This window comes from Nycticebus coucang, chromosome 20 (assembly GCF_027406575.1).
Source record: "Nycticebus coucang isolate mNycCou1 chromosome 20, mNycCou1.pri, whole genome shotgun sequence".
Classification (NCBI taxonomy): Eukaryota; Metazoa; Chordata; class Mammalia; order Primates; family Lorisidae; genus Nycticebus; species Nycticebus coucang.
In genome coordinates, this window is record NC_069799.1 from 58,122,765 (window position 1) to 58,411,122 (window position 288,358).

The window sequence follows — 288,358 nt, forward strand, 5'->3', positions numbered from 1 at the left end:
GAAATCTTGACCTGAGAGTCACTCTTAATGGTAAAACCATTGTGGTGTTATGTTTCTACATGATATTCCTAGCAGATGCTTAGCTACAGAAAAACCTTGATATTGAATTGTCTTAGAATATGATTCAAATTTGTTATTATTTTTTACCACCCACATATTAATGCATTGAGAAACAGAAGATCTGTATTCAAAATGGGGTTACTGTCTGAAATTGGGTAACATATGCAAGAGACAGACCATTCCTTCCTGTAGGCCCCTTCTATTGCTGGTGTTAAAACTGATCAAGACCTTTGCATGGATAGAAAAAAAAATATTAACAGAGGACCATTTATAGTTATCAGTTGGGGCAAGACTGATTCTGAAAGCAGGAAGCTTGTGTGGGGGAAGAGTCAGGAAAATCGTCAAACTCAAGCATGGATCTCTCTAGAGGAAGGAGTCAAGTCTCCCTCCTATTTTAATAATGAAACAGCTGCTAAGGTCGTGGCCCTCTAGGGGGTCTTCATTTGTGATGGGTAGCTGGATCGGTTTTGTTTTGTTTGGGGGAATAAATATTTGAATGGGGTAACCCAAGAAGGGTTTTGCCACTCTTATGATGCTATTGATACGCAGGCTGACGCTATTATGGCGGGTGCAACATGCTACATTACCTTTATGCCTCCAGGTAACCTGAAGCACCTGTCTATGGACTTGGCACTACCTTACACTGAAGCGTCTGCCCTGCTTGGGGACAGTAACCTGAGCCAACCGCATACCTCGCAGACAGCTCGCTTTAGCCTCTGACAGCCCTAAGGAAGGGAGAGCGGGGAGTTGCCCGGGATGGAGGCTTCTGGAGGGGGCCTGGCCGGCCTGGCAGGGTGGTCTTGAATCTTCTCAACTTCTCCCTTAGATGCAACCAGTAGCAGCTCCTTCTTTCGAGACAAGGATGTAGTTTGTATGCAGGAACTGGAGGCGATTTGGACCCTTGGAACACTTCCTTTTCCCCTGGGAACTTGGTGATGCGTCCCCGCAGGCCATGTCCACGTGGAAAGCAAGGCTCACCCAAACCCTGAAAGCTCCATCCGGAAGGATGCACCTGTTCCCATGCTCAGCTCTGCTGGCTTGTTTTGGGAACACGAGGGAGAATGCACCGTTTGATCAGCCTGGCCCGGCTGACACTAGCTCTACGGTCTATGCTCAGCCTGCGGCCAAAGCGGGCAGACACCCAAGCCGCCCGAGAGTGGAAGAAGGAGCTCCAGAGAAAAGGCGAGATTCAGGCACCTGCACAGAGAGAAATGGCGGTACGAGTCGCAAGTGGAGGAACCACGCTGCCAACCGGCCAGCTGAGATACTCGAGGACCTGCCCACGTCCCCGGGTGGTGAAAGGGACCGTGAAGCCGTGGCTTTCCAGACTTCCATCCCCAGACCATCAATCGTTGATATGCCAAAGGTGAGGGAGCACAGCGCTGCTGCTGGGGCTGGGGTGGAGTTGGAAGCCGGGCTGGTCCTCTGAGGATGCTTCTGCAAACAGACCCCTTACTTCTTCAACCTTGTGTTGACTAAGACATGGTGACGAGCTCTGACTAGTGAGAGGAAGTGTGTTCTCAAAAGATATAGAAGGAAGCAGTAACATTAAGCCCTGTAGCCACAGCACTAGCCAAACTTGACCTTGAATTAACTGGCTATGGTGCCTGCGAGCTAACAGTGGCTCAGTAAAACAAACATAAGTAATAGAGTCTGGGGAAGCATTTTTTCTTTTTTAACTCCATCTGTAAATTTATGTATCCAAAAATCCACAGTAAGAAAAGTTCGATCATAGAATTTAAGAAATTGCCACTACTTAAAAGAAATCACTTAGGCTGGGTGGTGCCTGTGGCTCAAAGGAGTAGGGCGCTGGCCCCATTTGCCAGAGGTGGCAGGTTCAAACCCAGCCCCAGCCAAAAAAAAGAAAAAAGAAAAAAGAAATCATTTGGGAAAAATTTGGAAATGCAAATCAGTATACACATAGCAGAACAGAAAGGAACTGACCTGTATAAATAAAACTGTTCTCAATATAAGTTTTGGTGATCGTTTTCTGAGAGTTGAAGGCAGGAAGAGAAAGTTATTTGATTTTTTTGTTTGTTTGTTTAGCAGGGCTTGGCCAGGTTCGAACCCATCCCCACCTTGCACACAGGGCTGGTGCTTTAACCATTGAGCTCCAGGCACACAACCAAGTTATTTGAAAGCCTAATGCTTTAAAAAGCAGCATCTTGAATTATTTACTTATTTTCTTTCTTTTTCTTTTTGGCATTACTGAATTATAATCATTGAATATTCCTATTGGATTGAACTGCACAGTTATTGCAAAGTTCCTTGTAATCCCAACTTGGAGAAGCAGGGTTTCTTAAAGGATAAACTTGGAAGATGCCGCTTGAGCATTTTTTTTTCTTTTGATCATTTCCTAGCCAAGTGGCTAAGGACCAGACTTAAAAAGCTGAGAAGTTTTGGGGGATCTTGTGCTAAAATATTCTGATTAAAAAAAATAATTTTATCTCATCTACTTTAATAAGTCATTTTTTGGTCTGACTTCTTGTTTTAAATCTAAGAAACTTCATTAGTACTAAAAACTGCCAAACCAGTAAAGATAGGGTCAAAACATAATTTGAAAAATAATTTCATTGGATACTCTGTAGGTTTAATTTAAATGATTGTTTTCACAAAATCCTCTCATGTGGCCCATTTGTTGTTTGATTTTCAGTGTATACCCACCACCTCCAGATTAAGAGATTTGTAATAGTACTGTGAGTTAGCTGATTGAAATTCATAGCCAAGTTTATATTTGTTGGATAGTCAAGGGGAACTAATGATATATCATTCTAAGGAGCCAAAAGACTTTCTCTTGTGTAGAGATTCCAGCAACCCTAGATCTCCCTTATATTACTGAGGATCGCAGCAGGCAGGAAGGGTTGATTTTATCTTTTCTTTTCTTCTCTCTCTTTTTTTGTTGTTGTTGTTGCAGTTTTTGGCCAGGGCTGGGTTTGCACCCGCCACCTCCTGTATGTGGGACATATACATGTCCTCCTATATCTGTCCTACTCCTTGAGCCACAGGCGCTGCCTGGTTGATTTTATCTTTGTGATTTAGAGGCATATGTGACACAGGGCTCAAGGCAAGGATGTGTGTTCACAGAGCCAGTAACTCTCATGTGGCAGCAGCCACAGTTAGGATTCACTTGGCAGGTGGACTGCAGGGTAGGATCTGTCAGAGTCAGGATGGCTGGAGTGTGGAGGCCATTGGAATAATCCCAACACAGGAAGACTAGGTGGGAGGCACCGGGTGGGGCAGCAAATGCCTCAGTTGACTGTGGGGGTTTCAAACTGGGTAGGGAGGGGTCAGAGCCCACTGGGTATGTTGGAATGAAATACTGACATCAAGTGCCTGGGTGTGCAGGAAGAGGACAGACTGTGAGTGAGTAAAGGGGCACCTCTTCTAGTTCAATGCCCAGAGCCAAACCTGTACGGAGCACCTGTAGTCCCCCAGCCATTCCTCTAAGCGCTTTCCATGCAGTATCTCATCAAAGCCTGGTCACAGTTGAGGGGCATGTTCTTATGATGCCATTTTACAAAGGAGGCCATGGACACTTAGAGAAGGTAAGACACCTGCCTAAGGCCACAAAGAAAATGTGGCAGAGACAGGATTGGAACCCAGTTTTGCTTCATTCCAAAGTCCATCCTCTGAATTATAATGTGCTCTTGTTGCTAATTAATTGTGTGGTGTTTGAGGATTTACAATTAAATATTCACATGTGATCTCACTTGATATGCAATCAGATTTAAATTCCGTATACATTGGTGCATATTTATCTCTAAGTAAGTGTATGTAGGTATATAATTATTTGTTATTGATTCATTTTCTTTTTTTCTACCATATCTTCATAGTATGGAACAACACAGAAAAGGATACGTTCCATTTTGCATCCTGCTAGGGACAAAGCTTTGTTGGCAACAGTGTGGAAGCTGCTTTGAGAGCTTCTGATTAAAAGGACTGCCCAGATTTTGCATTGCCAAGTAATTTTGCAGGGCCATGTTTCCCCTCAGAGATGATGAATGAGATGCTTTTATTACAATCTTGCCTGGAGGCAAAAATATTTCCTCTTTGGATACACTGATCTTCATCATTGAAGCTGCCTTGGTGGAGGCCACAAATAATATAAGTAATAGCTTTTTCTTTTTTTTTTTTTTTTTAGGTTTAGCCTCAGAACATAATTATAGCTAAGAAATAGGGACAAGTCCCTCTATCCATCTTTAGTTACCTGGCATTCAGATAAAGAGCAGAGCCCATTTACATTTGAAACAGCATTTGGTTGGAGAGAAAAAGCTCCAGGTCGTGAAGCCAAAGGAGTAGGGCGCTGGCCCATATGCCAGAGGTGGCAGGTTCAAGCCCAGCCCTGACCAAAAACTGCAAAAAAAAATAAATAAAATAAAATAAAGAAAGAACTAAGTAAAAATGAAACATTGTTTTGTTTTGTGCAAATGCAGGTGTATTTGTCTGTATTTAAAAGTGATACCAGTTAGTCTTCAACCTTTTTGTGGTCATCTCTTCTCTGCTTCAGGTCCGAAGTCACGGTGATAAACAATTCCACAATGGGGATGTGTTTTATAATGTTTATGATCTCTTTCCTCTGACTGAGTGGTTGTTCAAGGGAAGTGTCTAATACAGTGGAATTATAGAATCAATGGAATACAACCGTATTGCTGTTTACTGTTTTAGCCAAGAGTATTTTGTGCTCTTACTTCGCAGGGGCAGCGCTGGCCCTGGGGGAACACTGATGATGGAGACGCAGCCCCTGGGGCTGCTTACTTTCCAGTGGGAGATACAGTAGGGTAAACAGGCAGAATCAATGCAGTTTGAGAAGTCTTATGGGTTAGCGATGGATGTCATGTGAACACAGGAGACTCCTTGCTCAGCCTTCGGAAGACAGGGGAGGCTGGAACACACCCAGGAGAAGGGTTTCAACGTTATTCTTTTACCTGCACATCAGACCCAGCATCACAGCCTTCCTCGTTGAGTGGCACTGTTTTCTCTCCCCTCTCTCTTAATGATAGAGACAGTTTAAGAAAGATGAAATTCACACCCTAAGCAACTAAATAAAGGCATCAGAGTAGTTTGATAGTTTGAAAAAGTCTTTCTATAGCAGCCATTTTTATCTAGTTCTTACTCCAACTGAGAGTAGCCAGCCTAACATAGAAAGGGACAGGAATTGTAGATTGGGAAATCATCCCCAGTAGTTTTTTTCTTTTCTTTTCTTTCTTTTTCCTTTCTTTTTTTTTTTTTTTTTTTTTGAGACAGAGTCTTACTTTGTCACCCTGGGTAGAGTGTCGTGGTGTCATAGCTCACAGCAACTTCAAACTCTTGGGCTCAGGTGATCCTCTTGCCTCAGCTTCCCAAGTAACTGGGACTATAGGTGCCCACTACACCCAGCTATTTTTAGAGACAGAGTCTCACTCTAGCTCAGGCTGGCCTTGAACTCCTAAGCTCAGGCAATCTACCTGCCTTGGCCTCTCAGAGTTTTTTAACAAAATGTTATTTGTATAAAAACGAAGAGGAACAGGGCCCGTCTTGGAGTGGACAGCTACATTGCTTTTTGGAATGGGCTGGTTTTGCAGTTAAACAGAGGTGTGATATCAAGCCACCCCCAGCCCCTCACTGGTGGCCTGGATTAAGATTGACAGGCTCAGGTGGTCACTGCTTTCCAGGGCCTAGGCCTCAGCTTTACTGTCTGGAAACATGGTTTTGTCAGTCATCTTTCTCTGAGAGATGGTCTCTTGACACCCACGCTTACAAAGGCCTGGTGTGTAAGGCAGAAGGCCTATGTAGCAGAAAGCTCTGAGAATTGGCTAGAATTCTTGCCATTATAAAATCACATGTAAAGAGAAATGAAAACCAAATATTTGTTGGAAAGCATGGGCCCAGAGGAAGAAGCACCATGTATATTTTATTGCCCTAAAATATGCTTAATGCAAAATTTACCATTTTAACTCTTTTTTTTTTAGCATACAGTTCTGTGGCATTCAGCACATTCCTCCTGTCACACAACTGTCACCCCGTCCATCTCTCTCCTGAACTTTTTTATCTTTAGCTGGAATTCTGCACCCATTAAACAGTAACCCCACACAGCTGGCTCCCTCTTTCCTCCAGCCTCTGACAACCACCATTCTGCTTTCTGTCCCTAGGAATCTGACTACTCTGGGTACTCATTTATTTGGAGTCACACAGTATTTGCCCTTTTTTGTCTGACTTATCTCACTTAGCATAATGTGATTCATCCATGTTATATCATGGGTCTGAATATACCCAGAAGTGGAATTATGGGGTCATACGATAATTTTATGTTTAGTTTTTGGAGAACCTGACACACTGTCTTCCACAGTATCTTGTACCACATAATATTCCTAGTCATAGTGCTCATGGGTTTCAGTTTCTCCACATCAATGTCAACACTTGTTGTTTTCTGGGGTTTTTTGTTTGTTTATCTTTGATAATAGCGTAATGGGTGTGAAGCAGTATCTCCTTATTGTTTTGATTTGCACCTCCCTAATGATTCGTGATGCTGAGCATCTTTTCACGTGCTTGATATTTGACCATTTGTGTACCTTCTTTGGAGAAATGTCTATTCAAAACCTTTGCCCCTTTTCAAACATGATTTTTGCTGTTAAGTTGTAGGAGTTCGTTATATAGTGTGGATATTAGTCCTTTGTAAAATGTATGATTTGCAAATATTTTCTCACATTCTGTGGGCTGCCTTTTCCCTCTGGGGATAGTGTCCTTTGATTGCAGGGAAGTTTTACATTTTGATGGAGTCCTATTTATCTATTTTTTCTTTTGTTGCCTGTACTTTTGGTATCATATCTAAGAAATCTAATGTCATGAAGTTCTAAAAGTTTTGTAGGTCTTTGACCTATTTTGAGTTAATTTTTGTATACAGCATAAAGTAAGGGTCTGACTACATCTTTTGCATGTGGATATTCAATTTTCCTAGCACCATTTCTTAAAAACACTCTCTTATCCTCATTGAATAACCTTGGCACTCTTGTTAAAATAATTTGATCATGTATGTGCTTGTTTATTTTTTATTTTTATTTTTTTGTGCTTGTTTATTTTTGAGTTCCCCATTCTGTTTCAGTTTTCTGTAGGTCTGTCTTTGTACCAGTACCACATAGTTTTGATTATTGTCACTTTGTAGCATGTTTTGAAATCTGGAAATGTGAGGCCTGTAGCTTTGTTCTTTTCTTTCAAGATTGTTTTGATTATTTGGGGTTTCTTGAGATTCTATATGAATTTTAGGGTGACTTGTTCTATTTCTGTAAAAACATATTGGAATTTTGATAATAATTACAGTAATTATATAGATGGCTTTGAGTAGTACTAAGATGTAATAATATTAAGTCTTCTAATCCATAACGTGGTATGTCTTTACATTTATTTATGTCTTAAATTCTTTCAATAATGTTTTAGTTTTCAATGTACACTTCTTTTGCTCCCTAGGTTAAGCTTATTCTTGAATGTTTCATTCTTTTTGATGCTATTGTTAATGAAATTGTTTTAGTAATTTTCTTTTCAGATCATTCATTCTTAGTGTATAGAAGTGTAGCTGATTTTTGTGCAGGGGTTTTGTATCTTACAATTTTGCTTAACTCATTTGTTTTAACTTTTATGTATGTGTATGTGTAATCCTTAGGGTTGTATACATATAAGATCATGTAATCAACAAACAGATAAATTTTACTTCTTACTTTCTAATTTAAATGGCCTCTATTTCTTTTTCTTACTAACTGGTATAGCTGGAACTCCCAATCCAATGTTGAATAGAAGTGGCAAGATCAAGCATCCTTGTTTTAGGATCTTAGAGTAAAAGCTTTTACTTTTCTTATCATTGAATGCGATGCTAGCTGTGCATTTTTTTTTTTTAAATATGGCCTTTTCTGTATTGAGGTAATTTTCTTTTACTCCCATCCATATTTTTTATGATGAAAAAGTGCTGACTTTTGTCAATTTTTTTTTTTCTGCATCAGTTGAGGTAATCGTGTGTATTTTCTCCTTCATCCTGTTGATGTGGTATGTTACACTGATTGATTTTTCTATGTTGAACCATCATGGCATTCCAGAAACAAATTCTACTTGGTCATAATGTAATCTTTCTAATATTCTGTGGAATTCTGTTTGCTGGTATTTGTTGGGGATTTTTTGATTAATATACATCAGAAATATTGGTCTGTGGTTTTATTTTCTTGTTGTGTCTTCATTTAATTTTGATATCAGAGTAATGTTGTCCTTATAGAATGAACTAGGAACTGTTTCCATCTCTTCAATTCTTTAGAAGAGTTTAAAAAAGTTGTTAATTCTTCTTTACATGTTTGATGGTACAAGTTTTTTGTTCTCTTCTGGATGGTATTTAATTACAGAGCTAATCTCTTTACTAGTTGTGGGTCTATTCAGATTTTCTATATCTTCCTGATTCAGTCTTTGTAAAGAGGAGCTATTTTGATAGCATCCCTGAGCTATATTAATTGCAATCATAAATACCACTTGTGCCCAATTGATAGACAAAGCATGGTGTTACACAGATTAGGTTATTTGATTTTTCTAATCCTTTTACAATGTTATTTCCTGACAATCTCAACCACTCCTCTGCTCAAAACACTTCAATGACTCCCATTTCCCTCAGAATGAAAGTCAAATCCTCACAATTGTCGCACATCCTATATAAAGTATCTCTCATTACCTCTTTCACTCACCTTCTACTGTTCTCACTGACAGGGAAGCTAGGACTCAGAGGGGTTAATTATCTGATCCATTGCCACTCTTAAGGATAACCCTCCCAGTAGCCTGGGAAGCTTAGGTCAATAGGTCAGAATATGACTTCCACGGGCAGTACAGACATGCTACGAATAGCTAAATACACTTTATTTGCCCTCCTTGTCTAGGCTGTGTGCCCATCCTTCTTGTCATGGCACAGTCTTTGTTAACACATGGACATTCAATTAACTGAGTTTCAGCTTCCTTGGTTAGAATCAGATTCCAGCCATGCTTTCCTGAAGAGCCATATCAAGATCATGTTATTTAGAATTTGGTGTTTGAGAGACCCCTGGGATACTTACTAACAGAAGAGCTCATGCAGGTGTTTACCTCTGTTGGTAACTGATCTCATTCAGCACATTGATTTTTATTTTCAACTTCTTGAGGTCGTCTTGAAGTTAAGACTTGGGGTACCATCTGTAGTATTGCTTGGAAACTCATATGTGATCATCTATCATGCCTTGTTCCACCTGCACTCTGTGTCCCCCTTGTTTGATGGCTCTACTGTTCTACATTTCCATTTTCTGATACAAGCCAATTTTCCTGGATTTCTTTAGAATGAAATCTTCCCTTTCTTTTCCAGAAGCCCGAATAGAAGATAACAATTCTAGCCTACCTATAAAAACCAATACCCCATTGGTGAAGCTCTCTGCTGAGCAGACGATTTGACATAAATTTTTTTTAATAGAAAGCAACTTATAAATCCATGCAATCAAATGTTAGTTTTCTAGTTCTTTTTTATTCTCCTGAGCAAAATCATTAACTGTCCCTCCTGCCCCAAACCAGGAGGATATCTGAATGAGCTGGTGAGTATCCAGTCTCATTCCATTTAAGGCGTGATCATTGTTTATTCCAGGTTTCCATTTTCAGAAGACATTAAACATCATGGCATGATCGGGCATGATATACTCTGTCTCCTCAGTCAGGAAGTTTCCAATCTGGATATTCAGTTGCGCCCCAACCAGAAAAGAGAGAGGCAGCTACTTGGCTTCTCTCAGAATGAAATAAAATGAACAGCCCTCATGAAACCATGACAATTTACATTGTGCAGCTTTGGCTATTGGAAACCATCCATAAAAAGACTGCGGAGGATGGCAAAATTGCAAAGTTTTCAGACAATTTGGAGCTGAGGGGCCTATTCTATATTCCACACTAAGAAATGAAAGATGGGTGTATAAGTAATTTCTAAAGCACTATTTTTTCAAATGAGGTTACCCTTGCATTTATAACTCAGTTAAAAATGCTAAATATTCGGTAAGTAGATATTGGTATGTTGGAGGGAAAAAGGTCCAGAGGGAAGAGGTTGGCCCATACTTTTGAGTAGCATCTATTCCCAGCTCATCAGGGAGAATCTAGTAATCTGCCTGTGACCTGATTCTTCCTTTGCTCTCAATTTTCACAGACAGTGAGTTAAAAGAGCAGGGTTTACTTTATTCCTAGGCAATGGCCTAGCATGTCTACCCAATGAGCCACCAAAGAGATTCCAGTTGATTGACAAAGACCTATTTCCCCAAAATACTTGTGTTTGTATAGTTGGAATTTTAGTTGTCTTGATGAAATAACCTGTAGAGTTGTGTTTCAGTTCAAAAAGATAATTCCACTATTCCACTCGTGGGGTATGCTGGAAACATTAACATTTCTTATGTTCCAGGAACCACAGGGGCTAGATGAATGAATGTGCTATATCAATCATGGGAAATTAGAGATTTTTTTTTTCCAGCCAAGGGCATGGTTAACTTGACCTGAACTGCCTTGAGTTTTCCACTCACCGCTGCTCCTTTCCAAAGAAAATACAGCCTAGCAAGTTAACACTTTTTCCAGTATGAGGTTGACACACTTGGTTTTGTAATTCTGCACCAGGGGAGGCCACAGGCTAGAAATTGTAGGCAATTAGAGGAAGGAGAATCCTTCACAAAGGGCATAGAACCTGCTATGGGAGCTGTTTTCTTGTTCTGGAAAGTTGGTTCGTGTGTACCCCATGTTCAGTTAAGTGGAAAACAACAGGTCAGGCAACTGTTAGACCAGTGTTTGTCAACCTTTTTTTTTAATCTCACAGCATACTTCAATTATGTTGATTTTTAAAAAAGAGTTAAAAAAGAATAATATACTTGCTGTGCTTTGACTTTTTTGAAAATGATTTAATTAATGATCTTTAAAAATTTTCCCAGCACACCTAAGATCCTCTCACTGCGCACCAATTGAAAATACCCTAAGCACATTGGCATGACTTGATGACCATTGTAAAGTAAAAATTTCCCCTCAAATGAGCCATCTGCAAGGGGAGAGTCAGGTCCTATAATTTAAAATATCAACTCTTGGCTGGGCACGATGGCTCACATCTGTGATCCTAGTACTTTTGGAGGCTGAGGTGGGTGGATCATCTGAGCTCAAAAGTTTGCAACTAGCCTGGGCAAGAACAAGATCCCCATCTCTCCTAAAAATAGAAAAACAAATACACAAACTTGCTGAGCGTAGTGGTGCACACTTGTAGTCCCAGCTACTTGGGAGACCTAGGGAAGAGGATAACTCAAGCCCACGGGTAAGTGGGTTGCTGAGAGATATGATGCCACGGCACTCTACCCAGAGTGATTGAGGGAGACTCTGTCTCACACAAACAAACAAAACCCCTCTCTCGTCCAAAAAGGGTATGTAATTTATTATTGATTGTAATGAATGCAGTGAATTTGCAAATGAGCTGGCTTTGAAAACTTAAAGGTTTTATTTTTGATACATATAAAACAATGCATTGTCTTGTAAAAGATCAAATATTTTAGATGAATACTTAGAGTTGATTCAAAGTTATCCCTTTTGTAAAATCGCTCTCACCAATCTGTTCTCTGGTGTCCTACTTGGTGAGGGGAGCCAAGCAGTAGAGATGGGGAACCATGAGCACATGGTTCTGCCTGTGCTCAGTGGAGTGAGAAAATCATGGCTACACATGGATACAGAGACAGAATAAAAAGGGGGGATTCTGTCTATGGAAGCCCTTCCTGGGGCAGCAACACATACACCCCTAATCTGTAGTGATTTCTCTTTTATCTGGGAATTGTGTTCCTTTTTGACTAAGGGGGGCACCTCAGGAGGTACACACATGAAAAGAATGAAGCAAGGTGACCAGTTGAATAGACTGGTATTTAGTGAGGTGATGGAATTCCTGGATGCCTCTTATCCTGGGGTCTTTCCCAAGGGCTCCAGAAGGCCTGTCTGTAGGAGTGACAGTCCTTTTGACGGAGTGTCTGCTGGAGTCCATCTGGCCAAGATGCATAGGACTTGAGTGTTTGCAGAGAGAAATAACTTGGTGTAGTGGTGAATTGACCTGAGTTAGTCTGACCATTGGAAACTGTCCTGTAAATATCGGTAGCCTCCAACAACTGGAGGCACATGACGGCCGTGTGTCTGCCCACCCGTAGCTTGCTCTTTAGTGATATGCTGCAATAAAGAACATCTCAGGGGAATTCTGCCACAGATACAAACATCTGGTGGCAAGCACAGAAAGGGTCAGACTCTCTGGTCCTGCATACTGTAGGAAGTCCCCAGATTTTGTTGTATAAAATAGCCTCTTGCCTGAATAGATAATATATAGGAATACAACAGTATTCTAATGGCAAAATCAGCAAGCCTTCTAGTCAAATGAGGTAAAGGAGCCCTCTGTTAAATCAAAGCCCAAATGGAGTTCAAGATCCTGAAGTTCAGGATGCTTTTATAAAAGGGGTAAGACTTCTGAATTTGCCACATTCTTATACTTCATTTTGCAAAGGCAAAGATGCTAATCAGTCACGTCCCTTGAATGCCATTCATTTCACGATTGCAAAAATTATTTTACACTGACTCTTACACTAACTACCCACATCTTTTACACTAACTCACAAGTCTGCCTGGCTCATTTGAAGTACTTGCTGTCACCACCTGTGGGTGCAGACAGATGGTTAGGGGCCTTCTAACACTAACTAAGCACCTGTGAGTGCAGACACCTAAACTCTCTTTGCTCTCAAGGAGGAGCACAAGGACGAAGGTGCTCGAATTTGGCCTTTGAGGATTGTTGGGTGAGGATGAGATGCTGGATGCTGCAGTCTCCATCCTGTGAGCACGAGAACAAACTTGTGAATAAAAACTGTCTGGAAATGACGGGAGAAGGCAAGGAAGAACCTAGGTCATTGATGATGGCTCGGAACCACTTCAAGGACAGCTAACTTCCTTAGAGTATAGATGCACAAAGCATTTACACTAAAGTATTTAATTTAATTAGTTTATTTATTGGACATAGAATCTGACTTTGTCAACCTTGGTAGAGTGCCATGGCATCATAGCTCACAGCAGCCTCAAACTCCTGGGCTTAGGAAATCCTCTTGCCTCAGCCTCCCAAGTAGCTGGGACTATAGGCACCCGTCACAATGCCCGGCTATTTTTTAGAGACAGGGTATCGCTCTTGCTCAGCCTGGTGTCGAACTGGTGAACTTAAGCAATCCACCCATCTCGGCCTCCCAGAGTGCTGGGATTACACATGTGAGCCACCTCACCCAGCCATATACTGAAGTATTTCTAAAAGCTGCTAGAATATTCTAGTTTATGTTTTCCAAGGATAGATCCAGCTCCCCCTGGGAAATCTCTAGGTGATCTTGCAGCCCTCACAAATTCAATACATACAAATATGAAGTATCTTTCCACCCAGACCTCCTCTCTGTGTCTCTCAGCAGCAAGAAACAGAAAATCTCACTCAAATTTTAACAATATGCAGGTGTTTATCTCACTTAAAAAGAACCCTCAATGTCAAAAAGAAAAAAATAACTGTGTTTCATTGTATAAATGCTTTTAGCAGTAAGCCATGGAGATGAGATAAATGTGAAATGGCATTTTAGCATTTATTCCTTTGTCATGCAGCCGCTTCTGAGCCTGAATCCTGTAGCAACTCAAAGGCAAACCCAGTGCTCTGTTCTTTGTAGCATCCCAAGCAGAAAACAACACATATGAGACCCCCATCAAGGTTTGTTGACCTAAGATCTGAATTCCCACTCTAAAAGTTCAAAGTTAGACCTTGCCCTAATTACTGAGCAAGCACACAAAAAACTAACCTGCCAAACGTTTTATTTAAAGTTATGTGTTCCTCTTTAAATCAGATTACTTTTTGCTCATGAAACACGCTCTGGCTTAACTATAATAGCTAAGTCTTCGGCTTTACTTTCAAATTGAGAAAGTTACCCATTCAGCGTAAGATCAGAACCTTCGTACTTAAATCAGATGACGTAAAAACATCTTTTAGATATTGAATTCTCTGCAAACCAGGAAAAAATTCAGCCAAAAGTATTGTAAAGCCAGAGTTTTGAAAAGAGGCAAAAGCATTCCTGGCAATGGTCTTAATATAGCTAGGCGTCTCACTATGTGACCAATATCATTTATATGCTTCTCCGACTTTATGCTATTAAAGCCGCAGAGAGTAACAAGGCAAATGGTCCCCTTTGTTTTCTTCTGTTTCTCCTTTAATGGCATCATTATTCGTGTTATTAATATTTTATATTTTCTCCTGTAACACTTAAAGTTCTGCACAAGTAGTCATTCTTTCTAGTACAGTACTAGAATCATAAGAGCTATTATCTTCACTTTGCCAATAGGAAAATTGAAACACAAAGAGGTCAGTTCTTTGGCATGCGAGAAATTCCTGCGAGGGGCTAGGAAATGGATGGGGTGAAAGGAAATGCCTTCCTCTGCCTGAGTTCATTTGAAAATAAAATTTCCTAAGTCTTCTGTCTCACATATGGGTTCCTTCTTCAAGGGAAAAAAAATTTTATCTTGGACTCTCCCCCCTGGTGTGGTCTGAAATTATTTTCATAAGGTTTTAGAATGATGAATTGATCACGAAGATATTGGCCGTACTGAGCAAAGATTAAATGGTAAGAATATACGAAGGCTCTATGTCAGAAACTTCGCCCCTGATTTTGAACATCCTTTTATTTATTCAACAAACATATATTAAGTGTTTTCTCTGTGCCAGGCTTTGCTATAGGAGCTAATAGATATAAAGACAAGAAGAGCTAGTGTGAGAGTCAGACACAAAAAAATACAGCAGAGCCTCTGTAGCTGACCAGCTCCCTACACTGACCTCCTCCTTAAGTTGGCCTCATTTTCATTACCGGACATGCAGCACGTGTACATATCAGCAAGTAGATCTACTTCCTTATGTTGGCCACCTCTGTATGTTGACAGCTTTTTATAGTCCCTTGCCTCCTGCTATATATAGCAGTTGGTGCTTACCTCGGTTGACGTGCTTAAGACACTAAGTTCCAGGTGAGCCCAGGAGAGGGCACCAAATGGAATTGGAAGTTGGGGATGGGATCAGAAAAGGGTGGCAGAGCAGGGATCATGCAGTGGATCCGTAGGGACAAAGAGAGTGTGGAAATCAAAGTGTTTAAAGAACAAAGAATCTTTTAAAAATCCTTTTCAGTACCGATGGTACTGTTTGTTTTCTTTTTCCTTTCTCCTGAGAGTGTCTGTCTGTAGCCCAGACCAGACTTTTCACTTCAGATGACATTTTCTCCTTCTCTTTCCTTAGGGGCTGGCCCTCTGGCACCTACTCTAGACAGGAACCCAGGCTGGGCATCTATGGTGGTCTGGGCCACGTTCCACTCCCACCCCCTGCCAAGGTGCTCAGGCCCTGCCTTGCTCGTGGGGCTCCATAATCACTTGGGGACTTAAAAAAAAATTTACTAACACTAATGCTAACGCCCTGAAAATTGGTATGTAATTGATCAGAGATGGGACTGTGGCATCAGCGTTTTTACAAAGCTGCCTCCAGCGATTCTAATGTGCAACCAAAATTGAGAACCACTGATGGATTGCATGGAGATAGGAGAATTTGTGCAATCCAGGATCTAAGAACAGGCTCTTGGTGTGTCTGTGAAAAATCTCAGTCAACATTAGGCAACAGATTCCTTGTTGTTCTTTTATCCCCAACATTTCCTAAGATCCTTAAAGAAAACAGTTCCCATTCCCAGGTGGAGGGTTCCTGCCCATTCTGCTGTCACATCAATGGCAGAACAAAGTTAAGACAGGAAAAGGAAGTTTCCAAGAGGTACTGAGTGTTTTTAAGTGACTCTTAGAGAATCTGTAAGTCATGCCTTTCAAATCTCCTTTGGACTTAAAACGAATATGGCCCTGTGCATCAGCATGCTGGGGGGACTTATTTTTCCCTCCTACCCTGAAAATAGAATCAGTGTCATCCTTCAAATGTTAGTCTCCATGGTTATTATACAGACTTGGAGACTAACTGGAAATCTTTCAAAACTCACCTTCAAGCTTCATGACTTCGTTCTCCAGGAAAGTAGAACCCAGATGGTTTTGCGTGGAGAATAAGGAAGAGAAGAGGATTTTATCTGTTCTTTTCTGGAGTTGATTCCAGATGATTTCAACTGGAGATCTTGTTTTTTCCTTCACCATGGACGTTATTTGGAAAAGATTCCCTTGCTTTAAGGAATCCTCAAAGGGGCTGGTCACAGTGGCTCACGCCTATAATCTTTGTACTCTGGGCAGATCCCTTGAGCTCAGGAGTTTGAGGCCAGCCTGAGCAAGAGCAAAACGCATCTCTACTAAAAAAAGAAAAACTAGCTAGGCGTTGTGGTTGGCACCTGCAGTCCAGCTACTTGGGAGGCTGTGGCAGGAGGATTGCTTGAGCCCAAGAGTTTGAGGTTGCTGTGCTATGATGATGCCATGGCACTCTACCCAGGGCTAGAGGGAGGCTCTGTCTCAAAAAAAGAAAAGGAGAGGAGAGGAGAAGAAAGGAGAGGAAAAGAAAAGCCTCAAAGGTAGCATTTTTTTTCCCCTTTTGTTACTAGAGATTCTCCCTTGGGGTTCACTACATGACATTCCAGTTTTGAGGTCTCATGCACACCTTACCACCTCCTTGTAAGCAGTAGTTTCTTGCATTTCACGTCGTGCCCTCCTAATATATCAACTTTCATCACAGAAACTTTGGATTTTCCCTGAACAGATCATTGAGTCATTTATCCAGCCAGGATTCTTCCAAGAAACAGTACAGTAGAGTAGATATGTGTTGGTGTGAGCGTTGTATGTGTAGAAAGAGGGAGATTTTAAGGAATTGACTCATGTAATTGTTGGGGCTGGCAATTCCCAAATCTTCAGGACAGATCAGAAGCCTGGAAACTCAGGCAGGACTGGATGTTGCAGTCTCGAAGCAGAATTCCTTTTTCTTTGGGATACCTCAGTCTTTGCTCTTTTTTTTTTTTTTTTTTGTAGAGACAGAGTCTCACTGTACCGCCCTCGGGTAGAGTGCCGTGGCGTCACACAGCTCACAGCAACCTCCAGCTCTTGGGCTTACGCGATTCTCCTGCCTCAGCCTCCCGAGCAGCTGGGACTACAGGCGCCCGCCACAACACCCGGCTATTTTTCGGTTGCAGTTTGGCCGGGGCTGGGTCCGAACCCGCCACCCTTGGCATATGGGGCCGGCGCCCTACTCACTGAGCCACAGGCGCCGCCCTCAGTCTTTGCTCTTAAGGCCTTTGACTGATTGGATGAGGCCCACCACGTTAACAAGGGTAATCTCCTTTCCTTAAAGTCAACTGATGGTAGATGTCAATCACCTCGACAAAATACTCTCACAGCAACATCCGGTGTTTGATTAAATATCTGAGTACTTTACCCAGTGTTTCATTAAATATCTGAGTACTGTGGCCCAGCCAAATTGACACCTAAGCCTTCTTATCACAGTTTGATGAAGAGAATTAAATTATTTCCATCAATGTCTAGAATAATGACTGGACCACAAAAATATTGGCAATATTAAAGGAAGATTAAATGATAAGGATATAGGAAGACTCTATACCATAAAGCTCTCTAATTTTGATTTTATTGATTCATCCTTCAATTTATTCAATAAGCATTATTAAGTGCCTCTGTGTGCCAGGCATTGTGCTAGGTGCTAATTATAATAGATAAAAGAAAAAGAGTTCATGTTCTTTAAATTCCTCAATTGAGTAGGAAAATCAGACACGTATATAAATATATAGTATAACCTCCATAGCTGACCACCTCCCTACATTGACCACCTCCTTAAGTTGGCCTAATTTTCATTTTTTCATAGCCTGGACATACATCACATATGTATGTATCAGCACAGAAGGCCTAGTTCCTTATGTTGACCACCTACATATGTTGACCAGTTTGTTAACAGTCCTTTAGGTGGTCAACTTACACAGGTGCTACAGTATTTTTTTTTATTTCAGATTCGAAGATCTGAGCTCTACTCTCCCACCAACTTGTTAAATGGTTCTTGGGCTCATCTCTTTAACTTTGAGAGCCTAATTTTGCTCTTCTGAAAATTTAGGAATGAGCCAAAGATAAGAAGTCTCTAGGCAGAGATGTCCTGTTCAGCCTAAAATTCTGGGACTTTGAAAATAATTCAGTGTCCTCAACACTTTCCTGTATCTTAAAAATATGAACACCCTTAGGATAAACATTTGGTGCCAGAGAGTTTCAGTAAGTGAAGAGGTATTATTTAGGGAAGAATGAATGAACAAGGAGTTAACGGTGTGATTTCTAGAGACCACACTTATAAGGGAATTGGTTAAAAGTCTATAAATTGAAGATAATACTGTAGTTTAGTGATTACAGAGCCTCTGTTTGGGGTATCTGACTTACTTTTGATTCTACTGCTGGTAGTTCTACTCTTCTAGGCCCAACATTGACCTGTTACCTAGTATGACACTTGTTCATATTCAAATTTCTCTGGGAACAGTGAATCATTTTAAGCTTAATTTTGACCCAGTGTGGTGTTATGTACTCTGTAGAACCGTCCAGTCATGAAACCTGTATTTTTGCTAACTTGATTCAAATGGTTTCCTAGTTTCCATTCCTCTAAAACATGTTTCCCCCGGAAGCGGAATGTTGTCAGATACATTAGACTGTCACTGACACAGCTCTTAACTCATACCCTGGCCCTGGAAAGCGGAGACGACCTCAGCTCGGGAGTCAGGAATCAAATCCAAGCTTTGGTGTGAAGAAGCATCTTTCATTTTCTCCAGACCTATATTTTGTCTTTGGCTGGGTAACTTCAAAAGGAAGGAAGTTTGTTAGGTTTTCAGTATATAATGATTGCTATAAGAAAAATAAAATTATCTGTATGGTAATTAGTGGATGTGTTGTTTCCGGCAGGTGCATTTGTATCTTTGGGGCAGAAATCACAAGTCAAACCATTTAAGGAAAGTATAGATTTATTACTGAAAAGTCCAGAATCAGGGCAGGCTTGATACAGTGGCTTGACGGTGGCACCAAAGACCTGCCCTGCTTTCCTGGTTTCAACTCCTTACAGAAGGCTACATGGGCCACCAGTAGTTCTTAGGGCTTTGGGTCTTCACTTCCTTGTTCAGCTAGAAGAGAGAGAATTGTGACAGAGGCAGAACTTCCTTCTGACCATAAACCAATTTGTGGACTTTCTCTCATTTTCCTTATGTCCAAGGGAATGTGACTACTCTGCTTGGACTAGACGTAAGACCTAAGACTTAAGATCTTGGACTCAACGTAAGATCCTACGTTGAGTTGGAAGCAAGATGGTTCTACCCACAGTATGTTGCTTTTCAGCAGGGGAGGGACCCAGGGGATTCAGAGGGCACTACGTGACCCATTCATATGTATTCTGGAAATTAAACACTTGGATTCAGATTTTTTTTTTTTTTGTAGAGACAGAGTCTTACTTTACCGCCCTCGGTAGAGTGCCGTGGCGTCACACGGCTTATAGCAACCTCCAGCTCTTGGGCTTATGTGATTCTCTTGCCTCAGCCTCCCGAGCAGCTGGGACTACAGGCGCCCGCCACAACGCCCGGCTATTTTTTTGTTGTAGTTTGACCGGGGCCGGGTTTGAACCTGCCACCCTCGGTATAGGGCCCGGCGCCCTCCTCACTGAGCCACAGGCGCTGCCCAGATTCAGTTTTTCTTTAAAAAAAGTTTTCATCTATGATACGAAAAAAAAAATGGGTTGAATTCAAGGTAATGTTTTTTAGCTACCACATTCATTATATTTTATAGGTATGAGGATGTTGATATTTGGGAAAATGTTTATCAAAATGGGACAATTAAGCATATTATTTTTTCTTTGAGAAGCAATAAAATCTCTCTTTGGCATTGAAGAGTTGATATGAAGTAAAAAGTTAGTGTCAACAAAAAAGGTGGTCATTTCAATATTTACTCATACTTTTGAATTCCCTTCTTTTCCCTCATTTGCTCTCCACCCCTCACCAATAACAAATATAACATAGATCTGAGGAAAACCGAAAGAGAAGAACTCTGTTTCACCTTTGGAGCGTTACATAATGACATTGGGTCTCTCTAGTAAAGTTGGATTTTTTCTTTTGTATTGTGTATCTTCATTAAGTCTGAGGCAGAACTGCCCAGGATGACAGTGTGGGGAAAGTGAGGGAGAACTCATTTTTTAAAACTCTACGGCTCTAATTGAATAGTGTTTTATGCTCCTGTTCATAACTCATGGTCACCATCGCCACGCTGATTAGAAGCAAATGGTAGAGTTTGTTTTATTAGGAAGTAGGTGGTCATGCAGACTTTTAACATGTGTCTTGTGTATGTGTGTACACATGTGTTTCTGTGTGCAAATGTGCATACACTATTCCTGTGTGTGTGTGTATGTGTATCTGCGTTTGTGTCTGACATCTATTGTCACTCTTTTTACCATCTTTTTGGTAATGTCATAAATCTCTCTTGAATTAGAAACCTTGCAGGGTCAACTTTGAACTTGGGGAACACTTACACTTCATTAAAATTGCCCTTGGGCTGATAAAAATCACTCATTCTTAGCCTTTTCTCTTATACAATATGCTACTTGCATTGGTGAGTTTTCACCAGCCTTCTCCATCCATCTTGAAATTGGCGACAATCTCCCACACTTGGAGGTCCCCTTGAACTTGATGGGATTTCACCCTATGGCACAATTTACCTCTAGCAGAATTGGCTGTTCCTATCTGGTGCTAAAATTCTTCTTACAGCCAAAGTTTCCGAGACACTCTTTGCCATTTTATCTGGCCTAAGTCCTAGAGAGGAGCGAACATGGTCCCTGAGCATTTTTACTGGTGGAATAGGAAGGGAGAACTCTGAGCAAAAAGGACAGGAAAGCAGCAAGCTGGACCCCTTGTGGGTGCTCTGTCCCCCCTCCCTGGCAGGGTGACCCAGCAGTGATCACACTGCTAAGAGGATTAAAAGGTGAGAGGCTGTGACACCACGGAGATCAGCGAGTCCCCTTTTCCAGGCCTCGCTTGCCAAGCAAAGCACAACTAGGAAAGATGGAGAGTGCCTTCCAGACCACAGCGACCTGCAGCCCCCAAAGTGTGTGTTGCCTCAGCTGGGGGATCCTGGGAACTGGGCAGGCTGGGAATGACTCCAGTCTCCGTGGAAAATCCTCCCTGTCCCAGTTAACATTACAATAGGGAGGCCTGTGAGCATTTCACACACACGGGGAACACGGAGGAAGAAATCATTCATTCTTGGTGCCATCCCCTTATCTTCTCAGCCACTGGGGAAACTCACTGGTCCTGTTTGCCGCCACCTCTATACCTTCGTAGGAGGTGAGAAGGGCAGGGCCGGCCTGGCACTCAGTCTGGGCACCTGTGCCTTCTCCCACGCTGCCAGCATTCCCTGTCTGCCTGTCCCTGAAGCTTCCAAAGCCATAGAACAGGCAGAGGAGCACTCGGGGCAGCTCTGGGGGCAGATGGGCCTGGCCTGCAGGCCCCTGCACGTCCCAGGACTCCTCACACTGTTTCAAGGACTCCCATACAAGGTTGCTTCACTCTGCTCAGCCCTGTGCTTGGCCTCTCTGTTTTTCAGGCTGCCTTTGACCCTGGTGTTTTCCCAGCCTACCTGCTCAGCTCACAAAGAAATGCAGAAGCCACGCCGTGCTGCCAGAGCACGCTCAGCCCCTTGCAGGATGAGGGCCACATACTGGAAATTGTGTGTACACTGCACGTTTCCCCAAAATGTCCCCTAGTTTTAATAGCAGAGAGAGTTCCTTTGGAAATCTGTGTTTGTGGCTTTGTGTTGGAGCATTCTGTTTGGGGAGGCCAGGGAGGGGTCTCTGTGTTTGGATTCTGCCTCTCCCTGGGGGCCCTAAGAAGGAAGAGAGGGCACAGATGTGCAGAGCCCATCTGCTTTGAGGGGAGGGGGGACCCTCCTCATGACCTAGCGGATGTGGGCAGCTGATGGGGCCAGCCCCTCACAGACGTGCTGATGCTGAAACAGTGCCCAGGCTGCCCTGCTCCCCACAGTGGTGGGGCTGGAGCTGAAAAAGCCCAAGGTCGCCCATGACTCTGCCTGACACCTCAAGGGGCTTCCAGAACATACTCACGTACCCTGCAGCCTGCGGGTCCCCTCTCTGTCCCATCCTGCCCCAAAGAGTTACCCTTTGAGCCCTCTTCCTGGCTAGAGGCATGTACACCTGCTGTGGGGCCATGGGTCCATCAGGAGCATAGACGTCAGGAAGCAGGTACCACCTGGCAGCGTGGTCTACAAGGGGCAGAGATGCTGGGTGGGCATGTGCGCTGGCCCTGAGGATGCTCCAGTGGGGTTTTCTCAAGCAAAGTCCTGTGGGCAGAGGCCCTGGCTGTCTGGGTCTAAGTGCCAGGTTCAGGACACTGTAATTTCCACCGTGTCTGTGATATGATATCAATGGAATAGGTGCCGTGTTTGTACTTGTCATAGACCTGCATATTTTTCACTTAATAGCACTGCAGTGCCTTAACAATGCTTTTCCAGGGGATTCCATTGTTATATCTTCCTATTATGATGTGACTCCCTTGGTTCCCACAGATACCTGTGTCCCAAGTCTTGGTTCACACTGCAGCCAGTACTAGTCTGGGAAGGAAACCGTTAAGTGACAGGTTTCCTTGGGGGTGCTACTGACAGGTCTCATTCTGGCTTTGCCTCAGCCCAGGAGGTTTTCCCCAAGGTGTTCTCCCCACTGGAGCTGCTCACACCCTTCTCTGGAGCTCCCAAGCCTTCAGCCCTGGCTCCCAAGATGGGATCTGAGCTTTCCTTTCTTCCCTTTCCCCTATCTTAGGTTTCATCCCCTCAAGTGTATCGTATGGATGTGTTGCTGGCGGTTCATGATCTCCCGCAGGACACATTCGCACATTGGCCTAACATGGTTTTGTAATTCTGCCTTAGCTCAGAAGACATGGAAGCTGGCAATGGCAGGACGGGAGGGAGGATATTATTGGGAGGATGGTCTCTCGGCACCTCTGCTGCCCAGGATGGGAGAAGCCAACAGTGAGATGTGGTCCTCTAAAGTAATATGGCCGGTAGCAACCCCTGTCCTGCTCCCTCGCTTTGGTCTTGGTGAAGACTGTGCTGTGGCTGCGATGCAGGCTTTGGTCATGCTCGGGTCTAACACAGCTGCTATATCATTAACTTGACCTCATCTGGTGAGGGTGCTGGAGCCAGGGGAAAGGATTATATGATGAAGCGTGTGTTTTACTGAATGGATGAACTCTCATTCTATAGCTTTGATCTGCACGGTAGATTTTAATCGGGAAGAAGAACGAGGCACTGGTGGCTCAGAGCCAGGCAGACTGTGAGGGGTTGGGGGAGGAAGAACTTTGCTGGGGGTGTTGAGCCAGCAGCATGATAGAGCGGGTGGGAGGGTAAGTTCAGACACCCCCCCCAACCGCCCTCGGTGTGCCCCTCAGGCTCCCGGTTCTTTGATAAGCTGGTTTTCAAGAGCCTGGCAGATCACACGGTTGGTCTGGGCTTTTGTCTCTTCTTTGTGGTGTTGTTCCCTGGCTCACACACACAGCCATCCACCTCAGCCATTCATCCTTCCTGGAAAGGCCAGCTGCAAGCAAAGCGCAGCTCTCCAGCAGCCTCTTAATACGCCTCATCCGGTAGGTACTGAGCTCTGAGCGCACACAGGCCTGGACTCTATGGCAAACATTCTGTTTTTTTTTTTTTTTTCTTGTCTTAAAGGAAAGTTACTCTAGATCTCAAAGGTATAAGCAGATCTATTCTTATTCCCTGTTTGGAGGAAGGACGGGGTAAGATCCAGGCCAGTTGGCACTTGAGCAACCAGGCCACATGGTCCGTTTGGGACCACTCAGGCTTTGAGGGCCCTGGAATTTTACCTGGTTTTCTTTGTACTATATTTTACCTGGTTTCATTGTGTACCTTTGAAACTTCAGGGGATCGGTCAGGGCTTGTAGCTGCAAGCAACAGAAATGGAGTCACCAGGAGGCTGGGTTATTAGGTGCTGGGCTAATATCCTGGGACAACACTCAAACAGTGCTGTGGAGCTGGGCCATGGAGATGGCTCTATTGCTGCTGTGGACTCAAGCTGTAGCCGGATCCTCTGGTTCTGCCTGCTGGGGACACTAGTCCCTTTGCTGTTGCTGGCTTAGGAATGCAAATTTGGTTAACGGCCATTGTTTCCAGTTCTCTGCCTTAGGCTGCTAGCTTCCCATTCAGTGCTAGGGGGTGGCATGCCTCTGACTATGGCAAGTTAGGCTGCAGCCAGTGCCACATACATAGGACAGATATATGGGGAGAGAGGACAGATGTCTTCAACATCTACACTGGGAGGTAGGCAGTGCTTCCTCCTGAAACTTAAAGTGAGGGATTCTCTTGATATCAGAAGAAAGTCCAGATATTGGGTGGCCAAATAAGCATGACAGGTGACTACACTTTGTTAGACCTAACCTTGACCTCCATGTACCAATTCCCAACTTGGGGACATTCATTCATTCAACATACATTTATTGAGCACTTAATAAGAGCCAGGCACTGTGATTACATCTGGAAACATAGAAAAAAATACAAGTGAAACTCCATAGCTGACCCCCTCCCTACACTGACCACGTCCTTAAGTTGACCTAATTTTCATAGAGCAGACATGCACCACATGTACATATCAATGCAGTAGGCCTCATTCCTTATGTTGACCACCTGACTATGTTGACCAGTTTGTTACAGTCCCTGGGGTGGTTAACTTACAGAGATTCTACTGTATAAAGAATGACCTTCTTCTCAAGTAGCCAGCACTCTAGCTGGGAAGATAGCCAAATAAGCAGAATAAGAATGATACAGGAAGTGTTTGACGGAAGTGTGCATTGAGCTACCTCATCAGAGTAGCTGATGTGCAATTAAATCTTGAAGGATAAGTGGGAATCGCAAGTGGTGGTGGGGGAGGTGCTGGTGAGTGTGTTTCAGGAAGAAGAACTGGACTGTGGCTGTGGTTGTAAGGAAGGCTCTGGTGGGGCTTAGGGATGGAGGGATTAGGCAGAGATAAATCATAAAAGCTTTGCGTGCCTTACCAAGGAGTTAGGATTTTATATGGAAGATTGTAGAGCATCATTAGGGGAAATTTAAGGAAAATCATTTTAGAAATATCAATTTATCATGGGAAATAAATTGCATGAGATAAGACTAAAGGTAAAGAGACCAATCAGGAAGTTAACTGCAGGAATCTAGGGAAGAAGTGATGACAGAGAGATTCAACAATGATATAATTTAGATGTTTTGGAGATTGAGTTGGCAGCACATGGTAACTGATGAAATGTGGGATTTATCAGAGAGGAGAAGTTGAGGATGACTTCTAGTTTAACAGCTTGGATGAGGAAGTGGAAAGTGATGTCACAGACCGGAGGAGAGAGGATGTGTTTGATTTTGGAAATATGAAGTTTGAGGGGCCTCTATGGGATATTGGAGTAGAGACAGCTGGAGCGGAGGGACACACAGGCCTGCATTTCAGGAAAGTCTGCTAAGCTGGAGATGGAGGTTGGAGACCTCCCACATCTTAGCTGTCCTCAGAGTGACGGAAGTGGCTGGTCTCACTCAGAGGAAAGAGTCATGGACATTTATAGAGCGGTCAACGAAGCCAGTGAGGGAACTGGGAAAGATCAAACCAACGGAAGTGGGAAGAAAAGCAGAAGCATGTGCAAGCCAAGGGGAAAGAGGACTTCCAGAAGGAGGAAGGAGAGCGGTCAAGAGACACAAAGACTCAGAAGTGTGCATTTCATAGTGGTGGGAAGATGTCATTGGTGCCTCAGAGGATTACAGTGCACGGAGGAGAGAGGGCAAGTTCAACAGGGGAGGTAGAGACCATAGACCATCCTTGAGGGGGCTTGATTATGAAGGAGAAGGAATCAGACAGGGCAGCAGCTATGGGGTGATGTTGCATCCAGGGAGGAAGTGCTCAGATCTGGCCCTTACTACCTTTCCAGCATCTTGTTCCCAGGGCAGATACCCGTCCTTGAATGCATGCCATCTGCTGTCCCTCTTCTCTTTCTCTCTCCCTTCATATCAGCCAAGGAGGAAAAAAGACATAACTTCTCCAGCATTTAACAAATAGTGAACACCTGCCAAACTCTGGGTACTATTCCTCATTCATCAGTGAACAAAACAATGACGGTCGAGCTCATCCAGTTCAGATTCTCTCAAGAGATAATAAATAAATGAATTAATTATATAATTACACTTATGTAGTATGTTAGTGGCAAAATGCCAAGGAATAAAGGAGGGCGTGCAGGGACACTAGGAATACCTTTGAGGTGACACGCTATTGACATGTTAAATGGTCTGGTCAGAGGAGGTTTCATTGAAAGATGACATTTGAGCAAAGCCTTGAAGATGAATCCAGTTCCGGTCAACTTTTCTTAACTCTCACTAGACAGATAGCAGAGGTCAAGCAAAGAGTGGATTGGATGGTCATGGTACCAGCACTCCTGGGGGTTCACAGAAGGACACCATGGCCAAGGGGGAGTGTCTTTATTTCTCAATCTTTTTTTTTTTTTTTTGCAGTTTTGGGCAGGGCCAGGTTTGAACCCATCACCTCTGGTATATGGGGCCAGTGCCCTACTCCTTTGAGTCACGGGTGCCACCCTTATTCCTCAATCTTAAGAGCAACGTGTCTTTATTCATCTTGTCTTGCGCTTTTGGGAGAAGGGAGTTCATGGCTTTTTATTTTTGCTTTTTAAAGAAAATCAGGGAAATCCCCTTTTCAAAGGAAACCTTGTTGAAACTCCCATACAGAAAGCAGATCAAACAACACCATTATTAGGGCTTACTATTAGGGCTCAAAGCTCCCTACATTGTCCTCTGAACCCCCCTGGGAAGCCCCTCAGAAGCCTTGGCTCTTAAACTTGAAGAGCTCTGCCCAAGTTGTTTCTGCTCTTAAGTTATGGCTTCATAACTTTGGGCCATCCTGCCTGCATTACCATGTCCTATGGGGTACATAGAGCTTTACATTTCTTGGGCTCGGGTCTCTTTTGGAGGGAGGAGGGCATTGGTAGGCTAGTCGCCTAGCTCTCTCAACATGACCACCCGCTTATTAAACCAAAGCCAAAGAAAAGAGGGGGAGTGATTGCCTGTAGGGAGCATTCTTAATTATAAGCAAGATCAGTAATGCACTTTGTCGGCATTATAGAGTGTCAAAACAGGCATTGAGCCCAGTGCTAAATTTCGGGCTCTTTGTTTCCAGATCTTACGCTCTCTTCACTACCCTCGCCTCTTTGGAGGAACAGTTAAAACATCACCTGCAGATGACTCTATAGCACTTGTGAATGCATGGGCAAAATGTATTCAGAAAGTTGGAGGGTTACGCGGGAAAGAAGAGGAAGGATAATATCATCTTGTCATATGCAACATTGGGAAGAAGTAGTGTTGGTGACTGGGTGCGGAGGAATTGATGACTTTTCAAGAATTATATATATTATAATATATATAATTATATATCTACAAATATAAATATATAATAATTATATATTATAGTATATGTGTATAATATATTTATATTATATATTATACATATATATTTATTTATTTGATACAGTCTTACTTTGTCACCTTGGGTAGAGTGCCCTGGCATCATACCTTGCAGCAACCTCAAACTCTTGAGCTCAAGAGATCCTCTTGTCTCAGCCTCCCAAAGAGCTGGGAATAGAGGCACTTGCCACAGGGCCAGGCTAGAGACAGGGTCTCACATTTGCTCAGGCTGATCTCAAACTCCTGAACTCAAGCAATCCATCTGCCTCAGCCTCCCAGAGTGCGAGGATTATAGGCATGAGTCACTGTGCCCACCCTCAAGAATAATATTTGTAACAGACTCCCCTTAGGGCTCTGACCAGGAGTCTGGTCTGGTACCCTCCGTGCCTCCTGCAGATACAGAGATTCACACTTTACTCAGTGCCACTTTCCCTCGAGGACATCTTCGTGGGCCAGTGCAGTGGTCTCAGAGGATGCTCAGTCCAGCCTAACACATGGGCTCCTCTCCTGCCCTCCTCCCTTCTTGCTGTCAGGTGGGATGCACAATCCCATTTGCAGACTTACTCTCCCTCCACTTTCAGATGCTGGGCTGCAGGCATCACTAGTCTGACACATATTACTATTTTTTGTGATATCTGGATTTGCCTTGTTCTTGGGCCAGATTGTCTTGACAGTCTGTTCAGTATCTCAGCTCCCACTTCACTCTTTCTGTTCCCCTTTCTCTAGCCCAGAGCCCTGCCCCCACACCCACACCTGGTACCTTGAAATTCTGGCTGCCGTGTTGCCTACAGCATCTCTGATTCCCAAAGCCATGGGAAGCCCCATCCCAGTGCTGCCTGCAGGGATGATCCCTTCTGCCCTCGTCTCAGGGCTTAGTTGAGTCCTGTTACAGTCTTCCTGTGTTGTTTCCCAGCCACCAAACTCGATTTCTTCTCCAGACTTCTCAGGACATTTTTGATCACAAGTGACAGAAAAGGAACCCAGCTTTTGCTTCAGCTGAAAAGGGAATGCATTGACATGCAGCTGGATATTCCAGGAGATAGTAAACTATTTTTAGGTACAGCTGTATGATAAATGATGTCTGCAGGACTCTGTCTTGCTCTTTCTTTTAATAGACTTTTAAAGAGAGGTTTTAGAGTTACAGGAAAATAGAGTGAAAAATACAGAAAGCCTCCATATACCTCTCCCTTAACTCCCCACCCCCCCACCCCAGTCTTCCTTGTTTTGAATATCTTGCCCTGGTGTAGTATATTCGTCACAATTGAATTGTTGAGCCAATTTTTTTTTTTGAGACAGTGTCTCACTCTGTCACCCTGGGTAGAGTGCCACGGTGTCATAGCTCACAGCAACCTCAAACTCCTGGGCTTAAGCGATCCATCTGCCTCAACCTCCCAACTAGCTGGGACTACAGCTGCCTGCCACAGCACACAGCTAGTTTTTCTATTTTTAGCAGAGATGAAGGTCTCACTCTTCTTCAGTCTGGTCTTGAACTCCTGAGCTCAAGCAGTCCACCCACCTGGGCTTCCAGAGTGCTAGGATTACAGGCATGAGGCACTGGCCTGGCTTGATGAACCTGGTCTTTTAACTAAAGCCAGTAGGTTACATTAGGCTTCATTCTTTGTATTAGATAGTTGTGTGGGTTTTGATAAATGCATAATATCACCCATCTGCCATTACTGTATCCTACAGTACAGCTTCACTGCTCTAAACATCCCCTATGCTCCACCTATTTCTCCCTCCCTCCCCCTGAACTTCTGGTAACCACTGGTCATTTTATTGCCTGTATAGTTTTGCATTTTCTAAAATGTCAAATAGTTGGGATCTAACAGTATGTAGCCTTTTCAGACTGGCTTCCTTCACTTAGCAATGTGCATTTGGGGTTCCTTCATGTCTTTTTGTGCCTTGCTAGCTCATTTCTTTCTGTACCTTCCTAATAGTCCATTTTCCAGGTGTACCGCAGCACGTTTAGCTATTTACTCATTCAAAGACCAAGTTTTGGTGATTATGGATAAAGCTGCAGGGATTTGTGAGAATGTGAGTTTCCAGCTCATTTGGGTAAGTATCAAGGAACACAATTACTAGATCATATGGTGAGCCTATGTTTGGCTTTGTAAGGAACTTCCAAGCTCTGTTTCAAAGTGTTTGGACCATTTTGCATCCCCATGAGCAATGAATGACAGTTCCCATTGCTTCACATCCTCACCAACATTTGATGATATCAGTGTTTGGATTTCAGCTGTTTATCTGCATAGTGCAGGGAGTACACTCACTTTAGATGGAGGTCAAATGGTGTTGTCAGCGCTCTGACTTGATCTTGTCACCTCTCAGCATTCCTGATCCCTGGGCCAGCTCTGGTCCCTTGCAGCTTTTACCTTGTGGTGTTTTTTATCGGCTCTGGGATTACATGCCATGATTCCAAGTTTGGCTTAAGGAGAATACCTCTTTCTGGTTGTTCTAGCAAAAGTCCTGCAATTTGAATCATGTATCCATTCATGAAACATTCCCTGTGACCTAGGGGGAATGAAATATTTTTATTCATTCATGAATTACTTAATTCATTCATAGAGAACTACCTACACCTACTACCTGGTGTAGGTAGTGCCATGCACTGACGATGATTGGTTGGCCTGAACCACGTGTTCCCAGGGTAAAACTGACTTTTCCACAGGCCTATAGATTAAGAAAGTTAGGCTACCACAGGTGCTGTTGTCTAAAAAAAGCTGGGTGGTCATGGATGCTGGACAGGAAAAAACCACCTTGTCCTCCATCTACAACTACGGAGTATGCCTGTGTCTACTTCCCCTGCCCAGAGGATGGGTGCAGTTCTAGGTCCTGGGTCATTCCAAATTTCTCAGAATCCAGCAGGTTGCTGGGCCCTTTCTATCCGGATCCTGAGGCTCTGTGGCAGATTAGCACCCCTGTCACTGAGAGATGGAGTCTCCTCCCCTCCCCTTGAATCTGGGCCACTCTGTGATTGCTCAGCACAAAAGGGCACAATCAAAGTAATGCTCTTCTACTTCTGGACCTAGCCTCTAAGAGGACAGGTGGCTTTTACTGTGGTCTTTTAGATGCCACCCACCATGTTAGAAGTATAACTACCCTGAGACCGCCATACCGGGAAAGGTCTAATCCACAAGGAGGGGCCTGGGGGGAGGAAGAGCCACACAGGGAGAGGCTCCAGGTGACGGTGTAAAATGTGCTGAGAGTCTTGGACATAAGCCCTGTCTCTGGGCATTTCATTCCTCTGACAAAGCTGTAGCTAATGTCACCGCCATGGAACATTTGCCTTGGGAGGACCAATCTGCTGTATGACACACACGAAATGTACAACAACCAAGTACACATTCTACAGCTAAGAAAACTTAGATTTGCAAGGTCATAAAGGCCAGACATGGCTACGTTGGGACCTGAATCCACATCTGACTCCAGAGTAGAGGAGGAAGCCACTGGGAAAGGTCCCTTCCACCACAGCCACCCCAGCTGATGCTCATAGATCAGAGTTAAACAGCCCAGCCAAGTCCTCTCCAAATCCCTGACCCACAAATTTCAGATAAAATAAAATAATTGCTTTAAGCCACAGGTTTGAGGGTTCCTTGCTATGCAGCAACAGTATCCAGGACAGGTGGTGAATGGCATTAGGACACAGTCCCCTGGGGCTTAGCACGCCAGCGAGTGGGCTTAGTCCCTTTGTCAGTTGCAACGTCTGCACACTGGCTTTCACTGGTCCTACAGGTGGGCCCGTAGGTGCTGCTGACCTCATTTGGTGCTCACTTCCCTAACCTCCTTTTTCAAATGGCATGTGACATGCTTCAGGCCGCCCAGAAATAGGGAATCCTAAGGGAATCTCTTGAAGCTGAAACGGCCCTGAGAGACCATCTCATTTTATAGTTAAGATTTAAAGAGACCTGGGGAGGTTGAGGGATATCACGATGGTCAGAAGGAAGCCTGGCCAGCAGCTGCTCCACTTTCCATTCAATAGACGATTCTCTGTGTGATCGGACGGGCGCCCTGGGTGGTATGGAGAAGTCCAAGTTCTCTCTGAACAGTATCTTATCTTTTCTCCAACTCCCAGCCCCAACAGAGTCACTATTCTAACTACTTTCTTTTATCTCATTTAAGACTACAAGGGCAGACAATTAAGTTCGTGAACTTATCCAAGAAAAAGTGCTACATACCTCATCACTGAAACTACAGTCACTTTTAAAGTAGTGCCCTTGGGAAGCTGTGCACCGAGGCCAGTGCCTAGTCCACCCTTCAAAGCAATTTTTCTAGGACGAGCTCCAGAATTTAATGTCAGACCTCATATTTTAAGATAACCTGGGCTCCGTCTGGAGTTAGACGTGGATTCAGGTCCCAGCTTAGCCATTTACCTTTGTGACTTTGGGCAAGTTACCTTAAATTTCCTGAATTTAAGCTTTTGTAGCTGTAGAATGGGCAAATCCTCTCCCAGGGTTACTGTGCCTTTGTGTGTCATAGTGTTAAATTCCAGTGACATCTGATGGTGCCTGTAGTTTAGTGGGTAGGGCGCTGCCACATACACTCAGGCTGGTGGGTTTGAACCCGGCCTGGGCCAACTAAAAACAGCAATGACAGCTGCAAAAAAAAGAAGAAGAAAGCCAGGCATTGTGGTGGGTGCCTGTAGTCCCAGCTACTTGGGAGGCTGAGGCAAGAGAATTGCTTAAGCCCAGGAGTTGGAGGTTGCTGTGAGCTGTGACACCACAGCACTCTACCCAGGGCGACAGTTTGAGACTCGGTCTCAAAAAAAAAAAAAAAAATTCCAGTGACGTCATGTGTGCAAAGTGGTCCTCACCAGGCAAAGGTTCCATGGTGTTGGCATTAGCTACTGCTGGTCAGGGGAAAAGAAATTCCCAGAGACAGGGCTTTTATCCGTGAATGGGTTTTGTTCCAAGATACTCAGCACACTTTGTACCATCACCACCCGTCAGGTGAATAAACAGCATTTTCAGATGGAGAAAAAAAAATACTGGAGGCACGGAGCTGGTAGCTGTTCCAAGTTTAGCCAACAAGCTAGTCAAAGAGAGCAGCACCCCAGGAGATGGGTTGTCCTGTGGGCCTGGGAAGCATTTTCAGAGATAAATTTATCTCAGGGTATTTCCCTGTGGAAATACAATTCTTTTTCTGTTGAAAGGAAATGCTTTTCGTCATTCTTCTCCCCTTTCCTGTCTCTCTCCCGCTTCCCTTTTCTCCCCCTATCATCCTGGTGTGATATAAGAATGAGAAAAAAACCATACGGGCAGAACAAAAGGGCCTTCTGTGAAGCAGGAATGAATGGAGTCTCTCTGCTTCTTCTCAGAGGGTTTGACAAGATCTCAGGCCTTGGAGTTCTGAGAATCTCCCTGGCTCACTTGTTTTTCATTTCTGTTATTCCTTGTCCTGTGGCAGCTTTGCAAACCTTCACACTCTTTCCTCTTCCTCCGGCAGTGAGGTATGGTGTGTGACCTTCCCAACAAGGCCGCCTGGCATCGAGCTCTGCGGAGGACACCGTCCAGGCTCTGGTGGGTTCCTCTGCAGCTGGAAGCCACGATGCTCACCCTCTGCACATTGCACTCATTGAGAATCTATTTTTAGATAACCATTTCAGAACTCTAGCATTAACATCCTATTATGTGCTCGTGAATGGAAATAAAAGCCAGTAATATTTACCCTTGACTGGAATTAAAATAAATTTTTAGAAATGACCAGTTAATGATTTATGATGTTTGTACTTAGTGAAGGTTCATAGCATATCTTGGACTTAGAAAATAGCATTGATTTATGGAGCCAGTGAAAGCAAAATGAATGCTAATGTATTTTCGGTTTTTTGTTTTTGATTTTTGGAGGAGGTAGCAGACTGACTGCTTACATAAAGCATTATTTGCTTTAGTGTAATAGGAAGTTGAAGAATATACAAATGGATGGAGTCTTAATTGTGAGTCTATTAGAAAGCTCTTGGTTCGTCCCTCATTCATATCCTTAGAGGTTTGCTAAAAATAGGTTGCCATCACGATATTGTTTCTTTAACTTTCATGAGCACTGTGATAGAACATCAGTTTTGGATTCTACCTGTGTTTTCCTTTGGCTCTGCCTCTCTCTTGACATGTGAACTTGGCCTAATATTTTCCTTCTATGGGTTTATGTCTTTCTCTAAAAATGAGAAAATAAACTTGGTGACTCCTCGGGTCACCTTTCAGTTTGTCCATTTTAAGGCCAGCTGTCACAATAGTGTCCAGCAGCATGTGCTGTCCTAGAGCAGTGGCTCTCAACCTTCCTAATTGCCATGTTGTTACAAATTGAAAAAAAAGGGGTGGTGACCCACAGGTTGAGAACCACTGTCCTAGAGGCTTTGCCCGACAGAGGAACTTTTCCTTTGGGAACTGCCACCTTTGCCACCTGCCTTCCCCGCACCCCTGGACACCACAAATGGAACCTCTGATGGTATTTTTATTGCATTTAGCCTGTACTCACGTCCTGTCTTCCTCATAGATTTCCTATAACAACAAAATGTGACTTTCTTTCTTTCTTTATATACACACACATGTACACCCTGAGGGTGCCAAAAAAAGTATACACATTTTAAGAAATGTTATCTATGTTTTACTTTCTGAAGTTGAATTGAATGACGGTAGCAATGTGTAGTATGACAGTCAAAGGATGGCGTTCATCAAATGAATGCCAGCATCACTGTGTGACAGGCAGGACAAAGAAAATGGCGGAAACACTGTTGTAGTTGGAGGAGGGCAAGACCATCTACAAGTGGTATTTGAAATTTGAGAATGTTGTGGCTGTTCCACGACAAAGGAGGTGTGAGTATGCAACAGACCCTCCAACATGCCTAGAATCACACTTATTTATGGTAAGTTTGAGGCTTTGCGATGTTACTCAAGCAGTAGTTTGCTATGATCAGAAGCATCTGGACTCTTTGAGCACCTCTTGTAATTGCAGAAGTCAAACGACTTGTATTTATCCTTTGTTATTGGTCTATTTGAGTATTACAATTTTAATAGTCATTTACTTTCTTAAAATGTGTATGCATGTTTTTGTTACCCTCTGTGTGCATAGCACTTTGGGAAATCCTAGAGTAATACCCACATAGTAGATGCTAACATTACTACACATTCTAAAGAGGGACTGTAGAAATGTTGGTGAAGTGAGCCAATCACAGGTTCAAGGAGGTTGATGACGAGGGGCATGGCAGGCTACACACTGGTTCAGAGAAGGCTGACAGAACGTTAGTCACCCTTTTGCTTTAAATTCTCTGGGAAGAAGACTTCCTGATCTCTCTGAATAATGCCTTCCAATGCAATTGGGGAATTCTTCCTAGACTCATTCAAGCACATTGCCTTTTGTTCCAAATTTTCTCACTAATCTTTTAATGATGAATTTCAGCAAAATGAATCTGGACCTTAACCTCCTTCTCCTTTATTGGGTAGATAGACCCCCTGAGGAGTCATTTTGCTAAGGCTTACAAGCCTCACCCCAGAATGGCTCCAACAGATGAGAAACTGGCCTATCACACAAGGCCATCACACTCCTTTGGGGGATTAAACGAATTCTACTTATTTTTCCCTCCGAGATACACAAGACCTCAGAATGACTGAACCCTGAAATATAACCTGATTTTGCACTAGCAGCCTGAGACAGCAGGTGCGTGACATTTTGCTGGTCACCACCATTTGTGGCAGTCAACACACGGCTGGCTCGGGACGCCGCTGACTTGGCAGATTAGTCGGGAACAGATGGGCTTGTGTGTGCCATGGGAGGAGACTACATATATTAATTTGTTTCCTTCAAGGGATTTATACAACTGTGCCCACCGCATTTCACAACAAATGAATGATTGAAAAGCACCTAGCTGTAAGGAAATGCCCGGAGCAAGGTTCAATTTATAGACCCAAATTGTCATTCAGCCTGAGCAATGGAGACATGCACCAAGCTTTGCAGCACAGGTCCTGCTAATTCTTAGTAATACTTGAACCATCTTTCAGAGGATCTTTTTTTTTTCTTTAATTTTTTTTTTTTTTGTAGAGACAGAGTCTCACTTTATTGCCTTCAGTAGAGTGCCATGATGTCACAGGACTCACAGCAACCTCTAGCTCTTGGGCTTTCGCGATTCTCCTGCCTCAGCCTCCTGAGCAGCCAGAGGATCTTTTTAACTCTCTGTAGGTTGGGATGAGAACATTTAGGGAAGTAAAACTGGGCTGTAGCTGTGTCAGAGAGCCTCGGTGTCAGCGAGCTCACCACTCATTACCAGGCAGAATCTTTAGTGTACCTTTAAATTCCCTTTCTCCCCATGGCTGATGGGGGGACAATACAATGGCTTGATTCCGTCCGTGGCAGGACGTGTATTCTTGTTATCTTCACATTTTAATCTCATTCCAAATTGGTTAGCATTGTTTTCAGTGAAGAAGCCTCTATTGAAGGAGGCATGTGAGCGCCCAAGTTGATGTGGGTGTGGCTGACAGTCCGTTTCTCAGATTCAGCGTCTTCAGAGACGGTCACATTGGTTTGGTACTAGTCCTTCGAAAGTCCTAAGTAGCAGGAGATCAGAATCTGTCCTTAAGGACAGTCACTAAAATGACTTTCAAAGTATTTATGCCATTAAAATTAAAAATCTGTTGACGAAGAAAATACTGACAAGCAGTGTGGTTTTCTGGAAAGAAAACACGATCCCTGGAGTCAGACAGATTTGAAGTTGAATCTTGGATTGACTGCTTATTGCTGTTTGACTATGGGCAAGTTGCATAGCTTCTGTGAGCCGGAGATTTCATCTTGCTAAATGGAGATGATCAACTCACCTCTCAGAGTTGTGAGATAAGTAGGTTATATAATGGGAACAGAACTAACCGTTGTTTACCTTATTACTCTTTAATATTGTGGACGTTTCCCCAGTGCTGTGTGTATCTGTTCTAATATTCAAGAGCCAAGAATACAGTAAGTAAAGCAAGCAGACAGCCCTCAGAATGGGAGAAGATATTTATTTACAGGTTATGTCTCTGACAAAGGTTTAATAACCAGAATCCACAGAGAACTCAAAAGTATAAGCAAGAGAAGAACAAGTGATCCCATCGCAGGCTGGGCAAGGGACTTGAAGAGAAACTTCTCTGAAGACGACAGGTGCACGGCCTACAGACATATGAAAAAATGCTCATCATCCTTAATCATCATAGAAAGGCAAATCAAAACTACTTTGAGATATCATCTAACTCCAGTGAGACTAGCCCATATCACAAAATCCCAAGACCAGAGATGTTGGCGCGGATGTGGAGAAAAGGGAACACTTTTGCACTGCTGGTGGGAATGCAAATTAATACATTCCTTTTGGAAAGATGTTTGGAGAACACTTAGAGATCCAAAAATAGACCTGCCATTCAATCCTATAATTCCTCTACTAGGTATATACCCAGAAGACCAAAAATCACATCACAACAAAGATATTTGCACCAGAATGTTTATTGCAGCCCAATTCACAATTGCTAAGTCATGGAAAAAGCCCAAGTGCCCATCGATCCATGAATGGATTAATAAACTGTGGTATATGTACACCATGGAATATTATGCAGCCTTAAAGAAAGATGGAGACTTTACCTCTTTCATGTTTACATGGATAGAGCTGGAACATATTCTTCTTAGTATAAGTATCTCAAGAATGGAAGAAAAAGTATCCAATGTACTCAGCCCTACTATGAAGCTAATTTTTGGCTTTCATATAACAGCTATAACCCAGTTATGACCTAAGAATATGGGGAAGGAGGAGAGGGAGGGGAGGGAGGAGGGAGGATGGGCGGAGGGAAGGTGATAGGTGGGATTACACCTGTGGTGCATCTTACAAGGGTACATGTGAAACTTAGTAAATGTAGAATATAATTGTCTTAACACAATAACTAAGAAAATGCCAGGAAGACTATATTAACCAGTGTGATGAAAATGTGTCAAACTGTTTATAAAACCAATGTATGGTGCCCCATGATCGCATTAATGTACACAGCTATGATTTAATATTATAAAAAAAATAAAAAAATAGATCTAATATTCAAGAGTTCCATGACCTATCATTTCCCAGTGCCATTTCCTGGTCGTGACAGTACACTGTTATCACTTCACCTTGCATCGAGGATGTAGCTTGTTATCATGAGACCATCTTGCTGGGCATCATTTTCTGCTCAGTATGTAACTTTGGGCAGGCTTGCATGGAACTTGATGGTGTTTTGTTAACAAAATACCTTAGTAACCTTTGCACTATGCTAACAAAATCGAAATCCAAAAGGAGCTCTGCTGACAAAACTGAATCTGGTACAGTAGAGTGACTCTGGGCCTATTCGATTTGGCCAAGGTGGTTGAGTCCATGACCTACAGCTCATAATCTTTCCTGTTATAGAAACTACATTGATGGCCGAAAAAATTTCAAATGCTCTATATGATTTGAATAATTTATTTGGTTTCTGAATATCTAATATTTTACTATATATCGTGATATTCTATCTATTATGCACAATGTATTATATAGAATATATTATTAAATGTTATATGTTTAACAATATTAAGTAATATAGTTAATAATATAATAGTATATATATGTCCTCTAAATATTTGTACTTTACACACAGACATTATATATTTCCATCAGCAAGAATTATATTTTGAATTAACTATGTCAATTACAATATAGAATATCAAGTGTATTGTATTTTCATGTTTAGAATGCCACATATTGTATTTAGCATTTCACTAAAAATACTTTCTCGTGTATTTGCTTCTCAAAACACACCTCTACAACAGGCCAGACAGATGTAAATTATTCCCATTTGAAGACAAGGCCACTTATGGGGACACCAGTAAGTAAAATGCTATTTAGTAAATGGCCAAGCCACCCCTGAAAATAGATCTTTGGTCTCCTGGTGGCATCGGCATCTTTCCACTGGGTAGTTCAGCCTCCCTGACAGGTTAATTAATTGTCGATGTCTGGGAGAGACGGTTTTATGGCATCGGGAAGGAGAGTCGCTTCATTTCATTGCTGTCACTCGTGGGATGTTCGGAACGCAGTTGATACCTGCTGAGTGGTGATGTCTGGGCACAGAGAGCTGTTGTAAGAAAATGGACACAGAAAATCAGTGGTGTGACTGAGATAAAGTGGAGAGGGTTGTCACTGATGGGTCATTACATGCCTTGCTGTAGACACCGGGGTGCTTCTGCGTGGAAGGTGCTGTTAGGAGTAATCCCGTGGGGACAGCAGCTGTACACTGGTACTGTTTTGGGAATGTGGCTGTTTGGTCATGCTAACGCACTAGCTCAGTGCGTTTCAACCGTTGTGCCATGAGAGGGTCTTAGGTGTGCCGTGAAAAATTTTAAAAGGGATCATGAATTAAATTATTTTTGAAAGAAAATAGTGCCATGAGATAAAAAAAGGTTGAGAAATATAAATGGTAGCATGACAGGCCAACAAATGGTGAAAATAGAAATACGGTCACACATCACTTAGTGACAGGGACACATTCTGAGGCATGTGCTGTTAGTCCATCATGGGAACATCACAAACTCAGATGGTGTCCTCCTATGCCCCTAGCCATGTGGGACGGCCTTTTGCTATTAGGTTACACACCTGGACAGCGTGTTACTGTGCCGAATTTTGCAGGCAACTGCAATACAGAGGTAAGCATTTGTATATCTAAACACACAAAAGGGACAATAGCATCCTAAGAGAGCATCCTCATAGCTGTAGTTCATCATTGACCCAACTGTCAGCTATGCAGGACATGTGTTAGGAAATTAAAAAAATTCTTGTAAAATTATTGATTTAGTCCCTCTGGACTGAGAGCTCCTTAAGGGTAAGCACCTCCTCTGTCATGTTTTATCAGCCTCTGGCACCTAATAGGTGCTCAATAAATGAATCAGTGCGTTGACCCATATTTGGGTACTGCTATCTGTATTTTTGGATTTTTGCTTAGAGATACCAAGGTGAGTAGGTTCAAAACAAAGCCGTGATAGCTGCCTGTGCCCACTGAAACCCCTCTCTCTCCACTGTCCCAGGCAAAGTGATAGCACCCACCTCCTTGATCCTCTGCCTCCTCTCTCTCTCCCCTCAAGTGAGTTCTGTCCCTGACATCTCTCAAATCTGCCAGCATTGCTCCAGGCACGCCGCTTCAATGGACTCCGGGTGGGGTGTGACAAACTGCCCTGGTTTACCCAGGACCGAGGAGTCACTCAGGACGTGGGACATTTGGTACTAAAATCAGAACATTCTCAGGCACTCTGGCCAGGTTGGTCCAGCTAGGTCTCAGTATATAAGTCCTCTCCTGGTCTACTGCAGGAGCCTTTCCACAGCCAGCTTTGTCCCCAACGCTCCACTGCTGTCACTGGTGAAAATCCTTCAGTGACTCCACAGATCATCAACCTGCCACCTTGTTGATCTGACTCTCCCTTATCCCTGTGGTCTGTCCCAGGTCCCCTGCTCCTCGCACACGTCACATTCCCTGGGCCTTTGTACACACTGTGTCCCCGGGTGAATTGCCTGAGTTCTACATAGGCCTACAGCTCCTAGTTTAAACTTTTAAAACCCAGTCCAAGGATATCCCCTCTGGCAATAGTTGCTGGATCTGGGTGGTTTTACCGTAGATCATTGGAACTTTAAAAACTCATAAAACTTTTAAAAACTGCCAGACTGATTCAATTCCCATCTCTGGATATGGAACCAGCTTCATAGCTTTTAAAGCTCTGCAGGGGACTTCAGCACACAGAAAACTGAGGACCACTGGTCTGCGGAGAAGCTCACCTGACCCTGTATCCTTCCTGCTCCTGTGACTGGTGCTGATCCTTCCCACACCTGCTCCCCATCTGGGCACCCCTGACACCCATCACACTGCTGTCTCAGGGCAGAGATTCTGGTTGGTCCACATTAGCACTCCCAGTGCCCAGCACAAAGCCTGGCACATAGCACAGATTTAATAAGACTTAGTTGTGCATAGCAATGACCCTGGGCAACTTCATATCCTTTTGGACTTACTTTTCCCCCCATAAAATGGAGATAAACATGTCCAGTTGGAAGAGCTGAGGAGTGAACAATTGATGTGAAGCGCCTGCCTCATGACGCTTCACTTGCTACTCTAATAGTTCGGTGGCAGATCAGCTGGGGGGAGCTTTCCTGCCATTCCCCCTGCCAGATTCCCCTGAATCTGAGCTTGTTTTTGTCAAAAAGAGGGAAAATGTAGCAGTGTTAATGCCCACATGCTCTGGGTTACAGGCAGTGTGAGGCTGAATGAGATGATGGCTTGAAAATGTTCCGAGATGGGCTAGAGGTGAATATAAATAGTGCCGTGATCATGACCGGACACTTGGGAAGCGTCTGTGTCCTCGCCAGCTGACTGCTTTGCAAGCCTGTCTGTGAGTTGGAGTTTTGCAAATAAATCAGCATGCAGTAATAGGGCAAGCACATGACCTCTCAGCCCACTATCATCGCCTATAAGGAGACGTCAGGGCAGGGAGCTGTTGACAAAGAGAAAAAGCAACATATTTCTAAAGGCCCTCAGTGATGGATGGCCCCCGCCAGGCCCCCTGCTGGCCCAGTGGGGCTTCTGTGCTGCTTGGATGGATACCCTGGGGGAAGTTTTCCTCTGCTCGCCCCTTCTCCTCTGTTTAGTTTGTTCTGTCTTTATACTTCTCACTAGGTTTACTTTCAAAAATTGGGACTTCTCCCACTGGCGTTGAAAACACATAAACACACCCCACCCCCACCACCAGCAAAAGAAAAAATAATGAAGAGAGAAAGATAATTGTTGGCTGTTTTTCAAGAAAAGTTGGTGGATTAAAGTGAACTTTGATCAATGGAAGAACTTGGGCTAAAAAATGCAAATGCAGTCGATCTCAAAGATTCAAATGATGACCCCGGCCATGGCTTTGAGCCCAGATCTCAGGATGCCCATGCACTTACAAACATCGTATGGGCTGGACGTTCCAACTTATTTTTTAGGTTGCTCAATAAGCTTTTTTTAACTCCATAAATTTACGAGGGTATGGGTGGTAGTGAATGAGAGAGAGAGAAAGAGGGAGATTCTGATGATAGGTGTTACTGATCATTGGCACACTTAGGCAAGTCCTTTATCCTCTGCTTGGGATTTAAGAGTTTGCTACTAGAGTATATTTCATGTTTCTTCTTTTCTTTCTGCTTAGAGCAGTGGTTCTCAACCTTCCTAATGCCGCGGCCCTTTAATACAGTTCCTCATGTTGTGCTGACCCCCAACTATAAAATTATTTTCGTTGCTACTTCATAACTGTGATTTTGCTACTGTTATGAATCATAATGTAAATATCTGATATGCAGGATGGTCTTAGGCGACCCCTGTGAAAGGGTCGTTCAATCCCTAAAGGGGTTGCGACCCACAGGTTGAGAACCACTGGCTTAGAGCTTTTGTATTTACACTGAACTTTCTGAAATGACATTTTTAAAGTTTCTGAAGTTTTAAGAAATGTGTATGGGCAGTGCCTGTGGCTCAGTGGGTAGGGCACTGGCCCCCTATACCAAGGGTGGCGGGTTTGAACCCCATCCCAGCCAAACTGCAATAAAAAGATAGCTGGGCATTGTGGCAGGTGCCTGTAGTCCCAGCTACTTGGGAGGCGGAGGCAAGAGAATTGCCTAAGCCCAGGAGTTGGAGGTTGCTGTGAGCTGTGACGCCATGGCACTCTACCAAAGTGTAGGGAGCTGGGGCATTTATACTCCAATTTCCAAGACTCATCAGTTGAGGGCTGGCTGCTCATGGGAGATATTAAAAACACGGCACTTCCACCCTTCTGAGTCCCAGGCTACCATCCTCCCTGGCTCTAAAATAAGCCCAATGGCATGGACACACATCTGCTAGTGGCTGGGAGTCTAGGCTGGAACACTCTGCATGGTTAAGTAAGATCCAAGGGCCATGGCTCAGGCAGTGTGCCCAAAGCCCAAGCATGACTCTGCTATTTACAGGACAATACATACCTGGTTTTGAAGATTAATGTCAGAATTTAAAGAACCACTAATGGGGGAAGGCATAGGAGGGCAGCTAATAATTTGGGAAACAGGAAAAAGTCATTTCACCTGTCCTGGTAATTTTGGACAGTAAATCCTATAGGACTGAGCCATTTGCAGAAATTTGGCTGTACGAATTTAGCCATATGGCTAAACATGCTTTCTAGAGGCAATTTGACACTACCGTTGTTAATCCCAGAATATTACCCGCGAAATCAGCGGTTCTCAACCTATGGGTCACAACCCACAGGAACTGTATTAAAGGGCCACAGAATTAGGAAGGTTGAGAACCACTGTCCTAAATTTAGCCCCAGAGATCTGACAAATGCCTGTCTTTCAAGGCTGGTTCCAAGTTGCCCTAGGCCACGGCTTTGGCTCTTTCTTCTTTTAAGCCTGGTGTAGATGTCCCATCCTGCTGGATCTGTCCTGCTCTGCCCTGAAAAAGCAGGTACGCAAACTACGCCATTGTGCCCTGTTTACAACAGGAGATGATTCCCACGGTTCACTTTCTTCCAGATTTGAATGTTTTTTGTCCTTCCATAATTCACATGTTGAACTTATCACCCCCAATGTGATAACATTAGGAGGCGGCACATTTGGGAGGTCATTAGGTTTAAATGAAGTCATAAAAGTAGAAACCCCATGAGGGGATTAGTGTCATAATAAGAAGAGACACTAGAGAGGTGTCCCCAACCCTCATGTGAGGACACAATAAGAAAACAGCCACCTGCAAACCAGGAAGAGGGTCTTTGCTAGGTGCCAGATCTGACAGTGCTTTGACCTTGGACTTCCCAGCCCCCAGCACTCTGAGAAATAACAAATTATTGTTTAAGCCACCCAGCCTGTGGTCTATTTGATGTAGCAGCCCAAAATAATGAGGACAGGCACTTTGAGCATGAAATCCAGGGTAAAAGACATTCTGTGCTTCATAAGCTTTACCTTTTGAGGAGACATCTCCATCTCTTTTCTTCCCTCCTTCCCTTTTCTGCTGCCACCTCCTGCATTCTCGTTGATTTAGACACTTCACATAAATGCAATCATAGGGTGTCTTTCTAATTTGGCTTCTTTCATCTGGTATGATGTATCTAAGGTTCTTTCATGTTGTAGCATGTGTCGGAATTTCATTTTTTCTAATGGCTGAAAAATCTTATATGAATATATTAGGTCATTAAATCTGAAATGTCAGATTTTGAATCAAAAGTTTATTTACTTTTTGTTTTTTTTTAAAAGTTTACTTTATTACATGTCAAACAAGAAGTATAGTCAACGTAAGGTCCTAGTCTTAATAGTAGCTTGTGTATGCCAGCAGCGAATACCAAAATTTATCAGATTTTACCCTTAAAATGAGTGAATTTTATTTATAATGCAAGAAAAGATGTTAAAAAAAAAAGAGAGAGAGAGAGAGACCTCGACATGTTTCTGGAGTCTAGAAAACTCAGCCACGTTTCACAAACCAGCCCGATGGGCCTGACTCTGCAGGGAGATGGGAGGATGCTGAGGGTCTGCCAGGCTCAACTCCTCCTGCTGGCTTGTGGGTTTATAAATGCAAAGCCCCATCCAAAGGCATCTGGCTTTCAGGTGTTGTTTCTCATTCCCCTTTGGAGCTGGCTTTATTTTCATGGAAATCTAAATCATATGTTTCTGTTTCATTTACACCAAATTCAAAGCAATATTGTTTCCTTGCAGTCTTTTGAAGTTGCGAGAGCCTTATGGTTTGAATCCGCAAATGTTTACTTTTGAGCCTTCACTGTCAGATGCACTTTAGAAATGTCCCTGCTTCATCTTCTCACAGCCAGCGGCCCTGGAAGGGAACAGACCGGAGTCCCCTGCTTTAGGAGCTTGTGTTTGGGCCCTGGGGACCTCTCCACTCTTCCGATGGGGATGACCTGCTGTCATCTCTACCTCCAACCTTCTTCCTGACCCCGCTATTACTGGGCTCTTGGGAATTTGAGTGAAGGCTGTTTGGGGAATCATTTTTTTTTTTTCCTGTTGGGAGGGCTCTGGTCTATGCTCCTCATCCTGGAGAATTCTCTCCTCCTGAAAATGAAAATGTGAGCACATGCTCCAGAATATTACTAGTTCATCCATAAGGTTCTCAGTACAGCTGGGTTCTGGGTTGCGCTCGTGGGTAGACCGTTTGAATACTTGGGATATCTGCAAACCCAGGCTAAAAGCCGTCTGTGAGACCCTTCAAGCTAAAGATCACATCTTATTAACTTTTATATTCTGCCACATCAGAACAGCACTTACCACATAACAGGTACATGACAGACATGTGTTTAAAGAATGGACAGGAGACTACTCAGTAGGCAGGAGAGACCCACAACAGCTATATGACTCTGCATGCACTCATATGTGAAAATATTAATAGTAAGAGTATTAATCTCTCAAGTTCATCTGGCTCTGTAAGTCCAGGTTCTAAGATGAACCATGGTGTTTGGTTTTGAGGTTTTTTTCACTATCGAAAAAAGGGGACTAGGGGACTTACTCTGCAGAGTGTAAAAATAACCCTATTTATATAAATAGTCAAGGTCTGTGAAAATAAGAAAAGCTAAATTCGTTGGGTAATACTTCCTGCTGAAGCGGACCAGTGCTGAACCGGCAGATGTTTAACACAGTGGGAGTTTCTTTCTCACTCATGTAACGATGCTGGTAGGCAGAAAGGTCTGTGGGCCAGCCTCCTACTCACACTTGTTCAGGGATCCAGGGCAATAGAGGCTTTGCCATCTTTAGCATGAGGCTTCCAGGCTCTCACTGGGGGTCATGTGTATTCCATCCAAGAGGGCAAAAGAAGATGGGGGAATTTTATGAGCAGCCAGGGCAGTGGCATCACTTTTCTGGACACTCCATTGGCTCAGACTCTGTCACATGGCAGCACCCACCTACATCAAATATCGTCTTAGGCTGTATAGCCAGTTCCCAGTGACAGCTCTACCTATGGCAGGGGAGCATGAATTTTGAAGAACAACTATCTGTCTCTGCCACAAGGCCCAAAATGTCCAGCCCAAATTCCAAAAAGAGATGGTGAGGTAGGTCCCCATTTCCAGCATTAAGAAGGCAAAAAAGATAGAGGCTTGGGGCTGGATTGTCCCAGTCAGGGACAGCACACCCGAATGTCCATCAGCTGATGAATGGATAAATAGTATGTGATATTACACAATAGAATATTATTCAGCAATAAGAGAGAATGAAGTACCGATATGGTCGGACTTTGAAAATGTCATGTCAAGTGAAAGAAGCCATCCATGAAGACCATAGATGATATTATTTCATTTTTATGAACCATGCAAGATTAGCAAGTCTATAGAGACAGAAAGTGTTTGTTGTTAGGGGTTAGTGTTAGGGGTTGTGGGGGAGGGAAGGACGGGGAGTGACGGCCAATAGGGATGAGTTTCTTTGTAGGGTGATGAGAATGTTCAGGAATTAGCAGTGACATTTGCACAACTTTGCAAACACACTAAAACTGCTGAATTATACATTAAAAAAATAAAGTTTAAACAAAGTAAATTTCTTTAAAATTTTTAGATGTTCTGTAGGGGGAAGGAAAAGGTGGTGAAAATAGCATTTGTCCATGAATTCTCAGTCCTTTGGAATTTTTGTTTTGTTTTTAGAGACAGAGTCTCACTTTTTTCTCCACCCTCCAGTCCCCACCCCCCATCCCCAGGCAGGCTGTCGTGACATCACAGCTCACACCAACCTCTAACTCTTGGGCTCAAGTGATACACTTGCCTCAGCCTCCTAAGCAGCTGGGACTACAGGCGCCCGCCACAATGCCTGGCTAGTTTTAGGACAGGGTCTTGTTCTTGCTCAGGTTTGTCTTGATCTCCTGAGCTCAGATGATCTACCTGCCTCTGTCTCCCAGAGTGCTGTGATACTAGGTGTGAGCCACCACACCCAGCCTCTTTTGGAACATTTTGTTCTTTAAAACACTTGCCTAGGAACTTCTAGAATTTAAGACAATAATGTCTTGTAGAATTTTGAGGGACATGTTTCCGTTGTAATCTTTAAAAATACCCCTTTAGTTGATTGATAAATCAGAGCTGATAAAGCCCAAATACTTTTATAATTTACTTAAAACAAAGAGGCACATCCTTTTACCACAAATAGGCATGTAAGTTGGAAGGGGTTCTAACACAGCTAGGGAACAGCCTCCTTACTTAGTTACTATGAGATCGAGGGTGGGAATCATCTAGTCTACTGCTCAGAGACTGTATTAGTGAAGTTGCATCAGAGAGCCGGCTCTGAAGGGACCTGCTGGGCCTTGGTTCCCAAGTAGCCACAGCTGATGCCAGTCTGAGCTCTCAGGTCTTGAGCTCCCAGTCTACACACGGATCAGCTTCACTGCAATGGCCCCAACATCACCTCTCGTGGGGCTGGGGAGGGGCAGGGAAAGCGAGTGCTCTCATATGCCTGTTCCTGGGACCTGCCCCCCTCCACCACAGGGGAATGACAGCCAAGCTCAAATGGCAGCCTCAGTGGGACCTGTGTAAGGTGAGAGCCCCAGTTATCCTGCAGCCCAGTCCCCATGGCCCTGCATCCCACCAAAAGACTCCTAGAATCGATAAATAAACTCAGCAAAGTTTGGGTTACAAAATCAATGCATGGAGGCCTGCAGTGGTGGTGGGGACTCCCTCCCAGTGAAGTCACAATGTCTGAGCAGGGAGCATGCAGCCCTGGGACTCTCTCCTTTATCCTTTCTCCATGTATGGGGCCCTCCCCACCAGGTAACTTCAGATCTTGGGGAGTGGCATTCCTTGTCCCCATCTTCCATTGATTCTCTGATGATCTGCAATGCTGTCTTTAAGAGAACCCATCCGGGGGCGGGCACATATCTGCAGTTTTGATCCTTTGGTAGAGAACAGTGTGTGCAGGCTGCTTCTAGTCTGCTGTTTTGGCCTCATTCTCTAATTTAATTTAAAAATATTTATCTCTTCCCTGAGGATGGCCCAATGAAGTAGGCCAGGCTTCTTATTTTAGAGGCAAGAAAACAGGGCCAAGAGAGAATGTATCTCTGGCTGAAACTCTGAAGCCTGAGTGTGTATCACTTGGGTGGGCTTAGTCTGGTGAACCCCATATATATGGACCACAGATCTTGCTCTGACCCCCTCATGGGACAGCTAAAGCGCATGTGACTGTGAAGTCTCATTTCTTCATACTGTTATCTAAATATATTTGATGGGCTGGTAATGGAGTAGGCCAAGACCCTGAGAAGTCCTGAACTCTGGTCTTCTTTCTGCACAAACAAGTATGATCTCAGCACTTCATCTGAATCTCCAGTTTCCTCATCTGTAAAAGTAGGAATAAAAATTTTGACTCTTTCTGCCTGTCTGGGTCATTGAGGATCAAAACCAATAATGGCCATGAACAATGGGGAGGCAACACGCAAACCCAGGTTAACTTGTTAATAACCTTGACCATCTACTGTGATAATTAGGACAACGTTGCCACAAAAAGCTGTACTGTTTCCCCATCTCTTGCATGGATTATTTCATAAAAGCCAGGGGTGCACTTCTTAGAAGCTGATTAGAAGACCAATTAGCTTCTATTTAACCCTGCCAGTCTTATTGGGGAAGTTTTGACTTCAGTATGGTTGTTGCCTTCTTCCTACTACTCATTAACTCATGCTGTCATTGATTCTGCTGTGAGTTTGAAGATTCAAATATATTTCTTCTCCTGGACATCGCAAGGACTATTATGAAAACCAAAACATGACTTTTTGTTCAATGGAAATGTTTCCTCTAAATCCATAAAACCAATATTCTAGAAGACTTCTCTGGGCTGTAAGCAGAATCCCTGTCATTACTCAGAAATGATAGAGCAACACGTTCCCATTGATTAACTCTCTGTTTCTGACATTGTTCATCAGGGAATTTTTTGGGTTTTCTGAGTTCTGGTTTGGGCTTTTTCCAGGACTTCAGAGTAGACCACATACTCTCTATCTTACCCAATGAAATCTAACTATTAACAATAATAACTTTGCTTTCCTGGGTACTTACCATGTACAGGTCACTTTAAATAGTTTCCTCACAACAAAACTCTGCACAATGGGAATATCATCCCCATTTCACAGATGAGGAAACCAAGGTAAGGTTAAATGATTTGCTTGCCAAGATTCAAAGCCATGACCATTTGACATCAGATCCTGTTTTCTTTCCACCTCACCACCACTGCCCACCACCCCTGTGGGTCACCTCATTAGTGTTAATCCGTTCTAGCTCTCTGTCCTTGAGCCATACTTTGGGACTCACTTCTAACAAATAGACAGTGTTGGAAGTATCAGCATGTTACTTCAGAAAAGCATGACCTCCTCATCTTCCTCTTCCCCTGCTCTTCTCCCTTCTTCTTCTTTTTCCCTTCCCTTTCCTTCCTTTCCCTTTGCTTTCTTTCTTTCTTTTCTTCTTTCTCTTTTTCCTTTTCTTCCTCTTCTTTTCCTCCTCCTCCTCCTCCTTCTTCTTCTTTTCTCTCTCTCCACTTGCTCTTGGGAAGCCAGCAGCCACGTCATGGGTATGCTCAAGCAGTCTTGTGGAAAGGTCTGCATGGCTAGGAACTGGGCCTCCTGCCACAGTCAGTGAGAAACTGCCCTAGGAAGGAGCCATCTTGGAAATGGATCCCACAACCCTGTGCAGCCTTCAGCTGAGTCCTGGCCACATCTTGACCACAACTTCAGGCAGACCCTGAGTGAAAAGCACCCAGCTCAATGCTGGGTAAACTACAAAAGCTACATGGAATAATAAATGTTTCTTGGTTTAAGCCACTGTATTAGGGTTCTCCAGAGAAACACATATATGTTGGATATATCTATATAAGCGTACAGATATATAAGAGGAGATTTATCATGGGAATTGGTTCATATGATTGTGGAGGACAAGAAATCCCATCATCTACCACCTTCAAACTTAATAACCAGGAAAGATGATGGTGTAATTGAGTCTGAGTCCAAAGGTCTGGCAGCCAGAGAAGCTGATGGTGGAACCCACAGCACAAAGTCAAAGACTAAGAACCAGAAGGCAGGGAGGTGCTGGTGTAAGTCCTGGATTACAAATGCCCAAGGACCAGGGTGCAAGGGCAGGAGCAAATGGATGTCCCAGCTCCAAAAGAGTAAATGAATTTCCTCTTCCTCCATACTTTTTTCTGTGTGAGCCCTCAGCGGACTGGATGCCCACGCTGGTGAGAATGCATCTGCTTGACTGAGCCCACTGACCCAAATTCTAATCTCTTCTAGAACACCCTCACAGACACCCAGAAATAATGTTTTACCAGCTGTGTGGACACCCCTTAGCCCAGTTAAGTTGACACATAAAATTAACCATTAAATTAAGCCACTAAGTTTTGAGGCCATTTGTTACAGAGCAGTCAACAACTAATACAAACTCCTAGTTTTCTTATAATTTTCTGTCTTGCTGATCTTTCTCTGTCTTTTTGTTTTATTTCTTGGGGAACATTCTTGATTTTGTCTTCTATCCTCTTCTAATTTCAGCTATCATACTTTTCTTTCTAAAGGATCTCTCTTAAGCTTTGATGGATTCTCTTTATTTGTCTTTTTTTTTTTTTTACTTTTTTTGACCAGCCAGGGTGATATAGCAGATGGAATTCTTTTTGGCACATCATCTGTCCTTGTTTTTTTTTTTTTTGAAACAAAGTCTAATTATGTCCCCATGGATAGAGTGTTATGGCATCGCAGCTCACAGTAACCTCATACTCTTGGAATCAAGCAGTCTTCCTGCCTCAGCCTCCTAAGTAACTGGGACTATAGGGATCACCATGATGCCCAGCTAATTTTTCTATTTTTAGTAGAGATGGGGGTCTCCCTCTTGCCCAGGCTGGTCTCACACTCCTGAGCAATCCACCCACCTCAGCCTCCCAGAATGTGAGGATTACAGGTGTAAGCCCCTGCACACGACCATGTGTGCTTTTTTTAAGGATCTTCTTCCTCCCTGAAGATGCTATTTAAAAAAATATTTCCCCACCACTTTTGTGGTCTGCTTCTTCTTAGTGCCTTTTTTTTACTTTTTCTCCCTCATGTTAGGAGCTCTTCTCAGATATCTACTGATCCCTACCTTGTCCATTCACATTTGGAAGAAAGGGGGTTGGAAACTCTGGCTGTGCAAGCTGGAGTTAGCCAATTAGTGATTTCACTGCAGGACGATGGGTGGACTATAGCTTCTTATTGCAACACCCAACATCAATATTTGGTGGTCTTTTCTCTGGTCTGTGAAGGAAGGTCCTCCCTTAAGGATGAAATTGGCTGTATGTAGTGGGTGTGAAAATTTAACATGGCACTTTAACACATGAACCCAGAAACATAATTTATCTTTCACCGTTGATCTAATCCTGCCTCCCTGGCTGCCATCACTATTTTAAGAAGAAAATAAAAAATTTCTTAGTTTTTTCCTAAGAGAGGTAGTCCCTTAAGGATTAGTTTCCTTAGACAAACATTTAGTTTTTCCCGGTCCCCAACCCTCAGCTCCTTCCTAAGATTGAATCTGGATGTGTAGGGCAGTGGTGTTGATTAAACAATTTGATCTGTGTGCTACCACCCATGCCCTCATCACCCTCTAATGAAGAGTTCAGGTCTAGGTTTGTCCTGGGGCCTGCTGTTTGCTGAGGTGCAGTAGTCTCTTAGGACATTTTGAACCCCATATGTGGCCCCTACTACTGCATGTCATCGCTCTAGCCATTTGCATCTTGTTTTGAGTCCCAGCACACTGATGCCTCCATGTCCTGAGCCAAGGCCTCCACCAGTTCACCATCCTCTGGGCCTCTACTGTTGCTAATGGAGACCTATAAAGTCCTTGAGACAACAGAGTCTGTGGGAACCCTGGAACATGGCTTTGGGGTCCTCTGCCCAGCTCTCTCCTCCTGCCAATGCTACCCCAGCCCCATGTTGGAGGAGGCTAAATAAGAACCCTCTCCCAGGTGTTTGCAGAATTCCCCCAAACTGGAAAACCATGAAGCCTGATGTTCTCTTTCCTCTCAAATCATTTAACATCCTCTGTTTCAGAATTTTAGTGCAGCATAGGGAAAAAGAGAACATTAGCATCTAACTATTCCCAGTCGCCTCCCCCCAGCTGAGTTCTCCACACTCTTCACCCTCCTCAAGAAATGGCAAGAGATTTATACTATTTCTTCCTGGTCAGAGGCTGTCTCTGGGTCACAGATTCCTCCATGTCTTGTTGAGGAGACAAGCTTCCTTCTCTCATCTTAGAGCCATAATGGAGAATCATTACAGGGAGCTTTTTATCTGAGGACTAGTCACCTGTCAAATATTTTTCAAATATTTTCTTTGTAACAGTATCCAAGCATCCTTATAGATAAAGCTTGGCTGACATTTATGGAATTGCTAGGTCAAAGGATATGAGCAATATGGAGGCTTTTGATGCATATTGTCAATTATCAAGGGAGGTAACCCAATGACCCATTATCCACGGTTGCAACAGTGTGGTCTATTTAATCTGATTAAATCTGATTAGCCAGAAGAGAGCATGGATTTGAGTGAGATTCTAAACCCTACAGTAGAACAAACCCTGGCAGGGAGTCAGTCCTGGGAGAAGAGAGGGGGGAAGGCTCAGAAACCAAGGACTTGGCTGCAGCAGAAACCTGGAGTGCAGAGGGAAAAGTTGCAGAAAGAGATGAGGGGCCCTAATGTGAAAAGTGTGCACACTCGTAGTTCCAGTCACCATCATGAAAATTGCTAGAAACTAGAGCCAAAGGTAAATATGAATTTTGGACTCATGTCCTAAAACAAAGCCTTTGCTGGGTAGTACCAAGAAAAGGAAATTAAAGAAAGGAAAAAAAAAAAAGAAACAGAACATTTCATCCAAATCTCTGACAACTTCATTTCATTTTTTTTAATTGTTTCAGGTTAATTTGAGGGTACAAAGAATTAGGCTACAATGTTTGCATTTGTTTGGTAGAGTCCTTCTTATAATTGCGTCCCACCTCCAAAAGGTGTGCCATACGCCCTAACATTATGCCAGTTTTGTTTTCTTAAACCCTTTTCCCAGCAATGGTTTTGAAACTTATTAAGACTTAGACTCACTGCACCAATGATCTTGGCTTTCATCCATTTATCCCAACTTCTGTACCTTCCTGAAGTTTCATGCTGTCTAGTTAGTTAGGGTTGAAAGTGCCGTCTTGTTGATTTTGTAAAACCTGGGAAATTTCTTGGTCTTTGGCAAGAACCTGTGGATTTCAGCCTCAGACTATTGCATAGGAGCACATGTGCACCACTGAACATTACTTACAGTCATGCGTCACTTAACTAAGGGGATATATTCTGAGAAATGAGTCACCAGGTGATTTTGTGGTATACTTACACAACTTCTACACACTTTGGCTCTATGCCTCTGGCTCTTAGGATACACATCTGTACAGCATGTAACCATACTGAATACTGTAGGCAGTTATAACACAATGGTAAGTATTTGTGCATCAAAAAATAGAAAAGGTACAGTAAAAATATGGCAAAAAAGGTAACAAATGTTACACCTGCATAGGTCGCTTATCACGAATGGAGCTTGCATGATAGGGAGTTTCTCTGGGTGAGTCAGTGAGTGAGTGGCTGGTGAATGTGAAGGCCTAGCGTACTCCTGTACACTGCTGCAGACTTTATAAACCTCATAGGTCACAATATATTTTTCCTTCTTTAATAATAAATTAAACTTAGCTTATCATAACTCTTTATAGTTTATAAACTTTAAAATTTTTTTAAAACTGATTTTGTCGTAATAACAGATTAATACATATTGTTTATCATTCACCTGTCAAAGGACATCCTGGTTGCTACTGCATTTTAGCAGTTATGAATAAAGTTTCTATAAACATCCCTGTGTGGGTTTTTGTGTGGACATATGTTTCCACTGAGTTGTGTAAATACCAAAGATCAAGATTGCTGGGTCATGTGAGAAAGTGTCAAACTGTCTTCTAAGTAGCTGCACCATTTTGCATTCCCCTGGTAATGGCTGAGAGTTCCTGTTTCTCCGTGAGCTGGACAGCATTTGATGGTGTCAGTGTCTTGGATTTCACCCTTTCTGATAGTCATCATGGGTATCTAACTGTTACTTTAATTTGCAATTCCCCGATGATATCTGATGCTGAGAATCTTTTCAAATGTTTATTTGCTATCTGTACATTTTCTCCTTTTGTAGAGATAGGGTTATCTAGGCTTGAGTACAGTGATGCAATCATAACTCACTGCAGCCTCAAACTCCTGGGATTAAGAGATCCACCTGCTTCAACCTCCCAAATAGCTGGGATGACAGATGCAAACAACTGTGCCCAGGCACAATCTGTACACTTTGTTCAATGAAGCACCTGTTCAGGTTTTTTGCCCATTTTTAACACATTGACTGTCATACTAGTAAAAAATTTTTTTCTTTCAGGCCATAGTGTTTTATTATATAAATAGATTGAAAACTTTGAAAACCAAATTATCCTTTCTAATTAATGGAAAAAAGTATTACTTTTTACAGCTTTCTGTGCATGAGTTATATTTTTCAATTCATAGGGAAAACATGAGCAGAGGTTTCTCAGCCCACAAGCACACTATGGATCTTCCTGCCTGTCCACCAGTTCCATATGCTTTGCAAAAACCAGAGTGAGTCAAATACAACTCACGAGGCCATTAATGCATTAAATCGGGTAGTTTGTTTTCTCATTGTTGACTTTCACAAAGAACTTTATCAGCTATTGTTTTTCAAATATTTTCTTCCACTTTGTGAATTGTCTTTTTATTCTATAATAGTGTCTTTTGCAGATCAGAAGTTTTTTGTTTTAATGAAATCCAACTTATCAATTTTTTTTTTGTCTTCAAATATACTACTGAATAGAAATCAAATGCTTAACAAAAGAGGAAATCTGGCCTGGCTGCACATTGCTCTACTATTGATCTCAAAGTGTTTGGGAAATTTAACTTCCTGGACCCTAGGGGGAAACACCCTACTATATCCTCATTGTTAATGTCTGTCCGAAATGCATGTGAAGTCTTGAGAAAGGGAGATGGTCAGATTGATCTGGGGCATAAACTTCCTAAGGTGAAGGGCAGGGCTGGAAACAGAAGGGTGGGACAGAGCTGGAGTACAAGTGTTTATCAGCACAGACAGCCCTGGAACGGACGCCTGGACTATTTGTAGCTATTTTAGCCCGTGCTGTGCCTCCTACAGCCTGGTATGAATTTGTATTTTTTTCCCACTTATAAGCCTTCTGTCTCCTCCACAAGCTGGGATTCATTGAGAGACTCATGACTTCTATTTAAATCACTTGTTGAAACTTTCAAAACATATGCATGTTTTACTAGCATGATAAGAGTGGGAGTAGGGTGCTATATTTATGGATGGAAACAGTAAAGTCATTTTAACAGAATGAAAAATGAAAAAGAAAAAGGGAATATATACTTGGGCCCTCCCATGGAAGGCAGTCCTGTGACACCTTAATCTATCCCAGCTGTCAAGTCTGGAGGGGTGTGGAGTATTTGTCCCTGTGAGACCAATGTGAGTCACTACAGATGCCCACAGAGATCTCTCCGTGGGAGAAGAACCATTCTCCTCTGCAGTCCTGAGTTCACCTGTCTTCCATTGCAGAACAACCTGCCAAGTGATCATTTTGTTTGTTTGTTTGTTTGTTCTGATGACTCAGTCCCTGTTAGAACTCTCTGGGAGGTAACCGGAGGTACAACCTCTCTGAGCTTCTAGGAGTAATAGTCCAGATCTCCCAGGTCTTTGAGGGTCTTTGAGGGGAATCTTATTGTAGGAACACAATTGGTATGAAGTAGAAGAAAGAAGGTATGAACTCCCTAAGGAGGTGGCCATGATTGAAATCAGAGCTAGCACAGACCATGTAAAATCATCTTGACTGTTTAGTTGTAGTGGTGGTAAAATATGCAGAACATCACAATCACTTTTTTAAAGACAGGGTCTCACTTTCGCATGCTCACTAGAGTGGAGAAGGTGATCTTTCTCATGGACTGCTGGTGTTCTCTTCAAAGGGAAAAGACAGGTTGGGTTTTATGCCTCACATGGTCTGTTTTCGTAATAGAGTCACTCATATTCTGCAGGTTGGGGGAAATTGTATGTATGAGTGGGCTGAGAGCATGGGTGGTGAGTAAGCATATATGTAACATACACCTGTGTTCATGTCAGGGCAGAGTTTTAGCATTAAAATGAAGCAGAATTTGGGTGTTTACATCAAAAGGTAACAAAGATAATTTGTGTGCTTGCTGAAATGGGCTTGAGATCTGCAGTTATTATCAGCAAAGAACATGTATAAGGCCAGTCCTCTGTCCATCAGAGTTGTAGTGTTCTGCATTGTCACTCAGCTTTAAAAGAGGTGTGATGATTTGCCTGATAGCTCTCATTTAGTTGATGAGTTTAGCAAGAGTGTGGCCTAAAAAAATTCAGAAATTGTCATGCCAGCCATACCAACTGGGCCCTTACCCCTCAAAGTTAGGGTCTATCTTAGTTGACAAATGGGCATTGCTTTGGTCTCTCAGATCACAAGTAGTATCAAGTACATTCAAAGTGGGGTACAACTATCACCACCATCCAGAACTTTCTCATTTTGCAAAAGTGAAACTCCATATACAATAAACCCTAACTTCCAATCCCCTCATGCCAGCTTCTGGCAACCAGGATTCTATTTTTTGTCTCTGTGAATCTGATGACACTAGGGACCTTATAGGAGTTAAATCATGTAGTATTTGTCTTTTTGTGACCAAAAGCTTATTTCACTTGTCATAGTGTCATCAAGGTTTATGCATGTGGTAGCATGTGTCAGAATTTCATTTTAAAGCTGAATGACATTTCATTTTACGTGTATACCATGTTTTGTTTATTCCCATCAATGGAAATTTGGATTGTTCCTACTGCTTGGCTATTGTGAATGATGTGCTACAAACATGGATGTGCGTATATCTGTTCTAGACCCTGCTTTCGGTTCTTTTGGGAAAATACACACAGGTAAATGTACAATTGTTGGACCATATGATAGTTTTTTGTTTAATATTTTTGAATAATGCCATACTATTTTCTATGGCACCTGTACCGTTTTACATTTCTACAAGCAATGTACAAGAGTTTCAAATTCTCTACATCATCACCAATACTTGTTATTATTGTCTTTCTTTTTTTTAATAGTAGTCGTTCTAATGAATGTGGTGTCTCATTGTGGTTTGGATTTGCTTTTCCCTTATGATTAGTGATGTGAAGCATCTTTTTATATGTTTATCAGCCATTTGTATATCTTCTTTGGAAAAATGTTTATTCAAGTCCTTTACCTATTTTGAATTCCAATGTTTTGTTGTTGTAGAGTTGTAGGTATTCAGTATATATTCTATAAATTAATCCCATATCACATAGTGATTTGCAAATATTTTCTCACATTGTGTGGGTTGTCCTATTTTGATTTTACATCAGACACATGCAGTTTAATTTATAACCGTACCACCCTTTGGAGGCTTCCCAGTCTGGACCAGGTGTTCCCTCTTTATTTTGCTGATTTTGTGAGGGACCTTTCTGGATAGATCCACATTTCTAAAGATGGGCTGTAACCTCTCAACATTTTTGGAGTAAATAGTTGGAAACCATTTCTTATTGGATTCTCCTGTGACTTTTAGTACTTTGTGTACTATCCATTAAAACCTGTTCCTTTGTGTTTGGATGATTCACTTACTGTCTTCATTTTGCATGTAGCAATTTACCTAAACCTTTATGATCAGCCTCTTAGACTAGTTACAACTCTTTATGAGAAAGTAATAAAGTTATTGTACTTCTCTTCTTAAAATCTCCAAAGTCATTTAACATCCTTTGAGGATAGAGATGGGCCATGTGATGTGTTGTCACTGAGCATAGAAAGGGCGACCATCTGCAGAATGGGAATCATATTTGCTGCTCCTCTCATAAGGTTTATGCAAAATCCACAAGGGTCACTTAGCACCAACTGGGAAGAGAACTTAATTATTTATTTCCCCCAAGCATTTTTGCATGTTTCTTCTTATTTGTCTCTCCCTATTTTATTTTATTATTTATTTTTATTAAATCATAGCTGTGTACATTGATGTGATCATGGGGCATCATTCACTAGCTTCACAGACCGTTTACCAAGTTTCACAAATACCCTTGTAAGATGCACCGCTGGGTCTCTCCCTATTTTAAAAATTTTGTCTAAAATCATCATGTCTGGTCTTCTACCCGACCATTTCAGTTGCTGTGGAACCCGGGGAAGAACAGGAATTAAGTTTTTTTAAATCATGCTCAGCTATTGTTCATAAATGGCAGCCTTAAAGAGAATTGAGGGAGCCATTTCAGAAGATTTTCAGACCAGACTTGACTTCAAGTCCTGATGTAAGTGTGACACCTGCACAATTGATTATTACATTTCATTTCAACTCAAAGAAGACTTAGAAATGAGTCTGTCATTTTTAAAAGACTAGTTTTTGTTTTGTGTTTTGTTCAAACTCAGAAAGGCCCTGCAGGGACAAGGGGAAAACATTCCCCATTCACTCTGGGGAAGTTCACTGAAAAATCAACTGACAAAGGCAGATTAACAGGAGAAATGGTATAAAAAGTTACTAATGTGGATTAATTTGAGTTCTCTATAGATCCTAGTTATCAAGCTTTTGTCTGATTGAAAATATGCAAATATCGGGAGGGTGGAGCAAGATGGCAGCCGAGTAACAGCTTCCTTGCATCTGGGCACCGTGAGTCTGGGGATATAGGACTCCAGGCATCTCTGGCTGGTGGGATCAGCCTATCATCACCCCTGAGAGGATACAGGGAGTCAGCGAGAGACTTCTGGACCCCAAGAGGAGGACTAAAACAGTGGAAAAACGGCAAGTGGTCGCGTGTGTTCAATCCGCCTAAACCCGCCCGCAACTGTAAGTTCAGTAGCAGCGAGACTGCAAACCAGAAAGGCCTTACCTGTGAACTGTTTTGGTGTCTTTGGACTTGGCACTCAGCTGAACTGCCTTGGGGAGAGCCTGAGCGGGAGTGCGGAGAACTTTGGCCTTTGTCTAGGGCCCCAGTCTGAGCCGCTGAGCCAGAGGGAGCTAATAGAGTTTGGCTCTGGGTCACAGGCAGACATTGTGAGCGATCTGCCCTGGCAAGCTCCGCCCTCAGGGTCGCAGAGCTGGAATTGGGTGGGAGCTGGTAACCCAGCGACCAAGTAGCCTAAGGGCGGGGTCTGAGCCACCTTGCAGCCCTAACCCTCGGGGGCAGAGGGAGACCAGTTTTGACACACAGGGTAAGTGGATAGCCACTTCAGCAGTGATTCCAGCAACAAGCACTTCCCTGAGAAAGCTTCTGCTCAGTAAGTGAACAAGTTCAAAGTGCCTTTTAAGTGGGCTGAAGAGAGATTTAGGGTGTCTACCTGCTGGGGTTCGAGAAACTAGCAGCCTCCAGTCGTATCAGAACTGTGATTAACATCTCATACCCCAGAAGACCACGTGTTGCCCAGACAATATTCAATTCCATATACATACTGCTTTGTTTTTGGTTGCGTGTGTGTTTTTTTTTGTTTGTTGGTTTAGTTTTTTTTTTTGGTTTCGTTGTTTTTTTTGTTTATTTTGACGTTCTAGATTGTTGTTTTGTTTTTTAAGTTCAACCTTTTCCATACAGATCCTTTTTCTTTCTCAATTTTTCTAGTTTAATTATAATTTCCCATTGCTGCCTATTTCAATAATCAGAACTTCATTTTTGTTAGTGTTTCTACCACTATTATTTGGTTTTTCCAGCCAATTTTATCCCGTAAGGTTTTCTGTTTGCTTGTTTTGGTTTGATTTATAGCATTTTTGTCTTTCCTCTCTACTTGGTGGAGGTGGGGTACTGTGTCTGATCAGGTTAGCAAAGAGCTGCTGACCTCAAGGGAACCACCCCACTTGGCACCCCCAGAAGGTGTTTTTTTTTTTTAAGGTTGTATCAAAGTACCCTACTGTACACCTATATTGCTCTGTCTCCCTCTTTCTGTGCCTCTCTTCTTTTTGTCAATATTCCTTTCACCCAACCACTCTCCTTTCTCTATTTTTCTTTTTTTTCATTTTTTTCTTTTTTTCTTATCACTCGGTCCTCATTTCTTTCATCGCTTTTTTGCTCTTAAACCTTCTCACCCTTCTGGTCCTGTAACCCTTAGTCCACAGGCACAAGAACTTAAAGAGCAAGAGGAATTGAAAGGAAAATTAGGGCAAGTAAACAGATAAAAGAAATCACCCATGAGGAAGAATCAGCAGAAAACTCCAGGCAACATGAAGAACCAGTCCAGAACTACCCCGCCAAGGGACCATGAGGTAGCTACTGCAGAGGATTCCACCTATACAGAAATGTTAGGAATGACAGAAAGGGAATTTAGAATACACATGTTGAAAACAATGAAGGAAATGATGGAAACAATGAAGGAAACTGTTAATAAAGTGGAAAATAACCAAAAGGAAATCCAAAAACAGAATCAAATAAGAGATGAACGATATGAAGAATATAAAAAGGATATAGCAGAGCTGAAGGAAATGAAACAGTCAATCAGGGAACTTAAAGATGCAATGGAAAGTATCAGCAACAGGTTAGACCATGCAGAAGAAAGAATTTCAGAGGTAGAAGACAAAGTTTTTGAGATAACTCAGATAGTAAAAGAGGCAGAAAAGAAGAGAGAGAAAGCAGAACGTTCACTGTCAGAATTATGGGACTTTATGAAGCGTTCCAACATACGAGTTATAGGAATTCCAGAAGGGGAAGAAGAATGCCCCAGAGGAATGGAAGCCATACTAGAGAATATTATAAAAGAAAATTTCCCAAATATCACCAAAGATTCTGACACACTGCTTTCAGAGGGATATCGGACCCCAGGTCGCCTCAACTCTAACTGAGCTTCTCCAAGACACATTGTGATGAACCTGTCCAAAGTCAAGACAAAAGAAAAGATTCTGCAAGCTGCCAGGAGTAAGCGCCAGTTGACCTACAGGGGAAAATCCATCAGAGTGACCGCAGACTTCTCTAATGAAACTTTCCAAGCAAGAAGACAATGGTCATCTACCTTTAATCTACTTAAACAGAACAATTTTCAGCCCTGAATTCTGTACCCTTCTAAGCTAAGCTTCAAAATTGATGGAGAAATCAAATCATTTACGGATATACAAACATTGAGGAAATTCGCCACAACAAGACCAGCTCTACAGGAAATACTTCAACCTGTTCTGCACACTGACCACCACAATGGATCAGCAGCAAAGTAAGAACTCAGAAATTAAAGGACAGAACCTAACCTCCACACTGATGCAAAAGATAAAACTAAGCAATGGACTCTCACAAAATAAGACGAATAGAATACTACCACACTTGTCAATTATCTCAATAAATGTTAATGGCTTGAATTCCCCACTGAAGAGACATAGATTGGTTGACTGGATTAAAAAACACAAGCCATCCATTTGCTGTCTGCAAGAAACACACCTGGCTTCAAAAGACAAATTAAAGCTCCGAGTCAAGGGTTGGAAGACAATTTTTCAGGCAAATGGAATTCAGAAGAAAAGAGGAGTTGCAATCTTATTTTCAGACACATGTGGATTTAAAGCAACTGAAGTCAAAAAAGACAAAGATGGTCACTTTATATTGGTCAAGGGAAAAATACAACAAGAAGACATTTCAATTCTAAATATTTATGCACCCAATTTAAATGCTCCCAGATTCTTGAAGCAGACCTTACTCAGTCTGAGCAATATGATATCTGATAATACCATCATAACAGGGGACTTTAACACTCCTCTTACAGAGCTGGACAGATCCTCTAAACAGAAATTAAACAAGGATATAAGAGACTTAAATGAGACTCTAGAACAACTGTGCTTGATAGACGCATGTAGAACACGCCACCCCAAAGATAAAGAATATACATTCTTCTCATCACCCCATGGAACATTCTCCAAAATTGATCATATCCTGGGACACAAAACAAATATCAACAGAATCAAAAGAATTGAAATTTTACCTTGTATCTTCTCAGACCATAAGGCACTAAAGGTGGAACTCAACTCTAACAAAAATGCTCGACCCCACCCAAAGGCATGGAAACTAAACAATCTTCTGTTGAATAACAGATGGGTGCAGGAAGAAATAAAACAGGAAATCATTAACTTCCTTGAGCATAACAACAATGAAGACACAAGCTACCAAAACCTGTGGGATACTGCAAAAGCAGTTTTGAGAGGAAAATTCATTGCTTTAGATGCCTACATTTGAAAAACTGAAAGAGAGCACATCAACAATCTCACAAGAGATCTTATGGAATTGGAAAAAGAAGAACAATCTAAGCCTAAACTCAGTAGAAGAAAAGAAATATCCAAAATCAAATCAGAGATCAATGAAATTGAAAACAAAAGAATCATTCAGAAAATTAATGAATCAAGGAGTTGGTTTTTTGAAAAAATAAATAAAATAGATAAACCATTGGCCAGACTAACGAGGAATAGAAAAGTAAAATCTCTAGTAACCTCAATCAGAAATGATAAAGGGGAAATAACAACTGATCCCACAGAGATACAAGAGATCATCTCTGAATACTACCAGAAACTCTATGCCCAGAAATTTGACAATGTGAAAGAAATGGATCAATATTTGGAATCACACCCTCTCCCTAGACTCAGCCAGGAAGAAATAGAGCTCCTGAACAGACCAATTTCAAGCACTGAGATCAAAGAAACAATAAAAAAGCTTCCAACCAAAAAATGCCCTGGTCCAGATGGCTTCACTCCAGAATTCTATCAAACCTTCAAGGAAGAGCTTATTCCTGTACTGCAGAAATTATTCCAGAAAATTGAGGAAGAAGGAATCTTCCCCAACACATTCTATGAAGCAAACATCACCCTGATACCAAAACCAGGAAAAGACCCAAACAAAAAGGAGAATTTCAGACCAATCTCACTCATGAACATAGACGCAAAAATTCTCAACAAAATCCTAGCCAATAGATTACAGCTTATCATCAAAAAAGTCATTCATCAAGATCAAGTAGGCTTCATCCCAGGGATGCAAGGCTGGTTTAACATACGCAAGTCTATAAACGTTATCCACCATATTAACAGAGGCAAAAATAAAGATCACATGATCCTCTCAATAGATGCAGAAAAAGCATTTGATAAAATCCAGCATCCTTTTCTAATTAGAACTCTGAAGAGTATAGGCATAGGTGGCACATTTCTAAAACTGATTGAAGCTATCTATGACAAACCCACAGCCAATATTTTACTGAATGGAGTAAAACTGAAAGCTTTTCCTCTTAGAACTGGAACCAGACAAGGTTGTCCTCTGTCACCTTTACTATTCAACATAGTGCTGGAAGTTCTAGCCAATACAATTAGGCAAGACAAGGAAATAAAGGGAATCCAAATGGGAGCAGAGGAGGTCAAACTCTCCCTCTTTGCTGACGACATGATCTTATACTTAGAGAACCCCAAAGACTCAACCACAAGACTCCTAGAAGTCATCAAAAAATACAGTAATGTTTCAGGATATAAAATCAATGTCCACAAGTCAGTAGCCTTTGTGTACACCAATAACAGTCAAGATGAGAAGCTAATTAAGGACACAACTCCCTTCACCATAGTCTCAAAGAAAATGAAATACCTAGGAATATACCTAATGAAGGAGGTGAAGGACCTGTATAAAGAAAACTATGAAATCCTCAGAAAGGAAATAGCAGAGGATATTAACAAATGGAAGAACATACCATGCTCATGGATGGGAAGAATCAACATTGTTAAAATGTCCATACTTCCCAAAGCAATCTACCTATTCAATGCCATTCCTATCAAAATACCAACATCATACTTTCAAGATTTGGAAAAAATGATTTTGCGTTTTGTATGGAACTGGAAAAAACCCCGTATAGCTAAGGCAGTTCTCTGTAATAAAAATAAAGCTGGGGGCATCAGCATACCAGATTTTAGTCTGTACTACAAAGCCATAGTGCTCAAGACAGCATGGTACTGACAAAAAAAAGAGACATAGACACTTGGAATCGAATGGAAAACCAAGAAATGAAACTAACATCTTACAACCACCTAATCTTTGATAAACCAAACAAGAACATACCTTGGGGGAAAGACTCCCTATTCAATAAATGGTGTTGGGAGAACTGGATGTCTACATGTAAAAGACTGAAACTGGAACCACACCTTTCCCCACTCACAAAAATTGATTCAAGATGGATAAAGGACTTAAACTTAAGGCATGAAACAATAAAAACCCTCCAAGAAAGCATAGGAAAAACACTGGAAGATATTGGCCTGGGGAAAGACTTCATGAAGAAGACTGCCATGGCAATTGCAACAACAACAAAAATAAACAAATGGGACTTCATTAAACTGAAAAGCTTCTGTACAGCTAAGGAGACAATAACCAAAGCAAAGAGACAACCTACACAATGGGAAAGGATATTTGCATATTTTCAATCAGACAAAAGCTTGATAACTAGGATCTATAGAGAACTCAAATTAATCCACATGAAAAAAGCCAACAATCCCTTATATCAATGGGCAAGAGACATGAATAGAACTTTCTCTAAAGACGACAGACGAATGGCTAACAAACACATGAAAAAATGTTCATCATCTCTATATATTAGAGAAATGCAAATCAAAACAACCCTGAGATATCATCTAACCCCAGTGAGAATGGCCCACATCACAAAATCTCAAAACTGCAGATGCTGCAGTGGATGTGGAGAGAAGGGAACACTTTTACACTGCTGGTGGGACTGCAAACTAGTACAACCTTTCTGGAAGGAAGTATGGAGAAACCTCAAAGCACTCAAGCTAGACCTCCCATTTGATCCTGCAATCCCATTACTGGGCATCTACCCAGAAGGAAAGAAATCCTTTTATCATAAGGACACTTGTACTAGACTGTTTATTGCAGCTCAATTTACAGTCGCCAAAATGTGGAAACAGCCTAAATGCCCACCAACCCAGGAATGGATTAACAAGCTGTGGTATATGTATACCATGGAATACTATTCAGCCATTAAAAAAAATGGAGACTTTACATCCTTCGTATTAACCTGGATGGACGTGGAAGATATTATTCTTAGTAAAGCATCACAAGAATGGAGAAGCATGAATCCTATGTACTCAATTTTGATATGAGGACAATTAATGACAATTATGGTTATGGGGGGGGAACAGAAAGAGGGAAGGAGGGAGGTGGGTGGGGCCTTGGTGTGTGTCACACTTTATGGGGGCAAGACATGATTGCAAGAGGGCCTTTACCTAACAATTGCAATCAGTGTAACCTGGCTTATTGTACCCTCAATGAATCCCCAACAATAAAAAAAAAACAAAACAAAAACCAAGATGCAAAAAAAAAAAAAAAAAAAATTCTAAGGAGCTGTAAAAAAAAAAAAAAAAAAAAGAAAATATGCAAATATCCTTTCCCATTGTGTAGGTTGTCTCTTTGCTTTGGTTATTGTCTCCTTAGCTGTACAGAAGCTTTTCAGTTTAATGAAGTCCCATTTGTTTATTTTTGTTGTTGTTGCAATTGCCATGGCAGTCTTCTTCATGAAGTCTTTCCCCAGGCCAATATCTTCCAGTGTTTTTCCTATGCTTTCTTGGAGGATTTTTATTGTTTCATGCCTTAAGTTTAAGTCCTTTATCCATCTTGAATCAATTTTTGTGAGTGGGGAAAGGTGTGGGTCCAGTTTCAGTCTTTTACATGTAGACATCCAGTTCTCCCAACACCATTTATTGAACAGGGAGTCTTTCCCCCAAGGTATGTTCTTGTTTGGTTTATGGAAGATATTATTCTTAGTAAAGCATCGCAAGAATGGAGAAGCATGAATCCTATGTACTCAATTTTGATATGAGGACAATTAATGACAATTATGGTTATGGGGGGGGGAACAGAAAGAGGGAAGGAGGGAGGTGGGTGGGGCCTTGGTGTGTGTCATACTTTATGGGGGCAAGACATGATTGCAAGAGGGACTTTACCTAACAATTGCAATCAGTGTAACCTGGCTTATTGTACCCTCAATGAATCCCCAACAATAAAAAAAAAAAAAAAAAAAAAGTTACTAATGTGTGCATGGGGAAGGAGAACATATTTATATCTTCTTATTTCAGAGAAGAGAGGGGAGATGGGGAATGTAGGTAATTCTGTTGAGGAGCCATAAATAATTGATAGGGAGAACAAGTAGATATTTGGGAGGATGAGTGGATGGGGGAACAGAGATGAAATTGCAAATGGTTCTCTTTAGAAATTGAATGAGCCTGAGACACAGACGTTATTTTGTAAAAGAGTCCAATGAGGTCTGGTTATGTTCTTGGTCTTTTCTGCAATAGATAATGAAAAAACAGAGAGGGGAAGGAAAACAGAATTATCCTCCTTGGTGAGTTCATCTAGACTTTATAAAGATAGAGAAAATGTTTCTTCCAGCATCTGCTGATCTCTGAGAGCTTTTAACTCAAAATAATCATTATACCATGTTCCAGGAGGGTGAAATTCTCTGAGTTCCTTCAACCTCAACTTTACTTTATTATCACAGGGCTGGTCTTCCTGCTGTGAAGCACCAAATGTGTAGCTTTCTACTTCCATTTTAAAAAAGATAATACATTTGATTATTAAGTCAAAAACTTTGTGGAAAGGAGCAACAACCTTTAATGCCAATAAAAGGTTAACTAAATCACATCTGTCCTAGGAAAAAGCTTAGCATAACACAAAGTCCTTAGATAGACATGTATACACATTACGCCTACAAGTAATATTGTGTATGAGCATGAATAAGCCATGTATTTCTCTGTTCCTTGAGGATATTTCATGAAATTGTTAATGGAAAAAACAAACTCTGTAAAAAAAAAAAAAGTAAAGAAGTTTATTCTGAGCTCATATGAATGACCATGGCCCATGGATACGTAAGCCCAAGAAGTCTTAAGTAAGGTAGGTCCTGAGGTGGTTCAGTTACAGCTTGGTTTTATGCATTTTAGGGAAATAGGAATTGCAGATAAAGTCATAAATCAATTCATGGAAGGTATGTATTGATTTGGCCTGAAAAGGCAAGGCTTCTCCAAGCAGGACCTTACAGGTTCTAGGTGGGTTCAGAGATTGATTTGTAATTGGCTAAAAAAATAAAGCTTAGTTTAAATGCTTGGAGTCAGTAGAAAGGAATGTCTAAATTAAGATAAGGTAGTCTGCTAATCACAGAGCAAGCTGCAACATAAGACTCAAGGTGATCTGTTAAGTAAATTGATAGGCTTGTTGGTGTGACTTAACCTTTGCCTTGCATGGCATTTGGTCTTGTTTATAATTTAGTATCTTATTTCCATGAAGAGTCTGCTTTGCCAATCTTATGGTCTCTGTTTTAACATTAATGTTGGTTGTGTTGTGTCTAAGCTCCAAAAGAGAGGGGTGTAAGGAGGTGTGTCTGACTTCCCTTTTTTTCATGGCTGGGAACTCAGTTTTAAGGTTCTTCTGGGTTCCCTTTGGCTAAAAGGAGGTCTGTTCAAGTGATGCAGGGAGATTAGGATTTTGTTTTTAGTTTAAACAATGCTCTTGGTCACAAAATAAATTAATTGTTGTAGTTTCTGTAATTACCTGTCAGTGTATTTCCTGTTCTTCATCTAAAAAGAAGAAATACAAGAATTTTTATTTCTGTGATGTACCTTTGGGGTGGGCAGCTATTGCCTAGCAGCTGGACTCCTGAACCTCTGAAGGTTTGTTTTCAAACATTGCTAACCTTGCAGCCATTGTTTTATTATCCTTGTCATATAAGAAGTAAATTTGAGTGTGCTTAACTTCTCTGCTATTTCAAAGGTCAGAAGAAAGAGAGAAAATCTTTGTAATGAGTTAGTGTTCCCAAAGGTTACCACTCTGACACCACACAATTTCTATTTCCGTTATTATTTTTCTTGGGAAAAAAAAAATCTTTGCCCAGGGCCAGTCATTTCATCTTTCTGGCCTCTGTTTCCTGATGTATACTGTGAGACAGTTGCTTTTGATGACTTCTTTCTTGCATTGTTTTGTACATTATTTCTTGTTCCCACATTCCATGACTGCGTGAGAGAGAGAGGTACATATTCTTGGAGCTGTTGTGACTATTTAAAATTGACTATTTAAAATTGAAGCTGTAAAAAGCTTCTGCACAGCCAAGAATACAGTAAGTAAAGCAAGCAGACAGCCTTCAGAATGGGAGAAGATATTTGCAGGTTATGTCTCTGACAAAAGTTTAATAACCAGAACCCACAGAGAACTCAAATGTATTAGCAAGAAAAGAACAAGTGATCCCATCTCAGGGTGGGCAAGGGATTTGAAGAGAAACTTCTCTGAGGAAGACAGGCGCACGGCCTACAGACATATGAAAAAATGCTCATCATCCTTAATCATCAGAGAAAGGCAAATCAAAACTACTTTGAGATATCATCTAACTCCAGTAAGATTAGCCCATATCACAAAATCCCAAGACCAGAGATGTTGGCATGGATGTGGAGAAAAGGGAACACTTCTACACTGCTGTGCAAATTAATACATTCCTTTTGGAAAGATGTTTGGAGAACACTTAGAGATCTAAAAATAGACCTGCCATTCAATCCTATAATTCCTCTACTAGGTATATACCCAGAAGACCAAAAATCACATTATAACAAAGATATTTGTACCAAAATGTTTATTGCAGCCCAATTCATAATTTCTAAGTCATGGAAGAATCCCAAGTGCCCATCAATCCACGAATGGATCAATAAATTGTGGTATATGTACACCATGGAATATTATGCAGCCTTAAAGAAAGATGGAGACTTTACCTCTTTCATATTTACATGGATGGAGCTGGAACATATTCTTCTTAGTATAAGTATCTCAAGAATGGAAGAAAAAGTATCCAATGTACTCAGCCCTACTATGAAACTAATTTATAGCTTTCATAAAAATTATGGTTATGAAAGCTATAACCCAGTTATAGCCTAAGAATATGGGGGAAGGGGAAAGGGAGGGGAGGTGAGGACAGGGGAGGAGGGAGAATGGATGGAGGAAGGGTAATTGGTGGGACCACACCTACGGTGCATCTTACAAGGGTACATGTGAAATTTACTAAATGTAGAATATAAATGTCTTAACACAGTAACTAAGAAAATGCCAGGAAGGCTATGTTAACCAGGGTGATGAAAATATTTCAAATGGTCTATAAAACCAGCGCATGGTACCCCATGATTGTATTAATGTATACAGCTATGATTTAATAAAAAATAAAATAAAGTTGAAGGGGTTTGCTTGGCATGAAGCTTTTCAAAAATAAATTTGTTAGAGGGAATTAAATGAGATTAGCTTTGTCCCCATCAGTGTCAGGGAACAGGAGGTGAAATTACGACATTGAGGAATGCCTTAATAAAAGTGGCTTAAAATCAGATGAACTCAAGGTCTCTGTAAGGAAGCAGCAGTAGAGAGAGTATTTTCCAAGGAAAACATGACCAGACTTCACTTCTGGTCTTTGTCCTGGCATCAGGAAAAAGCTCTTGCTGGTTACAGCACCCCAGGGGCCATGTCAGGAGCAGGCTGTGATGTGTGTGTGCCCCACGTGTTGGTCACTGTCCTGCTCTCTGCCAGAAAGGCCAGCTAAGGTCATGAGTGAGCACAGCTCAACTTTTGTGCTCACCTCCACTGCTATTTCTTCCCTCCAGCAGTCAGCATCCAAGTGGCCAGGCCTAGTGCAATTTTAAATAACTCCGGCTGTCAGAGTTGCCAGTGGAAAGTGGTTATTTAGTCTATTTCAACATCTTGGAAGGAAAGCATCATTGTTGTTTATGGCAGAAAATGGATGCCCTGGGAATGGCAGCAGGGTATACACTGTGGGTCTAGCTCAGGACACAGAGAGGAAAACAGATTGCATTTTTTTAACTCCCACCCTCCTGCCTCAATTTTACTGTCATTTCTGAATCAGGACATTCATCTTTTTATTAGATCTCATCTGACATTGGCCTACTAATTACTCTCCCTGTGCGAACACCAAACACCCTCAAGGTTTCCATATGAAAGTAAACCACCCATTGCATTTTTCTTGAGTTCTGAAAGTTACGAGTTGGGGAACCAGGGGCTCTCTCAACCCCCAAAATGCACTAGAAGATGCCAGGCTCAATGGCCCTTCATTGTGACTATGTTTTCCTCCAGCTCCATAAATTACCCAGAGAAATGGCTCACATTCAAGCCTTTCTGCTTCAGGTTATTTCATAACTCTCTGCTGATCTTTTCCTGGCTTGCGCTTGTCCTTATTTAGCCGGCTACTCCCTGCATCACAATTGTCATTACTGCTTTTTCTTAAGAGACTCCTTCCTCAATTCCCTTTGCACTCTCAGGTTCTCCACTCACCATTCCAGGCTTCACACTGTTGCCAGACCAACCTTCAGGATGAGTAATCTTTTTACCCCATTGCAGGCTCCTCACCGCCATTATATTAAGTTAAAACCTTCACCATGATGCTCAAACACTGTACGATGTGTGTGATGTTTAATTTTAGGAGTCAACTTGACTGGACTAAGGGATGCCCAGATGGCTGGCAAAACATTATTTTTCTGGGAGTGTCTACGAAGGTGTTTCCAGATGGGATTAGCATTTAAGTAGGAGCCTGGGCACAGTAGACCGCTGTCCCCAACATGGGAAGGCATTGTCCAATCCATTGAAGACTGGATGGATGAAATAGTAGAGGAAAAGCAATTTTCTCTCTGCTTGAGCTGAGCTTTCACCTGTCCTTGGGCATTGCTGCTCCTGGTCCTCAGAGTTTCCAACTTGGCCCAGGACTGCACCATTGGACTTCCACTTCCCATTCTACCTTTCCTAGGCCTCCTACTTTTAGATGGCAGATTGTGGGACTTCTCAGCCTCCATAATTATGTGATCCAATCCCTTATAATAAATCTTTCTCTACTTCTGTATCAATATATCTCTATCTCTATATATCTTATTGATTGCATTCCTCTGGAGAGCCTGGACTAATACAGTGTCATTCAGCCTGTTTATCCCAACACTACAAATGCCCTCTCTACCACCAGAACCTGTCGCTTATTATTTTCGTCTGGCACCAGATTATTCTTGCCTTGGCTTGCACCGTCCCCTCAGTCGACCATCCTGCTTCCCATCTCTCTGACCTATTTTGGTCATCAAGATTTTCCTTGTGTCTCAGAGAGACATGGTTGTATCCTTCTCAGAACCCCTATGGCATGTGGCACATGCTTATGCACTGTTTATGATACACACCTGCTTGGTGCTACAAGTTGTTTGTATGCCTGTAAGCCTGAAAGAGGGCAAGGTGATGCTCTCTCGTTGTAACTCCCTGAAAAGCTGGCATCTAGTGTGTGTAAGGTAAGCCTGAGCAAGTTAGTAGGGAGACAGTAGAATGGACGCTGGGCTAAAGATCAGGCAGGTCTGAAGCTGATTATTATCTACATGACCTTGGCCAAGTTCACATGCACTTTTGAACCCTAGTATGCACAAGTGTAAAATGAGAATGACAGTATTTTTCTCAAAGGGTTGCTCAGCACCCCATGTCAGACAATATCAGTGAAATATCTTTTCAAATTATGAAGAATAATACACCTATACCTGTGAACAGTCAGTATCTGGGGAATTCAATTTTAAAGTTTGCAAATAGTTTCCAGATGTCTCCAGGGCACAGGTATTCAGATACCCCTCCCTGCCCCCCACTGCCAGTGTTATGTGAGTTCTGCTCACACTTATGCATTTCTTTCTCTTTGTGCTCAAATAACTCTTTCAATTATGCCTTTGATCCCTGAACTAAGATGACAAAAGAAGCAGCCCTCAGCAGATCTCTACTTTCCTTCTAGTAAAGCCACCATGATTTAAGTTGGCTTAGGGTACTGCTGCATGAATGATTTGTTTTTGTACATTTTAAAATTACTGAGGACATATATTACTTTTAATTTTGGCATTTGTGTTCCAAGATGGAAAGTTGAATTGGGGCTGGGCCAATGCGTAGAAAGTGGTCCCATAGCAGTAAAGGTACAAAATTGGAGACATGGTCTAGGCAGAGAGGTACTGAGACCTGGGATGTCAGGAACTCTGCATACACAAGGAGATAGACTGTCACTGAGATAGCGGGGAGGTAACGAAGGTGCAGGTGTAAGCACCCCAGGCAATGCATTTTGCAGAGGCACAAAATAGCTTCCAAGGGTGCCTTATATATCTCCTAAAACTGAAGTCTTCAGAAGGTGGTTATTGTTATTTGTCCCATCCCTGTTCCTCTCAGACTGCTGTAAGAGGAAGAAAAACAGTTTCTGGAACACAGTAGTTTACACGTTGTTGCAGCCAGATTCAAATTTGGCCTGAGATTAATTCCTGGGCTAGTGCAACAAACTTTCCAATTACACAAACCCAAAGCCCTGCATTATTTCAAAAACACATGGCCCTTGCTCTGGAAATGATTCCAGATTCTAGGCCATGGCAAATCTGAGGGAACTGCCCACTGCCAGGTTTGGAGAATGCTAGGCTGCGTGGGGGGTCTAAGGAGTTGAGAAGAGGAAGAAAGAAGAGTTGGCCACAAGCTGATGAAGGAGCAGACAGAATCTTTTAAGGAGATGCAGTAATTACATCTTTCAGTCCGTAGCCTCAGTCAGAGGCCCAACACAGGACTGGCTTCCGGTCCAGGGTTTGGACCAAATACCATCTACTTTGGTGACTCTTTCTCCTGTGCCTCCCCACCCTTTTCTCTCTCCAATGGTCCCCAATCTTTTGGGCACCAGGGACCGGTTTCATTGAAGATAATTTTTCCACCAACTGGGGGGAAGAGCATTAGGTTTTCATAAGGAGCATACAACTTAGATCCCTCCCATGCACAGTGTACAGTAGGGTTTGTGCTCCTATGAGAATCTAATGCTGCTGCTGAGCTGACAGAAGGTGGGGCTCAGGTGGTGATGTGAGCAATGGGAAGTGGCTGTAAATACAGATGAGGCTTTGCTCACTCAACAGCCACTCACCTCCTACTGTGCAGCTTGGTTCCTGATAGACCATGGACTGGTACTGGTCTGTGGTCCAGGGGTTGGGGACCACAGCTCTAGACAGTTATGTTTTCAGACATCATCTGAATAAAATTGGTAGACCTGGTTGAGTAGCAGAGACTGGGGACACAGTTGACTCAGGCCAAGAGTAAACAGAACAGAGAAGGACAGACTTTTGACGCTATTCAGAGACACTAGACTAGAAGAACAAATCACTGAAATCCAACCACAGTGTCCCTGTGTACAGCCAGTGGTCCCTTGGGGTCTGCTCCCCACATCTCATCCTTCTCTACAAAGTCAGATTGATGAGTTGGCAAATGCAATCCACATTCATAAGCATCTGCTGAATCTAAGTCAGATGCTTTATTGAGATTTGTTAACAGGGGACTGAGATCACTGGGTATTTTGTTATTGTAAGCACATGCAAACACCAAAAATGTAATAAAAAATCTTCCAAGAAAAAAAGCCTAGGACCAGATGGCGTCATGGCTGGATTCTACCAAACATTCAAAGGAGAATTAATAACAATACTTCTTAAACTCTTCCAAAAAAAAAAGAGTTATGAAGAAGGAGTACTTCCAAACATACTTTATGAGACCATCATTACCTTGGTACTTAAGCCAGACAAAGACATCACAAGAACAGAACACTACAGGCCAGTATCACTGATGAAGACGGGTACAAAAATCCTCAACAAAATAACTAGCAAACTAAATCCAACAACACATAAAACAGATTTTACATCATGACCAAGTGAGATTTATCCATGGCAGGCAAGCCTGGTTTAACACATGCAAATCAATGTGATACATCAATCACATTAACAGAATGAAACATTGCAAACCACATGATCATCCCAACTGATGCAGGAAGAGCATTAGACAAAGTTAACATTCTTTCTTGATAAAATTTCTCAGCCGTTTAAGCGTAGAAGGAATGTTCTTCAACATAATAAAGTCCAAAAATGCATAGCTAATAATATAATCAATGGGGAACAACAGAAAGCTTTTCACTAAGATTTGGTATAAGACCAGGATGCCCATTCTCGCCACTTCTATTCCACACAGCACTGGAAGTGCTACTAAGAGCAATCACACAAGCCACAGCAAGAAAAGGCATCCAGATTGGGAGGGAAGAAGTCAAATTATCTCTCTTTCCAGATGACTAGATGTTGTGTGTGGAAAGCCTCAAAGATTCCACAAAAAACTGTTTAAACTTATAAATGAATTCAGTAAAGTTACAGGATACAAAAATCAATGAAAAAAAAAACAATGGCATTTCTTTTTTTTCTTCTTCTTCTTTTTTTTACAGTTTTTGGCTGGGGCTGGGTTTGAACTCACCACCTCTGGCATATGGGGCCGGCGCCCTACTCCTTTGAGCCACAGGTGCCACCCAGCAGTGGTATTTCTATACACACATAACAACTTAGCTGAAAAATAAATCAAGAAAACAGTTCCACCCATGATAGCATAAAAAAATACTTAGGAATAAATGTAATCAAGGAGGTGAGAAATCTTAAACTATAGAACTGATGAAAGAAGTTGAAGAAGACATGGATAAATGGAGAGCTGTCCCATGCTCATGGATTAGAAGAGTAAAGCAATATATAGGTTCAATGTAATTCCCATCAAACACCAAATGTCATTCTTCATAGAAATATAAAAAAGCTCTAAAATGTGTATAGAATCACAAATGACACTAAATAGATAAAGAAATCTTGAGAAAAAAGAACTGGAGGCATAATACTTCCTGATTCAAAATTATATTACAAAGGTACAATAGTTAAAACAACATGGCACCTGTGGAACAGAATAAAGAGCCCAGACATAAATCAAAACATATATAGTCAACTAATTTTGAAAAGGACATCCAGAAGACTCAATGGGGAAAGAACAATCTCTTCAATAAATGGTGCTGGGAAAACTGGATTTTCATATGCCCAAGAATGCAAATGTAGCCTTACCTTACACCATACATAGACATCAACTCGAATTGGATAGGAGATCTAACTGTAAATCCTGATAAAATTCTTGAAAGAGACCACAGGGGAAAAACTCCTTCCACTGGCTATGGGTTTTGGATATTATTCGACCGAAAGCTTGGGCTGCAAAAATATAAATAAGCAACAGCACATTAAACTAAAAAGCTTCTGTTCAGCAAAGGAAACAATCAACAAGATGAAACAATAACGTAGGAATTGGGGAAAATATTTGCAAAGTACCTGATAAGGGATTAATATCCAAAATATATAAGAGAATAACCTGATTTTTAAAATGGACAGTGTTTTTTTTTGTCCTGAATAAACATTTCTCCAAAGAAGACATAAAACTGGCCAACATGTGTATGAGAGGGGGCTCAACATCCCTAATCACCAGGGAAATGCACATCAAAACCACGGAGATGGCAGCTCACACCTGTTAGGATGGCTATTACCAAAAAGACAAGACATAATAAAACGGGCAGTGCCTGTAGCTCAAGGAGTAGGGCGCTGGCCTCATATACCGGGGGTGACAGGTTCAAACCTGGCCCTGGCCAAAAACTGCAATAAAAAAAAAAAAAAGACAACATGCTGGTGATAGTGTGGCGAAATGAGAACATTGTGTAGTGTTGAAAGGAATGTAGATTAATACAGCCATTATGGAAAATAGAATGGAGGTTCCTAAAGAAATTAAAAATAGAACTGCCATATGACCCAGCAATCTCTATTCTGGGCATATACCCAGAAAAAATGAAATCACCACCTGATAAAGATACCTGCACTCCCACATTCATTGCATTTTTCACAATAGCCAAGATAGGGAAACAACCTGAGTGTTTATTGATGGATGGATGGATAAAGAAACTGTGGTATATGTGTATATATATACCATGGAATATTATTCAGCTGTAACAAGGAAGGTCCTGGGCTGGTATGGTGGCTCACACCTGTAATCCTAGCATTCTGGAAGGCTGAGGCAGGTGGATTGCCTGAGCTCTTGAGTTCAAGACTAGCCTGAGCAAAAGCAAGACCCCATCTCTACTAAAAAAAAAAAAAAAAAAAAAGAAAAGAAAATACAACTGAGACAAGAGGATTGCTTAAGCCCAAGAATTGGGGGTTACTGTGCGCTATGATGCTACGGCACTCTACTCAGGGCGACAGGTTGAGGCTCTGTCTCAAACAAAAAAAAAAGAGAAAAAGAAGGTCATGTTATTTGCTGCACGTGGAAACCCAGAGGACATTATGCTAAGTGAAATAAGCTAGACTCAAAGAAAAATATTGCACGATCTCATCTATATGTGGAATCTAAAATAATAAAACAAAAGTCAAATACTGTGTACGTAGATCAGAGACTATAACCCAACTATAGCACAAGAATATGGGGAAAAGGCCAAGGGAGGGGAAAGGAAGGGGGAAGTCAGAGTGGAGGGAAGGCAATGGGTGGGGCCACACCTACAGTGCATCTTAGAATGGGTACAGGTGAAACTTACTAAATGCAGAATACAAATGTCTACATACAATAACTAAGAAAATGCCATGAAGGCTACGTTGAACAGTTTGATGAGAATATTTCAGATTGTATATGAAACCCGCACATTGTACCCCTTGATTGCACTAATGTACACAGCTAGGATTTAACAATAAAAAAAGTATAGAAAACCCAAAAACAAACAAACAAACAAAAAACACAGTGGTCACCAGCTGTGACCGGGTTGAGGCGGAAGGAAATGAGAGGAAGTCAGTGGCTGATATGTACGCTGAGCGAACAACACGAGGACTGTAGTTAAGAGTGTGATCTTGGCTCTAAAAAAGGCAGGTATTATGGCGGCCACCTGTAGTCCCAGCTACTCAGGAGGCTGAGGCAAGAGGATCACTTGAGCCCAAGAGTTTGAGGTTGCTGTGAGCTGTGACGCCATGGCACTGTACTGAGGGCTATAATGAGACTCTGTCTCAAAAAAAAAAAGAAAGAAAGAAAATTGTACCTGTGCTAGGGATTTCTGCTAAAGGAGTGAGTTTTAGCTGCTCTTGCCACAAAAAGCATCAAACCTAACCAAAAATCCACAAAAAAGGGTAACTATGTGAGACGATAGCCTTGTTGATTTGCTTTACTATTGTAAACTAAATTTTAATATCTATGTGCATTCCATAACATCCTGTTGTATACCTTACATAGTCACCATAAAATTTACATTTAAACACACAAACAGACGTGGACTACTGGGAAGTTAGAATTCTACTTGATAAAAAGATGATAAAGCCTTAAAAAAAAAAAAGCCATCACGTCTCTATCATGTGGTTCACAGCAGATGGGTTGATTCATAAGATTTCTCTAAAACAGCAGAAGACCCAGTGATGATCAACAACACTGCTGGGATTTCTGCCTGGCTCTTCAGAGGGCTAGGCAGTAAACAATCTCTAGAGGTTGCTTCTAGCTACTCCCTGTATCCGTTATGGCTCATAAAAGTCACTGGCCACGTATTTTACTCCCACTTGGCATGTAAGGAATCAGAGAGGTTAATCGAATAATCCAGCAACAAGACAATATTCATTCCAAAACCAGACTCAGGCCATTTGAAGCTCACCGATCTCTCACTGCCTCACCTTCCTTTGTTGATCAATTCTATACAGCATCGGAAGAGTGATCATTTATCTTCCAAATTGGCACTTTGGAGAGTAAACGGGGGCACCATTAATATTCATGCTGAAGTGACAGGCATAAACCATGGCATATGGGTACTTAGGCATAGTGGGGGAGAGTAAGGTAGTTTTTTTATGAGGGTATCAACGGGTCTTAAATTTGAATTCTATAGGATTTATGGGGTACTTTAAATCTACAATCATTTGTATTCCTTGCCACTCATAAAAACCCTCCTGTGTGATTAGGTTGGCTGCTCTGGTGCCCAAAGAAAGCCTATGGTGCATCACAAGTTTGGACGGTCTGATTCCAAATGTGTTTAATGCCCTTCTTAATCCCGATCTCGAAGCAATAATCATTAGATAGTTCAAAGGGAAAGACTCTGCACAGAGGCTGATCTTTGGTGTGCTCCTGGGATACATCTTCTTTTCCTTGCCCCTCCATCTTCTTTCTCATCCCAGAGCAAATTTTTAGCTGAACTCTGATTCTACTATGCAGACTCTGAAGGGGAAATCCTATCAGATTGTTTCCCCAGCCTGTTTCTTTCTGTGTGGATATAATGACAGAGATTAAACCAAAATTGCAGGATAGCCCTTTGCTTCCAAACCTATAATTGTCTCTTATTCTCCAACCACCCTTTGGTCTTGGCCAAGCATTGTCTATCCCTGGGAGAGAGGATGCTGTGGGGTAGTATAGAGTGGGGGCCTGGTTTCAGACTCCCGCACCAGTCCAGATGCTGCCTACTCCTAGCTGTTGAATGTTTTAAGCCTCCATTTTCTCCTCTGCAAAATGAGGAAGACAATGTCTGTTGCATAGGGTTGTTGTGAAGACTAGATTAAACATTGAGGGTGAAGGTTTCAGCTCATCTCCTGACTCATACTGAGCTGTTGTCATTATAGAAGGTTAGATCCCAAAGCATCAGTCTTATTACTAAGCAGGAGAGGGAGCCTGACCCTCTATCCCCACTGTGGAACATGCGGAGTGCAGAACTGGTGCTCATCAGGTCATAGACTTTCTCCCCTTGCTCTTTTAGGGATGGGACTTTAGAGGCCTGAGCTAGGTAAGTGTGTTCCCTGTGAGAGTACAATTCCATCTCTCTCATTGTCTCCTACCAATAGCAACTGAGATCCTATTTTCTGAACCTCAAATTAGAATTTATACTGTGTCTCTAAAATGTTGTAACAAACACTGTCACATGAAATCCAGGAAGTGTGGTTTCCTTACCCAGTGTCCTTTTCACATCGTTGGCCATTGGTCAAAAAATACCTGTGGAACAAATGAATGGGTCAACCAGTCATCACGGCTGCCGTCACTGGCGCATGAGCATTTACTGCCTGCTGTTCTACTTGTTGTGTTTACTGGATCAGTCAAGGTCCCATCTGGAAGCAGATGGTCCTCAAATTGGAATGATTCAATGAGAGCTTAATAAAGGGACTATTTATGAGTATGTGGGCAGGGCGTAAAGATGCCATGAGAGATACTAGTAACAGAGGAAGAGCTGCTATCACTCCTAGGTCTGAAGGGATGAGAGGAGGAAGCAGAAACAGGAACCTGGAACAAAGAGCCTTTCACGAAGAAGACAGCCTTGCTGGGAGCTTTGGCCATCAGGGGCTTGAAGGTGTAAGCCAGTGGAATAAGCACCCTGACCTTCCTCTCTGCCATCCTGCCTTGGATCTGCTCATGATTTCCACTGACTAAACCCAATGAGAAGCCAGAGGGCAGGGGAACCATGAAGTCATTCATCCACAGGCAGGAGCAGAAGGATAGGGCACGTGAAGGCAGTGGGTACACCTGCTGTGAGAGGCAATGTGTATTTCTTCAAAAAGGAATTAAAAGTGAAAAATATTATCAGAGGATTTGTCTCCTTAAGCAGGTCCCTGTCTAGAGTTAGGCAAGGATAAGGAAGACTTCTCAGGGAAGGTGGCATGTGCCACCACTTCCTCCTTCCTGGCACATGCCACCTTCCCTGCAACATCTTTCATGTGCTTACCTCCCATCACCTTCAGATGAGTAGGTGTCCCCACCTTGGTGCTCCTGAGCACCCTACCTACCCTAACACTTTCCAGTTTGTAAGGATCGGTTTCCTTTGCTGGGAACTTCTTGAGGCCAAAGCCCATGTGCCGGTCCCCTGGTCTCTCTCACACTGGACCAGTGGCGCTCATATAACTCAGTCACTGCCTCTGAACGGATGATATTTCTCATGAAATGAAGGAGTATGCTGCCCTTCCTTCACAATAAGACCCTCCTTCAGTTTTCTAGATTAAACCCATAATTCACCTCCTCCCCCAGGAAGTCTCTCTCTTCTCCCTCAGAGGAGTAGGCATGTTCAGACTAACAGAAAGAGGTCAAGGGGCATGGGTGGGTTTGGACATCTGGATCATGTTAGCAGTGGCTGTGGGAAGCAGGAAGGTGTGGGTGGAAAGGGTGGTCAGACCATGGAATGATGTCTGGAAAAAGGAACCTCTGTTTATTAATTCCTTGTAAAGGAACTTTGGGCAGGACTTAAATTCACACTGGAGTTCCCGGTCAACATCCCTTCCCTTTCTGGAAGCTCTGAGAAAAGAGATATTAAAACAAATGGCATGTAGCATGCTAGAAAGATCAGAGGTGTGGAGAGGCTGGGCAATTGAAAACAAAAGAAAAAACAAACTCTTTATCAGACTTTCTGTTTGTTACCATTTTGTTCACTTTTGGCCGGTCGTGTGCACTTGTATTTGGGAGTATACATGCATGCGTGTGTGCTCGTGCGTGTATGCATATTTGCGTGTTTTTGTGGGTATGCATGTTTGTGGGTGTGTGTTTATGGGCATGTGTTTGTGAATGTGAGTTACCCCAATCTTTATAGTCTAGAAGTCCTTCTATCAGGCTCTATCGCAGAGCGAGAATTGAGCAGAGAGGGAGAAGGGGAGAAATAATAATCCATTCACTTATTTATAGGCAGAAAGGGAGTGAAAATGGAAGAAAATAACTCTTGGAAGTACTTTTCATTCAAACCTACACTTTCTCACCCCCACTTTCTCCTTCCCTTGCTGAATTTTCCTGGGCACCCCAAGCAGGTTTGAAGTGGTCTGTAAGGTGAGGCTGGTCCACAAACAATAACTATTTGTTGAGTGATCTCTGTGTGCAAGGCGACAGAAGTCTATTCATCATGTTGATTCTGTATTTGCACGAAAGTGCCTGTTGAAGCCAAAAGATAAACATTGACCTTTATAATTATCTCTTTCCAAATAACAAGAATGTTGAAACTTTCTTTGTTCCAAAGAGCTCAGGACACTTTCAGTGTTTCTCTCCTATTTGATCTTTAGGTGTATTTGACTATGAGGTGGCAAAGAGCCATTGTTCTCTCCATTTTGTTAAGGAGAAAATGAAGCCCAAGAAAGCATGAACTTGGTCAGCGTCATGTAATTATGTTTGACTGGAAGGTGGGTCTCCTGACTCTCATTTTCCATTGAATAACATTGCTTTTCCAAAATGAGGTCAGCTGTGCAGAAGCTTTTTAGTTTGATCAAGTCCCAATAGTGTATTTTTGAAGCAGCTTCAATTGCCCGGGGGGTCCTTCTCATAAAAAACTCGCCCAACCCAATTTCTTCAAGGGTTTTCCCTGCACTCTCTTCTAGTATTTTTATAGTTTCATGTCTTAGGTTTAAATCTTTAATTCAGTGAGAGTCTATCTTGGTTAATGGCGAAAGGTGTGGGTCCAGTTTCAGTCTTCTACAGGATGCCAGCCAGTTTACCCAGCACCATTTGTTAAATAGGGAATCTTTTCTCCATTGAAAGTTTTTAATTGGCTTGTCAAAGATTAAATAATGGTAAGTAGCTGGATTCATCTCTTGGTTCTCTATTCTGTTCCAGACATCTACTTCTCTGTTTTTGTGCCAGTATCATGCTGTTTTGAGGGGGGAGGTAGGTGGAGGGAGGGGGATTAATGGGATTACACCTGCGGTGCATCTTACAAGGGTATATGTGAATCTTAGTAAATGTGGACTGTAAAGGTCTTAGCAAAATAACTAAGAAAATGCCAGGAAGGCTATGTTAACTAGTGTGATGAAAATGTGTCAAACGGTCTATGAACCAAGTGTATGGTGCCCCATGATCATACTAATGTACACAGCTATGATTTAATAAAAAAAAAAAAGTTGAGGTCAGCGAGGATTCATGGGAACAATATTTTTTAAAATTATTTCATTGCTGATAGCCTGCAAGATGAGAACTATATACTGATCCTTAATCTTCTCTATGAGATTTTTGCAGGTTTCTTGAACATACAGTTTCTTGAAATCCCTAAAAAGCAATGAGCTATGAGTGTAACTAAAAGAGCTGATACAATTAAATTTAATAATGATGTTGGTTTGAAAGTTGCATTAAGAGATATACTTAATGAGGGCCTGTAGATTGATGGTCTCTCCCTCTCTCTCTCTCCCCCCAGTTCTTTAGATGGCTTGAGCAACCCTAGTTTAGCATTTCTTCCCGGGATGAATTCTGACCATATTTTAAGTTCATTTGGGCAACTTATAAATAGTACTTTGTGCTGACTCAAGCTTCAAGAAAAGAATTTGGGTGTCGGCCCTAAATTGTAAACTTCTTCACTACAGCTTCAGCTTTAGCAAGGACTAGAAAAATGTAGGTTTACCACCCCCCCCCAAAAAAAAAAATCACCACCAAGTTTCCATTTATTCTGGAAGTTTCTACAGGAAACCAAAAGAGTTGTTGGGTGTCACTGCCTAGGGCTATGACTTCAGCTCACAGACATAATTACAGCTTCTACAAATGCCAGGACTTAGAATAATTTCTGAGAGGAAAAGTGCTTAGGATATGAAACCCGGAACTCAGAAATAATCTCCAGGATTCTTATAAAGGCTGCAAGGAATTGTTCATCCTGGGGCAGTTTGAAGCTTATGGTAGCATCTCTCCTCCTTCCCTTCTGCCTGAACTTTGAGGGAGCAACAGGACCCCTTTGGAAACTGCCCTACTGTGCTCCTTCCATGACCTGTGAGCAAAAGATCTGGTCTTGCCTTTCTTTATAGTTCTGTGGTGATGAGGCTCAAATTCTTCCTGTGGATAGTGGGGGGCATCTGCTCTTCCCACCACACTAAGTTAATAAAGGAGTCAAAGGAAATCATATATCAAGTAATATCTTCTAAATATCAGGTATCAGATAGATATGAAATAACACTAATTCTGTGAACCAATATGGAGACAGAATAAAAAATGGTGCTGCAATTTCCAACAACAAAAAAACCCCTTCATTCTCTCATGCTCATTGTTTTTATAAAATCCTTTTGGCACAGTACTGTAGTCTGAATGTTTTTGTACCCCCAAATTCATATGCTGAGATTCTAACACCCATGCTGATGGTCTTAGGAGGAGGGACTTTCAGGAGGTGATGAGGTCATGAGGGTGGAGCCTCCACAAATGCGATTAGTGCCCTTTTAAAGGAGGCCCAAGGGAGATTGTTCACCCCTTCTGCCCTTGACAATGCAACTGAGAAGTTACTGTCTGTGAACAAGGAAGCACGTTCTCACCAGACACTGAATCTACTGCTGCCTTGATCTTCTTGGACGTCCCAGCCTCCAGAACTGTGAGAGATGTTTCTGCTGTTTATAAGTCACCCAGTCCATAGTGTTTCATTAGTAGCCCAAATCAACTACAACAGACATCTCTCAAATTGTGCATGTTTCTTCAGGGATATGAAGCAGTGTGACCTGAAGTACTTGAGGCCAGAAGTACCAGAAGTACTAGAACTTCTGTTTTACACAAAAAGATTTTTGGAAGAAAAATTTTTCTTTAAAATAAACATAATCCATTCACTTATTTAACCGTTCATTCAGTAAGTGTTTACAGAGTGCCTGTGGAGCAGAATTAGATGCTTCAAGAAGCTAAAAGTCATGATTCTCACTTGTCACTTATGATCTATAACACAACCTCCATACTATATATTATATAAATAAAATTTCGGCTCACAAGAACAGGCACTCAGTCTCACTCCTTCTATCCTCCAGTAATTTGAGAGAGTTTACTTTAATTCAGATATTATTTGCAATCATTGTGTAACTTTGGACTTTGAACTAGTAAGTTGAATTATAGCCAAAAGATTGTGTCCAACTTCCCTGCGCAACTGGTTCTGAAGTTTCCACCCTGTGATAAATATTGTTTTGTTCTTGTGGGTTTCTTGGCATGAGGCTTTCTACACCTCAAACATACAACAGCGTCTGTCTTTTTTTTTTTTTTTATTGTTGGGGATTCATTGAGGGTACAATAAGCCTGGTTACACTGATTGCAATTGTTAGGTAAAGTCCCTCTTAGCGTCTGTCTTTTTAAGGGCCTTTCTTACAGGGAGGAACAGTCGCTCATTCTAGACCTGGGCCACCTACACACTCTTCCTTACCTTAAAGTTCTGTCCAGTTAATCCCTTCACTAAGGACAGCTTTTCAACAACTAGCTGTTCTTCCCTTGAAGGTTAAATTTTTCCAAAATCAAAATAAGTGGGCAGTATCTGTGGCTCAAAGGAGTAAGGCGCTGGCCCCATATGCCAGAGGTGGCGGGTTCAAACCTAGTCCTGGCCAAAAACCACAAAATCAAAATAAGTAAGGAGCTAATGTTGAGGAATGCAGTATGATATTGCTCAAGAGCAGGTGCCCTGAGCCAGGAAGATGGTGTGAATTCCTGCTCCATTTCAAAGTGTGTGCCCTTAGACAAAGTCTTCCTCCCTCTGGCCCTTCTTCTGTATAAAGGCTACACAAATCAATGTCTACACTGCAGTTGCTCTGACAGTGCTTTTTAATCTTCACTACATGGGTACTCCTTGTTTCAGGGATCCCATGTCCAAACTTCCTTGACATTTCACATTCATCCTACATATTTGTGTTTATTGTCTATACCCTTCTGCACTGTAGTCAAATTGGTTTCAATAGTTAGTTTTCCCTCCTAAATCTTTGTGTAAAATTGATGCTCCAATAAGATGCCTTCCATAACTCCAGCATACTACAACATACCTCTAATATATGTCGTACTTTTCTGTGGATAATGAGCACTTTTTGCCCAGATTTTTGAGGGAAAATAAGGATGTGCTTTATACTACCTGGGTAGTACTATTTTGTTAATGGCAAATAAAATTTCTTGTACCTTGTATCTGTCTTTGTGTTTTGTAATTGTTTGTTACATAAAATTTCTTGTACCATAACTGTTAAAAAATAAATGCTAAAATTCTTTTATACTACAAAAGATAAGTACCTAAACATAAACAAGTAACAATTTGAATTAAAAAATTAAAATGAAATTTTTTTTTAACTGAAAGTTTGGGCTAAAAATGTGGATGCCCATTATACACAGTAAATATGGCATCTATATTCTAGAAGTATGGTTATTAAGTGATGCTCAAGGCTAAAAATTCTCAACAGGTATGCGTCTGTAAGGACATTTTGGCTATTAAAATATTAAAATCCATTTGTTTCCACTAGCACATAGATGCTCCCCAGGGTCTGGCGTGGTGCCCATTTCCCGTATAACCTCCCCCACCCCAGTGGGGTCCTGAAATTAATGAGTTAAGGCCTATACCCCAGGGACTCTGGGAGCCACCCCATTCTCACTAGCTGGAGCCCATGCCATTCATGCTGTTAAATGTTTTGAGTGCTGTCCCATGTCACATGCGGTATATGTAAAGCCCTTGGCACAAGCAAGCACTCAATACACAGAAGGTATCTTTAACCCCATGGTGGTGATTAGAGTTTGGTCTCTTTGGGAGGAGAACATTGTGTTGTGCATAATTTGAATAGCATCATGACCTGTGGCCAGCATCTCTTACTCCTCTGCTTTGGGAGACAGTCTTTCTTTCCCTTAGGGAACTTTGCCTTCCTCTATTCCATGAGGTTCTAGGGATCTTCCAATCACAACACCCACTCTCTCCCTACAGTGGCTCTTGGAACAGGTAGTGATTCAGATCTGGAAGATCAAAGCTCCCATCAACTCCCCTGGGAGCAGTAGAAGGCGTGTGCCTGTGACTCAGGGTAAGTGTGTGACCCAAGATGGATCAGCCAGAGATTTGGTCTGGAACTCTGTCTATGAATGTAGGGACTGAGAAGCTCCTTGTCCCCCTTTGAAATATGAGCTGAAATAATCTGACCATGCTTTGACCATGTGATGAAGGAAGAGCCTTCTTGGAGGAACTGCTGCCTTATCTGTGCTACCCAGAGGGATGTGTGTGAATATTTATTGCAGGATGTGTTTCTATGTTGGGCATTAAACAAAGATATCAAGTAGGTGAACAAGTGAATCCACCCAGCAGTAGTAAGCACCTGTTAAGAGACAGGGTAGACCCTGAATGAAGCCTGGAAAAGGAAGCACAGCCTCTGCTTTGGAAGAGCCTATAATTTAGTGAGATAGACAGAGCTTGCGGGATTCTACGGAAAATTAAACATTTTTATTAGTAGTAATGCAACACAGTCTGAGAGACTCGGAGGACTAGAATGGCGGGTGTTGGATACTAATTTCTAAAATGACTTCTAGTAAGAGGCTCTTCACATCCATCAAAATGTGGAATTAGACACTACTAGAGGTTGTAATGAGACTGTCACACTTTAACACATGAACTTGCTGAAACGTTTTTAGGGGTAATTCTGAATCTGCATCAAAATCCTCAAAGACAATCATGGCCTTTGATTCACAATAGTACCCTTCAAACACTAACCCAGAAGTATTTGAAATAAGAAAAATATTAAAAGCTACATATTGCAAAATGTTGTTTGTACTATAGCTCATACTAGGGAGAACTTGAAGATTCCTTAAATGGTCGGTGATGGGAAATGATTATTTAAAATTAAAATTCAATCTTTCTAGAAAGGGATGAGTCATATTTGGGACCCATATTCCAAATGGAAGAAGTTGAAACCAAGAATCTGTTAGTTACAAATTTGTTATAATGAGTGGAGATGAACAGAACCAGGTGACGTCAGGAGTAGAAAGACATAAGAAGCTCCTGATTCTTCTCCACCCATGAGCGTCCCAAATAAGCATCTTCCCACAGGTCAGTTCCCTCTGAGAGGAAGTCAGAGACCAGTTGAGAGGCTACCAAAGACATTCTCATTGAATGGATAGAAAAACATTCTCATTGAATAGATAGGAAAAGCTGAGCTCCCACGCTCAGCACTGTGCCATAACATTGGGAAAGGAATCCCAACACCCAGCTTTTGGGTGAAGATCTGGGCCCCACATACAGGGCCCTAACCTTAAGTTTCGCCATGGCTTGACACTGAATTTAATAACCTTGAAAGTAGAAGAGATTAGATATTGTGTGTGTGTGTCTCTACTAGACTGTACAGGGGAAAATGGCAGTTGAATATAGATACATAGGCACTCTCAGGGACTTCATACCCTTGGGATCAGTGCAGAGATGGAGCTGGCCTCTCTCTCTCTCTCTCTCTCTCTCTCTTTCTTTCTTTTTCTTTCTTTCAATAAAACACACCTCCAGTGGCTATCTGGTGGCCTGGCTTTTAATCAGATTATTTGGGGGAGTTTGCTGTTGAGTTGTTTGATTTAGAAGAACTAACATGCAGGGAGGAGTTAAAGAAACAGTCAATTATTAACTCACCACCAGTGGGGAGGAATTTGCTCTCACAGCAAGAGCTCTACCACTTACACATCTACCTAAGAGACGCCATCCTAAATCTCCTAGTTCAGGGAGCAGAAAGGACTAGCAAACACTTGTCTCTGCAGACTGCAGAGGAAAAAAGCAGTGGTTTTACGTACCAGTGCACTAGCTCTTTAAAAGAACTCCATTCCTCAGGATGTGCTACCTAGAAAGGCCTTAAAAAATACAGCCCCGTGCAGCACCTGTGGCTCAAAGGAGTAAGGCGCCGGCCCCATTTGCCAGAGGTGGTGGGTTCAAACCCAGCCCAGGCCAAAAACTGCAAAAACAAACAAACAAAAAAAACAGATACAGCCCCTTGTATATTCTAGATATCACCCCCCTGTTGAATGAATAGCTTAAAATATTTTCTCCTGTTCTGTAGATCATCACTTTACTTAGTTGATTGTTTCCTTGGCTGTGAAGAAGCTTTTTGGTTTAATATCATTCCATTTGTCTATTTTCACTTTTATTCCCTGTGCTTTTGAAGTACTATCCAAAAATCTTTGTCCAGACAAATGTCCTAAAACATTTCTCTTATGTTTTCTTCCTGTAGTTTCACAGTTTGAGTCTTAACACTTAAGTCTTTAATCCATTCTGAGTTGATTATTGTATATGGTGAGAGATTAGAGTCAAGTTTCCCTCTTCTGCACATGGATAGCCAGTTTTCCTGGCACAGCACCATTTATTTAATAAAGAATCCTGGAATTTGCACACCTCTGCGCACCCCACCCCCCAAACAAACAAACAAAAAAAAAAACCAAGTAATTTGATTAAAAAATGGGCAAATGATCTGGATAGACATTTGTGAAGAAAAGACATACAAATGGCTATCATGTATAAGAAAACATTCTCAACATCATTCATCACCAGAGATATGCAAATCAAACCACAATGAGCCAGTTAGAATGGCCATTATCAAAAGGACAAAAAATACCAAGTGCTGGTGAGGATGAGGAGAAAGGGAAACTGTTATACGCCATTGGTGGGAATGCACATTAGTATAGCCAGTATGAAAAACAGTATAGATATTCCTCATAAAACTAAAAACAGAAATACCACAGGATCCAGCAACCCCACAACTGGGTATATATCTAAAGGAAAAGAAATCAGTGTGTCAAAGAGATGTCTCCACCCCCACATTCATTGCAGCACCATTCACAATAGCCAGGATGTAAAGTCAACTGAAGTGCCCATCACCAAAAAAAATGTGGCATGCCTGCACCATGGAATACCACTCAGATGTAACAAAGAATGAAATCCCATCATTTGCAGCTATATGGATGGAAGGGGAGGCCATTATGTTAAGTGAAATAAGCCAGGCTCAAAAAGACAAATATCCCATGTTCTGACTCACATGGAATAGAATAGTCATTACCAGAGGCTGGCGAAGGGGGAGGGGAAAGGAGAGGAAGAGGTTGATTAATGGATATAAAATTATAATGAGACAGGAGAAGTTTCCTTGTTGTATAGCACAGTAGAGTGATTGATGGTAGTTAACAATATTTTGTTTCAAAATAATGAGATGAGAGGATTTTGAATGTTCCCACCTCAAAGAAATGATGTTTTACTTGATAAATAAGCCAGTTTTCCTGATTTACCCACTTATATATGCATTAAAATGCCACATGTTCCCTATACTTATGTATAATTATTATGCATCTGTTTAAAAATATAGAACTATGCTTCTTTAATCCTGTCAGGATTTTTCTCTCTTTCTCATACAAACTACCTCCTTGCTTTTAAACATGGAATGAAATGCTGATTGTCAGTTGCCAAACTCTGAGGCAAATGTTGTCATTATTGATTTATGTTAGTGTGTTATTTTCTTCATGTTTTTAAAACTTTTTTCTGTTTTCTTTTTTTTAACATCATGTTCAACCAGGTGAATCATAGGAAAAGAAACTAATGTGTATCAAAGTCATACTTTGAACTCACTAAGTATAAACTCCTTTGAGAACTCCTTTGTGGTTTTCATTGGCTTTTCAATAAAACACCTTGAAATGAGTTCTCAAAGGAGATGCAAGTCACGTACCACATAACATTTTGGTCAATGATGGACCCCAATGCAGCGATGGACCCCAGAACAGCACTAGAGAGAGATGCTGGTTTATAAGACTATAATGCTATGTTTTCACTGTGCCTTTTCTATATTTAGATATGTTGAGAGACATGATATCCCACTGTTTTACAATCACCTCTCTAGGTTTTAGTTCAGTAACATCCTCTACAGGTTTCTAGCCTAGGTGTGCACTAGGCTGTATCACAAGACTTATGTATTGACACCCAAGGATGTTCACACAATGACAAAATTGCCTCATGATGTGTTTCTTGGAATATATCCCTATTGTTAAGGGATACATGGTAGTAGATGAAAAAAGTTAATAGTACCCTCTTGGTACCTCATATGGTTGCATCCAATTTAAATGCATTACAAAGGATGATGATGTGTGAGGTACAGAACCAGAGACCAGCACACCTGATCTTAATGCTTTCAGCACGACGGCTCTTATATCTGTGTATCAGCTAGGACTTATTCTGTCAGATAGGACAGAAAAACTGATAGAAATTAGTTTGATTAAAAAAGAAATATGTATACACATATATTTTTTAAGTAAAAGGAATATATTAGTTGACTTATGCAGATAAAACCTAGAGTTGAGCTTGCATCAAGCATGGCTGAATTGGGGGCTCAATGGGTATTATCAAGCAAAGCATTAATCCATCTCTTCCATCCTGTGGGCTTCAGTCTGAGCCCCAGGTAATAGCAAGGTGGTGGCAACAGCAGCACCTTCAAGCTCTACCATCCTCTCTGGTGTCAGGGCCAGTATAAAACTAGGAGTCATAGTCCCAGAAATGTGGGTCACATGACTGCTCAGAACCAATCAGAGCGAGATGCACCAGACAGGTGGGCAAAGGCCTGGGTCATGTGTTCCGCCTCTGGAGTGTGGGGCAGGGAGCATGGAGCCAGCTTCGTGAAGCCTGGGAAACCACAGAAGACCACAGTTCCTTAAGAGCGGGATGAGATGGCCTTAAAGAGGAAACCAGGACACACTTCCTAGATAGAGAGGGAGTGAATGGCCGGCAGCGAAATCAACAGATGTCCATTACAGTTGGACTGTTGTCATTTTATTCTAGCCTTGCTGGGAAAAAAGCCACTAAGAACAAATTCAGCAAATCATGGCCTCTCACTGAAGGGAAGGGACACAAGGAACTCGGGAGCTCAGCCTCTTTTCTCTAAATAGGGCATAGTTTATACTGCTGGAGACACAGACGCTGGTTTATTCTGTGCTGAGAGCTCTCCAGCCAAGAGGGTTCCAAACACCCTTCCCTCTGCAGAGCGTTGTGGGGCTTTGCAGCTCTTCCTAGTTAAAGAGAAACCTTCGGAAGAGGCTCTTTGAAATAGAGCAATACATATGTTTGGAGGAAAGGGTTGTTATTCACTATTCTGGAATTCAGAGCAATAAAAAAGTAAACAGTCTTATTGGCTCAAAGGGGAGAATCTTTTCATCTCTGAAACAACTTTATTTGAATTGTTTTGGCATCTCAGGAGATTTTCCCTGTGGCTGTATTATAAAATAACTCCTTGCATTTTCATAATACACTGCTCTGTTGGGCCTTGTGAAATAAGAAATTACTTGACACCTTTAGTTGCTATGTGATGAAGCTTTTCTATAATTTATGTGTCCTTTGGTGTACTATTTAATTCATATCCTTTTAAACTATGTAACTTTAGAAGCAATTTTCACTGGAATCTCTTATACCAAATAAATTTGAGATAATTGGATGGAAGCTTTGTTGACCCAAATTGCCCGTGCCAACACTATTTCATGTATTGGGTTTTAAAAGTAGGACACATTTCTGGAACTGGTCTTTTATGATGACCATTTGGACGTGATTTTTGGTTTCTGGAAAAATGTTTGTTCCCAACCCAGTAAAATCAATTCCCTTCTGAGTTGATTCTGATAATGTTTAATGAAACTACTCTTTATAAATTGCAAGTGACAGTTCTTTTTTAAAAAATGTTAATTGATGGGCAGCGCCTGTGGCTCAGTGAGTAGGGCGCTGGCCCCCTATGCCGAGGGTGGCAGGTTCAAACCCAGCCCCGGCCAAACTGCAACAAAAAAAAAAAAAAAAAAGAGCCGGGCGTTGTGGTGGGTGCCTGTAGTCCCAGCTACTTGGGAGGCTGAGGCAGGAGAATCGCGTAAGCCCAAGAGTTAGAGGTTGCTGTGAGCCGTGTGACGCCACGGCACTCTACCCGAGGGCGGTACAGTAAGACTCTGTCTCTACAAAAAAAAAAAAAAAAAAAGTTAATTGATACATGATATTTGTACTATTGATGGGGTATATGTTTGTATTTTGTTATATGCATCAGATGTGTAATGTTAGAGTCTGAGGATCTGGGGTGTCCATGACTTTGATTATTTGTCATTACTAAGTGTTGGGAACATTTCGGGTCCTCTCTTTAGCTATTTCGAAATATGCACTACTGTGTTGTTAACTATAGTCACCCTATTCTGTCCAACTTAACAACTTATTCCTTTTATCTGTGTACTCATTAACCAAACTTGCCCCATCTCCCTCCAACCCTTCTCAGCCTCTGTTGTCTATCATTCATTCTCTACCTCCACAACATCAATTAGTTCCCACAGAGGAGTGAGAACATGCAATATTTGTCATTCCATGCCTGGCTTATCACATAAACCCAGTGACCATTGTTCCATCCAGTTGCTGCAAATGACAGAATTTCATTCTTACTTATGTCTGAATAGTTTTCCAGTCTGTGTCTACACCACATGTTCTCCATTCACATGTGACAGACGCGGTCGGTTGATTTCATAGCTTTGCTATTGTGAGTAGGTCTGCATTAAACATGGGAGGACAGTTATCCTTTGATAGATCGGTTTCCTTTGAAATAGACATTTTTTAAAAATCGTATTAAATGAACTCAAGAGTCTGGTGGATTCTGATCCAGATGACATATAACCTAAGACCTGGCAAACTTTGAGCAAATTTGGGAGTGTTCTTTTTTTTTTTTTTTTTTTTTTGCAGTTTTTGGCCAGGGCTGGGTTTGAACCCACCACCTCTAGCATATGGGGCTGACGCCCTGCCTTTGAGCCACAGGCGCCGCCCTGGGAGTGTTCTTATAATAGAAAATATCAGTTTTTTTTTTTTTGAGATAGAGTCTCACTCCATTCCATCACCCTAGGTAGAGTGCTGTGGCATCATAGCTCACAACAACCTCAAACTCCTGGGCTCCAGTGATCCTCTTGCCTCAGCCTCCCGAGTAGCTGGGACTGCACATGCCTGCCATAACACCTGGCTGGTTTTTCTATTCTTGGTAGAGACAGGATCACACTCTTGCTCAGGCTGGTCTCAAACTCCTGAGCTCAATCAATCCACCTGCCTCAGCCTCCCAACTGCTAGGATTACAGGTGTGAGCCACCCCGTCTGGCCTTAAAATATCAGTTTTTGAGTTCCATGGTCCCATTGTGGTTACAGAATAGCACCAGTTTTTATTTATGGAACCCCACAGCCATGTGCTTTATTATGGTCTAGAATATCTTCTATTGAGTTAATTTCTTTTCTTTTTTTTTTTTTTTTTGGCAGTTTTTGGACGGGGCTGGGTGTGAATCTGCCACCTCTGGTATAGAGAGCTTTTGAGCCACAGGCGTTGCCCTGAGTTAATTTCTTAAAAACAACAAAGTATGTACAGAAAGTATGTTAGGCTAGGAAGGAAGCTGAATAGGCAACTGTCTGCAGTGTGATTCAGGAGTCATCAGACAGAGCCTGCTTAAGATTAAGATCCCATAGAGATAGTTCACAACAGGCACTTGACAAAGATTAAGAAGATAAGTAGAGATAGTTCAGAACAGGCACTTGACAAATACCTGTTCAATGAAGGGAAAAAGAAATGAATGGATTGGCATGAAGTCATCTTGCAGAAAAATTAGAAAAGTATCATTTAGACATTCCTCTTAATTTACCTCCCTCACTTTCAGCAGGGTCCACTTTTATCAGTGTTTTAGCAATGACAATTGTCATTCAAGAATATCACACCAGGACTCAGAGAAGAATGTGTACACCCACGTTCCCAGAGATAAAAATAACTGAATGGCGAGAGAGTTTTCAAAAGTACATGACTCACTCTGCTCCTTGAATTGAGAAAAGTAAAGCTTTCTTTGTGGCAGAATTTCTATCCTATGGAGAAAGCCATCACCATCACACTAAGTCATGAGTGTCCCCAAATGTATTTGTCACAAGGGGACCTGAATTGTTCTACCCCAAGGACACTATTCATAGATGCCGCCATGTGAATGGCGCCCTGGAGTTGGGTCACCTGACATCTCCACCTGGTTATTCTACTTGAAATCTATTGTTGAATTTGTAGCTTGTCTAAAACTTCAGTACTCTAAGACTTGGTCTAATGTTTTCAGGTCTTGATCTTATTAGGAATTAAGAAGTTTACAAAAAGTGTTGCTTCACATTAATGCATTATTTTTCACTTTCTCCCTGCTTTTCTGACTTGTGGGGCTGGAACCTAGGAAGAAGGATTTCAAGAAGAACTCAGATGCCTCAAGTCGGATGAGAAGATGGCGTCAGGTAGGGTAACTGTGTGATTCCTCCTTTTCTGGGCGATCGGTGCTGACAGCAGGTCTCAGAGCCTCCCAAAGCCTTGCGGATTGCAAAAGAAAATCTGTATGTTCCAAATGATTGGAAACACGACGAGAAACACCACATGTGATGTATTCCAGGAGCAACATCTGGCTGATCTGGTCACGATGCAGATGGCTTTGTCTTCTTTCTTTTATTGATTACAGTTCTTCATGAACAAATACTTACACAGAAGCAGATGATGATGGAGAAATTTCAACTTGAATAATACTAAAATGAGGAGTGTGGTTATTTCTGGAAATATGATCATTACAGAAAACATTATTTAGATAAGTTTGCTGGGAGGGTTTTTTTTTTTTTTATGTTAGTAGCTGAAGTATGCAGCTTTGCCAAAGTGATTTACTCCATAATAGGACTGCCTACAAGATAATGTGGAAATACACAAATAGTGAGTGAGTTTATAACTTAGATGTATGATTAAGATCAGTAGTGATAATGAGATGTAATGGGCATAAAAATAAACATCAGTAGAATGGACCTAATAGTAATGAAAGCTCGGAAATCTTAATACTCTCAGCCTCTGTTTTCCAGTGTAAGAGGATGACTCCAGATGTGTCTACTGTGCTTATAATGTGTCAGGTGCTTATAATTTAATGAAAATGGGGGAGCAGGATTAAGAAAATGGAAACAGTAATGAAAAGCTTGTGCAAACAGAGTCACCTGCTATAAGAAATGTGGCACCTGCTCCGGTGTGGATGGGTTGAGTTAAGGTTCTTGGGGCTGTTGAGATGGAGCAAAGGTATTTCATGTGTGGAAAGGATAGAAATGTTGTGGGGCAGGGTGGAATGCTATGGACTGAATTGTGTCTCCCCTGCCCCCAAATTCCAATTCATGTGCTGAAGCTCTAATCCTCCAGGTGGTGGTATTTGGAGGTGGGGCCTTTGGGAGATAATTAGGTTTAGATGAGCCCAGGTGATGGGATTAGTGCCTTAAAATAAGAGACATCAGAGATCATATTTTATCTCTCTCTCTCTCTCTCTGCCATATGCAGATACAATAAGAAGTGGCTATCTACAAGCTAGGAAGAGAGAGAATTAGCGATTAGCCAGCCCTGCCATTTCTTTCCACCCTGCCCCCGCCCAAGTTGCCTGCACTCCCTTAAACATGGGAAACCTGCAGCCTCAGGGCCATGTGTGGCCTTCTGGATTCCCGAGTGCAGCCTTTTGACTGAATCCAAATTTTACAGAACAAATCTTTTAATAAAGGGATTTGTTCTGTTAAGTTTGGATTCAATCGAAGGGTCGTATTTGGGGATCTAGAGGGCTACATGTGGCCTTGAGGCCACAGGATCCCCACCCTCCAATCCTCGCACAATTCATCCACAGGTTTCAGCTCAGACCTCCCTGACCATCTCCGCATTCTTCCCAAGCACTCTTCCTCCCATTTTTTCATTTTGTTCCATTGTGGTTATTCCAATCCAAAAGCATCTTTCTGTTGGTCTGTGGTTTATTAACTTATTGTCTCCTAGAGAGCAGGGATGATGCTGGTCTTGTTTAAGGGTGTCCCTAGCACCCTGGACAGTGCCCGGCACATAGTGGTCATTCAGTAAATTCTGAAGTGGCTCACTGGATCCACTACATGCACGCGGTCTTTTCCTCTCGGTAATGGGGACGCAGCTGGGGTGGGTCTTATAGGGGTCCAACTCGATGCCTATTTTAGATTTCTGAGATATATAAAATAATAAGGCATGGAACTTGCCCTCGAGACAACAAATTATGTTTGCAACAGGAAGAATTAAATGGAAAAGTTTGATATAATCAAAGTGCTGCCAGTAGCCCTGAGGAAGGGGCAGTTTAATTTGTGCTGGGAAGGAGGATCAAAGCAGGTGCCGTGGGGCTGATAGTGCTGGTAATGAAGTTTGGAGTTTGAAGCAAGAGGCCTGGGCAGAGTTGGAACTTGCAAATCATGCCTTTACAAAGGGTTCTGGATACCCCTTTTGCACACTCATCTTTGATTTTCAATTCCTCAGCATGGCAAGAAGGCTGGCGGGGGGTGCTTACTGTGTCAATGCAAATGTGGCCGAGCCTGAGACTTTCTCAGCTGCTGTTATAAATGATTTTATTTCCCCTCTTGGCATAGTGTCTGCCATGGAGCAGAATATAGAATGTGCTGGAAGAGAGACAAAAGTAAGGGGCTTGGGAGCACCAGAGAGGTGAGAGAAACCCAGTTTGGGGGATCTAGGATGCCTTCCAGGAGAATGTAGCATATGAGCTGGACCTTGAAGGATAGGGATGAAATTTGTTTGCAAAGAGAGACACATTATCCAGGGTATTTATAAGGTGAAAAGCAAACGTTGTAAATTGAATCCAAAGTGATACCTGTTTGGAGGTCAGCCCATGTTGTCAGGAGGGCAGCACTGCTCACCAAGGATTTTCTAAGATATGACTTGACCCCGCTGAATTCCCCCATGACATGTCAGGGTGAGAGATTAGCCATCCCCTTTTCAAAAATCTTCCAGGCTGCCCAATCTTTAGACCCTCAGCGCACATTATTGAAAATTCAGCAAAGCAGTCTAGATTTCCCTCAGCAAATACATTTGGAGTAGGGCATCCATGTGTAAAGAAATTATGCAGAAAAGGGCCTGGTGAGGTGGCTCATGCCTGTAATCATAGCACTCTGGGAAGTTGAGGTGGGTGGATTGCTTGAGCTCAGGAGTTCAAGACCAGCCTGAGAAAGACTAAGACCCTGTGTCTACTAAAAATAGAAAGACTAGGGCGGCGCCTGTGGCTCAGCGGGTAGGGTGCCGGCCTCATATGCCGAGGGTGGTGGGTTCAAACCCAGCCCCGGCCAAATTGCAACAAAAAAATAGCCGGGCATTGTGGCGGGCGCCTGTAGTCCCAGCTACTCGGGAGGCTGAGGCAAGAGAATTGCCTGGGCCCAGGAGTTGGAGGTTGCTGTGAGCTGTGTGATGCCACGGCACTCTACCAAGGGCAATAAAGTGAGACACTGTCTCTACAAAAAAAAAATTAAAAAAAAAAAATAGAAAGACTAGCGAGGCGTGGTGAGGGGCATGTATAGTTCCAGCTACTTGGGAGGCTGAGGCAAGAGGATCTGCTCAACACAAGAGTTTGAAGTTGGTATTAGGTGTGATGTCACAGCACTGTAGTGGGGGGCAACAGGTGAGACTCTGTCTCAAAAAAAAAAAAGAAAAGAAAAACTATGGAGAAAAGAAGGAACAAAGCTTAGTCAGAAATAAGAATCCTGATTTCTTTGTGATCAGCTGGTATGGTTTTAGATTTTGACATGTGAATAAAGGGCTTATTTCTCTGATTTCTGAAAAAAATATATAGTAATCCTCTAAGTGGAAATTTCAAGCAGAAAATGTAGAGTTTCTCACAATTTCTTTCTCTTTTTTTTGGTCACCGTGGTATAGTGGTGTGGCATCATAGCTCACAGCAACCTCAAGCTTTTGGGCTCACTGATCCTCTTGCCTCAGCCTCCCAAGTAGCTGGGACTACAGGTGCCTGCCACAATGCCTGGCTATTTTTAGAGATGGGGTCTTGCTCTGGCTCAGGTTGGTCTTGAACCTATGAGCTCAGTCAATTCACCTGCTTCAGCCTCCCAGGTGCTGAGATTACAGGCAGGAGCCATGGTGCCTGCCCCCCATTTCTCACAATTTCTAAAAAATGCTGGGATCCACTCATGTGGGGGGCTTGCTATAGGGTCCCTCTTCCTTACCCAGGGCTTATTCCCCTGTGCAGACTTTTGCAGTGTGTCTTTCTTGAAAGCACTTTTGTCTCTAGTTTTAGTCATTTGATTCCGCTCTCCCTTCTATAGCAACTATTCTTTGAAATCCTGTTAGGTGTAAGTTGTGTCTACTAAATTATTTGAAAAGTATGGACATATATTCATGCAAGAAAAAATTTTTGGAGTATCTCTTATGAGCTAGGTATATTGGTAGGAATTATACTAATAGCCACACACTGCTTGATAACAGGGACATGCTCTGAGAAACACATCATTAGGTGATACTGTCATTGTACTAACATCAGAATGAACTTACCCAAGCCTAGATGGCACAGCCAGCCACACATGTAGGCTACAAACCTGGCCAGCATGTCACAGCACTGCGTACTGCAGGCAGTTGCAATTATAAGAATCTGCGTATCTAAACATATCTCAACATAGAAAAGGTGCAGCGAAAAGCCAGGATTATAATCTTACGGTTCCACCATTGTGTATGTGGTCTGTTGTTGACCAGCACGTCATCAGGTGACACATGACGGTATATACGGCAGTAAATACGACAGATCCGAGTCCTCTTCTTAGAGCTTAAGGAAGCCATTAAACAAATAAAAGAACATGTAAGTCATAGAGAAACGTCAGCCTTCGAACAGGTGTAATGTAATGTGAATTTTAGAGGCAGCAGGATGCTGGGGTTGTCTCGCTCACGGAGTTTATATTAATCGTCAAATGCGGCCTGGAAAATGTGAGCGCAGAAGGCTGAGGGGAAAAGCAGGACACAGGACATGCTGAAGCAGAGATGGGAGCAGGAAACTTGGGGGCATCAGGGAGCTGAAAGGAAACCCAATCTGGGGGGTGCAGGAAGTTTTCTGAGAGAAGGCAACAGGGGAGCTGGGCCCTGGAGAATAGATTTGAACTTCATTTGTGCAGAGAGATGCTAGCTGGGGTATTCATAAAGTGGACACCAAACACTGTCCACTGAATCCGAAGTGATACCTCTTTGGAGTTCAGCCCATTGTTTTCTGGCTGGTGACCTAATCCTTAGGCATCTGCCACTTTATCCCGAGGTCTATAATTTATACTTACAGGGGCCACGTGGCGGGGCAAGGACAGACTAATTAGGAGTGTGTGTAATCTTTACCACCACCACCACCACCTGCCTCCCGCCCTTGGGTAATTCCGTCTAGGTCGCTTTGCGGGTTTTCTTAGTAAGTGACTTGTCTGTAACAGGTAGAACCCTGGTGCCCGCTCAGACTTGGGTTACATTCCCCCTCGACTCTGCAGATATATTAGCCCATTTATAACGATTCCCCCTTAATGTGACACAGCCTTGGTGGCTGTCAGTGGGTGTCCCATTTCAGCAAGAGAAGCACTGGGCAGCGCCTGCAGGTAGATGATGCTGACCTTTGACCCCGCCTGCCATTTCTGAGCCCTGCTTCTCCTCAGTGGGGCTCTCCCCTCACCACCCGCAGTTCCAGTTTCTCCCCCAGCAGAGGGGCGTGACTCAGGCACGCACACTTTGGTACACTGAATCCCCTCTCGTCATCCTATTGGTATTTTAAGCCCAGATCTGTCTAAGGAATAGAAAAATGTGTTGGTTGTTAAAGAGATTTGAGGTATCAGCAAACAGGTGGAAGCAGAAGGTGCTTGCAGCAACGCTTACGCCATGTTGTCCGATAGCATAGGCAGCTCCTGGTCAGGAACACGCATAAAAGAGTCCCTTAGACTATGAGTACCCTAAGAGCAGGGTTTGAATCGTTCAAAGGTGACGTGAGATCCTTTATTGAAATGTGCCTTTCTTTTTTTAGAGACAGAGTCTCACTTTGTCACCCTCAGTAGAGTGCTGTGGCATTATAGCTCATAGCAACCTTAAACTCTTGGACTCAAGCAATCCTCTTGCCTCAGTCTCTGAAGTAGCTGGGACTACAGATGCCCACCACAACACTTGGCTGTTTTTAGAGACGGATTCTCACCCTTGCTCAGGCTGGTCTCGAACTCCTAAGCTCAGGTGATCCACATGCTTTAGCCTTCAAGAGAGCTAGGATTACAGGCATGAGGCACTGTGCCCAGCCCTAAATGTGCCATTTTAAAGATACATCACAGCCAGGCACAGTGGCTCATCCTGTAATGCCAGGACTTTGTGGGGCTGAGGCAGGAGGATCACTTGCAGCCAGGAGTTTGAGGCTACAGTTAGCTGTGATCATGCCACTGCACTCCAGCCTGGGTACAGAGTGAGACCGTGTTATCTACAAATAGATAAATAAATAAGAAACATGCATTGCAATCCTTTGATATAATATGTGCATTCAGTGCAAAAATAAAGAAAAGTATAAAAAACTGAACCTAAGCTTTGCTTATTACTGTGCACGGGGGAGAGGAGGTTTCAAGGGCCTGAAAAATGATCATCATTTGGATGGAAACTTTGTAGAGGAAAATTTTCCTGTACTTAAGCATTCCTTTGATGTAATCAGGTGTGTTGTCCAGATAATGAAGAATAAACCAGCTGGGCACAGTGGCTCATGTAATCCCAGCATTTTGGCAGGTTGAGGTAGAAAGATCACTTGAAGCCAGAAGTTCAAGACCAGCCTGGGCATTGTGTTGAGAGCCAGTCTCTACAAAAGAAAAATAGAAAAATTAGCTGAATATGGCGGTACTCTCCTATAGTCCCAGCTACACAGGAGGCTGAGGCAGGAGGATGGCTTGAGCCCAGGAGTTCAAGATTACAGTGAGCTCTGATGACACCACTGTGTTCTAGCCTGGGCAACAGATTGAGACCTTGTCTCTCAAATAAACTTAAATTAAACAAAGATGCTTTACTAATAGTGACAAGGAGGAGGCTATGGATACAATGCTGAACAGAGGGAAGTATGTGTCAGTGAAAAGGCATCATTCGAAGCCTTGCATCATGACTCTGAGGATAAGCCAGTTACTGGAAGTAGCTGAGGACAGGGAATGGCAGTGGTCTACCTGTTCTCACCTGGGCTTTTGTTTCATTCCTCAGCAGTTGCTAAATCAAAAGCCCTCTTTACTTCTGCATTAGTCAAAGTTCTCCAGAGAAACAGAACCACTAGGCTATAGATAGAGAAAGAGATGTATTATGAGGAATTGGTTCACATGGGGCTGTGAAGTCTCATGATTTGCTGCCTGCAAGCTGATGGCCAGGAAACCTGGATACTTTTTTAGTGATGCAATTCTAGCCCAAGGCCTGAGAACTGAGAACTCAATGGTGTAACTAAGTCTTAGACCAAGGTCAGGGGAAACTGATGTTCCCAGCTCAGCAGTCTGAGGGCCAATTTCCCCTTCTTTCACCTGTTAATCCTTCAGGCCTTTGACAATTCGGGTTCTGCCACTTACACAGGGGAAGGAATCATCTTTACTGAGCCCCCTGACTCCAATGCTAATCTCATCCAGAAACATGCTCACAGACACACTCAGAAATAACGTTTAATCTGGGCACCCAATGGCCCAGTCACGTTGACACATAGAATTAACCATCATACTCTTCCCCAAGTGGCTTCTCTCTCTCCTTTTCACCTCCCCATTGAATGTGCTTGTTTGCCAGAACCTTCCGTGGTTACTCTGCCTTTTTATTTCAGAGAGAACATTTTTAAGATGAGACTTCATGTAATCTCTTCTTATTCCCCTGAAATGATCTTGAAACAACAGGCCAACCATTATGTCTGTGGACAGCAGCTTACAAAATCAAAAAAGATCAAAATTGAACATTTCTTTTTTAGTACAGAGACTCGAGTTTATCGCTAACACCTGCAGACAATAGAGTCTGCCCTTACTAATTTTATCTGTAGCTAAATGTGTAGAAATCAAAGAGCACCATTTTTCTAGAAAGAGGGAGATTAGCAGTCTTCTGGAGGTGGCACATAACATCTTCTCCCTCAAGTTCCTTCCCTTGTGGGCAGGGAGATAGATGAATGAGCCAACTATGTCTTCTTATGTCTTCTTGAGAGAATTCTTTTTGAAAATGAGTTGCATCCTTTCTGGTGGCTCTGTTGGAAAAAAAGAGAAAAATTAAAATGTGTTTGAAATATGTGGACTCCATCCTGCCATCCTTTTAGCCCAGACATTGCTTTAGAAATGGGCCAAGTATTTTTGAGTGCTGAAGTAACTTTCAAGTGTGTGTAAAAGTCAAGAAGATCTTCTGGAATCTTTACTATCTTTTAGGTTGCACTCACCCTGGCGCTGCCAGGGCCCCAAGATACCCAAGATTACTACACAAGGTCCCATGAAAGGAGAACCCTGCAAGTTGGAGCCATTTGAAGACGGTCAGGGTTTCATGAGCAAACCCTTCTCCCCCACCACTTTTTTTGCTAAAGGTCACCCAGAGCCCAGTGGGGCCCAACACATTTTCAGAGTTGGCTGTCTGTGTCAACTGCATTTAGTTTCACTTCCTGTGGTTGATAGGTTTCTTAAGTGTGAAGTAACAAACCCCAAACGGTTAAAATCCTTCAGCTTAAAATGGATGCGATGTGAGGGGAAAAAGTATGTATTTTTGTAACTGCTATGGAGAAGTGAGACCCAGGTTCCCCTGAGCAGCCCCTGGGAGTGCACAACTGAGGCCAGCCTCTCTCGGGGAGGTCCACTGCCCTCAGAGGTCAACCTATTTTTTGATACAATTCAGACAAAGCGTCTGCTTTCCCTTTCACATCATGGGAGAACAGTCGAAGTGAGGTTTCTGCTGGAACCAACTCTGTTTCAATCACCCCCTCCTTTGATTTTGCAGGAAAGTTAACTTCTTTTTTTTTTTTTTTTTTTGCATTTTTTGGACAGGGCTGGGTTTGAACCCACCACCTCTGGCATATGGGGCCAGCGCCCTACCCCTTTGAGCCATAGGCACTGCCCCAGGAAAGTTAACTTCTTTTCCACACAGACTTCCAATGTACTGGCTAAAGAATGAATTAAAAACTGTTGAGGTAGGGAATTGGCAAAAACGAAGGTTAGACTTCTTTTATCCTGAGTTTATTTTTTTCCAACCCCTTAACTGTAGTACAGACAGGGCTAAGGGCTAAGGGCTCACAGGAGGCCTTTTCTTAGGGAAAACCCTATTGGGCATGGTAGATGCTTCTCAGCAAAGACCTGGTCCTTAAACTCCTTTATGGCACGTTTTGGCCCGCGTTCACTTGCTTTTAGTTGGTCTTCGCCTTCCAGAAGGTGAGCACTGTGAAGGCAGGGACGTTTGACCGTTTCATGTCCTGCTGCCCATGTAAAGAGTGGCTGGGGCAGAGCCAACCTGTAGCAGGTGTTCAGTCAATACCCATTGACTGCGGAACAGATGCTTGTTCTTTTTAAACTCTCGATGAAACAGCTCAGTGAGGTGGAGGCTGAACACTGGGATGACTTCTTTTTGGGTTTTTTTCCCCCTCCGCTCCCAGCACAATGCTTGGAATATGTAAAAACTCAAAACTAATGTTTGTTTGACTAAAGTGTAATTGGCGTGAACGCATAAGTGAACTGAGTCTGGTTGACAACCCAACTTGAGATACAAAACCCGTTGTTCATTTGGGTATTTAACAAACATGCTACAAACCATGATTTTGTGGGGAATCAAAGGTGAGTCAGACATGGGCTTACCTTCAAGAAGCTAAATTACTTTCTCTGCATTCCCTTAGCCCTAGGACAGACGGGTCTGATGGTTCGGTTCGTAGGAAGCCTTTTATTAGGGAAAATGTTACTGAAGGTTGAAGAGCACATTCAGCAAAGAGTCAATCCCTAAACTCTTTTAAGAGACTTAATTATCAAACCTGTATTTTGATCTAAAGAATCTTGCTCTTTTGTTGCTATTTCAAACAATAGTGATTGGATGTTCACTATCAGATAAATTCTTCTCCAGAAGTGAGGGTGACAACATGCTTTTTCTTGTTGGAAATTGATCTAAGGAACATAGGAAGTGTGTTCCCTAGATGGATTCCCTATTCCAAGAATATATAAAATACCAGACCAGAGGCCAGGGGCTCTAATATCACATATTTATTGAGTAAAGAGAATGTATTTCTAGAATGTTCTTATAGGTTTTGTGTTACCAAGTGTGAGTAGTAGGAGAAAGTTGGTTTTGTTTTGTTTTGTTTTGCTTTTCCTAGGTGTTTCCTACCTGTGAAATCAGTTGGAATCGCCCTAGAACCCAATGAGATGTTTCTCTGGTGAGCAGGAGTGGAGGCGATGTTTGTTTTTGCAGGAGAAAGCAGTAATGGTTATGCTTAGGGGCCAAGGCAGAAGGAGACCGCCTGGCTTGTCTGTCACAGAGGTACCAGGCGACTTCCAGCCCACTGCCATTTTGCAGTGAGAAGGTGTCAGGCTAATGAAATACAGTTTCAGTGTTCTCAGCCCTCTCCTCGGCCAAACATATTAAGGGACATTACCACCCCTGGCTCTGGACCACAGCACCTGTCCCCCTGAGGGTCATCTGGAGAGCAATCTCTGTGCTTTGCCCTCTCTCCAAGGGCGGAGAGCTAATGGTTTCCAGATTTTTTTTTTAATTCAGGAAATTCAATAGACCACTGATTGTTCAAAAATGGAAAAATACAAATACAGATACAAATGAGAGTTTGGTTTAGTTCTCTGTGTTCAGGATATGCCTGACATGCTGTGGATTGACCGGACACCTGTGCCTTGCAAGAGGGCTGGCTGCACTTGACTAGCAAGGTGCTCAGTCTTGATCTTGTGCCCACTTGCCCATGGGACTCCTGGTAGTCCATTTAGTATTTCAGACTAGTCGTCATCCAATCTTGTGTCCTCTTCACACAGTGAAGTGGAGAAACTTACTGAGGCCACAAAAAGAATTGGTTAGTAGGAATGAAATTTTCAGTTCAATGTGAAGCCAAGTTGCCTAATTTTTTTGGGGGGGAGGCGGGTTTGGGGTGTGCGTGTGTGTGTGTGTGTGTCACAAGATGTGTTTCTACGCTATTTCACGTTCTTTTATTACTATCTTATGTGTTTGTTTAAATTTAATGTTGGCCCTCACTAAAAAATTTTTAGAGAAAGAATTGCAAAGGTGATACTAACATCTAAATTTAGAAGTAAATGTGTCCACCCTGGAGGAATCTCTCCCCTTACTTCCCATTTCTCACTTCCTTTCCCCGAAGATGAATAAAAAGACAGAAGTTGTATTGCATGCCCTGAACTTGGAGAAGCAGCCAGCTCTCTCCTTGGAGTGCACCGCTCCTTCCGTCTTGGGGTCGGAGTGTGGAAGTCATGGTCTAGAAATCCCAGCTGATGCTCGTAAGAGAGAAAACCCCGGGTCTGTAGGTCTTTCCCAGATCCTTCCTGTTGTCACTGGTTTGCTGTGGACCCATGTTTCCCTGCAAAGGTTGAAACGAAGTGCAATTTTAGGCCCCAGGAATCCCCTGTGATGCAGCTTCTTTTTTCCCCAAATGCCCTAGATCTGGGTGCAGCTTAGCTGGGTGGCCCCAGACCCAAGTTCAGCTTGGCTTGGTATCCACTACACCTTGTTCTGTGCCTCCATATGCAGTCACTGCTCCAGAATTTCCATACAGGAGGGGCACAGGGCCAGCCATATGACTGAAAAGACCACGTGTCCTAAAGTCCTGAGTGTCCTAAAGTCCCCCTTGCACAGCACTTTATGTAATACCGAGAAAACGTCAGCTGTCCGTGTCAAGGATGGGGAGCTGAGGAAGCTGGGGTGTGAGGCCAACGCTCAGCACCCGCCCTGGCCCCACTTCCTGCACCTGCAAGTCTCTCCCTAAAGCCTTTCTCTTGCTTGCCCCAGAGCATGCTGTGTAGCCCCTGGGGAGCTGTCCTTGCCTGGTCCCTGATGGGACTTGGTGAGTAAACAGCAAAACCCGCTTGCCCCAGGCTAGGTAGCTATGGCACATTCTCCACACTGGCTCCCAGGCTGTCCCCAGCAGGGCAAAGCTCCAGGCCCCCACAGGAGTCACTGGCTGGGGAAGCCCTGTCCCGACCCCCAGCCCTCATCCTGCTTCCTTCACCTAACCCGTACAGGCTCCCATCACAATCCCTGTCTCAGGGTCTGCTCCTGGGGGAACCCAAACTAGGAGAGGGTTCTTTGGGACAGTTCCTTGGGACATGGAACACAACCATAAAATAATACAGTAGAGCCTCCATAGTTGACCCCCTCCCTCCACTGACCACCTCCTTAAGCTGACCTCATTTTCACAGACCGGATGTGCACCACATGTGCATATAGTACAGTGGGCCTAGCTCCTTATGTTGGCCAGTTTGGTACAGTCTCTTGATTGGTCACTTTACAGGGGTTCTACTGTATATGTAAAAGCATCAGTGAGCCCGATTGAGATCACACGTGCACACAAAACTATCAAAAAGAATTAAAACACTAAATGCAAAGTAACTTCTTTGACTACTTGCTTAATACCTCAGTAACCGGTCAAAATGGCGGCATTCCCAAGCTTCCTAAAATGTGCTGACCTTTCTCTGAATTCAGTGTTTTATCCTAGGCGTCCACTGGGGGAATGTTTCATGATTAAAGTGAACACAGTTTTTCCACCTTGAATTGACTATGGGAAGGCATATCTGCTTAGTTTTACTGCCGTGCTTCAACTCAATTCGAATGTGCTCAACTTGAGTTTAAGAGTAGATACGAATCATAAATCGTGTATCTTTGAGCTCTCAAACATGGGCCCTAAGGTTCAGCCTCATGGCTGACTGTTCTGTGTAAACTTGAACACGTAATCACATGTTCTGAGCCTGTGTTTTTGTTGTTTTTAAAAAACACCATAGAAAAGAACACCTCTGATGACTTACACTTCATCACAGAAATATGACGAAGAAAGGGAATAATAAACTAAGACAGCAAAATGTTGGTGAAGATCTTTCTCTAATGGTTTAAAGCTTTCTCATCAATGACTTTTGCTATATTTAATGATTAGGGTTAATACACAGTTCATATTCCATGAGGAAAGCAGTAAGTCATTCTGAAAACCTAAAAGTTGATTTAAACTTTTTCTGATGAATATTACAAATCGGGCAGGCTCAGCTTGTGGATGTGTTTTGTTTGGCTTTCAGGCTTAAAAAAAATTGGTTGCCCATGTTTAAAAACTGGAAAATGTCATGTAAAAAACAACCTAGGTTCTAATTTCTCTTGACAAATTGTAAGCCAAGCCAGGCCTGCATTCATAGCTAGTAAAATAATAATAATAATAATAATAATAATAATAATAAAATAAATTAGCTGGAGTTGCATCTTTGAGCTGGTGTCGCCCCATCCTGCCTGGCTTCTCTTCCTGATGGCATCTGAAATTTAAATGCCAGGCTTATGCCATGAGGAAAAATTCGAGAAAAAAGGAAGGAACACCAACCAATGATAAACTTTACAATTTTTAGGCAAGAGGAAACTCTTCTTCGTGTGTTTACAGCTTTATGGACAGTGTGGTGGTTTTGCTCTTTTATCAGAAATTTCTTCTTTGGCTGTGGTGTGAGGAGCAGTTAAGAGTGTTGGGGGGGGTGTTGCTATGGAAACGGGAGGAAACACTTAGCATCTAGCTCGTGGGTGCTTCCTTAGCGGGTGCTCTTTACACAATTCGCCGAAGTTTCCTGCAGTTACATTTTACTGTGTGTAAGAGGCTATTACCAGACTATTTAGAGGCTTTTCGTGATTTTGGCAATGAAGGATTACCAAACATTTTGCAGCTATGAAAGGTACTAACAGGAAATGGAACAATTTGATGGATGGGTGTGGCTGAACAGCTAGAATAACAGTTGCAGCTTCTACCATCATGCTGCAGGTGGTTGGAGGTCTCCAGAAAAGCTCCGAGTCATGGGCTCCTCCCCGAGGTCTTCTCCTTAAGGAAGCTCAGAGGCCCCTGTGCTCCCCAGGGGGCTGGGATAAAGGACAGCCTCTGCTGTGGCTCAGCTCGGCTGCCTGTATGCCTGGCACCTTTGAGATGGATTTCGATCAAGCATGACTCCAGTGTGTATAGTAATCATGGAAAATTTCAGCTTTCCTAACCAAGGAGAAAACAACAGGAGGGACAGAGTGAGTGCCCTTGGCTTTTTCCGAGTCACGGAAGCAAAGCAGAGCAAAGACTCAGAAAGTCAGGGCATGTTTTGCAAAGGCCCAATTCTAGCATTCTGGGGCATGGGTCCATTTGATACCAAGTTTAATATGTCCATGTGGTTCCATGACCATTTATGGAACCTCCCCCTGTGCAGGGCACTAAGATGAGGCTGCGAGTTTTGCCTGCTTGGTTTTATGTTGAACCAGACACAGTGACTGCCCTCAACCTCGATGACCAGGTTTTTCCAGAAGTTGATCCTTTACAATTTTTTCCTGGGCCTGAATTCTTGGCATGATTGCCCTGCTCTTAGTGGGTTCACTGTATGCAGTTTCCTTCAACAACTTAAAAAGGGTTAAAGAAAATGGATAATTGCATGAATTCCTTTAGGTGACTGCAACTTTCTCAGCTTCTTACCAATTTCAACCCACTGATGGGTCCTGAGTTAATCTGGTGCAGCTGCCATATTTGATTTTAGCACATTTAGGATCATGTTATCTGGTCTTTTCTCACAACTGCACACATGATGTCTGATATCTGTGCTTGCCTTGATACTATAGCAATAACAATAGCTAATATTTAATAAGTTCTGTGTTTGCAATACATGGGGCTCCACACTACATGCGTTGCATGGATTTCTTATTAATCCTCTTAATAGCATCTTGAAATAGGACTTTATTATCCCCACTCTGCGGATAAGAAAATTAAAAAGCTAATTTATCCAAGACACATAGCGAGGAAGGGTTGGAGCTAGAATTCAGCCCAGGCCTGGCTGAGTCCAAAGCCCTATACTTTTCATCACTTCAGCAGCTCTGCAGACACCAGTATGTCGGGGCCCAGTACCACGGCTCATGCTCATAATCCCAGCAGTCTGGGAAGCTGAGGTGAATGGATTGCCTGAGCTCAGGAGTTCAAGACCAGCCTGAGCAAGAGTGAGATCCCATCTCTAAACATAGCTGGGTGTTGTGGTGGGCACCTGTAGTCCCAACTACTCAGGAGGCTGAGGCAAGAGGATTTCTTGAGCCCAAGAGTTTGAAGTTGCTGTGAGTGGTGATGTAACAGCACTCTACTGAGGGTGACAAAGTGAGAGTCTGTCTCAAAAAAAAAAAAAAAAAGAAAAGAAACCAGTATGTCTCTGAGCAGAGTGGGGATTTTGGAGAAGTACCATATTGAGAGGGTTGATTTTATATCCCTCTGACTGGAGTGAGTTTATCAACAAGGATCTTAGATCTGGTGCCCTCTAAAAAGCCTAACCATCCTGGTTTCCTGATAGGAAGGATCTCTGGGCTAGGGTGAGTTTTTGGAATTTCCCCATGGCATATAAAATCATGTTTTGATTGAGATAAAGTATGGAAATGAGTCATCGCTTCAAAAAAAAATTTTTTTTTTTGGAGTTTTGGTGAAGTTGGGTAAATATTTTAAATCTGACTTCCCTTTATTAGGAAGGATGTTTGAACCTGGTAGAATCAATGACAGAATCAATCAAAATATCCCCCAAACTTGCCTTTTTTCTCTAGCTATACAACTTCTGTTCATGGTTCCACCATCCTCCTGGCTTCAAGCTTTGAGGTCATGTCAGATTCCCCCTTTCCATCTCGCCTCGATATGAATCTTATTGAGTTCTTTTGCATTCTGTCTCATGCCTATCCGAATTTCCAGTCTTGCTATCATGCTCTAGTTTATGTTATTAGTCTTTTATAACCAAATTCTTTTTTTCTTTTTTTCTTTTTTTGCAGTTTTTGGCTGAGGCTGGGCTTGAACCCACCACCTCCAGCATATGAGGTCAGCGCCCTACTCCTTTGAGCAACAGGCGCCGCCCTTATCCAAACTCTTTTTTATAGTTTCTTCACTTGTCTTCCCGTGCGTGCTTTGCCTGTTCTTATAAACCCTACACACTACTGCAGAGGACCTCTTCACCTGTTAAAAAACACACCTAGGCTTGAAGATTCAAGCCAATGTTATAGTCTCAGTGAAGTAGTGACATGCTTAGAAAGTAATCTCTCTAGCACCTCTCTTATGGCCCATAATTTCTAGTAATGTGTGGCTATGTCTTTTCTCCTGTGGCAGAGATGGCCAGTTGTTTATACAATTCTCTTCTTTAGCCACAGATGCTGATATTGTTGGGTGCAGTTTAGCCATAGCTCTAAAACTAATTTCCTAGGCCCAACCCCCACCCCCTTTTAGATAGGGTATATATCTGGCCAATAACACATAACCTTGAAGTTTTCCACAGGTGTCTTAATGTGGTTCCTACAGAAGTAGATTCTGAGATAAGGATTCTTAGTTCAGCTTGTTTATTTTGGAGTCGTCTCAGGAAGCAGAGGTAGTGCCTAAGGAAGACAGCCAGTCAAGCACCGATTCATTCAGAAAAGAATCACTTTTTTTTTTTTTTTTTGTAGAGACAGAGTCTCACTTTATGGCCCTGGGTAGAGTGCCGTGGCCTCACACAGCTCACAGCAACCTCCAGCTCCTGGGCTTAAGCGATTCTCTTGCCTCAGCCTCCCAAGTAGCTGGGACTACAAGAATCACTTTGAATGACTAGAGTTTCATCCTTCCACCGCTGTCTGTAACACTACCAACTTATCCTTAAGTTGGAGTGGTGTGCCCTGAAGGGGTGAGAGCTAGAGCATAAGGCTGTGTTTAAAAAAAAAATTTTGTATTTACTACAAACATATATTACTTGTTAAAAATTTAGTAATGTGGCTGGGGGCAGTGGCTCATGCCTATACTCTGGTTCGCCGAGGCTGGAGGATCACTTGAGCCTAGGAGTTTGAGATCAGCCTGAGCAAGAGTGATACCCTGTCTCTACAAAATATAAAAAAATTCCCCAGGTGTGGTGGTGCATGTCTGTAGTCCCGGCAACCTCTTTGGTTCTTACACCTAAGAGGTGCCTGCAGGTAGGCAGTCCAGACTCACTTGAGCCCAGGACTCAACTTGAGCTCAGGAGTTTGAGGTTGTAGTGAGCTGTGATGATGCTCCTGTATGCTAGCCTAGGTGACAAAGTGAGACTCTGTGTCAAAAAAAAAAAAAAAATTAGTAACCTAACAAAATGGGGGAAAAGATAATGATTTAATGCTATGTGGAAAAAAGTAGCAGAAGAAAGTGTTTACTGTAATTATAAATACAGGATACAGCAACTGCTGCATAGCTTTACAAAATGGAGGAAATAAATCAGCGCATAGCAGTTGCTCACCTCTGTAGCCCTGGCTCCTTCCACAATACGTAGGCAGTAAGTATCTACTGTTCTTAAGTAAATATTGGGATTAGGGATAAATTCATTTATTTTCCAAATTTGCAGTAATGAGATTCTATAACTTTCATAATGAAAAATACTTTTTTATTTTTCATAAACTATAGATAAATAACTCTAAGTTCTATAAACTCTAGACAAATAAGACCCATTTTACAACCCAAAACAACAACACAGGCAAAGAGACTTTAATGCTGTTCTAGAAAGACATCAGATGTGGCATCGACGTCGGTGGGGCTTCTGGAAAGCTCTCTCCAGGGAGCACACCCTTTCTGCTTCTTCCTGTCTGGAACATTGACAGGCGGTGACCTGGAGGATGAAACCTCTGTCAAGGACAGTGGAAGGAAAAGACAGGAGAAGGTGGGGTTTCTGATGGGCAGGGGGCAGCAATGCCAAGTGTGGGCTGCCTCCCTGCAGGCACCTCTTAGGTGTAAGAACCAAACATGTGACACCTGCCATCTTGTGTATGCCCCCGCTACTCGGGTTAGTGTCAGGTGTAGCTAACCTACCCTGCAACCTGGGTAGGTTTCTCTTATAAGACCTAGAAGCTTCTTTAGGGGTCTCTGTGTATTTGTGTCTGCTTTTGCACATGGTTCTCAGTGAATCTGTGGAAGGCAGGAGTCGAAGTCCATGAACTTGTATAGCCCCGTGTCGGCTGACACGGGATCCCAAGGTGAAGGAAGCAGGGTTTTGCTCTTAAGAAGTGATCATGAGCTTGTGTGTGTTGACGCACCTGGGTAGGGAAAGGCAGAGGGGGGTCAGTCCTCTGTGTCTCTGAGTCAAAACAAAATGCCCATTCACATCTGCTTCTGCCTTGGCACCGTTGGCTCTGTGGCGCGTGCTGGAAAATCCGGGCTCTGCCTGGTGTTACCATGACGTCTGAGCTTTGAGGCCTGTCGCTGCCCCACCCCTTGCAAAGAGAGATTATTCCAGTGATATCTGAATAGCTTGAGTTAGCTGGGTCTGAACACAGAGGAAGCCGTTCCCTAGCAACAGGGGCCTCTGAAAGCCTCTTAGTGCTCAGCACTTCTCCAGCCTTTTTGTTTTCTCGCCTCCACGTTGCTTGTCAGTAAATGGCCAGAGTGATGGCACCTGCCCTGAGCCGGGCCAGGCGGTTCAAGTCCAGCAGTTCAGTTTTGCCAAGTCAAAGGGCCCTGTTCCTTGTGGTCACTCCTTCTCATGTGGTCTGGGACCTATTTCCCACCTGGTCTGACCATAATTACCTCAAGGCATACTTCCCTCTTTGTTGTTTAGATTTTGCCTAGAAATGGAAAATTCCAAAGTAACCAAAGAACATTTTAATGGAGCTATTTAAATAATACTATTTTTTTTTTGCACATTTTGCCAATGTGCTAAATCTCCCAAGAAAACAGCCAGTATTCCTTTTTTTTTTTAATTAATTTATTTTTTTTTTTTTGTAGAGACAGAGTCTCACTTTATGGCTCTCTGTAGAGTGCCGTGGCCTCACACAGCTCACAGCAACCTCCAACTCCTGGGCTTAAGCGATTCTCTTGCCTCAGCCTCCCGAGTAGCTGGGACTACAGGTGCCCGCCTCAACGCCCAGCTATTTTTTGGTTGCAGTTTGGCTGGGGCCGGGTTTGAACCCGCCACCCTCGGTATATGGGGCCAGCGCCTTACCGACTAAGCCACAGGTGCCGCCCTATTTTTTTTTTTAATCCCTGAAAAATGGATTCTCACCCCATTCTTATCTTTCGGTTTTTCCACAGAAATCAAAATAAATTCTTCATTCCTTCAATATGTCAGTATCTCTATCTATATTTGAATATGCAAATATTCAAATATTCAAATATAAAGTTTTTTCTTAGGGTGTGTTTACTATGTGGCCTGAGGTTCTGGAGACAGGCCTTCCTGGGGGTGTTGGTCTGTTTGTGTAGAGACCATGGCATGGTCATTGTGCCATGGCCACACTATCCGTAACTGCAAATGCCTTGTCTCATTTTCAGGCAGTGATCTGTATGACAATCTCATAGGGGATGGTTATACATCTCTGCCTCCCAGTTGACTCGTATGGATTCATAGCATTAAAAATCTGGCTGAGACTGCAGCCAAATTATAACTGAGCCTAACAGCGTCCAGGATTCTTGTCATCTCTACCTCTTAAAATATGTTTGCTCATTCATTCAACCAACAGATATTTGGAGTTGAGTGTCTCCTACATGGAAGACACCATATTTTAAATTGTGGAAAAACTTGAATGGTTTGTAACCTTAGGGAGATCTCAGTTTACAAGAGGAGGGAAGATACATGCAGGTAACTAGTAACTACCAAGCAAGCTCATAGCCTAAAGAAAGATGAGCCATGCCGTACAGAGTTCTCTTTAATCCTTTCTTCCTCTGAGAGGGTGATGGTGGTGGTGTAGGAGGAACCCACCTTTCCGAGGAAGAGGAAGGACCGAAAAGGTTGTGTCTGTTCTGTAGCTAAATGGAGGGCTTGGTTTCTAAGACTATAAGACCAATTCTTTTTATTAACCTTTCATTTATCAAAGTAACACAACAGTCAAATCCCACTGCTTCATGATAGTCTGTTTCCACCCAAATGGGCTATTTTTAATCAAAGCTAAGAGCTTGACATATGTCAGCCAAAGTGACATAAAACAGAAATCAGGAAGGGAATTATCTGGAAGCTGGGAAAAGTAAGAGAAGTAAAAATAAACCTTAGTTTTAAGGGCAATTTGAACTGCTGCTGTTCATCTCATTTTCCTCCCAGGCATTATTTACCATGAGCAAATGAGAAAATACATCTCAGGAGCTGAACCCTCTGGGAGCGAAGCACTCATTCCAAAAGCCGTGCCACCCTGCGAGCAGAGGCGTCTCTCCAGGGCCGTGTGCTCAGTTCTAACTGTGGTCATGGTAAACCAGGAAAAAAGGAGTTATAAATGAATGGAGATGTGGGAGAAGAAAGGAAATAGAGAGCCACGTTGCATCTTTTCTTGGGCTTACGTAGACTAGTGGGGAGCAGAAGCCTAAAAGCCATTCTGAACGCATCCAAGTGACAAGCCTTTGGGGGGTCATTCCAGATTTACTAAAGTAGCCACTACCTTCTGTGCTGTTGACACCTCTGGAAGATTTATGAAGTGGAGAATGCAAGAGAGGCAGTAACAGGGCTTTTTGTGGCCAAATAAGTGATTTTCACCTTAGGGCAGAAAGGACAGTAAAGTCTCATCTCTGAAAAGAACCAAATTTCTCCCAAAGACGTGTCCTGAATCATGGGGTGCTAGTGCTCTGACACAGCTAAGCAGTTCCTAAGGCAAAGTTCTCTCAGCCCACCACACTCAGTATTTTCAGTTTGGAATCTAATTACTTCCAAGAAAGAACATGGCTAATTATTAGTTTTTAGATACTGCACATGGGTTCTCCATGACACTTGGTGAGCAGGTAGGTACCAGGCTCTGCCTCCCATGTCCATTCATACGCAGCGAGGCAATTAATCTTTATCAAACATGTGTTAGATCAGACATTGTACATGTAGTCTTTCTCATAAGGAAGAGGTAATTTATATCCTGCTTAGCACAGCTGGGCAGTAAGATGATGAGTTAGAGCAGTGCTTTTCAACCTTTTTAAATCTCATGGCACACTTGAGCCTATACTTAAACTCACACAGCACACTTAAATTATGTTGATTAAAAAGAAAAAAAGTAAAAAAAGAGAATATACTTACTGGGCTTTGAACTTCTTTCAAAAATAATTTAATTGTCTTTAAAAATTTTTGCAGCACTCCTAAGATCCTCTTAGAGCACACCAGTGAACCATGGCACCCTGGTTGAAAATCACTGAGTTAGAGGAAGCATGTAAGAAAGGCCTCTTCTGTCCGTCACACGGGAAGGAAGACGGTGTCTGCATTCTGCAGTATGTATATAAGCGTAATCTCACCAATACCTACATTTGTATAACATACTTCATAGCACATTCAGAATCATCTTATCTGAATCTGTCACCAAAACACCTTAGCATAGCATGAGACAGATAGAACTTTCACATTACAGGTAAAGAAATTGAGTCCCGCATAAATTAAGTACGTGCTTAAGGTCCTATGGCAGTTTAGAAGCAAAATCAAGACTAGACTCTCATACCTTCTGGCTTCTAGCATACAGGAGAATGTCAGCCATCTTTGTATTATTTATTTCTGCTAATGTAAGTGGTCCTCATGGGTCTGAGCAGGGGCAGGCAGCATGTAGGAGGGAATAGGGGCTTCCTGGTCAGCCATGCTGGATACAAATCCCAGCTCAACTTCTGGTTTGTTCTTTGACTTTGGGACATTTCCTTACCTGTAAAATAGGATAACAAAGCCTACTTCACATGTGTGAGGATAACATAACATAATATATGGAGCGTGCAATTCCAGGTTTAGTAAAGGATTCAAAGGAAAATTAAATGAGAAGATGGTCTGGAACACGGTGGACATTCAATGGATGTGAGCCATCTTTATTACTATTCCTGTATCATTGTAGAATCTCAATGTATATTGGCCTCTCCCTACCCACAAGGCTAATGTTTTACTGCAGTAACAGGATTAAGCACACAGAGGAAGAGAGAATAAAAATATAGAGAGGTAGAGGAAGCATTCATTTTTATCTTTGATCTCTCCTTCTCATTACTGATATCTTTAGGTAATTTCTACATAAATGTTATAACAACAGTTTTCTTTAAAAATCTTAAATTGGACAGTTGTTTTCTTTTGCCTTTTCCCAAGGTGACATCTTTGAATTGCCCTTTGGAATCGTTTCCTAGCAGCCTACAGTAGCTGCGGAGTGTATCTGAGAATCAGTATAATGGTTAATGTTATGTGTCAACTTGACTGGGCTATGGGGTGGCCAGACATTTCATCAAACATGATTCTAGGTATGTCTCTGAGGATGTTTCTGAATGAGATTAATCTTTGAATCAGTAGGCTGAATAATACACATTGACATTCCTCATGTGGGTCGGCCTCAACCAGCAAACTGAAGACCGAAATAGAGCAAAAAAGTTGAGTAACAGGAAACTCCCCTTGCCTGAATATTTGAGCTAGGACACTGGTATTTTACAGCCTTTAGATATAGGCCAAAACACTGGCTCTTCATGGATCTTGAGCCTGCCTGCTCAAGCTGAACTGGAAGGGCATGATCAGCCTGAGTCTCTAGATTGCTGACTGTAGATCTTGAGATTACCCTCCTTAATCACATGAACTAATTCCTTATCATCTATCTATCCATATATCTCAAATCAATTCTGATTCTTTGGAGAACCCTGACTACTACCAATTTTGAATTCATGTAATGGGATGGTGCTATAACAAATACTTAGAAATGTGGAAATGGTCTTGGAATTAGGTCATGGATCGAGACTAGAATGAGATATATATTAGAAATATGAACATTAAGGGTGATTCTGGTGAGGTCTCAGATTCTAGAAACTAGAGAAAAGATAATTCTTGTTATAAAGGGTACAAAGAACTTGGCTGAATTGTGCTGTAGTATTTTGTGGAAGATAGAAAATGTAAGTGATGAAAATGAACATTGAACCAAGGAGATTTCTAAGCAATGTTGAAGGAGTAGGTGGCTCCTCTTAACTGCTTATAGTAAAATGTGGAAAGAGAGAGATAAATTGAAGAAGGAATTGTGAAGCCAAAAGAAACTAGCACTGGAAGACTTAGAAAATTCCCAGTCTATCCATATTCCAAAACAAGATGAAAGCATGTTCTGAAGAAAATGTGGAGGGTGTAGCTGAACTACCCACTCAATAGTGAATTTACAGGATTCTGTGAGCAGAAACGCTGCCAGTTTCAACAGAAGGGGATGAAGAGGGGAGGAAGTGAAGGAAGGCTGTTTGACTTCTTAGATTTGACAGGACAGGTCAATGGGGCTCTTTGGCTGAAAATGTGTGCTATTCTTCAGGAAGAAGAAAAAATAATGCTAAAGTGATTCAGAGATCATCAGAGCCATGGCCTTGGGTTCAACAGGCTGGAAAGCCTCTACTTTGACCCTTGGGGATAAAATCTTCTTATAGGATCCAGGGCCAGAAAGAGCCACAGGGGCAGGACCCCCTGCCTGGAGCTATGGCTACTCCAGTGGGCCTGAAAGATGGGACATAGAGCCAAAGAGGATGATTTGCAAGCCTTAAGATTTGATGGAATTTGCCTTGTTAGGTTTTGGAATTGCTTGGGACCTTATCCCTTTCTTCTTTCCAATTTTTCCCTTTTGGAATAGGAATGTCTATCCTATGCCTGTCCCACCATTTTGGCAGCACATAACTTGTCTGATTTTACAGGTTCACAGTTGGAGAGGACTTTTGCCTTGGGATGAATTGTACTTCACATTTTACACATATCTAATTTAGATGTTATTTAAATGATTTTGGTGATGGAATGAGTTATGATTCTTGGGGCTGTTGATATGGAGTGAAGGTATGACATGTGCAGAAAGGATAGAAATTTTGTGGGACAGAGGTAGAATGCTATGGACTGAATTTTGTGGGACAGAGGTAGAATGCTATGGACTGAATCTTCCCTGCCCCCAAATTCAAATTCATTTGCTGAAGTTCTAATGCTCCATATTTGGTTTAGAGATAATTTTGTTTAGATGAGCCCCACATGATGGGAATAGTGCCTTCGAATAAGAGACACCAGAGAAAGTATTGTGAGGTTACAACAAGAAGGTGGCCGTCTGCAAGCCAGGAAAAGAGTCCTCACCAGAACCTAACAATGCTGGTAGCTGGATCTTAAACTTCCAGTCTCCAGAATTGTGAGAAAATAAATATCTGTTGTTTAAGCCACTCAGACTATGGGATTTTGTTATGACAGCCCAAGCTAAGATATCCAGTCACCTTAAACTGGCCAAACTGAGTTTTGCATATATTTGTCTAATTCAAGCATAGTGCTCAATGCAACAATTTACACCCCCCCCCAAACTTATATTGGCTCAAATTATTCAGAATTCTTATATGCCAGAAGACCCCAAACTTCCAAAATGTGTTTTGTGTGTTTTTCTAAAAAGTGGTAGTTATCAAAAGCTTGGTCATTGTAACCATTAGAAACGGAAAGTCCCAACTTGGTTATTTTATCTTCCTAAGAAGAAACTGCAGAGGGTAGTAGGGCTTTGTTGATGATCAATTATATTATTTAAGCAAACACATTTGGTTAAAGCACATTTCTCCTTCTGCTAACACTGCTGGTAAGGAAAGCAAAGTAGTCTCTTCATTTGTGAGACAAAAGAACACTTATCTGGTAAGATGTTATAGAACTACCATAAATCCTTTGAATCTAAGCCAACTTGGACGTGGAAGCCATAGATAATGATGTTAGGTAAAGGATGAAATAAATAACACTCCTTTCATGCAAGTTTTTTTTATTTTTTAAAAAAATGGAGGAAAATGTCAGAATTTGGCCATTCTTCTTAGAGAAAAAGGATGTGTCAATAGATTTAAGAGTATTTTTCTCTTCTCTGGACACTGGCCCAGAAATCACTCACTAGCTACATAGCCATGGACAGTATCGCACATGCTGATATGAGCCTCAGTTTCCTTGTCATTAAATATTAAGGGATTAGAACGCATCATCTGTAAAGTCCTTCCAGCTTAGAAATCTCCATAGGATTTATGCTAGGTACTGTCCTAGGAATCTAGCAAACAAAAGAAAAAACTCTGGTTTTATTTTGCTTGGAGGAAAATACTTATTTACTATCTAGTATTCACCCCTCAGCCAGGTCACACTGGGCTCATGTCAGAGCTCTGCTAATTCCAGGTTGGCCAGCCCTCTGCTTCTCTTCCAAGAGAACTAAAGCAAATAAGAACTTTCCTTGAGAGAGGTGCACCAGAGAGAGTTTTCTCTGGGTGTGCTGGGGTGAGCAATGAAGGTATATGGGGAAGAACAGTTGATCTCTTTCTACCATTTTGGAGAGATCATTTGTGTACGCAGACATTTCTTTCACCAGAACTTACTGGGAGGCAGTATAGTACGTGGTTAAATGGTTCAGGTTCTGGAAATAGGTGCTCTGGGTTCAAATCTCAATTCCACCACCCATATGTTTTGTGGATGTGACTGAACAGCAGATTTCTCAGTAGCTTCATCTCTAGTCCTCCTCTCAGAGGCTGGCTGTGAGGGTTCGATGAGCTAATATTTGTAAGACATATCTGTGAGAGTGCCCAGCACATAGGAGTGACTGTTATGTGTTACCATGGTCAAGTTCTGTGTGTATCAAGTTAGATACACACAGGAACTCTGAGAGATGTCACTATGGACACAATCACAATTGGTATACAAAGAAGGAGGTAGGTGGCAGTCAGAGGAAAACTTCAGAGAGGAGGTAATTCCCTCTGAATCCTAAACTTGGGGTTGAGGTAAGCCTTTTTCTGACAAAGAGAGCAGGTTACTCCAAGTAGTAGAAGCAGTGTTCTTATGTTCAGATAACTGTGTTGGCAATGGCTGGAGTTTAGGAGAAGGGGAAGGAGATGTGGGAGGAGAAGCTGAAAGTGTGGGTGAGTCTCTGGAGGGCTTCACAGGGTAGGGGGGCACCCTATGCCCCATGGTAGCCACTGAAGTCATTTTAAGCTGGAAAATACTGTAATAGGAAGCCCACAGGTTGGGAGCAAGGCTGAAATGGGAACAAGAAAGGAAGGACGGGGGGTTAGACTTGGATGCAGGGTCTGGTGGATCATGGAGGTAGCTTGGGGGAATAGGAAATCTTGGTAATTTTTGCATATTTCATGATTCCCAGCATTGAGTTACTTCTTTGTACTGGATTTCCTGACTCTAGTCCTGCATTTCCTGAACCAGAAATCAGAAGGCCTTTCTAATCCGAGTCATAACTTTTAAAAATGGATTGAGCGCTTACTCTATGGAAAGCACTATTCCCAGCCCAGGTACGAAGAAGCACAGCATGGCAGTACCTAACCCTAAGGTCCTGGGTCCCCACTTCACTTCAGAGGAGGAAGAGATGGCTTCAGCTTGATTAGTCAGAGAATATGTTGCTTGGAGGAAGCTGTCTTTGAGCTAGAGGTTTAAAGGTAGGTGAAATGTTGATAAGTGAAGAATAATCTAGATCAGGCGTCCTCAAACTTTTTAAACAGGAGGCCAATTCGCTGTCCCTCAGACCGCTGGAGGGCCGGACTATAATTTAAAAAAAAAACAAAACAAACTATGAACAAATTCCTATGCACACTGCACATATCTTATTTTGAAGTAAAAAAAAACAACGGGAACAAATACAATCACACCGCCTCATGTGGCCCGTGGGCCGCAGTTTGAGGACCCCTGATCTAGATGGAAGTGACCATGAGAGCAAAGTTGAGGTGATGAGAATATGTAAGAAAGAGCACCAAAGAGAAAACGATGCAGGATCTGGATGTGTGATCATGAGAGCCTGAATTGGCAGCAGCATTGTCAAGAAAGATGCCCGTGGGAGAAGAATTGTACAGAAGAGCAAAGAGCTCTCGGTTACTATCTGGATAAAGGGCAAGAGAACATCAGAAGATGATTAGGAAAGAATCCATCTGTAAACCCTGGCTGAACACAGATGGCAGGAATTTGTGGGAGTAAAGTGTTTAATGACGAGAAAACTATTTCCAAAAGTCATCTGAAAATGTTGATCAGCATTTTTTGAGGAAAAGTTGGCATTTGAGATAAAAGTTTGAGTGTGTGAAATTTAGAGGCTACATGTGAACTTCAGTAGTAGATAGATTTTTTGGAGAACAGAATATAAAAAGAGCATGATGCTTCCAGTTCGACTAGAAACTTTTAATGAGTTCTTCCATTTTTAGCAATGGAAGGATTTTATAATATGAAAACCATTCAGTCTGTCAGGGGTGGGTGGGAACGTGAAATACACCGTACAGCACTAATAAAGATTTTTGTAAATGCACAGCTAATTGCTAAAGAAAATAATAAAATTTCCAGGGACCAAAAAACAAAGAAGCGATTGAAATCCAGCACAATAGTTTATAAATTTCTGCCGTCACTGCTCTTGAAGGTAGGTCTGAGTAATCTTGGAGCTTGCAGGGTTTATGAGTATCTTAGTTGTGGGAGTGTATCAGTTATCACTAGCTGTGTAACAAGTTACCACAAATGCAGTGACTGAAACTGCAGGCATTTGTTATCTCAGTTTTTTCTTTCTTTTTTTTTTTTTTGTAGAGACAGAGTCTCACTTTATGGCCCTTCATAGAGTGCCGTGGCATCACACAGCTCACAGCAACCTCCAATTCCTGGGCTTAAGCGATTCTCTTGCCTCAGCCTCCCGAGTAGCTGAGACTACAGGCGCCCGCCATAACGCCCAGCTATTTTTTGTTGCAGTTTGGCCGGGGCTGGGCTTGAACCCGCCACCCTTGGTATATGGGGTCAGCACCCTGCTCACTGAGCCACAGGCGGTGCCCTGTTATCTCAGTTTTTGTGGGTGAAGAGGTCCAGTGCGGCTTGAGTGAGTCTTCTGTTCAGGGTGTCAAGTGGTTGCAATCAAGGCCTTGGCTGGACTAGAAGGGATCCCCTCTTGCTCTTTGCAGGTATAGGTAGGACTGAGGGCTCCAGTTTTTTCCCAGTTGTTGTCCAAGAGGCCACAATGAGTGCCAGGTGGGCTTCATATCACAGACCACCCCAACTTGTCGGCTTGCTTCTTTGTAGCTAGCAAGGGAGTGAGAGTCTCCAGCAAGAGGAGCACTAGGAGTTCATATCAAGTCAGCACAGAATCACACCCAGCCCACCACCCCGGCCACATCCCATGGGTTAGAGTTAAGTCACACATCCTGCTAATACTCAACAGGAGGGGATCAGACAAAAGGGGTGACCGCCACAGGGCAAGGCATTGTGTTGGAAATGAGACCCTCCCAAAGCTAGGACCTTGAGGAAGGAGGCTTTTAGTAAAAGAGAGACACCAAGGAGACCCACTTGTCTTGGCCTGGGCTCTAAGAGGGAAAACATGCTTCCCTAAGAATTCCCTAAGAATTCATGGCAATGACTGTGTACAAGGCATGGGTTTGAGTTTTAAGTTTATTTGCAGACTTCCCAAGTTGAAAATGAACACACAAAATATCCTCAATTGGTAAATCCTCCAGGGCATCTCCTCCCCAACCCCCACAAAACAAAAGCAAAACCCCTTTGAAAAGACAACCCCATAATCCTTTGGGAAGAAACCCACAGATGAAGCTTCATTGAAAACAAACTCACAATACTGAATTATAAACCAATACATGATGAGTTAGATGAGTTAGCCGCCATGAGCCGCAGGGGTAGCTGTCTAAGAACTTCAGTTCATAGAGAATGAAGTGTGTTGGGGCAGTGCCTGTGGCTCAACGGAGTAGGGTGCCGGCCCCATATGCCGGAGGTGGCGGGTTCAAACCCAGCCCCAGCCAAAAACTGCAAAAAAAAAAAGAGAATAAAGTGTGTCATGGGCTAAATTTTCTCCATACCCATCCCTCCTCAAATCCCTCTGTTGAAGCCCTAACCCTGCTGCCTTAGACTATGACTGTGCTTGGAGACAGGGCCTTTAAAGAGATGATGAAGTTCACATGAGGTTGTGAGGGTGGAGCGTGGGCCAGTATGGCTGGTATGCTTATAGAAGGAGTATTTGGACACACACAGAAATAGCAGGGTTTGAAGCTTTGCTTTTCTACTGAAATCTGATGCTTTAAACTTAGGCAAAAGGCTACAATCAGACTCTATGATTCTTATTTTAAAATATAACATAATTACATTGAGTTATTAAAAAGTTCATATACTTTAATCCCCCCTCCAAAGATGCTCAGAAACATGTACAGAAAAGCATAACGTACACAGTTAGTTCTGTGAGTATGTGGGAGGAAGCATTTCTCTGTCTTGTCCCCTCTCTCTAGTATAGTCCTCTGATTGATGGATTTTTTCTTCTTTTTTAAGAAAGTCATGATTGGCAATATCCTGAGTGTGTACCTACTTTATCCTAATTTTATCGTAAGTGGGCACGAGATGCTACTCTGGTGTGTGAGGGTCCAGAGGATGGGCTGATGGCTTGGTAGAGGCATTAACAGCTCTACTTGACACCAGACCAGCATCTGAGAAGCAGTTTTGTTTCCAGCACTTCAGAGCGGGTTATTTGGGACTTGGAACATCTTTTCTCATAGAAGCGATTACATTGCTAGACTGGCATACAGACATTAAACTCATCTTGTGCCTAAATCAACATTAACTATCATTCATCACAATGTTTCAGTGGGAAAATGCCTTCCAGGTTCTAACTCGGGAGGTTTAAAACTTCTTTTGAGAGCAAAGCTAAGAGTGGGTACACCTGACATTTTGAGTAGATGGCTTTGTCATCTGGGGCCATCCCACATTGCAAGAAATATGGCTTTGTCATCTGGGGCCATCCCACATTGCAAGAAATAATATCCCTGCTGCACCCCCACCCCCTGGAGGACCACTGGCAGAGAAAATTAATTTTGTTGTTGTTTTCATATGTAGTGAACAACAGCTAAAATCGCTTTTTAATTCTTTTAGCCTTAGGTGAGCTGCTTGAAGTTGAACAGTGCAATCATAGTTTGAGAGTCAGCCAGAGAGTTGGGCACAGTTCTTGCAGAGAATTTGGGGCTTCCCTGCTCTTCTTTACAAATGTCTCCTTTTCACTGTCCAGCTTTTGTAGCCCCCATGCCCATCTCTCCTTCACTCTTCAAGCGACAAAGACTGAGGTTTCTGTCCAAGTGTTAGCCACACATGCTGCCTGTGTCCATCCCACCCCACCCTACTCCACTCCATTCCATGGTGTCATCTGACTTTAGGGGCCGTGAAAATGAGAAACTCAGCTAGTGCTATTTCCATCCCAAATGTAGGCAACCACCCCTCCTCCAGTCTCTACCTGCTTTTGGTCACTTGGATACTTTGGTTTTCTTTTTTTTTTTTTTTTTTTAAGTTTTCAGTTGTTTTTGTGGAAAGTGCTAGAAAGCAGAACTCAGTCAACTTTTCTTTCTATCCATCCTCTCCTCCTGAAAAGCTACCACTTTTGTGTGAATAAACCCAGTTATGTCTGCCTATTTTCTAAAATGTGAACACTGAACATATATTTTGAAATTGTAAGAGCTATCATATTGTTTTTAAGAAATCATTAACAATGTCTTAAAAGTATAACTCAATTAAAGAAAAACACCATGAGAGTGTCATGGAAAGGTGCATACAGCGTCTCCACATTCTTTTACTTCTGGGCTTGCAAGTGGAGGCTGATTCCTTACAACTCGTTTCATCTCTTCCCTAAAATCTATGTATGCTCCGCAAAGTGACACCATGATTGATCAGAAGTGTTTGACATATCTTGCTATGAGGGAAATGAAAGAAATAGGAGATTAATTTTTGCACATCAGTTATCTATTCAGTCAGTATCTTCTCTAGCTACCTAAGAGGGAAAAATGTTAGATTTCAGATTGGAAAGTTATAATTCTGAGATTTGGGGGTTATTAAGGGATTGTTTGCATTTATCCATTTATTCACTGGCTCAACAAGTGTGTGTTAGAGCCCTATTACAAATTGTTTAATTTAGATTTTTTTAATGAAAACTAATTTAATATTCTATAGATTAAGAATAAGCTTTCCTTTGTCAATAAATGAATTTATTGTAGAAGATTAATTTATGAATGAATCAATGAAATAATTTAATTCATCATGAAATTCCTAGTGGTAATTCCAAGGTAACTGCAATGTCTTGAAACGCTTTCTGCAGTTTCAGGTTCAGTTTTGCTCAAGGGAGTTTTAGCCTTAGTTATATCTTTTTGTATTATTGTCTCGAAACCAAGAGTCTATGTGTAGTATGGATATGGATTCTCTTAAGGAATTATGTAGATTGTCTTTTTTATTAGTTTCATAATTGAAGACCTTTGTAAATTACCTATGGTCTTTCCAAAGGGGCCATCACTCAGTGAGGTGTTTTTGAGCAGCTGGGTGGTTTTTGTTTTTTGGATTTTTTGAAACATAGTCTCACTTTATCACCTCAGTAGAGTGCTATGGCATCATAGCTCACAGCAACCTCAAACTCTTTTTTTTTTTTTTTGCAGTTTTTGGCTGGGGCCGGGTTTGAACCCGCCACCTCTGATATATATGGGGCCGGTGCCCTACTCCTTTGAGCCATAAGCACCACCCGCAACCTCAAACTCTTAGGCTCAAGAGATCCTCTTTCCTCAGCCTCCCAAGTAGCTGGGACTACAGGTACCCACCACAAGGCCTGGATATTTTTTAGAGATGGGGTTTCGCTCTTGTTCAGGCTGGTCTCGAATTCCTGAGCTCAAGCAATCCACCTGCCTCAGCCTCCCAGAGTACCCAGGTTACAGATGTGAGCCACTACACCAAGCAACCGGGTGTTTTAAAGTCAGTTGCTTACTCCTGCAAATAGGCAATTCCTGGCCTGTGCCCCCTCATCTCTGTCTTCTGCTGGTCAGACTCTCCATCCCTCTGCCACCACCTGCATCTCTCTTCCCTTTGTCTACTGCAGACACTAACTTTTCTCTCCAAGTCTTTGCACTGATCCTTTCCTTGAGAAAAAGTACCTTTTGGATTCCTTTACCTAACAATTCTTACATGCGGATTCTGGACCCCTACAGAGGCTTTCAATGACCTCAGTGGCTCAGGGTCCTGCACTTCTCTCCAGGGGCTGTCACCTATGCTGTTCCATGAGGACCTGCCCTTAGAAGAGCCCTCACTTGCCTTAATCTCTGCTCACACCCTCTGGAAATAGTCATCTTTTCACAAAGGGCCACACATTTCCATTCTTGATGGGAACTCAGGAACTATGTAGCCAGTCCTGCATTAGAGACAAATCCTCATGAGGGTGTGATTCCCTCTGCAGCAAAAGGGAAGAATCAGGGCTGATGCTGAAGTCATTGGGGTGAGGATAGGGAGGGGGGAGAAGGAAGGAGGTGGGCCTCTTTCCCCTTGGAAATGACCTTAAATTGCAGGGCAAGGTTGGAGGGAGGGCACAGTGGCAGACTTCTGGTAAGTCAATCAGAGAAACATCCAGATGATCACAGTCATTTCTGATCTGCTGTTGAGGAATCGCTGCCAAATTCCCCAACCCCCCAAAAATTTTGTTTCTAAAAATAGATGCATTTCACACGTTGTACTCTGGAGTTTGTCCATTGGCCCATGTCTTCCATCTAAACAGTTAAACTCACATAACACAGGTAACCTTTTATAAAAGGGAGACAAGATTATTTTCTAGGGAAGCCATGAGCAAAAACTTGTCGTGAAATGGCACTTTTATGGATGTTGGTTATAAGAAGATTTTATCTATGTGATTTAGAGACACACCCTGGGACTGCAAACTAGAAAGAGGATTGTCATACAGACCGTCAGAGATGAGTAGGATGGTGCTCGTGCAAGACCTGGGGGAAAACATTGAGACTCATGTGTCAGAAGGAGACAAAAAGGAAGGTGCTAGATAATTACAAACTGTCCTGGGGATAAACAGTCTACGTGGATCCTAATAGGAAGGTCTTTGTAATGATCAGTACAATAAAAAGAGTCAGAGTTTAGCTTACAGATTCATGGCCTTTCTGTTGCTTTGTGTTCGTTGTTTTATGGCTCTATAATAAATGTAAAATAATAATAAAAGTCCATTAGGTAAACCAGATAGACTAGACCCCACTGTAATTCGTAGAATTCAAACAATAGCATTTGAAGGTCTTTTACTGATGTTCCTTTAAAAAAAAATACATAGAACTGACTGCTCTTAAAGAGAATTAATTTCAAAACATGGTTTTGAAAAGGGGGAGCTAAGTAATACACATAACATATGACAAACCCAGTTCTGCTGAATGCATTGCTCTCTTTCCTGTTGGGATTCTTTGGGAACAATGGACATTTGAGGGCAATTCCATATTTTGCTAATGATCACTATGGTAAATCGTTCAATTCAGCTATGTTTTCTGCAATTCTATTTCCGTTGTTTCTTTCAGCACCAAGGGAGAAGTGAAGCATAGTAAACTCAACAACCATGGCCTAAACATTGTGTATGGGACCTAAAGTGTTTGTTATAGCTAACTGCTGAAGTGAGCAAGAGAAATAGATTTTGCAAATTTTCTTGAAAATCTTGATTATTGCCCTGAGATTTAGGTATGGAGAACAAGAAATTCTTGAGTGAAGGAAACCCTTATGCATACACAGCATCTTTCTAAAGGAGGTAAAGCTGTCTTATCATGGGTGATAAATATTCTTCATTTACTGTGTAACCTCAAAGAAGATACACGCATATTCATGTATCTTAGCTGGAAAGATTGCTTGCATCTTTGCAACTTATGGTTTTTAGTATTAATACTTGATTTTAAAAAGGCTGTCATCTAAACAGTTAAACTAACGTTTAATTAACAGTTAAACTAACTCCTTACGTTTGTAAATAACATTATGCTATGTGTAATGCTAATAAACTTTAACGATGGCTTTTATGTTCTTGATGAATATTTGGTTCCACTTGTAAATTTAAACTCCTTTATTATAAATTATATTCATATTTATAAATTTTATATATTTAGCTTTTTTCTAAGTCTGTCAATTTTTTAACACCAAGACTTTGCAGACTTGTAATATAGTGTTATTATTATAGTATTATTATGTAGTAATAATATATTTGCATGAATTTGTGTAATCTTAAACCCTCCTCTGCTTTTCAAAACTATTTACAAATTTGGTTCTACTGTATCAACTTAAAAAGCATGAGTCTAAATCTATTTTTCACACCAAATTATTTTAGATAAGCCAAATATTTGAAATGTAAGGCACTTCCAAATTATTCCCTATATGAACACCAAAGTATTAATGCTATGAGTTTGATTTATTTAATTATCTTTAGACTTGCTTTTAAGCTTGTTTATAGTTAAAAATACATAATACCTACCACGAAACCAATCACAGTATCTCACATTTATTTCATTTATCTTTCCAAGAAACTTGGAAATATTCTTCCAAGGAAGTTAGGGATTCTGTTCCAGTGCATTGGGGTTACCTTCTCAGAGCCTGATCTGTACATAACCAGAGAGCAATTTAACAATTACTTTTATGGCCTTGATTAATATTTGGTCCCACTTATGAATTTAAACTATTTTATTATAAATTGAATTCATCATTATACATTTTATATATTTAGCTTTTTTCTAAGTCCTTCAATTTTTTAACACCAAGATTTTGCAGACTTGTAATATAGCACTAACACATAGTAATAATATACTTGCCTGCATTTGTATAATCATAAATTCTGTCCTCTGGCATCACTTCTCTCACCAGCAGACTGCTGTATTGGCCTTAAATCATAATGACTTACACAAACTGCTAACTCCAGGTCATTGTCCTAGGGGGTAAGGATGATTAAATTCGAGAACTCATCATAGAAAATGTGCTATGTACCTCATTGCCAAATAACACTATGGTCAACCTTCAAAGTATTCCCCTTGGGAGGCTATGCACTGAAGCCAGAGCCTATTCCGTGCTTCAAAGAAATGTTGGAACTCTTTTTCTGGAATGGCCATCAGAGCTGTCATCCCATGAAGTCTGACAATAAAGTTCATGAACTTGTCCTAGAAAAAGTGCTGTATACCTCATTGCTGAATATCACTACAGTCACCAGAGGGCCAAGGGGAGTACTTTGAAGGTGATGGTAGTGATTTTTAGCAATGAGATACATAGCAGTTTTTCTAGGATGAGTTCATGAACTTAATCGTTCTACCTCATAAATCCTAGGCCTCGGGCAGCGCCTGTGGCTCAGTCAGTAGGGCGCCGGCCCCATATACCGAGGGTGACGGGTTCAAACCCGGCCCCGGCCAAACTGCAACCAAAAAATAGCCGGGCGTTGTGGCGGGCGCCTGTAGTCCCAGCTACTTGGGAGGCTGAGGCAAGAGAATCGCTTAAGCCCAGGAATTGGAGATTGCTGTGAGCTGTGTGAGGCCACGGCACACTACCGAGGGCCATAAAGTGAGACTCTGTCTCTACAAAAAAAATAAATAAATAAAAAATAAATAAATCCTAGGCCTCCTGCATTTGTTCTTATGCTGTGATTACCCTGAAAAGAGTCCTCTGATTAGGGCACATCATATCGTGTAACTTCCCATCCAGACTCCAGTGCTTTTCTCTCTCTTTGCTGGACTTCCTGATTGGATTCAACCCATCTGTTCCATCAATTCCACTCTCAATTCTTTGTACATTCTTCCTATCTGGCAGAGCTACTATTTTCACCGAAATGTGCATGATTTTAACAGATATCTTCATGCCAGCCTCTAGATTCTGCTTATTTCCTCCTGTTCGTTCATCCTGATAGTTTCTAAAGTCCTTCTAATGATAATACTCTAAACATAACATTAACCTGATTGAGACACAGAAAATTAAGACTGTGATAAAAGTATGTTTTGGTAAAATCAGATTACAGTACTTTAGGAATTAATACACTTCATTTAGGGAATTTTCCTTTTTAATCCCATGACCACAATTTAGACTCTGCTGCTGTTCAAGCAATGGCAATTTTCCTAAATTGCCCCGTGGTCATTGGGGCCAGGAAGGGGCTCAGCCACCCGTGTTTGTCTTATAAATATCCTGTCTGAAACTCACCTTCAGGCTGTGGTCATATCTAATTAGGAGCACCCTGAGAGAGGAAAGATGTTGACAAGGACAGAGAACGTATTCAACTGATGCAGAAAAAAATCCGGAAAATAAATGAGGATTTATGAACAGACGGCCAAAGATGGAACATATGAACGGATGGCTCAGGAACAGCTAGGAAGCTAATTCACAGGCAGCTGACCACGTTTCTTAGTGGTACCTTTTGTGCACGGCCCAAAGAGCTTTGCTGAGATACACAGAGATTCTTACGGGAGCCGAGCAAAAATGCCTGACGCTATAAAATGACCCATCTCAAATTCCACTATCTGTTTCTATGAAAGTCAGGCCCTGTGATAACTGAGACCCCCCAATGAGAAACCACAAAGCAGAAATACTGAGGGAAAGGATCTTCTTTTGCTCCTAAATTCCAAGATTTCCAGCTCTTAGGCCATTGCACAATTGAAAACTCTATAGGCCATTCACATAAGAAACAGCACTGTTTTTATTGTTTATCTAATTAATTGTATATTGAAGACAGAGGAGTGGAGAGGGACCTCAGTTAATTCATGTACATGAAGAGAATCTGAGAATCTGTCAATCTGAGGTCATCCAGGGGCTGGCAGTGACCAGCAGTGACCGGCTCTCAACACAGTAGATAAAATCATAGCTTTAACAGGAGACGGCATTTTTCTTCTTTTCTGTTTTGCCAGCTTCAAAACAATCACCCTTTTAAAGGAGTCCCAAGTGTACCTTGGGGGGACCCAGTACCCTGTGCTTCCCTCAGCCCTAATGAGGGAGGAGGCCGTGCTCTTTTTTGATGTACAGCTGTATGTTTTCTAATGATGTAGGCGAGAGATCAGATTCCATTAGGACTTCTCCTTTTGAGCCTTGATTATGCAGCAGCCCTGTTGAAATTAGCTGTTCATTTGTCCATGAGCAGCTGCACGAGGGCTGGATGGTTTTGCTTGTAGTGTCAAATGCAGTGGGTCTGGGCTAAAGCCCTCTTGAATATTTACTTAATTCAATTATTCTTCTGTGCCACTTTTTTAAAATCCTTCTAAGCAATAGGGCTAGATTCTGAAAGCACTAGCATTTCATCATCAAAATGACCAAGAAATTCCATCTGGGTTGCAGTACGCAGCTCAGTTCCAATATGAGACAAATCCTTTCTACTCTTTCCGCCTGTTTCTCTTGCACGCGACATTAATACCTATTTTGGCACATCATGTCACAGCTGCAAAACAGAGCTGGTCCCTTCTGTGTCCCTGTTGTGATGAGCTCCCACAGGGCTGCCAGAACAGTCATACTCGTGACTGTTGGGTTTTGGCTGCAGCAGTTACCAAGTACTTATCTCAGAGAAAGGGCCAGGCTTCCAGCACTGGGCCAGGGAGGTCTGTGGGACGAGGTGAGGCTTAGTCAGAGAGTCAAAGAAAAAGAAATGAAGCGTGACCCTAAGACAGGGCAGAGATTTAGGGCCAGGCTGGAAAGTGGGCGGGTCTGGAAGGGATTCTCTCTCTTTCACACACACACATACACACAAGTGACATTCTGATCAGCACAACTGTTGTCATGTAGGGTGGTCTTCCAGGAGTTTTTTTGCTCTTGAATATTTACTGCGGTAAACAGAGTTTGTCTTTCTGTTTCTCAGATTATTGATTTAATATTTCCACCCACCCTGTTCTCTTATCCCTACATTCGCCAGCTGTTTTCCTTATCACATCACATTTGTTATGAGTATAGCTTGCCACACCCAAATATGGAAAACCACTCAGGGATGTTCGAGCTCCTTGGGAGTTTACCTCCAAGTTCGTGAGATGAAGCAAGGGAAACAAAGCCTTGGCCCCGGGGAAAGGGGGCTCTGCCCTTCCTTCTGTAGCTTTCTCAGCCAACCTTAGGACAGCTTCCACACGGCTCCCACCTTCTGATGGGTTTTGTCGTTTTATTTATTGCTCCTCTGACCACTACGTTCTTTGTGTTGTTAATAGATCTCTTTCAGGGCTTCTTTCCAGTGGTTTCTGAATGGCCCTCTGTGTGTTTTCTGGATCTGGCCCAGCTTCTCTCACTTGCTTCTGTATTGTCTTCGATGTGCTCGGAACCGTTTAGGGGTAAATACCGTGGGTGTTGATGACACAAGCAATCGATATTTTGGGATGCTCCATTCTTCAGAAGAAATATTTCCTAACTGATGTTAGCAAGCTCATTAAAAAAAAAAAAAAAGTCTTCACCAACGTTTAATGCGAATATTGAGAAAGACGAGCTTAACATTTTCATTGAAGGAAAATGGGCTTAAAATCCAACGATCAACTGTGAGATATTGAACTTGAAGCCTGAGCTGGTCTCCTTCCTGCTTCTCTGTTTGGCTTCTTTGCTGTCCTTCTCGTGTCTCTGCCATGGACGCTCTCCTTTGTCTGTCTATTTTCTATTGCAGATACTCCTTTCACGGATCTCCACTTTTAGCCACCAGGATGAACTGTCCCCTAAGTCCATGACCTGCTGGACTCATGGAGCTCACAGGCTGTTCTCCACACACGTCTGCTTCTGCTGATTGAGTTGTTTGCTTACAAAGAATAAGCTGTGTTTGCTTCACACTTGGTGGTGCCGGCTGTACTTGCTAGTGTAAAATACCATCATATAATGAAACCTTAAGTCGTATGAGCAAAAAAAAAAAAAGAGGGTCACGATCAGAAAAATCAAGTCAAACGCTTGGAAAAGCCTGAAGATGAGCTGCTTAAGACATACTGCTGTCAGATTAGGTGTGGACAAAAGAATTATAGAATGAGTTCTTCAGACTTATGAATGAGTATCACTCGAGAAGGATTCCGGACTCAAATTGCTTTGCAATTCTCTCCACACTCTTGGTCCCCTTTAAAGAAACAAACTGGAAATTATGTAGTTGATGCCTATGGGTAGGATTTATGCAGGAAAGAAAACAGGGGATTCCAATTAGAAGGCTTCTGCTGAAAGAAAAACGTGGAGCCTACAAAGTGGGAAACAAATGCCCAACATATTTAAATTAAATTCAGTGTTTAAGGCATACATTATGTTTATATAAATTCCTGCTCTGATTAACTAACCATCTACCCTGAACCAAAATAGCTGATTAAGAGAGTTTCTGGAGGATGGAAACTTGGATGCAGCGTGGAGAGGCAGTCTCCTTCGGAAAGCTTTCGGACTCCCTCTCCAGTCTGGGTTAAGGGGTCCCCACCCCTCGGCCGGCTCCCAGATGTTTGTCTGTGACAGCAGTTTTTTGCTTTGTCAGTGTTTGCTTGTCAGTCTCCTCCGCTGGGTTGTGAGCTTGTTGAGGGCAGTGACATCTTTTTAACATCCATAGTCTTAGTTCCTGAAACATTGCCTGTGCCCCAGGGTGGATGCCTAGATGTTTACTGAATGAATGTTGAAAGATGGACTTTACTGACATCTTTGATGGAAAAGCCAAGTTAAGAAACCAGCTCTGTTACTTGGCAGAAAGACTGTCTCTAAAAAGCTTTGTTGGTACAAGGGAGTTGTTTTTAAGATGGTATTTAAGATAGTGCGATTAGTTTAAAGGAAAAAAAGACCTAGGGTAACTAGAATATGTTTTATGGTGTCTAGGCAGATCTCTTAGCTGCAAGATATTTTTGTGCGTCCTTTTTACCCTGAAGAATGTTTCCTGCCCTTTCTTTTTCCTTTCCGTGTGTTATTTTCTGCCTCCAGCAGCTAACAGTAAGATGTGGGCTGGGGAAGGCCTCAAAAAATCTGAATTCTTGTGTTTCAAATCTTTTTAATGCTCCTTCCTCTTTCCCCCAACCTCAAATCAACAGATGCTTCTAGTCTGGGACCCTGGGGGAGTTCTCAAGGTCACGTATCCTGTTTCTTTTAATAGAGTTGTAGCCTAACTAAGGTAAGAATTAGCTTCCTTTGCGGCCTTTCTATTCTTTAATTGCTTGTTCTTAACGCTTTAATCAAATGTCTTGCTTTAATTTTTCCTTGTCCCCTAGCCTTCGGCTTATGTCTAGCCACAAAATGTTCCATTTTGTGTATGTTTTAAAAAGTGGACCGCAGGAGGAAATATTTTATCTGAAGGGAACATGATAGTTTGAACCACTTAAGATCACAGAACCAAATAGTCTGCAGTAGGAGTCAATCACAAAACACAAAGAACACAGGCCCGGCGTTAACAGAAAAATTTAAAAATGAATCCGCATAATAGAACAGAAGTTCAATGTGTTCTTTCAAGGTATTGAACTGTGGAATTGAATCTCATTCCTTTCACTGGCTTTAGGCATGCCCCCTACCTTGGAGTTCTCTGGGAGGAATGCCAAATGAAAAAAAAAAATTAGAGAATCTAAGAAAATTTATTGCGAATGGCACTATTGTCTACCTTAAAAATGACAAGAGATTATTTAAAGAACTACCGTGAACTCGTATGTGACTTTGTCAAATTCCTAAGATGCAAGTCAATCTGTGGGAATCAACTGCATTTCTATATATTAGCGATAAATAATTGGAAATGATTTTTTAAAAATGTGTCATTTCCAACAGCATCAACATCAAGAAATACTTAGGGATAACTTTAACCAAGTATGTACAAGGTGTGTATAACAGAACATGGATGAGAGAAATCTGAGAAGACCTAGACATGTGGAAAGGTTTACCATGTTTATGGATTAGAAACTAAATACGGTGAAGGCATCCGTTCTCCCCCCAAATTTATCTATACATTCAATAAAACCAATATGTTATTCTAAAATATAAGAGACAAGCAAAGGGCCTAGCTCAACAGAAATCATTTTAGAGAACAGCAAAATTGGAGGACTCACACAACCTGAGTTTCAGACTTACTGTACAGCAAGACAAATGAGACAGTGTGGTGCTGAAGAAAACAGATAGACATACGGGCAAACAGAACAGAATACAGAGTCCAGAAATAGATCCACACTTTACCCAGTCAATTGATTTCCAACAAAGCGACTGGGATAATCAATATATAAGACATAATCCTTTCAGCAAAGGGGGCTGGAACAGCTGAACAGCTCTGTGCTCAACAAAAGAAAGAAAAAGAAACAAACCCAATCCTTACTTAGCACCATAGGTAAAGATTAACTCGAAATAGATCATAGACTGAAGTGTAAAAGCAAAAAGAATAAAACTTCGAGGAGAAAACATAAGAGAAATTACAGGGTGTCCCAAAGGTCACCATATATATTTGCATAGCGAAAATGGGAAATGGGCTCCGTGCCTGTAGCTCAGTGAGTAGGGCACTGGCCACATACACCGAGGCTGGTGGGTTTGAGCCTGAACTGGGGCCTGCTGAACAACAGTGACAACTGCAACCAAAAAAACAGCTGGGCGCCTGTAGTCCCAGCTACTTGGGAGGCAGAGGAAAGAGAATCGCTTAAGCCCAAGAGTTTGAGGTTGCTGTGAGCTGTGAAGCCATGACACTCTACCCAGGGCAACATACTGAGACTCTGTCTCAAAAAAAGAAAGAAAGAACATGGAAAATGGTAGCTAAACATACCTTTATTGGAAACCTTAGCTTGGACAGAGGTTTGTTTAGCTTGGACACAAACACGAGCCATAAAAGCCATAAAAGAAAGCATAGATAAATATAAGCGTCACATTTGAAGTTTTTTCCTCCAAATTACATTGTTTGGAGACTATAAAGTCACACATGGAGAGATAATACTTGCAAAACACACGTATGATAAAAGATAAGTCTTACAATTCATTAATTAAGAAAACATACTCAACCAATCAAAACTGGGTAAAGACTTAAATGGATGCTTCACTAGTGAGCCATGGTTTACAAATAGCATACGAAAAGATGCTCAACACTATTAGCCATTAGGAAAGTAAAAGTAAAACCACTACACACCTATTAGAATAGCTAAAATCAAAAACACCGACAATACCAAGCGCTGGCAGGCTGCAGAACAAACAGAATTCCCAATGCATTGCTGGTGGAAATGTAAATACCAGCACTTTCGAAAACAGTTTGGCAGCTCCTGCTAAGTGAAATACACACTTAGCATACCAGTATTTTCCTAGGGTTGCTGTAACAATGTAGCACAAAGTGGGTGACTGAAGACAACAGAAATTTACATCACACACTTCTGATGACTCCCAAGTGTGAAATGAAGGTGGCTGTGGGGCCCTGCTTCCTCTGGAGCTTAGAGGCAAGTTCTCAGCCTTGCTCCTCCCAGTTTCTGGTGTTTGCCTGCAGTCCTGGGCTTGTGGATGCATCACCCTAATATCTGCCTCTGCTGTCACATGGCTGTATTTTTTCCATGTGTGTCTCTTCTCCCTTTCTTATGAGGACACTGGTCATACCAAGTTAAGGACTCGCCCTGCTCTAAAGGAGCTCCTCTTAATTAATTACATCTGCAATTATTTTATTTCCAAATATGGTCACATTTGAGGTATGGGGATTAGGGCTGCAACATATCCTTTTTGTAGGGGGGACAAACAGAATTTAACCCATAATACCATACAAGCCGGCAAGGTATTTACCCAAGAGAAATGAAAACATGTTCTCACAAAGACCTGATAGCAGCTTCATTTGTAGTCACCCCAAATTGGAAACAAGCCAAGCAGTCAATCTACTGTAAACGGATGAATCGGGGAACATCCATCTGATGGAATACCAGTTGGAAATAGGATAAAAAGAAGAAACTACTGCATCTATCCAAGAACGCCAATGAATCTCAAGAGCATTATGTGATGTGAAAGAAGCCATATGGGAAAGATGGTATCATTTCTTCTGCATTCTGGAAAGGGCAAAACTACGGGGCAAAAATCAGAGTGGTAGTTGAAAGGTGTAAGGCGTGGTACCCAGGGATGAAGATGAGACTGGAGCAGAGATGTTCAGATCAGGTTTATTGAAAGGGGTGGATGAGTAGCCTGGGCCATCTGACCAGCCAAAGGTGGTGTCTGCCCCTGGGAGCAGTTAGAGACCCCTTTAATATGGGGCCATAGTGGGTGGGCAAATTCCACGGCTTGCCCAGGAAGTTAGGGTCCTTTGTTGCTAACTTTAGGGGCGGGGCTAACCAGATCCTTTGTGTCTTTGTCTTAGAGGAGGAAGGGAAAGTGTTAATGTGTGGCTATGTTAGGCCCCCCAACAGTAGTTGCTGTGTGATTGACGGTAGTGAGGAGAGTATTCACCACAAAAGAAAGCCAGTCAACTTTTTCAGGGGCTGAAATATTCTCTGTCCTAATTGCAGCAACGTTTACACGACTATATTACAAAGAGTAAATTTTACTATATGTGAATTGTACCTCAAAGAAACATTCACAACAATTCTTAAATACTACAATTTTGAAAGCTAGAAGGACTTTTACAAAAAAGACCCAAGATTCTCTGAGATTCAAAGAATGAATGAATACCAAGGTTCACTCTAGGCCAGCGGTTCTCAACCTGTGGGTGGCAACCAATGAAAATACAGCCTACATATCAGATATTTACATTACGATTCATAACAGTAGCAAAATTACAGTTATGAAGTAGCAACGAAAATAATTTTATGGTTGGGGAAGGGCCCAGCATTAGGAAGGTTGAGAACCACTGCTCTAGGCAATCTATATGTGAGCTATACTAATTTGAAGAATCATAATTCCTAATAAAGATTCCATATTAGGGATAACTTAAACTAGTAAAAAAAAAAAAAAAATCAAGGAAAAGTGAAGGAAATCTCCTAAGACTTTTAGAGAATGGTGTTTTGATGACTATAGGTAGATCTAAGGACGATCTCAGGTCCAGTGAGCTGAAGTTAGGTCAAGTGCGTAACTCAGGCTGTCTTTGGCATCTACCTAAATCATTCCCTCCTTTTTATTTTTTTTCTCCTGACAGCCCTTTCCTAGACATGTCTGGGTTCTGCCTTTCCTACCAGGACAGCTGGCTCTCAGATTACATCTGTCTGTGGCTCTGGGCTCACAGTTTTACTTTTGCCTGAACTCAAACGTAGACAACTACTTCCACCTTTCAACAATGTGAAGAACCCATGAGTGGTGAAATCATGATATTATGTTAAGCTTCAAATGATAGAATATACGATTTTATATAAATCATACTCAGATTATATCTTTTTTTTTTTAGCCTAAATGGCTTAACATCTTGTGAACAAGACCATAAGAACCCCAACCCAACCTTCTCTTTGCAGATACTCTTGTCGCTAGCAAGGTGCATGACAAGAATTACACGCATGTCTCAACAGGAAGGCTGGTTTCCTGAGTCTTTAATTCACAGTGAAAACCAGGGCATGACCTTCCAAAAATACCCCAGTTCGGCCGATTTCCCGTTCCTTCTCTCCTACCCCATTCTTATCTGTGATTAGTTCTTCCTCTTCATCTTTTTTCTTCTTTTCCCCCCATTTTTGAAATTGATCCTTCTTTCCTTTCTTCTCTTCTTCATCCTGTTCTTATTTTACCCAACCGCCTGCTTTGTTGTTATTTTATTTTACTTTCTTTACTCTCATTAGCTCGCTATCATAATGGCTCATGTCTCTTTCATCATTGTTGTTCTTAATTCAAAAAAGTTTTGTGTTCTTTGATAAGCCTGAGAGAAAGTCTGCCACACACTTGCCAATAGTATGCCCACTGGGCTTTCCGCTTTTTTATACCAGGCTGACCTAGGCAATGGAACAATGCCTTTTATCAGCTTCTTGGTGCAATTCCAGTTCATGCATATTCATTTGCGACCTCATTAGCAGTCCCCCGGGCTTACTTTATGTCATTGGGAGAGTGCTGAGAATGGTGGAAATCTCAGGAAAAACAACGTGCCTTGTCATTTCATTTGCCATGGTATTTTTGAAGCATGAGTTTCTAATAGGTCCCTAGAACTGCTAATCAGATTGTTTTCCTATGTAGAAAACAGAGTTTTAAGAACAGTCGTTCCGCAAATGTGCAATGGGCCCTAAGTTCAGCTTTATTGCAATTTCCAATAAAGACACACAGTTTTGCTCACAAGCAGATCAGAATTATTTTTTTAAAAAACGCTGTCCTTAAAGATCTTTCTTTATCACAAGAATGGAAAAGCAAGTATCCAATGTACTCGATACTAATATGAAGCCAATGGATAATCTAATTCACGCCCACATAGAAGAAAAACTCGGGAGGGGAATCAAGGGAGGAGGGAGGAAGGTTTGGGGTGCTCCCACTGAATCAGCACAAATGTGGGGGTGTATGGCATACCTTTTGGGTGCAGGATATAGCTGCAAGAGGGATTCTAACTAACAAATTCTAGTATTAGGATTTGGTCATTTGTACCCCCACATTAACCTGAGATTAAAAAAAAAATCTTTTGGGCGGCGCCTATGGCTCAGTCAGTAAGGCACCGGCCCCATATACTGAGGGTGGTGGGTTCAAACCCGGCCCCGGCTGAACTGCAACCAAAAAATAGCCGGGCATTGTGGCGGGCCCCTGTAGTCCCAGCTATTCAGGAGGCTGAGGCAAGAGAATCACTTAAGCCCAGGAGTTGGAGGTTGCCGTGAGCTGTATGACGCCATGGCACTCTACCGAGGGCCATAAAGTGAAACTCTATCTCTACAAAAAAAAAAAAAAATCTTTCTTTAACACAACAAAGAAATACCTAACCTCTTTTAGAATGCTTTTAAATATATTTTTTTTTTTTTTTTTTTTTTTTTATTGTTGGGGATTCATTGAGGGTACAATAAGCCAGTTACACTGATTGCAATTAATGCTTTTAAATATTATAAAACATTTGAGGATATAAAATACTAAGCTAAGTTTTGGGGATTATTTCATGTAACCAAGAAGTATTAGAATGATGCCTTAGGTAATTCTATTATTCTGGTTTTTGTTTTTGTTTTGAGACAGAGTCTCAAGCTATCATCCTGGGTAGGGTGCTGTGGCGTCACAGCTCACAACAACCTCAAATTCTTGGGTTTAAGCGATTCTCTTGCCTCGGCCTCCCAAGTAGTTGGGACTACAGGTACCCTCCACAATGCCTAGCTATTTTTTTTTTGTGGTGGTGGTGGTGGTGATTGTCATTGTTGTTTACAGGGCTGGGTTGGATTCGAACCCACCAGCTCCAGTGTGTGTGGCTGGTGCCTTAGCCGCTGAGCTATAGGCACTGAGCCTATTATTCTGGTTTTTAATTTAATTCCATCAATATCTATCTAGCTCCAATGATGAAGCTTTTATGCTTCTAAGTGCTGAAGAAATTAAAACATGTACTCCTGCCTACCTTCAAGATTTACAGGGGAATTAGGAGGAAAAAGATATGTACAAAGAACACATGTACAAAAATTAATATATAGGGCATGTACATTTGTTAGCTCCTTGTGTGCAGATACAGTGCTATTTACTATGTCTCCCAAATCTAGTTTACTCCTTCCCACACAGAGATACTTAAAATGTACACACGTTTTAAGAAAGAAGAAACGGTATAAAAATTGTAATACTCAGTACATACTGATAACATTTGTTATCTCGTATATTGTATCTTGCATTTCTTTTAATTGCAAAAGCCAAAGGTGACTCAAGTATTACAATTTAATACAATTTTTTCATTTCTTAAAATGTGTCTACATTTTGGGGGTACCCTCTGGAAATAATTTATAAATACTGTTACAAAAAATCAAATAAAAGAAGCCCTCAGTCTAGATTACAAAAGTTAGGGAAGACTTGGCGAGGGGAGTCAGACTTTGCAGAAACTTAATTTATGGGCACGACTTTGGCTTTGCTGTTGGAGGCGCTATCAGCAACAGAGGTTCAGAGGTGGGAGGAAGCGTGTTCACACCGAACTGGGAAGACTGGCTGGAGTGGACCGTTCGCTTCAGGGAGGCCTGGGTTTAATGTTGTCTCAGTTTGGTCTTCTAACACCAGAAAGGGCATTCATTAATTCTCTCACTACAAGGTCATTTCAGCTTACTGAAAATCATTCATTTCTCCCATTTGTAAACAATAAAAACAGAACAAATGTAACCTCTCTTGGCTCCATATGTCCCTCAATCCACTACCCTTGACAAACTTGTCTCTGCTACCTGCCTTCAATTCCTCTCTTCCCATCCTTTCTTGAAACGACCCAGATTGGGACTCCCATCACCTCACCCCACCCTGTGACACTTGAGTTGGTACATACCAATTCCTGGCCCATGAGACCTGGCATGAGACTGGCCCATGCTGCCCATTTTGAAACCCTGGCCTTGCCTGGTTCCTTCTTAGTATCTTCAGCTCATTCCCAGCAGCTCCCTGACTAGTAAATGACAGGGTAGCCCAGGACACAGCACTCAGTTGCTCCCCTGGTGATAGACACAGGCTCTGGCTGTTAGCATCACACACACACCGATGGCCACTGAGTTTGGAGCTGCAGCCTGGACTTTCCCACCTAGCTCTTAACCCATATCCAACTGCTTGCTTCCTCGTTATCTTCATTTGGGTGATTCATGACATTTCACACCCATTGTCCCCCAAACTAAGCTCCTTTTCCACGGTGGCTTCCCTCCAACTTTCCCTTCTCTTAAAAAAGGAGACTTTATCCTTCCAAGCCCTCAGGCCAAAAGCATTGGAGTCACCCTTGGCTGTGTTTTTATTCCTATTGCACATACAATCCATTAGCAAATCTGCTGGCTGTCCCTCCATAATATCCATCATGTGACCATTTCTCAAGCCACCCTTCCCCCTCCTGGGTGATCACAGCAGCCTCTGGAGTCTGTTTTCAATGCAGCAGCCTGGTGATCCTCTTAAAATGTCCTGTCAAACTAGGTCCCTCCTCTGTTCAGATGCCCCCAGTGGCTTCCAATCTTGCTCAGAGTGAAAGTCAGAGTCCTAAGAGCCCCCAGGGCCCTCTGTGATCTGTGGCCCTCACCTTCCTCCAGGGCTTCCCTCCTGGTCCGGCATCCACTCCTTCTGGCTCATCCCCTCAGCCATGCTGGCTCCTCACTGTTCTTGAACTTAGCAAGTGTGCTAACCTTGAGACCCTGCACTTGCTATTGTTCTAGCTGCCTAGAAAGCCTTTCCTCCAGGCATCTGCACAGTCAACTCCTTTGCCTCCTTTAGGTGTTTGCTCAAATGCACTTTCTCAGAGAAACTGTCCCTTGCCACCTTATTTAAAATGACATTCCTCCCACTTTCTATCCCCGGAGCATCGCAGTAGGGAATGCTGTCTGACATCCCATATGCATTTCAACTTCTCTTCTTTCTGCCATCTTTTTTCCTTTCTTATTTTCCTTTTCAACTCTTTCTTCTAGAATATACATCTTATACTGGCTGGGATATCCTGATTGTTCAAGGATTGCAACAGTGCCTGGCACAATGAATTTACTCACTAATAATTAAATAAATTTAAAAAATGAATAAACACCCATTTTGCTGATGAGAAAACTCAGTCTTAGAGAAGTTGAATAACTTGACTAAGGTTACTCAACTGGTAAGGGGGAAATATGGGCTATACACTCCTGTCCTTTGGTCTGTGGATCTAACTAATCACAATAATATTCAGTCCCTCTGATAGGCAAAACAAGCATTCTTTCCTTTCTTTTTTATTTTCTATTTTATTTTAGTTTTTTTTTTTTTTTTTGTAGAGACAGAGTCTCACTTTATGGCCCTCGGTAGAGTGCCGTGGCCTCACACAGCTCACAGCAACCTCCAACTCCTGGGCTTAAGCGATTCTCTTGCCTCAGCCTCCCAAGTAGCTGGGACTACAGGCGCCCGCCACAACGCCCGGCTATTTTTTGGTTGCAGTTTGGCCGGGGCCGGGTTTGAACCCGCCACCCTCCGTATATGGGGCTGGCGCCTTACCGACTTAGTTTTTAATGACAGGGTCTCACTTTGTCACTCAGGCTGGAGTGCAGTGGCCTGATCATAGCTCACTGCAAACTCCTGGGCTCAAGTAATCCTCCTGCCTCAGCCTCCCAAGTAGCTGGGGCTACAGGTGCCCACCACCATGCCTGGCTGACTTTTTTCCCCCTTTATTTTACACAGACAAAGTGTTAATCTCCAAGGCATTTTTAATTATATTATTTGATGACTTCCTCGTGACTTGAAAAGTTTATGATTTTTTTCCCATTATTGAGAGTCACAGCATGCTCAAAAATAAATAAGGATGATAAAAGAACATATTAATTCCAAATCCAGATGTTACTTTATAGATTACTAAAGGTTTTATTTGGGGATTCATTTCCAATGTGAGAAGACAGATAAAATCAGTAAGTGTTATTATCCAATGTAGTAAAGCAAGTCAGTAAGAAAAATTTCACGAAAGAAGTCTTCAGGATCTTTCGTGACTTAGGTTATCTATTTTTATTCTAAGCATACAGAGAAAGTAGCTAATTTGGGCATAATTATCCAGACATAGGTTTTGATGATTGTTTATGAGCCCCAGGTCTTTCTAAGTCATTAAAGAAGCTACTATTTCTGAAGAAGTGTAAAGTTCTTGTTTCAAAGTCATTTTCCTGACCCATAATGGTAACTCATGAGAAAATGCATTATTCTGAGAGTGAACTTCTCCTGCTTCTTGTGTTTTGTTCATCGTCAGCACAGCTGAATTCATTTGCATTGGTTCCTTAGGACAACTATTTAGGGGAAACGAAAACCATTTATTTCTTTGTTATTTATTTTTTTATTATTTGTGTCCTTTTTTTTTACTATTTATTTTTTATTGTAGATGTTCATGGGGTACAAGTGTAATCTGGCTACACTGATATATTGCACTGTGATGAAGCCAGGGCTTTGGGTGTGTCCATCATTGAAGCAACACATATCGTAGCCACCAGGCCCCCACCAACCCCCACCTCCCCAAGTCTCCACTATCTGCTGTGCCACACTCTGCTTCCGTGTGTATACATTATTTAGCTCACAAGGGATGGAAAGCTGTTTCTTAAGAAATGAAAGAAGTAACTTTGGATTTTGTTTTGTTTTCTTTTATTTCATTTTATTTTGTTGAGACAAAGTTTCACTCTGTTGCCCCAGGCTAAAAGTGCTGTGGCATCACAGCTCACAACAACCTCCAATCCCTGGGCTCAAGCGATCCTCTTTCCTCAGCTTCCTCCTGAGTTACTTGGTACTCTAGGCGCCTACCACAATGACTGGCAAGTTTTTCTATTTTTAGTAGCGAAGGTGTCTCCCTCTTGCTCAGGCTGGTCTCAAACTCCCAAGCTTAAGTGATCCTCCCACCTTGGCCTCCCAGAGTGCTAGAATTAGAAGTGTGAGCTACTGCGCCCGGTTTTTGAGTTTTAATAAAAGAAAAGCCAATGGTCTGGCTTTGTGGGGGAAGCATTGTATAGTTTGTTTTTCTGGATTAGCCTAGCTGATGTGGCCTGTCTGGGAGATGGCTTGAGTCATGGTGCGCGCTGGGTGGGGCAGATGGAAGGAAAGCTTTGCAGTGAGGATTGCGTACGTGTGGCCAGCCGAATCTGATAGGGAGGAATGATAAAGAAAGCCATAGCTTGGCTGTATCACCAGAGCAGATGTGGGGCCTGAGAAAGGAAAGGAAGGTTATCTTGAAGTTTGTGCAGCAAAAACAACAATCAGGGGTACTCTTGATAAGGGGCTACAGGGGTAAGTAGGAGAATTGAGAGTGAAAACTCCACTAAGCTGGGCTCAGGGGCTCATGCCTGAAATCTTAGCACTTTGGGAGGCTGAGAAGGGAGGATTTCTTGAGCCCATGAGTTCAAGATGAACATGGAGAACATAGCAAGAGCCTGTATCTAAAAAATGAGAAAATTAGCTGGCATGGTGGCACATGCCTGTAGTCCCAGCTATTTTGGAAGCTGAGGCAGGAGGATCACTCGAGCCCAGGAGTTGGAGGATTGCAGTGAGATGTGAGGATTCTGCTGCACTCCAGCTTGGATGATAGAGTACCTTGCCTCAAAAAAAAAAAAAAAAAAAAAACAGAAAGTAAAAAGAGAAAAGAAAAAGAAAAGAAAGAAAGAAAAGAGTGAAAAGAGAAGTTCCGCTTTTGATTAGTCATACTGGTAAACTGTGTCTTGAAAGACAAATTCCAACCAAGCTAAGAATTGTCATGTGCAAATCGTTACTAAAATCAAGGTTTAGGCGGGGTGTGGTGGCTCGCGCCTGTAATCCTACTGCTCTGGAAGGCCAAGTGGGTGGATTGCCTGAGTTCACTGGTCCGAGACCAGAAAGAGACCTCGTGTCTAAAAAAAAAAATAGCCAGGCGTTGTGGCAGGCGCCTATAGTCCCAGCCTCCCTTGGGAGGCTGAGGAAAGAGAATCACTTGAACCCAAGAGTTTGAGGTTGCTATGAACTATGACGCCATGGCACTCTACTAAGGGTGACAAAGTGAGGCTCTGTCTCCAAAAAAATAAAATTAAATTAAAAATAAAATCAAGGTTCATAGCACTGGGCTCCTTCTATTCTGTGAGGAAATTTTAATCTCCAGTCCAGTTCATTGAAAGTTTCTGGGACTTTCTAGGTTACCTGTTTCACCCTGAGTCACTTGTAGCAAGTTGTATTTTTCTAGGAATTTTTCTAAACTTCCAAAGAAAGTTGTTCATGGTATTTCTGTGTTCTCCTTTTAGTCTGGGGTATCTACAGTCATGTCTCCATTTTCATTTCCAGTTCTTTTTTTTTTTTTAATTTTTAATTATTTATTTATTTTTTATTGTTGGGGATTCATTGAGGGTACAGTAAGCCAGGTTACACTGATTGCACTTGTTAGGTAAAGTCCCTCTTGCAATCATGTCTTGCCCCCAGAAGGTGTGGCACACACCAAGGCCCAACCCCCTCCCTCCGTCCCTCTCTCTGCTTTTCCTCCCCGCCCATGACCTTAATTGTCATTAATTGTCCTCATATCAAAATGGAGTACATAGGATTCATGCTTCTCCATTCTTGTGATGCTTTACTAAGAATAATGTCTTCCATTTTTAATGTGTTCTCCATATAACTATCTCTAAGTCTCTGTCTCTTATCATTTTGGACAGAGGTTTGTCAACTTTTCGAATCTATTGAAGATCAAGATGGTGTCTATCATATCTTTGCAAGTCTTTCTTTTATTCTTCCGAGTAGCTGTGTGTGAAGTGACGCAGAAGACAGCAAATGGCTTGCACAGTTGTCGTAAAGAAGAACGAGCTGGGCAAAAACAGGTGCATATTGAAGTACAGTTTCCTGCACTGTGTTCAGCTGTTGACTGAGAAAAGCGAGGTCACCAGGGCAAGCTGGAATCTGAGGACAGGGCGGGCTGTCCTGAATGCTGAGGGTGATCCTCTGAGAGGTGAACAGGGAGAGCTGGGAACCATCTCTAGAAACCTCCCTCCCCGGCCCCAGAGCACTCTGTCCTTGGATCATTCATTTTTTTTCTTTTTCTTTAGACAGTTCAAACTTTTATTAAAATTAACATTATCCAGCTGTTGCTAACATTAGTTTGCATTTTAGTTCATGTTACATTTTGTGTTCCCACTGGAAAAGCAGTTTTAAAAACGCCCAGAAATCATTAGCAGTTCTGATGTGTGGGTGGCACACTTCCCCAAGCAGAGTTAATAAGCAAACCTTCTCCGGCAAGATTTCACATGAGTTGCAGTTTGGACTTTATGTGCAAACTTAGAGTGGCCCAAACAGACCCTCTTTTCCAGCCAAGTCTGGGCAGCAACAATGCTATTGCCAAACTTTTTATACACATGAGGACTGATGAATAAATAAATAAATACGCTACAAAAGTGTTGGCCAGTAAGTCCAGAAGAAACTGAAGCTTACAGTGAATTAAATACTGTATCTGAGATCACCAGGCAAACCTCTTTGTCTTCGTACCATTACTCCATGAATTTAATTTATTGTAATGAATAAAGGGTAGATGAATATATAAAAATGGTATTCAAGTAGATATTACTCATCCAGGTGTTCCAGGGGATACTTCATGCTCATGCAAATGTGTGTATCTATAGTGAATATCAGAACGAAGAAAAAGGGGGGGTAAATTGTAGAAGGCCAAGGTGCGTTCTCAGTAAAATGGCCATTTGTACTCTGTCTGTCATTGGAATTAGGAAATACACGAGGAATCATCTTTACTGTGTTTAAACGCAGATACGTTCGTTTCCCCTTTAATATCTACTATTGAGGTATCTTCATATTTTTTGACAGGATGAGCATTTGAGTATTTTTTTTCCCTCTCTGCTTCCTAGAGATTTTAGTTTTAATGCACAGGAAGACTCTCAGGAAATCCTTTTTCCTGCTTTTGGATTTATGTAAAGAAAAAGACATAAAACTTAGATCTCTGCGTCTCATTCTATGGTTGTGACTAACAGCTGTTTCAAGAGAACCACCATTTTACAGACTCCCTTTAATTTTGAAATTGTAAAGAACAAGCGTTTTCTAAAGACCAAGTTGAGCATTTTAGGCAATACATATATTAAAGGTTTTGAAAATATTAGAAAACTCTCCTGAGTTTTAAATTCTCCACAAGTGGCAAAGCATTCTGCAACATCATGAATTACAGCTCTGGGTAGAGCTTGCAAAATGCTTCGTAGTGGGTAATGGGTAACTGCTGCAGAAGATACCCATCTGTATTATGGGCGCTATTTAATGAAATGATCCCACTACTCACAAATGCTCGTGCACAGGAACTATTTTCATGTGAATGCTTACTATCTAGTTTATAGCACATTCATTCGGATGTAAATGTATCATTTCAATCCGTTCTAAGTGCTACTAAATTTAAATGGTAGGTATGTGCTACACATACTTGGCAAACCACACAAAAATTTTCCACAAATGAGTTCTACAAGTCTCTTCACTGAAAAGCATTATCTTCCTGAGCTATGGAATATTACATTAATGTTATGCAATAAACCATGTAAACTAAGCAAAACAAATACCATTATATTCAGATTATTATGCTATTTGAGTGATAAAATTAAGGTGCCATAATCTTAACTTTGTTTTCCTTTCCCTGTTTTTTCAGTATTCAGGTTGTCAGGGTTCAGTGAAGACTTACTACCCGTTGGGCTGTGTGGGAGTTAGGTTATTACTCATTAAGAATTCCTTCTCATGCCTGGCTCCTAGCTTCCCTGAGTCCCTGCTGAGCTCTGCCTGGATGCTTCTGCATGACTTCCACCTTCCACCTGCCCTCACGTTCTACACGTTTTATCCTAAGAAGCATCTGTCTGCCTATTCATCCATCTGTTGCAGAATTCTTTTTTTTTTTTTTTTTATGATTAGGAAAAGTAATTTTTCTTGTAGATACTATCAAACTTTGCTCTGAATCAAACAGACAATAGCAACAGAAGATTACACCCATCTGTTGCAGAATTCTAAGACAGCCTCCATGATTTCGGGCCCCTGGTGTACACACACCTTCTCCAGATATTCAATCATTTTCTTTTTTTTTTTTTTTTTTCTCAATTCAGTCATTTTCTAATCTAGGTGTTGCTTTGAAGGGATTTTGCAGGTGTAACAAAGGTCTCAAATCAGTTGACAATAAGATTGGAAGATGATCTGGGTGGGGCCTGAGCTAATCACATGAATACTTGAAATCTGAGTCTAGAGGAGCTCAGAGATTAAAAGCCCAGAAGGATTTCTTGAGCTGACTTGAAGAGGGAGAGGACTACACGGCAAGGTATGTGGGCAGCCTGTGGCAGTGGACAGTGGCTCCCAGCTGATGGCTAGGAAACTGAGCCCTTAGTCCTGCAACCAGAAAGAAGTGAATTTTGCCAGCAATCTGAATGAGCTTAGAAGAGGAATTCACTTCAAACTGCAGATAAGATGAACCATGAACCCCACCAAGATCTTGATTTTGGCTTTGGAAGGGCTTCAGCAGGGAACCCAGCCGTGCCACACCTGGATTGACAAAATGATGAGCTAATACATGATGGTTATGTCAACCCTCCAAGTCAGGGGTAAGCTGTTAGCAGAGCTGCATGTCTCAGACACTGATTTAGAACCTGGCCAATCTTAGTTCCATTAGAGTCCTAAAGCCTTTCCTTCTTTCTTTCTACTTTTCTTTTTTCTTCCTCTTTTCCCTTTTCTCCTCTTACCACCTCCCCTCCTTCTCTCTCTTTCTTTCTTGACAGAGTCTCACTCTGTTGCCCTGCACAATCTCACTCTGGGTAGAGTGCTATGCCTGTCATAGTTCACAGCAACCCCAAACCCTTGGGCTTGAGCAATGCTCTTGCCTCAGCCTCCTGAGTAGCTGGGACTATAGGCTCCTGCCACACCACCCAGCTAGCTTTTATATTTTTAGTAGAGATGGGGTCTTGCTCAGGCTGGTCTTGAACTCCCGAGCTCAAGCAATCCATATGCCTTAGTCTCCCAGAGTGCTAGGATTACAGGGATGAGCCATCATGCTGGGCTAAAAGCCTTTATTGCTCTTTTCCCTCTCCCCATTCCTATTTTAAACAAAAAAAAAATAAGGAGAAATTACTTATTTTCTTTGACCTATCAATTCAGGACATGAGGCTCATACCAGTTTATCAAATCAGTTCTTATGGGTATTATGTTCAACGGCAAAGGGCTTTTGTTTTGGTTATAATCAGAAAGATTTCCCTTGAGACTATATGAGCACCTGTTGCTCATACCCTCCACTATTAGTTCCTCATGTCTGATTCAGGGGAAGATTATTTGCAAAGGGGGCCACAGCAGTTCTTCCTCTCCTAGGACTATATTCAGGTCCCTTTGCCATGTGACCTACCATCAAGGGCTGGAATCTATTTTCCAAATGTTGGATCAGGGCTGGCTTTGTGAACCATGTTTTGGAATGATAGAATGCAGCAGAATGACCTTGAAGCTAGAATCTCACCCCTCCTTTTCACCGTTGTGGACCCAGCTGCCGTCTGGGAAGGGGATCTGAGATGCCCAAGCTGATAGCTGCAGTTAACTTTTGAACTTTGAGGCCACCTAGGACAAGTCAGTCCCTGGCCAACCTCCCAAACAACTGAAAATGCAAAGCAGAGCTGGGCTAACACCACAAGGCATGGAAATGAGATATCCCATTGGAAACTTGTCCCAACTGCCAGCCCCACTGTATTGTGAGTAAATCATACACTCTTTAGGCCAGTGTTGAGATTGATTTGTTATACCATAATAGATCACGGATAATAGATACTAAATGACATGGTTTTAAAAATACAATTTTAAAATTAAAACTTTCTTTTTGAATGTATTATGACCTATTCAAATGTCCCTATACTCTGTGAAAAATTTACTATATAAAAGAGTTTGCCCATAAGAACCAATTTCTCTCCTCTACGGCACTGCTAAGCTTTTCTCATCTCTTTGGAGCTCTTCAAGATGATGCTTAGGGCTCAAAGTAACAATTTCAAGATTATGCATAGGGAAAATGACCATAGTGGGAGATATAAAGCAATGTATCTTATTCCAAATTGATTCTCTTTGCTCTGTTTTATGTCCCCAAATGTTCTTTTCGGCTTTCTTCAATTCTCCTTAGGAATGAACTTAAAAGGCCCCCAGATGTCAAAGGAAAAGGATGAGGTCAAAGCTGAGTATATGAGTGAACCTGTGGGTCAGCAGGCTAAGATGGAAAATTATGATGTAGGTTTCCCGGTAATGTGAGATTGGAGAATCTCTCACCAATGATGGGTTAAATGACTCAAACACCATTCAGAGGAGTATTTTTTTTTTTTTTTTTATTTTGAGGAAGGAAATCAGTAAATATTCTCCAGGCCACCTGATAAACTTTGTCAACCCAGGAGTAAACACTTCAGCATAGCACAGCAGAGTCCTGGGCCACCAGGTGCCCTGACCTTTCACAGCGTCCTGTCCATATTCAAAATGTGGAATCTACAGGACCTCAGACTCAGGCCAAGCATCTGGTTTTACCTGGTGTAGCCCTGGGAAAGCCAGCTGTGACCTGAAATGCCAGACTTCTTCATCAATGAACATCTATCACACATAGAGTGACGTGTTGCAGGTGCTGTGGTAGCTGTTATGGACACAATATAAATATCGCCTTGTCCATAACCTTTAAGTTCTTATTTCCAGGGTCGACCCACATGGCTCCAGAGGCCCCAAACCAAATTGGATACTTGATCTTACCTGTATCAAAATCCCCCTAAAATCCCCTAGGGAAATTGCCTCAAAGACTGGATTTAAAGAATTGGTCTTGGCCTCCTGACGTTTAATAAAGCTTAGAATTGAGAAATTCAAAGTAAATATTTGCTCTCTACTTACTTGTTTTTGGATTAAAATAAATTATGGTACGGGTATGGGGTAGGGTCATGATTTGGAGCCTGCGGGCTTTTGTCTCCAGGCTATGAAACAAGCCATGTTTCCATTTCATCCAGAGGCCAAGGGAAGGACGGTGTGGTCACTTATCACATACTCTCTACCCGTGGCTTGCCATCACAGATGTTTGTCTAGGTGGGGACAAGCCAGGGTCTCTGGTGGGTTGGCACTTTACTAAAGTTAGAATCCAGAATCCAACGCATGCTGCTTCTGTTAGTCTGCTGGGCCGGCCACAACAGAATGCCACAGGCTGGGTGGCTTAAACAGGACATTTTCTCATAGTTCTAGAATCCCAGATCAAAGTGCCACAGCAAGGTGGTTTCTGGTGAGGACTCACCTTCTGGCTTGTAGACAGCCACCTTCCTGATGTGTCCTTACCTGGCCTCTTCTCTGTGTATGTTCAGACAGATAGAGATTTGGGGTGTTTCTTCCTCTTCGGATAAGGTCATCAGACCTGTGGGAGTAGGGGCTCACCCTTATGGCATCATTTAGCCTTAATTACCTCCCTACAGATCCAGTCTTCAGAACATTAGGGGTTGGAGCTTCAATATATGAATTGCTGGTGGTGGGGGTGGGGTAATACAATTTGGTCCATAGCAGTTCTTATATGCCAGATACTATGTGAGGTATGGGGTTGTAAAGATACATATCCAGCACAAACTCTGCTCAAAGGAGCACCTACCCTGTTTCCCCGAAAATAAGACATCCTCTGAAAATAAGACCTACTTACAGGAAAGATAAGACGTCTCCTCAAAATAAGACCTAGCGCATCTTTGGGAGCACACCTTAAAATAAGACACTGTCTTATTTTCAGAGAAACAGGGTATTTACAATACAGTGCAATGATGACAGCACCATGCTGGGTACAGGAGGGGCAGAAAAGATCCATTCAGTGAGCAGGTCAGGGAAGGCTTTACAAAGAAGCCTGAGTCTTAGAGAAGAGACAGTTCCTGGCGGTGGGAGGTGGGGTGAAGGCCTCAAGTTGAGATTCTAACAAGTTGACACTGTCAGTCTGCCATCCAGTCTTTATCATCATATCACAAGGCACGACCATTTAGCAGATGTGGCACTCTGGCTGGGCAGAGCCCCTGGGTGTGTGTGTGGGGATATAGGAGGAACTCCCAGAAGCAGTCAAGGTGATACCAGTACACTAAGCTATGCTATGGGCTACCTGCGCTAAGGAGCTTGGACTTGATCACGTAGCAAGAGTTGGGCACCCATTAAAGAGTTTTTAGGGAAGAAGTGAGCAATTTGCACTCATAAAGTTCATTGGGGAAGCAGTAGGGAGGAAAAGAGTGTGAGAGATCAGAGGCTGGCGTCAGTTAGGAACCCTCTGTCACAGGGTGTTGGCAGAGCCCCACGGCAACTGTGGCAGTGCAGGTGGACAGCAGAGAGGGAATGCTGGGCATCTTGTACAGTGCACAGGACTTGGAGTTGACATCAGTGTGGGGAGGGAGAAGGAAATTCTAAATTTGATGCTTCCTTGGTTCTGGTTTGGTGGCTGCTAGAGACATTATCAAGAACACAACACAAGATGGGGAGTTAGGGAAGAATTACAGGAGACATCATGGGTAAGCTCACACATTTCAGTTTCCTGGGCTGGGAAGGAGCTTCTTTTTCTGTATCTGTGGCAGATGACTCTACCTCTCAGTGGCCTTCAGGGACATAGAGATGATCAGGTCCTTAAACAGCCATGGGACTGTGATGGGTATCCTCAGAATAAGTACTTTGTTTACAAAAATCCATAGTTGACTATATGACTACGGCCCAAGCTGTTTTAATCAGAGAAGTTTCCCAAACACTTAGTCATCTGTTGCCAAGACAATGAAAGAGCTTTTGATCTAAAATCCATGAACCTGTTGTCCTTTTTGTTGCTCTGAAAAAGATACTGTTTCAGATCCTGGTTTTGTACTGGCTGTGATTCAGGTAGATGGCAATCTTAGAGCTGTAGGGTTGGCCAGAGAAGCAACCTGCTGTAAAAGAGCTGAAGAAAATGAAAGGCAGAGAGAGAAAGAGATAAAATAAACTCTTTCTTTTTTGTGCACAAATTTGAATCTCTTATTCCCCTTTGATGAGGGAGTAAGTGGAATATGAGTAAATTTCTAGGTCACTGGGTATTGAGTCCTTCCTGGCTTGACAGTAAATCTGTCCAATTACAACAAATCTGTTTCTTTTTCTTCCCTGATTCCTTTTGCGTTTTCTTTCAAGCGCTCAGGCTCTCTGAGCACCACAGGTGTGGAGTGGGGATAGAGCACAGATACCAGGCAGCCAAAGGAGAAAAAGAGAATGTGAAAGAGAAAGAGGGAAAGAGGATGTAAGATAATGAATGAGAAAATGAGAGAGAGAATGTGTGCGAGGGAGTGAGAGAATAAGAGAATGAGAGAGAATGAGAGGATGAGAGAAAGAGAGTAAGACAAGAAGGGAGAGAGGAGAAAGAGAAAAAGGGAGAGGAGGAAGAGAGCTGAGAAAGGAGAACGAGAAAGAACAAAATGCGACGGGAGCGCGCGCGCACGTGGCCGTGAACGCGCACCTGGCACCGTGCCATTTCCCCCTCGCACCTGGAGACTTTCTTCAAACATTCCCACTTCCCTTCTGAGAGTCCCCGAGAATGTGAGAGGCCGGAGGCCAACCAGGAGAGTTGCCGACCAGGCCACGCAAGACAAGGCCGCCCCCACCACCCCGGCACTCAGTCCCGGGACCGACCCCGGGTTCCAGGCGCGATCCTCCTTCGGGGGCTCCGCGGAGCACGCGGGAGAGCCGGGCGGAAGGAAAGCGTGGGCGCGACGCGATGGGCGTGTCGTGGGCGGGGACTCTCCGTCCTCGCCCCGCCCTCGCCCCGCCCCGCCGGTTAATTCGGACGCGCGGGGCCGCGGGGTGCTAGAGCCACCCTGAGCCGGACGGGCTTGCGGGCCTGTCCGCCTCCGGAGCTGCGTTCGCGCCGCCTCGGGCCGCCGCCGGGCAGTCAGGCCGCCGGGACCGCCGCGGGCGCCGGGAGCCAGACGGAAGGAGCCGCACGCCTTTGTGCGCGCCGAGGTGGGTTCGCCTCCCGCACTTACTTTGCACACAAAGACGAGGGGCGCGGGGAGGCGGGCTGCCCGGGGGGAGGCTGCGCGGCTGCGGCCGGGCTCGACCCCGGCCCTAGGGGACCCTCCCCGCGGGCGGTCGGCGGGGCGGCATGCGGCGGTGGGGCTGGGGGTCCCTCGTGCGCGGGAGCTCGGCGGGCGTGCGGGGGGCCTGGGTCACCCCGCGCCGCGCCGGGGGAGGCGCCGGGACTCGGGGATGGCGTGCGGCGGGGCCCGGGCGGTGGCCCCGGGAGAAGGGCGCCGGGGGGCGCTGCGAGGGAAGGGAGCCCGGGCGGCCGCTCGGCTCATTGTTGCCTCCTCGGCCCTGCCGAGGGGGAGCCTCTGCCCGGAACGGGGTGCGCTGCCCGCCGGGTGCGCCGCGCGTCGCCAGATGCCCAGCCTGGGAGCCCGAGGTCGGCGGCCCGACGCCAGCCGCGGCCCGGCAGACAAAGGCGGGGCACCGGGGGGTTGTCCCCGGCTCGCAGGGTGGCCGTGACACTGATTGCAGTCTGCAAGTAACTTTTCCCCTTTCGACTCTGCTCTGTCTGCATTACTCCAGTGAACTCAGCATATGGGGTGGCGTCTGCACACCAGAAGTCCTAAAATTTTGGGTCCCATCATTTCCCTCCAGGCATCTGCTGGTCCCCGGGAGGTGGCACTGATGCCTATGGCCAAGTTTTAACATGCTGTGTAAGGGATGGTATCACCCCCTTGTGACATTTGGAGGAGGATGGTTTTATTCTCCAAAGCAAGGTACCAACGATATCGTTCCTTGCTCCAAAGGCTATTAGTCAGTGACAGAGCAAAGTTACGTGATTGGAATGGGTGAGATATTGAGGGGACATACAGCAAAGCAGAATGAGGCCTGTTAGACTTCACATTCCTGAACTTGAGATTTCCTGCCAACAGGTTCATCAGTTCTCTCCTCTGGCTACAAAATTGTAGCCGACCAAGTTGCTTTAAATTGACGTAGTGTTTGGGGTGCTTGGCTATGGAGATTTCTTCATGCTAGTAGCTTCCATTTAAAACTTCTAAATGTAGCCAGGCGTTGTGGCGGGCGCCTGTAGTCCTAGCTACTCGGGAGGCTGAGGCAAGAGAATCGCTTAAGCCCAGAAGTTGGAGGTTGCTGTGAGCTGGGTGAGGCCACGGCACTCTACTGAGGGCCATAAAAAAATTTTCTGTCTCTACAAAAAAAAAAAAAAAATAATGATAGTTTTGTGATAACGGTTTGCCACTTTATTACATGATTAATATGGACAAGTTGTTTTGAAATACATCTTCTTACAGGCTTACAAATAACCACCTGTACAGAAGAGAGAAAGAAGGTGCAGGAAAAACAATATAATTTACACTTTTGGAAGAATGGGTTGACAAAAAACTTTGCTGGAATGTATTTTTTGGGTTTCTGGAGTAATCAGGGGATTGACTTTTTTTTAATGAAAATAAATCTTTCAGCTTTTGAAATATTTAAAAAGTAAAATTGTTGGTTTCACTTTTGGTTTTCTCAAAAAACCAAAAAGGGAAAGGAACCCTTATTCTCAGATTCATGAGAAATATGTGATGAAAAAGAATTATTTTATCGTAGAACAAGGAATAGCAGTTCAGGGAGTCTCAAGTCTTCTAAAAGACTTTCCACTGTTGGAATAAGGTTTCCTTGTGAGTAGTGTTGAGTGCGTGGCGCAAACAAAAATCATTATTCAGCCACAGATTTGGCCATTGGATGCTTTTGTCATCACATACTTTTAGTTTCTCCTTGTAAAATTTGGGGACCTTGGAATTCTCTATGTGGCAAAGTAAAAAGTCTTGGAGACAGCCATTTAAAAGTAGGTTGATCGTTAGGATGATGCAGTACTTTTCCAAGTTAGAAGAGTGTGCCTGAAGGAAGTTGCGGTTGTGTGCTGGCAGGTGCATTTTTTCTCTTCCTAATACTTGGACCCTTCAATGGACATGCACGCTCAGGGTCATGTTGTAGTGTGGTAGTGACCTATCAGTGAGTGAGTCAAATGTGAGTGAGTCTGCTGTAATGATGAGCCATTCCTGCAGGGATCCTCCTACCCTTCTCTGTACAAAAGTCAAAAGGAATTCCCAAAGGTAATGTCAGAATCTCCTACCCTGGGCGGCTAGAGGGCCCTTTCCTGGAAGATTAAACGTGAACTTGGTTTGTGCTTGAGAGCAGTGAAATGAGAAAACTCTTACAGTTCCCAAATGATGGGAGGATGGATGTTCTCATCCATTCATTCCCTTGATTTTTTTTTTTTTTTATTGTTAATGACACAAGTAAAGGTGGATAAGATTTTTATTGATTTTCTTCAGGAATGGTTGAGGGGTAGAAGACTTTTCTCCTGTCTAAAAGAGGGAATGCAGAGGGAGTAATAGGGTTTAGTGTTATTACTGATGTCCCACCTGCTCCTTCCCTCCAGAGTTCTGTGTGCACGTGTTGGGAGTTTGGTTAGGTGAGATCTAGAGTTTGAGGATTTGTAGAAGTACCTGGATTTGTTGGGGAGTCATGACCCCCTAAGTCTGGAGAAAGTGGCTGTGGGCACCAGCCTGTTCTGCAGCACACTTTGGGCATACGTAGGTTGGGAGTGTGTGTGTGTCACAGGACCCAGGGTAGCCTTGGGGTGGTCTCAGGAGACCTCTCTGCATTTCCTTCTGTGTTTCTCTTGGGTGACTGTGGCCTATTTTTGCTTTTCCTTGTAGAAGCAAACTGTTTTTCTCATCTTTTCCTTTCCAGTTTAAGAAGTACTGGGCCTTGTCCATTTGAACTTCTCCTCCCTTAAGTACTTAAGGAATGCGCTGATAAGTTCACTTTTCCCATCTAATATTATTGATTCCAGTACTCCAGCAGCAAAAGAAAAGAAATGATTTGGCAAACTGGCTTGGGTTGCCATTTAGTCAAGGGCTCTTTCTGAGGCTGAAGGGAGCTTCGCTTGTCACTCCCTCTTCACTCCCCAGACGTTTATTTAGTGTCAGGCACCTGACCTTTGCTGCAGGTAACAAGATTGGTGGGGTCCTGGTCCCACAGCAGTGCAGGTGAGGAAGGTGTTTAAAGAAGTATTGTACAAAACCACATAAAAAATTATTTAATTACTACTGCTTTAAGAGCCAGGAAGGAAAAGTAGCATTTTATGCATTAAGATATCTTGGAAAGAATGACATAATTCCCAGTGAGAGGTGGGGGGTCAGGTGACTGACTGTGGAAGGTGGGGTTGGGTGGCCGGGAGTGGGATTCCTCAGGGCTGCTCAGGTAAGGAAACTTAATGGTGTGGTGTTCCAGCCTCCTTGCTGAAGGTAAATTTCAAGGCCAGTGGCCCTGGAAGCCAATTGTGGTGGGCTGTGGTGTCCCAAGCCAGCCTAGATTCCCAGGAGTAAGACCTAGGGATATCGGACTACAGCAGTGCCCACCGGGGGTTTTGTTACAGAGAAAAAAGAGGGGTTTGTAGGGAAAGAGTAAGAAAACTACTTGTTGAAGACTATTATGCATCCCTCCCTAAAAAAAAAAAAAAAAAAAGAGAGAGAGAGAAAAGGAACCCTTATTCCAACTTGGGTGAACTGTAGGAAAAAAAAAAAAAAACAGCAGGAGAAGGGCAGAAAAAGGAAGGAATGTTGCTTTGATGCCAGGTGAACTCTTGACTTTGAGATCGTCTTTTTTTTTAATGAAAATAAATCAGCTCTTAAAATATTTAAGAGATAAAATCGTGTTCTGAGATTCATGAGAAATGTGTGATGGAAGGGAATTCTTTTTGTAGAATGAGGCAGAACAGTGGCTGTACAGCCAGATCCATGCTTGTTTTTGGAAGACTTTGCACCGAGACACTGAAAGATGGTCTCCCTAGGAGCTGTGAGCAGTGTTAGGTGTGTGTGTTTGGTGGAAACAACAACAAAAAAGTCATTACAGCCATGGAGTTGGCCACTGGATGCTTTTGTCATTGAGGTTTTTTATTTTGCCCCCCTGCCAAGATCCAAGGATGGGAGTTCAGCACACTGTGTAGTAAAGCAGGCTGTTGGGTCTGTGCTGTGTAGTGGTGTTGGGGTGTGTGTCGATGTGGGTCCTGCGGTTTTGTGACAGTAATGTTCCCTCCACATAGCAAAGCCTGGGCCTTCCAGGCTGTGGCAGCAAGAGCTGAGGTGTAAGCAGAGCTCGCCTTCTGGGCCATGGGAGGGTAGGGGCCCTCTGGCCTGCTCAGGGGCTTTCTGCGTGAGAGGCTAGTGGAGAAGCCCCTAGCAGTGTGAGACTTAGGGGTCTTCATACGGGGGTACACTGAGCCTTGGAAGCCTTCTGGGTTAGGTATGTGTTGCCAAGTCTCCTCCTTGAACAAGGTTGAAAAAATGCAGGTAGCAGGCCAGCTGTCCCCGTGTGGCTCCTGTGGACACATGTGGTTGAGGTGTCTCCCTCTCCTCCTCTGTTCTTTTTTTTTTTTTTTTTTTGTAGAGACCGAATTTCACTTTATGGTCCTAGGTAGAGTGCCATGGCATCACACAACTCACAGCAACCTCCAACTCCTGGGCTTAAGCGATTCTCTTGCCTCAGCCTCCCAAGCAGCTGGGACTACAGGCGCCCGCCACAACACCCGGCTATTTTTTGGTTGCAGTTCAGCTGGGGCCGGGTTTGAACCCACCACCCTTGGTATATGGGGCCGGCACCCTACCAACTGAGCCACAGGTGCTGCCCTCCTCCTCTGTTCTTAACTGCCCTGAGTGACACGGGAGCATCCATGCGTGACAGCCCTGCTCGGCCCCAGCTCTGGGTTGCAGAATGGGCAAGGTCCCTCTTGTGGAGTAGAGCAAAGAGGTTTGAGGCTCTGAGCCGTGGGCCTCAGAGGTGGAATCCAGGCTTCCGCTTTGTGACCTCCAGCAAGTCACGTAAGACCTGTGAGCTCAACTTGGTAATATCACCTACCATGGCACGGTGAGGACAGATGCCAGGTCAGGAAGTTGCAGCGTGTGGTCCTGGAGACTTGGCGGGTGGTGGGTGTTTATGCCGCCATGTCAGTGCACAGTCTTTTAGAGAAAATGTTTCTTTAAAACATTTTAAAAATGTTATGATAAGAACACTTAATATGAGATCTGCCCTCTTGACAAATTTTTAATTTTTTTTGAGACACAGTCTCACTTTGTCACTCTTGGTAGAGTGCTGTGGCATCACAGCTCACAGCAACCTCAACTCTTGGGCTAAAGTGATTCTCCTGCCTCAGCCTCCCAAGTAGTGGGGACTACAGGCGCACCTGCCTATGTTTTTTGGTTTGTTTGCTTGGCAGGTCCAGGCTGGGCTTGAACCTACCAGCCCTGGAGCATGTGGCCAGCACTCTAAACACTGAGCTATGGGTGCCCAGCCTATTTTTTTATTATTTTTTTTTATTCCCTTGCTTATTTTTTTCTTTCAATTTCCTTGGCTTTTTTTTGGCTGAGACAGAGTCCCATCCTATGCCCTGAGCAGAGTACAGTGGCATCAAAGCTCACTGCAACCTCAGACTTGGGCTGGGGGCATCACCTCGGATTTTAGTGATGCAGTGACATCCAGCTGCTGGTGGAGGGACAATTGGGAGGGTGAGTGGCTTCCTCCCTTGTCCTCACCTGGCCCTTCAGTATCTCTTCATGCTTTCAGGAGAGTTTTAAGGGTAACCTGATTTTGATATTAGAAATAGCATGATTTGTTCTATTCTTGGACACAAGTTTTGGCATTCTTGCTAAAGTGTCCCAATGAACTATGTAGGAAGAGGGCTGTGACATTGTAAGTTCTGTGCCACTATTAATATATGAGACAGAGCATGCTTTGTGAGGGTTAAAGGTCATGCCTCAACCAGGTTTGAAGGCTTCTGGGTCTGATGAGTTTATAAGAATCATCATATTATATTATGAAGCCCTATAGAGCCATTTAATAGAGTCTAGCAGTGTAATCAGAAGTCCTTTATGAATGTCTCATATAGATGGATTAAAATCTCCATGTCCTGGGAGAAGTTCAGAAGGCCATTGTGGGTATGTGTGTGTAGAGGGACTTTGCTTATAGTATTCTTTCCCTTATAACTTGATGTCATTTGAAATAGGTAAAACTGTGATCAAGGTTCTCTTTTCTTTCTTTGGTTTTTAAGTGGATGCTAATAGTGGTCTAGTGTATGGGAAGGAGAGAGGCCTAAGACTTTTAATATTTTCAGACTCGTAAGCCTACGCTCACCAAAATTAGTACATGATCTTGGAGCAGGTCATGATTTCTGTTTTCTAACAGCCTCCTCCCTACAAACAGATCACCCTCTCTTGAGGGTGAGACGGAAGCCTGTATGCTTTATATCTGCTGTCATTAACGCCCTGGCTGCAGACCCGTGCTGGTCCCTGGCCTGGCCAGCCACACAGCAGGAGGAGGGCGGCAGGTGAGCCAGCTGAGCTGCCTCTGTATTTACAGCTGCTGCCATCGCTCACATTACCACCTGAGCTCCACCTCCTGTAAGATCAGCAGCAGCATGGATTCTCATGGGAGCGTGAACCCTACTGTAAATTGCCCGTGTGAAGGATCTGGGTTGTGCACTCCTTATGAGACTCTAAATGTCCCCCCAAATTCCCACGCCCATTTGTGGAAAAATTGTTTTCCATGAAACCAGATCTTGGTGCCAAAAAGGTTGGAGACCACTGCTTTACGTAATACCTGGTTGTCCTCCTGGGGATGCCCTGGGGTTCTGATAACATGTAGGCCACCACTCCAGCGTAGATGAGCAGAAGCAAGGCCCAGATAGAGGGGACAAGCGGCTGCATCATCTTTCAGGTCCCTGCAGTTGTGGGTCCAGCCTGTTCCCTGTGAATGGGAGGAATTGTAGGAGTGACAGGCAGTCAGACTTAATGTGACCTAGAATAGTCAGTTAACCTCCCAGGACTCCCATATTTTTTTCTTTTCTTTTTGAGATAGAGTCTCACTATGTCATCCTCGGTAGAGTGCTGTGGTGTCACAGCTCACGGCAACCTCAACTTCTTTGGGCTCAAGCAATTCTTTTGCCTTAGCCTCCCAAGTAGTTGGGACTACAGGCGCCCACCACAATGCCTGGCTATGTATTTTTTGTTGTTGCAGTTGTCATTGTTGCTTTAGCTGGCCTGGGCTGGGTTCGAACCTGCCAGCCTCTGTGCCTGTGGGTGGCGCCCTACCCATTCAGGTACAGGCCGCGCCAGGACTCCCATATTCTTACCTATATGTAAAAGGCAACAATAATAATGGCGTTATTTTCATTACCAGCTAACAGTTCTTGATTACTTCCTGGGTAGCCAGCCATTGTGTTAAGTGCTTTATGACTTCATTCATTCAGCAAATATTTAATGAATGCTACTGTATGCGAGGCACTCTTCTAGACCTTGGGGATCTGTGGCTAGGTTGGTGGCTAGGCTGGACAAAATCCCCACCCACATGGAGTTCATATGCTGGTCAGGTGACAGCCAGGGGGCTGGCGTGTGGTGGGAAAGCAGGTGGTGTTTTGAATGGGGTGAGGCCTCTCCAAAGAGGGGAATTTGAGATCTGAGTGAGGAAGGGTTGAGCCTTGTTGTGATCTATCTGGGCAGAGGCAAGTGCAGATAATAGTCCAGGGGAGGCTGGCGTGCATGGAGCCAGGTGGCTGGTCAGGAAGAGGGATATGAGGTGGGATCCGGGACTAGGTGATCAGGAAACCACGGGAAGGTTCTCATGGGGCCTGGGATAGATCAGCGCTGCATTATAAATGGCTCCCTAGATGTGGAGAGCAGCAGGCAGAGGGCCAGAATACAGGCAGGGAGATCAGTGGGGATGGAGCTGGGGGGAGGGATGAGAGCTGATATTTGAGTGCGAAAGGAAACCTGAGTGACACCAGCTGGGTGAAAGATGGTGCCTTTGCCCATGTGGGAAGTTGGTGGATTATCTGACAGTTAGCATGGTTTTATTCCCATTTTACAGATGCGGGAACCAAAAGCGAGAGTAATAAAAGGCTTGCCCTGGGAAGAAGCTGAGCCGGGATCAGGGTCTGAGTCTGATTCCGGACCAGTCTTTGTATTTTCAGCCATTTTGCTATGCTCTGTAAAAATCTGAATTTACCATCATGCCAGATGGATGTGAGCGTAGCTGGGCAGACACTTTGGAAATGCATTTTCTTTTAGGATAGCTTTATTGAGGTATAACTTAATTTTCTTACAATCACCCATTATAAGTGTACAGTTCTGTAATTGTTAGTAAATTTGTAAGGTTGGGCAGCCTTCCCTCTGTTCAGGTTTGGACTTTGTAGTCTGTTGCGCCTCTCGTTCCTAGATCTTTTTTCTGTCTTTAGAGTTTTGCCTTTTGTAGAAATTTCCTACAAATGGAATCATATGACATGGCTCTTGTGTCTACCGTCTGGTTAACATAATGTTCTTGAGGCTCAGCCCTTCTTGCACAACACAACTGCTTTTGAGGAACTTTCTTGGCCTTTGTCAGAAAGAGGTACTCTGTGCTAATGTGGAAAACCCTCCAGTGAGATGTGCCTTAGAATGATAATAAATAATAATAATAGCTAACCTTTACTGAACATTTATTATGTGCCAGGCATGGAGTTTTATGATCCTCCAAGCAATTCTATGGGTGCCATTGTCAATGTTTAGCAAACGAGGAAACTGAAGCATTGAGAGATGGAAAGACTTGCCAGGGTTGTGAGAGCTGAGATCAAACATGGGTTTTCTCTCTGCAGAAATGCCCCTCGACCTCTCCCCCATGTTCCCTTTAAACTTTGTATTTAAAGCTTGTGTGGTCGTAGCTTCAGAAAGGGGTTGGAATCTCAGTTGGAATAATGCACCTGGCCAGGTAAATCTCAAATTATAGTTTTAAGGAGAATAATTGTACTGAAGTTTTATTTTAACATTACCATATGGGGCCTGTAATTCTAGCACTGGGAGGCAGAGGCAGAGGCAGGTGCATTGCCTGAGCTCAGGAGTTGGAGACTAGCCTGAGCCAGAGCGAGACCCAGTCTCTAAAACTGGAGGGTGCTTGTAGTCCCAGTTAATCGGGAGGCTGAGGCAAGAGGGTTGTTTGAGCCCAAGAGTTTGAGGTTGCTGTGAGCTATGTCATACACTTTATTGAAGGTGACAAAGTGAGACTCTGTCACAAAAAAGAAAAAAATTACCATATGGAAATCACAGTGTCTTAAAGTGAGCCATGTATGAAGTAGTTTTCTTTTTTTGAAGTAGTTTTCTTATGTGTAATGTTAGGGTGGCACCAAATAAAACACTTAATTATGTCATTAGGCAGAAGATTGTGTGTTTGAGTTGTGTTTTAAATATTGTGTTTACTGGAAAGGCCATTTTTGTACAAAGTGTCCCAAGGCTATTACTTTATGAATAGATGGAATTTAATTAGGCATCATGCATTTTTCAAGATGTTCATATAATTATATTATATATGAATACATTTTACCCGCTCTCCAACACTTCTATAATTAAACAGTATTTTTTCCTACCCACATATAATCTATATTAGAAGACTTCATATTTTGTATTGCACAGGAATTTTTCCCAACTTTATTTTTCTTCCTAACTTTCTAAAATGCAATTATGCTGTTGTTAAACTAACTCAAGCGTTGTAGTACCCCTTGCATTTTGGAAAATTTTAATTATAATCTCAGTTTACTCGTTTAAAATAGCAAACAAAAGGGCGGTGCCTGTGGCTCAGTGAGTAGGGCGCCAGCCCCATATGCCGAGGGTGGCGGGTTCGGACCCAGCCCCTGCCAAACTGCAACCAAAAAATAGCCGGGCGTTGTGGCGGGCGCCTGTAGTCCCAGCTGCTCGGGAGGCTGAGGCAAGAGAATCGCGTAAGCCCAAGAGTTAGAGGTTGCTGTACAACCCGAGGGCGGTACAGTGAGACTCTGTCTCTACAAAAAAAGAAAAAATAGCAAACGAAAAAGCTGCTTTTTATTTTAGAAAACCTGGTTTTAAGCATAAAGAAATTAAGAATTAATCATAGATTTTGATTTCAAAGGAGTTCTATCAAATCTTTGTTAATCTTGTTATATGGTTGGAACTGCAGGAGAATCTACCATGCTTTAAAACAGTGGTTCTCAACCTTCCTAATGCTGCGACCCTTTAATACAGTTCCTCATGTTGTGTTGACCCCCAACCATAAAATTATTTTCGTTGCTGTTACTGCTTTAAAAGAAGGTGAGGCCTCTGAAACTGGTGAATGAGGACAATCATTGTTCCCCACTTGGTGGACCGTTCTGGTCAGTGGTTGGGTAAAGCTAGAAGCTTGGGGAAAAGTGGGATTTGGGGGCAGAGGTAGAAGCTTACATGGTCCAGTGAAAAAGCTGTTATCTTTCAGTTGCCGCTGGACACAGTCAGCTTTAATCTCTGTGTCCTGGCTGGACAATGTGCGTCAGCTGCTTAGGCCACCAAAACCAGCATGCGGGGTGCAGAAGTTGGAAGTGACCCCAACTCGTCTCTTTTTTCCATTCCAGACTTGTTTCTGATGGTGCGTTTATGGATGGGAGGGGGTCTGTTATGTTGCAGAACCAAACCAAATAAAACTGGAATTGCAGGGAGTGGACACTGGGCTGTGCGTGTCCATGTGTGTGATTTATGTAAGTTATACCTCCGTTATCTGCATACAGAAACGTAGACAAGAAGCAAAACACAACCACGAAACCTCCAGGGGTAGAGGAGCTGGGGTGGGGCTCGTTCAGGATGCACAGTCCAAATTCCCACGTCCATGTCGGTCATCTCCTTTTCTCCTCTCCCACTTCATAGGCACCTGGGCTTGCTGCAAACGCTGCTCTCTCTGCTCGGGGTGATTTTATGCTTTTTACATGAGTGGTTTCCCAGGGGAGCTCAGGCTGCTGCAAACCTACTGGACTTTGACCTGTAAGGTGGCTGGACATGCAGTTTGGGGAATCACATGGCTGGCGACAGGGGAAGCCCAGGTCTGTTGAGCTCTCACCTTCCCAAAGTTGATTTTGCCCCTTATTAGATTAAAAATGTCTTTCCACAGTTGATTCCTTCAAACCAGAACGCTAATGAAGTGTGTGCATTGCATTTGAATATTAGACCTCTTAAAGCTTCATAAATCTAGAATAGTCCTTCTTCCCCCACCCTTTTCTGCCCGTGCTTTTGATTTGATGAAGAAATTGGGTTGCTCCTCTAGTAGAATGGCCCCCATTCTGGATTATGCTGCCAGTTTTCTTTTAAAACTTGTCCCACTGGGACAAAGAGAGATTTTGGTAAACTGGAGGTGGGCGTCCAGCTTGATTACATTCATGATCAGCTTCATTTGGCAGGATTCCTTTGTCGGCGGTGTCACCTACTTCCTATTGGGTCAGCTCCGGAAAATTTCTGGCTGTCTCACATGCAGTGACGCTGAAATGGATCGATGGGGTCCTGTGTGGCAGCTTGATCCTTCCATTGTGAACTTCCACACTGACTTCTGCTCCTGTCGGCATCCACTGATAAGTGTTGTTATCAGTTATTTCATTAGAGATTATTAATTCTTCTCCCTTCATGAGTTGGGAGTGAGTGCGAGATGAGATTTAAGCTGGCCAGGGGTGTCAAGGACAATCGTCAACATTGATGCTACTTAGGGACATCTAAAGAATTCATAGAAAAAAGCAAGGGTTGGCTTGGTTCTTGCAGTCCTTGTGAATATTTCCTATCGTTAATGCTAATTACCATTTATACAATCTTTTGTACATGTTACCAGGTCAAGTTTATTTTGTTGTAGCTCTTTTTAATAGCAATATTAAATTCTGTGCATTTATGCTAACTTGGTTGTTTACGTTATGTGGGGGCCCGTTCATCCCCTAAATGAGGAGGTTATGACCTAGGTTTATGAGACACATTTCCACGTGATGGAAAAGTTTTTCAATCATCATTGAAAAGTTTCTCATATGTGAGGACATTCATACTTAGTCTTTTCTTAGAAAAGGTCCGTCGTTGATGAGAAGATAATGATAAATCTGAAATAATTTTGTTCCCTGCTAAAATGTAAGAGAAACAGACCTCTCTAATGGCAGCTTTCGACTTCATTGTTAAGAGGGTGTGTCAAAGTTAGATGATTGCATTGTTCCCGGTAGGAAGTAATTGGGAGTTCCTTTTCAAGGAGCATGGGCATTGCAAATGGATTTAATTTATGTATGTGCCATCCCTAGAAGACCACACTGTGAAATACTATATCAGCAGTCTGGTCGGGGATAGCCTTAGTATTTGGTGGCCTATTGGATGGACATACAGTAGAACCTCTATAAATTGGCCACCCAAGGGACTGCAACAAACTAGTCAACATACAGAGGTGGTCACCATAAGGAACTAGGCCTCCTGTGCTGACACGTACACATGGTGCATGTCCCGTCTATGAAAATGTGGTCAACTTAAGGAGGTGGTCAGTGTAGTGAGTTGGTCAGCTATGGAGGCTTTACCGTACATTGATCCCTTCTGTCACAGACAGGCCTTCCTTTTGTCACAGTGAGTTCCTTGCAACTGTACTCACTATAAAAAGGATCACAAAGTAAGTCAAGGATTTAAATGGTCATTGTCTCATAATGAGGAGTTGTGCTTTTGAGCATGTGCTTGTTATCACATAAATCATGGCTATGACCAATAAGTCATAAAGAAAAGATACAAAACCCAAAACCTAAAAGACTTTGAAATTGTAAATGATGGTGTGTCATCAGAGAGGGTTTGAGCTTGGAGAAGCCGTGGAAATGAAAAGATTATCCACTCAAGACTCTTCCTTTTGGGTGAATAAACCAACACTTAGATGTGTTAAATAGCTTGCCTCAGACCAACAGCCAATGATGGGGTTAGTGCTGGGACCAAAACCACAGTAATGACCATTAATATTTGAGTGTTTCTTATGCGCATGCTAAATGCTTTTAGCATGCATCGTTTTTTTTTTTTTTTTTTTTTTTTTTTGATCCTCCCCACAGCCTAGCGACGTAAGACCACAATGGGCTGTGTTTTCTGGGGAGGACACTGGGACACAGCACCATTCAGTAGCTTACTCAAGATCACATGGACTCACATACTTTCAGTGCAGAGAATACGCTCTTCCCGAGTCCCTGAAAGGGACTCCTTTCAGGCTCATTCATTTGTTCATTTGTGCCTTCTCTTTTATTATTATTACTTTTAAAACTTCATTATTCCTTATTAAAGGAATATGTTATTTCTCGGGGCTCATAAACATTGCCTTTCAAGGGCCTTTCATATACTCTTAAGATCTGTTTTTAAAAACCCACCAGCTCCAACTTACTTTGTAAATTGTGGTCAATGAAAATGCTGCACTAGCTGTGATAAAAGTTACTTAAGTAATTAGCAGTTTTGCTTGGCTTACAAGTGTTTGAAAGAGCTTTTGGGTGGTAGATGGTTCAGGACTCTTAAAAGATGTCTAGGTAGGTTTGAACTAACAGTTTTGATAAATGCCTCTTGCCAATCTAGAGCTTTAAGGATAATTCCTTTGATCGTTCATAAAATTAAAAAAAAAATCATTACTCATCCTTCAGATACTTGAAAACATCACCAAGGAATTGACTTTTGATGGGTCTGGAACCCTCACTGTCTCTTCTTGGGTGGCACCTTGGGCAGTCTCCAAGGCTGAGATTTCATAAAGATCAGGTGTAATTTTGGGAGGAAGTGTGTGAGGTGATGGGTGGGGAGAAGTGGGGTGAGAAGTCACCCTGTAGCCACAGGAGAGGACGTTTGATGTTGATCGGGTGTCAGCCTCTTTTGTTTTAAGGTGGTTTGGCACACTCTCCTTATTCTCTGCACTAACCGCTGAGAGCCCAGCATGGGTGCCCAGACCTGGCTACCTGGGTTAAGCCAGCACACAAGCAGGGAAGGAAGGGAGTCCTGATAAAGTCCCGAGACATGTCCACCTAGACCTGGTTTGTATTCTGATCCATTAGTGACTTTAAACAATTGGTGATAAAATAAGTACACTTGGCTTTGCAGTTATTCATACGTATGCCTGGAGTAGTTTTGTTTGTTTTGTGTTTAAATGCTTCTAAATTGTAATTCTTCATGAGCTTCCTGTTTCATACTTACAGCTAAAATATGTGATAATTGACTCTACCAAGACCAGCCCCCGCCTCCTTCCCCGCTCTTCATTTGTGCTAGAAACAAAACAGCTTGCACAAACCGTCTGGAACATGTTGCACGCATGTGCTTCTTGGTAGACCATAGCACATAGCTGACTAATTTCAAAAACTGGCTATTTATAGCCTCTTCAGAATCGTTGTCAGACATCAGGCGCGCTCTGTACTAATGAGATTAACATGGCTTTGTAAACGGAGGGGAATTATTTTTTAATTGTGGATGAGTCATTGAATAGTCTCTTTTAAATACACATCCCACCAGACCTCTAAAGTGTGTCACCCTAATAATCTGTCCTTGTTGTGGTTTTTGACAGTCCTTGTAGGATTGAATGAGGGATGAGGCCTTAGGGAGCACGAAACCTCTTAATTTGTAGGTGAAACTGCAGTCCGGGGCTGCTGAGCTCCCCAGAACACAAAGCCCCTTGGTACACATCTAGGACTCTTGCAGCCTCCCCTTGACACTCTCAACTTACCTACCCCATGCACTGGGCGCTTGCCACCACAAAAGATGAAAAACAAGGACAGGAAACAGCTTTCTCCTTCCTGGGATGATGGTGATGATTTTATTACAGAAAAAAAATAATGATGTTTAAAATTCTGACATCCTCTCTGGGAGGCCAAGGCGGGTAGATCGCCTGAACTCACAGGTTCAAGACCAGTCTGAACCAGAGTGAGACCTTGTCTCTAAAACCTAGCTGGGTGTTGTGGCAGGTGCCTGTAGTCCCAGCTACTCAGGAGGCTGCGGCAAGAGAATTGCTTGACCCAAAGAGTTTGAGGTTGCTGTGAGCTGTAACGCCATGGCACTCTACCGGGGGTGACAAAGTGAGACTCTGTCTCAAAGGAAAAAAAAAAAAAATTCTGTTATCCTAAAAGACTGTCTTTTTTTTTTTTTTTTGATGTGTTATTCATACTAATAGAAAGTCTTCAAAAGTCTTATAAACATCAGAAATAGTTATTTTTTTTGATGTGTTATTCATACTAATAGAAAGTCTTCAAAAGTCAGAAATAGTTTTTTTTTTGATGTGTTATTCATACTAATAGAAAGTCTTCAAAAGTCTTATAAACATCAGAAATAGTTATTCCTACCATTAACAAAAGCTGAGGTATTTATCTGGGTCTGAGAACTGTCTTTGCCAGCTGCTGTCTGCAGTCCATATTTCAACTCCTTGGACTAACCAACTTCTGGTGATCAGAAAAATGTACATGTGTGAGTTCTTTAAAAATAAATATGAGAGAATATAGTTCTGTAAACAAACACATGAGCATGAACATGAATTCCCTCTATGATAGGGGAAGGAGGTCTCTCACATTGCCATTACCCAGAGTCTTTTTCAGGTGTTTTGTTATCATTTATTATTACAGTTACGATATTGGTGTACCAGGAAGAAGGCCTGAGCAGCATGTTATATGTACTTTTCTTTTTTTTTTTTTTTTACCTCCTTGAGCTCAAGTTTTCTCATCCCTGCATGTTAGGCACTGTCCCTTCACGCAGGTGTTAACAGATGTTAATGTTCTTCTTGTGTGTATCCTCCAGCCCCCCCTGCCCCCTCCACCCTGCTAGGCCCCAGTTGGTGTCTTGATGTGATATCATATGTGACTGTACTCTCCCCCCATGGAGCGTGCCTATGCAGTTTCATTAGGACTTAATTAGAGTCTGCCCTAGGTTTGGGGTGAATGTCTGTTTCACCTGCACAGTCCTCACGAGCCTTCTGCACCTGCAGGGCCAGTGTTATAAGCAGCAGTAGAATGTAGACATGGGTCAGGAAGCTTGTGAGGCTCGAGGGTCCAGACTGAAGCTCGGGTCAATTGGAGAGTGGAGGGGAGACACTGGGCTCAAAGGTATGGATGGCTCTTAGGCAGCTTGGGTTGTTATGAGAAACACAATAGATGGGGGTGGCTTAAACAGCCAGTGTTTCTTTCTCAGTGTTCTGGAAGCTTGGAAGTTAAGGTGCTGGCAGATTCAGTGTCTAGTAGGTTAGGAGGGAGGCTCCTTCCTGATTTGCAAAAGGAGGCAGCTTCTGGCTGTATCCTCCTGTGATGGAGAGGTCATCTCTCTCCTGTCTATTCTTCTAAGGGCACTAATCCCATTTGTGAGGGCTGCATCCTTACGGATTAATTACCTTCCTAAAGCTCTAATTCCAGATGCCATCACGTTGGGCACTAGGACCCATGGAGTGGGGTGTGAGGGAGTGGACCAGGGTCCCATGTGCCCTCTTGGTGCTGTTTATAACTACTGTTGGGAAAGTGTTTCTTATTCCCTTTTGCTGTGAGTTCTCTACCTTTTGGGGAAGAGTTGATGTACTTAATGAATTTCCACACAAACTATTTTATTTGGGTATCATCAAATTATAAACTGTTTTGAGACTCCTTTATGGTGAAGTGGAAGGAAAGAGGCCGTGGGCTGGGGCCTGTGGGATGAGAAAGCATGGCCCTCATCCACACCTGACCTGGGACGTGCTCTTCCACCTTTGGGACGACTTTCCTCTGGTCACTTGCTAATGGCCTGCGTTTTTCCATATCTGATTGGGAACTCTGAGGACGGGGACTGTGACATCCTCATCTCTGTGTCCCCTGTAGGGTTCTGCATAGAACCAGTGCTTCTTCCTGGGTGCTGGCTGCCGCCCTGGGTCAGACACCGAGGAACCGATGGGATTCAGACCCCAAGGGTCCTTGTTTCTTTTTGTGTGCTGGGCTGGTTGTCATTAGGTCCTGTTGTGCTTGGTCACCTCGGGCAGTCTTTGTTTTGGCCTCAGGCTGTCTTGGTCTGGATCCCCAGGAGGAGCTGGGAGTTCCTGCTGAAACACAGTTCACTTCTGTGTCTGTATCACCCCAGTCCCCCATTTCCTAGGGACTTGCCTTGAAACACACACGAGAATGACAAGAACAAGTCCCTGCAGGGGGAGCGTCTTCTCCTACTTTGTATTGTGTCCCAGGCCCTGGATCTCAACAGCGGCCTTGAGATACTCAGGACAGTGTCCCCTCAGTGTGGGAATCCGGAAGATTCTTCTAGTGAGTACATGAAAGCCTTGCAGGTTTGCGAGGTGGTTTCTTTTCCCTCTGCCCCTCCAGCTTTCTGCCAGTGTGAACTTTTCCCCTTCCTGCGTAGTGGCGGGGCTTGGCATGTAAATGCCCAGGTTGGTTGGTCCAAGCCTTTTTCTTCTTCTGTCTCCACCCACCCTATCTTTATGACCTGGGTGGGGTGATGTGTCCGGCCACAACTTCCGTGACCCTGTTTTAAGAAAGGAAAACAAGTGGCGAGCAGAGCCACGTGCTCCTGGTCTCTCATGGGTGCCAGAATATATTCAAACGTAAAAGGAGGGCAGCCTCGGCGGGGGCGGGGTGTTTGCTCCAAGGAAGGTGAGCTTGTGTCCCTGGTGTGTGCTGGGCATTTGTGTCACTTGTCACTAATGAGCAGCACCCACTTCCCTCAGTATATTTAGCTGTGGGTCACACAGCTCTCCCTGCAGCGTCCTGACTCTAGAATCTTATAATGAGACACTGACTCCCTTATTAGCCAAGCGGAAAAGGATGTGCCCTTGCCTCTTCCTGGGTGACTTCTGCCAGAGGAAGAATTTTTCTCTTTCCTGTTTCTTTACATTGAGAAGTAAAATGATTTGCTCTGGGCTCTGGAATGAGATTGTTCAGGCCCCCCTCTGGGGTCTGCAGTTGACAGGCTTTCTGATGTCAGGCAAGTGAATTACCTGCCTGAGTTTCAGCTTTCTGATCAGCAAAATGGGGATAAGAATAGCACCTTCCTATGTTTTAGAGTAACAAAGAGTTTTACTGTAACAAAGTTTGTGCATTAGCAGGGGAGTGCGTGTAGCAAGTGCTTCATAAAATGTTAAGAAAAAGTGGGTGCGCTATTGGTGACTTACCCCTCGGTGATGCTCTGGTACTGGTTTTAGAGGTGTGGTTGTGGTTTATTCTCTCATCATGATCGGAGCGAATTGTTTGAGAACCATGTGTGCACTTATGGTGATGGCAAAGAACGATATTTGACATGGGAGTGTCCCAGAAAACCTAGCTCCCTTTAGTGACTCATGGCAAACGGGGAGATGATCATGTTCTTCACTGTTGGAGACGGGATATTACTCTTAGGTACTGTAACAGGGAGTATTAACTGTTGTCACAAAGACTGTGTCACTAGATGTCAAAATGGAGGCTATTAAACTGGGCAGGCATCTTGCACAGTTTTAAACAATAATGCTCAACTCCCCAGGGCTTGATTTTCTTTTCTTTTTTTTTTTTTTAGGGCTTGATTTTCAAATTAGTCCAAGGTGTAGACACTTGCAGGTGGTACCAGTCAGAATTAGACGTCCCCTGAGAACATCCTGATGGTTCGATGAGATTGTGGCCAGGACGGCCTTGGACATCTTTCAGGCCAGTTGATAACACTACATTTGTTCAGTGGCCTGCAAATTAAGACTTATATGGGCTGTGCCTTGAATCGTGGGAGTGAATGTGAGGCCCGGCTTGCTTAGCCACCTTTCTGACCTCGCCGCTGCTGCCCCACTAGCCTATTGGCTGTTTTTCCTGATTAGCCAAGCACAAGCTTGCCCGGGGCCTGGAAAGCTTGCTCTGTCCGGAAAGCTAACTGCTGAGGCCTCTGGGGCTATGCTGATGAGTACAGCCTACATCTCCCTCTTGCTCTGTTCTTTGTCCTCCTAACCCTGCACCAGCCCCACTGAAGGTCCCGTATACCCACTTGTGTCCCCTGTCTTCCTCCTCCCCTGGGCCTGCCATGGAATCGGTGTTTTGTATTGGGCGTGTCCAGCAGCAGAGACTCCCTTTAGTTCCTGCTGTAGTTTGCTGTAACTTCGGGTGTCCTTCCTTATAAGATGCTCCCCAGTCTTGCCAGAGTGACACAGAGCATGACCCCTTTGGGTCTGAATCACTGAGGACAACCGCATCATCTGTCTTCTCAGTAATCTGGCAGAAGGAAAAGATCTTGGTTAGGATTCTGGAGGCCAAGTGTGAGGATCCCCTCAGCATTTTCTTTCAACGAATTAAAATGGATTAGAGGTTGGTGGGAGGCTGTGCATAATCTTGTGCCTTTGGCCTTCATAGCAGTTTCTTTAAAACAGCCGTGTGTCCAGTGTGCTTTTATTTGTGCATAAATGAATAGAGAATGTTGTCCACATTGTTGCTCTTTGTTCTTTAAGTTTCCGTTTGGAAAGCTGCTTTTAGACTATCCTGCCATGATATTTTTTTCTTTCCCGTGAGAAGATGGATACTAGTTTTTTTTCTAATAATGAAAAAGTATATTGCTTTTGGGGGGTGGGGGCGCAGTCCTGGCTTCTAAGAAGCTAAAAACCGCATTTAATACTCAAATCTGGAAATTATATTGTCCCTAGGATGTAACACTTTTGCTGTTTCTTCTGTAAGGTGGCCTCAACTTTCTATTTATTTTATTTACCGGCTTTCATAGACGAGTTTTATTTGAAGGTACTCCCGATCTTCTTTGGAAAGAGCCAGGGAATGACAAGGTAATTTTATTCTCTCTCATCTCCTAGCATGTGGCCTTGAGTAGCTAACTTAGCTTTGAAATTCTGGTGCTTTTCAGAAAGAGGGACGGAGGGAGGAGGGTGGGGCCTTGGTGTGTGTCACACTTTATCTGGGCAAGACATGATTGCAAGAGGGACTTTACCTAACAATTGCAATCAGTGTAACCTGGCTTATTGTACCCTCAATGAATCCCCAACAATAATAAAAAAAAAAATTCTGGTGCTTTTGTGTGTTTTTACTTGGGTAATGGACTTTCTGTATTTACTTAGTAGAATTTCCATTTCTTTGGCTGGTAAGCCCATGGTAGCAATTTTACATGGTAGTTGGCAGCTAGGTGAAGAGGTGGGAAAACTTATAAATGATCAAAGTACGGTTTGGAGGTGAATCTCTCCTTAATGAAGTTTGCTGTCATTTACTTTATAGACGGGACCAGAAAGTGAACAATTTTGGCTCTCCCAGCAAGTCTGAGATGGATTCCTCTCCCACCCGAACCCACCCATGGAAGACATGTCATATTTATATACTTTATATATATATTTTATGAGGCTTCAGGGGCTCCCAATATTTAGGTCCATAGCCACTTAGGAAAAGCTTATTAAACAAAATGGTAATAACAACTTTGACTAGTGTTTTATTTCAATGGTGAGATTTGCGTTACTTTGCACTCGAAGGCTTTAAATTTGCCCTGTTTTAGGGAAACCAGATCACTTGGCTTCTGAATATTATGTCTACCGTGTCTTCAGTATTATTCTTTTTAAAGGACTTAAGTTTTTTTTTTTCTTCATTTACTAGCTTAGCACTTCCCATGTTCCAAGAATTCCATTAGTCCCTGGGATGTTTAACAAATGATGCTTGCTGGATCTGCTTTGGCGAAGATTACATTTTAATAAATTAGTTTTCAAAATTGGTATGTCAAATGGGTAACTATTTCAGAAGCAAATTAAGAAAACATCCTAGCAAATCAACTTATTATTTACCAACTTGAGCTTAATGCTTCATACAACGAGCGGGTTTTTTGTAGGCCTTTTGTCTCCAGGAGTTTTCTTGAGAGGCCTGTGCAAATTAATAGAACATGAGTGTGAGTTTTCTTCTTTATTATAATTTTGGTCAAGTCTTGAAGTGAATGCGTGAGCAAGGCTGTCATTTTTAGTCTGCATTTGAATGAAAACATTCTATTCTTTTTGGAGAGTCTGAGCAATCATTACTTGAGGTATTGATCAACCAAGGTGGAATTGAATTGCTGTGTTCTTTAATTTGTTTATGTCATTGTTACTTTCAACAGTGATGGTCTGATGTGCATTTTTCTCTTTAATCTCTTCTGAAATCATCCCGTTTTTCTCTCATTGAAGAAGAATTCCCGAGTAAATGATTCCTTCCTTTGACAAGGGCATACCTTGGGAGATTTTCTTGTGTTCTGTCTACGGGCAATACCTCCTAAATGAAGACTGTTGTTATTTACTTTGTAAACAAGACCAGATAGTGAACGATGTGGTGAGATCCTATCTCTGGGCAAGTTTGAGATGGATTTTTTTCCCCCAGTGAAGACTTGCTGTATTTATAAGTCAGTGCTATTCTTCCGGAATCTCCAAAGAGCTGTGTATCTGTGATAGGGAAGGAAATTATTCTAGGTTCCCCCCACCACTGTATTTCTAATGTTGGGAAAATTACTCAGAGAGGTTGGGCAAAGAAGGCACATGAGAAAAATTGGATTGAGGTTGTGGAAGTGGAATTGTATTAATTCCACTGGTATTTGTTAGACTCCTAATGAAGGACCCAGCATCCTGGACACAAATCAGGACCCAGGCTTATTTATCCTAAGGGAATTTACATATCATTAGGGAGGTGAGCTTGATCCTGGAGTTAACAGAAATGTTAAGACAAAGAAGTCCCTCATCCTGCTTAGAAGCAGGATGTTACTTTTGAGAAGTTGTTAACATTTTTTTTTTTTTTTTTGTAGAGACAGAGTCTCACTTTATGGCCCTCGGTAGAGTGCCGTGGCCTCACACGGCTCACAGCAACCTCCAACTCATGGGCTTAAGCGATTCTCTTGCCTCAGCCTCCCAAGTAGCTGGGACTACAGGCGCCCGCCACAACGCCCAGCTATTTTTTGGTTGCAGTTTGTTTGGCTGGGGCCGGGTTTGAACCCGCCACCCTCGGTATATGGGGCCGGTGCCTTACCGACTGAGCCACAGGCGCCGCCCTACCATTTTGTTTAATGAGCTTTCCTAATGGGCTCTGGATCTAAAGGTTGAGAGCTCGTGAAGCCTTAAGCATTAAGATAGGCCATGGCGTTAGCACTCAGCATTCAGTTCAGCCACTCGTGGGTGTTGGTGACAGAAGCTTTAATAAAACTTATTTTAACTCAGTGTATTTCCTGGTCTGCTGCAGTCACAAAAGCATTTACTCTCCAAAAATGTTTGTTTTAGAGAAGAAAATGGCTTTAATATTGGGGAGGTGTGTGGATGATAAGTATTTTTATACACATTTGAGGTTAAAAAGCTTAGCCAGGATCACCAATGTGGATGTGTTTTGTCGTGTTATAAGGAGAGGTGTGTAGATTTAAGTAGAAAGGGCTTGGCACTTGGGGAAACTGGACCCAAGATTAGGGTAAAAGAACAAGCCCTCTCCCACCATTCTCAGAACTTAAATCTAAAGACCAAGGGCAGCCACGGTTATTTATTTATTTATTTTAGAGACAGAGTCTCACTCTGTGCCCTGGGTAGAGTGCTGTGGCGTCACAGCTCACAGCAACCTCAAACTCCTGGGCTCAAGCAATCCTCCTGTCTCAGCCTTTCAAGTAGCTGGGACTACAGGCGCTTGTCACAACAGCTGGCTAATTTTTCTATTTTTAGCAGAGATGGGGTCTCACGCTTGCTCAGGCTGGTCTCAAACTCCTGGGCTCCATCCGTCCACACACCTCGGCCCCCCAGAGTGCTGGGATTATAGGTATGAGGCACCACGCCCAGCCACTTCAGCTCTTCTCAACTAGGTTTTCCTAATGTTCTCAACATGTCTATTAGCAATGCACGGATGTCTTTCTGTGTCATGATAGGAAGTATGTTTCTTCTTAGCACTTGTCAGAAAAGTTCAGAAACCACACCCTAAAGGTCCTGTAGACATTGGGCTTCCCCGGGCCCCCTTGCTGGGTGTGCCCCTCTGTGGTGTGTGGTGTCCCCTGGTGCCCAGGCTGTCACTGTGCCAAGTTTGTGTGCCTCTCGAATGAAAAGCTGCCTAACAGGTGATACCTAGCATAGGAAAGTGCGAATTACTTAAAGTAGAGATTTAAAAAAATAGATCACCCACTTCATTCAGTGCCAGAAGCCCAAGCCCTTTCATGCTTTGGATTCATGCAAATAACTTAGTTTTATGAGCTACTTAACTCAAAGGTCACCAAAGTCAGTGCTTTTATTAAAGGTCAGCATGAAAAGACCATGTTATAAGGAATGTCCTATTTCTTTTCCTAGAGTTCTCAGATGGGGTCCAGTCGAGTGTATCCGGTTGCTTACCAGCTGTGCCCAATTATACACACATTAGGAGGAGAGTCCATCATCTTTTTGCAGAATTAATAGGACGGTGTGCGGCTTGTGTTGGAGGTGAACATGCATTGGGGAAATGTGTGCTAAAATGTTATTAAAGAATTGTAATATTTGATTTCCTACACCTCATGCTGACTAAGAATGTAATTTCCTAATTCCTTCTCTATGAGTTGACTAAAATGTGCTAATAATCTGTGAGCTATCCATATGCACAGTTTTTTCCTAGTTCTTCTGTCTTGGCCAGTTTTGCTCTATTGGCTACAAACAGTAGCGTCTGGCTCCCTAGTCTGATTAGCTGCCGAGAGCTGGGCCACTGTGATCGTCTGCACCTGTGTGGTTCTCAGCTGAGCGATGGGGCTGACCCACCATTGGGAGGAGCTAAGGATGGGAACTCCCCAGTGGAGGTGGGAGCAGTTTCCCAAGTGATGTGGGTCCCAATCTGCAAAATGTCTTAATGAAAATCCTCCTTACAAATGAATAGGTTAAAGCAGCAACAACAAAAACATAGCTTACTTCTAAGATACTGGATAAATTATGCCTCCCATGCATATGTAATTTTAGTGGCTCCTGGTACAGAATTTAGAGAGTAACAGTTCATACTTAGACATTTAGTTGGGAATAACTGTGTTAGGATGCTTGTTATCCATTTATTAAATACTAACTAAAGATTTGGGGAAGGGTTTTACATATTTAGTAGCGTGTGTGTGTGTGTTTTGCTAAACCCTGTTCTCAGTGAATTGATTGGGTTTTTTTTGACCTTTTTTTTTTTTTTGCAGTTTTCGGCTGGGGCTGGGTTTGAACCCACCACCTCTGGCATATGGGGCTGGCGCCCTACTCCTTAAGCCACAAGCGCCACCCTTTTTTTACATTTTTTATAAGCCAAGAGTGGAGCCAAACTGTTCTTGTATGTACCAGGTGTTGTAAAAGTGTCACGAGCTACCCAGTGTTTCCATGTCATGGGGCAAGAAGACTATGAAAGAAGGGTAAACAGATAAAGTCTTGGGACTGGTCTTTTTGAAAAAACTATTATTATACCTATCCATAGTGATCACCTAGAAGGAATCCAAGTGAACCAAACGTGAGCCAGTCTGCAGGGTTTATGGACAGTTGTTAGTTCATTCTGCGCTGCTATGTCAGAATTCCATAGACTGGGTATTTTGGAAAGAAAGTAAGTCCAAGGTCGGGGGCTTGCATCTGAAAAGGGCTTTCTTGCTGTGTCATCTTAAGTTGCAAGGTGGGAGGGCAAGAGAGGAAGGGGGCTGAGCACGTCCTTTTTACCAGGAACCCACCCCTGGGATAACTAACCCACTCCCACTATAATGACATCAGCCCCTCCTGGCTCACTCACCTCTCAGCCCTCTCACACTGGAGATTTTCAACATGTAAACTTTGGGGGACACCCTCAACCCACAGCCGGCATTTTTGGGGCTTGCCACAGAGCTTCTCTGTCCCCACAGTGCCCTGAGTAAGCAGGACTGGATGACTAGGAGGTGGCTGGTGTCTGCCACGCTTTGGGCTTGATGTGGAGTTGGAATGTACCTTCGGACCAGATGTCAACAAACAGACATCTGTCCACGCCTCTGCAGTTGTAATTTCACACTCTTTGCTTTGATGTTTGATGTGGATTTGACATCTTGTAATAATTTAGTAATAATCTAGAAGGGAGGAAGGAAACCTTTCTGCTCTAGAGAGGATGACTTCTCAGCACAGAGGTCGTACAGGTAATTGGACAGAATTGGGACTGGAACTCAAGTCCCTTCCTCCTCCTGCTTGTGATTTTTTTTTTGTCTGCTGTGCGTAGTATTAAGTCACTGGCCCACTGCCCCTCCTCGCCCCCACCCTCCAGTAGAAAATTCTGAGTCCATTTTATAAGTGAACTACAGTGCCACGGATCACAGCCCTTGGGAGTGCAGTTCTGATTTGTGTTAAAGTCTCCATGCTATAGGTATTGTGGGGGTGTTAGAGCAAGTGTGACAACTCAGCCTTCTGTAGTTGGAAAGTTGGCTCAGGCGCGTTTCCCATGGTCAGGTCATGTGAATGTTGGGATGGGGGTGGTGCCTGTGCAGGGCTGGGGAGATCAGTGCATGTATTTACCTTTAAGTAAAGGAGCTTTTATATATATATATATGCTACATTTTACTTGTGATTCCAGCCTGTCTGGTGGGTCTGGAAGGTCAGTCACTGGCACCAGAGTTGGCTCAGTTTGTTTTTCATTATTTGCTCTTGTTTCTATGCTACGCGAGGTCATTTGGTTGCACACAGTTCCTGCCTGCTGATGTTGCTGGTGTCTTCCTTTGAACTTGAACTGTGACTTTTTTGATTTCCAGAAAGAGCTCTTGCGGGGTGGGGGCGGTGGTGGTTAATTCTTGTTTTGGTGTTTTCTTCACGGCTATAGGGAACTACTGCAGCTGGGGGGGGCGGGGGCAGTCTTCCTGTGATGTTCTTATTTGCCGCCTTGAGTGAGGAGCCTGCAGATTATCTAAAGATAATTCAGTCTTTGCAACCGTTTGTCTCTTGTGTCTTAATAGGTGGTAGGGCTGGGACCATTTCCTGGGCAAACTCTTCTTGCTAAAGAATTATTTTTCACAACCTTAAATGCTCATGATTAAAGCATAAACAAGAAAATATGGATCTGAGCTAAGAATGAACGCTGGGATCTTTCTGTGGGCTGTTGGATAATCTAGTCCTTACTAGAAAATTTGAACATAGACCTTTGAGCTGACAGAACAGCAGGCCTCTATGAGATGGAATAGAGTTATGTGTTGTTACAGTGAGTGCTGTTGGGTGTCATATCTGTGTCAGGAAGAGAGCTTTAGAAGAGGCTTTCTCTTTTGCAGGCATGAGCTGTATGTATATTTTTTTCTTAAGATGTGTTGAAATGCTCAACTGTGTCTGTCAAACTCTGAACAAGTTGCCCTTTGCTTACCTTCTTAAAAAGCCTTTTTATGTTTTGTAACTTATCTTCATTCTTTTATCTGTGCTCTGTTAAGGGTCTGGGATTCCGCGTTTACTTTGACAATATCCCTTCTGGTAAAACGTGATTATCCAATGAAGAATGTGGAACTGATGTATATTTTGGAATATTTTGTGATGGTCTGAATGTTTGTCTTCTCCCTTTCCCCCCAAATTCATACGTTGAAATTCTGACCCTAACAGGATGGTTTTAGGAGATGGAGCCTTTGGGAGGTGGTTAAGTCATGAAAGCAGAAGTCCCATGAATGGGCTTAGTGCCCTGTGACAAGGGACAGGAGAGGGTGGTCTTGCTCTCTCTCTCTGCTCTCTGCTTTCCACCATGTGAGGACACAGTGAGAAGACTGATGTCTGCAAACCAGGGCCCTCGCCAGCCACCAAATCTGCAGGCACCTTGATCTTACAGTGTCCAGATCATGAGAAATAGGGCCGGGCACGGTGCCTCATACCTGCAATCCTATCAACTTTGGAAGGCCGAAGAGGGAGGATTCCTTCGTGTCAGGAATTTTAGACCAGCCTGAACAAGAACAAGACCTTGTTTCTACAAAAAAATGGAAAAATTAGCCAAGCATGGTGGTGGGCGCCTTTAGTCCTAGCTACTCCAGAGGCTGAGACAAGACAGTGGCTTAAGCCCCAGAGTTTGAGGTTGCAGTGAGCTACGATAATGTCAGTTACGATAAGGGCAACGGAGTGAGACCCTGTCTTTAAAAAAAAAAAAAAAAAAAGTCTGAGATGTACAGTGCGATGGTAAAACTTACTCAGTTCTTGAAAATTAAAAAAAAAAAATAGCAGAATTGTGAGAAATAAAATGTTCGTTGTGTAAGCCGCCCAGTCTGTGCAGTGCATTATAGCAGGCGGAGCTGACTGAGGCATACTTTATTTTAGCAAAATAGCACTTGATTCGAAATTGCTGTGCTCGTACAAAGTAGTGGATATAAAAAAAGAAAAGCTAGACAAGCAACCACAGCAACACGGCGCTCTGCTATGGCACAAGTGTAATTTGCTGCTTATTCTTCGGTTGGGGTTATGAGAGCGAGTTTCTTGGTGTAGCCTCTGTTTGAATTTCCAGGCCCTCATCCTATCTCAGGAGGTTTCAATGCTGTCCTTCCGCTCGGTGGCCTTGGCTTGTCCTGCTACTTAACCACACTGTCCTGCTGGGCCCGCGTGGGCGCAAATATCGGGGGAGAATCTAACACTGACCCAGACAAATGGTTCACAAATGCACACATCCCCACATTTTCCTTTTTGGAGGTGAATTTGCAATGTCTTTTCTCCTGAGGAGAAGTATGGGATACTATTATATTAACATAGGGTACTCATCTACCTCGTCCATGTTCGTGATGAATGCATAGTCAATAGAATTTTCAGGGCCGGGTGTAGTACTCAGGCCTGTAATTCCAGCACTCTGGGAGGCCAAGGCAGGTAGATTGCCTGAGCTCAGAAGTTCGAAACCAGCCTGAGCAAGAGTGAGACCCTATTTGTACTACAAATAGAAAAATTAGACAAGATGTTGTGGCAGGTGCCCGTAGCCCCAGCTTCTCAGGAGGCTGAGGTAAGAGGATCTCTTGAACCCCAAGAGTTTGAGGTTGCTGTGAGCTGTGATGCCAGAGCACTCTACTGAGGGTGACAAAGTAAAACTCTGTCTCAAAAAAATAAATAATAGAATTTTCAATAGGAGCGATGAATGCCATCCTGAGTAATGTGGGGTAAACATCCTTTGAAGTATTCTCTTTTTGTAGTTGATGGGCGTGATTTCTGTGTGTCTAAGTATTGGTGACTATAGAAAGCGGACTTCGTGGGTGTTTCTGCACTCTGGGTCTGAGGAGCCTCGGGGCCTGCTCAGCACTGAGGCTGGGGAAAGTGGCTGACTCTGCCCACCTCACGGTATGCCCCAGAGCCCCTGTTCTCGTTTGGGGGAGCACAGTCTTGCACTGATGGGGAAGCAGGGGAGAGAGAGAGAACTTGAGAGTGTGAGAGAGGAGGCAGAGGGCCCTTGGTGTCCCCACCAGGTCTCCAGTATGATGTCCTGTGTGCCAACTGTTAGGGCCCTGCACCTCAGGCCTGGCCTAACCCCTTCTTTCCATCCTCTTCCAAACTTGAGAGGAAGGTTAGACTGAAGTACTTGAGTTGTTGGATATTTTTTTTTGTATATGTTTTTTTCTAAATAATGCAAAAAAGTTCCTGCTGGGGCCGGGCATGGTGGCTCACATCTGTAATCCTAGCACTCTGGGAGGCCGAGGCGGGTGGATTGCCCTGAGCTCAGAGGTTGAGACCAGCCTGAGCCATAGTGAGACCCAGTCTCTATAAAAAAAAAAAAAAAAAAAATAGCCAGGGGCTGTGGTGGGCACCTGTAGTCCCAGCTACTTAGGAGGCTGAGTGAAGAGAATTGCCTGAGCCCAAGAGTTGGAGGTTGCTGTGAGCTATGATGTCATGGCACTCTACCAAGAGCCACAAAGTGAGACACTGTCTCAATTAAAAAAATAAGTTCCGGCTGTATGTTTTATTGTTGAGTCTGTGTGGCCTCTGCAGGACTTAAATCACCAGGTGGTTTAATATTTACATAACACATGTGTGCATGTGTACGCATGGACTTGTGTGCACACACACAGACACACACCCGGCAAACACAACTCATCCACAGCACGGCACACACCGTCCCTCTCCTTCCCTGAGGATGTGATGACGTGAATCTCTTTCCTTTTGGTTTCCATTGTCAAGAAATACTTTTTACTGTGTATTTCTGTGTTGATTACTGGCAGATCCACAAGGATGTTCTGGATCTGGTTAATCAACACACATCATTAGCCAGACAGCAGGGACTTAAAGGGACTTTGGCAAAGATTTGAACGAATATCAGAGCGAGGCTGATGATTTGTGAAGCAGACACTGAGTTGCAAGAGGAAAGGACTTTTAGACAAGGACCAAAAGGAACCCCATTCTGGAGCTCAGAAAATTCTGGACTTTTTCCTTTCAGGATGAATTACAGTATATCTTTATGCCAAAGAGCAGGCCAGCGTGTTAAGACGCACCTGCGCCTTACGTCCCACAGACTCTGTTGGCCATCAGCTCCCTGCTGATGGTCTGGAGGTTTCGGAGCATGTGGGCTTTGGCTCCTTCCCGTACCCTGTGTACTTCCCTCATCCCCTCCAGGTCCTGGGACTTTGATCCCCCTCGGACTCCCCCCACTCCCCTCCCGTCTAGATTTTCCACCTTGCACTCTGCTCCTCCTCTCTGGTCAGCCTGCTCTGTACCTGGGCTCCCTCCTCCCAGTCCCGGGTGCTGTGCAGCGTGGAGGTGGGAGCTGGGGATCCTGCCCTCCTGGGCACATTCGGATTCTGACTTTTCTCCTCTCTGGCGCTTGGAGGCTCATTTCAGTCACAGCCTGTCTTTGCCCTTCAGGGCTGTCATTCACCGACTGGATGGATCTTCTGCTGCAGGCACCAGTGTTTCCTTGAACTCACGGTGACTCCAGCAGCAGTTAGAGCTGGGTGCCGGCTTAGCCTGGGACTGGAATGGCCACTTGAGCTTTCCGTGACAGGGACGTTCAATCCTGGGATTGAGGAATTTCCTGGGATATGGGAATGGATCACCTGAAAGTCTTCAGGGGTCCTCAAACTATGGCCCGTGGGCCACATGCAGCCGTGTGATTGTGTTTGTTCTCGTTTTGTTTTTTTACTTCAAAATAAGATATGCGCAGTGTGCATAGCAATTTGTTCACAGTTTTTTATTTTAAACTATAGTCCGGCCCTCCAGTGGTCGGAGGGACAGTGAACCGGCCCCCTGTTTAAAAAGTTTGAGGATCCCTGTTAGATCCCTGTTACTACCAGGACCTGCTTCTGAGCAGAAATTCAGAGATCCCACTCCCTGGCCAGAACGTTGTGTCTTCCGTTCATCTGCCGGGTTATCTCAGGGCACATCAGGTTCTTCCCCTTCTGGGTCCATTTCCAACCCTTTGCTCCTGCCTGAGCCTGTCCCTGCTCTTTGAGTCCCAGCATTTCTGCTCTGTGCTTGTCTGCCCCTGAACCTCCTTCTGTCTGGTGTCTTGGAGGACTGGGTGACCCCCATGCTGCCTGGACTTCTAGGTGGTGCCAGAGAAAGAGACACTCCTGCCTCCATAAGGCCCTGATCCCCTCACTGGGGCCTCAGCGCCACCTGGAAATGAACCGTTTTCCTCATCAGCCCTCTGCATCTCTGTGATGACTTTTCCAACCTTCCCCACGTTTCCGAAATTTCCCGTTTCGTGCTCGGCCCCATCCCTCCCTTTGATCTCTCCTTCTCCGCACATGTCTTTCTGCTGCTAATAGGACGGTCCCGGGAAGGCCGCTCTCTAATCTCCCCGCTGCCCTGTGCAGACCCGCCTGCTCCTGGCCTGCCCTCCTCGTGTTTTTACGTACAAGAAGGAGGAAACCTTCTCGCTTTCTACAAGTCAGTTTCTCCTCTGCTGTCCTCACCTACCTGCTATCCTAAGCCCCGTCCTGGTGTTTCCTTCTCGGGAGCATTCAGGAATGCTCAGGTCTGTAGCCTCTTAAGACAAAAATAAAACAGAACAGTGAACCCAAACCTTCCCTGTACCCTGTTCTTTTCATTGCCACTTTCTCTGTCCTTCCGTTGATTAAACTTCCAGGAAATAACCTTCTGGCTCATACTTGGTATCTGTGCCTGCATAGCATATGATCATAAACTTGGTAGCTTAAGTGGCACACATTAGTATCTCAGTTTCTGTGTGTTGGAAGTCCAGACACAGCATAGTGGGGTTCTGTGCTTTGGAGGCCCCCCAGCCTGCAGCCCAGGTGTGCTCCAGGGCTGTGGTCTCATCAGAGGCTCAACTTGCGCTTCCAAGTTCATGGGAGTGATTGGCAGAATTCATTTCCTCACCCTGGCGGGACCTGGGTCTCCTGCAGCCCCCTGCCACATAGCTTCTTATCTCCTCACAGCTGGCAAGGCAGGAGAGGGACTCCAGCACGGCGTCATCCCAGGAATGACATCCATCACCGTCTCCATATGCAGTTATTAGAAGCAGGTGACAGGTGAACAACAGGCAAAAAGGAGCTTGGGCCACCTTCAAGTCTGTCTGCCACCTACGTGTTTGCTCATCCCCCATTCACTCTTCAGACCCCTCTGTTCTGCTTTTGTACCTCTACCACTTTACTGAAGCTGATACCAGAGAGGCCGCATCGGCTACATCATTGGCAAGGCCCAGTGCAAAGGGAAAATATGGGCTCTTTGTTCAAAAATTAAGAAATTTCGAGATGGGGATAGCAAAGCTATGAACCAGGTGCGGGGCCACCTGAGCCCAGAGGCTTCGAAGGTCCTGCTCCCATGAAGTCACCACCCTGTAGCGCTTCTGCTGCACTCCTGCGAGACCTCTCAGCCGCGTTTGCTCCTGGGACTTCTTCCTTTCTGGAACATTCTGCTCTGAGCTTCACAGAGGCACAGACGCTCTGCTCTCCTGGGTCTTCTCCCTCTTGACAGCCCCCTTTAGTCCCCTTTTCGGGCTCTTCCTCTCCCTGCCTCTTTATGTGTGGGTGATTTGGGAGCACCTGTATCAAGCTGCTGACTCACAGCAGCTGTGTCAGTAGCTCCATTTGCTTGTGGGGTTTTGGCTTCCACATCTATGGATCCAGCCTGTACCTGACTCCTGAGCTCCAGCACCAATGTCAGCCGTTTCCCTTGTATGTTCCCTTGCATGGTCATCGGAATATAAAATGCACCAAACTCAATTCTGCCAGCCTCGCCCGGCTCTGTACACAGGGCACTTGGATTTCTACCTGTGTGCCCCTCTAGCTCTTGAACCGGCACATCTGGCTTGGGCTCGGGGTCTGTGCCTCCTAAGGGTGACTGTGTTTCATCAGGATGGTCTTCGGGACTTCTGTGGTTTGTTCTCATGGCAACCGGGTTTCCTCTGTTAAAACCTGGCACACTCCATAGCTACTCATTTGTTAAACATCTGCTTCCCTCATTGGAATATAAGTTGATACCAGGAGAACATCATATGTGGATAAGTGCGTTGCAGGTAGCATCATCTAAATTACCCTATTCTTGCTCCAGCTGTATTTGGATAATATTTGTATTTGATCTTCTTTAAGCAGTAAGTATTGAGGTGGTTGTGGTTAGAGATCTACATCTCTAATTCTCAGGGGCCCTGTTTCCCCATGAGCCTGCGAGTTCTGCTTTGAAAAAGCATTTGGACATAAAATATTGAAATATATTAAATATTTGGAAGCTTGATCATTCAGAGACTAAATGTGGGCCAGAAGAGGAAGAATTCTACCCAAGGAAGATGCTACTAAGAAGCACGGGCTTGGAGCAGCCTCATTTTAAGCAGCTGTCAGCAACAAGCAAACAAAACAGTAAATGGATTTATTCAACTATAACTTACTCAGACTTCTGATCTCAGGACTCCTGTAAGTCCTCTACCAAGGTCTCAGGACCGCAGTAAAAACTATGTGAGGATCCTAAAGAACTTTTATTGAAGTTATGCCCATTGATGTTTACTATAATAGAATTGCTTTTCGGCCTTTTGGCTAAGATCAAGTGCTGTATCAGTTCTGATCAGTTTACTGTATTAAATTAATTAGAAATTAGAAGAACCACTAAAAAATAACATATGTAACAATAAACTCGTTACACGTGAACAGAAAGATCATTTGTAATGAAAAACAACCTTTCTAAAACATAAAAAGGTATGAGACAGATGTTTTGTCATTATTTTATTGTGCACATCTCTTTAATAATTTTTTTAAAGGAAAACTATTTTCCAAGCTAAAAAAAAAAAAAAATTCTTAGAAGAGTGGCATTGTTTTTCATTTTCTCTGTTTCATAACCGGCTTTAACAGAACATAGCTGAGTCCTCTATCTGCTTCTGTGATCAATCTGTTGTATGCTTGTTCTGGTCACAGTATATGCGGAAAATCCAGCCTCACACAGAGACATGTTTGGCAAAGGTAAGGGGATTGAAATCACTTTTTCAGATAAATGTGGATATTTTTCGTTGATAACACATCCAAACTTAACAAGTGGCAGTGTCTTAAAAGCTAGCGACAGGGTGGATTCCGAAAGTATAACAATGTGATGTCACTTTGGTACATTAAAATTTCTGGGTTTGTCTTACATTTTAATTAGTGCCATAGAGGAATAGTTATATGTATTATAATGATATAATAGTTATAATATATTAGTTATAATATGTCCATATAATGGCATATTTTGCAACCATATTGAAAAAGTATTTTTATCACAGATGAAATGCTGTTACAAAGGTAATAAATTATCCATTATGATCCAAGCTTTGCTAAAAGATGAAAAGAGGTGTGTGTTTTTATTCATTGAAAGGAGTTAATATCAAATATGGGTATGTTTAATGATACATTCATGTGTGATTTTATTTTCTTTATCCTTTTCTGTATTTTCAAAATTGTGTATGATCAGCAGGACATGGCTTTTAAAATCAGAGGAGAAAATAGGTAGTTTTTTTTTTTTAAAGAGAGAAATAAGTAATATCTATTAAACTGTTACTCTTATCCATAGTTTGTCTTGTAATTGTAAAACACCAGTATTTCCAACTGATGTGATAAAAAAGATCTGTTTCACCCAAGTTTTTATCTGTTTGCTGGACTAATGTAATCTTTCTGTAAGTGTTTTATACTGCCCAGTCTTTCTTCTTTTGATAGCAATTCATGGATTTAGTAGAGAAACTTTTACAGTTATTCAAGAAAAGTTGACCTTTCCCATCTAGCAGAGACATCATTTGCTTTATCTCATTTCTGTCATAGCTCAGCCAAGCACTATTTCAAGTAAAAGGCAAAAAGATACCTTGTGTTATTAGAGGAACAACCTGGAAATTAGCATGTGGTCCACTTTGGAGCCGAGGCATCTGAGTTGTTTGCCAGGGTGTGAGCATTGCATATTTCTCTTTGTCCGTTTTATGGCTGGAAGTTGAAGTGGCTTCCGAACTGCCAAGGGCAGCTCCCATCTGGGGATGAGTTCCCTGCTTCCCCCTGGGTTTAGGGGGATGCTTGCCAGCTATTAAGGTGGCTGACGTGGTACTGACATAAAGGTCACACTTCAGGCTTTGTCCTCTGTCTGAATCCAAATTCAGTGATGGTCTGTTTTCTGGAAAATAGAGCATTTTATTATGTTTGGATTTCTTTGTTCTACGTTTCTCATGATATAATCAAGGGATTATTAAGATGTCTGCAGAAGCTACAGAGCATTCCCAAAGCAGAAAATGAGCAAGCAGCTTTGTACCTACCCTGACGCCAAAGCCGAGGCCGTTATCACTCTGGTGTTTCCGATCATGTGCGTCCTTCACGGTTTTAGTTCAAGTGGCTTTAGTTAAGGTGTTGGAGACTCTCAGGGTTTGGAATCTCTCCCAAGATTGTTCACAAAGGCTCCTCTCCCTTCACAGTGTAAACCCTGATGAAAAACTACTTCATTGCGTATTTTAGTACTGCTTTGCATTCAAAGATCATTCTGTCCCCTGCTTAAAACAATTGAGGATAGTCTCCTTGAGGGCCTCCGTCATGGTTAACAAGTCATTACCTTTGGAAATATTCAAATCTGATTTCTGTCACATTTTGTGTGTTAAACATTTTGGAAGGTAGAAAATTCCCTCCCAAGTATTTATTGTTGAAACCTCTATTTATGCTGAATTATGTCTTGGGTCTGTCAGTGTCTTACCCATCAGAAGGGGGCTGGGATGGATTTGCAGATTCTACGTAAGGAATGAGGAGCATTATTCTTAGTGTATTTCCATACCCACACCCCCAGGGGCTGGTTAGCCTCGCATTCCTGGGCTGTTGTGAATGAAATCTGGACTCCCTGCCGTAATCTGGTTCCTGACGCATCACCGATCTTCTTCCCCGGCCACCGTCTTGACCCGCCTCCTTGCTCTTCCCAACGTGGCCCACGCCTCTGTGTTCGCAGCTCCCTCTGCCCAAAGCTCTTTCCCTCTGTGGCCCTGGCTGTCTTCCTCAGCTGCCTCACATCTCTGCTCTGTGCTCACCCAGGTCTTCTCTAAATATCCAAAATAGTACAGCTTTGCCGATCCCTTTCCTCTGCTGTATTTTCCCGCTGTAGCACTGATCACTGCCTGATGTTACATTTAAGTTTCTTTGCTGTCTTCCTGCCCCCTGCACACAGGCTTCACAAGGGCAGCCGCTGGGTTTACCTTGCTGCCACGCCCGTAGTGTTTGGAACAGTGCCTGGCACGGAACAGACATCCACTAAATAGTTGATGAATTAATGAAAGGATGACTTCACCAGACTCACTCTCCTGGGTGACTGTAACCACGATGGCATTTTTTTTTGGGGTGCTAAACCTCCTACAAGTGGATGGCTTCTGTTGTAGCTTGGGTGGTGCCACACACTGTGCCTGATGCATAGTTGGGAGTCACATGTTTAGGGAACAGAATGGTAATTGGATGGCCAAATCACTGGCTGTTGATGCTGGTCTCTGTCACTGGCTCCCAAGACAGAAATTTGCTTTTAAGGTGAAGACATTGGGGGCATAGAAACCCCAAGGTGGGCTAGTTGGCAAGAAGCACATTTGTATTTCTAATTTGTAAACACTGGGACTCTGGCGCACCTTTGACAATAGAATGGGAACTAGCACACACAAACCTTGATTAGGAGCCGTGGAGAATGTCGGTGTATCAGACATTGATCAGAGGTTCAATCAGAGTTTTGTTGCTAGGTTTGTGTTTCTTTTGATTCATGTGCCTAAAAGCGTTCCCCTCCTGCCTGTGTCACTGAGGGACACGTCATGGGTGAACCACGCCTGGTTTCAGAGCCCTGCCTTACTGCTCACTTCAGCTCTTTACCCTTAACTTCCTGCACTTAAACTGGTGAGTCCTCCCGGAGTTAGCCAGGTGGTTTCTCCCTGGTTTCTTCCGCCTAGCGGCCACTGGTGCCCTGTCGTGTGTCCTGCCGGGTTTTGGCCGTGTTTGCAGACTTGCTCTGCTGGCGCTCTCACGCTCAGACTGCTGTGTTCACTCCCAAGTCAGTGTGGGACTCTAATGCTCATAGCTTGTGTATCTTGGCTAGTTTTTACAACAAGACCAAACAAATGCTCTTAAAAGTGATCTTGGAGTTCTTCTTGTATATCTTCATATTCCCTAAGTCTGTGATGGGCATTTGTTCCAAATGGAAAAAAAAATAAAAAGGAAGAAAAAGAAGAAATAAGAGCCCCAGAATGCAGATGGGGTAAACTCGTGGCCTTGGAACACTCTGGTTATCCAGACTGAGCATGTGGAGCAGGTTAGGGGCGTGCAGCGAATGCCGTTTGTCCTGATCAAGCCTCGGAAAAAAGCATGGTGTCCTGTAGTGGCTGTTGAGCCAGTTGTGATGAGATTGGGCGGGCAGGGTTTGTGCGTCCATTAATCTGGAGATCATTTGAAAAATTAAAGAATTGGAAGGAGGATGTGGAGGCTTAAGCTAGTATAATTCTCTCCACATGTAGAGAAGGCTCTTGCAAATTCATTCAACATAACACTACACAGCAAAACAAAAACATCCTCCCAGAATTGAGTGAAAAACCACCGGCCTCATAGGACTTAAGTTCCATAAGAAGACTGTGTTGAATTTCTTAGGGACCCTTTTAAATCTTGTTTTTTTTTTTTCCTTTGTAAACAGTAAGATTTAAATCTCCCTGGTATAGTTTTCCACTAGAATGGGGGCAGGTCTGCCAGGACTGTTTTCTGCCGTGTCCCTGGTATGTAGATACGTGAAGGTCGGATGCGTGAATGCATGGCTGGCTCCCTGGCGTGGTCCTGGAGACGGGGAGAGGAGATGGATGGACCAGATGGCTCTGGCGGTTCTCTCCTGACATAGTTCTGCTGTGGCACAGACTGGGTTGTAGTTGTGGCTGATCAGGGTCGATTCTCCTTCACTGCCCTGGACTGGAGCTAGACACTTGTTTTGTTTAAGGTCCACAGATGATTCTCATGTGTGTACCAGTGTACCAGCCAGACAGCATTGGAAGGAAAATGGAGGTCAGCTTAAGCCAATTGGTTCACATGTGAAGAAATCAGCATGGCGCCTTTGGCGATGGACCCTCACAATTCAGTAGTTGAAAGTGTTTTCCGCCTGTGTTTTCTTCTGCTAGTTTGGACTCCCCTGCATACTGAATACTTGGAAGCTAATTGGGCACATTTTTATTATGCCTTGCAGAATGTATTATTGGGATATTGGTGCATTTTTAAAAACCCAGCCACAACTACAGGTGGTTTCCGGCTGTACACACTAAATCTAGCAAGTCCCTTGTCCCAGTTCTATACTTGACCTCTAGTTTTTCATTTTCTTTATTGTCACCAGAAGGAGAATCAGGAGCACCCTAGACTTTTGATTTCAGAAATGCAGGAAGCCCCACAGCTAGAAAAACCAGGAGTGGGTGAGTGGTGGCCAGTTGGCCGCTGTTTAACACTTTCCTGGACACTTGTGGAGGTTTCCATCCAGTTTTGGGTGCTTCTCTGGCTGTGTAGTAACGCAGATCCTATTTTGTGATACGAACAAGTTAACCTTTTAAAAGTTCTGCATTTTAGCATCTCTAGGAAGGTCAGGAAGTTATTTCCCTCTTATACCTCAAGGCGAAATAGTTTAAGTGACTCATTTCTTTTCTGACTTCTAGAAACTGGAGAGAACAAACAGAAGTTTTAGAAGTGTGTGTGTGTGTGTGTGTGTGTGTGTATGTGTGTATATGCATGTCCAGGTAGGAAGGCATGAGTTCCAAAGCTGGTGCATTTAGGGGGGGAAGAGGTGCACACATCCAATGGAGTGTGGGGATCTACACAACTAGTAGTTGAGGAACTGGGGGGCTGAGTTTGGGCATTAGGAAGGGATTAACTGGACTCAGGGAGAGGGGGATCAAAGGTGCATTAGTTATATGCTGCAAACCTTTTAGCAATGGTTTGCCTGGCTCCACAGCAGAAGGAGACAAGGCTACCTCATCTCTGCTTCATCCTGGCCTGTAGGCCCCATTAGCAAGGGACAAAATAGTGTGGCCCCACCTCTGCCTGGCTGTGGGCTGTCTGGCCCTTCTTGCTACATAACCTTGGGCAAGTTGCAAATCTCTCATAGACCACTGTGGAGGTAAAATGAGAAGAAATACAAGTGTTTACAACAGTGTTTGGAACGTAGTAAGGACTCAAACGTTAGCCCATAGGAGCAGTAGTATTTCTGTGGATTATCTGGGGACCAAATGATCATTGCTAATATAGTTTGTATTACCAATTTCAAATGATTGAATGAACAACCCCATTTTAATCAAGAGATTGCTATAGAGAACCGCCTCAACCAGTATGTATAATCAGGGAGAAATAGATTAGAAATTAATTTTGCTTGAGAGCAGTGAACTGTTTTTGTACCATGACCAGTTTTGTACAAATAAAAATGTTCACGGACTGCATCTATTTTCCATGTAAAATTTATTGAGACTGTCTCAACACCTTTAACAAATGATAACTGAACATTTAGTATCCTCAACACCCTGGAGATAAAGTGATGCATAAAACAGAAACGTCCCTGGCCCTTGTGTAGCTAAATATCTAGAGGGGAGATGATCAAATAACATGCAGTTATACAGTGATAAATTAAACAATTGTAGATGTTGCGAGGTAGGCAGAAAGCTTGGTACCATGATTGACAGTGAAGGGATCCATGTCAGACTGGCATTGGGGAAATTGACATTTGAGTAGAAATGGAAAGGGGTGAGGATGTCTCAGTAGTCTGGAGAGTTTGGGGTGGGGGCTGCCTTGGGAGGAGCATACTCCTGGTGGGGGCATCGCCTGCCCCGAGACCCTCAGCCAAGCAGGAGTTGGGTGTGTTGCAGGGATGAAGGACGGATGGTGTGGAGGTGCAGGGAGCAAGGTGGGACAGAGACTGGCGTGGGTGTGAGAAGCAGGCCCAGGTCAGATAAGGAGTGGGGGCCGGATGCTGCCAGGGCTCTGGAGAAGCTGTTGATGTCCCTGACCCTCCCACAGCAAGAAAGACAATTCTTAATGCACCTTTCCTGTTGGGTGTTTTTCTATTCACTAGTGAAAACATGGGTACGACTTGCGTGTGCGTCATGGAACTGTTGGTATCTGTGTGTGTGTGTGTGTGTGTGTGAGTAGTGGCAGTGGCGAGGTGGCCTTCTAAATTCTTCCTTGTAGTTCCATCGCAGCCTGAGTTGTGAAGGCAGGCGTGGCCTGTGGCCCAGGGGGCATCGTGCAGATCCCACGTGAGGGGCAGTGGCGTGGAGCACACAGTAGGCCGCCAGTCAGGTCTGGAAGTTACATACAGCTTTGTTTTGTTCAGAGCAGACTGTGTGCGCATCAGGTCCCGGTTGTGACAGATGTAAATATTATAACCCTGGCCCATGTCTGGCACACCGAGTGCTGACGGGTATATTTGCTTTGCAACCACAGGATCCCGGCCAGGGCCTGAATAATCCAGAAACTCTGAGATCAGCACTTCTAGATCTGTGCGTTTGGGAAGAGTTACCGTGGGTGCCTTTATCAGTTGTAAATTTCTACCATCAAATTGCTAGCCTTCAACTCTGCTGGTTCTAAAGACACAAAGGACTAGGGCTCTTTGGAAAGTTGTTTTAATACTTGTTAGTCCCATGACTTTGTCTGTTGAGTACTGAGAAAGAACTGTGCTGCTCTGTCACTGAGCTTGCCTTCTCTTTGTGCTTGCTCGCTTCCAAGTCCTGACTGGGCGTTGCAGCCAGGGGCTTTAATGTGGCTTCCTGCGGGTCACTGATCTCTTAGGGGTCACCCTGTTATTTTGTATTATGTTAATAGCTGCAGACTGGTAAAAATACAGGTTTCTCAAGTTTCCTCTTTGGAGAATGCGTGGGTTTGTGAGGCCTGTCCCATGTGGCCTGATTGCACTGCTCAGCCCCGTGTGGTGGGTGCGTGTGTGTGTGTGTGTGTGTGTGTGTGTGTGTGAAGTCTGTTTAGAACCAGATTGTCCTGGTTACTGAGGACCTCTCAACACCTCGTCCAGGGCTCAGGTGAGGACACGTTGACCTCCAGCAGTGAAGTCACTTTCTGAAGACTGAGCCTGTGGGGTGGCAGAGTTGGGACTATGCCTGGCGTTTCTGTCCCCTCAATCTGTGCTCTTTGACAGAGCTGTGCCCATGCTGTTAATTGTAAAGAAAATGGTCCAGTGACAGATGTAATGAAACAAAAACCACCCAGTGATTCCAAGTCACTGAGCTGAATCTTTTTATTTTCTGCAGTGAGCAGTTTAAGAGAGAAAATGTGTTTCTTGCTAATGGGGTGGAAACAGAACTTATTTTTAGAAAATAAGAATGAGCAAAATAAAACTAGGTTACAGACAGAAATAAATGTTAGTCTAGGATATTTTGTGTGTTTGTTTTAAAACAGGGATTAAATTATATGTTAGTGGGAGTAGGATTTCAAATTCATAATGTCATCAGTACTTAATTTAATTAAAATAATAGATGTATTTGTAAGTCTGCTTTTGTTAGATAATATTATTTAATTTACTAGTCTGTTTTATAATCATTTTTTTTCTTGAGGTAAAAACAAACACTGTACCTCTTCAAATTATTAATTTTATAATAACAATGTTCTGTTTTCTGAACATTTATAGATTCAATTTATATCATTTAGGCTTATGGGTGCTTTTTTCCAAGTGATGATAATGATTTTGGTCATAAATTAAATCCCCCTGGTCTGAGAAAGTAGTGATTTCTTAATACTTGGAAGATAGTTTTTTGTACTAATTAGTGGTGTATATGTAACGTAAAACGAGGAGCTCACCTGCTTAATACTAACCTGAGCGGCATTGTTGTCCACTGTTGCTGTGACAAGTGACACTTTACAGAGGTGTTCTATACTTGCTTTAAAAAAGTGTTGATTCAGTCATTAGGTGCTGATGTAGTATTAGCTTATCTTTCATCTACTTGCTTAAATGAACTTGGTTAACGTACTTGGGTTAATTCCTTTTAAATTTTTTTTTTTTTTTTTTTTTGGCCAGGGCTAGGTTTGAACCCCCCACCTCTGGCATATGGGACCCGCCCTGCTCCTTGAGCCACAGGCGCCGCCCGTACTTGGGTTAATTCCACTTAACAGCCTGTCACTGCTTGTATTTACCCACTTTTTTTTTTTTGGTGAAGGATTGGAGGGGATAGCATTTGCTAACATTTATACACACAGGAAAGAAAGGGGGAATGTAACCTTGTTTTGAAAAATTCTGTCGAAACTTATTAGCTACTTGATACCAGTACTTCCTGTTTCCAAAACCAAAGTTTATGCCGTCCTGCCCTCCACTGTGAGATTGGTCATTGCCTGGGGCAGAGTTCCTGGCATATTTGAGGCTCTGCCCCTCTCTTTTCTGCCAGATCTCCAAGCCACAACTGATCCGATCTTTCTCACACCAGCAATACCTGTTTAGTGCTGTCAGTGGCAAAGACCTTGTTGGGTAAATAAGTTTAACTCTCATGGGTGTTCTGGTGCATTCCTGCTGCCCAGGCTGAGTCTCAGCCTTTATGGCTCTCTGGAGTCATTGTCTTGGCTTTGAGTTAAGCCTGCCCTCCTTGATCAATGTTAGACACCCACCTCCCTTCCTTTAGTAAAAATACGGATTAATCACGGGTATTGTATTACTCATACCCGAAGCACTGATGAACTGGTGGTATTACCCAAGGTCAGTGAAAAGTATTCATGGGGGAGGTGTGGTTGAGGGGTGGAGGGTGGAGCAGTGCAAGGTGAGGGGAAAAAGATAAAGGCTGTTCCTGATTCTGAACAGGCGAGGCCAAGTTACCTGCGATAGCTTGTGATGTGCCTATATGTTATATAATAGAAACTGAACATGTGTGATCATGAACCTTGTGTGACAGGCCAGAGGTGGCGGTCCATACAGGTGCAGCCAAGGCCCTGGGCTCAGAAGGCCATGTGAACCCACAAAATGGTTTTGAAATGAGTCAGCTGTGTTTGAATCCCAGCGCTCCCATGATTAGTTGCATAAATCTGGGCAAGTTTCTTAGCCCCTCCGGCCCTCAGAACCTACCTCGTGGGGTAATGGGGAGTCAGGACAGCACAGCCCACCGCTAATATTTATTGAGCAATTATTTTCCTTGCTTTTACTGTTGAGCTAAGGTTAGCTAATATGTGTCAGAGCCAGGCTAAGTTTCTCAGACTTTTAGGCCCCCTTTCTCCTATTTTTTATTATTACTCTTGCCCCATCTGTTTTTGTTAGGAAGAAAAATAGGTCAAGTTTCTGTGTGTCTCCTTCCTTTTCTCAGCTTGCGTCCTGTGTGACAGGGGATAACTGGATAGCATTGACTCATCAGTTCCAGGTACCTGGGCCTTAAGAACTTCCTTCTACCCAGTGTTAACTCTGGCTAAGGGGGTGGAATTTTCTTCAGCTTCTTAAAAAATTCTACAAAGAGAATGATTGTTTTGGTATTAGGAAAACCTTATTCCTTCAGTTATACTATTTTTTTTTAAATTTTGGACTATGAATTTTTTTTTATTTACACTTTTTCAGACTGTAAGTAAACAGTGACATGTTTAATGATACCATAACCTTCTCCAAAAAGTTTGACTCCTCATTTTTTAAAAAGGCAAATGCAGTGGAAGCTAATTTGAAATATTTGATTTATTATATCTATCATTTTATTTGGATAGAGAAACTCCTGAAACTGCTTTTCAAAAGGTATTTTAATACATGGGGAAAACCTCCACTATTTTAGTCATCTTCATTTTCCAGTTTCTACATAACAGGGAGAAAGAATTTATCTCATTGTGAAAACATAATTCTTAAGTAATCTTCACTTTGAATCCCCATGCTCATTCACACACAAAAGGATTTAAGGTTATTCTTTAATGATTAAAGTAGGGACAGTTTAAAGATTGGGAAGAGAAGATTTGGGATCAGTAATATGAACCCCAATAAAACTTCTTAAGTGTTTCCCATTTGGAAGGGATGATGGCAGTTGGCGTTCAGCAGCTCATCAAGTTAACATTTCATGTTGGATATTTTCATGTGCTTTTGCTTTGCTAGTCTTAAGAGATCTGCCAAGTTATCATGGCAAGTTGAAGTAAATGAATTAGGACAGGATTTCTCAAGTTGCAGATTGGTCCATTAGTAGGTCATGAAATCAGTTTAGTGGGTTTACCCACTAAAGCATTACCAAAAAGTGAAAGTGAGATAATGAACATATCAGCATGTCCGGTGCCTTGTGAAGGCTATTCGTATTGCTTCTGGAAACTTTTACTTCATCTGTTTTCATTGTGTACATACTGGAAATGTAACTCACTGTATATAAAGTGGGTTGCAGACAGAAAAGTTTTAAAGCCACTGATCTGGGATATTTTAGAACTTTTATCCAAGTTCTTTAGAGCGAGTCTAATTGTGCATAGAAGGAATGTGCTTATAACTGAATCTTAGCTGTCTTTCCATCTGAGTGGATTCACTGTGACCCTTTTAGGGTTTAGAACTTTGGTCATCACAATGGCATTGTTCTGCAACATATCCTTGACTTCTGTGGTTCCCACTCTGATCTTCCCTAGCATGGTGTCTAGATGGGAGAGGCCCACTTAGCCTGGCCTGTTGTCATAAACATAATTACACAGAGTGCCTATGACCCCACAAACTGTAATTTTCAAATTAAAAATGTGTTTTTGTATCTGTTGGGGTCATCATTTTTCTTTACTCTCTACACCATATATAATTGCTCCCATCCTTTACAGTAGAACCACACTATGTATCACAGAAGGTAAGTCTCTGAGAAGGCTAAGTGTGAGGCAGAAGTGGGCAGAAAGGGAGGCCAGTCCAACCAGGGTTGAAATAAGAGAAACTAGCTTCTCAGGCCACCAAGAGAAGAAAGACTCCCAAGCACAGGGGAGCTTTGGGAGAATTTGGCAAAGCAGAAAGAGGTAGAAATAACAACTGCTGCTGAGACTGGAGTATCAGAGGGTTAAATTGTAGAATGAGAACAAGAGATTCCCTAACAAGGGTGACAATATATTGCTATAAGGTGTAACATATTTTAGTAATGGTAATTCAGAGACACCCCCGCCCCCGAGCTAATACATTTTATAAATGGAAAATAAGGTTTATGACTTCAATGCTAAAGATTCATAGATGAAATTAGGAAAATAGTGGTCTTCCTAAATTAACATGTCTCATGTACCATTGCGTTTTTATGTATTTTTTTACTATAAACCATATTTTAAAATCTTAGATAAACTGTATTTAACAGATGCTTGGAATCTTATTCAGATTGACATTTGTAAGGTTATAAACCAAAATGTAAAGAATTTCCAGATTTTGTTCTTTGAACTCTGAGTTGCCTCGAAAAACTTTTTAAAGAATTGTCTCATTTTGGGCGGCACCTGTGGCTCAGTCGGTAAGGCGCCTGCCCCATATACCGAGGGTGGCAGGTTCAAACCCGGCCCCGGCCAAACTGCAACCAAAAAATAGCTGGGTGTTGTGGCGGGCGCCTGTAGTCCCAGCTACTCGGGAGGCTGAGGCAAGAGAATCGCCTAAGCCCAGGAGTTGGAGGTTGGTGTGAGCTGTGTGAGGCCACGGCACTCTACCGAGGGCCATAAAGTGAGACTCTGTCTCTACAAAAAAAAAAAAAAAAAGAATTGTCTCATTTTTCTGGCCCTTGTGCTACATTTTACTTAAAGTGCTTAATCCATTTAAGAAAGTAAAACTATCCTACTGTAATTAAGCTTTTCAGATTAGTTTTTTAAAAAAGGCATAAGGGAAGTAGTTAGCTGTTATGATACATCTGTAGTTTCTTCGTAGTGAATTATTTTATAATGGTTCTTCCGGAAATGGTTAATGATTTCCTTTATAACCAGCTGTCAGTAAAAGACAAGTTTTTGTTATGAATATGTAGACATGTCATTTGTCCTTGTCTTTTTCACTTAAAGTAACCAATAGCTCCCATTAGTGTGAATTTAAAAATAGGTACTGTTTAAACAAGGTTTAACCTTTGTGACAGGAGCTATGGAGAAGTCAAAGCTGATGGGAATTTGCTGGATGCCAAGTACTTGGGTAATGAATCCTCTTGCAACAAAAGAAATGAAAACATTTACAGCTTGGGTAACTTCAGAGAGAGAAGCAGAGTTCTTTCTTGTGCAACCGGTATCAGACAGAGCATTTACTTAAAGTATTTCCACCCTGTTCCACTCTTGATCATTAATTGCACTGTAGGATTAAGTCTCTTGATAATGTGTTGAGACTTTGGGAAAACATTATTTGAACATAGTATTATTAGGTAGTAACAGATTTGATTGAAATGCCTTGACCTTTGGAGTAACGGAGGTGTATGTTGGTATTTGGGGCAAAAGTCTTAATGCCTGGTAGGTGAGGACTCAGGAGCTACAGATTCAAAGTAGGTAGTTGGTGTTTTCATATACTTGCATCATGGAAGAGGTTGGAAGCTACAGAGTAAATATGAGATTACTACAGTCATCTTGATCCTTAAAAGCTTCCTGTTTGAATGAAGATGAATCAGATCACTCAACTGCTGTAAGATCTGGATTATGACTGATGTGTCTGTTCTTCATCACTAAAACTGAATATTTCTCTAAGGCCTCTTTTAACTCCAGATTATTTGAATCTTTGAAGTCTTAAATAGTCTCTAAATCCCATAAGAATAGAGGTGGTTACACTTTATAAACATTGCTATCAACCTGTTCACATGTGAATTCTTTGTTTTTAGGCTTTTCATCTTGCTTTGTTTCTTGTTTCTTCTGTCATTTTCTGCCATTCTAATTTTGAAGATTTTCTTGTGCCTGTTAAGTGTCCATATAGACAGTCCAAGCCAACTCCAAGGCTTCAGTTTAGCCCCTTGGGGAGATCACTTGCAGTTTCCAGATTTGGGGTTGCCTTGTTTTTGTTTTTTCTGTGACTCTGCAAATCAGCCTGTGGGAAAATGGTAAGGCCTGGAGTCTTAGAAGGACAAGCCTCCAGAGGGAATTGAATTAATGTGGAGAGTTGAAGTGAGAGAAAGTTGAGTTGGTGTCCTTTATTCCTTTATTCCAATGCCCACACCCACTACAAATGTGTTTATGTTTGAACTTTTGCCAAAACTCCCTTAGTTTAAAAAGGGAGGTTTTGTGTGGATGGAAAAGCTAACGCTGAAAGGGCTTCCATTAGCAAGTCTCCCATCTTGGTTACTCACTGCAGCTTTCGGTACAGATGCTGCAAGTAACTCAGCACTTCTAAGAAATCATCCTTGTTGTTTCACTTCAGCGTGGAGCTGAGATCCAGAGCGGCTAAATGAGCGGCCGATGAGCGCCTTGTCAGGAGGCTGGCCTTCCTTTGGAGTTGAATTTTGTCTCTTCAGACTGCCATGACAAAGTGCCACAGCCTGGCTTAAACATCAGATGTTTATTTCTCACCGCTCTGGGGGCAGAAAGTCCCGGATGAAGGTGCAGATTTGGTTCCTGGGGAGGGCGCGTTCCCGACTTGCAGGTGGCAGCTTTCTCCATGTGGGTCACACGGCAGGAGGTGGGTAGGGCTGGAAGATTGAGAGCCCACGAGCTCTTCCTGTGAGGACGCTAATCCCATCGTGGGGGCTCCAGCCACATGAACTCATCTCAACCCTGATTACCTTCCAAAGAACCCACCTTCGGTTTAGGACTTCTACAAACGGACATTAGGGGACACGGCAATCTGGAGGTATCCGTGGGGGGTGGGGGTTAGCGTTGACTGACACCGACAGCCGTTGCTGTTGCTACTTAACTGCCAGTGACTCCCAGCAGGCTTTGTTGTTGGGGGTGATCACGTGACATCATTCTGGCCAATGAGGTGAAAGCAAACCCCCAACCCCCTCACTTCTGAGAGTGCTTGGTCTTCCAGCTAAGGAGAACGTCTGTGGTGTCGTCCTGCCTTGTCCTCCACCTGTGTGTGTGGAGAGGGGAGCCCGGGTCCCCCGAGACACCCCCAGCTCTGACAGCAGCTGCCGACTGACCCCAGCGCTCTTGTCTAGCAGTCGGTGCCTGTGCCCCGGGCGTCCCGGCAGCCTGGTCTACCCCGGAGGACGCGCCACCTGCCGGGGCTGGAGGAGGTGCCCGCTCTGATCGTCCCTGTACCTCCTCCTGCCGTGTGTCCCTGTCACAGGGTGGTCATCCCTGGGGCATTAGTGCGTGTGTGTTCCTCCCCTCCACTGAACTGTGAGCTCCTGCACGTGGGGACCGCGTGTCACCCTCTCCTAATCATCAGGTTCTGCCCTGTCCTCACACCTAGGAGGGACACGGCGACTGGTTAAGGGAATGAGCCCCTGCCCAGCGTCCTGGTCCTGCTGACAGTGGTCCGTTTACTCTTCCTGACTCACTGTGGAGTCCGGCTGTTTGTTTTTGTGGAAAGCCCAGGCGGTAGCCTGACGGGAGGTAAGTGGGAAAACAGTCTTTAATTAAAAGTACCTGTGCTGTGTAAATAGCTGCTCCCCCGGGTTTAGTTAGAGGCAGACAATCCTCCAGTGACTTAGACGGAGACGTGCCTCACTCCTCACGCTCATTTTTTCATTGTGGAAACAGAAACCAAGTAAGAGCTGACTTATGAAACATTTGAACCGTGCAGAAAAAACACCTAATTGTTTTTGACATAAAGGTCTCTTTTTTTTCTCTTTAAGAACAGAAAACAAAGTTTTCCAGAGAAGCACTTTCAACTGTGTAGTTATTTCAAATTGAGACATAGGTTGGGATGGCCCAAATCTGATATGCAAAATACTCTGAAGCTTTTGAGCTCTGACGTGATGCTCAAAAGGAAATGTTCCAATTTCAGATTTTCTGTATTTGCAAATATTCCCAAATCTGGAAAAAATCCAAAATCTTGAAACGCTTTTGGTCCCAAGCATTTCATGGTTTATTTCCAAGTGTCCAGGGAAATGCATGGTCTCAAGCATTTCAGATAAGGAGCAGGTGAGTGGTAGGGAGTCAGAAAACATTCCCACAGGAACCAACCAGTTCAACCCACAGGATGGCTGACATTAGACGTTTGAATTGAAAAGTTGTAAAATGATAGGATTACTGGCTGTCAGTTTTCCAAGAGAGAAACAAACCCAGAGAAATGGTAAGTCAGGATTTAAGTTTCTGGAACTTTTAGTTAAAGTTCTTTCTTTGCTACCATATGTAATGTGAGAAAGACAAAAATGTTGAATTTCATCAGCAAAAACCCATCAGGAATATGAGTAGCTGTTCAGTTTATTTCGGCAGGAGCCAGTGTACCCAGAAGAACCTTGGGATTATCTCAGAAAGGCAGCTTGGGGTTGTGCTTGGACTGAGTGCTTTGAAGGCACCATTAGGGAAATGGAGCCCGATCTGGGATGGATGTGGCCCAGGATGCGGCCCAATTTAGCTGGTTGCTATCTGAGTGATTTGTATCTAGGAGGAAGGGGATTAAGGTGGAATTAGAGTGAGTAACCATTTAGAAAAGAATTAGCACATATGTTAGTGAAAGGAAGGGGGTGGTTGGTCATTCTTCTGGTAGGGCTGTGATTCTTCTAGGTCCCATTCTGAGCCTTTGTTATGCGCTGGTGGGAATACTGGGATTGAGTTGTCATTAAACTGGTCGTCTATTGTTGGTAGAGTGTATTTCTCATTTGTCAACAATATGTTTAATTTTATTCTGAATGCTGATGCTTAAGGAAGGTTACTTTTTTGTTGTTGTTAAGAGACAATGTCTCACTCTTTCCTCCAGGCTGTAGGACGGGAGTGCAGTGGCAGAGTCATAGCTTACTTTAGCTTTGAGAACTCCTGGCCTAACACCATCTTTCCATGTTGGCCTCACCAAGTGCTGGGATTACAGGTGTGAGCCACCATGCCCAGCCAGAAAGTGTAGTTTTAATAGAAAAATGAGATGGTAAGTAGAGGTTTAGAGAATGTCTGAGCAACTGTGTCTGGGTGGTCACTGTTTTTTAACATCATGGTTGCTCAGTGGTTACATCTCAAAATTTAGAAAAGACACATGGGTAGTTTTCTACCTTGAGAGGCTTTAAAAAAATCATTATAATGACTTTGTACAACCTTGAAATTTGGCAGGATATAAAAGCAAATAAAACTGTGGTGCTATTACTAAATTGTAACTTAACATTTTTAGTCTTTAAAAATGCTATTCAGTTATTGATCAAGAGGTAAAGTTAATTATAGTGTTAGTCATAGTATCAAAAATACCCCAAATCAGTAGAAAGTAAGGAAAAGCAATTTAGAAAATTAAAAGAGCAGTTGGAAGTGGGAGAGGCAGTGTGGGGTAGTGAAGAAATGACCAGAGCCAGCTCTTGTTTTACTGTCTAGGCCTTGCCACCTGTGGTCCAGAACTGGCTTTGGCTTAGTCATTTCATCTCTCTGGGCCTCAGTTTCTTCATCTGTAATAATGAGGATGTTGAACAAATGGTCTCTGTGTTCCTTCTAAAGTTTCTGTCATTAAATCCTTTTGAAGATAGAGTCTCTTCTTTTGAAAACAGGAGTTTGTTTGGTCAGTTGGGCCAGGTCATACATTTTATGGAATTATTATTCAGCTCTTAAAGACAGGAATGTTGGAGGCTTTGAAAGCTAATCCAGCAGGAAGCTTTTTCTGGTCTGTTCTGTTTCCTTCCTCTCAGGAATGACTTGGCCTAAATGAACCATCTTCCCAGTCCATCCCCTTTGTAGTTTCCTGAAATGAAACTACAATGACTGAAGGGTTTCCTCCTTAGAAAATAAGATACAAAAAAAAAACAAAAAACCCGCCAAGGCAGAACTCTATATTCAGAAATTTACAGTTTAGGAATAAAATGTGGTAATTTTATTTTGTAAATTTTAATGTTGTAAATAGAAAATTATGTAAATATTTAAGTATTGGCACTCCTTGCAAAGTTTGAAATAATGCAGAAGCCAAAAAAGTAAAAGAATTGGTCATAATTTCAGAGATTGACAGGCCACGTGGTTTGGGAATTTTTATGGGATTGCCACATGGCCAGCCCACTCTAGCAAGCCACAGAAATGCCTTATTTTTTTAGTCGGTTCAAGTCTGATGTTGTTGCTGGTATTTAATTTTCTGCGAATACGGACCTACCTATATTTAATGTGCTCTCAGACCTGTTTTTTTGTTTTTGTTTTTTGAGAGGGAGTCTCACTTTGTTGCCCCAGGCTAAAAGGGCTGTGGTGTCATAGCTCCCAGCAAGCTCACATTCCTTGGCTCAAGCAGTGATCCTCTTGGCTCAGCCTCCCTGAGTAGCTGGGACTATAGGTGTGCACCACCATGTCCGGCTATTTTTCTGCTTTTTTAGTAGAGACGGGTCTAGCTCTTGCTCAGGCCAGTCTCATCTTTTTATAACCTTCTTTTTTAGCCTTCAAAGTTGTCAGCCAGGTATTTATCAAGAGATATGTTATCAGTGTTGCTCCTGGCAGTGCAGAAACACCTCCATTCACAATAGGACTTTGTAACAGAAGTGCTGGACCACCCTCCAAAAGAGCAAACATGATCATACTAATGTACACAGCTATGATTTAATAAAAAAAAAAGAAAAGAGCAAACAACAGGTGGGACGTGTCCTGCTTTGAGTTTGGGGGAAGAGCACAGAGCACTCTTCCAAATACGAGAGTTAACATGAGAGTTAATACAGACGGGTGCTGTAGCAAAGAGGTTCAGAGGGCAGACTTGGGAGCTAGATGGTGACACTGCTTCTTATTAGCTTTGTAGACTTAGGCAAGTTACCTAGCCTCTCTGTACCTCAGTTTCCCCATCTGTACAATGTGGGTGAATTTAATATCTACCTCAAAGGTTGTGGGGCACAAAGTCATAATGAAAACAGAGATTCTCGGGCAGTATATCTCAGGTGGGCATTCGCATTTAACAGATTCCATGCTGGTGCTTATGCTGCTGGCCCTGTGACAACACCTCGGAGGTAACTGCTGTGCCTTTCTTTCTTTCTCCTTTTTAACACACAAACACGTATGTAGGCATTTGTTTTACCAAAAACAAAAAAAGTATACGGAGTTAGTATGTGATGTTTTTCTCCTACTGAATATATTGTGAATATTTTCCTTTTCTTGTTCTAATACATGATTTTAATCTGCATAATATTCATTATTATGTTTTTTGTTGTTGTTGTTTTTGGCGGGGGAGAGGGAGGAGACAGCGTTTCACCACGGTACTCTACCCAGGTACCCAAAGCAACCTCAAGTTCCCAGGCTCAAGCAATCCTCCTGCCTCAGCCTACTGAGTAGCTGGGACGACTATAAGGACTTGCCACAACACACGGCTCTTTTTTCTGTTTTTAGTAGAGATGGGGTCTTGCTCTTGCTCAGGCTAGTCTTAAAAGTCCTGAGCGCAAGGGATCGTCCTACCTTGGCCTCCCAGAGTGCTAGGATTACAGGCGTCAGCCGCCATGCCTGGCCAGAAATGAATATTCTGTACATATGCTTTTATTTACATTTCTCTTTATCTCTTGGGGTAAATTCCTGCAGGTGGTATCACGAGGTTCAAAGGTGTGTTCATGTTAAGGCTGCCCGCTGTGCACTGCCAACAAGTTCTTCAGAAGGGGAGTAGCAAAAGTTTATCGTCTTACTATATAAGTTATCTATGAGAGTAAACACAGATTTTCTAAATGTGATTAGGGGAATGAGGAGAAAAAACTTTGTCATTAACTTTTTTTATGTGTGTTTGGACTCTGGTGGATTAGGCAGAGATATGCCAGGAGAAACCAGGGGAAAAAGAATAGGACTGAACTGTGCCTCGAGTTCAGGGAGTTTCTGGGATTCAGACTTGAATTAACTTAATGATGCTGTAATACATATTTGATATGGGTGATTTTATGCAAACAATACTTTCTTTTTATTTATCATATATGACGTCTGTGATTGTTGCTAATCCAAAGGTCTTGATTTTAAAAATGTGTTTTGATGATGATATCCAGGATTTAGAGTTTGGGTTTCGTTAAGTCTACTGCCCTCTCCATCCCTGTGTGGGCCTCTCTGGCCCTAGGCTGAGCAATTGAGGCTCTTCTGGGGGACTTGGAATGAGACTGGGTGCAGCTGGGGAAATGCAGCAGCACTGCCTGACACCCCACTCACAGCCGGTTACATGGGGCGAAGTCACGATTCTTGAGTTTAGTAAGTGAAGGCCAAGGTGGGGTTTAATGTAGCATCTAAGGGGCACGCCCTCTGCAGGCCAGTCTGGCTCTCACAGAGGGGCCATAGCTCTTCAGCCTTTGGTTGTAAGATAAGCTGGACTCTCCTGCATTATCAGAACATTTAACTAGTAGGAGATCTCAAGGGTCATCTGGCCCAGCCTTCTCCTTTTACAGAAGAGGAAGTTAAATAATTTACAATTTTCTAGTAAGCTTCACCATATAAGAGTTTTTGTAAGTTCCTAGAATAACATAGCCAGCCTTGGAACAGAGTTGGATGCTTTTTATCTCCTTTTTTGGGATGAGCTGAGTGTTTGAGATTTGAAATGACTGTGTAGTGGACCAGCAGGAAGGCCTGACAGTGCTGTGAGGTGCCCTGCAGGCTTCCTGCTCAGCCTGGGGGGTGGGAGGCTCACATGGGTGCTCCTGAGGCCCAAGGCCTGCCTCACCATGCCTCTGTCCCAGTGGAGACCAGGCTCAGAGCTGCACCGTCCTTCCTGTGTGACCTCCCAAGACTTCAGGGTGACCTCCAGTGAGGAGCAGCTGTCTTCTATGCCCGTCTCACATTTCTTAGACTTCATATAATAGTTCTGTTACTGTGATTCACACATTTTCTTTTCCGTTTAATAAAGAAATACACGGGACAATTACTTCTTCTAAAAAGCAGCAGCTGCCCCGAACACAAAGTGTGCCTTTTACCACTGGATGACACTGTTAGACTACAGAACACTCTTCACTGGTAGAATCAAGTCCTTGAACTTAAGATTTCAAGCTCCTTTATGTAGGAGAGAAAGAAACTCCGAATCGCTTAATCATCTATCAAATGTTATTTGATAAGTGTAATTTATCAGTCTAAGGCAATTTTAAGGCCATCAGTTATTAAAGAAGTTCATTAATTGGATATCATTGTGATTGCTTATAGGTTTGTACAGATGAACATGCTGCATATTAAGGAACTACTAATTACTTCATGAGAATATTTACACTAATCAATGTACTGACACTCATTTCCAAGCAGACAAAAATCTGAGGCCAAAGATTCATTCATACTCAACGATTAATGGTATAGACTTTTAGGAAGGTTTTGTTGCATCATCTTATTCACGAGGGAGTATAATCTACTAGTTAGAAAAATGAGCGTTTGGCTCCTGGTACTCATCTATATCGAGAGTTGTGGGCTCCTCCAAGGTCAGATGAAAGAGAATTTGTTCAAAGCATGGGTTGACTTTGGCTTCTTCTGTAAAATCTGAGGTCTACCCTTCCCAGGGTTGACCGGGGCACAGACTGGTCAAGTTCAGGTAAATAGTTGTGACTGAGCTGTTTCTGAGGATAAAATAAGTCGGGCCTTTGGGACACAAAAGGGATAAGAAAACTTCAAATTTAATCTTAATAACAGCTGACTTTAGTATCCTAAGAGAAGCATTAACAGGGATTTTACGGAGGAACGCCGATGGGGAATCAGGACAGGTTTGCTGGTGTGAGTTTCTCCATTCTGGCTCTAATCTTTGCCGGGGTTCAAGCCACTTGTTGTATAAAGTGTCCACAGTGTGAAATGCCCCCTGGGGCTGGGGAGGGGGGACAAGACCTCAGGGGTTGTGGGGGCGTGGCTTGGTGTCTGCTAGTTCTTTTGTAACTACTAGTCACCCGGTGGCTGCTTCTGCTTCCTGTGGCTTCTGTCCAGCCTGGGCTGGAGTTAGGGGAGAAGGTGGGTGTCACTCAGCAGGCTCTTCCCTTCTGTAGGGAGGTGACACGGAAACACATGGAAAGGTAGCTCCCAGGGTGGAGGGATGCATATGTGTCAAATTCAAGGGGCCAGGGAGTGACAACTCAGACACCACAGGGCAGTGTGAACAGAGGCGATACCTGTCAAGGCGTGGGCATGGAGGAGTCGTGGAGAGGTGGCTCGAGTGACAGAGGGCTCTGCGAGGTACCTGTGGTCTCCATTGCGCTGGCGCAGGGACAAGGGGCAGAGGTGGGGTTGGGAACATGCCGGCCATGTGTACAGTGGCCTGGCTTGCCTGGTGTCAGGTTGCTACTGGGGTGCAGGAACTGGAAGCTTGAAAAGGCGGTTGAGGACCAACTGTCAAGAACCTTGAGGCCAGGGGAGGCCAACAGTGGAACATTCTGTCCTGTGTGTGTGACAGTGCTGCCGGGCCGGGTGGGCTCCTGGTCTGGTTAAATTAGGTGATGGATTGAATTAGGCAGCAGGTGCAGCTGCATGGGCCGCCGAGGGCAGGCTTCTGAGAGCGAGAGGTGAGCATGTGAACTCAGTTCCAGCAGTAGTGACAGGGGAGGGTTTTCAAGTCCACTTATGAAAAGGAATTGATGATTGATTGATTGATTATCAAGGTCAAGGGATAGGGCATTGTCAGAGATAACTTAGATTAGAAACCTGGTGGGTGATGGAAACTTTGGGAAAGAGTCGGGGGAAGGTAGTGAAGGATTCCTTTAGGGAGAGGATGGTGTGTGGTGTCTTCTCTGTTGCTTTTTGAAACACAGTAGCTTCAGCTGAAATTTGCCAGGGATGACTTGCACTATGGCGTGAGCTCTGGGGTTGGCGGGGTTTGGTCTGTTCTCCCTACCACCTGGGCAGCGCCTGTTCTCTGGAGGCCCTGGGGAAATGGGCAGGTAAGGTGGAGCTCAGTTTGGCGTGTCCTGATTCTGATGTGAACGGTCCAGGATGAAGCAGGGGTTATGGAGCCCTGAGCTCATGATACATGCTTTAGAAATGGCTCATGGAGTTGAAGGGGTAAGACCATGTGAGGTCTCCAGAGGCAAGAGACCGGGGCTGTGGGCCTATTCCTGGCACTGAGGGCCAGGCAGGAAGGAAAAAGCTTGTGCAGAACACTGTGGAGAGGACAAGGAAAGGGTGTTCCCAGAGGCTGGCCTCCAAACCAAGAAGAAGATGGACAGTAGCTTCAAATCCAGGGCGAGGCTGAGGAGGAAGAAGCCACCCTGGACGTGGGCTGTTACACAGAGAGGCACCTACTGTGGGGAACTAGGAAGAAAGGCATTTGTTTTCTGCTAATGACCAGTGGTGGCTTTGTCCTTGGCTGCCTCCGGGATCACCGCCCATGAGGACAGACCTTGAGGGCCTGAAGCACAGGAAGTATTTATCTGTTGGAACATCTGCACAGACCCGTCACACAGACAGCCTCTGGAAAGCAGTCGGTCAGGAGGATGTTTGCTCCTCCTCAGGGTGACATTTCTCTGGGTTCCTTTCAGTCTCAGCCATTTTCCTGAACCAGCCCAAATGCACTGGTTTGGTTGATAAACCATTATGTGCTTTTTGGACTTCAGATGGGCCTGCCTGGGCAGGGACGTGGAGAGCCGCAGAGCAGAGCCGGCTCTGACCCGCTGCCCTCGGGTAGCTGTGCCATGTGTCACCTCTGCATGGGGTGGGTGCCAAACCTCTGGGCACCCCGCTCACGTCGTGCTGAGGTGTGCAGCTGTTGGCCACGGCTCACAAGCATTCTTCCTCTCGTCACGCGCTACTCACAGAGTTGGGATGGTTCTGTAACCTAGCGGGGGATTCCTGAATCTGTGCCAGAGTGGAGGAACTGAGCGTGCACAATTCATTATCTTAAATCTTAGGACTTGTTTAGGTAACTGGAAAAAATCAGCAAGGATCAGCCTCTTTTTTTGCCAGGGCAAGGGGATGTGACAGTTGGCTGAGGGCCCATGAAGGATTTTAATTACCTTTTTAATCACTGTCATTTCCTCCCTTGGCCTAGCAACTTAATGAGTCTTTATTTATTTTATATTAGTTTTGTTTTATCTAGAGACTTATTTTCTCACACCTTAGAGTGTTTTTGTTTTCATTTCTCTTTATTTTGTCTTAAAATACAGTAGAACTTCTGTAAGTTGATCACCCCAGGGACTGTAACAAACTGGTCAACATAGAGAGGTGGTCAACGTCAGGAACTAGGCCTCCTGTACTGATACGCACCTGTGGTGCTTGTCTGGTCTATGAGATGAGGTCAACTTGAGGAGGTGGTCGGTAGGGAGGTGGTCAGCTATGCGGGTTCTACTGTAAGTTAGTTTGAATAACCAACTTTCTAGCAAAACTGGATCATTCAAGAGCTATACTACTTTTTGTTTTTAACATTGACTTTGATCATGATGTAATTGGGTGATCCAGAAAATGCCTCTCTCAGTAGAGTGTTGGGCTTGGAGAGCTCGAATGCAGAAGGAATGTGGCTGCAGAAACAGTTTGCTAGTTTCTATGGAAAGCAGCCCCCACGCTCATCCGTTGGCTGTCAGCCTGGCTTTCTTCTGATCAGGCAGCAGCTGGGTTTTGGGTGCCCAACTTCGGTATAACCTCTCTGAGTTCCAGCATCAGCTGTTGTACCTTCTGAACAGCCACTGTATATGTATGAGTAATTTTTTTCTTGGCTGGGAATATAAATGCATTGTTTCTAGTACAGAAGGCCGATTTTATGTGCAGGAGTAGTAAGCTTCACCTCTGATGCCAAAAGAATTAGAAGTAAAGTAAACTGTTACATTGCCTGCTGGGACGTTTTGTTACGTGTCCCCAGCGTGTCCCCAGCATCTGTTTACTATGCCCAACATCTTATTTGTGAATTCCAGCCTTGCGGTTAGTTTTCATTGCTGCACAGTTTTCAGTTGTATTGACACTCCCCAATTGATGTAACTATCCTCTTATTAACTGGCATTGGGGTTGCTGCCAGTTTGGGGGTTACTATGAACAGTACTGCCGTGAACATTCTTACAAAGACATTTGTGTGTTTTAATGAAAATGTGTCTTTCCTGCCTCCTATCTAATGCCAGCGAGATGTTTTCAGTTTTGGATGGTAAAGTTGTGATGTTAGGATGCTTCTAAAATCTTGTTGAGGGATGAAGGAAATGGGAAAATATCAAACTCACTTTCTCATATGTTTTTTTATCCCTCCCCAAAGTATATTCTTACAAATAAGGCAGATATTTCACATTTAGAAAATGGAAAAGGAGGAAGGAAAGCCTTCTAAGAAAGGCAAGAAGCATCGGGCAGACAGAACGCAAGCCAGTATCGACGGTGAGCTGGCCCTGGGGAGGGGAGGGCCCTGCTTCCTCCCTCCGTTATCTCTGTCCATGGGAGGCTTGAGAGCTTCCCTTTGGGAACAGAGAGAAAGGTTCCTGTCTTGGTCCTGCCCTTTAGTAGCTGTGTAAACCTTGGGGACAGTGACAAAGTTAACTGTTACTGATTTGTTGTTCTTCATTTCCAGTAACTGCTGATGACAGGCATCATTTACTGAAGGTGTATTATGTTTTAGGCAATTCATTTTCTGTATTTCTTTTATTCTTCATAACCCTATGAGATCATCTGTTGCTCCTTTTTTTTTTTTTTTTGAATTGGCAAGGGTACTTTTCCAAGATTACAGTTATGGTAAGCGTCAGCCTGATCTGGAGCCTGTGCTCTTGAAGCTGTCAGCTTCTTCTGACGACTCTGGGAGTCATGACTCTGACCTCCCAGGGCCAGGTAAGGACTAATCTGATGGGAAGGAGCACACTTAACATCTAGGGCACATGTACACGGACTCCAAACTGGATTTCTCTGATCACACATCTCAGAATGGCAAAATGCTTTTGGTGTGTGCTGTGAGTGACTGTGCTGGGGTCAGGGTGCGGCGTGGCTGCTCTGCTTCAGCTGTCGGTGGGGAAGGGGACCTGGCATTCTGACTGTGGACACCACATTATTTGTGGAGCCACCGCCACCTACTGGCTGGTGCCGCCTTCCCAGGGCCAGCTCACCGTCGATACTGGCTTGCGTTCTGTCTGCCCGATGCTTCTTGCCTTTCTTAGAAGGCTTTCCTTCCTCCTTTTCCATTTTCTAAATGTGAAATATCTGCCTTATTTGTAAGAATATATTTTGGGGAGGGATAAAAAAACATATGAGAAAGTGAGTTTGATATTTTCCCAGGAATGTCACTATTTGGCATTTATACAGCAACATATTGGCAGCAAATATGTTCTGAGTTTGTTGTTGTTTTAAATGACCGGCTTGGGCAGCTGCAGAGGACTCTCCTATAGCAGCAGCAGAGCTTAGCAGACTACGAGAAGATAACGTTTCTGCGCTTACATAGACAGTTCTGGTGGGACATCATCGCTAAGTCTTGGTGTCCCAGGTTTGTGGCCCTAGAGGTTCTCTGGCCTCTTGTCTTCTGCCTTCATATCCTGGAGGATGTCACTGTCACCTGGTCTAACACTTAATTTTTAGGCTTGCCTCAGGGCCAGCAAGCCAGGAGTTTGCCAGATAGAGCCATTTGCCATTGGGACTAATTCTTACCTGAATGCACCCTCCTGCCTGTCTGGGAACTGCAGGTGCTGAGGGAGATGGGTTAGATCCAAGAAGCACTTTTCCTTTTTGAGGCTGACCCAGGTCTGGGATTCACCAGCCTGTAATCTGAAATGTCTTGGATTTCTTCGGGTATTGCTAGAGGGTAGCTAGAGGCTGTTAGAGACCACCTAGGAAATAGATCTTCTGAAAGAATATCTTGGAATTACTTTTAACTTCCTAGGAGTTGTTGGGTGGTTCACAAGTTGAATTACGCAGCATTGATGGGTTGTTGTACAACTGTAAGCTGTATACTTTGCTATGTTTTGGGTGATGATTTTAAAAAGGATTCACATATATTAGGGCTTCCAGATAGAATTAGATTTTACATATTTAGTTGCCCATGAAAATGAGCTTACTGTCTAAATTCTGATTTCTAAATCTCCTAGGATTAGGTTTTAAGTTTTATCTGTTTGATATAGAAGTATACAAATAAGAAGCCAAAATACTATGATGGGGAAAATTGGCTGTAATAAATGTCTGTTTTATTTGCCCAATTGTGAAAGTTGGGAAGTCATTCACTTGTGGAAAGCAGGCGGCACAAAAATACCTGGACAGGCATGGAGCTGGGCCCAGAGTGAACCTTTGAAAGGGAAAAAATGAAAACCAGGGACTTGAAGTCCATCTATAAGGATGAGATGTCCTTATCCTCTGGAATAGTGGGGTTTGACAGTGATTTCCATTTGTTAATTAGAAATTAAAGGCAGACATCTCATGAGTGGCATTTTCAATATGTACTGTTAATATCTGTCTAAAATGTGAGTCTCTGTTACTATTCAGCTGCCTATGATCTTGCAGAGAATCCCCTCCATGTAGAACAGCGTACACGGCCCTTATCACCAGGCCAGTCTGTATCACCCCGAACTCTCTTGGAGCCATTCAGAACTCCTTGTAGCGTCTTGACAGTGTGAGAGACCTTTGTATACTTTCTAGGAGGTCCTTATGTTTGTAGCATGAATGGGTCTAAAAGCCGCTGAACGTGATCAGAGAGAAAGTCTGTAGGCCATTCGTTTGAACTCATGTTTTTGAAGAAACCAAAGCTGTGCCCAGCCTCTCCTGAGGGCAACTCAGACCTTCTGGTCGCCCCGGCCACAAACCCGGAGTCCTCCTTTATTCCTGTGTCTTTCCCACCTCGTTCCCAGTCCTTCAGGAAATCCCCGAGGCTCTACCTTCAACCTGTGTCTCCAGTCAGGCTGCTGAGACCCAGGTGGCAGCAGGTCTGGACATCTGACCTGCTGCCACCTGACTCACCACTGCCTGCCATCATCTGTTTTAAACCTGGGGGCAGAGTTCTTCTAACACCTGTCGCTTTTCTACTCAAAACACGGACGTAGCCCCCATTCCAGGTGAACACCAAGTTCCCACGTTCTCGCCACCCCTCTCCTGCACGCTGACCTCTGTGCTGTTCTCCATCCTCCTGGCCTTTGCCCCGCCCCTACTGCAACAGTGATCTGCCCATGCACCTCGGAGATTATCTGTGGTTTAGGGCAGAGCAACAGATCCTTTTATGGAAGTATGTGGCCTCCTTGTCTACTGATTAACAGCTAGAATGAAACCGCTGTTGACTTTTGAGACATTTGCGACTGCATAGGGGTGGGTGAAGTGCAGTGAGGATTTCAGCCGAGGAGCACGTTTTTCTCTGGGGCAGGACATTGAAGCTGGCTGGCTGTGATGTGTTCTCTGGCTCACCCCGTGCGAGGTTTGTCACTCTCCATTCGGTTCAGCTCAGGTGTTGTTTTTAACAGATCAGTGCACATAGCAACTGAAGGGTATTTTGTGGAGTTTGTTCCCTATGCCTCGTAGTAGTGGTCTGGTAATGTTGAGCCTTTGTTATGCACTGATAATTGTGTTAGTTGACTTACTATTTGTATTTCAATTCTCTTTATTTACGCATTGATTTTTCAGAAAGTATTACTATAAAAATGTTAGCTATCATAGTTTGGTGGACAGAATGTAAAGCCAGGAAGTGCTGGGGTTGGGGTTTTTTTTAGCTGGGTGGCCAGGAGGTCAGGCATCTCCGCGAGAAGGTGACATTTGAGGAAAGACTAGAGAGAATGGGAACAATGAATCCTACAGGGCGCTCAGGGAGGGAGATGATGACCAGTAGCATCACAGGCTGAAGAGACAGCACTGAACTTGGGAAGTGTCTGCCACTGGCACAGTGTCGGCATTGGTGTTTTGTCCTGTACAAAGGTCTCTCACACTGTCATGTTTTGTTATTCGCTGGCTCTGAAGGATGCAATAAAGTCCCTGCATCTGGTGCTTGTCAACCTCAAAGTGAAATAACAAGCATTAGAACTTAGAGAAGTCACGGACTTATTTGTCCGTGACTTTGGGACAAGTTTGTCCCAAAGCAGGTTACGTGAGGCACAGCATCTGTGCGTTTTTCAGCAGGGAGGGAATCTGTGTGGCATAGACCGGGTGGGGAGGTCTGGGGGGGAAGCAGGGAGTGAGGCAGCGCTGCATTCCTGTGACTCTTGATTGGAGCTCAGGGACACCGCAGGGCAGATAAGGTAGTTATGCGGCTCAGAGGGAAGGCTTGGGGTCGGTGGAGACCGATTCCATCCTGTCTTTGTCCTGCATCTGATAAGCAGGTTTATAACCAGTACCTGTCGGTGAACTATTTAACAAACTCCAGTTACATAGGCAAAAGTTCAGCTTCAGTTGATGCAGGCCTAGGTTTTAGTACATACAATGCCCAACTGCAGCTATTGTTTCTTTTGAATTTTCCTTTCTCTGAACACCCATGTGCTCATCATGAGGTTGACGTTGACATGTGGTCGCAGGAAGCCTTCCGTGTGCCTGCAGCTTGGGGCCTGTGGGGTGGAGGGGCTGGGGTCATGTCACAGGGTTTCTGGGCCACAGGCGGCACAGAACCAGGCTGCTGTTCTGTCACGTCTGTTCCCAGTCACATTCCCAGTGCTGTAGAAAGTTTATCAGGGATGTCCCGAAGTGGACCTGCCAGGACAAGATGCCTTAGTGCTCTACCAAGCCCAGGCTGCATGCCTTTTGCGAGATGTCTTAGCAGAAAGACCGCAGCTCAGTATTTCTTTTCCTCTATTTCAGACGGCCCACTTGAAGATACCAACCCTAAGGACTCATATCTCATTCCAAGAAACATCATGGCTGAGCCGGACTATATAGAGGATGACAATCCTGAACTAATTAGGCCTCAGAAACTGATCAATCCTGTCAAAACCTCCAGGAACCATCAGGATCTTCACAGAGAGCTTCTTATGAATCAAAAAAGGTAAGATGGTTTCTTGAACAGATTTTTTCTTAGAGAACTTTAAGATACTGAGACTTCAGGTGTTTCTAAGGCTTCTCAGTCCTTTTCTCGCCCTTATTTAAGGCTCCTTCCTGCCATTCACACCCTAGAGCCAGGCTACCCCTCCACACAGCAAAGTCCCTGCACGCAGCTGCTCCTACAGTGGCCTCCCGTCTTTCCAGATGCCTGCAGAGCTGCGTCTCCTGCTGAAATGGATGTACATTTTAAAATTCTGATGGAGCAGAAAGTATCCTAAGTTGAAGAGAAATATATTATTTCTTAAATTTAGAATCTCTGAATTCCTCTTTCCTCCCTTTCGTTGGGGGAAGTAGAGGAATCAGACGTAAATACTGGGTACTCTAGCATTTACAAGAGGTAGGGAGAAGTCTCTAAAGCCATATCAGACTTACAAGGTAAGGATGCTCTTTCCGATGTTTTTTTTTATTAAGTACCATTTTAAGGTACTATTGACATTTTTGTTATGCTTTTGGAGGGGAGCAAAACACTTGCTACCTATCATCTTTGCAGATCGTTCGTGAGCTCTATCTGTGCCATAAATAATTTTAGATGTTGGGCTGGTGTACTTTGCTTTTTAAGTAATGTTGGATAGGTCCAGTACACAGGGTGAACTAAGGATGCAGGGTTACTTTAATCTAAAAACTGGTAAGCTTCAACTAGGTCTGTTTTCAGATTGTAGAATTGCATATTACTCATTCACCCACTCAGGGCTAAGCCCTGGCGAAGGGTCTACCATTGAACTGAAAGCCATGTGAGCCAAGTTAAGCATTAGGGTAACGTTTGGAGAGAGGCCTAGTTGAAAAAAGTTTAAATGTTTTAAAAGGGCCAAAGGGGCATTTTTGTGGCAGTTCTGCCTGAGCACAGAATGATGACTCTTGTCCCAGGAATTCTTCATAAATACATTTCTCCCTCTAAATCGTGAGAATGTGGCTTATTCTCTTTTTGTGCCCAGCATATACTAGGGACTAAATTGTTTGATTAAATTGAGTGCAAATTTGATCATCGTTTAATAAGTGTTTAGCTTCCACCCGTCTTTGTGACACTGCAGAAGAAAGAAAATAGGTTTTTCACACCCAGAGCAAAACAATGTGAGTTTCTCAATAGACCACAGAGTTTGGAAGCAATCTTGCCTGGGAAGTTATGCCTGCATTTTGGTGGAAAGATCACTGGTTTAGTATACCCCAAAAAGAGCGATAGCTGTTTCTTACTGTGTTTTTGACTGTGTTTACCTCTTGGAGCTCAGTCCCTTATGTGTGAAATGAGGGTGGGGACATAGTTAAGAATGTTTTAGCTCAAACTTTGTTTCTATGAAATCTATAAAAGGGCGCCAAAGAAGACTAGAGGCAAAATAAGGGGAGGGGAGGGAGGATACTCGGTGGGACCTCACCTGTTGTACATAGGGCAAGGGTACATGTCGAATCTATTAAGAGTAGAATATAAACATCTTAACACAACAGTTAGTAAGTGAGGTGAAGGCTATGTTAACCAATTTGATGTAAGCATTCCATATTGTATATAAAATCAGCACATTATACCCCATAAATGCATTAATGTATAGTTATGATTTAATAAAAAAAAATAAAAATAGAAAAGAATAGATGCAAAAGCAAAACCAAAATTTGCAAACTTAAATGTTCTCTGAATTATAGACTATAAATTATTCTGCAAAAATGTATTTGTAACCTACATCACGTTGCTGTAAAACGTACAGATTTGTGCAATTGAGTTTGTTTCCAAATTTTTTAGAGAATAGACCTCCCTCTTGTCTGTCCTCCTCTGGCCCATTCTTTCTTTTCCTTCTTTACACAGCTGACTTTTCAGGCAGGCCCAGCTCAACTAATTCAAGAGAATGCCGGTCTCCCCTCAAGTTCTGTGGCATAGATAGGATGTGGGCTTTGAGATCAGAGAAGACAGGGTGTGAACCCTGGTTTACTATTTAACTAGACCTACTCTGTGACCTTGGCCGAGGTCCTCCCTCTCGAGATCTGTTTCTTCATCTATAAAGTGGGGGAATAACAATAATTTTCTCATAAGAATAAATAGCATTATTAGAATGCCTACCAAGTTGCCTGGCGTCCTGTCATTCCTAGTGCTCTTTCCCCGTTTTCCTTGACGGATTCTGGTCTGGCTGGAAGGATCTGGTGAATGTATCTCCTCACAAGGCTTCAGGTTTTTTAAGGTGGTATGTTAGTTTAGTAAACACTTGTGCCAGTGTCTCAAGCAGTTTCTTCCTCTTATTCATCTTTTATTTCGTATACTTTTTCAAGACTATGGTGTTTATTTTTAAATTTTAATACCAAATATTATAATAGGAAACATCAAATCAATAATATGTGTGTTTATTTAAGGGATAATCAGACTTGATTACTATTTTGTACTTAATGAAAAGTCTCTTTACCACAATTTATAGAGGATCCTTCCTACATTTGATCTTATCCAGGGATCTTTCTAATAAGTCTCTGTGTGTATCTTGAGATTGTCCCACTTTTAACATGTGAGTAAAATTTAAGTGTAACAGTTCAAGGAATTACCTTAAGGTCACACAGTGGTTTTTGGAATAATTTTTAGAAATAGACATAGGATTTGAGGCAGTTTGTCGAGATAAATGTACTATTAGGAAGAGGAGTGAGAGAATGCAGATTGCACAAGCTTTATGCGGTCTTGGACCTTTGCTCTGCATAGCTACAAACTGGGCTCAGAGCTCTGTAGCAGCTAGTTCAAGTAGGTTTCAAGTTACATTTTAGGGTTCTTAAACGCAAGCTCAACTGCTTGGGAGAGCAAACACCCATTAGTCTTCTAACTCTGAAACCCGTGCTCTCCTGTTTGGCATGTTTTGGACCCAGCTAAGTTCTAGGTTAAAAGTCTGTAGGCCACTAGGTCAGATTGTTAAGACTCTGTGCTGGATTCTCAGCTTCCATAGGTGTTCTCAGCAGCATCAAAAAGTATCATAGAAGCATTATTTTTTGTAGTTGAAAGATCAGTATTGAACAGGTCTTTTTTTTTTTTTTTTTGTAGGGACAGAGTTTCACTTTATCACCCACGGTAGAGTGCCGTGGTGTCACACAGCTCACAGCAACCTCCAACTCCTGGGCTTAGGAGAACAGGTCTTAAAAAAACAATAAGAGGGTGGTGCCTGTGGCTGAAAGGAATGGGGCACTAGCCCCATATGCCAGAGGTGGCAGGTTCAAACCCAGCCCCGGCCATAAACTGCCAAAAAAAAAAAAAAAAGAACATTTCTAATATAATTTAGAGAGATTCTGTCTTCTATAAATAGTATTTTTAAAAGGGCCAACAGATCAATTACTTAAACATAACCTTACAATTGGTTTCTGTGGCTTGTACATTTCTAAGTCAGTGGTTTCATACTTTTTAAAATTGGCTTTGCCCACTGTGACAGTCTCAGGTAGCTCCCTGACCAGGAGGCAGCCTTGAGAATTATTGTTGGTCTTGGATGGTACTAGACTTGATGAGCTGGTGGGTCATAAAGGGATTGAAAGATCATGCAAGGGATGATGTTGTAATTAATTATGAAATTTTGAGAGGCTCATTTCTGCCTGTGGACTCTATCTCTGCCATTTGATCCATATTAGACTTAGGGAATTACATGGACAGCGCTTAGCTTTTTCCTTTCAGCACAGAAAGTTAAGTGATCCACTGTGATAAAATATTCACTGAATTTATATGACTTCTGGACTGCTGTAAGTGCAGAATATTTATCATGTGAGCACCATTTGCCTGAATTTTCTGTTACTAAATATTTTATCTTACTATCACCATTACATGAAATTTTTGAACAGAAAATGAATGTCATATAATAGTTAAGTCTGTTCATATGTGGCAATAAGTTGTTAGCCTAATTGTCATATATCAAAGTTTGTTCAGCAGCTTTTGCATAATGCAGAAGAATTTAGTAATACTTGAGGTTATTTTGCCAGTGAAATATAAGGAAGAAAAAGATCTGAAAGATAGCTAGTCTTAATCCTAAAATTTAAATCCCTTAATCCTATCTATAGTGTCATAGCAAGACAAGACTTTTTAATCATAAAAAGTCATAAATGGAGTGAGTCTTTATTCATATTATTTAAAAATAATTTTAAATTTTCCTGTAGTTAATGACACCTTTTTTCTGAACTACAGGTGAACCTGACCCCCCCCACCCCCCCAACACTGACTGTGTCCTTAGGTTGACCTGGTTTTCACAGATGGGATGTGTGCCACATGTGCGCGTCAGTACCGTAGGCCTCGTTCCTGATGTTGACACCTCTGTGCGTTGACCAGTCGTACAGTCCCGTGGGTGGTCAGCTCACCGAGCTTCTATTGTCTTAGAGTACTCATAAGCAATTTCTATAGAGCTATATCTAAAGATTTAATTTTCAGAACGTTCTGTCTGTACTTTTGTCCCCCTCAGATAGTCTTGATAATTACGAAAGCAACCATAATTAAATCACAAAAGTGACCTGCTGCTTTTGTTTCGCTGGAAATTTGGCCAAATTTAATTTTCTTCTTCTTTTTTTAAACCAGAAGTTCTGGTCATGAAAATTGGGGAAGTGGAGACATATATATTATTTGGACTGTCTTTTATCGTCAAAGATGGACCTGCGCTGGTCCTTACCCTGTAAACAACAACTTTGAAAATACTTTTTCTTGTGATTCTAAACTATACCTAGATAGGAGGGATACCAGAATTTTTAAAAATTGGACATTAACAGTGAAGCATGAAACTGAAAGGTGATGAAGTGGATTTGAAAAGGGGTTAAGGTGGGTATGCATTGACTTTGTGACCAGAGCACACTTTTCTGAAATTGTTATTTAACAGTTGTTCACATGCTTTCGGTCAATTAGTTTTGTTAATTGATTGGAGTCGTTAAGAGAGCAACCCCAGGTAGGTGTCCCTGATCTAGAGGTGACAGTCACCAGCAGCAGGACCAGGAGGTGTGTGGGAAGGTGTACCGGCCCAGGCCAGAGTCAAGGCCTAGTGCACGTGTGCACGGTGTCTGTGCGCGTGTGTGTGTGTGTGTGTGCATGCACTTTTACCCTGCCCTGTGCTTTTCCTGTTTGGGGGCTAGTCTCGTTTTTATTTCAAATGCTCTTAGTAAATTTCAGTATCATGTGGAGTTTACTTCAGAGCTGGTGGAGACTGGCTCTGGTAAAGAGCTGGGAAGACGGGCAGCGCCTATGGCTCAGTTGGTAAGGCGCCAGCCCCATATACCGAGGGTGGCAGGTTCAAACCCGGCCCCAGCCAAACTGCAACCAAAAAATAGCCGGGCGTTGTGGCAGGCGCCTGTAGTCCCAGCTACTCGGGAGGCTGAGGCAAGAGAATCACTTAAGCCCAGGAGTTGGAGGTTGCTGTGAGCTGTGTGAGGCCACGGCACTCTACCGAGGGCCATAAAGTGAGACCTTGTCTCTACAAAAAAAAAAAAAAAAAAAAAGAGCTGGGAAGACGACAGACGAGGAAGGAGTAGCTGGTTCATCCAGCATCCTGGGCAGCCCGGACAGGAGAAGCCCTGAGGAAGTGGTCAAGGAAACAGAAAGGGCAAAGGAAGCCTCCCTCACAATCAAACAGAAATCCCACCCGAGAGAGTGCTAAGCACGTCCCTCCCTTGACTTCTCTCAAAACCTGAGATGGAGGGTAGCCAGCGAGTGGCCTATTTTGATTTTGTCACTCCTGTTTGGAGAGAGGGAATCCTAATTTATCTCCCAGAAATGAAGAATTTCCTGGAAACCTGGCTTCCATGCACCATAAATACTAACCTGCATATCTGACACTGTTTAGGCGCAGGAACGCTGGACTGGGATCAGATCAGGTTCCGCGTGACATTGCCCTCGGTAGTGAGAGAATCTTGGATATGCCTTTGGATGTGTGAAGACAGTCTCTCATGGCTGACACATGAAGAGCGGGAAGGTTTCCAGGCCATTTTGCTGTCTAATTTCTGTGCCAGCCTGTCTCTGGGTTGCATTTAGTGCATTAGAGCAGGGCTGGATCTTGGGAGCCTCCCCTAAGCCTCCAGCTGGAGCCTCTCATCTCCTGGGCATCTCCATCCCCATCATGGGTCCCCACCATGCCCCTTGAATGAGCATCCCTACCCATCCTCACCCTGGTTTGCATAGCCTGTGTCTTGTTACACGGTAGGTGCTCAGTACCTTTTAATCAATTGAGTGGATTTTGCATACTCTTTGGAAGATGGTCTTGCCCTTTTCTTCATTGTGAGTTTCTGAGGTCACCAGCATTGCCTATTAGTGGTAGAGACCACAGCCACGCTAATTCCCTGGAGCTCTTTTCTGTGGTTCATCCCTTAAGTGAAAGTTCTATTCATGAAAGATGTATCCATTAGGTTAACATTTTGTGTGTTAATGCCTCTTTTGCAGGGGTCTTGCACCTCAAAATAAACCAGAATTGCAGAAGGTGATGGAAAAGAGAAAACGAGACCAAGTAATAAAGCAGAAGGAGGAAGAAGCACAAAAGAAGAAATCTGACTTGGAGATAGAACTATTGAAGCGGCAGCAGAAGCTGGAGCAGGTACGGGCCCGTGGGGGCAAGCTGGCTTTTTTGTCCTGAGGAATAAGGGTGTCAGAACAGGTAAAATTTAGCAGACCCGTCAGATGTCGGTGTCTCTATCAGGAAGGAAAAATAGGAGACAGATATTAGCCAGCGGGGTCACATACATTCAAGGCAGGTGACAAGGATTCTGCTGAGGACTCAAAAGAGATTTAGGAGGGAAAAACAAAACAGGGAAATAGTTTTGAATTCACACCGACTGTTGGAGTAAGTTAATGAAATTCACCCTCATTGAGTCTCGAGAGCACTGTGTGTTGATCTCAGGATTCACTGTGTATTGATCTCAGGATTTTTTTTTTTAGCTTATCTCTACAATTCCTGTCATCTCTTGGTGTTGTTGGCAATAATAGCCAATTCGCTGCTGCTTCTGTGTGGAATTACCCATGGACTTACATACTTATGGTTTTTTTTTCTTCAGGTGGGAGATCAGGAGAGACTTCCTTCCTTCTTTGGGAAATGAAGTTCTTAAGGACTTGGAAAAGAGGGAGGGGCCTTTTGAAAAGCCTTTCGGTTTGTGAATAATTTTCCTGTTTCTGAATTTGATTTAGCTTGAACTTGAGAAGCAGAAACTCCAAGAAGAGCAAGAGAACGCCCCAGAGTTTGTGAAGGTGAAAGGTAATCTCAGGAGAACAGGCCAAGAGGTCGCCCAAGCCCAGGAGTCCTAGGCAGAGGCCGCACCAAGACCTGTGTCCTGCCCTCCGTCACCGCACAGAGCCGTGTCTGTACCTGCCTCCTCAGCACTTACTCTCAGGGCAGAAGCCCCTGGAGAGAACTCGAGCCAGCAGAGTTTAAAGGATTTGGTTTGATTTTTCATGCAATCTGGGTGGATAAGTTGCTTTTGACAGCTGCAGCTCTTGTTCGCCAAATGAAAGGGACTGCCCAGCACGTAAGTGGTTAACAGTGGACCTGTGTTCAGAGACTTAAAACAAACAAGCAAAAAGAAAAAAGGAAGAGGACACTGGAATAAATTCTTGAGAGTTGCACTACTCGGTTTTCCTTCCATTCCAAGTTTAGTGGGGGCACAGAGCCTTTTTTCTTTAAAGAGCTTAAAAAAAAAAAAAAAAGAATTTTTTTCTTTTCTTTTTTCTTTCTTTTTTTTTTTTGTCTTTGTTAGTTAATTTTAGTTCACATAGAAATGCATTTAATCTGTTACATCCAGCATTTGTACATTTTATTTTGAGGATCTCAGATTTGCTTGTTTAATTTATACGTTCACCCATGTTAGAATTAGCACCAGAAAATGTTAGTGTTGAGCACAGCTGTGACCTTTGTTGGCACTAAAACTTAGAAGTAGGGTAAGAAAGTTTAAAAACAAGTGAACACCTGTGTTGATCTTATTTTAATTCCTTTTGGTTTTCTGTGATAGTAGTATGCTGCATATCAACATTCCAATCCCAAGAAGGTACATCACATAAATTCATTTATGGCTTTGATAACTAGCAGGGTTTTTGTTGGATTTTGTTTTTAAATTTCTTGCTGAGCTGGTTCTGTTAGGTGAAACAATCTCTCGGTCCTTTGGAGAGTGCTCAAAAGCAGAGAGGGTCCAAAATCTTTTCATTTTTGAGGGGAAGAGTTTGGAGAAAGTTCCCATTAGGAGCTGGGCAGTGAGGACTTCTGTAGGTATTTTAATGTGAAGCAAAAGTGTGTCTCACGGAGGCTTCATTGGCAGATGGTGGCATTTGAATATCTAATGATAATGAGTATCATTAGAATCCAAACTTTGAAAATTTCTGAGTTTGATCACCTATTACTCTTCCTTCTTTTAGTAGTGAAAAAGGACGATTTCACCACTATCTCCGTGACGATGCTGTTGAGAGTGATGTTGATGACTACTATATGGCTTCTCTCAGGAAAGGCTGGGAGGAAGGGAGGCCCCGCTAAGTTTCCTCACCCTAGCTCGCATGCCATTCCCAGAGAAGCCGAGTTGCAAAAACAGCCATATTCTCATGCAGAACTCATTTTATACTGCTGGCATGGGCCATGAGTTCCTTCTACTTGCGATAATAGAGAAGAATTTTTGTGGAGGTAGAGTGTTCCCCACAGAGACAGTTCAGCCACTAATTTCTACATTGGAGACTGGTACACTTTCTTTAAAGACTCACAGAAAACCAGATCCAGAGCTTTTATTTTAAATCCTTAATTAGCAGAGTAGAAATCCACTTTCTATGGGAATGCTTTAGTTTTAGCAGTTGACAATTAGGCCCCTATTCAATCCTAAAGTGAACAAAAGTAAATTCAATGATAGTATACTGCTAGTTAGAGAAACATGTGGGCTGATTACACCTGAAATGGAGTGTTTATCTCATCATCAAGTATTATTTGAATAAAATAAAGAGATGCTTAAGATAAAATGTTGCTCTATAATAGTTTGCTTTTGAAGAATGGAATAGTAACTATTTTTTTGCATCATTCTTCCTCTCGGAGAGAAGTGCGCTAACTGATCATCTTGCAAGTATATTTCTGACTGCACATTGACTTGAGTTCTTTCTTGTGTTTATGGACGAAGATGCTACTTGTAAAATGAAGATTGGGGACTGGCTCGTACCTTTTTATCTAACTAGATGTTAGATCTTCAGATCTATATCCTTGAAGCAATTCTGCCACTTGGTAAAATTCTCACGGGCCTTGACTGCTTCCTTTAGAAGGATCGATTCTATTCCTAAAACTTAACTAGAATTTGTTCTTCACTGGGAAAAAGTTAATGAAAAAGGCATTTCTTTCCTAATCTCACTGAAATTCTGCAGAATTATGTGTAGTAATATAAGATCTGGCCAAAACAAGACCTGTAAATAGTGTGAAGTGGCGTTTCCTGTTAAATTGTGGCGTGGGCAGGGACAGAAGCACCTGGAAGGCTTCGACGTCCCCTCCCACCTTAATACTCTGCAGCGTGAACCCTTAGGACTCAAACAGCTGAGCAGTTCTGTGCTTTGAGCCACTTTTTGACAAAAATGGCTCCATTTTTCCACTCCGGTTTTCTTAAAATAGTTCCGTGTTTTCTAGTCTCACAGTAGTAAAGTAGTGTTGCTTTCTAAGCTATAACAGTTGACTTTATTCTTCTACTCTGAAAAATCTTGACTTGTTGGAGTGTATATAATATATATAAAGGGAGCCTTAATGGATTTGTTTTCATAATTTAATATTTTTTGTATTTGCTCTTGTATAATTGTTTTTAATGGAAAGTATTACAGAATTGAGGGTGGAATTCTTAGAACCAAAGTTATTCTTAATAAAAATCACCACATGCTTGGACCATGCAACCGTGCTTGTCTGATCTGTTCAAGGTGAACATCTGGGATGGAAGGGGGCTGTGTTCAGTTGAAGGGTGACAAGGTGATTCTAGGGTCTCCCGTTGGGGATTGTCCTCTCTGACAGCCTTTCCCTCAAATCAGTTATGTGCTTTCCTCTTGTGTAAATCAAGACAGAGTTGTTATGTGTACCAGAGTCATGCTAAGGTAGTGATCGGGTGCTGTAAGCCACACTTTGCATAGAACATAAGGTGCTGTAGCAACAGCCATCAGTCCTCAACCCAAAGTATTCTGAATTTTTGGCAGCTTGGTAGGACAGTGGGAGGCATATTTTGGGAAGGGCCAGTTTTTAGTGCTTGTGAGTTGGTTACATGGGCATCTGGATTGTGATGATGAATTTTTTTTGTTTATTCAGCTAAACACATGTTATGCTCAAAGAAGTTACTTTGGGGAGCTCTACACATGATTGTGTGATTCCTGCTGGTTAAAACAGTTTGGAGCTTCAAGTCACTTTCTAACTTTATAATTATGCCTTTATTTTCCAACTGCAAATTATTACTCAGCTTGATCACCCAACTTTTAGCGTCTTTGGACTGTTTTTAAAAAATTGTATCTACTCAAGAGAGTAAAGGTTTGCTATCTCTAAGGTTATATACCATGAGCTCTAAAGCCAGTGCAAAAGATGGACTCCAAAAATGATTTGAATGGCAGCTACACTCTTGAAATAACGAGGCAGTTTGCTACAGTGACAGTTTGGGGGCTTTCCATCCATGTAATTGGACCACTGTGTATGTGTACAGTAGTGTAATAGATTTGAAAAAAGACAAGGCAAAGTGTTTAGCAAGATTTAAAATGCTGTAGTACAGCCAAAATAGTAATAATTATTAAAATAATACCATCAGGCTTAGAATGACTAGTATAATAAGAAATGAAATATTTTATTTCTAAGTTCTTAGGATAAGTAGTTAGCTTCACAATCACATTTCCTACTTTATTTTTTACCTCATGAGAAAATGTCTGATTATTACTTTTGAATATCTTCTCACTTGCTCCTAGATCCTCTAGCAAGATGGTAATTACCAACTTGAGCACTTGGTGATTTATGGAAAGTATGTTTGTTGCTGCTGAGGTGTTACTCTCGTCAGGCGTCCTCAAAATGTGTGTGTGTGTCTCGGGGTAAATATGTACACACGCGTGCATGGATGTTTGTTTTTGTATCTGTATTTACTGAATATCATTAAGTTCACATTAGTACCTCTAATTCCATCCAAGTCTCTTTACCATCGTTGTCACTCCCTCCTCCAGCAGTGAAAACCCCGTCTGCCAACCCTTCTTTCTGCACTGGTACATTTTCTCAGTCCCCCTGAGTGTAACCTTCCTCACCTTCTTTTGTCGCTCAGAACTGCCTTTTAGTTTTTAGACTGAATTAGCCCGGAAGAAAGGAAACATCAGTTTTCCTTGAGCATTTCAACACATATTGTGAATTAAATTAAATGCCACAATCTCAACTGCAGCCGCAGATTTAGTATACCTGGTTGTTTGAAACCTTTCAAACTCCACAAACATTACATGAACCACAGTTGACATAATGATTAATGCATTTAAAAAATAACATATGTAAACTTTATTTTTTTTAAAGTAAATTTATTTTAGGTTAACATGAGGGTACAAACAACCAGGTCAAAATATTTGATTTTGTGCAAATATTCAAGAAAACCGATTACCGTATTCTAAGGTATTATTTTGCATTTGTGGTTATGTCCCAGACACAAAAGGTGTGCCAAACACCCCCACCCTGTGCATATTCAGTGAGAGCACCCCAATCCCCTCTTTCTCCTCCTCCTGCCTTAGCCCTCCCCCCAACTCGAATTGAAATGAGTTTTTCTCCTATGTAGGCATGATCAGTTCTGTGTGGTGAATTCCTTTATTTGTCATATTTGGCTACCCATGATCTTAGATATCTGGCTGGATCTTTAATTTGTTGTCGTTTAGGATCAATGAGACTCCTTTTCTACTTGTTTATTTTGAAGTAGGATCAAGATTTTATACCAGAAGTGTCTAAAAGAGTTGCGAGCAAAAATGTCCTTATTTAGAAGTGATAGCTAAAGAACATGAAATCATCTTCTTCCCCCCATACGTGATTCTCCCTTATTTTTCTGATGGTATGAGGTCTTATTGAACGAGAAACCTTTTAATTACACTTATAAAAGTTAGTTGAGACATTTTCTTTAAAGATAAGAATTATAAAAGGAGATTGGCCTGACTTGATACCAAAACACACTTCCAAGCAATAATAATTTAATGAGTAATTTCTGAATTTATTAAAGAATCTGGCATAAAAATAAAACTGCAGAAGTATTAGAAGAAAATACAAGGGAATATTTTTATAGTTGTATGGATGGAAGGAGGTTTTCCCAAGCAAGACATCTAACCTCAAATCTATAACAGAGAACTGACAGATTTAGTAAAATTTGAACACTTTTGTACAAAAAATAATATCAAGAAGTAACAAACTAAGATATATTGTATTTTGCCATGTATAATGTACATATATGTTTTTGGCCTAAACTTTCAGGGAAAATGAGTGTTTTAATTTTTTAATTCAAATTTTTGTCTGATAAATAGTACCTGTTTTTTGTATTTTAAATTATATAAATTATAAATTAGTACTTGTTTTTGTATTATAAATATTTTTTAACATAGTATGGTACAAGACATTCTATCTAACAAATAAGTACAAGATACTAGAACAGATAGAAGGTACAAGGGATTTTCCCATAATTTTTGTAAAAATATCAGCTAGATTGCTAGCTCCCGCCTTAAATATACAAGAGAATCATGTTGATCTTCAGTGGCTGAAAGTGCTTCCTTTGAAACCTCGAGGCAAGTTCAACAAAACCGATTACCATATTCTAAGGTATTATTTTGCATTTGGGTATCATTATTGCTTTCTAGAGTTGCACTTTTAATGCATAAGCATTATTAAAAGAATTAACATTTATGTATGCAGAATTAGTGCTCCCCATGTATAATGGGCATATTTATTTTTCTCTCAAAAATTTGGACAAAAAAGTGTGCATTATATGCGCCAAATTATAGTAGTACCTGTATGCCAGTGAATGAATGATACCTAATTTTACATACAAAGTATCTGTAAATTCAATTTAGTAAAAAAATAAACTCAGTATATGAACAGGCAGTTCGTAGGAGTTGAAGTACAAATGATTCCCCAACCTGTGAAGAGGTACTCACTGTCAGTAGTACCAGAAAAATGCAAATTAAAACAACAGTGAGATGATTTTGCAGAAATATTCACAGAGCAAAAAGTTAATAGGTTGATAATAGCTATTGCTGGTAAGGATTTGGAGAAGCAGGTATTAACTATACCTTTTCACAGGGAGTGCGAGTTAGTAAAGCGAATGTAAATACGTAAGTATGTCTTCACACCCGCTGGAATGGCTATAATAAAAAATGACGGAAAATAGCAAGTAACTAGCATGTGGAGAAAGTGAACGCCTTACTGCATTGCTGGTGAGAATGCAAAATCGTGCAGCCACTTCGGAAAAGTTTGTCAGTTTCTGTCTTAAAAAGTTAATCATAGATTTATCATATAACCTAGCTAGTTCACTCCTAAGTATACATTCAGGAGAAGTGAAAACAGTCATGCACACAAACGTTTATGACAAGATTAGTCATAACTAAAAGGTGGAAGCAACTCAAGTGTCCGTCAATTGAATGGATAATTAACGTGGTAATTCATGCAGTAGAGTGCTACTCATTCATAAAAAGGAGCAAAATACTGCTGTGCTACAACACGGGTAAACGTCTGAAACAAAAACCTGTAAAAATGCACGCATCTTTTCACACATCATCTTGATTTCTAGGAATTTGTCCTTCAGAAATATTCATGTCCATAGAGATTGTTCTTCAAAGATACATATTTGCATCACTTCTTGTAATTTCTCTTGGATACAATCCACCTACCTTGTAATAGTTGACTAGATTCTGTATAATATATCCTTATTCTCTGTATGGACTATAAAGTAATAAAAATAATTAGGCTTGGCACAGCGGCTCACACCTGTCATCCTAACACTCTGTGAGGCCACGCAGGTGGATTGCTTGGGCTCACAAGTTTGAGACCAGCCTGAGCAAGAGTGAGACCTCATCTCTACTAAGAAAATAGAAAAAAACTAGGAGGGATCGTAGTGGGCACTTGTAGTTCCAGGTACTTGGGAGGTGGAAGCAAGAGGATTGCTTGAGTCCAAGAGATGGAGGTTGTTGTGAGCTGTGATGAAGCCATGGGACTCTGCCCAGGGTGACAGAGTGAGACACTGTCTCAAAAAAAAAAAATAAATAAAGTATTAAAAATAAGATTGTTAAACATATAAATAAGACCTTGTAACTATACTGTTAAAAAGCAAGCTATAGAGCAATACATGTAATATAATCTCATTTACATGAAAAAACTTCAAAAGTATACATATCCATTTATATAAGTCAAATATGTTAACGGGTTACTTCTGGGGAAGGAAAGACATTTAAAGTCAGAAATAAAGGGGGGCTTCCCTATTTAACGTGCCTATTTTTCTTATTTTTAAAATTTTGTACAATAAGGATGTGTCTTTGAATCATTAGTGTTTAAAAGGGCATAAAAGGAGATCAGGCACAATGGCTCTTACCTATAATCATAGCGTTTTCAGAGGCCGAGGAGGGAAGATCTCTTGAGGCCAGGTGTTCAAGACCAGCCTGAGCAAGAGCAAGACCCTGTCTCTACAAAAAAAAAAAAAAATAGCCAGGTGTGGTGGTGGGCACCTGTAGTCCCAACTACTTCAGAGGCTGAGGCTGGAGGATCCCTTGAGTTCAGGAGTTCGAGGTTGTAGTGAGCTGTGATGATGCCACTACACTCTAACCTGGGTGACAAAGCAAGACTCTGTCTCAAAAACAAAAAAAGCATAAAAGCAAAGAAAAACTTGTGAAATAAGTCTCCTTAATGCAAAATTATTTAACATCTGGATGTTATTGATGTCGTAATTATTAGTGTATACATGTACACAGTACAGTGAGATTACAACAGAATGGTCCAAAAGACCTACAATTGACATAGTCGTAGGAAAAAAAGGGTCCAGTGAAAAAAACGAAGAGAAGTTTAGACTCCAGAATGGCAGTGAGGAGCATAAACATTAAGAGTTTACATCCTTTGTAGACCCTGTAAGGCTGAACAGAGACCCAACCCAGGGCTCCTTGAAGGGTTCTGAGCTGGCGTAGGTTTAGCCATGGAAACAGCATTCGTCACCCTTTAACTTTTTCCTCTGCTACTGGAATTCAAAGTAGTCTGGTTTTTGCTCCTATAGTTTCTGTTGACTGGGGTTCAAGGTGATTTGGAATGTGAGGAAATGGCATCTCTGTGATAAACTGCTGACACTCTGCACACAGGGCCTCGGGAGAGCTTTGGATTGGCCAAGGAGGGTCTTCCCGGCCAATGTTCTTTCTCTCCTGAATGATGGCGAAACTTCTATTTCCCTTCTTCCTTGAATCCGGGGGGAGACTTCATCATCTGACTAAGAGCATGTTTATTACTCCTTGTGCTCCTCCTGGTTGCATACTTGAGATACAAGCATCAAAAAGGAGCTGCCTAGAGCTGAAGAAATGCTGAGTCTTGGCCCTTTAGGAAGCCTGCGAGCAGGTGAAGCAGAGGCTGGCGTAGAACAGAATTAGCAGCAGAGAAGAGCAGCTCAGCCCCTCTGTTCTGACTTCTTAATGGAAGGTTGAGGCTCAATCACCTGGGTACCTCACTGGAACCTACTGATCCATTCAGGTTGCAGGAAACAGTAGCACCTGTTAGCCAGAGGTCAGCAGAAAGGAAATGCAATGTGATTACAAACATCTACAGCTCCTCAACAGGGCAATACCTTCCATGATGGATAGGGAACTGGAGTCAGGGTTTATAGGCAGCCTCCTCAAAGTTGATAAGCACCCTAGGGACCCAATGAGGAAAACACTCCCTGTATAAATTTCAGGTGAGCAAAGGAAATTTTCTGGCCCCTGAATTTGCCTTTAAAGTGACGCATGGGGTGCTCTGTTATTTGATGGGGCTGTCCCAGTCAGCAATCTTTGTCTTCCCCTTGACGCCTCCCTTCTCGCTGATTTCCATGTTCTTCAGAGATAAGCAGCATTTCAATTAAGTACAAGTGCGTGCCGGGTACGGCTACCTTGCTGGGAGCCAGTTCCAGCTCTTGCGGTTGTTAATAATCTTGTTCAGAGATAAGACATTGCATAAGATGTAATGAAAAATAACAGGCATTAAATAAAAGGCCACATGCAAACTTAGAAGATAGGAACCATAGAAACAAATTAAGAAAAGAAAATACACAACTAAATTAAATGGTTTTATGGCTAGATAGATGCTCACTAGTAATGTTCTCCCGAGGGAAGCAGTGGGAGTTAACGGTTCAAGTGACATTTTATGTTCAAGGGGAATTTTCTTGTTTTTGATTTCCTTCTCTGCCTCTTCAAAAATACAATGGAGCAGGTTGAAAACTCTGATTCTTATGAGTAGCAGTAATAGGGCCTCAGGGAGTGGATATAGCCAGAAAGAGAAACAGCAAATAAGCCAGCAGCCACCCCCTTGAGTGACAGCTTGCAGGGTTGCTAAGTAACACCTGTCCTTTATTTCCCAAGAACTTCCTGAGGTGCTTGAGGTTAGGCCATGGGTGAGTTCTGATTTGTTTCCCAGCAGTGAAATCTGAAGCACCCATGTGGTTTGTGGTGGTGTAGTCAGTAATAACCAAATGGCAGGCTGTCCCCACACACCTGTCCTGGGGCTGTGGTCACAGGGATGAGCCGGGCTCTGGAGACTCATGCATTTCCTGTCCAGCCTCTGTGTTTGTCCATTTTTATCTCAGTGGTGGGAATATAACACCGAGCAAAATGATGTTCATTCTCTGACATTTTGGAGCTCAAGATCAAGTGGGGAGGCAAACATCATTCAAAGCATCACACAAGTGACTATAAAATGACAAGGATGGTGAGTGGTACAAAAGAGGACAGGGTGCCATGCCAGCAGTAGGCTCCCGCGCCACGGCTGTGCCCCACGTGCTTAGCGGGATCTAAAGTAGTTCCCACATTGCTGTGGGGAATTCTGTTGTCCAGGCCAGGGGACAGAAGTACCACAAAGTCGAGTACAGTTGCCCCCCACCCCTTATCTGCGGAGGATACCTTCCCAGACTCCCAGTGGATGTCTGAAACTGTGGACAGTACCAAGCCCTATGTATACAATGTTTTTTGATCCAGTAACCAAGATGGCTACTAATTGACTCATGGGAGAGAGAGCAGGGTAGACGATGTGTGTACACTGGACCCAGGTGGGCTTCACAGCCTGGACTGTGCTGACATGAGATTGCATCATGCTGCTCGAAATAGCGTGAGGTTTAAAACTTACAAATTGTCTCTCTCTGGAATTTCGTTCCCTCCAAGAAAGTGAATATCAACTCTGGGGTGCTGACTTTCTGCTAAAGGGACTTGGGAGAGAATTGTCTCTCCCCAGTGAAAAACCGATCTAGGCTTAGGTTGTTTTAACAAGCTCAAAGCAATTCAAATTAGGCACTACAGATATACAAGGGCAGACACACAACACTTAAAAGTAAAATGTATCAACTCTGGCAACTGGTAAGTGCTTGTTTTGCATTGCAAATGTACCACAAAATTTGTTACCTATGTGCTGGATGTCACCGCTCTGAGATCTTAGAATTCTCTCTATGTTCTCTGTGTGGGTGCTGTAAAGCCCAGGGAGCCTCCTCAGCTCCTCAGAGAAGCAGCAGCCCAGGTGTGAGGGTGGAGCACACAAGGCAAGTCATGCACAAATCCAGCCAACTAGAAAGCTCTAGATGGGTAAGACGATGGACAAGTGGGCAAGAGGATGGACAGGTGGGCAAGAGGATGGACGGGGGCAAGAGGATGGACAGGTGGGCAAGAGGATGGACAGGTGGGCAAGAGGATGGATGGGGCAAGAGGATGGACAGGTGGGCAAGAGGATGGACAGGTGGGCAAGAGGATGGACGGGGGCAAGAGGATGGACAGGTGGGCACGATGATGGACAGGTGGGCAAGAGGATGGACAGGTGGGCAAGAGGATGGACGGGGGCAAGAGGATGGACAGGTGGGCAAGAGGATGGACGGGGGCAAGAGGATGGACAGGTGGGCAAGAGGATGGACGGGGGCAAGAGGATGGACAGGTGGGCAAGAGGATGGACGGGGGCAAGAGGATGGACAGGTGGGCAAGAGGATGGACGGGGGCAAGAGGATAGACAGGTGGGCAAGAGGATGGACAGGGGCAAGAGGATGGACAGGTGGGCAAGAGGATGGACAGGTGGGCAAGAGGATGGATGGGGGCAAGAGGATGGACAGGTGGGCAAGAGGATGGACAGGTGGGCAAGAGGATGGACGGGGGCAAGAGGATGGACAGGTGGGCAAGAGGATGGACAGGTGGGCACGATGATGGACAGGTGGGCAAGAGCATGGACAGGTGGGCAAGAGGATGGACGGGGGCAAGAGGATGGACAGGTGGGCAAGAGGATGGACGGGGGCAAGAGGATGGACAGGTGGGCAAGAGGATGGACAGGTGGGCACGATGATGGACAGGTGGGCACGATGATGGACAGGTGGGCAAGAGGATGGACAGGTGGGCAAGAGCATGGACAGGTGGGCAAGAGGATGGACGGGGGCAAGAGGATGGACAGGTGGGCAAGAGGATGGACAGGTGGGCACGATGATGGACAGGTGGGCAAGAGCATGGACAGGTGGGCAAGAGGATGGATGGGGGCAAGAGGATGGACAGGTGGGCAAGAGGATGGACGGGGGCAAGAGGATGGACAGGTGGGCAAGAGGATGGACAGGTGGGCACGATGATGGACAGGTGGGCACGATGATGGACAGGTGGGCAAGAGGATGGACAGGTGGGCAAGAGAATGGATGGGGGCAAGAGGATGGACAGGTGGGTAAGAGGATGGACAGGTCTGGCTAGCAGAAAATGCATTTCACTGCCTTTTCTCATCCACATTTTATTTTTCAGGGAAGAGAATTTAATGTATTAGTATACTGAGGCTTGGCTGATCTCACAGGCAGGCTGTTTAGTTACTGTCATTGATAAGCCAGTAGTCTTAGGTTAAGTCCGCTCTCCTGTCATCCTCAACACAGCTCCTCCACTTTCCCTCCTTCTCTCCCTTCCTCTCTTCTTTCCTCTCCTTCTTACAGAGTAAAATGAAAGAGATGTTTTAACTGTTCATCATAAATTGCTCTTCAGCCAGGTGAGTTCTTTTCTGCAAAGCTGCATGCAACCTGGAAGCTGCTTGGGACACCTTTGTACCTTGGAGGTTACTGCTGTGATTGCTTTGTCCTGTAATGGCTTTTGCTTCTTCTGCCAGACCCTGAGGCAACTGGACAAAGCGTGACTTTAGCCTGATGGCTGTGGCTCTGGATGTGCCTTGTCACCCTTCCCTGTCACAGAGCACTGAGGCAGGACAGACCTGGAGCCCCGGGGGAAGAGCATGGGACCAGCCAGGCTGAGCAGCATGTACCCAGCTAGCACAGGAGTTGGGAGAAGACCTGCTCACACTTTATGTTGTGTCCCTGACATTATGGAGCCCCTGCCTCGGGCTAGTCAGCATGAGGACAGAGAGAGAGCAGGGGAGAGTCCCCATGTGAGGGCTCAGCACCTGGGGAAGGCCCACAGGCTAACAAGGATCCCTAACACACAGGGAGCTGCCTTGTATGTCGACCTTGACAAAAGTCGGTACAGGAAGAGTCGTTGGGTTGTGAAAGTGCAATTTGTATTTTCCTAAGAGTAGAAGGGGAATGTCAGATCCAGTTGTCACAGAAAGTACCATGATTGTGTGTATTTCACCCTGTGGACATGCCTAGACACTCTCTCACACACACACACATTTTTTTTCTTTTTAAATTAACCCCATGACAGATTAAACACATATATTAAGAGTAAAATGTAGTGAACCAAAAGCACCAGCCAGCTACTCCCGATTATCTGTGGCTTCCTTTCTCCACCTGTGGGACTAATTCTCACTAGCTATTGGCATGACGCCAGGAGGGCTGGTCTCTGTATGTGTGTGTTTGTAGGGGAGGGGGCTGCTTTCCATTGCCAAGGTCAGATGGAATTCACATTGGATGTTGGTTTGGATTTTTGGGAAACATTGAGTGAGCCACAGAGTTAGGAGCACCAGCTCTTGGGTTTGAATCTTAACCCCACCACTCTTCAGCTCTGTGACGGTGAGAATAAATTCTTTGGCCTCGATTTCTTCATCTGTAAAATGGGCACAGTGATTGTGTCTGCCTTGCTGAGTTGTTGCAAGAGTTGAAGGAGTTAATCCAGGTAAAGGACTCACTAAACGTTAGTGATCATTGTTGTTGTTCTTTTATGTATATTTGTTGTTGCTTTGTTGTATTTATGAGGTTCAAGCAAGTAAAGGCTCAGTCATCTGCACCCTGTGGGGAATAGGACACCCACATACCCAAGGCAGAGGGCCAGCATCTTTGTGGATGCAGGCCCACCACCAGGTGGTATGACTTGAAACCATGCTGTCTACCACCCCCAAATTTCTCTTCTAAAAGCCTATGCATTGACTTACATTGTGTCCCAAATACCATTGAGACCTCCTAAAGTTCCAACATGTCATTACCTGGGAAAGATGATGAATTTACCCTTTTCTACTTAGCAGAGATATCTCGATGCATTCTCAAGCCCTGGGCACAGCTGGCACAATCCCTTTTGGCTGGGGATTAGGCCATGGGAATAGACAAGATTAGGCCATGAGCAGTCAGGCAGGGAGAAGCCCTAGGAGCCTAGAATGGGAGGATAGACGGCCTTAGACTGTGGGGATGAGGCATGTGGGATTAGGAGTTAGTGTTTGGGGCATCCAGCCTGGCACATAGTAGGTGCTCAGTAAATATTTGTCATTAAATGGCAGATGTGGCCTATGACCCGTATGCCTAGAGCTGGCTTAACTCAGCTGGCTTGGGAGGCCAGCAAGGAAGGCAGATGGCCGGTATTACCAGCTTGTTCTAAGGCCCAGAGGAAGCTCATGTCCCTGCCGTAAGAACTCCCTAATTAAGAGGATTCTAGAAATCAAGGCTTCTCCAGATGGGCTTCTTTGGGGGGGGTGTAGGAGGCAGACAGAGTCTCAAACTATTGTCCAGGCTACAGTGCAGTGACCTCAGTCTAGCTCATAGCAACCTCAAACTCTTGGGCTCAAGTGATGCCCCTGACCCCCCCACCTCAGCCTCTTGAGCAGATGGGACTATAGTGCTCGTTTTTCTATTTTTAGTAGAGATGGGGTCTTGCTCTTGCTCAGACTAGTCTCAAACTTCTGAGCTAAGCTGTCCTCCTGCCTCAACCTCCCAGGGTGCTGGGATTACAGGTGTGAGCCGCAGCACCAGGCCCCTAAGGGGCTTCAGCAGCAAGGCCAGGTAGCCAGCGCCCCCTCCAAAGAGGAAAGGATGCCTCTTCCCAGGCCTGTTCCATTGATATTAGGCTTCAGCAACGTGGGATTTGATCCTTCTAGGATTTGATCTTTCTGCCAGGGTGTTTATATCTGCAGTGCTGAGCGGTTGGGAGGCGTGAAATGATAAGATCCAGCCCTGGCTTAGGGCCTGGTCTATACAGACCCTCCCCGGAGGCGAGCGGCAGCCATGCTCCCAGAACGGCGCAGGATGCTGCCATCTAGTGTTCATCAGCGGAACATTAAAAGTTTTAAATTAGCATCAAAAGTCATTTATCAATTTCTTGTTGCCGCTGTTGTTAGCATTTACTCTATTTGTCTATACCTTTACCTCCCAAGCCCTAATCTATTCCTGGCATGAGATGAACCAATTTAAACCATGGCTTGCTAGTATTATGATTGAACCTTTAGGTGTGCTATGGTAGGTTCCATCACCAAGAGTAAAAAGTCTTCTTTTCCAGTCCCCGTTCCGGGACAGTAGGAAAGTCTGGAGCCTCCTGATGTCCAGTTTTCCTCATCTGTAGAATGAACTAACCACCCTATTCCCATTCCCAGCTGAGTATTGCTGTGACGATTGCCATTTCATCCATCCATTCATCTGGCAAATGGGTACCAGGCACGAGACCCCCAGCTGAGGAGGAAAGTCAGGGCCCGGCCATTGGGAAGCTGGCCTTCTGCGGAGGAACAGATCACACTCACACACACACCTGCACACTCACACGTGTGTGCACACACACGGGACAAAGCATTAAACCATTTCTCACACTGACTAACAAAAGGCTCCCTTTCTCCATGCCCTGCTTGTAACCTCTCTTCTCTTTATAATACGCCAGTTCTCCCGGAAACACAAATCAGAGCACATTGCTGCCTTGCTCCTAAAACTTCTCCCTTGTCAACATCAAAAAGTCCAACTGATTTATCACACAGCTGGCCGGCTTCCCTGGCTACTTAAGATTTTCTGAATCAATAGGTTCAGAAATTGCTCAGTGCTTTATCTATTAATCTTTACAACTTTATGAGCTATTTCCTTTTACTACCCCCATTTATCTACAAGGAAATCAAGGCAGAGAAAGGTTAAAGGAATACACCTAACGTCACACAGCTAGTAGATGGCAACCTGGACCTCAGAGCCGGCTCTCGTGACTACATCCCCTGTGCCTTGCCCCCTGGGCCACCCACGCTGCCCAACTGCTGCCTGCTCTGGGCCCACTGCATCTGCCCTCCCCTTCCATCTGGCCTGCTGGCTGCCCTTCCCTTGTCTCTTGGTGAAATCTCACCTTTGCACACGGTCCTGCCCGCCAGACTGCTGCTGATAGCCACACAGCCCACCTGCCCTCCCACTTCCAACGCTGGGAGACTCACTCACCCTGTCATGCCTGGTAGAGGCCATGTACATGTTCATTTCCCTTGACACATTGTGAGGGTCTTGGAAATGTCTGCAGCAACCTGAACTAAATAAAGGTTTGCTGAATTGTAGTAAGTGAAACAGCACAGGATAAAGTGGTCTGTCGACTGTAAACATCAGAGGAGCATGAGCTGGCGATGACTTTTAAAAATTCTTCATAAAATGTAAACGGATTTAGAATATGAAGTATGCATTTGTGCATGAGCATTTTTTACTTTTAGGTCGCCTTCCATACCAACTAAAGATTGCTTCTGCCCTATTAAGCAGGGGTCACTACATGGGAAATGTTGCTGTTATTTACTGAGAAAGAGCTTTGAAAGTATCCCTATGCAGACTTCGCACAGAAGCAAGCATGTCCGTCTGGAGAGAGCTTTAAAAAGCATCAGTTCAGTGACTCCGTTGGAGGCAAATCTCTCCAGGTGATGCCAGCTGGCCTAGGGGGTCAAGCACTCCACTCTGGCTGGGGCTCTGCCTCTTACTGTCTAACATCGACCTTCTCAGAGGAACAAAGGAGTCACAGAGCAGTGTCTGAGGTCCCCTCCAGCCCTAGGATTTCCTAGATTTGAATCTTGGCTCTGCAGGATTTGGAGCCACTTAAGTGATTCTGTAAATCAATTTCCATGCCTGTAAGTTGAGCTGGCCTAACTTAACAGAAAAATGTGGGCATTGCGGAGAAATATTAATGTAAATTTCTCATGCAAGTTAAAAATCGAATAAATGCAAGGAAGAACACAAGAGCATAGTGTTGCCCAGAAGTTAAGTTAAAAAGAATGGCTCTGCTCTCTACCTACGTGGTGGCCAAGTCTCTCTTTTTGGTAGACGAATTGGGTAGGTGGGTCTTGAAATCCTTTCTTCTTTAGGATGATAAACTGAGATGTACACAATCTATGTCCTTAGAAACCACATCCCCTAAGAAGGCTGTTTTCTTCCTTTCTCTGCTCATCACCTGTTTTCACTTCTGGGATTTCAAGAAAAAATAATTCCAATTTTATGAAAATGATCCCTGAGCACAACAAGAGAGAAAAGACTCTCGAACTCAATTGATGAGGCTTCCAAAATCTCAGTACCAAAACCTACTAAGGATAGTAGATGATAGGAAAATTGGTGATCAATAAAACAATCATGGATGTAAAAATTCCATGCAATGAGTTGGCCAACCAAATCCAGCAACATATCAAAGAGGTAATACATCATAACCAAGTCTGGTTTGTTTATTCCAGGAATGTAAGGCTGGCTTAACACTTAATGTCAATGAATATACTTTAATTATTAAGGGAGAAAATGTTAATGATTATTTCAATGGACATGGAAGAATATTTAATAAAACTCAACATCATACATGATTTTTAAAAATGCTGCTCAAACTAAGAACATTCTCTTCACATGATTTATCTAAGAAAACAAAAAAATCCTGCCACAGACATCATTCTTAATGGTGAAAGGGTGAAAACATTGCTTAGAGATAAATAATTTTGGAAAAACCCTCAGTACAATCTCATATGAGAGGTCTTAAAAAGAACTGTAAAGCAAGGAAATTAAATAAAAGAATAAGATACGTAAAGAAACAAAACCATTATTATTTGTAGATGTCATGAGGCATATATAGAAAATCTAGAGAAAATTTTTTAGGTTTAATAAAAAATTTATCAGGATGATGTTTGTAACAGCAATACAAGAACACCTATTGCCTTTTATTACCGGCAATGAAGATTTAGAAAGTGAGAGTTGTTGTTGTTGTTGTTGCTATGAACCTAAAACTGCTCTAAATAAAATAAAGTATATTAATTGTTAAAAAGATGCCGTTTGGAATAGCATTAAAAACATTTTTTTGGTAGAGTGCTGTGGCATCACAGCTCACAGCAACCTTCAATTCCAGGGCTTAGGAGCACCCTCAGTATATAGGGCCAGCGCCCTACTCACCGAGCCACAGGCGCTGCTCAGTTAAAAACATTTAAAAAGTCAAATAAATAGGGCGGCACCTGTGGCTCAACGGAGTAGGGCACCACCCTCATATGCCGGAGATGGTGGGTTCAAACCCAGCCCTGGCCAAAAACTAAAAAAAAAAAAGTCAAATAAATAGAGAGTAGAACGGGGGTTTAGGATGTTTGTACTATTTCCTTTTTAACTTGGAAAATTTTATAGACGTGAAGTAAATTAAAATATTGGGAGAAGTAGGTCAAAGGCTACAAATCTGCAGGTGGTACAATGAATATATCTGGAGATAATGTGTGGAAGGAGGACTGTAGTTAATAATATTGTCTGGTGTATGGAAAAATTGCCCAAAGACTAGATTTTAGGTGCTTTTATTACACACATTCACACACACAAAGGAATATGGAAAGATAATTTGATGACTAAGACAATTTGCTTGCCTGTAGTAATCATTTATCTCTATATGTATTTTTTTTTTTTGCAGTTTTTGACTGGGGCCAGGTTTGAACCTGCCACCTCCAGTATATGGGGCAGGTGCCCTACTCCTTTGAGCCACAGGCACGGCCCTATCTCTATATGTTTATCAAAGCACAACATTGTACTATGTATACCTTAAATGCGTGAGTATACAGTCAAAATAAATTTTAAAATACCATTAAATGGGTAATGATTGTAAATAAAGGATGGCCATAAAGTTCATTGGTTATCTATTTTAAATCACATGTGAACTTTATGGCTACTCTGTATATGAAGTTACCTTATAAATAGATAAGAAAAAGGTTTTATAAGTGCCCTAGAATTTCTCCATTCTATTGTTTCTTTCTCATGCATTAGAAAATATTTTAATTTACTTTACACATATGTAAAATTTTCCAGGCAACAATGAATAATCAAAAGTTTAAAAAATAGTACAAACATCCTAAATATTCTTTTTTTTTTTTTGAGACAGAGTCTCACTCAGTCACCCTCAGTAGAGTGCCATGGCATCATAGCTCACCGCAACCTTGAACTCTTGGGCTCAAGTGATCCTTTTTGCCTCAGTTTTTCATTTTTAGTGGAGTAGGGGGTCTCGTTATTGCTCAGACTGATCTCGAACTCCTAAGCTCAAGCAATCCACTTGGCTTGGCCTCCTAAAGTGCTATGATTACAGGCATGAGCCACCATGGCCAGCCTAACATCCTAAATATTCTTTTTCTTGTTTTTTGAGACAGAGTCTCACTATACCATCCTCGGTAGAGTGCTATGGTGTCACAGCTCACAGCAACCTCCAACTCTTGGGCTTAAGCGATTCTCTTGTCTCAGCCTCCCAAGTAGCTGGGACTACAGGTGCCCACCACAACACCTGGTCATTTTTTTGTTGCAGTTGCTATTGTTGTTTAACTGGCCCAGGCTGGGTTTGAACCTGCCAGCCTTGGTGTATGTGGCCGATGCCATAACCACTGTTATGTTATAGGTGCTGAGCCGACATCCTAAATATTCTAAATCTGAAAAAATATTAATTGACAAATGTGAAAAAAGTCATAATGGGAGAGTGTACTATGTTCATGGATTAGAAGATATTCTCTCCAAATTGACTTATATATTCAAAGAAATCCCAATAGTGTGTGTGTGTGTATATTTGTGTACGTATGTGTTGAGGGGCAGATTCTTAATTTATATAGAAATACAAAGGCTAAGCAAAGTCAAGAGAGGAGATCAGCCTAGAATTTCTAGCCCTACCAGACATTAAGCAACGATATAAAACTATAGTAGTTGAGATTCTGTGATATGCATACAGAAATTTTAAAAATAGAACAATGGAACTGAATGGGGTCTATAAAACCAGGTCTACAGTGACAGTGTTACTGGATAGACAACGTAAGTGACACTGCAAATCGGTGGGGGAACAACTGACACTTTAATTCATGCTGCTGAAATAATCAGTTATTCACATGGGAAAGGTAGAATTGAATCCTACCTCATACCATCCGCAAAAATCAATTCCAGGTGGATTAAAGGCCCTAATTACGAAAGCAAAAGTATAAGCCATTTATAATAGGATATTTTCATGACTTGAGGCTTGTAAAACATTTCTTTAGGTAATAATTGGAAGATGATATTTGCAAAATAACAACTGACAAAGGACACACATCTGTAACACTTAAAGAAATCCTACCAATTAATAAGAAAAAGGAATCCAATAGACAATTGGGTTAAAAGGCTTGAACAAATATGGTACAAAAGAAAGGAAGCTCAATGGCCACAAAAAATATGAAGAAATAGTCTCAATGGGAATGATAAACATGCAAATTAAAAGCACTTTCTCCCTCCCTCCCTTCCCTGTCCTTTCATTCATTTGTTCTTCTCTTGTTTTGATTTATAAAGACACGAGTGTTGTGACTGAAACGTCTGGAACCTTTGCACTTAATTCTACAAGCATTTGATAACTACCTCATAGCAACATAGAAAATCATCAGTCATCTTTTATGTGACATGTGCCAGGCAACTGTTCTCCTTTTACTCCCAACCAAGAGTAAAGGCTGGAATCCTTAGCCCCCCAGGTAGCTGGGACTACAAGACCAGAGGCTCCCAACCAGCTAAATAATTGGGGAGCAAAGCCCAGTGGCCATGACTCTGCAGTTGCCTTCTAGCCAAAATAATTGGAAGCTCTCGTTGGGATGTAAACGCCAGGAAAACAGAGGCTTTGTCAGCTTGTAACTGCAGGTCCACGTGTGGGGCAAATACCAAGCTCTCCATCAATATTTTTGGAGTGCTGGCCAGCTCTGATTGGTTCTTGACGAGCTGGTTAAAACTAGCCTTAGAGTCACGGCAGGTGTTTCGGGAGCTGTTATGTACAGCTGTTTTCAGCACTTTCCACAGCCTCCAGGGGTGCCACATTCTCATGGTCCTCCAGCCCACCCTCCAGCCAGCCCAAGCTGGGTTACACACACACACACACACACACTCTCTCTCTCTCTCTCTCACACACACACACACACACACTGCTGAAAAGTTCTTCCACTTCCCAGGGAGGCTCCCTGCTAGACTATGAATCACCAGCCCGGCCACCCTAATCAACTTTCCTGTCAATCCAATTCCGTCCGCATCATACCATCCAGAAATTTCAAAGAGTTTCTGGCCTGCCCGTGGCCTTTTTTGCCTTTTCCCAGCACTGTTTTCTTTTGTCTATTTTTATGCTCTTTGGTTGTTATAGTGGGAGTTGGAGAGGAAAAGGATGTACCTAGGAATCTGAAAGTGATACTAAAAGGGGAATGTCAAACGGGCAGCCTCGTTATGAGAAATGTGCTCTGATTACTTCGATGGTGAATGCCCTGGTTTGGGCAGGCCAACTCTGTGACTATACATGTGTTGGGAAATGAAGTCTATTCCTTTGAACACACCAGGGCCTTTGTATGACTCTTCCCGTGGCAGGGCTGGCTCTTTCTCTGGGATTCTCATACCCTCTTTTCACTCAGTTCTCAGCTCAGATGTCCCTTCCCGAGAGGGACCAGTCGTAAGCACCATCTACCCACGCATTACCCTCTCTCACTTTCCTTGCTTTATTTTAATTTTTCAGCCCTTGCCGCTCCTTGACATTGTATTAAGTATTTATGTTTGCTTTTTGCCTCTCTCCTCAACAAGAATAAACTCCAAGAGAGTGGAGATTTTATTTACTAACTTCTCTTTCCTGAACGCCCAGCACAGTGTCTGACACGTTTCATCGGTATCTGCTGAATGCAAGGACTTGTTCACTTTCCCCTGCCATCTGTTGACAGCGGAGAAAGGTGACTAGTTAAGCCCAATTAGTGTAACCACGGTCTTCCCTTTCACTTTCTGCTGTGCCAGATTCACAAATCAACTGCCTTCTAATTTCAGTAGTTTTCATTATTTAATAAAAACCCTGTGCATTTTATTGCATAGTACACCATCCACATTCTGGTTAACAAATCAGCCCTCTGTGAGACTGAGTTACAAAACTTGGAGATGTAACCGTGCTAGGAGCCGACACTCTGCGGTTGGTCTCCTCAGGGTGACTCACTGAGTATAACCTGTTTGTGAGCTCATGGATCCGACCGACCAGCTGGACCATCATTCAGAGGTAATAAGGCAATAAGCAGCTCCCAGTGGCTGTGTCTGGTTGGCTCTGTCCTCAGCTGACATGCTTTATTAATAACAGCAATCGCTCCTTGCCATCCTATTATTTTCTGGTGTGATTAATGGTACGCGTGTGGGTGAAGGGAGCTTTACAATAGCAAACAATCATTTTGGTTCTGCTTCGACGACCTCCAGCTGCCTGCTCCAGCAGAACTAACCACTCGAGGTGGAAAGTGATCACTGTACATAGACTGGAAGTACCAAGTCGTGTTAAGGTGGGAAGGAAGGCTTCCAGGAGGACCCGGGCCACCTGCGTGTGGAAGCACGCCCTTCCGAGAAAGCGTTTGGCCAGTATAAATGGTGAGCCGCCTCTCTAGCCTTTAGTCTGCTGATTCTACTGGTACTGAAATTCCTCCAGGGAAGAGGCATAAGCCTCAAAAAATAAAAGTTGTGAGGACGGAAGGAGAGAACAGAAGAGGGAGAGATGAAGGAGAAAAAAGGAATTTTGTTTTCGTTGGGAAGTCATAGATACCTCAACAACAGCATTTCCTCGCTGACTGCTGGACAAGGGCTTCCATTTAAGACCACTTAGTTAATAGGGCAAGAATCTGTTTTCAACTTGCCATTAACTTCTGGAGATAATGATTCAGAAGTCAACCAGGAATGGCCACAAAGTGCTTTGATGTTACCCCAGTTGCCCTGGACATTTTGCTCTTCAAGCATCATTTCAGGTCATTGAGAGGCTTCCAATTATGAAGCCAAGCTGATCCCCATGGCAGATGTAATGAACATCCTGGTTAGTGCTTTTTCCATTCAATTTGGAGTCTTGAGTTATTGTGGAAAAGAAAGAATCTGCCCTGGCTTCAGGAACGAACAAGGTATTTTACAGACTCTGGGTGCCCTGCTGCCATGTTGGAACAGATCATGGGTATGGATTAAGACTACTCAAAGGGAATGGTTCCATGAAGCCTAGGTTAAAGGGAAAAACCCTTTCTCATTGAACATTTCATAATTTCTCATTGTTTTCACATCCTCCCCTGTTGGCACCAAAACCAAAGTCTGTAAAAACTGATGGGATATTATCAGGGAAAGTAGGTGGGATATTGAAGTTCAAGTTTGGCCTCTGTTTGGCCTTATCGTTGTCCTCCTATGTTCTTCTGGTTCACGCTCAGCATATCAGAAAAGGACTCTGTGTCATAAGCACTGAACGCTTTCCAGATTTCACTTATTTGGGGAAGGAAAACGCCACTTCAATCTTTTGCTTACCCCATGTCCAGTAGTAATATCTCAGACGAATAACACAATGGCGTAAATTCTAGCAGGAATATACATCACCAACAAGGGGCTGTTTTCTGAATGGTAAGAAAACAGAAGATTGTACAGAGTTAAAGATGTGGGTTTGGTGGGGGGGTTCTAAAAAATCCACAATCTCCTACTTGGTAGCTGGATGAGTTTTGGCCAGGAAGCCCTGATTTCCTTATCTGTTAAGTGAGGAGCCTTTCTTGTGAAGGCCCCCATGCAAATCTCTTACTACCGGGGCTGGTGTATTCTAAATGCACAACAGAGATTTGCCACTTGCTGGTTATCCCCATTAGTGTTAATTCTAGAGAATAATGGGAAGACATTATAGCCCAAACAAAATTTCCTCCAGATCTTCTCTTGGGAGAATTACCCCAAACTGAATTTCAGAATCCCTCAGTGGTATATAATTCCAGTCACGACAGAGGGAATTGTTGTCCATCTTTCATACAGCGACCTGTCGGTGTTTTAAAAAGTGAAAATCTTATTATCACATTACTTCCTGACCTCTTCTCTGGAGCCCTGATGAAAGGCCTCTAGATCTCTCCATGGGGGAGCCAAAGGTCACCTCATCTTGGTCCCCCAATAAGTCTAAAGTTCTCACTCACATACAGGAAAGACCCACCCACCCCTTAGCTGGTCAGATAGAATCACTTATAGTGGGTCTCATAGGGGACAGTCTCCCCCCAGGATCCCCCCTTCCTCTCTCTTGTCAATTTTAGGAGCTGCTATTCATCTATTAAGACCGATCTTTGTTCAGACCATGCCAGCCCCTCACCCCACTGTGCTCAGACCCTAGGCGTGGCTCCTGGATGCACTTATCTCGTAGTCTTGTGGGTGGTTGCTTACCTGTACCTTTCTCCTACTAGATGGGCGAGTTTGGAGGGGTCAGACCACATCTTGCTCATCTTGGTGGCCTCTGTGCTATTCCCAGGACCTGATGACAGAAGGTACCTGGGAAGTGAGCTGAATGAATCAACTAATGATAATCAGTGCCACAGAGAAGAAACTGGCCAAAGCTCTGTGTGCGAACCTTCTTTCCCATGAATGCCCCATGGGAAACCCAACTTCAGCCAAACTGAGTGTGACCAATGCCTTCTCAGCTCCTCCTTGTTCCGACTTTTCGATTCCTGGGTCTGGGGCCTTCTTCCAACTCCTGCCCACCTTTGAAGCTTCAGATAGAAGTGATGTGTGTTTGACTGTCTCTGAGTCTTGGTAATGATGTGTCTTTTTCCTCCAGTGATCTCTGGTCCTTCAAGATGTCTGTATATCTACATCTTTCCTCTTTGCAAGGCCTAATCAAGCCTGGAATGTGGGCTTTGCCCCATCAATGTTTGTTGAGCACGTAAATGACAGGCAGACGTGGGGCATCCTCACTACTCATTTGGAACTTACTTACCACTGGTATTTTAATTGGCTTTTCAGATCTTAGACTTCTTGAAATTACCTATCCCAGGGCCAAAGATTTAATAGGATCACAATAAACATTTTTGGTTACTTAATTCTTTCCTTAACCTTGTATGTTACTGCCTATGTGTTGCTGTTAAGTTTCTTCAAGTTATCCCAGAAGTGAAAGAAAACTGCTTCCTTTAAACATTTACATCCAGGTTTTCTCAGACCAACAGTGTTGTATTAATCACACACAAAATAGTTCTGCTGGGTGGCAGAAAAGTATCTCAACACTAGAGGTCCCTCTCTCCATAGGTTCCAAGGGCTCTCTGCCCAGGGCTGTTGCCAGCTCTGGTGGCTTCTGGCTTGGAATGAAAACTCAGGAGTAAAGGAAATTTAAACTAGTGAATTCTTTGTGGCATTGCAAATTAGATCTCACACCTCAAGCCTGCACTGCTGAAGCTCTCACATGGCCACAACAAAGTACTGTTTTCTTCTCCCGGATTGTAGTTTCGGTTTAATTGTATTCTTTTTCTATTTGGTTCTTGAATTAGCCCTATGACTTTATTCAAATTCTTTCATCTCTTCTTCCTCTCAGAAGAAATCTGGTTGGGTTACTCGTTTTACACTGCAATGTGCCTTCAGAATATGGGCAAGTCTTGGAATTCCCTCCCCTCCTCCACCCTGCGGCTCCCAACCCCCCGGCCTCTCTTAGAGGGGCATAAGGGAATCTGGGGCTCATCTGTGACTTCTCCAGGCCTGGCTTCACATCTCCAGGGCCAGGGCTCCTGCCAGCCACAAGTTACCTTTCATTATTCACCTGAGCACAAGGGATGGGAACCCAGCCAGGGGGCACCATTTTCTCCACCAAGGGTCAAGAACTAGTAAGAAGAAATCAGATAAAGTTCGCTTTTGAAAGGAGACACAGAAAATGCCACTTATTCTAGAAAATAAAGAACAGAAGGATGATGAAAGCATGAAGCTTCAGCTCATCATCTTGGTGGTGACAGCCCAGGGAAAAGGAGATGTGAAGTGTGGCAGGTGCACGGGTGGCCTTCTCATGACTAAAGGTTCATCTTATCTGAATTCTAGGTGTGGCACATCAGGGCCCAGGAGACCCCCTGGCCCTCCTCCATCTGCACCACAGATGCTTTATCTCCCCACCCCTGCACGCACACCCCTGTGCACCCCCAGTGTCTCAGGAGGTGTTTTCAGGCGGTACAGACCTCTCTGCAGACCACAGAATGGGGGAGAGGCCCATGGCAGCCCTGGAAGGGGTCACCAGGAAATTTAACCAGGGAATTCTGGGAGCTAGAAGTAGTGACATAAGCTCTGGGGGTTGGAGATTTTCCCCGTGGCCTTGGAAACTCCCCTCTCCACAATGAAGGGCTCCTCTGGAGAAGGACCAGTTCAGAGCCCAGGGCAGGAATGTGGCTGCCCGGGTATGAGAGTGGAATGGGGTGTTCCCAGGTCTGTGTCCTCAGTGACTTTGTCTTCTGATTCCATGTCCCACATGCGCTCCTTGGGTTAGAGCCTTCGCAATTGAGCCATCCTGTGACTGACCCAACCAAAGTTGCTTTTCTCACATCCTGGAGGACTTGCCAAATCCACTGGCTTTGGACTTGGCCCAAGCTATGTGTAGCAAAGGAAATTTGAGCCAGCAAACACTTGGGCAACAAGACCCGACTTCTGATGACAGGTTTGGACGGAGTTTGGAAGTGGCAGAATACGGCATGTATTTTGACATTCCTCGCTGGTGCCCTGGTCCATCCTGAAGTGGATTACACAAAGAGACGAGGTCACACACCTTTTGTGGCCTTGTCTGAGAGCCTTTGAATGGGTTTTCCAATCATCAGCTAACTGATGCCAGCCACGTCCCCCCTTGCTGGGACTGTGGACAGCCCAAAGCATGAAGGCGCTGCCCCAGACACATTCTCCCACTGGGAAATTTCTGACACCTCAGTTTCAAAAGCCTTATGTCAGATTATGGACATGGTAGTTTGCCACCCTGGATTTCTGCACGAGGTTTTGGCAGAGTCTTTCAGCTGGCTGTGACATGGCCACAAATTGGAAGGAAATTAATGTGTTTCATATGTTATTGGCAACCCTGAGCCCACCCACAGCAGTGAAATAATTCAGCAAATTCCTTAGCTGACTCCTTCCTGCTTTTATTTTCCCTACAACTCACAGGGAAGTTGAATTTCCAAATCAATGAGCAGGAACACCTGTTAATTGCTAGTGGGCTGACACTTTGTAGGGAACAAAGCTCAGAACCTGACAATGGCATTCTTCTTAATTTAGGGAGAGGCAAAGTGCAGCTTTGGACTCCAGAGGAGACTGAATTTTCTGAACATCATGTTTTGTTCTGAACATGTATAATCTCCTATGAAGTGCACCCATTCTGAAATGGAATTCATTTAACCCTTAGTGGTTTCAGCTGGGAGGCGGGATGCCACATTTGTTTCTCCTAATTCTGCAGCTGTCAAGCTGCTGATAGATGATAACACACACAGGGACCTAATAGTCATTGCATTTTTATAGCCTGGCAAGTAACTTCTCCATTTTTACAGCAGCCTGGAAGGCTGGGACCTCGCACAGCTTCCCTTCCTTCTGAGCTCAGCTGTGCGTTTTTTTCTGCAGTTGCCAGCCCCACCCCAATATTCTCTCCTCCGTGGGATTATAGCAAAACAACAATTAGACATCAGGAAGAAGAAAGTAGGTTCTGAAACAGGAAGATCACTTAAAACCTCTATTGTGCCAGTAATTTTAAAAACACTGGATATATCTTTCTCGGAGATTGGTGTATTATGGTTATAAATTGCTATCTAGTAAATTACCCCCAAACTTTAGTGGCTTAAAACAACCCCATTCATTTGTCATCATTGCATTCATTTGCTACAGCTGGTATAACAAAGCACCACAGACCGGTGTGCTTACCCAACGGGAATTTATTTTCTCACAGTTCTGGGGGCTGCAAGAATTCTGAGGTGTGGGCAGGGCTGATTCTCCTGAGGCCGCCCTCTTTAGCTTCTAGATGGCTGCCTTCCCCTGCGTCTCCCTGTGGTCCTCTGGAACCTGTGCCTGTCTTTGTCCTAATCTCTTATGAGGGCAACAGTCACATCAGACTAGGACCCACTCTAATGACCTCATTTAACTTACCTGTCTCTTTAATGGCCCTATCTTCAAATACAGTTGACCCTCCATAGCTGACCACTGCCCTACACTGACCACCTCCTTAAGTTGACCTAATTTTCATAGACTGGACATGCACCACATGTGTGTATCAGTATAATAGGCCTAGTTCTTTATGTTGACCAGTTTGTTACAGTCCCTTAGGGGGTCAACTTATAGAGGTTCTCCTATATAGTGATATTCTGTTGTATGGGGGTTCAGACTTTAGTATTTAAATTTGGGGGAGGACAGAATTCTGCCCATAGCAGCCAGGGAGCTATAATTGGACAGAGGTCAGCAGGGATGCCTCATTTTTGCTCCACAATTTCTGGGACCCTAGCTAGAGCAATTAGAACAGCTGGAGGATGGGACTGGTGGGGCCACCCCGGGCATCTCTGGCTGTCTCCTGTGGCCTCTCTGTGGTCCCCGCAGGTGCCAGGTCTAGCATTGACGGCCGCAGGGCAGGCAGACCTTTCAGTGCTGGGTCAGGGACCTGAGAGACTTGGGCAGAGGCTGTAAAACGTTGTGTGATCCAGCCTTAGAAGCCATTCTTGTCTCTGCTTTATTCCATGGGTCATCCCGGGCCAGCCCCCATGCAACATGTGAGAGATGTAGCAAGTGTGAATACAGGGAGGTCTGGATCCTTGCAGCCCACCAGGGAAAGCAGCTGTCACAGAGCGGAACAGGAGCCTGCCACACCAGGCTGAGAGGGGACATGTTTGCGCCTCGTGCTGATTCCAAGCTGCTCTGTGATATGGAATGGCGAGGCCCCAAGGGCTCCTCAGCTCACATGTCTCTGCGGGCCACCGCCCCTTCTCCAGAGATGCTCCTCTCACCGTCAGAGTTTCCTGGCTGTGGAAGAAGGACCACAATGCACCAACACCTGGACAGGGTGATTAGGACAGGGGACCAAAGCAGTGACACGCTCTGAAGCTGCTGTGCCCAGTCCAGATGTGTCCAGAAGCTGAGACTAAGGGCTCAGGGTAGTTTAGAGATATTGAACTTAATATTTTACAAAGTGAGGTTCTTTTTATACATATTTGGTTTTTTTTCTAACATTCTTAGCCACAGCCCCCTACCCCCCTCCGGCTTCCCTTTTTTACTTTATTGAGTTGTTTCTGCTCCAGAATCCACCACGACCTTCCGCCTTCCCGTCTCGGCCTTTTCACCTTATCTGGACTCTCCTCACATGCCTGAGTCTCAAGTCTCACTCCTCGAGACTGGCCCCAGGGCACTACATTCCTCAGAGCAATTCCACCTGTTCAGCCAATTCAGCTGACATTTCTAGAACAACCATCACAGGCCAGGTAAGGTGCTAGGCGCCAGGGATGTACAGATGGTTTCTGTTTTTGAGAGCTCAGGGGCCAGCCGCAATGACGAGATGGACCCGTGGGACAGAGAGTTTTGGCAGGACTAGTGAACAGCCCTGGTGCATGGGGCTGGGGCGGAGGAACCCAGGGATGGTTCTACAGATGAGATCCTAGGGCTGGGAGGCATCAGCATAGGGAAGAGCTTTCCCAGAGTGATGCAGTGCAGACATGTAGGAGTTGACAGCTGTTGGGATGCTGGACGGCGAGGTGGCAGATGTCCAGCCTGCAGAGGACTCAGAGGTCAGCACGGCAGCAGTGAGAGCTGTCTGAGGACGCACAGCCAGTGAGGCATTTTTGGAAGCACACCGGGGATTGAGAGGGAGCCTAGAGGCAGGGCAACCCTTGTAAGAGTCTAGGTGCAGGGGTGGGGAACCTGCAGCTTCAAGGCCACATGTGTCTCTCCAGCTCCCCAAGTGTGGCCCATCTACTGAATCTAAACTTCACAGAACAAATCCCTTTATCGGATCCTAAGAGGTGGAGCTAGGGCAGCGGTCCTAGCAACGCGTTGGAGGGAAGGATTTGAGGAACTGGCAAAGCTCGGCTTCTGGCTTTGGGGTGAGATGTGCGTGCTGCTGTTTTCTAGCACGCTGCTATTTTCCCTGCATCCAGCTGCTGCTCTCTTCTTGAGCTCACTGTTTCTGGTAGGTCCTCTCTGGCCTAGGCTGCCACCCTCTCCCTCTCTGCTGAAACCTCCCCTCTGCAGGACACCTGTCCCAAAGCAACCGAGAACTGAGGCAGATCCCCTCAATGCAGAGTCTCTCTTCACCCAAGGTTCCCATTAGTTTAACCATTGGATGGATTTAATTTACAATTTTATGTGTGTGTGAATAACAGGCTTTTTGTGTGTGTGTGAGAAAAAATTCATTCCATGTTTTACTTTTCTCTTTGGAGGGTGGGAGTGTTTCTTTCTGCCTTTTTTTTTTAATAACCTTTTTGTTTTGGAACCTTTGTAGATTGACAGCAAAGTTCCAAAGCCAGTGCAGAGCGTGCCTGTAGACCCTCACCCATTTCCAGGTCCCTCTGTGGGATGCTACAGTATGTGGTAGCACATTTTTCAAAGCCAAGACATCAACGCGGCCACATTACTTCTGACTCAGCTCCCGGCCTTCTTTGGATCTCACCTCTTTTGCCTTTTCTGAGCCAGTGTCCGATCCCAGCTGCTCACCGGGCCCAGTTGTCATAACTCTTAGTCTCTTCCTGCCTGTGACTGTTTCTTGGTCTTTTCTTGTTCCTCGTGACTTGACAGTTTTGAGGAGTACGGGTCAGTGTGTATTTTGTAGAAGGTCCCTTAATTCTGAGCTGTCTGCTGTTTTTCCTGCTGAGCTGGGGTTGGGGCTCTCTGGGAGGAAGGCTGTGGAGGTGAAGCATCTGTCCCATCCCGTCCCGTCGTGTCAGACCAGCTGGCATCTGCAGAGCACAGAGCAGCACTGACAATGTGGCCACTTTATTCCTTTATTCCGTGAGGTGTTCGCAAGGTGTTTCCACTGTATACTTTTCTTTTCCCCTTGCCTTACTCCAGTGATTTTCAACCGGTGTGCTGTGAAAATTTTTAAAGATCATTAATTAAATTATTTTCAAAAGAAAGTCCAAAGCACAGTCACTATACTCTTTTTTTTACTCTTCTTTTTGATTAACAAAATTTAAGTGTGCTGTGGAAGTGTAACTATAGGTTCAAGTGTGTCATGAGATAAGAAAAGGTTTAAAAACACTGCCTGACTATTTATTTTGGAAGGGACATAACGGTGTTTAATGTATGAATTTTAAAAATGCAGGATTTATATTCTTCCTTCTGTCCGTGGGACTTCTGTGCTGAAATTGGTGGCAATTGTCACTTTAGCAGTCACATTGTTGAAGTCTTAAGTGGATCAAGGGCAGTTCCAACATCTGTTGAGCCCAAGTTGTTGATAGTCAGACACAAAGTCAAGAGTGGCCACCTACCTGGTGGCGATTGTGCATGGAAAATGATTCTTGCAGTCAAACCTGGCTTCCAATCCCAGCTTTCTCATCAGTGGCTGTGTGATCTAGGCCTAATTACTTGACCTCTCTGGTCAGTTTTCTTCTCTTTGAAATGGGATGATCTTAACCCTTGAGTGTGTGTGAATTGGGGCATCACATCTAAATTGGGGGAACATTCTCATTCCCCATCACTAGGGGAAGCAATAGCCTTTTTCCTGAATATTATTTCCCTATTGCTGTCTGGATGCCTGCAACTTTTATCTTTACAATAGACACTCCGTGACAACCTGTAATACATCTATCTTTGCATATTTTGCTTTCATGTTCCCCTTGAGTGACATAAAGGATCTCTATGTTTTTGGTACCTTCCTCTGATTGGGAAAGCAAAAAAGAATCACAGTGACTGACTGTCTGAATGTGGTCTAATGACAGGAGGCCTCAGGAGGAAATAGAAGGAATCTTCTAGAAGTGATGCCTCTCAGTTGAGGGGAGGTTCCAAAGAAAGCTCATGTGTCCCTAATTTCCCTGATCATGTTCTCCAACCCTGGGGCACATGGGATCTGGGCTGTCCATGTCAGGGTAGGGTTGAGACCAGGAGAGGATTGTGAAATGAGAGAGGGGTTGCTTTTTCTTGGACAAGTCTTGGTCAGAATGTCCAGGGGATATAGCTGTTCATGCTACTGTTCCCATGATGTCTAGTTGGCATCATAGCTACAAATTCCTGGGAACAATGGGACCCAGAACAGTTTTAATCTCTAAGTAACCCTGGGACCCTCGAGGTCTCAAGCAATGTTGAAAAGAGTCTTGGTATCTTGGTATTTGAGCGTTTTCAGGAAGATTCGATGGGGCTTGTTATATTTATATGAAGGGCCTGGTTTATGCTTTTTTGTTTATGGTTTTAAAAAATTGTTTCTTAAGAAAGTAAGATTTTAAAATAGTAACTTCACTGCCCTAGCAATTTCAGACAGTTAATTTCAGGTATAGGCACAGTTCATAACTCTATATTACAGGTGAACCAGGGAACTCCGTTAAGCAGGGGGTTATGCCAACACAATCAGCCCAAAGGTATTTGAAAATTGACTTGTGAAAATCCTTTTCATGATTACACCAACTGTATTTTTTGAGTTGGGTGGAAAACAAGTTATAAGCAAGTGAGCAAAAGGGTTCCCAGAGAGACGATAAAATCCGTAAGGAAGGACGTCAAGGGACAATTCTTCTGACTGCCAACCAAAAAGAATAAACACCACCGTCTGCCCCGAATCCAAAGCTTTTGGAAAATAAAGATTTATGATCTGGGTTCCAGTGGTGATGAATCACTTGGCGATACGTGTTTTCTGGCCCAACTTGTCAAAAGTAACGAGCCGTGGTCTGCTCCAGAGTTCATCGGGTTGTAAGTGCTCCCTGTAAAATACAGAATACAGTGGAATATAATTTGTCTGTGTCTCTGCACAACTCTCCTCCAATTACTGAGCTTCTGCCCCTGTCACCAGTGAAAACAAATGGGCTGATAATTACAGCCTCAGAGCCTGTATTTCTCCCAAGCCTCGCCCGCCTGTGCACCTAATGGGGTCACGTTATGATTATAACTCAACTTTTATTGTCTCTTACCAGTGACCCTTTGACTCTTGTTATCCTCCAATGATCTCATTTCATTGCATCTCAGAATCTCTCCCAGGGGTGCCCCTCCAGCCCTTGAGCACATTGGCTCCTTGGCCGTGAGCAGGGCATTGGATATGCCCAACAGTCTTTGGTTGGGCCTTGTGGTCTTCCAATGGCACCATCACATCTTTCTGTGGGCGTCACCCCTAATTCCCTGGGGTCCTTGTGGTGCTAACCCCATGCAGTGGTCTGTGGTAGGTTGGAAGAGAACCAGCACCCCTCTTTTTGTGTCCCTCTACACTGTGAGCCTGGGCGCATATTACGTGTGTGCATATGCGACCTGCCCCAGGAAGCCTCAACATCTTTTAATGAAACAGCCTTTCTACTTTAACCTGTAGCCTTCTTTCTGTCTGAGACCCGAGTAAGAATCCATGTATCTGCTTCTGCCCCCGCAAAGATTTTTCTCCTAGGAAACGCCTCTGTCCCTAGTGCAAATAGTGAAACCGTCCCACCCATTCTCATCAGACAAGTTCAACAAATATAAAGCCCAGCTGCTGCCCAAGCTGAGACCCATGTTACATTTTCCTTTTAATGAAAGATTTGCAGACTTTTGCCACAGGTTTGCATGGTTACGCATGAATCTGTTCTTGGAAGGTGGGGAAATGAGCGAGTGGTGACTGTGGCATTACTGCACTTTCCCTTGGTCTCACCCCCCTGTAATACCTAACTATTCCTGTGAGGCCTTGACCCTGGCTGTGTTGACCCAGGCTGTCCAGCAGATAGCTGACCCCTGCCTGACCGCCTCCAGCTGGCTCTGTTAGAAATGGTGTCTGTTTCTTGGGAAAAGCCGCTATGAACTTTCATGGATGTAACATTCCTTCAGGGAGTTCTGAGGAAATGTGAGGGTGGAACCTCTATTTCACATTTTCTGATTTACATTGCTTTTCAACCAACTTTATTTATGTGTCTAACTTCAGTGGACAGTCTTTTAAAAAATATATATATGAATAGTGAAATTGAGAAAAGAAAATTCAGGAAGTCTAAAATTCTGAGCCACATGCCCGGGTACTTGGCTTACCTCTTCAGTAACTCTCCTTAGAAATCAAATCATTAACAGAGGTTGAAAATGAAGAAAACATTAACATCGAACTAAGCGATGCCTGTTTCCTTCTGAAGTTTGGGCCCCATTCCAGGGTGTCAGCACCCACGGTCTGTTTGCTTCCAAAATGACTTCACGTCACACCACTGGTTTTCACGAGCCGTGAAGGACACCAATCCAAGTCACAGATGGCTGGTCACCATGAGTAATGCTTCCAAGTTCCAAGATCTCACTCTGTGAGGGTGATTGATAGATGGTTAGGGAAGACTGCACTTAACCTTTGCAGAAGTTACCAGGGAGCCAGCTAAACCAAGCCAAGCTTTAAGAAAAACAACATGGAGTTACAGTGGGATAGCAGTAAGAGTGACTGGTTTGTTGTTTTTTTTATTTTAAGGCACCCAGAATCCCAAAAGCTACATAAATATTTTGTTTTTTCTATGTTAACGTATAGCATAAGAAATAAAAACAACGGAGAAAGTAAAGGGACTTGAGACTTTGCGATAATAGCCATACTAAATTGACCAGCTGAACAACACACCTAAGTCGAGCTACTTGAGTGAAAAGCTGGAGTTGCTATCCTAGACTCCTAATTTACTCAAAGAGATTTTAAAAAACTGATGTAAGAAACAAATCTGTATTTTCCCCCATCTGACTGAGTTTCTTTTTGTTGAAGAGGAAGAGGTATCTTAATTCCTTTCATTTTTAAGCTTTTACATCCCACCTAGAGCACACGCTTACTTCCCTATCTTCTAAACACCCATTGCCTGGGAACCTGCTGACCCCTGGCATCTGTTTCCAACGCTTCCTTGAAATTATATTCTGTAAGGTGACCACGGACTCAGTTGTTCAGAGGTTTCTTCCAGGTGCATGTCTAAAATAGAAGGACATGACTATATGGAATATTTGTACATACTTGTCATTATGCAGCATTTATGTAAAAGTTGGTGTTTCTTTTTTTTTATTTTTCACGTCTGCACCTCAACTTGTGGTTTCGTCATGTAAATAGCACTCTGCCAGTGACCACTGCTGCCCTGTACATGGTATGTTTTAATAGTGAAGGGAATTCCAGTTGGAAAAAAAAAGGGCAGATTATTCCGGTAATGAACACCAACTATTGTAAATCAAATTCATTCTGGCGATGGTATTCAACACTTTAAATAAAACATTTTCTTTACCAAAAAACCCCACAAAACTTGACATCACCCGCCATCCCTTCTTCATCTCTTTCCTTTCTTTGCTTTAATGAGTACAAAATTCTTCTCTGCTGGTCAGTCTTACTCCTTCTTTAGATACTTCTATCCTTCAACATTTTATTTGTGTGTCTCTTTGGTGTTCCTTTTAGCAAGGCCCAGTTGTTGATTTTCTCAACTTCTTCCTTATATATCAAAGCTTAAAAAAATATATATGTTTTTTTCTTTTTGGGTGGGGTTGCAGAATAGTCATATATTTTTATGAATGTAATGGATTCTCTTTTCAGACAAAGACAGCATTTTGCCCATTGGTTCAAAGGGCTCCAAGCTGTTTTGAAGGATCCCCCAGTTAGAGGCCAGAGCGTCGTCTGTCCCACCACAGCTGGGACAGACGAGGTGTGCCCAGCTCTGCCAGCTGCAGGTGCGGGGTGGGGGCCCCACTGCCTCCCAGAACAGCACCTGGGGAAACGCTGCAGACACGCCAACAGGTCCCATCCTCAGGCCAACACCAAGACCAAAAATGTATTTTACTGCCTTACCTGAAATTATTTCTCTACCTATATCTTGAATGCCAACTTTTATTGTTTTTCTCCTGCCTTAAAACCACACCTACTGAAATATCATTTTTGATAATAATACCTTGCTCTCTGTTATCTGCTTTATGTGGTGGGCAAGATTTCTGGCTGGGTCCCTTCCCAGTCTCCTATTTATTTTAGGAAAGAGTATCAGGCAGCAGCCTAGGGTGACTAAAAGGGGAAAGCGTGCGGCCCACGCTGCAGCTTCCATTATCAAAGCCAGCCGTGGACCTGTGGCTCTTAGTTCTGATGTGTTCCAGGTCCTTAAAATACTCCTGCTTTATTTTGCTCCAGTTCCACCAGCCAAGTCCGACCTTCAGAATGACAAAGCAGCCTGCCCTTGAGAAAGGAACGACGCATCTCGGGTCTCTGTTGCTTTTTATCCCTGGGGGCAGCATGTGACATTTCCCAGAAAACCATGTTGGTGATATCTTCGCCATGGTGTCCCAAGAATTTCCCAAATATTAGGGCCCTAGAATACATAACTGCCCTCAGATGTAAGGGAGACCTCGCCTGACGTCTGCCCTTACTTCTGCTTGATGAAATATTAGGCTGACAACTGGCAATAGAAATGAAAGGAAGACAAGACAAGTTAGAGTGATTGAATTTTTTTTCTCTGATTCCTTATTATTATTATTTTACACACTATATACCCAACAGCTAGAAATGACAAGTGGAGGGTGGGTGGAGAGGCCCAGCCATGCCCGAGGTGTGTCTGCGGAATTGCACGGGCCCCACCCTCTGTTCCCTGTGCAGTCTGGCACATTCTCCCCCGTGGGCCTGCCTGGAGCGGAGTTTTCAGTGTGGGGCACACTCGGGAGGGTGAAGCCAGCCCTAATCACATAGTGAGGGAAATAGAGGCTGATGTCCTTCCACATCCAGGCCTGGGACTTTGGTCCTGGCTTCTGTCGTGTGCTCCATTGGTCCCTAACTGATTGTTACTGGGCTTAAGTGTAATCTGCACCTGGGACAGATGTACTGCCAACGTCATCTTCTGTCTAGTCCCCATTCCACTATCTGCCCTGCAGCCAGGCACAGCCTCACACCAGGTGTGGGGACCAAATGTTCCTTTCTTCCTCTCTTCTTTTGACAAACATCCAGGAGCACCTGCTATGCATAACCCTACATGTTGGAGCTACAGAAGTGTGCAGAGGACCCAGGCTGCAGGGACTCTACCTTCCCCGGGAGAGGTATCTCTCTTGTAAGTGCTATTATAGCAGACTCACACTGGAGAGGGAGCCACGGGGATCTGGGGTTCATACAGGGTGCTGAGCAGGGGCCACAGGGGAGGGAGGGAGGGAGGCAGCTGCAGGTGTAGGAGCAGGTTGTTGTCCCAGTGGGGCTGAGGCAGGGCCGTGCTTGGAGACAGCAGGGCCCTGCTAGGTAGCTGGTGGGACTTCAGAAAGATGAGGGGCAGACAGGAGGGCACAGGCTTAGGGGAACGGAACCAGAGCACAGTATCAAAATTGTAAATAAAAATAAGATCGAACTGTGTTGTGTCAAGGCAGTTAGATATCTGGCAAAAGGTTTACAATTGCCGTGTTTTACTTGTTTGTACATATATTTTAATGAATTTTTTTCAGAACATTGAAGTAATCGAAATGGGAAAGTAGGTATATTAAAACTCAAGGGATTATTTTAAGTATAAATATTCAGGAAATGTACCCCTATTTCTTCTGAAGTTTAATACTCATCAAACACTTTCAAAGTTACTTTCTCCTCACAGTCTGAGCTATTTGATCAGGGAAATAAAATAAAAAACTTACTTTCTCCCCGGTGTTGTAACTTAACATTCTCCCCTGAAAAGAACATCAGCAATGAAGCGATTTTATTTTTTTTATTTTGAAAATATTATTGATGTGTTTGCTTCTATGATAACCAGGAAGGTAAAATTCTAATAAATCCTGATTGGGGTATAACTATACCAATTAAACGTAATATTTAAATAGTATATAAATATACCATTTAAACATACATTTTGACTGTTTCAGTTTTCAATAGTTTGAACTGCTTTTATGTTGTTTTGGGAAAAAGTTACCATTAAAAAATTCACATAAAAACCTGTATAGAGAGGTGCAGTTACCCTTTAGCCTCGGGCCCAATTATAACACGGCACTATTACGTCCTGTCTTTATACAAAATTTTGATGTTTGGTGTGTTTGCATTAAAATATTATTTGTCTTGTCTCAGAACACTTATAGTTTGCATCCAGGGTGAGCATCTCACAAGCTCCAGCCAGTGGGGGTCCGGGGGACACTATTGTAACAGACCAGGTGGGTGAGACGGTGGCTTGGGAGAGAACACATGGGAAAGGGTAAATTAGTGTCACCACGTAGGGTGTGGCGTTAGAGTTATTTCTTGCTGTGAGGATATTACTGGCTCTTCCTCTGCTTTCTTTGGCAACACGGAGTCAGGATACAGTCCGGTGTTAGGACATGTGTTAGAACAGTGATTTCCAACCAGTGTGCTGCTGTCGAAAATTTTTTAATTATAATTATTTTTGAAAGACGTTCAAACCGCAGTAAGCATACCCTTTTCTCGTTGTTTTTACTCCTCTTTGTGATCAACGTAATTTAAGTGGGCCACAGAAGTTTAACTATAGGTTCAAGTGTGCTGTGAGCTAAAAAAGGTTGAAAACACCATGTTAGAATTTTGTGAAAGCTGAACTTGGCTATCCTGTATTAATTTTTTTTTTTTTTCCAGTTTTTGTCCGGGGCTGGGTTTGAACCTGCCACCTCTGGCATATGGGGCCACCGCCCTCCCGTTTTCATTTTTCACTGAGGCCTGCTCCTCCCGTCCACACATTGGCAGCACTTTCTGAGTTCTGGATGTTGGCCTGGGAAGGCCACGCCTTCTCCAGGTGATTCTCCTTGACAGTTGATACAGACCAAATAAACATGGCGTCAAAGGCAGCTGATCGCAGTCACAGCATCAAAACGCCTCGAGCTGTAAATAAACCACCATGCTCTGCAGCCTTGGGGATTGTTCCCCACCTGAGACACAAAAGCGGTATAAACACAGCCTGCAGGGATGACTATGAGTGCATGATGAGTGACTTTTATTAAATCTTCTAAAACTAAAACTGGGACAGGCGAGGGGTACATGATAATGATCCCTGCACAGCCTACTATGGATAATTCTTCTAAATGTTTCATTGCTATTTTTTCCTTTCATTTTCCCTTTTCATTTTTTTAAGGAAGCTTATTCTAGTTGAAATAACTTGCTCCCGCGGAAAGAGCATGTGCAAATTATTTTTTGTTAGACGTGAAAGGGCAGGTCAACCACACGTTTCCACTGTTGGGTTTCAGAGAATCCATTTGCTCTTCTGGGCAGAGAAAGAACTGGCTTTCAATTAGCTGGGCACTGAAGATTAAAATTAATTTTTAGAGCCAGGGTCCTTTGGGCTCCTTACCTTTCAGACACAGGTGGGTCAGGGTTGCCAGTGTCCCTGCTCTGTTCCGGTGCTGCTGTTGGCCTGGGACACTGACAGCATCCTGACATTGTGCATCAAATGTCAGGCTCCCTGCAAGGCAGTTTTCAAATCAATGGTAACTTGATCACTGGCTACTTCCACTCTGCTTTGGAATTCAGTTTTAGAGTTAAGGACTATAAATTCCCCAAGGCCACTGTGTCTCGGGATAACTGGTGACATGAAACTCTTGTCTTTTTTTTATTAAATTTTTTAAAATTCAAGAGACATTTGCCACATGCCTATGACATGCCATGCTGAGTGCTAAGGCTGCAGGTGCCAGACTTACCTAAAGGACTGTTTTGTGAAACACGTGTGGATTTAAAAATCTAAGGGTGTATTTTTCGAGCACATCTATCCGATTGTGCCTTTAGAGAGAATCTTGATGTCTCAGGCAGGTGACTCCAATTGCTTTAAGTCTGAGTGGGTTCTTGGCTTCTTGCAAGAATTCAGGAGCGAATTTTATTTGGAAGATCTACTCCACAGACAGAGAAGAGACTAATTCTCACCGCTGAGGAAAATAGTCCTTAATTGTAGACTACACGAAGGGAGGATTATTCATATTATTTCTTGGAAAGGGATGGCGATTGCCTGGAATTAGGGTGAATTCTTTTGACTAAGTATGGTGCTTGGTGGGAGGTGGAGGGTTCCGCAGAAAGCTTTATGGTAGGGGGTCCTCAAACTATGACCAGCAGGCCACATGTGGCAGTGTGATCATATTTGTTCCTGTTTTGTTTTTTTACTTCAAAGTAAGATATATGCAGTGTGCATAGGAATTTGTTCATAGTTTTTTTTTTTTTTAAACTATAGTCCAGCCCTCCAATGGTCTGAAGGACAGTGAACTGGCCCCCTGTTTAAAAAGTTTGCGGACCCCTGCTTTATGGAGTCAAGGGTATAAGGAAGCTTTGAGGTCAAGGAGACATGGCTTCTTGGTTCTAACCCTTTGCTTGCCCTGCCTTTCATCCTGTTTTAATCAGTGCAGTTCAGAACTTTGCTGGAGACTTCCTCACTCAGTCGAACAATGCAGGGCCGTCCAGTTCTCTGTCACCTGGTATTCTGGAGGAAGAACCAGAACTCAGAAAAATGCTTCTCGTGGACAGGCATGTTTGTTTTTTTTTGCCTCGACTCAGAGGAACCTAAAGAAGCAAAGGAAAATTGCTCCGTGATCAAACTTCCTCCTTCCTCTGCTTCTTGGACTCCCCACTCTGTAGCAGGGCAGCTGGCAATGGAGTCTCTGTGTCTGCACGGACACAGCTGAGGTAATTTGTCTGGGGCATGCCCTATGTCTACAGCCTTCTCTCCACCTGTGTCCTGAGCTGCAGCATATTAGCCACTCAGTAATTTCTCAGAACTTCCACTCAATTCCAAATTATAAAAGAACTGGGTCTTTTTATGTCTCTTTCAGCTGTATTTCTAAAATGGAAAAGCTAACCTATTACTTGTTACAAGGAAGAAGCCCTTGTAGAAATGAAGCTACCGTGTCAGTCATTTGCAGGGCATCTAATGAGAAATGTCTGTTCAGGTCCTTTATCCACTCTTTAATCGGATTATTATTTATTTTCTGACTTGCACGAATTTCTTACAAACACATATTTTGGATATTAACCCCTTATCAAATATGTGGTTTGCAAATATTTCCTCCCATTCTATGGGTTGCCTTTTCACTCTACTGATTGTATCTTTTCCCTGTGCAGAAGTTCTCCGTTTCACATAGCCCCGTTGGTCTAATTGTGCTGTGGTTGCTTGTGCTTTTGATGTCATATCCAAAAACAAATCATTTTTTTTTGTTTTTGAATACAAGAACAATGATTGAAAAGTCAAGAGGCTTTTCTCTCTGTTTTCTTCTAGTGGTTTTAGGTCTTATATTTAAGTCATTAATTCATTTTGAGTTCATTTTTGTCTACGGCAGGTATGGTCCAATTTCATTCTTCTGTGGATATACAGTTTTCCCAACACAACTTTGAAGAGACTATCCTTTCCCCATTGTGTGTTCTTAATACCTTTTTCTTTCTTTCTTTTTTTATTATTAAATCATAGCTGTGTACATTAGTGCAGTCAAAGGGTCTTAGTACCTTTCTTAAAGTTCAGTTGACTGTAAATTTGTAGATTTCTTTCTGGGCTCTCTGTTCTGGTCTGCATATCTGTTTTTGTGTCAGTACCACACTGTTTTGATCACTGTAGGTTTGTAGTATGTTTTGAAATCAGATAGGGTGATGCCTCCAGCTTTGTTCTTTTTGTTGAAGATCGTGCAATTTGAGGACTTCTGGGGATCCATATGAATTTTTAGGACTGATTTTTCTACATCTCTAAAGAGAAAAGGTGCTCAACATCACGAATCAGGGAACTGCAAATCAAAATCACAATGATATATTACCTCACACCTATTAGCATGACTATACTTAAGAAAAAAACAAAACAAAAAGATAACAAATGTTAGTGAGAATGTTGAAAAGGGAACCGTTGCACACCATTGGTGGGCGTATAACTTGGTACAACCCTTATGGAAAACCTATGAAAATCCCTCAAAAAGTTAAAAATAGCACTACCATATGACCCAACAATCTCTCTTCTGGGCATAAAGCCAAAGGAAATGAAATCACCACCTCATAAAGATATCCGAATTCTACATCATTGCAGCATTATATTATTATACATATATGAAATAGAGTAATCAGCCTTAAGAAGGAAATCCTGCCGTTCATGACAAAATGGATGAACCTGGAGGCTGTTACGCTAAATGAAATAATCCAGCCGTGGAAAGACAAACAGTGCAGCCTCTCTCTTATATGTAGAATCTAAAATAGTCAAGCTCATAGAAGCAGAGAGTAGAGGGTGGTTGCCAGGGCTAGGGGAAGTGGGAAGATAGTGGTTAAGGGATCCAGGGTTTCAGTTATGCAGGATGAATAAGTTCTGGAGATCTAATGTAGAGCCTGGTGGCTGTCGTAGTTAACAATACCCTGCTGTATCCTTGGAATTTGCTAAGGGACTAGATCTTCAATATTCCCATTGCATGCAAAAAGAAAAAAAAAGAAAGAAATTAAAATGATAACTTACATTGAAATGATGAATATGTTAATTCATTTTATTGTGGGGACTCTTTTCACAATGTACACCTTAAATATATACAATTTTTATTTGTCAGTTACGCTTCAATAAAAGCTGGGGAAAAGACAAAGAAGTGAAGCTACTCTGAACCCAAGCTGTGGGACTTCTGGCTTCTGACAGGTAGGTGTCACCTTTTGCTCTGTTGTCAGAGGGCAGGCACTGTCATGGCGCATCTCGTAGGCATGGCCTCTAGCGTCTGGCGTTATTCTCCCTAAACATTGAATGGGTCTGAGGCCACAACAGGATTCTAGTGAGGCAAAAACAGAGGGAGGCACTCTAGGCATTTGGAGTCAGTATGCAAAACCCTGGGCCCTCAGATTGCTTTCCGATCAGCTTACCCCTCCAGCTCATTGGCAAACTTAGACAGTGGCGGAGACTTACTCAGGGCCAGGAGCACTGTGGCTGTTTTTGCCCAGAGACCCCGGGCTGAGTTTTGACCTGTAATATAGGGGGGATTTACGAAGCAAGCTCCTTGTCTGAGGTCACCCAGAGGAGGTTGCGGCAGAGCCCAGCTTGGGCGACTCAGTACGTTGATGTGAAGTTTATTTTCCTTTCACTGCTTGACATAGAAAGTGGCTCAGAAGAGTGGCAAGTGTCCTGGGCAGGAAGCCCAGAGCCCAGCTGTTTGGCCCAGCCCGGCTGCTCACCTGTTGTGGGACCTCTGGCAGCTCCCCTGGGCCTCAGCTCCCTTTGGATCTGTGGAGTACAGGGCATCTGTGTGATGTCCCAGACCTTGGACCTCAGCTGACCGAGCCCTGCTTAGGGGGAGAACCCTCCAGGGAGCAACTAGTGAATCCCTGGACTTGCTCCCATGGAGAAACCCTGTTTGTCTTGCCTCTCCTCCTAGGAAATAAAGCGTGAAATACATATATCCCTGTTTTCTGGCAGTGTTTATGGCAGGAATCCTTCTTTAGATGCTGTCAGATGGGGAAACCCTAGGTATGAGCAAGTACAGTCAATCCTCATTAGTGTGGATTCTACATTGATGAATTCATCTACTCGCTAAAGTTTATTTGTAACCCCCAAACAATACTTGGGGTGAAAACTCATGCCGTTGGACACACACGTTCCCAGCTGCTGTTAAACCAGGCACAGCTGTCTGTTGCGGCTCCCTACAGGGCTGACCAGAGGGGGGCGGATAGTTGCTGCAGGGCCATGTGGGAAGCGTGCTCTGGGGTCAGCCGGCCAAGTGCAAATCCCAGCCCTGGCATCTGTCAGTAGGGCAGCCTCAGTTAAGTCATGTAATCATTCTGAACCTCACATCCTCATGCGTAAAATGGGGAAAATAGAATCTACTGGGAAGAACTGTTTTTAGAATGTAGGCTTCTAACCTCTGTGAAAATGTAAGTTAGAACCTCTGAGAGTTCCCCTATAAGCAGTGGTTTGCTACTTGCTGATTCGGTGTTCACGATGGGTCTATAGAACGTAAGTACCGTGAATGACCAGAATGGGCTCTATCCCCAAACGCTAAGCTGGTTGGGACCCTGCTGGCTGACCTATGTCAACCGGAAAGGGCATGTGAGGAGCACAGCTTGATGGGCTCAGGGCCTGCGACCCTGAAAGCCCCCAGCACAACCTCTGGGCCTCTGTGACAGGTCAGCCTGGTGGCCACAAGCCAGCTAGTCTGACAGGAGTGCTGCCTGATCAGCCTGGTGGAAGGGCTGCTCTACTTGCTGGAGGGTAGAAAATTCCCACCCCTTTCGGAAGGCTCTGTGGAACCGGAGGACCCATTTCTATCCACGGGGTCAGGACACCAGGTCCAGAAACTCCCCTGTATTTGAGTTTCTTTTCTGTTCCTTTATAGAATTAAGTGTGACTACTTGAGCATTAAATGTCATTGTGTGTATATGTGTGCACGTGTGTGCATGTGTGTTTGGGTGTAGGCATGTGAATGTATCTATGCATGCATGTGTGTATGTGTGTGCTTGACTGTGAATGTAGGTGGGTACATGTGTATTTGTGTATGTTTGTGCACACATGTATGCTCGTGTTTGTGTATTTGCATCTATGTATGACTGCACATGTATATCTGTGCATGCATGCTTGTGGCTGTGTGTGTGCAAGCACCAGGTGTGCAGGTACGTATGTGTGCATGTGTTTGCACCTGTGTATATGTTCATATGTATTCATCTGCGTGTGTGTATAGACATGTAGCTGTGTGCATAGACATGTATGTTGTGTGTATGTGTATTTGTGTGTGCATGAGTACACATGTGTATATGGTTATGTGTGTGCATATGCACACATGTATATTGTGTGCATGTGTATATGAGTATATGTGTATGTGTGCATGTGCCGACATGTGTATGTTGTGTACATGTATGTGTACATGTGCATGCATAGGTATGTATGTGCATATTTGTGTATGCATGGATAGACCTGTGTGTATATGTGTGTGTGAGTATATGTGTGAGCAGATGTGTGTGCACCTGTGTGTGCGTGTGCACACACGTGTATATTGTATGCATGTGTAGTCATGCGTGTGCACGTGTGCATGTGTCTTGGAGGTGGGATGTTGTGTGGGGAGAGGGAAGGCAGTTAGCAAACGTAGAGGGTTTAAAGGCAGAGAGAGGCATGGACTTCCTTGCCAGGCAGCTCCTGTAGCCAGGACTGACTTGAAAGCTGATGTCAAAGTCCTTTCACAGCCACGTTTGCACCAGCACCCAGATGGCGTCTGGCATCAAAAGGAAAGTCTGCCTCCCTCCCGCCCTCCCATCCCTCTGACCATCCCTCTGCTTTCTTCCCCTCTCCTTTCCCTCCTCCCCTCCTCCTTGCCAGCTTTGTTTTCGCCCACTGTCCTTCCCTGCTCCTGCCCAGGCTATGACTGGATTTCTTTGTCACCATTTGTGACCTTAAAGAGAGTCCCTGCCACTTGTCCTGCCCTGTGCCCAGTTCACATCCCATTTCTTTGTAGAGGAGGGGCGGACCCAGCAACATCAGGGGCCTGCCTGATCCCCTTGACTCCCCTGGTTCTCAGAACTGTCATGAAAAGCCAAACACACAGAGAACGTGGGCGGCAAAGGGCGATGCAAGAAATGTGTGCTCGGTCGCCCACACGGGGGAGGGCAGTGTGGCAGGAACACCTACAACGTGGCTCCAAGGCCAGAGCAGGGAGATTGTGGCCCTGGCCAGGACGGCTGTGGGCAGGGGCTGGTCTGGGAGGTCCTTGTGGCCATGGTGGCCTTGGACCTGCCTGACAGTGCCATCACCAGTAGACCAGGCAGGGGGCGAATGGGAGGACACCTGCCTGACCCCTACCGTGCAAGAGACGTGTAGGTAGAATCATGTTCTGATGTTCATTTGTTCCTAAGAGGACAGATGACATGAGGGGTCTTGTGCTTAGGCAGGTGTTTGGTGTGCAGTCCGGCAGTGTCTCTCCTTCGGCATCCATTCACTTGTTCATTTGTCTATTCTTTTATTTTTTATTTTTTGAGACTGCCTGACTCACTATGTTGCCCTTGGTAGAGTGCTGTGGCATCACAGCTCACAGCAACCTCAAACTCTTGGGCTTAAGCAATTCTCTTGCCTCAGTCTCCCAAGTAGCTGGGACTACAGGCGCCCCCCACAATGCCTGGCTATTTTTTGGTTGTAGTTGTCATTGTTGTTTGGCAGGCCTGGGCTGGATTTGAACCCGTCAGCTCTGGTGTATGTGGCTGGCGCCCTAGCCGCCGAGCCCACTTGTCTTTTCTTGATAGATGATCACTAAGTGCCTACTGGGTGCCAGGTACTGTTCTAGGTGTTGGGGCCCCCGGACTGCCCGACACCCAGGGAATCACCCATAGACCTTGGAAAAAGTGGCTTCATATCAGGGCCAACAAAACACCATACTATTGGGTGTCCAGACTGATTGTTTAGAAAAGCTTCTGACTTACTCCCTCGCATGTTCAGCAACCTTGAAGATCAGGAAGGGTCTTTGGGCTGCCAGGACTTTGGATGTGGCCATCTGTACCCCATTGCAAAGGAAGGAACTGAGCTGAGTGTCCTCAAATCCTTTGTGCTCGGGCCAGAGGTTCTCAACTTCTGTTTCATTGGCTAACAACTTGTGTGAGTTTATCATGCAGCGAGTTTTATGGTTGAAAAAAATTGAAAACTTGCTATCCTACTGAATCAGCTTCACATTAGGAAGGAGACTTGAACGTGAATTTTTATTTTTATTTATTTATTTATTTATTTCATTAAATCATAGCTGTGTACATTAGTATGATCATGGGGCACCATACACTTGGTTCATAGACCGTTTGACACATTTTCATCACACTAGTTAACATAGCCTTCCTGGCATTTTCTTAGTTATTTTGCTAAGACCTTTACATTCAACATTTACTAAGATTCACATATACCCTTATAAGATGCACGGCAGGTGTAATCCCATTAATCCTCCTCCCTCCACCTACCTCCCCCCTCCTTCCCCTCCCTTTCCCCCTTCTCCCTATTCTTAGGTTGTAACTGGGTTATAGCTTTCATGTGAAGGTCCTAGATTAGTTTCATAATAAGGGTGAGTACATTGGGTACTTTTTCTTCTATTCTTGAGACACTTTACTAAGAAGAATATGTTCCAGCTCCATCCATGTAAACATGAAAGAGGTGAATTTTTAACCCTGAGTCAGAGTCTTATATACAGAGGCGAGTCACGGTGGCTCATGCCTGTAATCCTAGTACTCTGGGAGGCCAAGGCTAGAGAATCACTTAAGCTCAAGAGTTTGAGACCAACCAGAGCAAGAGCAAGACCCCATCTCTACTAAAAATTAGCCAGGCATGGTGGCAGGGCCGTGTAGTCCCAGCTACTTGGGAGGCAGAGGCAGGAGGATTATATGAGCCCAGAAGTTTGAGGTTGCTGTGAGCTAGGCTGAAGCCATAGCACTTTAGCCTGGGTTATAGAGTGAGACTATAACCCAGAAAAAGAAGTCTATCATGTGAAAAGTCACTTCACCGGTAACTGCCTCACATATTTTATCTGGACAGTAGGGTATCAATAATTAATTACAGCTTATGTACATAAAGCTATCTTTTGATATATTCCAACTAATTTTATATACAAGAAGTTATTAAAGGTACATTTCTTCTTTCTCTCGGTTATATTAACAATGGACAGAACAGTTGAGTTTTTGGAAGAATGAAGCATTAATATAAAGCACATCTAGAAGCCTGGCTTCTTTGCAGTGACACAGAAGGCTGCAAAGATGTATTAGCACAGTCACATTATTAAGAAAAAAACTTGCATACGTTTGGGCCTCCAACATATCAATAATTAAATGGCATCATTGAATAAATATTACAGCAGTCTCCTCCTTCCCCTCTTTCTTTCCACATGGGCACGTTGACATTTCGTGTTGCTGGAATGCCTGACAAATTTGTTTATCACTGAGAAATAAACTGCCTCTCTAACCCAAAGGGGCGCCCAAACAGCGTTCACTGCTGTGAGAAGGCGTAAAATACGTGCTTTGATTAAAAGAAAATGTCAAGAAAGGGAAATATGGGCCTTGCTTCTTGACTGCTTCCAGTGACCCTAAAGCAAAGGTTGAGACAATGAGAAATTAAAAACAGTGCACATGAAAAGTCCCCAAGCCCCTAAAGCTTTATAACTCAATGTTCTGGTGGTATATTATTTAGATAGGAACAAAACTTTTCTGAGGCATGCATCTGAATTCTACAGCTATTCATTTCCTTCTCTCTCTCTCTCTTTTTTTTTTTTTTAATTTTGGCTTCTTAATTTTACAATAATTACAACATAGTTTTTTTTTTTTTTTTTTGAGATCAAGTCTCCCTCTGGTGCCCAGATAAGAGTGCTGTTGCATCAGCATAGCTCACAGCAACCTCAAATTCCTAGGCTCATGTAATCTTCCTGCCCCAGCCTCCTGAGTAGTTGGACCTACGGGCACCTGCCACCACACCTGGCTAATTTTTCTATTTTTAGTAGAGACTGGGGGGAGGGTCCTTGCTCCTGCTCAGTCAAACTCCCGAGCTCAAGCAATTCATCTACCATGGCCTCCCAGAGTGCTGGGATTACAGGTGTGAGCCACTGCGCCCGGCTGACATAGTTACCTGTTAAAAAGACCTATATTTATATTTACAGTATGAAAACAATTAATGGTCATGCACTCATCATCCAGTTTAAGAATATTGGTAATTCTTTATGACCATCTTCTCTTTTATCCCCAGGAATAAACAGTATTCTAATTTTTGTGCTCATTGTTTTCTTTTTTTTTTTTAGTTATAGTTTTATTAAATAAGTATGGATCCTTAGATAGATTAGTTTCGATATATTTTTGACCCTTATATGAATGTAATATTGTACTGCTTTTATTCTGTGACTTTTTCTCATTCCATGTCCCATAGATATATTCTTAGAAAAATCTCTTCCTATAGGTGACTGTAATTAGTTTTAATGGTTCTATAATATTCCATAGACTTAAAAGTGGACCTTTTAACAGAACACTGGAGAATCTCCCCCCATATTGTGTGTATCAATCAGTCATTCCTTTTCTTTGGTGGTAGGATTCCATTATATCGATGTCTGGGTCATTTTTAGTTTGGGAGGGACCACTATGAACAAGAGCATTATGTATGAGACTCCGTGTGGACATATATTGTCATGCTTTGTGCCCCTCACTCAGACAACTTCTTTTCCTAAGACATATGTGTGAACATGTGTAGAGTAGACCACACACACATGCCCAACTTTGCAAACATACTTTCAAATGCAATAGATTCAGTGGTGAGAAAAAAGTCTCTCCCACTTAAATCACCTAAACTTATTAAAGAATAAAGAAATGAAGATCAGATCAGACCTTTTACTTCCAATTAAATGATTTGCTCTGCAGGAAGTCATATGCAGCCTCAATTTCCCTAACTTGGCGTCCTCAGGAATGGTTCCGGACCAAGTAGAATGTCCGCTAGTGTTTGCGGTATTTGCTTGCCTAATTCATTGCTGCTGTCCTGAGATCAGCCATCAACTACCAAATCTTACAAATGTGCAAGGAATTGAAAAATCTCCAGAGAAGGAAGTCAGGGAAAATAAATGTGTCCTCAGATGCCCTTTGCTTGCTCAGTCTGACGAGTGTAGATTATGTTGTTTGAAATACTTTCCAGTCTGCTGGGAAGTGTCCCCCAGTAGAATCTATGAAGGAAACAAAGTCTTTGTACTGTCACACACTGCACTGCTATTTATGAAATGACATAGATTTGAGATGAAAGACTTATGAAGTCATCTGCTCCACTCTGCCAGGACAGAGACGTCTTTTGATTTAGTCCTTTATTTATCCCATAATGTTTGGGCATTACTGTCTACAAGGGTTGCACAGAGCCAAGATGGAGTCCAGTTCATCTTTAAGTTGCAACCCATAAATGTGGACAGTTATGAGTTAATAAAAATGAAGTTAAAAGAATAAAGTCATTTTTATTTTTTAAAAAATCTGCAGCTTAGTAAACGTGCCCCGTGGATGCTTAAAAATGTTTATTGAATGGAATTCAGTTGATATTTTATCTAAAGCCAAGTCTTTGCTGTATAAAATATTTTCTACCTTGTTTATTGAATGAACATTTATTATCTATACTATGTACATGAAAGACTGGTTCTTTTTATTTTTCTGATGTACGCATAAATGATGTATACATCTTCACAAATAAGTACGATGAAGCCCATGGTACAATTGAATGCTTAACAATGGACTTCATGCTGATTAGCTGAATCAGCATGAAGAAAAAGAATGAACTCTTTTCAGAAAGAGAGAGAGATGTGTAAAGAATGTGACACTCTGTCCTTTTTTTAAAAATTTTTTTATTTATTAAATCATAGCTGTATACATTAATGCAATCACGGGGCACCATACACTGGTTTTATAGACCATTTAACATATTTTCATCACACTGGTTAACATAGCCTTCCTGGCATTTTCTCAATTATTGTGTTGAGACATTTGCATTCTACATTTAGTAAGTTTCACATGTACCCTTGTAAGATGCACTGTAGGTGTGGTCCCACCAATCACCCTCCCTCTGCCCATCCTCTCCCCTCCCCTCCCCTCTCTCTTCCCCTTCCCTATATTCTTAGGTTATAACTGGGTTATAGCTTTCATATGAAAGCTATAAATTAGTTTCATAGTAGGGCTGAGTACATTGGATACTTTTTCTTCCATTCTTGAGATACTTTACTAAGAAGAATATGTTCCAGCTCCATCCGTGTAAACATGAAAGAGGTAAAGTCTCCATCTTTCTTTAAGGCTGCATAGTATTCCATGGTGTACATGTACCACAATTTAAAAATCCATTCGTGGATCGATGGGCACTTGGGCTTTTTCCATGACTTAGCAATTATGAATTGGACTGCAATAAACATTCTGGTACAAATATCTTTGTTATGATGTGACAAAAGACACTCTGTTCTTATACCTGTTTGTTCTAAAGACAAATCTTAATAGACCTTGCAGGCAAACAAACAAAAAAGACTAATGAGAAACTGTGAAAAATTCTGAACTTACAATCTTTATACTATCAATGCAGAGTGTGCCCCGCTGAAGGAAAGAGAACTTCCTGAGCTGGCTATGTTGGTTCTTAGTGGAGACGTCCTAACCAGGGAGGTCAGTGTCTGGCCTGGTATTACGCATGCTCTCTCCACCTTAACCTTTTTTGCATTGATATGACAAATCTTACTCTACATTTATATGACAAATCTTAGAAAAATATTAAAAATAGATATAACAGTCTATTCACGAAGGAGAGACTGAACTAACCAAGGGATTTTCATGTTGTCCTCTACACATTTCTATATCACTGCTCCAATTTTTACACCAAAAGAAAAATGATATTTCTTTGAAAAATAAGTACATGAAAATAGGCTATGTGCAAAATATTTAGAAGCAAATGCTTCTGGGCAATGCCTGCATTTAGATGCAGTACTCTCATCCCCCAAGACTAGTCTTAAGAGGGATTATTTTAAGGTGACGTCAGTGTGCTGGGGTTGTTGCTTGGTATGTTTATTCATCCCCGGCAGCCGCTAGAGGAAGAAGTGGAGTTCTTTATTCGGAAACATGGAAGAAGACATGTGGGAAAATTAAAAATTGCAAAAGCAGAGACTTGCCCACATATTAAACACCCAAGAGCTAGTCAACATTCCTTTAAAAGCTTCCTCCTTCCGTGTTATTGTAATTGGCGTTGTTAGATTTAAAGACAGTTCCTTTCTTTGCATCGATGGGTTTCCTTGGGTGTCTGCACAATGGCATTGAGCTATGACCATCTTCCAGAACTACTTGGCTCATTGCTCATTAGAACTCAGCTGGGTCAGCTCATGACTTCAGCCCTTTTCACACTTGCTGTGAGACCCTTTCAAATCTTTGTTGATATCAGATTTCATCCCTTGAAATTAGTTAGCAGCAGTCAGGAAATCTAAATCTTGCGATTGTAACATCTTCTCACACTATATTGCAATTGTAACTCATCTCACACTGAGTTCGTGTTTTCGGTTCTACCATCATCTTGTTTTTATTAAGAAATATCCAGGGAGGAAATGCCCTGGTACATCACCAGGCACGGCTGCCTTCTGGGCCATGTTCCCCAGGATTTCTTGTTGCTGCCAGCTAGAAATTCTTAATACCTATTGAACAAGGGACCCACATTTTTATTTTATACTGAGCTCTGCAAATTATGGAGTTGTTCCTGTCAATCCCCCCATCCATTTCTTAGACAAGCAGAAAACTGGAGTTGGAGAAAATACTAGAAAATCCTGCATTGATGTGGCTGAGAGCACAGCATGGATTTGTGCTGTGTTTGTTCATAATTGCTGAACAGACCATCTCCAGGGAGTCTTGATTCTTGCTGGGAAATGGATGTGGGGGGTTCCTTAAGCTACTGTCTATTATTGCTTACAAGGTACCTTAAGTCCAGAACATGTTACAGGAAGCTTTAAGGAGAGAGAGAGAGAGAGAGAGAGAGAGAGAGAGAGAGAGAAATGTGTCTGGAAGCAGGGTGGGAAGCAGTTTGAGTTGTTCACGTTGCCACGCTCCTTCAAGCGCAGGGTTCAGCCAAATATTTTACCCCACTTTGTGCTACATTCTGATATACAAAGGAAATTCAATCCGTATGTTTCTGAATCATTTATACCTACCTCCTCAGGTAGATAGAGAAGATGGAGATAGAGGAAAAAATCTCAAGAATGCCTAAACATTTTCTTGACCCCTTTTTATTAAATTTCAAATAGAAAACTGAGGATTGTACCCTTATATGAAAACAAGCAGCTGTAGAACGTGGTTTGGGACTCCGAATATGATTAGGCATTGTAGCTTGACTGAGGTATCGGATCTCCACACTATCAGCCCCAGCCCAAAGTTGATCACTTCTGCACAAACATGGCAGCTCTTTCTAACTCTGGTTGACTCACACTGTGTGAGATAAACCAAGAGAAACCAATGCTGCAAGATTGCCCTTGTTGCAAAACCTCAAGGGTGGATCTAAACAGATAGAATAACAAGCGGTCTCTGAGGATCATGGCAGGCAGTTGGCATTCCATTCCCACCTCTGGATTTTTGGTGACTTTGGGTGGGTCTCTATCCTTTCAGGACATTGATTCTCAGGGCCAGGACTAAATGACCCTTCGTGTCAAATCACCTGCCTTTTGCTCTTTGCTTGCCACATTGTTCCCCCTGGTGCATACATCTGAACCACAGGGGCTTTCATTTAGCAAAAGGTAGAGTTGCAACTCTGTGCTCTGTTTAGCGGAGGCTCACAGGTGGTCTGATGTTGCCCAAATGTTGTAACATAGGGATGACAGTTGTTTTCTTTTTTTTTTTTTTTTTTTTTTTTTTTTTTTTTTTAATTTGGCCGGGGCTGGGTTTGAACCCACCACCTCCGGCATATGGGACCGGCGCCCTACCCGCTGAGCCACAGGCGCCGCCCGACAGTTGTTTTCTTTGGTGGAACTCACCAAAGGGTGAGTTGGCAGATGTGTCTCATGACACATTTATATCCCGCTATGCCTCTAACCGCAAATTTCTTAACTGCGCAAGTCTCTCCATGTATATTTCTGCCGTGAACAAAGTGCTCTCAATACCATAAGTGGAAACAAACATGGAATTTTTAGTGGTGATTTCTAAGGGAGTCCAAGAAAAATTTAAGAAAGCTCTTTTCTCACCCTTAACACTGCCATAAAATATTCTGCTAAACAGAAATAGGTAGGTCAATTCATCAAAGAACGTCTAAAAAAATCATATTTTAAAATTTCCTCCAGAAAGGAAGCTCTGGGAGCTTGTCTGCTTTGATTTTTGATGTATTTCATGATTCTAGAACAGTACCTGGCATATATAGGATCTCAATGAAAAATTTGTTGGATGACTATCACTGGAACGTGTGGTGGATATTTCTAGAAGCCATGATTCCTCACTAAGGGTGAAGGCTGTGACTCACCACCTACCTCAATCCTCCTTTGCTCATTCCAATTATAAAAGAAAATCCTCAAAATAAAAATCTCTGCTGCAGATCACCAAAATTAAGTCAAGTGTGGCCTCCAGACCTTTAGTGTAGCAGCTTTGAAAAATGTTATAGTTAATAATAAAACACAATTACTTTAATTCACAGCCATTTATAGGCACATGCAATAGTGAGGTGATTGAGGCTTTGGAAATACATTTTATTTTTCAACAGGGCCCTTATTTTTTTCCTGATACATTTTCATTCATATCTGAATCCATCTGCCTTATACTTCACACAAAAATAGTCCGCTGTAATGTCTGAAGCAACACGCACTTTCTTATGCAATTTATGTGGTGATGGGAGTAGCTTTCTTTTGCAACCTTTTGACTTCAACCCCATTATTAGTGTTTTCACTTGTTTTCCCAATGAGGAAGTTTTAAAATTCAGAACAGACTGTCAGGACCAGCAAGAGCGCAACTGAATTTTCTCCCTCCATTCTTATTGGTTTGTTAATCTTAAATATACAGTATTGTGTCACGTTTATTTTCAGATGCTTTTGATAGAGATTCATCTAAATGTGATCTTTGCCTCTGAAATAGGATCACTGAGGATTGTGTTTGAGGCAGTGCAGATGGTCATAATGGTTGGACAATGTGACTGTATTTAATGTTCTTAAGCTTAAAATAGTTAAATGGTCATATAGTTATATATGATTTTATATATATAATCATAATGAAGAAACAAAACCAAATGACAGAGGGGATTATCTAAGTTCAGCTAGAGGGAGAGCTTCCTGATTCTTTAAATCCGGGACAGCGTAATTCTCTCATCTCAATTCTCCTTCCCCTTTTTTTCCACACACACTTTCCTAGGAGCCTCCTCCTCTCCCAGGCTGCTCCTGATTTACGTGACCAGACTGCAGGGACTGAGTCTATCTTATACACTACTCTGTATGGCGCAGTGCCAGCCACGCCGAGCACATAGTAGGCGTTTGAATGAAAGAAATTCAGGGATGCCCTCCACCCCCATTGTATTGCCAGAAATGACCAGGTGGGGGCAGCACTGCTTGGTGGGCTCCTCCTAACTCAGGCAGAATCAAGGACGTTCCCTGTAGTCACAGCCACACTGGGAAATACAACAGTGGAATCATTTAGTGGATTGATGCCTGTTTTCCCTGTCGTCAACCTCCAAGAATTGAAGAGGTGCTCTAACCATCATTAGCTTTCTTTAATTACTCTCTGTGTATGTGTTATGTATCTATTCATTGGAATAATTCTTAGATCTGTTCATTCAATAATTATTTATCAGGTGCTTGTATAGCTGAGTACTTTTCTGGGCATTGAATGGAAACAGAGCCAAAAAACCCTTCCCTTGTGGAGTTTATGTTCCTGTGAGGGGACACTGCCTCCCAGCTGGATCAATAAACGGGTGAACCTAGAGTGAACACATTCTCAATAAATGGTGAGAAGAATGGTGGAAAAGAACAGATGGGAGGAGAGGAACAGACAGTGAGGAGGTCAGAGGGCAGGTTGCCGGCTCAATTCGGGTATCAAATGGCCTCTCCGAGAAGCCACATGTTTTCACACAGCCCTGCAGACAGTGGACAAGTGACTCGTGCTTATCTGGAAGAATGTCCTAGGTGGTAAAGGGGACAACAAGTGCACAAAAGTTTTGAAAATATATTTTTGTCTGAATTATAGTTTTAAAGAACTTCTTGTTACAGAGCAGAATTTGCCTTTCTTTGTCTAAGAATGATAGCCTCTCTCACAAGTACCCACCACAGAGTGTTAAAATCATTAGTTTCCAATTATGTCTCGATCTTATAGGGGTTGATGCAAAATATGTTGTCTTTATGTTGCTCTAAAGCAGCGGTTCTCAACCTGTGAGTCACGACCCACAGGAACTGTATTAAAGGGCTGCAGCATTAGGAAGGTTGAGAACCACTGCTCTAAAGGAATGGGGCTGGGTAAGGTTTAAAGAAAGAGGTTTATTATTCCCACACTGACCAGCAGACAGTGTGGGAAGCGTGGTGGGCAGGTGTGTTTTTGATAAAATGACCCAGTAGTGGGATTGTTGGATTGAATAGCAGGTCTGCATTAATTTCTTTGAGGAACCTCCATACTGTTGTCCGCAGAGCTTATGCTAATTTTCAGTCCTGCCAATAGTGTGTAAACGTTTGCTTCCCTACACATCCACGCTGGCATCTCTTAGTCTTTGACTTTTTAATAATAGGCATCCTGAAAGGGGGAAGGTCATAGCTCATGGTGGTTTTAATTTGCATATCCCTAATGATTAGTGATGGTGAGTGTTTCTTCAGATGTTCGTTGGCTATTTGTCTATAATTCTTTTGAAAAGCTTCTTTTGCAAAAATGTGGAATCAACCCAAGTGCCCATTAATTCACCATTGGAGTAAGACGGTGGAGTATTTGTACCATGGAGGACTACTCAGCCATATAAAGGATGAAATTATGTTTCTTGCAGCAACTTGGATGGAACCATAGACCATTATCCTAAGTGATGTACCTCGGGAGTGGAAAACCAAGCACCACTTATGTAGACACTCTAATAATTGGGAGCTGAAGGATGAGTACATACGGGCACAAAGAGATGTGAAGGTCATTGGAAATCAAGCAGAGGGGAGGAGTAAAAACCCATCTCTCTGGGACAATGAGCACTATTCAGGTGATAGACACACTAGTGGCCCTGACTTCAGCATTATGAAAGGTATCTGTGTAACAAAACATTTGTACCCCCTGAAAATTTTAAAATAAAAGGAGAGAAGGCAAAAGGTAGGGGAGATGCCAGGCTCTTTTTCAAGAACCAACTCTTGTGGGAACTCCCGCTCCCAACAGGGAGGGTGTTAATCCATGGGGGATCTGTCCCAAGATACAGACACATCCCATTAGGCCCCACCTCCAACACTGGGGGTCAAATTTCCCCATGACTTCTGGGATGTCTGGGGGGAGTGTGTCAAACTCTAAAGTATAGCAAATGTGTTCACCCTCTTTTTGTCTTTCTGAGGTCATGAACTTTCCTCATATCCTCTCTAAGCCATTGTCCCCAGTTCTTGCTGTCCGTCCCAGGTCCACCATGAAAGGTCTGCTCTACTATCTGTCGTCGTTACCCACTTTCAATTTCGGTCTTTTGTGCAAAACTAGGAGGATGATATCTCCATGCTTCATTTTCACCCCTCTCGCATCATGGAGCGGGCAGTGTCACTCTGCTGTCTGGGATACCCACATATCACTGAGTCGAAAGCTTTAGGGAGAAGAATTAAAATGCTTCTGATATCCTTATTTATGAGCCAGAGCCTTCATCAGGAATTGTTCCATTGCAATGAATGGAAACCAATTTATTAACATCTAGATTAGCGGTATTCAACCACGGGCAGTGTTCTCCTACCCTGGGAGCACTTGGCGATGTGTGCACAAGTTTGTCGTTGTCACAGTGACTGAGAAGTACTCTGTCATTTAGTGCCTAGGGGCCAGTGATGCTGAACATCCCGCCAGCTAATGGATGGTCCTGCAGGATGAAGAATTGTCCCATTAAAAACGCTATTAGAGTCCTGTTGAGAAACGCTGGTCTATGAAGAGATGGCGGTTTGCTATAACCTGGGTAACACGGGGCCACCCTCTGTTAGTCCCAGTGCAGAAACTCATTAGGAAGGAAATGCAAGTCTGTTTCCTGAGAAAGCCTTGGAAAGTCAAATCTGTGCAGAAACAACCTGAAGGGTTCCCGAGGAGAATTCCACTTAAACAAAGGAGGCAAAACATCATGACATTCTTCCCGTTATCTCACTGAGGAGCCTACTGCCTTCAGCCTTATTTTATTTTTGCAAAAGATCTATGCCTTTTACCCCCAGTCTGTCTTGGACGTTTCTCCACGCCAGTCCCCTATCTGGAGCATCTTGCTTCTTTTGCAAACACAAACCAAGTCCAGTGTTTGTGGCTTCTTTAATTCTGTCCCAACCGTGCACACCACTTACGTGTGTGTGTATGTGTGTATGAGTGTGAGTGATGAGGCTGTGGACATTCATACTTATCACTTCTACAGAGGTAATGCTAAGAGGCCATTGGTTAAAACTACAGGTGATATTTCACAACCCAGTGTCCCTCATTATACAATAGGTAACTCATTAGAATGTCACACTGTACCCCATACATAGGCACTGTTATTACGTGTCAATAATATAAAAACAAAACACACAGAGAAAACTCCAGTGGCCAAAAATGCATGAGACATGTGTTTTGTCTACCCTGTTCTTTCCAGGTCAAATCTGTGTCCTTCCCCACTCTTATCGTCCCCTCTACGATCTGTGTTATTCCCCCCTAGTTACCTGCTTTCTCAGCCAGCTTCTGGCTTTCTGATCTCCATGACTTTGCCTGGTGTTTGGTTTTGACATGCCAAGTGGGTCTACCTGGATGTGTTTTTTTCTTTCAGTTCCAACGCCAGCTAACTGATTCAGAGTCTGTCTCTGGGTTCCAAATTCCTGTGTGGGAAGGTCTCCGCCCAGTCTAGGATGGGTGCCTTCTTCCGCCATCCTTGCAGCTGTCACAAGTAGGGTGGCCCCTTCTGAGTAGGGTGGTTGAGACAGATTCTTTAAGAAGGGACTGCTGATGAGGAAGAAATGTTGGGCACCTTTAGCCAAGTGACACAAGTCCATTTAGTTCATCATGACACTTATTTGATATTAGGAAATTCCAGCTTAAGGTTTAAGACAGTATCTTGAGCTCATTATTCCTTTAAAGCAACCAATCTAATCTGCCAGCAGATTAGTGCAGGGAAGCTCACCATGATGTGCCACAATCATTTCTGGCCCTTCATGATCATAGAGCAAGTTCAAACTGAGTTTTCATCTTCATTTTGACTTTTCTTGGTTTTCACCCAGTTTGGTCAAAATATTAATATTTAACTTATAACACCAAGGGTAAGTCTGATTATAAACTCTAAGAAAATTTGAGAGAGTCCAGACTTTTAAAATGGCCAGGAGCTACTTACTTAGGGGTAGTGTGTTAACTCCAGGGCACTGGAGATACTAATTAATATTTCTTGAGGGCTGGTGAAGTAGACTCGGTTTGCTGCAATGTGACAAAGAAGCTTTTCTGCATCTAACCAGAAGGTGTTGAATCTTCATCATGTGAAACAAGAATCATTTCCATGGTTGAACTGGGAAATGAAAGTGAAACCATTCTGATGTGGACAGAAACTGAAAGAAAAAAATTCCTTTCCACCAAATTGAAGACTTCAGAAGCTGACACAAGTAAAGCTCTTTTATTGAGACACAGAAAGATAGCGTTGACTGTGACCTTGGATCTACTTGCAGCCTCTTTTGGGGGGCAGATTGATGCTTTGTAAAAGGGGCCGCCTGGCCAGTTCAGAGGCACCCCGTGAAGGGGGTCTATGTCCACAACAGCACGTTTGCTGGTGACCGTGGTCTGAAGTTGTAGGGTGCTCTGTAGAGCGGGTAGAAAGTTGCTTGATGAGGTCCCATCAACGTTGCCAACTGGAGAGGTTGCTACCACATTATTTTTGGTGCTTCCTTAATTAGATACTTTAGTTAGGATTCTGAGAACACTGGCTTGTGACCAACTTCATATTATTTCTGTAAAATTACATTCTAGTGTATCTAAATGTGCTTGGAAATTTATGTTCTTTTGGGTTTTTGTTTTGTAGTTTCAAGTTTTTGTTTTTTTTTTCTTAAAAAAGCAAAACAAATCCAAATAGCTACCTGGGTTTACAAATTATTTCAGCAAAAATAGGACCAACATGAATATTCCAAGAAAATAGTGAATGAATAGGCCCGGGGGGAAAAGATTCCCCCCAAAATAAAAGTGGAGCAAGGGCCTTCTAAATGGAGAAAGAAACTGATTTTCATGTACATCAGAAGCATCATACTATAGAGATTATTCAAAAACAATAAGGCACATAAAATTCATTAATCTGGTCATCCGGATGAATGTGTGTGTCTGGACATACTTATTCATGTCACCACTTCCCAGATCCATGCCTCAAGCACCCCACAAAGGTTTCTTCCCATGTTGTACCCCACTTACTGTTCTGACCCATAGCATCATTGGAGAATTATATTTTATGTTTAAAAGGAATTGAAGTTTTCAAAACCAGGAGAATCTCATAAGTCAGTTGCCATGCATTAATTTAACACGTATTTCCTGATTTTTTTTTTTCTTAAGACAGAGTCTCACTATGTCACCTTTGGTAGAGTGTTGTGGCGTCACAGCTCACAGCAACCTCAAACTCCTGGGCTTAAGCGATTCTCTTGCCTCAGCCTCCCGAGTAACTGGTATTATAGGCACCCACCATAACACCCAGTTATGTTTTGTTGTAGTTGTCATTGTTGTTTAGCTGGCCTGGACTGGGTTCGAACCCACCAGCCTTGGTGTATGTGGCTGGTGCCATAACCACTGTGCTACAGGCACCTGGCCTATTTACTGATTTTTTTTATGATTTAGCTTTATACAGGCCTTGACGATTCAGTAGTCAGCATAACAGAAACATTTCTCATCCCTGTAAATAATGCTGTGATCATTCTTCATAGCTCAATTCACAATCACCAAGAGGTGGAACTAGCCCAAGTGCCCATCAACTCATGAGTGGATTAACAAACTGTGGTATATGTATATCATGGAATACTATTCAGCCATAAAAAGATGAAGACTGTACGCCTTTTTATTATCCAGGATAGAGCTAAGGAACATTCTCCTTAATGAACTATCATAAGAATGGAAAAGCGAGTATCCAATGTACTCAATACTACTATGAAGCCAGTAGATGAACAACTAACTATACCCCAGTACAGGAGAAAAACATAAGTTCAAGTGAAGGGGAGGGAAGGAGGAGAGAGGTTGGTATGCTCACACCACGTAAGGGTACATAGCATACCTGCTGGGTGAAGGGCTCAAGTACAAATTGGACTTGGCCTAAAAAACATAAATAATGCAACCTAATCATTTGCACCCTCATATTAATCTGAAAAAGAAATAATGGTGTGATCATTCTTCATCACATTTTGAACGTCTGTATTTCAATTTTGTTCTAAATTCACATCTTTGAAAAATATATTGTAAATATCAACTGATTTATTCTTTACAGTTTTAATGATGGGTTTGAAAAAACATTTCTTATTGAGGTATAACAGGCTTGATTTTGAACGTAGGAAGAATTAATGAGACCAGGAGAATGCAGCTGTTTCTGTTAACCTGTTGGGAACTCTGGTTGTCAGGCACAAGCAGGAATAGCTGTGGTGCCATTAATAACCAAGCACAGCACATCCTAGGTGAAGGCAAAGTGTCCAGAGGGGCTAAACAATGTGAGTTCTTGTTGTGAGCTATGCTTTGAGTGTCTGTGGTATAGGAGGGCAGGGGCCTGACCAGGTCATAGGAAGATGAAGATGGACTATGCCAGGGGAAGTTTGCATGGGCAGAAACTCCTGTGGGTGGAATTAAATCCCCACACCTCATTGCATTTCTGAAGTATATTAGTTTTACTCAAAGGACCCAGTATGCTGGGAGATCTTGACTGTTGTATCAGAATCCTCCCTGGGATCCCTGTACGTAAATGACAACTGAATGCTTGCTGAGTGTATTTCCCGAGAAAGGAAGAAAGTCCAAAGGTAACTATTAATTCCAGGTACTATTCTGGGCTTGTGCTCTTGGGGCCTTCAGCCTTATTGTAGGCCGTCAACTTCTAACTTTCCTAAATTAGAACGGAGTTTACATGCAATAGTTTTTAGAAAGGGAAAATGTACTTTTCAGTACTTGTCAATTTTTTTTTCCAAAATAAAGAGATGCCTACTCTCACTGTTTCTGATACAGTGCAAGAAAACCAATCTGTCTCCATGGGAAATGGCTTCTGGAAAGTGGGACTTGGTCTATAACGGGTAATTAAGTAAGAGGGCACCAAATGCAAACACTAGCTGGCCATTTACCATTTACTAAAAAGATTTGGAAAGGAAATAGGGGAGGAATTTTCAGACGAATGTTGCAAGTAGCTGTTAAGAGTTTGCTATCTCTCTTCTTCTTAGAGGGAATGAATGGTAAGCTCCCCAGATGAACACTTGTTTCAGACAATTAAATAGAGGGAACTTGATTGACATGTTTTTGTGCTATTCTTTCCTGGTTTGACATGGAAAATCTACTAGAATTGGGCTAATTTACAAATGAAGGGGTTTATTTTCGCTTTGGTCTGTGGACATAATTGTCTCCATTAACGTTAATGGGAGCTCCAGGGGCCGGGTCTGGAGCAGGATGATGGCTTATAGTTCTATGCTATTACATGCATAGGGAGCGGAAATGCAGCGTACATTTCAACACCCAACTTCTGCCCTGGGAAGAACATAGAAGCTGTTTGAAAACATTCACATTTTTCTCTATCAATGCCTTCCAAAGAAATAAAATGAAAACCCAGTGTACCCAAGAGCAGTTTTATGTGGCCATTGAAAAGATTAAGGATTGCCTTAAAAACATCGCGGACATTTTGTATTGAGTAATGGGGACATGAAAGCAATAAAAACTCAACAAGAACAGGGAGGACAACTTCAGCATCTTGTCACCAATACAAGTCTGTTCCCAAAAGGTCAGGTTGGCAAGAGTGGTAACCTACCCTCCTGGGAAATGAATGTGAGATATTATCAGGAAGTATTTCACTGCGAGGGGCTCTGTTTGGTCGTTTCTAAGAATGTATATCAAAAGTGCTATAGGCATTTGGACAAGATAGTGAAGTTCACACTCCATGATGAAACCAGCTTAATTAATGAGTTAAGTATCACATGATATTGTGTACCCTAAAGATGACAAAAGGTCTGTGGGTGAATGAAACTGTACTTAGGATTTATTTCTACAAATTTTAATTTTCTTGTTCATTGTCTGGTGCGTCTTGGGTACTCAGTAGAATCTGTTGAAGGAAAGTAAGACTGAGTACTTATAATATACAATGTCTTGTTCCAATCAAGAGAGTCAAACGTGGCCCTGGATCTCATGAAAACACAATGTAATAGATACATTTGGAAAAGTAGTTCCTTTTTTTAGCTCTTTTGTTTTAAATCCAAACATAAAGCATATTGTGCAGTGGGTTTTTTTTTTTAAATTATCTAAACCAGATAGAAGGAAAGAATGTAGAAGGGAGTGACAAATTCTGTTTGAATAGTTCTGGGAAGGCGTCACAGAGTCAATGACAGGCAAGAGAGACATTGATAAAAACAAATAGGAAAGAATAGCAGAGTCCTAGGTCTGGAGATGCACACCCCTCTCAGATGGTCTAGTGAAGCTAAAGGTAGTTGAGTATATTTGGGAAGACAAATTCAGGACCAGAAGGTAGTAGTGCAAGTTCTAATCAAACCAAAAGGATCTTAAATATCATATGAAAGACGGGATGGTTCTTTTTAAATAGTGGAATAACTGATTTAAAAAATAAGGTGGTGCCCTAATTCAACCTGTGTTTTAAAAGGGACTCGCTCATTAATGTAAAGAATATGCTAAAGGGAAGAGAAAAGATGGTAGACAATGGTATTCATGTAGAGGCTACTGCCATAACTTAAGTGATAATGATGATCTTAGCGTGGTAGGGATGGGTAAGTAGTGAACCCAACCATAGCTCCGTCTGCCACCTATCCATCCCCCATCCATTCACTCAATTGACACATCTCTGTAAAGTGCTGTGCCCAACACCAGTGCTTCCTCAGCGGCCACTTTGTCTCCTTTGTTTTTCCAGCAGACCTTGATTTCTTTCTGATATTGAACAGCCCTGTACTATTGGAGAAGCTGGACCATTCCTCAGTCCTGGGCAGTTAGTCTCCCTTAGCCTAAACCATTCACCTATTGAAAATCGATTGAGCATGTTCTAGGTTATAGGTGGTTTTGGAACCAAGAATATAGAAGTGAGATGAATCATCATCCTAATTCCACCAATTTAGATGCACACATGCTCTTGTAGGAGACATTTATTTTGAACTATACCAAACTTAACTGCAGTTAGACTTGTAATGTTTCCCCATTTCTTAAGCTTTTATCCTGGGCACAGCCTCTCCCTTGCAGTTAGGCAGGACCAAAGAGGCTATTTCTGGCAGATGGACTGTGTACAGAAGTGACAGTGTTAGTTCTGGGCTAGTGTTCTCCTCCCCTGCTGTTCTGAATGAATAGGCCTCACATTCCGGATGGTACAATTATGAGGAACATTGTCAGGCTGAATCTCTGAGTCAGCATAGAGGATGCATGTCCTGGAGAATCACCATCACCAACCAGGTTGAAATAAGCCTCTTTTTACACAATCATTAAGATTTTTGGTATTGATTGTTACTGCAGCATAACTTAGCTTAAACTGATGAATTCTGTGGTTAATGCCAGTGTCTAGGTGTGAGCTAAGTGCTACAGGAGCCCAGAGAGAGGAGAAACTCATGGGTGAAGGGTGTCGAAAAGAAAGACACACATAGGGTAGTAAAATTCAACAGAAATTAAGCAGGGGGGAGGAGGGAGATGGGTAAGTTCACACCTAATGGGTACAATGCACACTCTCTGGGGGATCACACAATGATAACCTTGATTCAAACTGTACAAAAGTAATTGTAACCAAATTGTACCCCCATGGCATTCTGAAATTAAATGAATACAAAATTTGAAAAAAGAACAAAGAGAACTTTGAAGATGACACTTGAGGTGAGTTATGGCACAAAGGCAAAGTGAGAGGTTTCACTAGAGGGGAAACACCCTGGGCAGAAGCTGGGGGTGGCCTGATGTGTTGGGAGAATGAGGCAGAGATTTTCCTGTGTGCAAGTGGAACATGTGGCTGGGGGAATGGCTTGTGTCAGGCCAAGAGCTCAGCTCAGTAGAGCCAGGCACCTTCCCAGCACGCTGACTGTGGATGGTGGAAGACAGCAAGAGTTCCCAGTAAAAGGAGCAAATCACATGTCAGAGCTTCTACTTAATCATGATAATTAGGGATAGAATTAAGGGTTTCCTTTACACTTCAGGCTTTCAGCTTTGGCTGTCACTAAATACCATTAAATGAAGTGATCCAACCTATTAGGGTCTTTCAGACTATTCCGCCTGGGGCCCGTGGAGGTCTCTTTTGAGAGATTAAAACTTTGGAACCAATGGTGTAAATAGAAATTATCCAGGCAGAATTTACAAGAGTGGGCGGATGCCATTTGAATTCTGTATGTGTACAGTCTAAAAAGGGAAACCTAAAAATACTCTTAGAGCAGTGATAGGTTTTGTGGCAGATTTAATCCCGTAGAGAGGGACAATCACACTATTTATCAGGCATAATTATTTTTAAAATATTTTCCCTATGGCTCAGGAACTTTATAATAAAGACATGGGGACCATCATGGAACTTATTCGAAGCCTCAAGGAAATGAATAGGCTAGAAAATGCTCTTTGGGTACCTCTCAGGACTAAAGAAAATTTTGCCTTTCTCTTTTATTTGTTATCATTCCTTTCCAAAATGGTAACAAATAAAAGACTTCCTAACTTCTACTTGACGGCAGAAGTAAGCTAGTTATTTTCATATTTCTCCTTAAGCCTATAAAGTGCAAGTGAATAAGAAAAATACATTCATTTAATCTTTCAACAAATATTTACCAAGCACCTACGTGGAGCCAAGGAGTGTTTCAGGTGCTGAGGATACATGGTGGTCGGCATAATAGGCAGCTTTTTGGCCTGAAGAAACACGCATTGGAGGGAGGGAAAGAGACTAAAGCATGAATGAATGAATGAATGAATGAAGTATGTAGAGTCAGATGACTTTACATGATTCAGAAAAATATCTGGCAGGGATGGAGCGGGCAGCACTGGGGGCTGTCTGCTGTGTTACAGAGGGGTTGTGAAATCCCTCCCAGCCTCCGCATGGGTGTGGGGAGAGGGCAGCTGGAGGACCAGGTGGAGGCCACTTTAATAATCCAGGTGAGATTGGAGGGTGCTTTGTTCTGAGAGGGAGACGTGAAAGTGGTGAGAAATGGCCAGATCTGAGATATATTTTGAGGGTAGAACAGACAGAATTTGCTCTTGACTTGATGATGTGACATTTGTGCAGAGACCTTAAGGAAATGAGGTGGAGACCATGCGGATATCTGGGAAAAAAGACATCCGGGTCACAGGAGCGGCCAGTGCGAAGGAAGGCCTTGCTGAGGGCTGTGCTTGGCTGGATTTAGGGACAGCAGGGATGAAAGAGGGTGAACAAAGAAGAGAATGATAGGATAAATGCAAGGGTGGAGTTGTCACAGGACCAGACCTTGTATGGCCAGCGGGTCAGTCCAGGAATGTTTGACTTTTATTATCACTGTTAAGGGGAGCTGCTGAAAGTTTCTGTGTGGTCTGTTATGGACTTAACTGCATCCCCTTCAAATTAGATGTTGAAGCTCTCACCACCAGTACCCTGGAAGGTGGCTGTCTTTGGAGACAGCACCTTTAAAGAGGTCAGTTGGTAAAATGAAGTCATGTGGGTTGACTCTAGTCCAGGCACACAGAGGTCCTTGTAAAAAGAGGAGATTAGGACACAGACATACGCCACGCAGAGGGAGGAGGTGGCCACCTGCACCAGGGAGCCAGGCCTCAGAACAAAAGCAACCTAGAACAACCTTTACTTTGGACTTCCAGCCTCCAGAACTGTGCATCAATAGCACACTAAGAGGCTGACCTTCCTTTCAAAGCAGGTGGTGAGTGGAGGGAGAGGCGAACAGGAAGACCCAGTGGAGGCCGCTTTCATAGTCCAGGTGAGACTGGCTGGTGCTTCTTTCTGAGAGGCAGACACAGAGGTAGTGAGAAATGGCCACCGTTAGGGTACAATCTGAGGATAGAACAGATATAATTTGCTCTTGACTTAGATACTGGGTGAGGGAGAGAGAAGAGTGAGGCCTGTCTCCAGGGTTTGGGGTCTGAACAACTAGAAAAATGAACTGAGATGGGAAAGACAGAACAAGGAGAGGGCTTGGGAGAGAGTGGGGAACCTATGAATAGTTTTGTTTTTGTTTTATGAGATAGAGTCTCACTATGTTGCCCTCAGTAGAGTGCTGTGCTGTCACAGCTTACAGCAACTTCAAACTCTTAGGCTTAAGTGATTCTCTTGCCTCACCCTCCCAAGTAGCTGGGACTACAATGCCTGGCTATTTTTTGGTTGTAGTTGTCATTGTTGTTTGGCAGGCCCGGGCTGGATTAGAACCTGCCAGCTCCAGCGTATGTGGCTGG

General features: G+C 43.1%; 1 protein-coding gene and 1 pseudogene across 4 annotated transcripts; both read left to right on the top strand.

Annotated features, from left to right (window-relative positions):
* Nucleotides 1-932: 932 nt before the first annotated feature.
* FAM107B (family with sequence similarity 107 member B) lies at nucleotides 933-224,629 on the top strand. Of its 4 annotated transcripts, XM_053572248.1 has the most exons (5): nucleotides 933-1,426; nucleotides 93,298-93,355; nucleotides 214,600-214,783; nucleotides 221,186-221,336; nucleotides 221,924-224,629. In XM_053572248.1, exons 1-5 carry the CDS (start codon nucleotides 1,013-1,015, stop codon nucleotides 222,038-222,040), a joined length of 924 nt encoding a protein of 307 aa, XP_053428223.1. In that variant the 5' UTR covers nucleotides 933-1,012; the 3' UTR covers nucleotides 222,041-224,629. The 4 variants fall into 4 exon arrangements, with proteins under 4 accessions (XP_053428223.1, XP_053428224.1, XP_053428225.1 ...); XM_053572249.1 differs by lacking the exons at nucleotides 933-1,426; nucleotides 93,298-93,355 and adding an exon at nucleotides 152,875-153,034; XM_053572250.1 differs by lacking the exons at nucleotides 933-1,426; nucleotides 93,298-93,355 and adding an exon at nucleotides 172,471-172,597.
* Nucleotides 185,627-185,717, top strand: LOC128573260 (uncharacterized; annotated as a pseudogene).
* Nucleotides 224,630-288,358: the final 63,729 nt, after the last annotated feature.

What these genes read in the sequence shown, in the direction of transcription:
- FAM107B (XM_053572248.1), top strand. Translation starts at nt 1,013, where the DNA reads ATGTCCACGTGGAAAGCAAGGCTCACCCAAACCCTGAAAGCTCCATCC. An exon ending in CAATCGTTGATATGCCAAAG is followed by an intron (nt 1,427 to 93,297) that starts GTGAGGGAGCAC and finishes GCTGGAACCTAG; the next exon opens with GAAGAAGGATTTCAAGAAGA. An exon ending in GGATGAGAAGATGGCGTCAG is followed by an intron (nt 93,356 to 214,599) that starts GTAGGGTAACTG and finishes CCTCTATTTCAG; the next exon opens with ACGGCCCACTTGAAGATACC.